The 288,358-nt window shown below is 40.1% G+C and overlaps 2 protein-coding genes and 1 pseudogene across 9 annotated transcripts; 2 read left to right on the top strand and 1 right to left on the bottom strand.

The window, feature by feature from the left end:
• The first annotated feature begins 11,706 nt into the window (after positions 1-11,706).
• Positions 11,707-56,472, top strand: DCUN1D1 (defective in cullin neddylation 1 domain containing 1). Of its 3 annotated transcripts, none has more exons than XM_039478884.2 (7): positions 11,707-11,809; positions 27,155-27,371; positions 28,548-28,716; positions 31,511-31,641; positions 46,712-46,794; positions 47,008-47,104; positions 48,979-56,472. In XM_039478884.2, the coding sequence occupies exons 1-7, from the start codon at positions 11,807-11,809 to the stop codon at positions 49,056-49,058; spliced, it is 780 nt and encodes a 259-aa protein (XP_039334818.1). In that variant the 5' UTR covers positions 11,707-11,806; the 3' UTR covers positions 49,059-56,472. The 3 variants fall into 3 exon arrangements, with proteins under 3 accessions (XP_039334818.1, XP_010335909.1, XP_010335910.1); XM_010337607.3 differs by lacking the exon at positions 11,707-11,809 and adding an exon at positions 24,387-24,779; XM_010337608.3 differs by lacking the exon at positions 11,707-11,809 and adding an exon at positions 24,797-26,931.
• On the top strand, positions 37,688-46,705 carry LOC104651224 (uncharacterized protein C9orf85 homolog pseudogene; annotated as a pseudogene).
• A 20,828-nt stretch (positions 56,473-77,300) lies between the features above and the next one.
• On the bottom strand, positions 77,301-202,282 carry ATP11B (ATPase phospholipid transporting 11B (putative)). Of its 6 annotated transcripts, none has more exons than XM_039478872.2 (31): positions 202,002-202,281; positions 175,658-175,774; positions 169,889-169,978; positions 168,297-168,377; positions 161,042-161,149; positions 160,715-160,843; positions 160,037-160,140; positions 155,461-155,508; positions 151,727-151,791; positions 148,338-148,419; positions 140,810-140,960; positions 139,455-139,652; positions 132,775-133,017; positions 132,055-132,230; positions 130,875-130,943; positions 129,186-129,259; positions 129,007-129,110; positions 126,083-126,264; positions 124,413-124,616; positions 118,437-118,590; positions 116,780-116,882; positions 112,889-113,034; positions 111,785-111,844; positions 110,078-110,205; positions 108,128-108,266; positions 102,448-102,513; positions 101,797-101,900; positions 100,433-100,598; positions 96,922-97,007; positions 85,390-85,523; positions 81,359-81,447 (listed from the first exon to the last, which is right to left on the bottom strand). In XM_039478872.2, the coding sequence occupies exons 1-30, from the start codon at positions 202,026-202,028 to the stop codon at positions 85,418-85,420; spliced, it is 3,510 nt and encodes a 1,169-aa protein (XP_039334806.1). In that variant the 5' UTR covers positions 202,029-202,281; the 3' UTR covers positions 81,359-81,447; positions 85,390-85,417. The 6 variants fall into 6 exon arrangements, with proteins under 6 accessions (XP_039334805.1, XP_010335908.1, XP_039334806.1 ...); XM_074404596.1 differs by lacking the exon at positions 81,359-81,447 and adding an exon at positions 93,645-93,770 and having other exon boundaries at positions 85,435-85,523; positions 202,002-202,282; XM_039478871.2 differs by lacking the exon at positions 96,922-97,007 and having other exon boundaries at positions 77,301-81,447; positions 202,002-202,280.
• Positions 202,283-288,358: the final 86,076 nt, after the last annotated feature.

Raw genomic sequence — 288,358 nt, 5'->3', positions numbered from 1 at the left:
CAATAAATGGTATTGGGATAACTGGTTAGCCATAAGCAGAAGATTGAAACTGGACCACTTCCTCACACCATGTACAAAAATTAACTCAAGATGGATTAAAAACTTGAAACCCAAAATCATAAAAATCTTAAAGATAACGTAGGTGACACCGTTCTGGACATAGGAATGGGCAAAGATTTAATGACAAAGTTGCCAAAAGCAATTGTGACAAAAGCAAAAATTGACAAATAAGATCTAATAAAACTAAAGAGCTTCTGCACAGCCAAGGATACTCTCAACAGAATGAACAGACAACAGAAGGGGAGAAAATTCTTGCAAATTATGCATCTGACAAAGGTCTAATATCCAGCATCTATAAGATACATAAGTTTGAGGGCCGGGCACGGTGGCTCAAGCCTGTAATCCCAGCACTTTGGGAGGCCAAGGCGGGTGGATCACAAGGTCAAGAGATTGAGACCATCCTGGTCAACATGGTGAAACCCCGTCTCTACTAAAAATACAAAACATTAGCTGGGCGTGGTGGCACGTGCCTGTAATCCCAGCTACTCAGGAGGTTGAGGCAGGAGAATTGCTTGAACCCAGGAGGCGGAGGTTGTGGTGAGCCGAGATCGCACCATTGCACTCCAGCCTGGGTAACGAGTAAAACTCCATCTCAAAAAAAAAAAAAAGATACATAAGTTTACAAGAAAAAAATTAAAAAGTGGACAAAGGACATGAACAGACACTTTTTAAAAGAAGACACACATGCAGCCAATAATCATATGAAAAAAAGCTCAGCATCGCTGATCATTAGAGAAATGCAAATCAAAACCACAATGAGATACTGTCTCACACCAGTCAGAATAGCTATAATTTGAAAGTCAAAAAATAACAGATGCTGGTGAGTATATAGAGAAAAAGAAATGCTTATACACTGTTGGTGAAAGTTTAAATTAGTTTCAGCCATTGTGGAAAAACAGTGTGATGATTCCTCAAAGACCTAAAACGAAATACCTTTTGATCCAGTAATCCCATCATTGAGCATACACCCAAAGCAGAATTAATCATTCTGTCATAAAGACACATGCACACATATGTTTATTGCAGCACTATTCACAATTGCACGGTGGCTCACCCCTGTAATCCCAGCACTTTTGGAGGCCAAGGCGGGCAGATCATGATGTCAGGAGTTCGAGACCATCCTGGCCAACATAGTGAAACTCTGTCTCTACTATGGGTTTGTCATAGATGGCTCTTATTATTTTGAGGTGTTTTTTTTCAACACCTAATTTGTTAAAAGTTTTAACATGAATGAGTGTTGTTTTATTGAAAGCCTTTTATCCACCTATTGAGATAATCATGTTGAAAAATGCAAAAATTAGCTGGTCATGGGGTCGCGCAGCTGTAATCCTAGCTACTCGGGAGGCTGAGTTAGGATAGACAATCACTTGAACCCAGGAGGTGGAGGTTGCGGTGAGCCGAGCTCGCACCACTGCACTCCAGCCTGGTGACAGACAGAGTGAGACTCTGTCTCAAAAAAACATTAAAATTGGATTTCTTGCCGGGCACGGTGGCTCACGCCTGTAATCCCAGCACTTTGGGAGGCTGAGGCAGGCGGATCACCTGAGGTCAGAAGTTGGAGACCAGCCTGAATAATATGGTGAAACACTGTCTTTACAAAATAAAAAATAAAATAAAAAATAAAATTGGATTTCTTGTTTAACTACTGAGTTGTTAAAAATCTTTAGCATATTCTGGATATAGGTCCTTTATCAGGTATATAATTTGTAGTCTGTGGCTTGTTTTTTCATTCTTCTAATGATGTCTTTTAAAGTATGAAATTTCCAATTTTGATAAAAGTCCCATTTATCAATTTTTTTTCTTTCATGTATTGTGCTTTTGGGGTCATGTCTAGGAACTTTTGGACTCACTCAATATCATAAATATTTCCTTCTGTGTTTTTCCTAAAGTTTCATAGTTTTACCTCTTATATTTTGGTTTCTGATTCATTTTTTAGTTAAATTTTTTGGTATGTGATCGGTTTTGATCTGTGTTCTCGCCCAAATCTCATGTCAACTTGTAATCCCCGATGTTGGAGGTTGGGGGCCGGTGGGTGGTGATTGAGTCATGTGGGCGGGTTTTCCCCTTGGTGCTGATGATAGTAAGTTCTCATGAGGTCTGGTTGTTTAAGTGTGTGGCACCTCCCCACAGCGCTTGGTTCTGCTGCTGTCATGTAGGACACCTGCTCCCACTTTGCCTTCCACCATGAGGAAACGTTTCCTGAGGCCTCTTCAGAAGCAGAAGCCATCATGCTTCCGTACAGCCTGCAGAACCGTGAGCCAATTAAATCTCTCTTCTTTATAAAGAGGAAAGGTTTAGTGTCTTTACAGCAGTGTGAGAATGGACTAATACCGTATGACACAAAGTCTAGATTTAATCTTTTAAATAAGATTATCTAGTTATTCCAGCACCGTGTGTTGAAGAGACTGTCCTTCCCCTCATTGAATTGCCTTGATACCTTTACTGAAAATCGATTGATCACACATATAAAGGTTTATTTCTGGATTCTCAATTCTTTCTAATTAATCTATGTCTATCTTTATGCCAGGACTGTAGGGTCTTACTGTAGCTTTACAGTAAGGTTTGAAATCAGCAAATGTAAGTCCTTGAATTTTGTTATCCTTTTCCAAAACTGTTTTGCTATTCCATGTAAATTTTAGGACAGAACTTCTCTTTTTATGCCAGATAGGACAATTGAGGCTCAAAGAAGACAGCTATGAGTTGCCCAGTCATATGGTGACAGCCAAACCGGAAGACAGTTTCTTAGCCCGTGACTCTTTCATGGAACCCACAGGCCTTTTCCAAAAGCTTCAAAGCTGATGTAACTCCTCAGTTTTTAAGTTATATAAAAAGAAAACAAACTGTAAAAACAAAATATCAAGGGGCCTGAACTTCGAATAATGTAGAGATCACATGGGGGTGGGGGCGGAGTTGGGGAAACTATGAAGTTGTCAATACTGTCCATTACTTCTTTTGAAAAATCATCCATTTGAAGGATTGGGATCAACTCGCAGATCCTTCTCAGGCATGAAATCAGCCAACCCAACAAAACACCTGGCTCAATGGTGGTGGACTAGGAACCTGGGCTCTGTGCCATAGACGTCACCCAAGGCATGTAGCTCCGTCACACTTGCATGGGCTGAGCGAGGGATTCTCTTACACATTTCACAGCTATGCTGTTACTCTGTAGGGCTGTATCCTATTGATCAAGAATGAAAATAATCCCTTCCTCCCTGCTCACCCTCCCGCTGGCAGTTCTTTCCAGCTAGACCTGATCTGCACTGTGCTGTCACCAACACCTCCCCAGAGCTCACCCTGGCAGGCTTGACAAGGACCTTCCCACCTCCTTCCTCTCTCCTCAGCTCCCATACCCCCACATCTCCCTTCTGGGGCCAGGCTTTCCACAAAATTGTTTTGCTTCAGTGTGCTGATCTGTGGCCACAGCGTTTTCCTCTCTTTTATACCTTTGGTCAATTAAGAGCTACTGTGTTACATTTGATCCCTAAAGACCTTTGCCCAGTCATCTCCATGCCCAAATATCCTGAAGGAGTCTCTCTGACCTCCCACAATAGATTAACGTTTGTGTGTGTGTGTGTGTGTGTGTGTGTGTGTGTGACCTTTAGATTCCTTCATTAATTTCTTTTGGTACATATATTCTCAAAATGCTCATTTCACAATCTTAGCATTTTGTTATTTTTATTTTTCTCTTTCACAGTGCTCTAGGCTAACCTGACCCTGATATTAACCTTTTTTGGTTTTTTTTTTTTTGGAGACGGAGTTTCGCTCTTGTTACCCAGGCTGGAGTGCAATGGCGCGATCTCGGCTCACCGCAACCTCCACCTCCTGGGTTCAGGCAATTCTCCTGCCTCAGCCTCCTGAGTACCTGGGATTACAGGCACACGCCACCATGCCCAGCTAATTTTTTTTTAGTATTTTTAGTAGAGACGGGGTTTCCCATGTTGACCAGGATGGTCTCGATCTCTTGACCTGTGATCCACCCGCCTCGGCCTCCCAAAGTGCTGGGATTACAGGCTTGAGCCACCGCACCCGGCAACCTTTTTTGGTTTTATAATATTTGCACAAAAACCTTCCCTTTCTCCAAACTGTTCTCTTTTCATCCATACCAAATAATTTCTTTTAAAAGTGTAACATCAGCCGGACGCGGTGGCTCAAGCCTGTAATCCCAGCACTTTAAGAGGCTGAGGCGGGTGGATCACGAGGTCAGGAGGTCGAGACCATCCTGGTCAACACGGTGAAACCCCGTCTCTACTAAAAATACAAAATATTAGCTGTGCATGGTGGCGCATGCCTGTAATCCCAGCTACTCAGGAGGCTGAGGCAGAAGAATTGCCTGAACCCAGGAGGTGGAGGTTGCGGTGAGCCGAGATCGCGCCATTGCACTCCAGCCTGGGCAGCCTGGGTAACAAGAGCGAAGCTCTGTCTCAAAAAAAAAAAAAAAGTGTAACATCGTGAAGGATATGGAGAAAATGGCATTTTCCTATCTCCTGTATAGCCCAGGAAAAAGAACACCTCAGAACTCTAAGTGCTTGTGAAATGTGTTTCTGTGTTTCCTACGTCTTATTTTGGTGCAGCTCTTTTTTTTGAGATGGAGTTTCGCTCTCCTCACCCAGGCTGGAGTGCAATGGCGCAATCTCGGCTCACCGCAACCTCTGCCTCCTGGGTTCAGGCAATTCTCCTGCCTCAGCCTCCTGAGTAGCTGGGATTACAGGCATGTGCCACCATGCCCAGCTAATTTTTTGTATTTTTAGTAGAGACGGAGTTTCACCATGTTAACCGGGATGGTCTCGATCTCTTGACCTCGTGATCCACCCGCCTCGGCCTCCCAAAGTGCTGGGATTACAGGCGTGAGCCACCGCGCCCAGCCCTTACGTCTTATTTTGTTTTTTTTTTGTTTGTTTGTTTGTTTGTTTGTTTTTGAGACGGAGTTTCGCTCTTGTTACCCAGGCTGGAGTGCAATGATGCGATCTCGGCTCACCGCAACCTCCACCTCCTGGATTCAGGCAATTCTCCTGCCTCAGCCTCCGGAGTAGCTGGGATTACAGGCACGCGCCATCATGCCCAGCTAATTTTTTGTATTTTTAGCAGAGACGGGGTTTCCCCATGTTGACCAGGATGGTCTCGATCTCTTGACCTCGTGATCCACCCGCCTCGGCCTCCCAAAGTGCCGGGATTACAGGCTTGAGCCACCGCGCCGGGCCCTTACGTCTTATTTTGATTGAAAAATCCCTGTGCGGAAATCACATTGAACAGGATAACATGTTCAGGGTCAAGCAAATTACAGGTGCTTGAAAGATGTTATACATGTGTATGAGTGGTTTTCCTAGTTTGCTATAGACACTGAAAACATTTATCCAAGAGATATTTATTTTTTAAGAATAATTATTATTGCCCTTTACCACATGCTTTTTTCCAATTGAGCTATGTTAACTTTCCAAATACTAAATAGTTCTGTGCTTACTGTTGGTTATATGTAAATATTTCAGGTTTGTTTTGGTTTTCATGTGTTTCCTGAAGGTAAGAGTACTTACTACTCTCAGTTGTTGAGCATCTATTCCAGCACAGCCACTGCTGAGGCACATGCTGGTCAGTACAGTAGCCACTACCACTAACTATTCAACTGAACACTTGAAATATGACTATAGGCCAAATTAAGATATACGTTAGGTGTAAAATAAACATCACATTTCAAAGACATACTTGGAAAAAAGAATGTAACATATGTCATTGATATTTTACATTGAGTACATGTTGAAATGCTGATAATTTGATTATCTTGGGTTAAATAAGTTGTTAGAAACAGGCCAGGCATGGTGGCTCACCCCCGTAATCCCAGCACTTTGAGAGGCTAAGGCAGGTGGATCACTTGAGGTCAGGAGTTTGAGGCCAGCCTGACCAACATGGTGAAACCCTGTCTCTACTGAGAATACAAAAATTAGCTAGGCGGTGGTGGGTGCCTGTAATCGCAGCTACTCAGGATGTTGAGGCAGGAGAATCTCTTGAACCCTGGAGGCAGAGGTTGCAGTGAGCCAAGACCAAGCCACTGCACTGCAGCCTGGGCAACAGAGCAAGATCTGTGTCTCGAAAAAAAAAAAAAAAAAGATGCTGGAAATAAAACAGGTGAAGTCTGTTGTTTCTTTTTTACATCTATTTTACATTTGCTGGTTTATTTATTTTTGGGGGCCAGAGTTTTACTCTTTTGCCCAGGCTGGAGTGCAGTGGCACGATCTTGGCACACTGCAACCTCCGCCCTCTGGATTCAAGTGATTCTCCTGCCTCAGCCTCCTGAGTAGCTGGGATTACAGGTACCCACCACCACGCCCAGCTCATTTTTGTATTTTTAGTAGAGACAGGGTTTCACCATGTTGGCCAGGCTAGTCTGGCACTCCTGACCTCAGATGATCTGCCTGCCTCAGCCTCCCAAAGTGCTGGGATTACAAGCATGAGCCACTGCACCCAGCCCATTTGCTAGTTTATTTAAAGGATATAATAAAGGATACAGAAGACAATTCAGATAAGAGATGCACAGGGCAAGGCCCTGTGGAAGAGGCACAGCTCCCATGCCCTCCCTGGGGTGGCGCTCTGCAGGCACCCCCACGTGTTCAGCAGTTAGGATGCTCCTTACTTTGTAAAATGTCACCACAGGGACAGGTAAACGTTCTCATTTGCCCTGCATTTGTGGCTTGCATCATATTGTCAGACAGTGCCGGTCTCAGCACTTCATGTATTTAGAGTGAATGAATGAGAGAAAAAATGTAATTGTCTATACTTTTCTGATCTTTGAGGGCAGCTCACAATAGCCTACCAGGAAGGAATCGAACAAACTTACGGTTTCGTGGAAACTTATTGTAATTCAACTCAATCTCAGTTTGTAATAGAGAATGCGGAGGCTCAGAGACATGTTCAGGCCTAATATACTATCCACAAACTAGACAGGAAGCGGGGGTGATTGCATCCCCAGGTCCCTCCGTCATCATCAGGGGACAATGTCTCAGTGAGGATTACCAAAAGTGTCCAGGGACAAACATCCAGGACTTGAGAGGACCATCTACCTTGTCACCTGTGGAACGGTTTCATGCATTATGGTTTCAATGAATTCATTCTCTGCCACTGACCAGAGCTGTCAAAGACAAACACCCCAGGCTGAGCCTTGGTCTCATCTAGGAGTGGTCACGCTGGGGTGGGCAGGGAGGTGCAGGATAGACACTCGGGGACAGTGGGACATTGTGACATCATCAGTGATGGTCTTGGACAGTTTCTCATTGCTGGGTCTCCAGTCCTAGCTGTTACTACAAGTCCATTCCTCTACCATGAGTGTGGAGCAGCTAAAATCAACAGATCCACATGTACCTTGAGACGACAGACTGGCTCTGGTGAATATTCCCATTTTCCTGTTTAGAAGGTGACCCACGGGAATTTTGCTTTTGTTGGCTCTTCTGTATGAAAGGAATAATGGTGCCCAATTTCCTAGGGACCATTCTGAAGTGCACCCCTTGTCCTGATTAAGAATCCCTCTTAGAATGGTTCTTACTGTGGAGGAAAGAGGCCCCAGCAGTCATTCCTTTGGCCTCACTGGTAACAGCCAGTGGTGGGGTGGGGGGCGGTGAGCCAAAAGGCTCTTCTGCTTCCAGCCTCCACTCTGGTAAGTTCTGTGTGAGTTCTGGAACTGTGGCTCTCATGTTAGACTCCCTGCGGCTACACTGGAGCCCACTCTGACTGAGGCCTGCCTAATCCTGTCTGCTTTACCCTTTAAAAAATGGTCATTATTCTGAATTCATAAGTGATAACTCCATGTTTTACTGAAAACAAAATAGGTTCCCTCAGTCAGTTGCATTTACTCTTACATATTTATAAATCAGCAAGCTTGAATCCATAGGACATTAGTGTAAATGCTGGGCAAAATTGAGAGCACCCAAGTGAAGTGTGGGAGGGTGGTGGCTGTGGATCTCAGACTAGTGGCTTTGAACTGTGTCTGTGTGTAGTCACCCTGCAGGCTTAATTTTAGCTAGATGAACTACCAGAAATGTTAGCAATCTGTCTTTTCAGATTACTTCTGCTCTTTCTGCTAAAGATGATTCTAAAAGTATGAAATCCTTACTTTTACATGTTTCTTTGAGCAGAACAACTATTTTATCAGTGAATATTATCTGTCTTAATATGAATTTTTAAGCTTTTGTGGCAACAGTTATTTCCAAATAGTTGGATGTTTTATCTGGATATATTACATATTTATGAATACTATGTTAATTTTTTCATCTTATAGGTACACAGTGAGAGGGAGTGTGTATGTGTGTGTTGCAGGCAGGAGGGGAGACAGGAGGAGAGCTAGAGAGAGACAAGATAGTCAATTTCAGCTAGATGTTTCCATCTTATTTCTTATTATTGTACTGAGATTATTACTATGGAAAATAATCGTTAGAACTCCTGTATTTGAAAAAACTCAAAGCCTTAACTTAAATATTTGAAACAAGACAAAAAAGTGTTATGAGCATTTTAGTTAATGTTATTTTGTTAATCAAATAATTTATGCTTTATTTTCAGGATTCTTTTCCATTTAAAAAATAATCAGGACAATTTAAACAAATATGTTTGTCTCACCCAATCATGATGATTGAGTGGTAATTCTCCATTTCACATTTGGTACTGTAGCCAGGAAGTACAGTAATAGATACAGTTGCTACTACATGTACCATCTGACCATATGGTATAACATACATCTGCCAAGGAGGACAAGCGTTCCTTTACAATAACAAACAGTATAGCCACTGTCTTAAGACTGACATCAGTTAGGTATCTCTTTCCTCTTTTCATTTGTTTATCCGCTCCATGTAGCACATATATGTCAGGCACTCACTTTGACACTGAAACTCAAAGATGTGTGCAACCAGGTCTCTGACCTTAAGCAGTGCAGTCTGGCAGGGGAGATGGTCATGTAGGCAAATGCTTATCGTATGATGGCATAAGCATAAGAGAAGTATATAGAAGATGTCAGAGAAATGCAGGGAGAGAGACTTGCCTAACTGCTTGAATCCAGGGACCAGGTTGGGGAAAATCATAGAGAAGATGGTTTTTGAGTTGAGTGGTCAGATCTTGGTGGGAAATATGTGTTACTCAAAGGAATAGACTGTAGCCCGACTATCTGGTTTCAAATCCCAGCTCTCCTACTTGCTGCTAAAGAATCTTAGGCATATTATTTAATCTCTCTGTGCTTCAGTTTTGCCCTTTGTAGGATGGGTGTAATAACTGGGCATGCTCAGAGGGTAGATGTGAGGATTATACCAGTTAGTATGGGTCGAAGTGAGGATTACATAAATTCGTACGTGTTACGGGCTTTCCATGTAACAGACACATGGAAAGCCCTCAGTCAGTATTAGCTAGGAGGTGAGGGATAGGAGAATCAGAGAAATCAAGGGAACATGCAGGAGTATGGCAGTCTTGGTTTGTGAAAACAGAAATATGAAGTGCATCTGCGTGGAGGGTGGTGGAAAATGGCAACAGGAGTGGACAGATTAGAGAACTTTAATGCCATGCCAAAGAGGCTCATGCTTATGCAGCCCTTGGAGAATTTCAAGGACAAATTCAAATTTGCATTATTGAAGGACACTATGGAGCAGTGGAGGAGTAGAGGCTGGAAGATTTGGTCAGAAGTTACTGATAAGATGAGGAGAGATGATAAAGAATTGGCTAAGAAATAGAAGGTAAGGTGTAGATTTAAAAGTCATTTAGGAGGGAAGATTGATGAGATGTGGATTCAGGGGATGAAGCAGGAAGAGTGGTGGATGATTTCTAGTCGGGAAGATTTGATGGTAAGCCAAGTGGGCTTGTGGATAAGGTTTTAGATTTGTTGAGCTTGATGGACCTGTGGGATGAGCAGAATGAGTGTTCAGGCCTGCCACCTGGGGACTGGAAGTCAAGATTTGGATTTCCTCGGGATACAGGCAGTAGTTGACATCGTGGGAATGCGAGTGACAACGCGACACAGAAGGAGGTTCAGGAATGGTTCTGGAAAGCCCCAGAGAGTATAGGCAGCAAAGGAGAGTGGCCACAGTGCAGAGGAGATGCAGGAGAAGGTGGCGCCATGGAAATGAACAGGAAATTCAAGGAGGAATTGTTCAAATGCAGGCAAGAGGTCAATTAGAATAACTAAGGCCTGTTCCTTGGTAGAGCTTAGGAAAACCCACAAACGATTATTTCAATGAAGTAGAACAGAGTGGAGCAAGAGATCCAGTGAATCCTCTTCATGAACACCCTAGGTGTTCATACTTTAGGTCAAAATATAGGTGAATTCCTGGAGACCATCCATGGATGTAGTCCAGTTTCAGGCTTGCTGCATGGGGCAGATCTGGCTTGTCCTTGCAGGACTATTTCCCAGAGCCCAGCGAGGAGCCTAGCACATTCACATGTACCCATTAAATACTGGAGGAAAGAATGGATGAATGGTTTGTGGCGGCCAGAAACCTGCCTTGGTACAGCGCTGGGGGAGTACATGGCTAGCTCCAGGAATTTAGGAAGCTTATAGGAGTTACCAAGGAAGCTGTGTGTGCTTTTTTTTTTTTTTTTTTTTTTTTTTTTTGCGACGGAGTCTTGCTCTGTCACCTAGGCTAGAGTGTTATGGCGCAATCTCGACTCATTGCAACCTCCACCTCCCTGGTTCAAGCGATTCTCCTGCCTCAGCCTCCCAAGTAGCTGGGATGACAGGCTCCCACCACCACGCCTGGCTAATTTTTTTTTCCTTTTTTTGTATTTTTAGTAGAGACAGGGTTTCACTATGATGGCCAGGCTGGTCTGGAACTCCCGACTTCGTGATCCGCGTTAGTTATTGGGTTGATCTGGTCGTTTAATTAGCCTGTGCTGGGGATGATGGCGACAGCCACTCAGGTGGCTCTTGTTCTGAAACGTGGGTAAGCTCTTGGTCCAGTTTCAGATGTGATTTTCGGAGTGGGTTTGCTTTCTTAGCCGTTTTGTTTCTTTCCTGAGTGCAGGTGTCTTATCTCTCCAATTGGATACCACATTTCGGAGGGGCTGGGACCACTCACTCCACGGGGGTCTTTGGTCCTTGCAGCAGGAATCTGTCCCCCTGATCCTCAGCTGAGAATCCTAGAGCTCCTGAGCCTCAGCTGCCTCCGCGCCCAGGGCAGGTCACACCTGGACTGTCCGCCCCGCCCGGCTCGACCCTCGGCGAGGAAACGCTGTGTGGCTGCGTCCCGAAAGTGACCCCGGGGAGGCCGGACTGCGGGGACGAGGACACCGAGAGCCGGCGGCGGGCACAGGTGCGGGGAGAGCCGGGCCACGCGGGGCGAGGGAACACCGTGAGGCTGACAGCGGCTCCCACCGCCCTCGCCGCTCCTCGGCTCGTCCCCGCTCGCAGCCCGCGCAGCGCCGGCCGCGGCCGTCCGGAAGGAACCGCGGGGGAAGCGGAGGCGGGGTGTCCCCGGCGCCCCCGGCAGGGGCCGCCCGGCGCGGCGGGACGACGGCGGCGCGCGGGCTTCCGCGTCCCCGCCCCCCGCCGCGCCCCCCGCCCCTGCCCGGGGACCCCCGCGCCCGGGGCAGCCCCGCGCCCGCGCCCGCGCCCCCCGCCGCCGCGCCCTCCGCCTCCCGGGCCCGGGGCTGCCTCCTCGGGCCGCGCCGGGCCGCCCTGCACTGCGCATGAGCGGGAGCCCGGCGAGCCCGTGAGAGGAGCCGCCGCCGCCGCCGCCGTCCATTCGCTGCGGAGCCGGAGGAGGAGGGGAGAGGCCTGGAGGACACCAACATGGTGAGGCACCGCGGCCGCCGCCGCCGCCGCCCGGGGCCGCCTGCCGCCGCCGCGCAGCCCCGCCGGCCGCCCCCGGCCCGCGCCGCCCCGAGCCCTGGCCCGCGGCCTCCGTGCGGCCCCCGCGCGGGGTTCCCCTGCCGGCCTCTCCCGTCCCCGCTCGCCCCTTCCCGCCCGGGCGCCGTCGCTACGCGAGAGCCGAGGAGGCGGAGCGGCGCCGGGCCTAGTCGGGAGCCCCGGGGAGTTTGGGGCGCGGGGAGCGGCCCCGGGGCCCCCGCGCGCGGGTCGGGGGCGGCGTTGGGGCGGGGGAGGGGAGGGGGCAACGGCCCGTGAGCCGGCTCCATTGTGTCTGGCCCGGGCCGGGGTCTGGGGTTCCGGGCGAGCCGCCTCCCCCCGCCCCGAAGCCGGGGCTTCGCTCTCCGCCCGGCCCGGGAGGAGGAGAGACTTTGCCGGCGCCTCTGCCGCCCCCGTTCCCGGCGCCGCCGCCCCGCGAGTCTCCCGGGCAGTCGTGCTCGGGGCGGGGTGCCAGCCCGGTCCCTTTCTCCATCACCTCTCCGGGCGTCCCGGGCTTTGAAAAGGAGAAGGAGAGTTTCCCCGACCGGTTGGAGGAGGTTCTGTTCACCCCTCTCCTGAAACGTGGGAGACCGCCGAGCGGGGGGAGGGGGTGCGGAAGTGCAACCTGTTCTCGTTTCAGAAAATTAGGGAACACAGACTAGCCGGCGACCTTTCCAGCACCTAGTTTATTTGCTTGGGGGTGGGAGGGGTAATTGCTTTATTATAGTAGTTAAGGGCCATTTGTGATTTAAAAAAAAAAAAACAGTTTGTCAAGTTACTCTCTTTTTTGTTTGGGGGGAAAAAAAGAGTCCTCCAGGTTTGCAGACCCTTGTGGTCGAGTTGTTTACTTTGGTAATTAAGTGCCTGACTCGGTTGGACGCTCTTCGGGTTTCAGAAGCGCCGTTTGCCCTTGTACAGCCTGAGCGTGAGTGGAATTCCATGCAGGTTACTGTATGAACAGTAAAAATGATATTGTCCTTTTGCTCGTGGGGAACATAAAGGCCTCTTTCAGGAGGGTGTGTGTGCGTGCCTGTGTTAAGGGAATGTTCTAGTGTCTTTGTTTTTAGTTGGTCTTATTTTTGCTGAATGACACTTCTAGTCCCAGCCTTCAGCTTGGCAATATTTTGGTGTCATGTATGGATATGTGGTTTACTCTGCCACATACTCAACATTGATGTTCTGTGGCAAGTTGCGTAGGAATTGACGGTTTGAATTTGTAAGAAAACTTTCCTGTAAAGTGCAGGTCAATATATGGATTAGTGTTACAGTGTTCAAAGATCCACCAGGCAGTCCAAACAGTTTCTAGTTTCTTAAGTATTTAGATGGTCATAGGCATTACTCCTGAAGTTTCCAGACTCTAAGCATTTGGATGAGTATAGTCAGCTCGAAGTAATGACATTAATTTCCTGGGAAACACTCAGCCAGATCATTGAAATATGTGCTCTTCAGGATGGGCTCCAGGTTCACATCATCCCCTGGAATCCCGGGTCCCGGAAATGCTCTTCACCTGTTCGGGTAGTCAGGATTCAGGCGGTTCCTAGGAGAGTTTAGCTTGTAAGCTTCTATCCTTTTGGTTAATATTAAAATTAGCTAGTTTTGAAACTTAGCCATAAGTCATGTAATTCTACCAGTGGTGACAAGATACTAATTTAAAACACATCCTGTGACTGAATTCCGTTTATGTCATGAGAGTTGTCGTCATATTCTCTGGTTAGTTTAGAAACCCACAATGGGGACTGAGCATGGTGGCTCACACACTTGAAATCCCAGCACTTTGGGTCACCGAAGCAGGAGGGTTGCTTGAGAGCCCAGGAGTTTGAGACCAGCCTGGGCAATATAGTGAGACCCCAACTCGAGAAAAAAAAAAAAAAAAAGTTAGCCAGGCATACTAGTGCTAGGCTAACTAGTATGGTTGCAGCGACTCCAGGAGCTGAGGTGGGAGATCACTTGAGCCGGGAGGTTGCGGCTGCTATGAACCCTGCCACTGCTCCACTCCACCCTTGTCTCTCAAAAAAGGAAGAGGCTCACCATGGGTCCTAATAGAAGTTAGGCAGTAAGAATTGTATAGTTAAGAAGTTGTTTTTTTTATAAACTTACATATAATTGTTTCTTTATACAGTTTTGGGACTGTGAATTTTTTGGTGTCTGTAGCTGCAGTCCATTTTCACAGCACGTGTTATTGTCAGTTCTAGAGCAAACTTAAATGATGGGATATTTGAAATATTTTGTATAAGTGAAAAACTTGTTCTGTTAACCTACTCCCTCCACCCCCAGACTAAAAATGACTCCAGAACTAGATAATATTCTGTTACGTTGGAATGTGTGTGTGTATGTGTGTGTTTGAAACGGAGCTTTTGCTCTGTCGCCCAGGCTGGAGTGTAATGGCGTGATCTCGGCTCACTGCAACCTCCGCCTCCTGGGTTCAAGCGATTCTCCAGCCTCAGCCTTCTGAGTAGCTGGGACTACAGGCACCCGCCAACATGTCCGGTTAATTTTTGTATTTTTAGTAGAGACAAGATTTCACCATGTTGATTTGACTAGGCTGGCTTGAACTCCTGACCTCAGGTGATCCACCTGCCTCGGCCTCCCAAACTGCTAGGATTGCAGATGTGAGCCACTGTGCCTGGTCTGGAAGATATTTTTTTTAAGTGTTCAAAACGTTTGGGTTGTTTTATTTATAAGATGACAGGATTGGATTTGATGATTTCTGAAGTTTCATCCAGCATAGATATTTTATGATCCTAACGATTTTCTAGACTCATAATATCATAGAATTTTTAGACCTGAAATAGACTCAGAGATCATCTAATTTACTCCTCCCCAACTTTACATAAGAATAAATTGGAGATCAAGGAGGTTTTGAGTTCAAGTCTGCAGGCTTGTTGGTTGCAGAACTGAAACTGTTTTCTCCTGGTCTACCATGAAACCCCAATATTTGTGGTACATATAAATCTGTTAACTCATATGAAATCCAGAAAATTGCATTTGAAATTAAATCATATCAGCCACTTAAGCAGAGGAAACCTCTTGTTATTAATGAATATGTTAAGTAACAAAATTCATAATAAGGGGTGATTAATGATGTTAATGCCTATGTTTTTAGTGGCTTTAAAAATATATGAACTTTAAAATTTAAGATTAGGTTGTCAACAAATACTAGAATTTGTAAATTCAAATGGATGTAGGTCCGTTCAAGGTTGTCTTTTCATAACTTGTTGCACATTCTTTGCATGTCTACAATTAAAGGAGCATATCAGTTCTTTTCAGTGACTGTTATACATCTCCTATGTGCCAGACACAGTATTGGGCACTGAAGGATTGTATGTATCTCAGAAGAGACAAAAATCCTCACTCTGGTGAGGGTTACCTTTTAGTAGGGAGACATAAATAATAAAGATAGTATGTAATTTTCTCCTTTATTATGTTAGAAGGTGTTAAGTGCTATGGGAGAAAGCAGTGCTAGGGAGAGGGATTGGGGGTGCTAGGGCATGGGTGGAAGGAGGGTTACTAAGTGCCCCCACCCATCATTTTGAACCCACTGAGAGGTGAGGTAATAAGCAGTGCAGAAATACGGTAGAGAGAAATCCTGAGGAACAGTGAGACCAGTGTGGCTGGAGCGGTATGTGTGTGTACACGTGCATGTACAGGGAGTCTTTGGAGCACATGAGGTCTTCGTGGCAAGGAGTGGGATAGGCATGGGTGGGCATTGTAAGGATGTTGGATTTTCTCCCCCGAGAAATGGAAAGCCGTTGAAGGATTTTGAGTGGTATGAGATGCCTTGTTTCTTTTGTTCCATAGTGTCCTATGACAGTATTACAGATAATTTATTTTTAAAAGCAATTTTTTAAAAAAGACCCTTATTACAGTTTTCTTTACCGTGCAGTTTCTGTGTACAGAGTTTTGAATTCTGTTTAAAATGACCGTCTAATATTCAGTAAAAGCTAATGAATCGTTAACTATACCTAGCCACGTTAGGGCTGATAAAAACAGAACAAAACCTGTTTGCTAGATTGTTGTGTTTGTATGTAGTTCAGTGATACATGCAGAAAACTGGGCCTTTGGGGACAGAGAAAGGAAATTAACATTTTATTGAGAAGATACGCTCTGCTAGTTAGACAATTTACAGCTGTCATTTAATCTCCACTCCCACTTCTGAAATAGGCATGATTACTACCCTTTTTTTTGTTTTTGTTTTTAGCGTATTTGGGAATGAAGGCTTAGCACTTCTAAATTATTTGATGCTGGTATGTGGCAGAGCAGGGGTTAGAACCCTGGTCTCTGGTTCCACACTTTGTCTCCCCCGACCCTCACCTACTCCCATTTTTCTTTTCTTTTCTTTTTTTTTTTTTAAGCCAGCAAGCATTCCTTCAGTGTAGATGTGGAATCTTTGTTTAGTTTTACTTACTCTGGTTTCTTCCTTGTCATGTGGAATAATAGTGATTTAGTTATTTCCATATCAAATCAAATGATCTGTTGTAAACATTAAGTAATTGAAAAATTAAAACTTTTAGTGCCTATAGTAAGAAAGTTGGATGTACGATCTGTGTTAATTTTTTTTTTTTTAAAGTTTTAGAAGAATAGATCATTTGGGTCAAGTGGCTGCTTTGATTATGCTCTTACAGATTGGGTCAAAGCATAAGGAAAATCTGGGAGAAAACTCCTTTTAAATTTCAGTATTATGTTGTTCAAGTTATGGTAGTGTTTGCCATGACATTTGATGAAGAGAAATAGTTCCAAATAGGATTCAGTTGCTTTGTGGACAGAAACAAGCTCTTGACTAATTTATGTAGCCACTTTAGGTGTGTACCCACCCCCACAAGAAAAAGCAAAACAAAAGGAAAAAAAGTCACTAAAATAGTCCTTTATCACTTTGTTGAATTTGTTTTATATAATTAGTTCCTAGTCACTGAGAGGGATTAGGCTGCTTGTCTGCATTATAAAGTTTTAAGAGAGTTAGGGTTTTGTTGTTGTTGTTGTTAAAGTCTATTATTCATTTGAATCACTCAACACAGAGATAAGTTGAAGTACACAGCCCATTCCCTTATTAGAGTAGGGTATGTTCATTTTAATAAACATTTAGAGTGCTTATTCAGAGGATTCTAATATTTCCTGATTTAAGATTTGAGAAAGTATCAAATATTAGAATTAGAAGATTTTATTTCTCTATGAAACAAATATAGTATGTTATAACTTAACTTTGGAATTTTTAAAATCTCATTTAATTTTTAATTTTGTGGGGTTTTTTTTTTGCCTCAGTAATCTTTTGTTAATTTGAGATTACGTTAGAAAACAATGTTAATGGAGAGAGGAAAGCAAATTTAAATTAGCTACTTTGATTTCTTGTTAGAAGTTCAAACAATAAGTTTGAGAGAATCGATTGAGATGTGACTAATACAGATATTTTAAGGTGGTTATTATTTATCAAAGATAATCAGAAATTAGTGAAAATAACTTTTTTCTTTTTTTAGATAGAGTCTCTGTTTCACCGAGGCTGGAGTGCAGTGGCACAATATCGGCTCACTGCAACCTCTGCCTCCTGGGTTTGGATAATTCTCCTGCCCCAGCCTCCCAAGTAGCTGGGATTACAGACGTGCCACCACGCCTGGCTAATTTTTGTATTTTTAGTAGAGAGGGGGGTTTCACCATGTTGGTCAGGTTGGTCTCGAACTCCCAACCTCAGGTGATCTGCCCCCGCACCCACCTCCCAAAGTGCTGGGATTACAGGTGTGAGCCACTGCGCCTGTCCTAAAATAACTATTTTTAATAGTCAAGGTGGGATGTGGTGGCTCATGCCTATAATCACTACACTTGGGAGGCTGAGGCAGGCGAATCACTTGAGGTCTGGAGTTCCAGATGAGCCTGGCCATCATAGAGAAACCCCATCTCTACTAAAAATACAAAAATTAGCCAGGCATGGTGGTGGGTGCCTGTAATCCCAGCTACTCTGGAGGCTGAGGCAGGAGACTTGCTTGAGCCTGCGAGGCAGAGGTTGCAGTGAGCCGAGATTGGGCCACTGCACTCCAGCCTGGGCAACAGAGTGAGACTCTGTCTCGGAAAAAAAAAAAAAAAAAAAAAAGTCAAAACCATCTGTAAACCAACATGAAGACATATATTCCAATTTACAGTGGTAGGCATGTTTTGACTGGTAATTCTGAGGGGTGGCAAGAAAATCTTTAAAGTTTTCATTAGTTGCCTATTTTTTAAAAACCTATGAAGTGTGCAAAAGTTTACAAAATCCATTTGAATCTTACAGATACGCTTCTGAGTTTCCGCAATACATCATTGTGCTCAGTAATGACGCAGTATGTATGTCATTCCCGTCGGACTTGATAGGACAGTACTGCCCTCTTGTCTGTGGTTTTACTTTCCTTGATTTCAGTTACCTGCAATCAACTGGCAATCTGAAAATACTAATGACAAATTCCAGAAATAATTCACGGGTTTTAACTTGTGTGCTGCCCTCAGTAGCATGATGCAGTCTTACTGTCGCAGGCATCGTCCCTGTGTCCGTCTTATTCACGCTGCATTCACTGTCCCCTGCTGGTCGCTTAGTAGCCATCTGAGTTATCAGGTCAACAAACATAGTGTGTATATATGGTTCTATACTCTCTGCGTTTTCAGGCATCCACTGAAGATCTTGGAATGCTCCTCCCGCCCCTGTGTGGGTAAGAGGGGACTAATGTAATACAGAGCCTCTTTTTTATGAAACGGAGTTTTGCTCTTGTTGCCCAGGCTGGAGTGCAGTGGCGCGATAATGGCGTGATCTCTGCTCACCACAACCTCCACCTCCTGGGTTCAAGCGATTCTCCCGCCTCAGCCTCCTGAGTAGCTGGGATTACAGGCATATGGCACTATACCCGGTTAATTTTGTAGTTTTAGTAGAAACAGGGTTTCTCTATGTTGGTCAGGCTGGTCTTGAACTCCCAACCTCAGGTGATTCACCCACTTCGGCCTCCCAAAGTGTTGGGATTACAGGTGTGAGCCACTGTGCCCAGCCTCTTTTTTTTTTTTTTTTTTTTTTTGAGGCTGGGTGTTGCACTGTTGTTCAGGCTGGAGTTGGTGATGTGATCATGGCCCACTGCAACCTCAAACTTCTGGGCTCAAGTGACCCTCCTACCTCAATCTCCCGAGTAGCTGGAACTACAGGTATGCACCACCAGGTCTTGCTTTGTTGCCCAGGTTGGTCTTTAACTCTGGGCTCAAGCAATCCTTGCACCTCCACCTCCCAAAGTGCCGGGATTATAGGTGTGAGCCATCTTGCTCAACCTCAGCACCTCTTAAAGAGGGGTTAATTTCAAGAGTTACTCAAAGTGCAGGAAATTTAAGAACGAATGAATAAGTAATTGTCATCCATAAGTAATTATTTTAAATTGCAGATTTATATAAGAGTACTGTCAGGGTTTTGTTTTGCTTACTATTTAAAATGGTACACATAGGGCCGGGTGCGGTGGCTCACGCCTGTAATCCCAGCACTTTGGGAGGCCATCCCAGCACTTTGGGAGGCCGAGGCGGGTGGATCATGAGGTCAAGAGATCAAGACCATCCTGGTCAACATGGTGAAACCCCGTCTCTACTAAAAATACAAAAATGAGCTGGGCATGGTGGTGCACGCCTGTAGTCCCAGCTTCTTGGGAGGCTGAGGCAGGAGATTGCTTGAACCAGGAGGCGGAGGTTGCGGGGAGCCAAGATCGCACCATTGCACTCCAGCCTGGGTAACAAGAGCGAAATTGCGTCTCAAAAAATAAATAAAAATAAAAATAAAATAAAATGGTACACATTTCCATGTTTTCTGGCCCTAACCTGTACAAGTATTTGTACTTTGTCTGGGTTTCAAGGCTTCTCTTTGGAAAAGGAAACCCTGACTTAGAGTGCCCTGTGATTTGTTTTTTCTACCTCTGTACATTTAAAGCTATAGATTATAGCCATCTGTTTTTAAAATAGTCTGTGACAGGACTATAAACACATTTTTATTCCTGTTGTATTGCTTGTCTTGAAAATGACTTATCCCCTTTCTCCCCCTTACCCCCAACCAAAAAAAAAAAAACACCCCAAATAGAAGTTCCATCCTCAAATTATCTTTTTAGTTAGGTTGTGAGGGAAGGCTTAATGGGGAATTTTTAGTTGGGATGCAAATTGTTCACATTTGACTACTTAACTTTTCCATGAAAATAGGTGAAGAAATGTTGCTCACCGTTTTCCTCCCTTCAGCAGTCAGTGGTTGCACTTTTTAACCCTTTTTGTTTTTCTTTCACTTGAGGACAGTATATAACAAATGGCAAGACTGCATGCCGCGAGACCAGGCACCAGGATTTATTCCTGGCTCTGCTTCTTGTTGAATAAGTAGATACGTGATGCTCAAGGTTTGATTCCTCATGGGTAAAATAGAATCGTCTTGCAGGATTGTTGATAAGTACCTAGCACAGTGCTTGGCACACAGTAGGAGCTCAAATGTTAGCTGCTAGTTTTAGTCTAGTTTATTGTTTACCATTAAAATTTTTTTCTAGAGTTATTTATTTATTTTTAGACAAGGTCACATGTCTTGTCCAGGCTGGAGTGCAGTGGCGCTGTCATAACTCACTGCAGCCTCTATGTCCTGGGCTCAAGTGATCCTCCCACTGCAGCCTCCCAAGTAGCTGGGACTACAGGAGTGCACCACCATGCCCGGCCCCTTTTTTGTTTTTGTTAATTTTAATACAGACGAGGTCATGCTATGATGCCCAGGCTGGTCTTGAACTCCTGAGCTCAAGCAGTCCTCTTGCCTCAGCCTCCCAAAGTGCTGGGATTCCAAGTGTGAGCCACCACACCTGTCTGTCTTCATTTATATACTTCTGAGGAGTCCTTACCACATGCTAGTTGTGGTTCTGAGAGTTTAACCTGAATTGATTAATGTAACCCCAGCACTCTGTTTATAGATGAAGAAGTTGAAGCACAGAAAGACTAATTTCCCCAAAGTCATACAGCAGTTAAGTGGTACAGGTGGAGTTAAACTCCTGACAGTCTGGTTTGAAAGTCTGTATTCTTCAGTAACTAATCATAGTATATTGCCTCTCTGTGCAGGTAGAAGGAAAAGGAGAGAGATACTCCTGCTTACGTTCCTTTTCTGACTTTGCTGCAGTAGGACTGTTTCTAGGTGAAAGTCTGCTCGAGGAGTTGTGGGTAGGCTCATTAGCTGAATTGGTTTTTCCTGCATTTTTGACTTCGGACCTGCGGTCTCTGTTGGAAGGCTTTTTGTAAGTTAGTGGTTTTGGATATTGGTAACGTTTTTGCTTTATCTGCTGAATACCATGTATTATATGTGGAAAGTACAATCTTCTGAAGTTAAAACTAGCTCTTCTAAATTTCAGATGAAGTTAAACTGTCAATATGATAATTGCATAACAACATACGGAGCTTTTAGTGAGAATTATGGGTGGTCATAAAAGTGTTTCAGTTTTGAAAGCATTGACTTTTGTGAGCTAGATTCATCAAATCCTGAGATAACTAGAATTGATGTAGAAAATTAATTCCTTTAAAAATATAAAGGCCCAAGTGTCTGTTGCTGGAGTTCAGGCTGAAATACAAACTTAAGGATGAGAAGGTAAAAATTCAAATTAATAGAAATAAAATGGATCTTAATTTTTTGCTTTTAAAGATATCACTTATGGCCAGGCGCAGTGGCTTACGCCTGTAATCCCAGCACTTTGGGAGGCCAAGGTGGGCGGATCACGAGGTCAAGAGATTGAGACCATCCTGAAACTCCATCTCTACGAAAAATACAGAAATTAACTGGGCGTGGTGGCGCCCGCCTGTAGTCCCAGCTACTTGGGAGGCTGAGGCAGGAGAATTGCTTGAACCTAGGAGGCAGAGGTTGCAGTGAGCTGAGATCACGGCACTGTAGCCTGGCACCTGGCAACAGAGTGAGACTGTCTCAAAAAAAAAAAAATCACTTACTAAAATTATATCTATTTTGAAATTGTTAGGACTTAGTTCACTAGAAAGTCATTTTCCATGTTTATTGTTTTTCCTTGGGGAAGTAACTTTTTTTTTTTTTAAGACGGAGTTTCACTCTTGTTACCCAGGCTGGAGTACAATGGCGCGATCTCGCTCACCGCAACCTCTGCCTCCTGGGTTCAGGCGATTCTCCGGCCTCAGCGTCCTGAGAAGCTGGGATTACAGGCACGCGCCACCGTGCCCAGCTAATGTTTTGTATTTTTTGTAGAGACGGGGTTTCACCATGTTGACCAGGGTGGTCTCGATCTCTTGACCTCGTGATCCACCCACCTCGGCCTCCCAAAGTGCTGGTATTACAGGCTTGAGCCACCGCGCCCGGCCAGTAGGAAGACTTCTAAAACTCATTACTTTTTCTTCAGATAAACTATTATTTTAAATGTGATTCTTTTTTTTTTTTTTTTTTTTTGAGACGGAGTTTCACTCTTGTTACCCAGGCTGGAGTGCAATGGCGCGATCTCGGGTCACTGCAACCTCAGCCTCCTGGGTTCAGGCAATTCTCCTGCCTCAGCCTCCTGAGTAGCTGGGATTACAGGCACGCGCCACCATGCCCAGCTAATTTTTTTGTATTTTTGGTAGAGACGGGGTTTCACCATGTTGACCAGGATGGTGTCGATCTCTTGACCTCGTGATCCACCCACCTCAGCCTCCCAAAGTGCTGGGATTACAGGCTTGAGCCGCCGTGCCCGGCCTAAATGTGATTCTTAAATTTCTTTTTTTTTTTTTTTGAGGTAAGATTTCACTCTGTCACCCAAGCTGTAGTGCGGTGGTGCTGTCATTGCTCGCTGCAGCCTTGAACTCTTGGGCTCAGGTGATCGTCATCCTCCCACCTCAGCCTCCCAAGTACTAGGGCTATAGGCACGCACTACAGCATCCAGCTAATTAAATTTTTTTTTTTTTTTTTTTTTTTTTTTTTTTGTAGAGACAGGGTCTCATTGTGTTGCCCAGGCCAGGCTGGGTCTTGAACTCCTGACCCCAAACTGTCCTACTGCCTTGGCCTCCCAAAGTGCTGGATTACAGGTGTGAGTTCCTGCATCTGGCTGACTCTCTAATTCTTGAATTTCCTGAGTAAAAAAAATGCAAATATGCTAGATTTAATAATAAAACAATATGTATTGATAACTTGGCATGTTATATTTTGGAAAGATGAGCAAATAAGTTCATTTTACTGTTCAGATTATGACAGTATTTCTAACTTTGGTAATCTTTGATATAACTGTAATTAGCTTTTTGTTACAAGAGAGTGTTTCTCCTCTCCCCCACCCCTATTTTTTTTTGCTGGAATTAAAAAGCAAAATATATTGTGTTTTTGTTTTTTTTTTTGCATTTTGACATCTTTACTACTGTTGCATTTCTTTGAAAACTTGGTGTTATCTTCGTAGTTTTAACATTTGAATACTGAAGATTGTATTGCCTGATCTTATTTAATGATCACGTTAGTTTATTCCCTTTAAATCAGTATTTAAGTCAATGGCATCTATTACATTTGAGTGCTGAATCATTGTAGCTGTCACATGTCTTTGCTCTTGGGAAGTTCCCCACTGGGTTTGTAGTAGAAACAGAAAAAATCCATCTGCTTTTTCTTTCACCTCAGTTTTCTATCCACCATTTCATCCCCTATAAAATAATTCTTCTCTGGTTAGTCACCTTTTTCTCTTTAAGTTGATAGAGATGTAAACTTTTGGTGCCATACTGTCAGAATCGGAACACTGCCTGGTACATCTGTGTGTCCTAGGAAAAGGGGATGGGAGTGTTAGAGCTCTCCTAAATTGGTCAAGTATACTCCAACTTTATTCTAGGATAGCTTTCAAGACTACGGAATTGAATTCCCTTAGTAGGGAATCAAGTGTTAAAGTGTATTCTAGGGACAGAGAGCTGACAGAGAAGTAGTCAGGGTGCATTATAAGAAGTGGAGGAGGCTGGTGGCTCACGCCTGTAATCCCAGCACTTTGGGAGGCCGAGGCGGGTGGATCCCGAGGTCAAGAGATAGAGGCCATCCTGGCGACAGAGTGAGACTCTGTCTCAAAAAAAAAAAAAAAAAAAAAAATGGAGGATGTTTATCAGACTTTACAGGAATGAGATTGTCAGTATCCACTTAGCTTAGCTGGAGTCCATATTGTCAGTTCTTGGCTTCATATAACTCAGTGGCCTTATGGTGTTGGAAATGGGTAGGTGCACCCTGTTTCTTCAGATATATTGATATTGCCCTAGATGGTGGAAATTTATACCAAAGCAGTTAAATTAGTTTACATTTGGCTGGGCACAGTGGCTCACGTCTGTAACCTCAGCACTTTGGGAGGCCTTTTTAAACTTACTACTTTTTAATGATCCAACCCCAGGTGGGTGGATCACCTGAGGTCAGGAGTTCTAGACCAGCCTGACCAACATGGTGAAACCCTGTCTCTACTAAAAATATAAAAATTAACTGGGCATGGTGGCACATGCCTGTAATCCCAGCTACTTGGGAGGCTGAGGTAGGAGGATCACTTGAGCCTGGGAGGCGGAGGTTTCAGTGAGCCGAGATTGTGCCATTGCACTCCAGCCTGGGTGACAGAGTGAGACTGTCTCAAAAACAAAAAGGTTTACATTTACATGTGTTATTTATTACCTAAACTGTTTTCAAATAAGATATGCCATGGAATTCATGTGTATAATTTTGTTTTTAATTTTTGTGGGTAAGACAGTTTTTTATCTTTGTTTGCCCAGTCTTCTATTATCTTGCTTTTTGATAGAAAGTCATTAATAGAATGAACAGCTCTTTTTGGCTTGTAGAGGTGACTTAAGCTGTTTTTTTTCCTTCCACGCTTCAACAAAGGCAGTTGACCCTGCAGGGAACTGAGCACTGGATTTAAAGCTATATGATGAAACCCCAGATAAACCTGATTGTTTCACCACCTCCAGCTTTTAGGAGAATGGGGAAAAAGTTATGCCAGTAAGTTACATCAGGTTTAATTAAAAAGTAATTTCCAGGCTGGGCGCAGTGGCTCACTCCTGTAGTCCCAGGATTTTGGGAGGCTGAGGCATTCAAGACCAGACTGGGTAACATAGCAAGACCCCGTCTTTAAAATAAATAAACCCCTGTAATTTCCAGGATGTGGTCTGTGGTTGGTGTACTTCCAGGTCAATCTCCAGCACTCTTTGTGCCTTTGTACAGTGGTCACTGGCGACCCCAGTGACCCTTTGGCACCTCTTGTTCCTCAGAGGAGTACGAAATGTGTTAGTACACTCTGTCGCTCAAGGAAGAAAGGTATACTAAGTTTTAAAATAATTTTCGTAACAAAAGTTGGAATCAAAGCAGTTTCTTGTTAACTTTCATTTAAGCAAAATTAAATTAGAACAGTTACCTTCCTTGGCATTTGATTTCATTGTGAATTCATTGTCGTTGAACAGTCAATCTCGAGGAGACAGTTTTCAAAAGGGAAGAATCCTGGACACCTGGACACTTGAGGGTTGTGTTGGGATATGACTATGTCCAGATGTTGTAGAGTTATTGGTGAAGTAGCAGAAGAGTCCTGAATGTATATAAATTCAGAGTTTCTCAATTTTAGTGGAGTACGGAGGTTGAGATTTTAATTTGTGATCCTTTTTTGTTGTTGTTGTTGAGATGGAGTCTCGAGTCTCACTCTGTCGCCCAGGCTGGAGTGCAGTGGTGCAGTCTCGGCTCACTGCAACCTCCACCTCCTGGGTTCAAGCGATTCTCCTGCCTCAGCCTCCTGAGTAGCTGGGATTACAGGTGCGTGCCACTACGCCTAGCTAATTTTTGTATTTTTTTGTAGAGATGGGGTTTCACCATGTTGGCCAGGCTGGTCTTGAACTCCTGACCTTGTGATCTGCCCTTCTCGACCTCCCAAAGTGCTGGGATTACAGGAGTGAGCCACTGTACCCGGCCTTAATTTGTAATCTTAACTAACATATTTATGAAGAGAGGGGTGTGGCTGGCAGACTCTAGAGCATAGACATTTTTCATATTGCAATAGGGTTAGTTTTCATACTTTTGATTTGCATAGTCTTGTTTTTACTGTGATTGGTGGAAATATGTTATAAATCTCAAAAACTTTGTAAATATGTACAGCAAGCAGTGTGATTTATGGAAAGATTACTCAGATTCATGAGATCTCTTTGTGTTTGTCTCATTTCTACTAATAACAACCTGAATGATTTTTTTGAACAAATGCCAGAAGGTTAAGGTTCTCCGATCTGTCTAATCTGGAAGTTGATGTTTATGATCTGTTTGGGCTAGATGAGAGAATCTGGGGTTCGCAACTGTGTTGCTTAAACCACAGAATATTGTATCTATTCATGAGTAGCCTACTCAAGTTTCCCCTCTTCATTCATGGTAGTAGCCCAGGAAAAACCAAGTATTTTGCTAGGAGATGGCATTGGAGCTTGGGAAGAGGAAGAGTCACAGTGGTGAGCCCGCAGATGCTAGGAGGCCAGCTTGGGAGGGAAGGGAGAACATGTCCCTGATCCTGACAGGATCCCGCCTTTTTTTGCTGTGGGTTTAGGTCAGATGAGAAATGAATCCTTGACGGTGTACAGCAAGTGAGAAGAGGCGATTATCTCTTCATCTCTTCCCCTGTCTGAGAAGAGGTAGCAGGGCTGTGTGGAGAGAGCAAGGGCCTCTGCTGGGCTCTGGCTAAGGCAATGAGGTGATCCCTTTAGGGGAAAAAAATAAAACTGATTTCAGTAGGAAGGATGCATCTTCTGATTTGAATGAAAATAGGAAATTTTGTTAATAATTTTCTTGGTTTCTGAATACAGCTAGGGGAAATGTCGAATACTCATATTTGATTGCTTTCTCCAATTTGGTAAAAAGAGCAAGAAAACAAGGTGGGTGGTGTTGGGGAGGACCCCTCCTCCCACCCTATCCCCTTTTATAGTGGGTATTAGGGCTGCGGTAAACACCTGTTAAACTCCTGGTTCCCTGGGCATTTGCTGACTGGTCAGATCATTTCACCTTTTCCCTGTGTCTCCTCGGGCATCCATCTCAGAACGTAGTGCTTCGTGGAGTTCAGAGAGGCAGTGCTTCCTTCTTCAGCCTTTCTGGACGCTCTCAGGACCCACTGTAGGAGGAACGCTGGCTGGTTAGCTTCCTTCACTTTTCCAAAACTACCAAATCTTGTGTTTCAGATTTTTTTAAAAGTTAGTCTTTCTGATTAATAATAGATCAAAAATAAATCTTAAACTAAAATGTTTTAATGTTTTATAAGGAAAAAATATTACTAAGAACGTTTAGTTAGCCATATGGAAATATTTAGTCTTAAGTGATTTTACATAAAGTTTCAGTTGATTCTCTGGTTTTAATAGAACAAGTTGAAATCATCGCAGAAGGATAAAGTTCGTCAGTTTATGATCTTCACACAATCTAGTGAAAAAACAGCAGTAAGTTGTCTATCTCAAAATGACTGGAAGTTAGATGTCGCAACAGATAATTTTTTCCAAAATCCTGAACTTTATATACGAGAGAGTGTAAAAGGATCGTTGGACAGGAAGAAGTTAGAACAACTGTACAATAGATACAAAGGTGAGTGCTTGCTTATGACTTGAAATAAATTTTGGACCAGATTTTTCCAAATTATCAGCTCATGAGATATCAAATACTATATATGTAACATAAATTGGGTGTATGTATCCAATAGAGGTCTGTAGATCTTAGAGTTGTTTCAAGAGGTCTGAGGAGAAATTATTTTCTTTTCACTGAGATTTCTTCTTGGCCTTTTTTTCCTCCCCCATTGTCCAAGTTGAGAATGGGGGTGGGCAACTGTTTTTTCTCCCCTCATGTGTATGAAACTCAGCTGAACCAGCCTTTAAGAAAACCTGCATACTAAATCTTTAAAGAATTACAAAGTAATGCATACCTTTTAAAAAGTTCAACTGCTTAATAGGTGAATAAGAAAAGGTTAATAGTTTCTCTGTCTTTTCCTTATTAATTCTCCTAAGTAACTAGTAATAGCCTGGTATGGATTCTTTCATGTCTTTTATGTTTATGCAGAAATATATTTACAGAGTTTCTTTCAAAGGTTTTCTGAAAATGGGATATTTTATGCATAACTTGTGCTCCAAAGTCAAATAATGTGCATATCTTTGTTGCTGGAGATATTGTCAGATTACTTTTAGAAAGATGCTAGCAAATCAGATTTGATAGGAGTGCACAAGAGCTTCTTCCCGTTTGTTTCATTTATTTAAATTTTTTGCCTGTCTGATAAGTAAATACTGATTTTTTTTAAACAACAGTTATTTACATTGTTGAGATTAGGGTTGAATTGCATAGTTTAGTTTATAATTTTTCTGATACTCTTAAGTGGTTGTTGTGGTAAAATGAACTTTGTTCTGAGAAAAAAAAGAATTTCTGTTCCGAACACCCACTTAAGCAAAACATGGCTATATTAGAATCCCATGTGTCTAGATGCGAATGTCTGATTTTCTGACTGTGTATAAGTGTGGGACATATTTCACATGAATAAATGAGACTTTAAAAATCATGTATCCATCTGCAAGTATCTTTTGTCCACTTTAAGAATGCTTTTAAGAGAGGAAAGCGGCTTTAAATAATGGGCAGGGCTATGTTGGAGTAATACTGTTTCATGTCTTCCGTATTTTGTGGTCATTTGAAAAATGGAATGTAAAGCATTACCTTTTTCCGTTTTGGTAATGTAGCATAATATAACACTACTTTAATATCGAGTTATTGTTTTTAAAGATCCTCAAGATGAGAATAAAATTGGAATAGATGGTATACAGCAATTCTGTGATGACCTGGCACTCGATCCAGCCAGCATTAGTGTGTTGATTATTGCATGGAAGTTCAGAGCCGCCACGCAGTGTGAGTTCTCCAAACAGGAGTTCATGGATGGCATGACAGAATTAGGGTGAGTATGTAATTACAATAGGAAAGTAATATGTGACTGTGGAACTGAATTATGATTTTTTATAAAAATGTTTCATAAAATGTAAATTTAAAGATTTACTGGCCAACAAACATTGGTATACATCGAAGTGGATTAACTTGCCTGTTTCCATGTTACATGGTTTTCTGGGCTTGTCAGGTTATTTGTGTAGTTAGTACAGCCTATTCCTTTTGGATATATTCTCCTCATTTACTTCTAAGGCAGGTTCATTAGTATTAAAATTGTGCATAATATTTAACATGGAAAAGTGAAATGACCAAGTTTTAAAGTTATTTCCAGCCTGGCGCGGTGGCTCATGCCTGTAATCCCAGCACTTTGGGAGGCTGAGGTGGGTGGATCACGAGGTGAAGAGATCGAGACCATCCTGATCAACATGGTGAAACCCTGTCTCTACTAAAAATAAAATTACCCGGGCGTGGTGGTGCATGCCTGTAGTCCCATCTACTCGGGGGGCTGAGGCAGGGGAATTGCTTGAAACCGGAAAACGGAAGTTGCAGTGAGCCAGGATTGTGCCACGGCACTCCAGCCTGGCGACAGAGCGAGACTCTGTCTCAAAAATAAATAAAAAAGGGCCGGGCGCGGTGGCTCAAGCCTGTAATCCCAGCACTTTGGGAGGCCGAGGCGGGTGGATCACGAGGTCGAGAGATCGAGACCATCCTGGTCAACAAGGTGAAACCCCGTCTCTACTGAAAATACAAAAAGTTAGCTGGGCATGGTGGTGCGTGCCTGTAATCCCAGCTACTTAGGAGGCTGAGGCAGGAGAATTGCCTGAGCCCAGGAGGCGGAGGTTGCAGTGAGCCGAGATCGCGCCATTGCGCTCCAGCCTGGGTAACAAGAGCGAAACTCCGTCTCAAAAATAAATAAATAAATAAAAAATAAATAAATAAATAAATAAATAACTAATAAAGTTATTTCCTAATGTGACACTGTGAACCCTGCATTTATAAAATCCTAGAATTTAAAAACTGGAAGATACTTTAGAAGTTACCCCTTGTTTCACTTATACTTTGACAGCCAATTAGCTGAATGTCTTTGGAGAAATTGAAAAGTCATGGGTAGAGGTTTTACTGTGACCTCTAGTTGTTCATATTTAATGAGGTTGCAGACAGAAGTAATCAGTCTGTTGGTAGGTAGCGGCCCTTTCTGTTTTTAGTTGGCCACTATTGAGTAATAATAGCTAACATTTATTGAACACTATTTTATTTCAGTTAACTGTGCCAAGTGCTTCACCTGCTTCTTCACAGCAACTTTTTGAGAGTAGTCTTTCTATCCCCCTTTTAGAGATGAAGAAGCTGAGGTACAGAGAAAATATAGAATTAATTAGGTAGTATTAGAGTCATCATTTGAACCTGAGAGACATTGCAATCAGTCAGAGTCCAGCCAAGATGCAAAAACCACACCAATAATTTTAACAGGGAAAACTTAAGAATTGCTTTACTCTGTCAGAGGGATAAAAGGAAACTCCACAACGTAACAGTTATCAGTTGCAGCAAGCTGCTACCACCTCTGGGAGGTGAGGGAAGTGAACAGACAAGAAATTGAGAAGCTAAGGAGATCCCTACAAGGCTGAGATTCAGACCTGGGGGCTGGGGGAGAGGGTTGGCCACCTGTGATGCTGGTGAAAAAACTGCCTAGAGGCTGCTTGCTGTGTGCCGTGAGATTGCTACCACTGGTGGATACTGCTGGGATCTTCCCACACACTAAAACCCTGGCCCTCTGCAGACAACAGACTGGGATGAGAAAAGTTCCTTCTTCCTCTTCCAGCCTAACACTGAGCCAGCTGGCAAGAAAAATGAAGTCTCACAGTTTGTAGTCCAATATCACAAAGTAGGGCAAAGAAGGGCAGGTTTAAAGCTGAGAGGCAGTGAATTAACTGGCCTGGACACTGTGCCCTTCAGCCAAAGCCAGGCCCATCCTGAACTTACTGGGATTTTCTGTGCTAGGACAGGTTTCACCAGAACTTAACAGAAGCAATGGTTTTAAAAATTTGAAACTTAATTCACATAATGTGTAATGAACTTTCAAATCAAAATTTTAATTTACAAACTAATGGTCTGGAAGGTGTTACAAAGAATATAGAAGGAAAATAAAAACAGAAAATGATGAGAAGGAAAAAATTTGGTATAAGAAATAGAGTATTTCTACCATAAGGCTGTATGAGGAAAGTAAGGCTTGGTACTTAGAGCTTTCCAAACTCTTTGAAAGTTGAATGTTTCACACATACAGAAAAAGCTTACTATTAATCTGAGATAATTCACTTGGAGGTGGTAGGAGGTTCACCTATTTACTACTCTACTTTGTATATAATAAGAAGCAGGTTTTCAAAAGGAATGTTTCCTCATAAGCAAGAGACCATGCTGTAGTTAATTTAGATAGTAGACATGATTAATACCATGTTAGTAGTGTCTAACACAGTTTAAAATGATTGTTCTGCTGATTACTATGCATTCTTATTTGTTCTGTGAAGCTGACTTCTGCTAGTGAAAGTGTTGATAGTCTAGTGGATTATGTAGTTAAAACGGATCCTCGTTCTTTTCAGTCGTTGTTTAGAACATTTAATCCCTCCAGATCTATTCTTCCTGCAGCTAACGCCCATGCTTGTTTATATTTATGTCATATGGAAAGATTGAATTCCAACTATTTGATTTTTAAGAAAGAAATTCTAGGAAATAAATGTAAGCCTTCATGGGAATAAATAAGTTACTAATTTATACCGAAAAAGTTAATCTTTTATAAACTTAATTTTATGATGTAGATGTGACAGCATAGAAAAGCTAAAGGCCCAGATACCCAAGATGGAACAAGAACTGAAGGAACCAGCACGATTTAAGGATTTTTACCAGTTTACTTTTAATTTTGCAAAGAATCCAGGACAAAAAGGATTAGGTAAGAATTTTTTAAAATTATATTTGATGTTTCAGATATGTTCAAATACATTGACAGTGTCATTTTTGTAATAGAAAGTTATGTGTTTTGAGCATAAAGTCATGAAAATACCAATTATTGAAAAAATAAGAAAAAGGGAACTTTTAAGCAGAAAATACCATGCACATTGAATAATAAGTGTACCTTTGGTACCGTATGTGAACCACTGATTTTTGTTTTATAAAAACTATAGTCAGTATAGAAGATAGTTGTTAAAATTCCACCGACATTTATTCATTCATTCATTCATTCATTCATTCATTCCATGATCCCAAAAATATTTTAGGATCTTAGCATTTGTAGAAATAGCATTATAAGATTTCTAAGTCATAGAATGCCAGATAAATTTATTCTTTTTTGTTATGATTTGAAAACCATAAGGATGAAGAAGGAAATGCTTATCATTCATAATCTTATTATCCAGAAATAACCACTGTAACAGTTTAGATCAATCCATTTATATTTGTACATTTGCTTTTGGGGATAGTTAAGGGATATGAGAGTAAAAGATTTGGTGTAATTTAGATACAGTGTAATTTGCAAATTACCTGAAAAGATTAGACAGTGCTAGTAGATAATTACAGAATAATAAAACCATGTAGGGGTTTTAGAGAAAAGGAGAAATGAATAAAAGTGGGAGTGGTTGGGAAGTTCTTCCTGGACAGTGTGGGATATGAACTAAAGTATTTGGTATTTGGCTGGACAGGGGAAGATAAAAGATATTCCAGTGAGAAGATAGTTATGAATGAAGGTCTAAAACTTAAGCAATAAGCTTGGCTTTGTGCAAGATAGAAGTTGTTGGTTTGATTTTAATGGGAATGCTTGTTTGGAGATTATAAATTGGTGAGCCACAAGAAGGCTTAATAACCACAGACCTCTTTTGAAATCAGAAAGGGTTTTGTTTTGTTTTTGGAGACCGAAAGGTTTAACGTGGAATTTGTGGGAAATGAGGACCCAGTGAAGATTTTGATGAGGGCAATGACTTCCATTTAATGTGAGCTTTTAGTGTGCCTGGCACCGTGCTAACCACTGTGCTGTACATATACTGCTTGTCTTGTCTGTATGTAAGTCCATTTCATGTTGCTATAACAGAATACCTGAGACTGGGTAACGTATAAAGAGATTAGTTTAGGTCATGGTTCTGCAGGCTAGGAAGTTGAAGGGCATGGCCCTGGCTTCTGCACAATGCTTCTGCTGCATCATAACATGGCAGAGAATGACAAAGGGGAGGTCTGTGAAGAGAGAGACCAAACAGGAGGAGAAGCCACACTCCACAGTAACACACTCCAGGGACTCACCTGCTCCCTCTGGCAGGAAGTCACAGTTGCAGAAGGAGACCAGCACCAAGCCATTTTTGAGGAGTCCATCCCCACGATTGGAACCCGGCCCACCAGGCCCCACCTTACGGCACCACCACAGGGGATGACATTTCAGTATGAGTGTTGGTGGGAACAAACCAGCCATATCCAGACCATAGCACTACCTCATGGGAGTTTTCCCGATTTTTTGAGTTATTCATTCTTTCATTCAGTAATTTACCACCTGCTGTGTGCTGTGCCAAACATACAGTCATACAGCGCTAGCTGAACTCGAAGATGGGGAAACAGGCCCAGGAAGGTTACGTAACTTGCCCAGTAAAAGGCAATGAGGGTTTTTTGGGGTTTCTTGAAGCTAGAGTAGTTGAAAACGCTCACCAGGGCCCTTTTCCACTAATTCCTCTTTATTTTTTAAATTAGAGGGGGGGAAGTGTTGAGAAACAGGTTATGTGAATAGGGATTAGACCAAGGAAGTGATGGAAAGCTGGAGAGGAAGGGATAAATGCATAACGTTTCTAACGCAGTGTGGCCCCATGAGTTACTAAACATGACTGAATTGATTAGAGTCATAAAATGTTTGTAAAGCAAAATTCTCAATAATAAAGCCTCCGGCCGGGCGCGGTGGCTCAAGCCTGTAATCCCAAGCCTGTAATCCCAGCACTTTGGGAGGCCAAGGTGGGTGGATCACGAGGTCAAGAGATCGAGACCATCCTGGTCAACATGGTGAAACCCCGTCTCTACTAAAAATACAAAAAATTAGCTGGGCATGGTGGCCCGTGCCTGTAATCCCAGCTACTCAGGAGGCTGAGGCAGGAGAATTGCCTGAACCCAGGAGGCGGAGGTTGCGGTGAGCCGAGATCGTGCCATTGCACTCCAGCCTGGGTAACGAGTGAAACTCCATCTCAAAAAATAATAATAATAATAAAAAATAATAATAAAGCCTCCTTGCCAGCTCGATTGTTCACTATCGATTGGATTATATTCTTAAAGGAAAAATCCTTGTTTTGCAAGCAAAATAAGCCGGGATACCTACAATTAGTTTCTCTGTCTGGGGCCACCAGTTAGCTGGGATGTTTTTTCTTTTTTTCTCTTTCCTTTCCCCAAATAATCTGTTAAAGTCTTTGAATTTTCATGTATGTATTAAAATAATTATTTTGTCATATTTTGATATGTTTAAATATAATGTGAATGTCAAATGTTGATTGAAAGGGACTTAACCTGTTTCTTAGTTAAATCTCCACCTTTTATTGGAGCATAAAATAAATGCTGTTTTGGGTAAATATGTAGTTATGATACTGAATCTTAGTTTTTATTATATGTGGTAAAAATTGAGCAAAATTAAATTTTTATAGCTATGGGATATATTAATATGGTAAATTGGAATTTTAGATTACAGGAAAAATTGAGAAACCTGAAAGCATTATATTTAAAAATTATGTTTACTGTTATCTAGTAAGTATTGATCTTAAGAAAAAATGTCATATTTAATGGATGTAGAGTTTTTGTTTTGCGGGAAGAGCATTCTGAAGATTGATTGTACAACCGTGTGGATATACTTCACACTGCTGAGCTGCACACTTCAAAAAGGTCAAGATGATAAACTTTGTTATGTGTATTTAACTACAATGAAAATATTATTTAAGACCCCCTGCCACAACCATACAGTGTATAATACAAAGAATAAACTGTAATGTGGAATATGGACTTTAGTTAATAATAATGTGTTCATATTGTTTCATCAATTATAAAAACTCTACCACACTAAAGCAAGATGTTAAAAATAGTAGGAACTGACTGGGGAAGAGAGAGGGAATATGGAAATCTCTACTTTCTGCTCAACTTTTTCATAAACCTAAAACTAAAAAAGTCTATTAATTAAAAAAAGAAAAAGTTTAGTAAGAGACAAATCACACTTTTTGTTTTGTTTTGCTTTGGTGTTAGGTATCAGGAAATGTAATGACTTGCTTATTTGTAGAGTTTAATTAAAAAGAAAACAGTTTTTTTTTTTTTGAGACGGAGTTTCGCCCTTGTTACCCAGGCTGGAGTGCAATGGCGCGATCTCGGCTCACCGCAACCTCCGCCTCCTGGGCTCAGGCAATTCTCCTGCCTCAGCCTCCTGAGTAGCTGGGATTACAGGCACACGCCACCATGCCCAGCTAATTTTTTGCACTTTTTAGTAGAGACAGGGTTTCACCATGTTGACCAGGATGGTCTCGATCTCTTGACCTCATGATCCACCCGCCTCGGCCTCCCAAAGTGCTGGGATTACAGGCTTGAGCCACCGTGCCCGGCAAAAAAGAAAACAGTTTTTTTAATAGCTTTTCTAAGAGTTCACAGGGCTCTTAAATTACAAGACTTGGCAGAGAGGAATTAGAAGATCATAGGAGAAGAGGTAAGACGCCCAAAACAAACTGGCAGAGACGACAGCGACAGCACTGTGGTTTGTTTATAAACAGCTGTGCTAATTAAAATGAGAACTGGTGTTGTCCATGTTTTTTGTTTCTCTGTTTTGTTTTGTTTTGTTTTGTTTTGTTTTTTGATGCAGGTCTTGCTCTGTTGCTCAGGCTGGAATGCAGTGGTGCGATGATGGCTCACTACAGGCTTGACCTCCTGGGCTCAAGTGATCCTCCTGCCTTAGCCTCCCGAGTAGCTGAAACTATGTAGACAAGCCCCACCATGCCAGGCTAATTATTTTAATTTCTTGTGGAGATGGGGACTTGCTGTATTGCCCAGGCTGGTATTTTTTCACTTTCTATAACCTTATTTCTTAGAGGGTGCTTCCTCTATTGCCATCTGCATTAGTAATCTGACTTAATTAAAAAAAAAATTGGGCCGGGCGCGGTGGCTCAAGCCTGTAATCCCAGCACTTTGGGAGGCCGAGGTGGGTGGATCACGAGGTCGAGAGATCGAGACCATCCTGGTCAACATGGTGAAACCCCGTCTCTACTAAAAGTGCAAAAAATTAGCTGCGCATGGTGGCACGTGCCTATAATCCCAGCTACTCAGGAGGCTGAGGCAGGAGAATTGCCTGAGCCCAGGAGGCGGAGGTTGCGGTGAGCCGAGGTCGCGCCATTGCACTCCAGCCTGGGTAACAAGGGCGAAACTCCGTCTCAAAAAAAAAAAAAAAAATTGTTTTAGATACAGGATCTGGCTCTCTTGCTTAGGCTGGAGTGTAGTGATGTGATCATTGCTCACTGCAGCCTCAGACTCCTAGACTCAAGTGATCTTCCTGCCTTTGCCTCTGGAGTAGCCAGGATTAGAGGCGTGTGCCACCATGCCTGGCTAATTTTTAATTTTTTTGTAGAGATAAGGACTCACTGTGTCATCCAGGCCGGACTCAAACTCCTGGCCTCAAGTGATCACCCTGCCTTGGCCTCCCAAAGTCTTGGGATTACAGGCGTGAGCCACCGCACCCAGCCTGTCATTTCTGATAATTGCCTGAATCTTAAATTTCAAAGGGGTTTTGCAAGTCCTCTATAAAATTTAACCTACCCAAAGTAGTATCCTGACCTGATGCTCATTCAGCTTCTCCCTTTGAGCATGCGGGGACTGGATGTACATTGTTGTGGGAAGTTGCCCGTTCCTATCACGGAGCAGCCTTACTTGTTACGCCACAATTCCTCCTTGCTGCGCCAGCCCTTTGTCTTTAGGACTCCACCATTGCTCTTCCATGTCTTCCAGTGCAACACAGACAAAGGCTAAAATGGAAGGTCCACCAGCAGTTAGTTACCCCTTGTTTTTCTCCAGGCCAGCATTCCGGTTATTTTAACTATTCTTTTTACAGGAGACATTTGTTATTCCTGCCACTCTCCCCCTAAACACATTTCCAATTTCTTTAAAAATAGAGCCCATAAAGTTGAACATTATATTTCAAAAGGAGGCTATTTGATGTAGAGTACCGTGGATCTATTATTTTCGTGAGACTGTTCATTCTGTTAATTTGATCAAAGATTATTTATGTTCTTTAGCAGCCATACCATTTCAGGGCCATACTGAACTTTTTTTTTTTTTTTTTTTTGAGATGCAGTTTTGCTCTTGTTGCTGAGGCTGGAATGCAATAGCACGATGTCGGCTCACCACAACCTCCACCTCCCAGGTTCAAGTGATTCCCCTGCCTCAGCCTCCCGAGTGGCTGGGACTATAGGCATGCACCACCATGCCTGGTTAATTTTGTATTTTTAGTAGAGATGGAGTGTCTCCATGTTGGTCAGCCTGGTCTTGAACTCCTGACCTCAGGTGATCTGCCCATCTTGGCCTCCCAAAGTGCTGGATTACAGGCATGAGCCAATATTGAACATTCATTAGACTAAAGGTCTATGGGTCATTTTCTTGTGGGCTGTGGTTCAGCTGGAATCTTACACCTCTACAATTGATTTGAACATCGTTTGTTAAACATTTAGTCTAATATTTAGGAATAATTTTATAGTGTTTGGAGTATGATCATGTATAAAATCTCATTTGGTTCTCATAACAACCCCTTTGGGCTAAGTAAAACCATATTATCTTCTCCATCATAGCCAGAGAGACTGATTGGTTAATAAAGTCACCTAACTGGAGGGTTGTTGGACTGGAACTGAGGCTACGTCTCAGGCCTTATGCCTTCACATTCTGTGTGGTGGTGTTATGTTGTGCTACCTGTAGCTGTCTCTAAGTAAAAGTAAGACATTGTGGCTTTTGCCTGCTCCTGGTGAGTGGTGATTGTGGTTTTGGCGAAGAGCTCCCAGAACGGCAACGTGCCTCATTCCAGGCCTCAGAAGCACCAGAATACATTTAGCTTCAAAAATGACAAGTTCACCTGGTGCTCACAACCTGTAATCCCAGCACTTTGGAGGCCGAGGCAGATGGATCACTTGAGGTCAGGAGTTCGAGACCAGCCTGACCAACATGGTGAAACCCTATCTCTACTAAAAATACAAAAATTAGCTGGGTGTGATGGCAGGCACCTGTAATCCCAGATACTCGGGGGTGGGGGATTGGGGGGGTGCTGAGGCAAGATAATGGCTTGAACCTGGGAGTCAGAGGTTGCAGTGAGCTGAGATCATGCTGCGGCACTCCAGCCTGGGCCATAGAGCAAGACTGTCTCAAAAAAACAACACACACACCCAAAGTTCATGATGGATTATGTCAGCACTGTAAAGAAGTTCTTGAGTGGCATGTAAAATATAACAAATATAAACTACTGTCAAAACCTTAAAAATGTGTTGAATGTTTACAAAAGACATTGGAGGATTCATATCACATAACGTGTAGACCATGTGCCTAGGAACTGGAGGTTTGTGCAAAATGTGGAAAGAAGACGACATTGCTATTCCGTTCAGTAAAGAACCAGGCAGAACAGAAAATATTGAAAATAATCTAAGTTCCAGCCGTAGAAGAAGCTGCAGAAGAAATGAAGAACATGATGATGATTGAAATATTGATTTAGAAGACACAGGAGGAGCCCATCAGATGAATTAATATCACAGTATTAAAAATCAGTTTAAATTAGCCGGGTGTGGTGGCACACGCCTGTAATCCCAGCTACTCAGGAGTCTGAGACCGGAGAATTGCTTGAACCCAGCAGGCAGAGGTTGCAGTGAGTTACGATCACACTCCAGCCTGGGCAACAAGTGAGACTCTGTCTCAAAAAAAAAAAAAAAGACAAGAATGTCAAATTCTGACCAACTTCTGACAATATCACAAAAGATGCTATGAAATCCTAATGAGGAAATCAGAAAAAGCTATGGAAAAATAGACACATTTTAGACATGAACAATAGAAATTATGTATGATGTATTACCAGATACCAAACTAAAGCAGATTCAGAATTGATGGTTATATAAGGAAAGAACTAAGTCATGTAAAAATAAGGTGGCAGTATTACATTGCTGGCCTCAAAAATTGGTCCTCAGTAAGTGCCTTTTGGTAAATGATCTCAAGTAAATGGCTCATAGCAAAAGCCTCATAGCTTGTTTGCTTGTTATAAAGCAAAAGCAGCATTTTCAAATAATGTCTAACAAGTGTATATTTTTATTTGTATCTTTATATACCTCATCACATTGTTTTTACCCTTTTTCTTGTGAAATGTGCATACAGAAAAAAATGCAAATAATTTATATAGAGAATGTAATGAATACAAAGGAAAGTTCGTGCGTTGAGACAGCCAGGTGAAGAGCCTGCCAGCATCAGAAGGCGCCGGTGAGGCTCGCGCTCAGCAGAAGTTCATCTTTCTTCCCAGAGTTGGAAATGATTCTGAACTTTGATAAGCACATTCTTATTTTTTTACTAACGGTGTTTGTGTTTCTTTTTTTTTTTTTTGAGACGGAGTTTCGCTCTTGTTACCCAGGCTGGAGTGCAATGGCGCGATCTCGGCTCACCACAACCTCCGCCTCCTGGGTTCAAGCAATTCTCCTGCCTCAGCCTCCTGAGTAGCTGGGATTACAGGCACGGGCCACCATGCCCAGCTAATGTTTTGTATTTTTAGTAGAGACGGGGTTTCACCATGTTGACCAGGATGGTCTCGATCTCTTGACCTCGTGATCCACCCACCTCGACCTCCCAAAGTGCTGGGATTACAGGCGTGAGCCACCGCGCCCGGCTTATGGTGTTTGTGTTTCTAAACAATATAAATTAGATTTGTCTGTGTTTTTAACTCTTTTTATTTTGAAAAATATCAAACCTACAAAAAGTTTGCAAATAGTTCTCTGAACTTGTGCATTTTCTTCCCTTGCATTCCCAGTTGTGAGCGTTTACCATGTTTTCTTTGTATCTCAATAGACAGGTGGACAAACACACTTTATTTGCTGAATAGTTTGAAAGTGTGTGAGCACTGGTTTTGAACCTTGTATGAACAGACTTCTATATAACGTTATTTTGGATCTTTTTCATTGTTATAAAATGTGTTGAGATTGAGTTAAAAAAAAGACATTGTGTATGGGATTATTATTTTTTTAACTGTCCTCTACGAGAAGGAATTTGGTGCGAGTGAATAGGAGTTTTAATCACCATTCCATCCTCCCTAGTGAGCTGGCAACATTTTGTTTCTCTTACGGACTAGGATTAGATCTGGCTCAGTTCATGTCCTGTTCATCCTGCATTCACCTGATGATGTGTTGTAAAATCCCATGTTATTCTTGTCGATTCTTTTTGAAAGAATAACATGAGGAGTATCTCTGTTTGCATTTCACATTTTACTGTAAGGACTTAAAGATTTATTTTCCCAGGATCTCAATTTTTTGCCATACTGTTTGTTACCGGGACCTGCTAATCTCTCTTTCTCTGTATTTTCCTTCCACTTAACTGGTTTGAAACCTTATCACTGACTTGATTGTCTTTTCCAATACTGCTTCAGAATCTAAAATAACAATTTTATATGATTTAAAATAATGATAATAGTAAAGACTGATATGTTGTTTGCCAGGTAGTATTATAAATGCTTTGTATATATTAACTCATGTAGTCCTTAGAAGAACCGTGTAAGGATAAGTACTATTGTTATCTTCATTTCAAACAGAATCAAACAGAAATCAGCCCAGTTGCCCAAGGTCACTGAATGGGTGGTAGAGTAGGGGTTTAAGAGACTAAAACTCATACTCTAAACGACTACGTTAAACCACCTCTCTCTAGCTAAGCTGTTCTCTTCGTCGCTTAGAAATTTATTTCTAAAGGGCATCTCTTCCTGCGTGTGACAATTGACATTTTATCCTTGTTCAATCTTAATGTATTTCAACTCATTTATAAATTATTAATCTTTCTGAGTTAAACTTTTTTTATTCAAAAACACTTGACTACTTACTCTGAGAGCATGCGTCAAGAGCATCTTTGGTCTGTCTGGGGTAGTTTGCAATCCCTTCAAAAAGGTTACAGTTTTTGAGCCTTGGAGAATGAACACAACGTTTTCAAGACCGGGGGAACAAAGAAGTCATTTTAGGTTGAGGGCGTAGCATGCTCACTTGCCGGGAGGTGAAGGAACATTCCACCTTTGAGGAGCTGCAAGTGACTTCATTTGACTAGAAGTGCAAATTTTATCAAAAAGTAATTGGAAATGATGGAAGAATTTTCACATGGAAAGTGACATCAGATTCATGCTTGAAAGGCCCATCTCAAAGCGCTGTGGTCTTTTGACAGGAGTGAAAGGTGGGCCAGAAGAGAGATTGGTTATGGAGCTGTCCCAGTGATTTAGTTAGAAATGAAGAATACCTAACATAGGCCTTGCCAGTGGGGATGGAGAAGAGACAGGTTTTAAAAGTCCTTAGGGGCTGGGCGTGGTGGCTCAGGCCTATAATCCCAGCACTTTGGGAGGCCAAGGTGGGCGGATCACGATGTCAGGAGTTCAATACCAGCCTCGCCAATATGGTGAAACCCTGTCTCTACTAAAAATACAAAAAATTAGCCAGGCATGGTGACACACACCTGTAATCCCAGCTACTCAGGAGGCTGAGGCAGGAGAATCGCCTGAACCTGGGAGGCAGAGGTTTCAGTGAGCAGCGATCACGCCACTGCACTCCAGCCTGGGTGACAGAGTGAGACTCCATCTCCAAAAGACTCAGCACGACCACCACCAGCAAAAAATGTGCTTTGGTTGATTGCGTCTGCTGAGGAAGGAAGGAGTCTTTCTCAGGGATTATCAACACTTTCAGGACACATTTGGGAATTGGTGGGTTTTTGTCATAATGACCTAAGGTTTCTACTGGCCATGGAAAGGGGGAGTAGCAGTTTGGAGGCAGAGGTGGTGCTAATGAGAAGTTGTGTTTCATTGAGAAATACTGTAGAGGGTGGTGACACTGAGAAAAGGAAGAGCAGGTCTATAGAGGTAAGATAGGGTTCAGTTTGAACCCTGCGGCGTTTAAGTTGTTTGTGAATACCAAGTTGAAGATGTCTTCAGGCAGTTAGATAAATGGTCTAGAAGACAGATCGCTTTCAGATTTAGGGGCTGTTGGGGTGGTTGAATGTGTAACATGAACAATGGCATAGGTTTGAAAATCTGAAGGACATTAGAAAAGTGTGACACACATTATTAGAACACGCTAACATTTAAAGGATGAATGGAGGAAGAGGAGCACCAGGAAAAGACGATGAGAAGCATCGATGGAACAGAGGGAAATCAGCAGAGTGCTTAACATCGAAACTGAAGGAAGTGACAGTTCTCCCTGGAGGTGTGCTCAGTTCTCTCAGATACTGCAGAGGAGACATCAGAGTATTCATTTAGTAACCAGAGGGTCTGATGACCCTTCAGAGTTTAACTTCATTGGGGTGGATGACAGGTAGACATTGGTTAACAGGATTAGAATGTATGGGAAATGAGGAAACAGGACAATGAATGTAGACTATAAGGAATTCCCTTCTTTTTGAACGTGTGTATGTGTGTGTGGTTTTCTCTGGGAGACAGTCTTGCTCTGTCACCCAGGCTGGAGTGCAGTTGCACAATCATGACTCACTGCAGCTTCAACCTCCTTGGCACTCGATCTTCCTGCCTCAACCACTCGAGTAGCTGGAACTACAGGCATGTCCCACCATGCTCAGCTAAGTCTTTTGCTTTTTAGTAGAGACCAGGTCTCACTGTGTTGTTGAGGATTACAGCCTGAACTTTCAAACACAATGTGCGTACATGCTTGCTTTTGTCAATTTCTTATTTGGTGTATCAGCTGACAAATGGGCATTTATAGGTGTCATGTGGTTTGTATTTATTTGAATATTTCATTGTCATCCTTATTTTATACAAATTAGTTGAAAAGGAAAAACATACCCTAACAATATGTTTAATTCTCATGAATTTAATGCATTTAAAGTGAAGTGAATTAAGCACACTAGTAACAGCAAATACTTAGTCTCAACTGAACATTTATGGCACTTAGACAGTTGTATGTTGAGTTGGTAAAGAACAAAATTAAACAACGTGGAAGGAATATTGGGTATGGGGCTTTACAGATTGCATAGATTAAAAGGGAAGTGCCATTAGAAATTGGTGTTACGGCCTGTAAACCCAGCACTTTGGGAGGCCAAGGCGAGTGGATCACGAGGTCAAGAGATCGAAACCATCCTTGGCACATGGTGAAACCCTGTCTCTTCTAAAAATACAAAAATTAGCTGGGTGTGGTGACACGTGCCTGTAGTTCCAGCTACTCCGGAGGCTGAAGCAGGAGAATTGCTTGAACCCGGGCAATGAGCTGAGATCGTACTACTGCACCACAGCTGGCAACAGAGCAAGACTCTGTCTCAAAAAAAAAAAAAAAAAAGAAATTGGTGTTATGTATTTTTTTTTTTTTTTTTTTTTGAGAAGGAATTTTGCTCTTGTTGCTCAGGCTGGAGTGCAGTGGCACGATCTTTGCTCACTGCAACCTCTGCCTCCCGGATTCAAGTGACTTTCCTGTCTCAGCCTCCCAAGTAGCTGGGATTACAGGCACCCACCCACCATGCCTGGCTAATTTTTTTGTATTTTTAGTAGCGATGGGGTCTCATCACATTGGCAAGGCTGGCCTCGAACTGCTGACCTCAGGTGATCCACCCACCTTGGTATTCCAGAGTGCTGGGATTATAGGTGTGAGCCACCGTGCCCAGCTGGTGTTACAAGTTTTTTAGTTCTCTTAAAACATGGGCATCTAAATTTGATTTTCAGACAAATTATGTATAAAAGTGGAGGATTCTCAGTGCTATTTCAAGATTATCTGTGAAGGGAAGGAGAAAGAGGGTATAGCCAGTGAAGGTGGTTAAGAGATTCAAGAAAGATTTTTAAAAGCTAAGTGATAACTTGAGCATGTTTCTTTCTGGAGTTGGAAATGCCAGAGAACAAGGTCAAGTTGGAGATGTAGAGAGAGGGGAAAGTGAACCAATAGACAAGATTCCTTAAAGAGGCAGGATGGTACTGGATTTAGAATAGAGGCATAAGGGGCTTATCCTTGGTTAGAAGGAAGAGTTTCTTCATTTCTGTTGAGTTTGAAGGAAGATGATGATGAAGGATAATTACATTTGTATGTGAAACCATAGGAATTTTGTCCACTTAGCATTTTCTGAATGCCTACTGCGTATTTCAGTCTGCTGGCTGAGGAGGATGTAGTCTCCATCACTGAAGAAGGTTAAGGTTCAGTCTTGCGGATTTCCAGCTACTGTGTGTGTGTCCATGGATGCCGGGGGTGGGGGTGGTTAGGTATTGTTTTTTTTTTTTTCATGTTTTTGTGTTGTTTGTAAGAGATCTCACTCTCACCCAGGCTGGAGTGCAGTGGCATGATCATAGCTTACTGTAGCCTTGATCTCCTGGGCTCAAAAGTTCCTCCTGCTTTAGCTTCCTGGAGTAGCTGGGAACACAAGCATGCACCACCATGAGCAGCTAATTTTTAAATTTTTTGTAGAGATGGGGGTCTTGCTATGTTGCCCAGTCTGGTCTTGAACTCCTGACCTCAAGCAGTCTTCTCACCTCAGTTTCCCAAAGTGCTGGGATTACAGGCATGAGCCACTACATGCAGCCTATAATTGATTTCTTACCAATCATCCATTTTTGACAGTGAATTAGTGTCAGATTTATCAAACCCCCCCACTTTTTTTTTTGAGATGGAGTCTTGTTCTGTCCCCCAGGCTGGAGTGCCGTGGCATGATCTCTGCTCACTGCAACCTCCACCTCCTGGGTTCAAGAAATTCTCCTGCATCAGCCTCCCAAGTATTTGGAATTACTGGTGCTCACTACCACACCCCGCTAATTTTGTTTTGTATTTTTAGTAGAGACAGAGTTTCACCATGTTTGCCAGGCTGGTTTCAAACTCCTGACCTCAAGTGATCCACCTGCCTTGGCTTCCCAATGTGCTGGGATTACAGATGTGAATCACCACGCCTGGCCTACTCTTTGTTGCTGCTTTTTTTTTTTTTTTTTTTTTTGAGACGGAGTTATGCTTTTGTTGCTCAGGCTGGAGTGCAGTGGCGCGATCTCTACTCACTGCAACCTCGGCTTTCCAGTTTCAAGCGATTCTCCTACCTCAGCCTCCCAAGTAGCTGGGATTACAGGTGCACACCACCATGCCCAGCTAATTTTTTTTATTTTTAGTAGAGATGGGGTTTCACTGTGTTGGCCAGGCTGGTCTCGAACTCCTGACCTCATGATCCGCCCACCTTGGCCTTCCAAAGTGCTGGGATTACAGGTGTGAGCCACCACACCCAGCTCTTTATTGCTTCTAAAAATTGGAGCAGCACTTGCTCCAATTTTTGTCTTTCCTAGTCTCTCATGATTTCTCAGATTATGAAGAATGGTTTTGAGATGTCATCTATTAATAAAAAGACTTTTAAGTTACTTAGGATGTAAGTTTTCTTGTGCTGGAGAAGTAAATTCACCCATAAAAACTAGATACTTTCTTAATTACTTTAGTTCCTTGAAAGAGATCGTAGTTCTCTGTCACGTGATGAGTGTAGTTCTCTGTCATGTAGCATTATTGCCTTCTCTACCCTTCTCTCCTCCATGCCCAATTAAAAAGTCATTTATGAGCCGGGCACGGTGGCTCACGCCTGTAATCCCAGCACTTTGGGAGGCCAAGGCAGGTGGATCACCTGGGGTGAGGAGTTTGAGACCAGCCTGGCCAACATGGTGAAACCCCGTCTCTATTAAAAATAGAAAAATTAGCCCGGCTACTCAGGAGGCTGAAGCAGGAGAATTGCTTGAACCTGGGAGGTGATGGTTGCAGTAAGCCAAGATCACTGGACTCCAGCCTGGGCAACAGAGCGAGATTCTGTCTCAAAAAAAGGCCAGGCGCGGTGGCTCACGCCTATAATCCCAGCACTTTGGGAGGCCGAGGCGGGTGGATCACGAGGTCAAGAAATCAAGACCATCCTGGTCAACATGGTGAAACCCCGTATTTTTAGTAAATACAAAAAATCAGCTGGGCATGGTGACGCGTGCCTGTAATCCCAGCTACTCAGGAGGCTGAGGCAGGAGAATTGCCTGAACCCAGGAGGCAGAGGTTGCGGTGAGCCAAGATTGCGCCATTGCACTCCAGCCTGGGTGACAAGAGTGAAACTCCATCTCAAAAAAAAAAAAGTCATTTATATTGTCTTTGACAAAGTTTAAAAAATTCTTCGTTTCTTAGGAATTTTGAGTTTTAGATGCATATTCTTAGTGGTTTCTTTGTGGTCAGGATCAGTCAGTAAACAGTTCAGAGCGTAAGATGACTTAGGATTGAGTAGCAGCCCGTCACTTTCCGACCTGTGGACGAAAAAGGTGGATGTCGGGGATTCTCAGCTGGGGCCAGGTTTGCCCCTCAGGGGATCTTCGGCAGTCTGTGGAGACATTTTTTAGTGTCACCAGTGGGGGTTGAGTGAAACTGCTACTGGCATGTAGTGGGTAGAGGTCAGAGACATTGCTACATTTCCCACAGCACACAGGGCAGCCCTTACAACAAAGAGTCATCTGGCCTAAAATGTCGGAAGTGCCCAGGCTGAGAAACCCTGTTACAGTAACCAGTATTTGAACACTTGTGAGCCAGTATGCTTAACTGCATTACCTAATTTAAAACACGGAATTCCCCTGTGAGGTAAGTGGTATCATTTTTGCCCTAAAGGCCCTGGTCATTTTTGAAGAAGGAGGATACAAACTTTCGAATCATTTGTATAGGAAATTTTTAATACATAGGTATTCTGGATGCAAGCTTTGTATTTTGGGGCTTTTTTTTGTTTTTGTGTGTATTTTTGTTTTTATTTTTATTTTTGGAGAGACAGATACTCATAGCATTTAAGTATATAATTTATTTTTAATATTTCAGATCTAGAAATGGCCATTGCCTACTGGAACTTAGTGCTTAATGGAAGATTTAAATTCTTAGACTTATGGAATAAATTTTTGTTGGTAAGTTCACATGTTCTGCAGTTTGCTGTTTTCTCTAAGATTCTGCCGTTTCAAGATAAATTAACATAATGTATTGGATATGGAATGAGAGAAGCTTGATTCCCAGCATTTTGTTACACAGTTATTTTGCATTCTTGTATTTAGAATTGTCCAAACTTTTTTCCAGCTCTTTTTAGTGATACAAATGTATTTTGTTTTTATTTTTTTAAATAGGAACATCATAAACGATCAATACCAAAAGACACCTGGAACCTTCTTTTAGACTTCAGTACAATGATTGCAGATGACATGTCTAATTACGATGAAGAAGGTAATGAAAATTTTTGCCACACCAACTTTTTTTTTAACCTGCTGTTTTATATCTTTTTATCACACACCCTGAACTTCTTATGTATTTTTGTTTTCCTCAGAGTTGGATTTCCCTCTTCTGAGCATTTTTCTTTTTTTTGAGACAGTCTCACTCTGTTGCCCAGGCCTGAGTGCACTGGTTTGAGCATGGCTCGTTGCAAGCCCTCAGTCTCCTGGACTCAGTGATCCTCCTGCCTCAGCTTCCCAAGTAGCTAGGACTACAGGCATGTACCACAATGCCTAATTTCCTAATGTTTTGTAGAAGTAGAGGTCTGTACACCTGGCTTCAAGCAGTCCTCCTGCCTTGGCCTCCCAGAGTGTTGGGATTGTAGGCATGAGCCACCGTGCCCAGCTCCATGCTTTTTTTGAATGCTCTTCTGAGTGTATGAAATACCTTCACACATTTACCAATCTATATTCTTCCGCTTCCTTCAATTCCAGCTCAGTATTCATGTCTTTCAGAAAGGCATGAGTAATTTTTATCCATGTTTTAGGTTTTCATTTTACTTTAGCAACCTTTTTACTTCTTGATGTGTTTTCATACTTATTTGTATTTTTTTAATTATCTGTTAGTCTTCTGTATAAGCTTGATTGTAAACTCAAGTTCAGTGACTTTTTTTTTTTTTTTTTTAATGTTAGAGTCTTGCTCTGTTGCCTACGCTGGACTGCAGTGGTGCGATCTTGGCTCACTGCAACCCCCTCCTCCTGGGTTCAAGCGATTCTCCTGCCTCAGCCTCCTGAGTAGCTGGGATTTCAGGTGCCCACCACCATGCCCAGCTAATTTTTTGTATTTTTAATACAGACAGGGTTTCATCATGTTGGCCAGGCTGGTCTTGAACTCCTGACCCAAAGCGCTGGGATTATAGCTGTGAGTCACGGCGCCTGGTCTTTTTTTTGAAACAGCTGCCTAGTATAGTACTACTAGCATTCGGTAAATACTCACTGGTTGGATACTTTTCTGCTGTTTCTTCATATATGTATAAAGGTGGCCCTACCATCCACTACTAGGATGTGGACTTTTATTTTTCTACATGTGGCAGTGATTTACGTTGATTTCTTCATACATGTTTCCCTCGCCCCAGTTGAGAACCAGCGAGATACCTGATGGAACTATTTTTTTGAAAACCCCTCTGTGATCTTGGTGTCTTTACAAGTGGACATCATTAAGGCGGGAATCATTAAGGGTACTCAGGGATGATGTTAATTCTTCATTTTCATTGTCATTTAGAATCTTCCTTAAAAAGTGAACTGTTTAATCCTGCATATGTCTAATAATGGTGCCTTCTGTTAGGTTTTACACACAAATGAAGAGCTTTCTGACTTGGAGATGTGAATGTGTAGAGGCATACGTACATTCAGTTTACACTTTTTAGTTATGTATTAGCATGAAATAGGATGGAATTCTACACTTCCTGTTAATTTCCTTTGTGAGATTGCCACGGAATGCTGGAAAATGTGTTTTTCCTCTCGCCTGCAGCACTGGCAGCATGCTGTCATATGCCTGTCCATTGGCTGCCGGTTTTGACTAAATTACTTGCATTGCCTGATGCAGTGGCCTTCAGAAAATCATATTATTGATTAGTTGCCAGACAAGTTATTTTTTATCACTCAAGGAACAACCAAATGTGGGAGTAATGAATCACAAGGAATATAAGGAATATTTGGGGTAAAAACTCCAAAAAGTTTGAGTTTTGAAAGACTTAATCATTGGTAATAGATAAGAATGATATACTTTAATGCTTATATGAGGAAGTCTTAAAGGATTCTACTAAAATGTTAGCCTTATTTCTCTTTTATTTTCCCTGCTCTTTCTTTCACATTTTTTCTTTTTTCCAGGAGCATGGCCTGTTCTTATTGATGACTTTGTGGAATTTGCACGCCCTCAAATTGCTGGGACAAAAAGTACAACAGTGTAGCACTAAAGGAACCTTCTAGAATGTACATAGTGTGTACAATAAATACAACAGAAAATTGCACAGTCAATTTCTGCTGGCTGGACTGAACTGAAGATCAATCCTCACAATTCAGATGGAGGGTTGAGACAAAACTTTAAGGATACATCTTGGACCATACCGTATTTCATTCTTCTAATGGTGGCTTGGGCTTGTCTTCTAGTCTGGCCGCTCTAAACATTTATAATTCCAACCTTGTGGATTTCATCTTCTATCTGTGGACCATCCTAGTTTATTCTCCCATAAGTCTTAGAAGCTTTATGGTGATTATTTTGAGGTTTTCATTCTCGCATAAAGCACAATGCTGTCTTCATCAGAAAACAGTTGGCATAAGAATTAAACATATGAACATCACAAAACAATTTATAAAAACTTCTTAAATATACGCTTTGGGCTAGTTGCAAAGACTATGCTAATAGCACTTCCAATGAGAGTGATATATTTAAGTGTACTGGATCTGGAATGGTGTTTTGGTTTGGGGGGAATTTTTTTTTTCCTGGCAAATCACATGTGTTGTTGATGTGACTAGAGTATCTGATGAAAAACAATGTCAGAATAACCAACATGAAAATTTTTAGGATAACTTGGTGCCTACCTGAAAAATGTATTGTGTTTCAGACTCTTGATTTCAAAAGGTTCCACAGAAGTAGTCTGTGCTTACCTTACCCACGTTTATATTTCGTTGCCCTACAGGGAGCTTTTATTTAGCAAATGTCTGCATAATGTTAGATTCTACTTCTGTCTACGTTATGCACTACATAATTGGACTTCATTATGCTTTTGAAATGCTTATCTGCCTGTCACATAAGTTAAACTATTTAATTTGTTTTGAATGTTTTGGATTGCTACACAATACAATATTCTAAATTTAGGCATGAGGGTTTATTTTTTGTTTTGGTTCTACTTTTTTTTTTTTTGTCATCGCACTATGGAACACAAATGAAATTCTCTTTAATTTATAAGATTGTAGAAGTAACATTTTGAAAATGGTTGGATGAGCCATGAAGTTCAATCTTTATGATACAGGTACTGCTCTTTCAGACAAATAGTCCATTTTCGATGACTTCTTATTTTGTTGAAATTGCTTTAACTGCTAATCACTGTGGTTGCCAAATATTTACTTTAGGAGCAAAGATTTTCAAACAAGCATACATGATGCAAAATACCGATCTGGCTTCTAGTCTCTACTGTTTTTGTTTCACTCAGATTAGCTCAGTTTTCTCATCAAAGCAAATGCTGTCTTGTATGTATTTTTTTCATTTCAAGACCCATGAGCTGCTTTTATGCTGAAAATGGTCATTTCTCTGTTCACTTACTGACACGTGAAGAAGGGTTTTTTTTTCTTGAACATTTCCGTAACGCAGGCTAGAAATATAATACTTCAAATGGTAGGTGATTATGGTCTTTTGATAGGAATAGATTGTGCTTGGTATATCCAGGTACTCTCTCTAAGGTCTAGGGTTGATATTAACCAAGGAATGTACTTCAGAATAACAGTACATTTTATGCAAACATGGAAATTATTTTAGGAAACAATGACATATTAAAACTGCTTTTTATCTACATGATTTTGAAGTAGACTAGAAAGCTTTCCCTATGGACATACTAATATTCCAATCATAACTTTAATTCATGAATGCAGTTTTACCAAAAGAAACATTTGAAAATTTCTATTCAGGCTACTGGAATTGGTTATTAAGACAAAAAGGAAGAAGAGTAATCCTGCTGCTTTCAGTGTTTCCCGATTTCATTTTTGTAAATATAAAGAGGAACTTCAATTATGAGAAATGTTTAAAAGATATATATATATATATATATCTCTCTCTATATATATATATATATATATCTATATATGTACTGTTTCCTGTCTTGAAGATTTTGAGTTATGGTTATTGTTTTCAGATTGATTAATTCTCATATGCTGTGTTTTGAAATGAGATCCCATTAGCTTTTTTTCCCCAATATAAAGTGTTTTCTTTAAAAGTCTGATATTGGTTCGTGGCCTAGTGCCTTGGATTTTACATATTTTTCTTTTTAAATGCAAAACCTTTTCAACAAAATAGTGTTTGTCATCAGGTTGGTACTAAACATTTATAATTACTGTGTAATTATAAACAAAAATACATAAAGCTTTGAATATAATTATGTAGCATAAAGTTAAGGTTGTTCACTATGATGGCATCTTAGAATTAAACAACTTTTATTAGGGCTGAAAAGAGAAGACTGATTTAATGTGGTATGATTATTCTGAAGATAAATGTCTGGTTACAGGGAATATTTTGTACTAAAAGATGATTACACATATGGCTGTGTGTGTTTGAGTCTGTGTCTGCGAGAGAGCCAGAGAGAGAGAGAGATTGACAGAAAGGGAGAGACACACCCCCCACCCTTGAATTGCTTTAATTCCTGTGTTTCAGTCCTCATTTCGGTCAGCTCCCCATGCTGATTCTTTGTTTTCAACTGAACCATAGGTACAGTTTCCTTTTTGCCAAATGTCAAAACAGGTACACATTTTAAAATGTAATGCTTTTTAAATAGTAAAATGTATAAAATTAGAAGTGCCCACATATTAAAAATACTTGAGATGAAGATTATCTTTAGTGAATATCATCTGCATATCTCTGTAAGTTCAATTGTGTTTCTCACAGTCCCTGTCATATTACCAACAGAGGCAATAAAAGCTTCAGTGAAATTGCCATGACTAAATCTTTTCACATATTTCAGTGTATTTTTTTATAGATTTAAAATATACCTGCAAACTTTTCCAGGAGGAATAACTATTCATGGAAAAAGCATTGTAATGGCATGTTTTAAGGAGAAAAGACATGCCAGGTCTTGTTTACTACATTTAAAATGTTTACAACTCTGTCGGGCTGCTTTATGAACAATACCGTACTTGCATAATATGGCATTGTAAGTACATATCCTTCCTTAGACTTTTAAAAAGTTTTAATGAGAGAAAGTAAATTTACTCAACAAAATAACATGAGAAACTTCTACATAGTATCTTTACTGGGGAAGTCTTATTTAAGCAAGGTACACTATTTTTTCCTCAGAAAGACTTAAGTGTTCACTTATTTTTTATTTGATGATAAGATAGTAGTAGCTAACTTAATGTACACTTTGCTTAGGTTTTGAAACATGTTACTATTAAGACTGCATATTGTAAAACTTCTGTAATGTTCACATATCAATGACAGGAGAAAGTTAAACTTAATTGAAGGAGCTTTGGAATAAAAAGAAAGTGATGCTGGGGAAATTTACCATGGTTCACAAAGTATGCCTTTGTAAAACTGAATCAACTTTTAGCAGGAATTAAGTTATGCAGTTCTAAATGTTAAATTGTGTATATTTAATAGAAAATACTTATCTGGCACCTCAGCAGTTTTCTTTAAATGTTACCTTACACTTTTAACAGTATGATTTATATTGAATACTTAGATGTTTTCATAAGATTTTATCAAATTTGATAATGTAATGATAAAATGTTTTTAAAATGTGAACTATTTAACATATAAATGAGGACACAAAACCTGAATTGTGATTTCTACATAATGTGATAATTAGGGTTCAAATTATGAGTCATGATTTAATTCATTATAAATGAGTGTATTTCTGAACTCTTTACTGCCTCCATTTTTACAGTCATAGCAATAATTTCTATTTTTATTTCATAGAACTGTGGTGAAGTTATTGATCATGACACCTTTATCTTTGACTTCTGAGGGAAAGCAGTGTATATTTTGTAGTTAAGATAAATTATAAAATTCCTAATAGTACAGATGCCCTTTTCCAGGTTTATCTTTGCTATTTGTTACCATTTTTCTTAAATATTTGCTTTATTTGTACCTGATTTCTGGAGGCAAATAGTGCTATTTTTTCAAACTCATAATACAGTTACATGAATGATTTTACCAGAGCATTCTTGCTATCTTACCTTCTTTCCTACCTGTTGAGTAGGTAGCATTTCTTGCTCACCAACTCATTTATTTGACAACTTTTCGCTAGGTTCAGTGTTTTCTATTAATGTGTTTTTTAATTTTCCTTTGTGTTTTTTAATTTTCCTTTGGTTGATTTTAAAAAATCTGTCACAGGAAAGTTATGATAAAAGATCTGCAGCCTTTGTAGTAAGTGGAATTCCTGGTAAGTAATGTCTTTATGGAGTTGTAAAGGGAAATTATTTAAAGGGAATCATGTTGTCCATTTCTTAAATTGAGATTTTAAGCATTTTAAAGTGTATCCCAGGTTTCTATTTACTTACGAGTGCTGCATGATTGTTTTAAGTTTTGCAGTTGCGCTGTGCAGAAATCATGTATGTAGCTTGTAGTCATTTAGAGCCTCGGTCTTCAAGCTGTAACTTGGGCTGCTGTCTTTCATGAGGTGGGGCTGTCACAGGCAGGCCCTTTCCACTTCCCTTCTAGCTTTCTACTTGTATCTGTTGAAGGCTGTTAGTGTTTCAGACTAGATTTGGTTTTGGGGAATATAGTTAAAAAAACCTTTTTTTAAATGATTGGCTTTAGAGGGACTTTTACCTCTTTGGCAAATCTGTCAGTGGAGTGGAAAGCAATGGAGTTAACTGAAATTAATGTCAGCTTAAGCATTGAAGGCAGCACTGCTTTGAAAAGAAGAATTTTGAACCCACAGGGTAAAAACAAAGCCTGATTTGAAACAGTGAAGTGTTTGAAACTTACGGGCAGCGTGGCAGTGGCTTAATGAGCAAATGAAAAATATTCATTTTATGTTTAAAAAGTGTGTATTTAAATGCATGTTCATTTGAATATTAGAATTTTACTTCAGGTTATGAAATATTCTGAGAAAACTTTGTATCTAATGGAAAACATGGGCTATACCAAACGAGATTTTTACAAAAGAAATGCTCCAGGGCATAAGGTTGCAGAAAGACAAATTAATGAAATGGCTGATGTAAATAGTTGACAGTGATTTTGTCACAGAATTACATGACTTATAGCTGAAAGAGCAATATTTAGTAAGATTTAGAGATGGGTGTACTTGGAATCCTTTGAAAGTTGCATGTTTCATTTTCAAGCAAATGCTGATACTCTTAAATCTTAGTAGTCTATTAGACTTCATTGTGTTGACTATGTCAAATGAATGGGCTATGAGCCAGAGCTTTTAAAATAGTCATTTCTAAAACTTTGTTATAATACCACTTAAAAAATTGCTTTGTGTAATTTACACACCGTAAAATTCACCCATTGTGAATGTACAATGAATTGGTTTTAGTGCATTTAGAGTTGTGCAGTCCAGTTTTAGAAACTTTCCATCAGCCTCTAAAATCACTCATGCTGCTCTGCGGTGAATCCCGCTCCTACCTCCAGCCCCAGGCAGCCATACTGATCTGCTCTCTGTACAGATTCAGCCTTTGTAGAAATTTCACAGTAGAGTCATGCATTTGGTCTTGTATACCTGGCATCTTTCACTTAGGATGTTGTTGAGGTTCGTTCATGTTGCAGCGTACACCTGCTGTGCGTAGTCCTTTAGCTGCTGGTTTCGTGTTCACTGTTTGGATATACCACATTTTGCTTCTCCATTCACCAGTTGATAGACGTTTGACTGGCCTACAATTAGTTTTTTTAAATTATGAATAATCTCTGAACGTTCATAAGTATGTCTGTGTGGACGTTTTCATCTCAGATTCCTAGCTGTGGAATTGTCAGATGGTGTGGTAAATTTATATTTAATGTTTAGAAAACTGCTAACCTTTTTCCAAAGTGGCTGTACTTTTAGAAATATTCCTGCCGCCTGGGTGTGGTGGCTTATGCCTGTAACCCCAGCACTTTGGGAGGCCAAGCTGGGTGGATCACAAGGTCAAGAGATTGAGACCATCCTGGCCAACATGGTGAAGCCCTGTCTCTACTAAAAATAGAATAATTAGCCAGGCATGGTGGCCTATGCCTGTAGTCCCAGCTACTTGGGAGGCTGAGGCAAGAGAATTACTTGAACCCAGGAGGTGGAGGTTGTAGTGAGCTGTGTTTGTGCCGTTGCACTGTAGCCTGGGCAACAGAGTGAGACTCTGTCTCCAAAAACAGGAAAAAAAAAAAAAAAAAAAAAAAAAAAAAAAAAGATTCCTGCCACTGCCACAGTACATGCGGGCTGCAGTGTCTCCACATCCTTGCCAATTCTTGTCTTTTTTATTACAGCCGTTCTGGTGGGTATACATTTTATGTGTGAAAGTTATACCCAGGCATCCTGACTCAGGTGTCTATTGGATGTGCAATTTGAGTGAGTGTCAAGTGGCCTGAGGGATGGTTGTAAAATTAGTTACTGTCGACACATACTCTTGGAGGTGGTATTTTCTGTAGCCAGTGAGGGTAATAATTACACTTCCATTGGAGGTTCCAGTCCCTCAGTGATGTTTGGTGAGAATAGATGTGTCAGCAGAGAGTGGTGCTGATGGCTGGTGCTTTGGCTCTGTTGTTTGAGCCATGGTTGATATGGCTGCTCAAATAACCTGTGACTGGTGGTGGTAATTCAGCTTTGTACAGACGACTGTGCACAGACAGTTACGTCCTCACGTGGAGTTTCCCAGAGATTTTACTTACAGGATAACTGACAATGACTCTGAATTTATAAAAGTGTAGTTGCTGCAGCTGCCTGTGCTCTTCTACATAGGAGACACTGGAGCGAGAGCTTCTGAAAACTTTAATGGAACATGTCAGACATATGTCAAAGGAGACTAGCATAATGAACACCTTTTCACGTGATTGGTTCATGGCCAATCTTGATTTATCTGTATGCCGTTCATCTTTGAACCCTTATTTATTTCAGAGCAAATCCCAGATGGCAAATCATTTCATTTGTAAATATTTGAGTATGTATTTCTAAAAGATAAGGACTGTTAAATAAAACCACAAGTCTGTTATTACACTTAACTGTTAGCAATGTGTTAGTGTTAATAAGTATCCAGCATTATTCAAGTCGTGTCTTTTTTTAAGTCAGGATTTAGTAAGATCTGCTCATATCTCAAATCTTCTAACCAATGGATCCACACACTCATCATCTTTGGCTTCAGATTCATTTATCTGAAAAAGCAACGATTGCTTTAACACTACATTTCTATGTGATTTCAAATTTAAGGTGAAATTTTGATGTACTTATATTCTCACTGGACTGTATTTTTAAAGTTAATGTATTATACAGTATATCAACAGATTTTCCTTTACCTTAAAAATACAATGTGATTTGTATCCAGAAGTCTTACAACTTAATGAAAAAACAAGCCAATTTATAATTGAGCAAAGGATATGAATGGACATTTCTCCAAAGAAGATATACAAATGGCCACTAAGGATGTGAAAAGATGCCCAGTGTCATTGGTCATTAGGGAAATGCAAATAAAAACCACAATGAGACATCACTTCGTGCCTGCTAGGATTGCTTTAATTAGAAAGATAAGTGTTGCTGAGGACGTGGAGCCACTGGAAAATATTAAGTTGCTGATAGGACTGCAAACGGGTGCGACTGCTTTGGGAAACAGGTTGGCCATTCCCCATTTAATAGTGAAACGTAGGAGTTAGGATATGACCGGCAAATCTCCTAGGTAGATATACTCAAGAGGATTGGAAACAAATGTTCATACAAAAATCTGTGTGTATTTACAGCATTATTCATAATTGCTAAAAGTTGTAAACAACCCAAATGTCCATTAACTCATGACTGGATAAATGCGGTCATACAGCCATGCAGTGGAGTACTTGGCAGTGAAAAGGCCACAAGGGGGGACAGGTACAGGCTGCAACGTGCATGAATCTTGAAAACATGCTCAAAGAAGCCAGTCACAAAAGGGCGCATGTTCGACTCCGTTTATGTGACATGTCCAGAATAAGTAAATGTATAGAGAAAAAGGTGGGTGGTTGTCAGGGGCTAGGGTTGGAGGTAGAGAACATGAAGTGAGAACTAGCAGATACAAGTTTCTTTTGGAATGACGAAAATGTTCTGTGATTAGATAATGGTGATGACTGCATTACTTTGTGAATACACTAAAAAATTTTAGGCTTTTAGACCGTCTTAAATGAATTATATATCCATAGTGATTTTAAAAAGTAAGTGTAGGCATGCATATCTAAAGACAGTACAATGGAACTTCATAATACTGATGTTCTTTGGAAGCATCAGGAAAAGACATAATTTTCCATTTTATCTGATTCTGGAGAGAGAACTGATTACACATAGGATTGTTGCATTTCTATTTCATGCACATGTAGCTATAAATTTTCCCTCTTCAAAATGTCCCCCTTTAAAAACAGGAAGCACTGCACCTTCTAATTTTTGACGAATGGAACTTGGCAAATAACTGAAATAGAAAATCCAGCTGAGAACACTGAAGATACTTGTGTCATATCTGGAAGGAGTTGGGGGGGGGGGGATATGTTTTCAGTGGTTTTTGAAAGCAGCTTAAAGCCAAGCAGACTAACTTTGCAATGTTTTCGTACTAGCAGGAGTGTGTGAAGGGGTCACTCTGCATAGCACTCACGTCTGCGGGATGTGCTGCCCAGCCCACGCTCAGCTGGATACAGGCACTTTTGGGGCCTCCTTGTACCTCTACTAACCAGCAAGGGAGAGGAGGTTGGTCGTTTCTGTGTACTACTCTGATAGGGAAAATAGTGAGGTGAAGTGTTAATACCCTACCTAGTTTACAGGAGAATTTGGAAAGTCTGAATTGAGATGGAATCGAATTGTTTCCTTTGATTTTTCACTTTGAACACTACCTAGCCTACTTTCTGCCCTTAACTTTTAATAGTACTATGACTTTATCAAAGGGAGGATGTGTTCTTTAGACCAACCGTGTCATAGCTGGAATAAATCTGTAGAACTCTCTTCCCCTAGATTTAGGTAGCTGGATCAGGTTTCCTAGCTGGAGCCAGTTCTTCTTAACTAACTGGCTTGAGCTGATGAGCTGTGGCTTTTTCTAGAGGGAAGTAATCCTTGTTATTTATATCTGTGAAAACTCAATAAATTTGAAATGCTGTTAAATGATCTAATTGGCTTTTGCTTGCAATTTATGAAGTGGGCAGCATCTTATCTAAAAATCTACCCTGGGCATGGAAGAACAGTCAGGTTTTGTTTTGTTTGTTTTTGAAACAGAGTTTCACTCTTGTTATCCAGGCTAGAGTGCAATGGCGAGATCTCAGCTTACTACAACCTCCGCCTCCCGGGTTCAAGTGATTCTCCCGAGTAGCTGGGATTACAGGCATGTACCACCACACCTGGCTAATTTTGTATTTTTAGTAGAAATGGGATTTTTCCATGTTGGTCCGGCCTGTCTTGAACTCCTTACCTCAGGTGATATGCTCGCCTCGGCCTGCCAAAGTACTGGGATGACAGGTGTGAGCCATTGTGTCTGGCCAATAGTCCGTTTTTACAAGATATCTTGAGTGGGAACCAGAAAACAGCATCATACAAAATGCAGCTGGTTAACATCAGGTTACTTGAGGTTATTTTCCTTGCAAGGGTAAAATAGAGGGGTTTTTCTCGCCATGCAGGCTAAAACTGGCCTGTTTGGAGATGTGATTATTATCTGTCTCTCCTTATTGATCAGAAGCTCAGATGAACAACTGAGTTTTGGTTTGGTGGCTGGGAAATTCATCATGAGTGACGCCATCTCAGTTTTGTCTTCTGGGTATAGTGCAGGAGCTCCATCCAAATCCGTGCCTCCTGTAAGTTTCATTTAACGTTTACAGAATTTGAAGGGTGTTCCATTCTATAAGTGAAAGTTAACATTTACATTTCAGAAAAGATTCTACATTTATCTCTAGAGGGAGAGTGATTGAGGAAGTGGTTACTTGAAAATGTTTCCTAAGCCGGGCGCGGTGGCTCAAGCCTGTAATCCCAGCACTTTGGGAGGCCGAGGCGGGTGGATCACGAGGTCGAGAGATCGAGACCATCCTGGTCAACATGGTGAAACCCCGTCTCTACTAAAAATACAAAAAATTAGCTGGGCATGGTGGCGTGTGCCTGTAATCCCAGCTACTCAGGAGGCTGAGGCAGGAGAATTGCCTGAACCCGGGAGGCGGAGGTTGCGGTGAGCCGAGATCGCGCCATTGCACTCCAGCCTGGGTAACAAGAGCGAAACTCCGTCTCAAAAAAAAAAAAAAAAAAAAAAAAAAAAAAAAAAAAGAAAATGTTTCCTAAAAGCTAATTGATGCATCATTGCCAGCTTCTTTCAGAGGGCCTGTTTGATCCGTGCATTTATTTCAGGGTGAGAGATCCCGGTATATTTATGTAACTGCTTTGGAAAGTGTCTTCCTCTTGAATCAGGCCGCGGAAGAGTCTGTACGTTGGTCTGAAGACACCAGTGCCAGGATGTGCCTTTGAAGGCAAGTTCCCAAAGTTACATGGGAAGGCATTCAAGTTCTAAATCCAGATAGTCAGTTTAGCTTTTAAAACTCTGATATGCAGGAGCTTCTCTGATCTCTTCAGAGATCGCAGCCTGTTTCCCACTGCCAGTGGCGTGTTGAAGTAGTACCTGGTTCAGCATGATACCTCCATTTTGATGAGCACTTTGATTCTGTTCAGTTTGAAGAAGACATCCATAAAATGACAATCCACCATAAAGATGGATCCCTTTGGAAACTGTTAGCCTGTGATGAGAACAGGCTGGCTTCTATGCCTGTTAGCTATGGGTAGCAGAATCCCATCTTTCTGTTACCTGCCAACCTTCCTCCTGACTAGGAGGCAGGATGTATCTGGGCTTTATGGATAACTTTATTAAAAGTATTTTGAGAGGCCGGGCACGGTGGCTCACGCCTGTAATCCCAGCACTTTGGGAGGCCGAGGCAGGTGGATCACGAGGTCAAGAGATCGAGACCATCTTGGTCAACATGGTGAAACCTTGTCTCTACTAAAAATAATAAAAAAAAAAAATTAGCTGGGCATGGTGGCGCGTGCCTGTAATCCCAGCTACTCAGGAGGCTGAGGCAGGAGAATTGCCTGAACCCAGGAGGCGGAGGTTGTGGTGAGCCGAGATCGCGCCATTGCACTCCAGCCTGGGTAACGAGCGAAACTCCGCCTCAAAAAAAAAAAAATATATTTTGAGAGAGAAGAGTACCTTATCTGTTTGCTTCAGTTGCTGTCAGTAAAAAACACCCATCTTTATATTGAGAGATCCTTGAGGGTTTTAATGCATGTGCTCTCTTAGAATGTGTCTTTTTACTGGGTTATAAAAGATTTTAAAAATATATTCTGATCAAATCTTAGATATATATTTTGTATTTACTTTTTCCTGGTTGGTAGCTTGTCTTTTCATTTTCTTAATGGTGTTTATTTTGAGACAGGGTCTTGCTCTGTCTCTCAGGCAGGAGTGCAGTGGTGCTATCACGGCTCACTGCAGCCTCTACCTCCTCGGCTCAGGTGATTTTCCCATCTCAGCCTCCTCAGTAGGTGGGACTACAGGTATGTGCCACCACACCTGGGTCATTTGTAAGGTGTTTGTAGAGAGAGGGTCTCATTATGTTGGCCTTACTGGTCTTGAACTGATAGTCTGAAGACATCCTCTTGCCTTGGTCCCCCAAAGGGCTGGGACTACAGGTGTGAGCCACCGAGCCCAGCCTTATTTTCTCTGAGTTGTATATATGTAGGTCTTCAGTTTAGGTTTCTGATTCAATTTGAGTTAATTTATACATGTGGTATGTGAAGTAAGGGTCTAAGTTCTTCTTTCTTAATTTTTTTTTTTTACAAAAAGATACCCAAATTTTCCAATACCATCCATTAAAAGGACTAACCTTTCCCCACTTAATTATCTTGGTACCTTTGTCAAAATCAATTGCCCATGTGTGTGTGGGTTTATTTCTGGGTTCTCTTACATTGGCTTATGGATCAAACAGCAGACTGCCTTGGCTACTGAAGCTTTATGTTTTGACATCAGTGCTTTAAGTTCTTCAACTTGGTGGTTTTATGAAATTTTTAATCACTTTAGGTCCATGGTATTCGCGTATATATATATTTAAGACAAACTCTCACCCAGGCTGGAGTGCAGTAGCGTGAGCTCAGCTCACTGCAACCTCCACCTCCTGGGTTCAAGTGATTCTCCCACCTCAGCCTCCTGAGTAGTTTGGACTACAGGTGTCCACTACCACACCTGGCCAATTTTTGTGTTTTTAGTAGAGATGGGGTTTTTTAATGTTGGCCAGGCTGGTCTTGAACTCTTGGTCTCAAGTGATCTGCCTGCCTTGGCGTCCCAAAGTGCTGGGATTACAGGTGTGAGCCACGATGCCCAGCCTCTGCATATGAATTTTAATATCAGTTTTTCCTTAAAACAAAAACTTAAAAGTCCTGCTGGGAATTTGGTGAAGATTGTAACCACTGTTGAGTGGTTCTCAACCAGGGGCAAATTTGCCCTGAAGGGACATTTGGCAATTTTTTTTTACAACTAGAGTAGGGTGGTGCTGCTGGCATCTAGTGGGGCTGAGAATGTTGCTAAACATCTTGGAATGCGCAGGATGGCTCCGTATAACAAAGACTTGTCCCAAGTAACAGTAATACCAGGGTTTAGAAACTTGACATTAAATCAGTAGATTGATTTGAGGGGAGTTGCCATTTTAAGAATATTGAGTCCTCCAATCCAGAAACACAGGATGTCATTTACTTAGATGTGTGATTTTCCTTAGCAGTTTTATGATTTTGTTTACAGGTATTGTACTTTAATTTTCTTTTTTAAGTATTATTTTTTATGACGTTGCAAGTTTGTTTTTTCAGTTTTATGTTTCATTTTGTTGCTAGTATACGTAACTAAAATAGATTTTCGGATATTGATCTTGGATCCTGTGACTGTGGTAAACACCTTTTTTGGTTCTAATAGTTGTTTGATTTCTTAAGATTTACTATGTACAAGATTATATCATCTATGAATAGATAGTTTAATTCTTCAGTGTGCCTTTAATTATTTTTTATTGTCTTATTGCATGGGCTAATACAATGTTGAATAGAAATGGTGACGATGTCATTTTTGCCTTTTTTCCAGTGTTGGGGGGAAAACGTTAAATGTTTTCATTGTTAAGTATGATATTAGCTATACATTCTCTTTTAAGCCTTTGTTGAGAATTTTTATCATGAATGGATGTTGAATTTTTGTCACATGCTATTTTTTAATCACATACTACTTGTGTATTGAGATAATCATGTGGCTTTTGTTATATCACTTTGATTTTTGGATGTTAAACCAACCCTGCATTCCTGGGGCAAACAGCACTTGGTCATGGTATGTGATACTTTTTATATGCTGCTGAATTGCATTTGCTAATATTTTTAATTGAGGTGTAATTCACATAACATAAAATTCACCCTTTTATAGTGTACAGTTCAATGGTTTTTAGTATTTTCACAAAATTGTATAATGGTCAGTACTATCTAATTCCAGAACATTTTTGTCACCCCAAAAAGAAACTCTGTACCCATTAGCTGTCCCTCCTCATTATCCCTCTAGTCCCTGACAACCACTAAAATACTTTGTCTCTATATATTTGCCTATCCTGGATATTTCACATAAATGGAATCATTCAATATGTGGCCTCTTGTGACTGGCTTCTTTCACTTAGCATAATGTTTTCAAGATTTATGGGTATTGCAGGATATATCAGTATTTATTCCTTTTTATGACTGAATAATGTTACTGTATGTATATATATTTTGTTTATTCAGTTGATGGACACGGGTTTTCCTTTTTTTTTTTTTTTTTGAGATGGAGTTTTGCTCTTGTTGCTCAGGCTGGAGTGCAGTGGCACCATCTATGCTCACTGCAACCTCCCATTTCCCGGGTTCAAGTGATTCTCTTGCCTCAGCCTCCAGAGAAGCTGGGATTAAGGCTGCAGGTGTGCACCACCACACCCAGCTAATTTTTTTTTTTTTTTAATTTTTAGTAGAGACAGGGTTTCACCATTTTGACCAGGCTGGTCTTGACCTCCTGGGCTCAAGTGATCCTGCCTCATCTCTTATGTTTTCTTATATGAATTTTATAGTTTTGGATCTTATTTTTAGGTCTTTGGTGCATTTTGAGTTAATTTTTGTGTATGGTATAAAGGAACTAACCTTATCTTTTCTTGTGGATTTTCAGTTTTCCCGACACAGATTTGTTGAAAAACCTATCCTTTCCCTTTTCAACGGTTTTGGCACCCTTGTCAAAGACCATTTGAACAGATGCATGAGAGCTTATTTCTGGGCTTTTTCTAGTCCATTGGTCTGTATGTTTATCTTCATGTCAGTACCACACTGCTTTGATTAATATGACTTCTTGTAGTATGCTTTGAAATCAGAAACTGTGATTCTTCCACATTATTTATTTATTTATTTAGATGGAGTCTACTCTTGCCTAGGCGGGAGTACAGTGGTGTGATCTCGGCTCACTGCAACCTCTGCCTCCTGGGTTTGAGCTATTTTCCTGCCTCAGCCTCCTGAGTAGCTGGGATTACAGGTGTGTGCCACGATGCCTGGCTTTTGTGTGTGTATGTGTGTATTTTTAGTAGAGATGGGGATTCACCATGTTGCCCAGGCTGGTCTTGAACTCCTGACCTCAGGTGATCCACCAACCTTGGCCTCCCAAAGTGCTGGGATTACAGGTGTAAGCCACCGCACCCAGCCCATTATTATTCTTTTTAAAAATTGTTTTGGCTATTCAAGATCCTTTGATATTTCTTAGGAATTTTAGGATGGATATTTCTATTCTTAAATGCTATTGGCGTTTTCGTGGAGATTGCATTGAATCTATAGATTGTTTTGGGTGGTACTGACATCTTAACAATACAAACTCTTCCAGTCTATGAACACAGAATGTCTTCTTAACTCCTTTTAGCAATTTCTTTTCCTTGGTTAGGCTTATTCCTAGGGTATTTCTTGTTTATTGATGCTACTGTAAAACTGCCTTTTCTTTTTGTATTGTTCATTGTTAGTGTATACAAATGCATTTGATGTGTGGGTTTTATATCCTGTAACTCTGTTGAACTTAATAGTTCAGTTTGTGTGTGCACAGACTGCTTAGGGTTTTCTAACATAAGATCATGTCATCTGCGAACAGATAATTTTATTTCTTCCTTTCCAATTTCAATGCCTTTATCTTGTTTTCTTGCCTAATCCTCTGATTAGGACTTCAGTACTGTGTTGAATAGAACAGGTGAAAACTGGTATCCTTGTCTTGTTTCTGATCTTAGAGGAAAAGCTTTTTGTCTTTGACCATTGAGTATGATGTCAGTGATGGGTTTGTCATAGAGGACCTTTATCATGTTGATGTGCTTTCCCTCTAAGCTTGTTGAGTGCTTTAATCATGAAAGGGTGAATTGTGTCAAATGTTTTTTCTCCATCAGTTGAGGCGATCATATGGTTTTTGTCTTTCATTCTGTTAATGTGGTATATTTTAATGATTGAGTTTTCTGTGTTGAACCATTCTTTCATTCCAGGAATAACTTTCACTTGGTCATGATGTATAATTTGCTACTACTTTGTTGAGAATTTTTGCCCCAATATTCATCAGGGATATTGGCCTGTAGTTTTGTCTTTTAGCCTCTTTGGCTTTGGTATTAAAGTAATGCTGTCTTCACCGAATGAGTTTGGAAGTGTTCCTTTTTCTTCAGTAGTTATTTTTTTTCAAAGAGTTTGAAGATGATTGGTGTTAATTCTTAAATGTTTGGTAGAATTCTCCAGTGAAGTCATCTTGTTCCTGGGCTTTTCTTTGTTGGGAGGTTTTATGCCCAATTTTTTTTTTTTTTTTTTTTTTTTTTTTTTTTTTTTTTTAAGACAGGATCTCACTCCCATCACTCAGGCAAGTGTGCTGACATGATATGGCTCATCGCAGCCTTGACCTCCTAGGATCAAGTGGTCCTCTTGCCTCGTTTTTTTGTACAGACAGGGTCTCACTATGTTGCCCAGGCTGAGCTCAAACTCCTGGGCTCAAGTGATCCTCTCACCTCAGCCTCCCAAACTGCTGGGATTATAGTGTGAGCCACTGTGCCTGGCCTAATTTGGTTATCTTTTATTGTTGACCTTTAAGAGTTCTTTATATTTTCTAGATATCAGACATTTATCAGGTATGTGACCTACAAATATTTTCTACTATTCTGTGGATTGTCTTTTTACTTTCTTGATAGTTTCTTATGGCACAAAAGTTTAATTTTTATTAAGTTCAATTTTATTTTTTTTGTTGTTGTTGCTTGCACTTCAGGTATTACACTACTGCCTCATCCAGTGTCAGGAGATTTTTACTGATGAGTCTAAGAGTTTTCATAATTTCAGATTTATCTTTTGGTATCTGCTTTGTTTAGGTTAATTTCTGTATAATGCCTGAGGTAGGAGTCCAGATTAATTCTGCACTCTTTGTTGACAAGATGGTTCTCTCCCCACTGAATGTCTTGGCACCCTTGCTAAAAATCTGTTGCCTATAAATTTATTTTCGGAGCCTCAATTCTATTAATTACATACGTCCTTCCTTATGCCAGAACCACACAGTCTCGATTATTATAACTTTGTAGTAAAATTTTAGAATCAAGAAGTGTGAGGCTGGGTGTGGTGGCTCAAGCCTGTAATCCCAGCACTTTGGGAGGCCGAGGCCGGTGGATCACGAGGTCGAGATCGAGACCATCCTGGTCAACAGGGTGAAACCCCGTCTCTACTAAAAATACAAAAAATTTGGTGGGCATGGTGGCGCGTGCCTGTAATCCCAGCTACTCAGGAGGCTGAGGCAGGAGAATTGCCTGAACCCAGGGGGCGGAGGTTGCGGTGAGCCGAGATCGCGCCATTGCACTCCAGCCTGGGTAACAAGAGCGAAACTCCGTCTCAAAAAAAAAAAAAAAAAAGTGTGTCTTCCAACTTTGTTCTTTTTTCAGGATTGTTTTAGTTTCCGAGTCTCTTGCACTTCCATATAAATAATAATATCAGCATGTCAATTTTTGCAAAAAAGCCATCTGTTTTGGATAGGGTTTGTGTTGAATTTGTAGATCGGTTTGGAACCACTCATACATTTTGCCTATTTCATGTTCTTGTTTCCTGGTGCCACTGCCTTCGTTTGAATTCCCATCGTGTGTTGCCTTGATGTTTGCAGTGGCTTCTTATATGTTCTCTATGGCTTTTGTCTGCTTCTCTTCCAACTACTTGTTGTCACTGCTGTCATGATGATTTATCTAAAAGTCTTAAGATCCTGTGGTAACTCCCCATGGCTTTCGAACTGATCCACTATTAAAGAAATGTCTCTGAAGTCCTTAATGTGCCAGGCATTGTTCTGGAAATACAGCAGTGAACAAAACAGATCATCATAATTGCCCTCATGGAGCTTACCTTCTAGTATGGGGGAATGTAATAAAATCCGTAAAGTATGTAGTATGATATATAGTGAGAAGTGCTGTAGGGGGAAAATGAAGCTTGGAAGGAGTAAGGAGAATATGTAATTTTTAACAGGGTGGTCAGGTAGGGCCTCACTGAGACATTTGAATAAATACCTAAAAAAATGAGCTAGTAAGCCATGCATGTCTGGAAAGTTTTGTAGCAGAGAAAATAGAAACAGTAAGGGCTCTGAGTTGGCAATAAGCCTGGTGTGTCTGAGGAATATCTCGGCGGCTAGCAGGCTGGGGAGGAGCAGGTAATATATGAGGTCAGAGATAACAAATTGTGTATGGCCTTGTAGACTATTATTAGTGCTTTGGCTTTTACTCACTGTGAGGTAAGAAGTCATTGGAGGGTTTTAAATAAAGGAGTAACAAGCCTTGACTAAAGCTTTAACAAAATTTTTTTAGCTGATGTGTTGAGAAAAATCCCGTGTTGGGGGATAGAGTGTGGAGCTAAGATGAAAGTCAGGGATAAGTTGTGGGAGGCAGCCTCTAATGCCCCCAGTGGTCCCTGCCTCCTGGGATTCACTCTTATGCAATCTTCCCCTTGAGTATGGTCGGACTTAGTGTCTTGTTTCCAATGAGTAGAACATGGCAAAAGTGATGAGATACCACTTCTGAGATTAGGTTATAATCTTGCATGTCCTTTCTTGCTCACTCAGTTGGAAGCCAGCTGCCATGTTGTAAGCTGCCTTTCTGAGAGGTCTGTGAGGGAAGGAACTGAGAGTAGTCTCTGGCCAACAGCCAGTAAGAAACTGAAGGTCCTCAGTACGACACCCATAAAAAACGAAAGCATACAATCACATGAATGAGCTCAGCTGCAGATTAATCTCAGTTGAGCCTTCAGGTGAGACTGCAGCTCTGACGGACTGCTTGGCTGCAGCCTACCCAGGTAATCTGCACCCATATCCTGGATTCACAGAAACTGGGATTAAGTCTATTGTTTTAAGAAAGGAAAATTTGGGGTAACTTTCTATGTAGCAATACATAACCCTTATGTCAGTTAAAGAGTGAATGCAATTATGAGATGATGGTGACTTAGACCAGGGCATTAACAGTGGAGTTGACAAAAACTAAATATTCATGTATTAGAATTCGGGATACATTTTAAAGGTAGCTCTATTATCTGAGGAAGTAGACATAAATGGAGAGAGGGGTGGTGGTGGTCACAGTGTAGTAAACAGCACAACCAAGTGGGATTTATTTCAGGGATGCAAAGTTGGTTTAACATGTGAAAATCAACCGGGGTAGACTGGATGTGGTGGCTCAGGCCTGTAATCCCAGCACTCTAGGAGGCTGAGATAGGAGGCTTGCTGAAGGCCAGGAGTTGAGATCAGCCTAGGCAGCATAGTGATACTCTGTCTCTACAAAAAATTTAAAGATGAGCTGTGTGTGTGGTATGTGCCTGTAATCCTAGCTGTGTGGGAGGCTGAAGTGGGAGGACTGCTTGAGCCTATGAGTTAAGAGGCTGCAGTGGGCCATAATTGTGCCACTACACTCCAGCCTTTGGCAACAGAGGGTGACTCTGTCACTTAAAACAACCAAAATCAGGCAAGGTAATTCACTGTATTATCAAACTAAAAAATTAAGACATGATCTCAATAAATGGAGAAAAAGCATTTTTCAAAATTCAGTATATATTCATGGTTTTCACCATGCCTATATAACACTGTACAAAAAGTTCTAGCCAGTGTGCAGGGCAATAACAAGTAATTAAAGGCATAAAGATTTCCCAGATGACATGACTGTGTATGTGAAAACCCAAAGAATTCTATACAAAAGGGGAAAAAAACTTACTGGAACAAATAAGTGAATGTAGTAAGCCCGTAGGTTACAAAGTTAAACCTGATTGATTGGTCCAGGATCATATCCTTATTTTCTGTTTTATTTGTGTTCTACTAAGGGTAACTGGAAAATCTGACAATGATTCCCCTTACCACAGCATTAAAAAAATGAGGACTTTAACAAAGTATTTGCCAGATATCTACACTAAAGACTACCAAACATTGCTGAGAGAAATTAAAGAAGACCTAAGTAAATGGATACACCATGTTCACGGATTGCAGGACTCAATATTGTTAAGACGCCCATTCTTTGCAAATTGATCTACAGATTCAGAACAATACAAGTGAAAGCCACATCAGGTTTTTTAAGAAATTTATCAGCTGACTTCAAAATTTATAAGGAAACACAAAGAAACTATGATATCCCAAACAATCTTGACAACAGAGTTGGAGGACCTATACTACCTGACTTCAGAGCTAACTAGAAAGGCATAGTAATCAAGGCAGTGAGCTATTAGTGCAAGAATAAATGAACAGGACAAAACAAGAGTCCAGAAATAAACCCATTCTTATACAGTCAATTCATTTTAAACAGAGGCACCACACCAATTCAATGGAGGAGAGTATTTTCAAGAAATGGAGTTAAACAGATAATCTTATGTGTGTGTGTGTGTGTCGGGGGGTGTGGAGGGAAGGAAGATCCTCATTCCTTGCTGCCTTCCATCATACTATTAAGTGAATTTATCTTTGACCTAAACATAAAAGTTAAGACTAATGCTTTCAGAAAAAAAACACTGGAAAATTTCTTCATGACCTTGGAGTTGACAAGGAGTTTTTAGAAATCATCAAAAGTACCTATCAAAGGAAAAATTTGGACTTCATCAAAATAAAACACTTCTCCACAGAGTGACAACTGCGAAAATAAAAAGGCAAGCCACCAACTAGGGGGAAAATGCTAGCAATACATACATAAGTCAGAGGACTTATATCCTTAAGGATTTCTACCATTCAGTAACAAGAAAGGTAGCCTAATGCGAAAATGACTGGAACGGATGTTTAAAAAAAAAAATCATAAATATCAATGAGCATATGAAAAGGGTTAAACATCATTGGAAGAGGATCCAAGATGGCAAAATAGGAACAGCTCTGGATTGCAGTTCCCAGCGAAAATGCAGAGGTTGAGTGATCACCGCATTTCCCAATAAATTTTTACTGCCCACAGACCAGGAGATTCCCGGGTGGAAAAGGACAAGTCTCCAGCGCAGCTGATTGAGCAGACACAGTGGATCGCCATACAAAAACTCGCACAAATCCAGGTGCCGTTTCAACTGGCGACTGGAACGCCTGAGAGAGTCGCCTGTTTAACTGAAAAAAAGGGGACTGAAACAGGGGGCCAGGTGATCTGGCTTGGCTGGTTCCACCTCCACAAAGACCAGCAATCTGAAATGCTTTGGATTGAGAGTTTCACAGCAAGCACCGCTGGACCTGGGACGGTCCAGCTCTGTGGGAGAAGGGCATCCACCATTACTGAGGCAGTCCACCACTACTGAGGCAGTCTTTTTTTTTTTTTTTTTTTTTTTTGAGACAGAGTTTTGCTCTTGTTACCTAGGCTGGAGTGCAATGGCGCGATCTTGGCTCACCGCAACCTCCGCCTCCTGGGTTCAGGCAATTCTCCTGCCTCAGCCTCCTGAGTAGCTGGGATTACAGGCACGTGCCACCATGCCCAGCTAACTTTTTGTATTTTTAGTAGAGACGGGGTTTCACCATGTTGACCAGGATGGTCTCGATCTCTCGATCTCGTGATCCACCCGCCTCGGCCTCCCAAAGTGCTGGGATTACAGGCTTGAGCCACCGCGCCTGGCCCTGAGGCAGTTCTAACAAAACCCTATAAACAAAACTGCAAGGAAGTTCACACAGCAGCTGGGCAGAGCACATGGCAGCTCAGCAACTCCTCTGCTGGCAGACTGTGATGAGGTTACCTCTTCGCTGGGCAGGGCATCTCTGAAAAAAGGCAGAATGACAGGAACTTATAAAGCCCCACCTTCCCAGGACAGAGCATCTGGGAAAAAAAAGGCGGTTATGAATTCTGCTGCAGCAGACTTAAATGTACATGCCCAGCAGCTCTGAACAGAACAGAGCACCTGAACTCCTATAAGGGACAGACTGTCTCATCAAGCAGCTGCCTGACCCCTGTTATAACCAAAGAGACATCTCATAAAGGAGAGCTCAGGCTGACATATGGCAGGTATCCTTCTGGGACAAAGATAACAGAAGAAACTAGCGGCAACCCTTACTGTTCTGCAGCCTCTGCAGGTGATCACCAGGCAAGCAGGGTCTGGAGTGAACCTCCGGCAGTCCTACAGCAGCGGGGGCCTGTGTGTTAGAAGGAAAACTAAGAAAGAAATAACTTCATCAGCAACAAAAAGGATGTCCACTCACAGACCCCATATGAAAGTCACCAACCACAAAGACCACAGGTAGATAAATCCACAAAGATGGGAAGAAAGCAGTGCAAAAAGGATGAAAATACCCAAAACCAGAACATCTTTCCTCCTACAAGGGATCACAACTCCTCACCAGCAAGGGAACAAGACTGGATGGAGAATGAGTCTGAAGAATTGACAAAGTTTTCAGAAGGTGGGTAACAGCAAACTTCTCTCAGCTAGAAGATCATGTTCTAAGAACCTTGATCAAAGGTTTGACTCAGAAACTAAGAACCTTGAAAAAAGGTTTGATGAAATGCTAAGGAAAATAAACAACTTAGGAATATAAATGAATTGATGGAGCTGAAAAACAACATGAGAACTTCATGAAGCATACACAAGTTTCAATAGCCAAACTGAGCAAGCAGAAGAAAGGATATCAGAGGTTGAAGATCAACTCAGTGAAATAAAACGAGAATGCAAGATTAGAGAAAAAGTAAAAAATGAACAAAGGCTCCAAGAAATATGGGATTATGTGAAAAGACCTAATGCAGGTTTGACAGGTGTACCTGAATGTGACAGAGAGAATGAATCCAAGGTGGAAAGCACTCTTCAGGAATATTATCCAGGGAAACTTCCCCAACCTAGCAAGGCAGGCCAACATTCAAGTCCAGGAAATACAGAGACCACCACGAACATATTCCTCAAGAAGAGCAATCCCAAGGCACATAATTGTCAGATTCACCAGAATTGAAATGAAGGAAAAAATGCTAAGGGCAGCCAGAGAGAAAGGTCAGGTTATCCACAAAGGGAAGCCCATCAGGTTCACAGCAGATCTCTCAGCAGAAACCCTACAAGCCAGAAGAGAGTGGGGGCAATATTCAACATCCTTAAGGAACAGAACTTTCAACCTAGAATTTCATATCCAGCCAAACTAAGTTTCATAAGCAAAGGAGAAATAAAATCCTTTATGGACAAGCAATTGATCAGAGATTTCATCACCACCCGGCCTGCTTTACAAGAGCTCCTGAAAGAAGCACTAAACATAGAAAGGAACAACCAGTACCAGCCACTCCAAAAATGTACCAAATGGTAAAGAGCACTGACACAATGAAGAAACTGTGTCAACTAATGGGCAAAACAACCAGCTAGCATCAAAATGGCAGCATCAAATTCACAGATAACAACATTAACCTTAAGTGTAAATGGGCTAAATGAGTCAATCGAAAGACACAGACTGGCAAATTGGATAAAAAGTAAAAACCCATCAGTGTGCTGTATCCAGGAAACCCATCTCACATGCAAGGATACACATAGGCTCAAAATAAAGGGATGGAGGAAGATCTACCAAGCAAATGGAGAGCAAAAAAAAGCAGGAGTTGCAATCCTAGGCTCTGATAAAATAGACTTTAAACCAACAAAGATCAAAAGAGACAAAGAAGGGCATTACATAATGGTAAAAGGATCAATGTAACAAGAGCTAACAATCCTAAATATATATGCACCCAATACAGGAGCACCCAGATACATAAGGCAAGTTCTTAATGACCTACAAAGAGACTGAGACTCCCATAAAATAACAGTGGGAGACTTTAACACTCCACTGTCAATATGAGACAGATCAACGAGACAGAAAATTAACAAGGATATTCAGGACTTGAACTCAGACCTGGACCAAGCAAACCTAATAGACATTTACAGAACTCTCCAGCCCAAATCCACAAAATATACATTCTTCTCAGCACCACATCACACCTACTCTAAAATTGGCCACATAATTGGAAGTAAATCATTCCTCAGTAAATGCAGAATGGAAATCATAACAAACAGTCTCTCAGACCACAGTGCAATCAAATTAGAACTCAGAATTCAGAAACGAACTCAGAACCGCACAACTTCATGGAAACTGAACAACTGGCTCTTGAATGTTGACTAAACAATCAAATTAAGGCAGAAATAAAGATGTTCTTAGAAACCAACATGAACGAAGACACACGTGCCAGAATTTCTGGGACACATTTAAAGCAGTGTCTGGAGGAAAATTTATAACAAATGCCCACATGAGAAGCAAGGAAAGATCTAAAATTGACACCCTATCGGCAAAATTGAAAGAGCTAGAGGAGCAAGACAAAAAAAAAAAAAAAAAAAAAAACCAAAAAACTCAAAAGCTAGCAGAAGACAAAGACACACAAAAAATCCTTCAAAAAATCAATAAATCCAGGAGCTGATTTTCTGAAAAGATCAATAAAATAGACCACTAGCCAGAATAACCAAACAACACAGATGCAATAAAAAACGATAAAGGGGATGTCACCACCAATTCCACAGAAATACAAACCGCCATCAGAGATTACTACAAACAACATATCTATGCATATAAACCAGGAAACATGGAAGAAATGGATAAATTCCTGGACACTTACACCCTCCCAAGCCTAAACCAGAAGAAGCCAAAACCCTGAATAGACCAATAACAAGGGCTAAAGTTGAGGCAACAATTAATAGCCTACCAAAAAAAGCCCAGGTCCAGATGGGTTCACAGATGAATTCTACCAGATATAAAACAGGAGCTGGAACCACTCCTTCTGAATCTATTCCAAACAATCCAAAAAGAAGGAATCCTTCCCAAATCATTTTATGAGACCAACATAATCCTGATACCAAAACCCAGCAGAGACTCAACAAGAAAAGAAAACTTCGGGCCAATATCCATGATGAACATAGATGCAAAAATCTTCAACAAAATACTGGCAAACAGATCGCAAAAGCACATCAAAAAGCTTATCCATCACACTCAAGTAGGCTTCATCCCGGGGATGCAAGCCTGGTTCAACATACACAAGTCCATAAACGTAATTGACTACATAAACAGAACCAAAGACAAAAACCACGATTATCTCAATAGATGCTGAGAAGGCCTTCGAAAAAATTCAACAGCCCTTTATGCTAAAAACTCTCAACATTCAAAATAATAAAAGCTATTTATGACAAACCCACAGCCAATATCATACTGAATGGGCAAAAACTGGAAGCATTCCCTTTGAAATCTGGCACTAGACAAGGATGCCCTCTCTCACCACTCCTATTCAATATAGTATTGTAAGTTCTACCCAGAGCAATCAGGCAAGAAAAAGAAATAAAGGGTATTCAATTAGGAAAGGAGGAAGTCAAACTCTCTCTTATTTGCAGATGATATGATTGTATATTTACAAGACCCCATAGTCTCAGCCCAAAAGCTCCTGAAACTGACAAGCAACTTCAGCAAAGGCTCAGGATACAAAATCAATGTGCAAAAATCACAAGCATTCCTATACATCAATAACAGACTTAAAGAGAGCCAAATCAAGAACGAACTGCCATTCACAATTGCTACAAAGAGAATAAAATACCTGGGAATACAACAAACAAGGAACGTAAAGGACCTCTTCAAGGAGAACTAGGAACCACTGCTCAACGAAATAAGAGAGGACACAAACAGATGGAGAAACATTCCATGTTCATGGTTAGGAAGAATCAACATCGTGAAAATGGCCATACTGCCCAAAATAATTTACAGATTCAGTGCTATCCCAATCAAGCTACCAATGACCTTCTTCACAGAACTGGAAAAAACCACCTTGAACTTCATATGGAACCAAAAGAGTGCCTGCATAGCCAAGTCAATTCTAAGCAAAAAGAACAAAGCTGGAGGCATCACACTACCGGACTTCAAACTATACTACAAGGCTATAGTAATCAAAACAGCATGGTACTGGTACCAAAACAGAGACACAGACCAATGGAACAGAACAGAGTTCTTGGAGGCAATGCCACACATCTACAACCATACGATCTTTGACAAACCTCATAAAAACAAGCAATGGGGAAAGGATTCCCTGTTTAATAAATGGTGGTGGGAAAACTGGCTAGCCATGTGCGGAAAGCAGAAACTGGACCCCTTCCTGACACCTTACACTAAAATTAACTGCAGATGGATTAAAGAAATAAACATAAGACCTAACACCATAAAAACCTTAGAAGAAAACCGAGGCAAAACCATTCAGGACACAGGCACAGGCAAGAACTTCATGACTAAAACACCAAAAGCATTGGCCAAAATAGACAAATGGGACCTTATCAAACTCCACAGCTTCTGCACAGCAAAAGAAACAATCAGAGTGAACTGGCAACCAAAAGAATGGGAAAAAATCTTTGCAATCTACCCATCTGACAAAGGGCTTATGCCCAAAATCTACTAAGAACTAAAACAGACTTACAAGAAAAAAACCCATTCAAAAGTGGGCAAAGGATATAACAGACACTTTTCGAAATAAGACATATATGAGGCCAAGAAACAAAAAAATGCTCATCACCATTGGTCATCAGAGAAATGCAACACATTGAGATACCATCTCATGCCAGTTAGAATGACGCTAGTTAGAATGGCAATCATTAAAAAATCTGGAGACAACAGATGCTGGAGAGGATGTGGAGAAATAGGAACACTTTTACACTGTTGGTGGGAGTGTAAATCAGTTCAGCCACTGTGGAAGACAGTGCAGCGATTCCTCAAGAACCTAGAAATAGAAATTCCATTTAACTCAGCAATCCCATTACTGGGTATATAACCAAAGGATTATAAATCATTCTATTATAAGGACATATGCACACACATGTTCACTGAGCACTGTTTACAATAGCAAAGACTCAGAACCAACCCAAATGCCCATCGATGACAGACTGGACAGGGAAAATGTGGCGCATATACACCATGGAATACTATGCAGCCATAAAAAACGATGAGTTCGTGTCCCTTGCACAGACATAGATGAACCTGGAAACCATCATTCTTGGCAAAATGACAGGAACAGAGAATCAAGCATTCTCTCACTCAGGCAGGTGTTGAACATTGAGAGCAAATGGACACAGGGAGGGGGCATCACACACTGGGGTCTGTTGGGGCAGGGACAAGGGGAGAGACTGGGGGGTGCAGATAGTTGGGGAGGGATAACATGGGGAGAAATGCCAGACATAGGTGATGGGGTTGGAGGCAGCAAACCACATTGCCATGTAGGTACCCATGAAACAATCCTGCATGTTCTTTCCATGTACCCCAGAACCTAAAATGCAATAGAACATATATATTTAAAACAAACAAAAAGGTTAAACATCATCATGCAAGTTAAAACCATAGTGGGATACTCTATTAGAATGGCTAAAATTAAAAAGATACCACCAAATGTTGGCAAGGATATGAAACTGGAACTCTCATGAGTGTAAAACAGTACATATTGCCACTGTGGAAAACTTTTTGATAGTTTGTTATAAACATACACCTACCCTAGAACCCTGAAATTCTACTTCTAGTTATTTCACAAAAGAAGTGAAAACATAAGTCCACAAAGAATGTTCATAACAAATATGCCCATAAAGAGGAGAAAGGACAAACTGTGGTATGTTCATGCAATGAAACACTACTCGGTAGCAAAAAGCAACAAAACCATGGATCCTGGCACCACATGAAATCTCATGGAAATGCTGAGAACAAAGCCAGACACAAAAGCGAACACACTGTATATTTCATTTACAATAAAATTCAAGAGTAGGCAAAACTAATCTACGACAATAGAAATCAGAAAATGGTTGCTGGGACAGGACCAAGAAGGGAATAAATTCACTGCAAACAGGCACATGGGAACTTTGATGGAGGAATTCTTAACCTGGTTTGGGGTAAGGATTACACAGGTGTACAGATTTATCAAAAGTGAACTGTAATTCCAAAATCTATACATTTTACTGTGTACAAGTTATATTTGAATGCAAACCATTTTGCCTTAAATTAGTATTTAAAAATTTGATTTATCAGGGGGCTCCCTGGCTCTGTTCATAGAGAAGTTTGGTGACTTTTATCTCCATTTACAATAGCTTTGTTCTTTAAGTCAGTTAGCTCTTCATTAGAAAACTTGACTTTTGAATTCACTAAATTTTCTAGTGAAATGTTTCTAATTTTTTTGTTCTAAATTTTTTACTCATTATTCATCATGTTCTACTTGTACGTTAGAAGTTAAAGACAGTAATTGCCCTAAAGATAGTCCAAACACTCCTTTTTAAATATAAAAACAGATGCCTAAACTGATTTGTCTAGGATATTCTTATTTCATCTCAAAAATACATTACATAAAACCTGCACTGTCATCCTTTGGAGTTACTAACTGGGCAAACACAACAGCTTAATTTTTTAAGCAGATGTAGATTAGACAATTAAGTCTATTCTGACTGGCATCTGAGGAAGCAGTGAATGGGTGTCAGGAAACTGGACTATTTTATACGTTAAGTACACATTCTATCAGTTATGCTTTTTCAAAAGCACATATTTTCTCTGACCCACAGCATTTCCAAATTCACAAGTGCTCCTGGTTGGCTTTTCATAAATGATGCATTTCTAGCTGAGGTGTGCTGGTCTTTACAGCTGGTACACTCCTATCAGACCCTTTCCTAGGAGTAGTTGTACTGATGACAATCTATAAAACCTGGGTTAAAACTACATTTTAAAAAACTGCACTCAGTGAAAGGCATAAATGATATCCCTGTACTACAGTGAAGGGTAAATATAGTAAAATTTAACTTGAAACAAGTTTGGCAGTGCTGGTTGTGATGAAGAGAGAGGCTTAAAATGCTTAAATAAAGGAACACTTTCAATTATACAGGAAAATTTTTATTTGATAAATATAACTTTATAAACTTTTAAAAATTAGAGCTGTACAATAAGTATACTGTATTTACTGACAATGCAGATAATTTTTAGAGGATTAGACAGCCACAGTGTCTCAGGTCCAAATTTAAGTATTGCTACAGTATTTCTAGATACTCATTCCTCATGAAAATCTAACAATCACGACTATTACAAACATGTCATTAGTTATGGTTTGTTTTTTATAGGAACATCATTCAAGTTATTTCACATAAAACAGCACTTTAATGTTTTACTTTTGTGAAAATAGATAACTCATTTCAAAATAGAAGTAAAATGTAAGTGGGGATAAAAATTAATAAAACATTTTTACCATAACTCTTTGGTGTGTTATTTTCATTAATACCTGCTTATATCATACCCCAAATTGATCTTGATAGGAAAAACAGCAACATGGAAGGTTTTCCCTTTTCCTACAGCCTCCAGATTTTCAGAATAGTGTATTTTAAAAACTTTTGGCTCCTGTCAATTTTCTAGTGGCCTTGACTCCTGCCTATCAGGAGTCTCAAGCTATCAGGTAAATTCAGTCTCACCACCTTTTGCAGTAGAAATGACTTCAGTCTTGGGACTAATAATAAGGTTGAATGCAGGCATTTCCTAAGGTTGATTTGCCTCTGTTAAGTCTCCTCTTCAGGATAGTGCCTGGGTGTGGGTCAGGTCTGGAAGCCTTTGTGTATCATGAGCTTTAGACCCACGGAAGGCAGAAAATTCAGACCATAAATTCTCCTCTTTTCTCAACTTGACAGCAGATCTTTGTAGCTGTAGTTCTCCCTGGCCCACACTTTGCTTTGCCCAGGGTGAGCCTATGCCTGCAAAAGCTGAGGCAGTGTGCTGAGTCACTTAGAGCAGCTGAGGGGCAATTTTGGAAACTGACTTGTGCTTGCCACTATCTTCAGGCTTACAGCCCTCAGATGAGGCAAAGGCAAGCAAGTGAGGCAAACAGATATGAGACCACTGATTAGCAATAACGTAATTAGCATTTTGCTCTGGTTTTGGCAGATAAGGGTAAGTTAACTATCAACATCATATCCAAAGAATTTTAAAGAAATATGCAAAGGGGATACTATGTAGTAATAGTTTTACAAGATGAATACAGCAGTAGAAAACTGAGAGCTTGTAGACTGCATTGTTACTTTCTTAAGTAGAAAACTCTCCTAAAATTACAAGGTAATTTTGCTTTAAAAACGAAGTGGATTTGGAGCAACAGTTCAGAATAAGCACACTAGTGGATGCCATTTATTTATTTATTTATTTAAAAATAAAGTTCTCCTTAACTTCAAATGGCGAGTAGAGAAAATTACCTCATCACACTTTAAGCACCATTTTAGGTGAACTGACCTCCTGTCTTGCTGCAGTTGGTCATAGGCTACTTTATGACTTTGGAGTCTTTGTCTAGTGTCACTACTCAGTTTATTTGATGGCAAATAAACATTGTAATGTAGATGTGATGCAGGCCTATTGAATGTCACCTTGTTATATGTACATTTTATGAGATTTTATGAGCAAATTTCCATATTATCCTCCACTAACGTACTCTACTGAGTATATCTGCAGTATTTTCTGGAACGTGAACTGCTGAATGTACACATTGCATGTTGTATTATTCTTTTAAAGTATTTCCAGAATAACAGATCTTCCTAAATCCAACTATGGAATATCTAAGTTAAAGGACTATTTTTGAAAATTAATATTTAGCTTAATAATGTAATATTCTTGCATCACTGGACCAAATGTTACATTAGCAAGAAAAGAGTTTACTAGCAAACAAAGAAAGTCTTAATTTTGGTCTCTACCATACTTTCCCTGCCAGCCCAATTCTAAAAGTCTTGTATTCATGAAATGGGAAGGAAGCTTAGGCTGCACAATAAATCTCCATAAAGGAATGATATTTTTAAGGGAAAACTTAGTAAAACCTTATTTAACCATTTTCTTAGTAGGTATACAACCATTATTTGCTTAGAGCTAGGTAACAGTTCTTTTTTTTTCTGGGACAAAGTCTTGCTTTGTCATCCAGGATAAAGTGCAATGGTCAGATCTCAGCTCACTGCAATGTCCACCACCCAGATTCAAGCAATTCTCCTTTCTCAGACAACCGAGTGGCTAGCATTATAGGCTCCTGCCACCATGCCCAGCTAATTTTTGTAGAGATGGGATTTCATCATATTGGTCAGGCTGGTCTCAAACTTTTTTTTTTTTGAGACGGAGTTTCACTCTTGTTACCCAGGCTGGAGTGCAATGGCACGATCTCGGCTCACCGCAACCTCTGCCTCCTGGGTTCAAGCAATTCTCCTGCCTCAGCCTCCTGAGTAGCTAGGATTACAGGCACGCGCCACCATGCCCAGCTAATTTTTTGTATTTTTAGTAGAGACGGGGTTTCACCATGTTGACCAGGATGGTCTTGATCTCTTGACCTCGTGATCCACCTGCCTCGGCCTCCCAAAGTGCTGGGATTACAGGCTTGAGACACTGCGCCCGGCCGGTCTCAAACTTTTGACCTCAGGTGATCCGCGCACCTCAGCCTCCCAAAGTGCTAGGATTACAGGCATGAGCCACCCCACCCAGCCTTGGGTAATAGTTCTTAAGCTAATAATCACTTCTAAGTCTTAAGACAACATTACTTTTCACTAAAACAAAAACAAATCACAACACCGAACCTACCTGATCAATTCAGGATAGAAGTTAGGTTCTGAAGTGCAATGAGTTAATTACAGTAACATGGTAACATGTACCCGATTAATCATCCTCAGCATTTTAATTTATTGCTACCATTACCTGATACCAGCATTTTAGACTTTAACAATTTACGTTCCACAGCCACACCTGAAAACATGCCTTGCACTGGGACACTGGCAGAGTTTACTTTATTGTGGGAGTTTCCCACTTAGATAACATTGTAACCTGAAAATCACAAGATTATTAACTGAAACCCTTTATTCTAAAATCTAGCTTACAGAAAGGGAAAAGCAATTCTAAATTGGCCACAGAACGAGGCTCTTCTTTTTTTATAGATTTAATTACTCATACTATTCTGATTTGTATAATTAAACATATTTGCAATATTTAAATACTGTCCAAACTTTTTATTGATATAAACTTTACAACAATGTCATGAAATACTACACACAGAGCCTTCAGGTAAAGAGAAAAAAGAGCAAATTTAAATATGGTAACCAGATTAAAGCATGCAAAAGATCCAATGATAAATACATTAAATTCATAATATGCTAATGGTATCTAATTTACCCACTATAGGGTCTTCATATTCTGTCACAAAAATGTTAGTTAACATCAATTTGAAGTTTGGTGAACGGACCTGATTCCTGACTTGTACATATGATAACACCCTTGCATTTATATGGCTAACTTTACAGGCTGTGGGTTACAGTACAGTTAGAGGAATTGGTATTGGTAGAAATTTACTGCCCATACTGCTGTAAGTAACGGCTGGAAATGATTCTCCTAATTTGCTCTGTGAACTTAGAACACACTAATGAATTAACAACACAGGTCACTGAGGGACCAAAATTCCTCCGTATTCACATTAACTTTTCCCAGGAAAAGCTTCAAATATAACTCTAATAAAAAAATAGAGTTCTCAAGGCAAACTTTCAGAATAATTTACAGAAGCAGATTTAAATAGAAGAGTCAATAAGCAAGCTAATACTAAAAAATACACTTTACTAAGATTTATCTTTTTTTTTCTGCATTTATAATAAAATATAATGGCCTCAGCAACAGACTGAAATGCCATCAGGAGTCCCATAAGCACAAGGGACAAACCAGACAGATGAAAAATGTCTCTTCTCAAATTTTAACATGTTCAAGTTCAAACTGAGGGTGCTGGGAGGGGCTTGTATTAAACTTTTCTGTTTGTTTGCCATTATAACTCTGGGTATAAACTCCTATAAAGATTTCGGAAATTAACTTCAGAGCCAGTGTGGCCATTAACGGGATGATCATACTGAATTTTGGGAAAGGAGGTGAAATGGCTCCCACAAAGTACTACTGCCCCTTTAACAAGTAGATGAGTCCATTGTGGAGAGAGTCAAGATGCTTCTGTCGTTGGTATAGAAAGGATCCGATGCACTCCATGATCTAAAGTAACAATAAGAGAAAAGTTTGGCTCACCAGGACCTATGTTTTAATTGAGAAAAAAATTTAAAACTGAGGACCCAAGTGCAATCACTGATTCATTTAAATGCTAAAGAGAGGTTCTTCATATTAGTATTGAATGCCCAAACTTTATAGTCTATAAAACCTTGGGAAAAATAATGTTTTAGTCATCATATAAAAATATTAGCCAAAATTCAAACATTCATTAGCATTAAAACAGTTTCTATATGTAGTAAAGCATGAGAAGCTTTTAAAATCTTTTACTGAGAAGTTCAGTTTACAAAAACAAACCCAAATCTCACTTACCAAAAGCTCTGGAATGAAATAGTAGTATGTTCCTATTATTGATCATTTCTTTTCAGCTATAAACCTTATTCTAAAGACTTTAGCATAATTAGCTTGAATGTAGTGAATGATGTATCCAAAGTTATCAAAGACATCTGTAGGTCACTAGTGTTTTAACTAAGAACAAATGATTCTCTACTGGTTTGGAAAAGTTAACTCTGCCTGAATGATAAGGCCCTAAAGCAATTCATTACACAGTATTTTATGTGCAGCTGTAAACTTAAATTAGCTTGAGTTAATTTAAGCGAAAATAACTCAAGACCAAAAGTGGCCTGCCATCCTTAAAACAGACCAACCTAGTTCAAGGACAAATTAGGATTACCAAGTGAAAGGTTGCTTTCTTCTGAGACTAAACACATTTAACAACAAATACATTTTATGTAACTTTTTCCAGGGCTCCCACCTTCCCTAAACAGAGATGTTACAGGAAGAGACGAGCATTAAAAATGGCCCCAATTCACCCTTGTCAAATATTTTCTCTTTCTCAGAGACGCTAAGTTTGTATGTAGCTCAACTTTAATTTGACCAGTTTCTAGAAAAGCTTGAACAGGATCTATCTGAGGTCAGGGAAGGGCTTGTTCACTATTGCCTCTCTAGCATCTAGGACTGTGTCTGACACATATTAGGCACCTTGTATTTGTAGAATAAACGAAATGAGAAGATGAAAATTTCTTAAAGGGTAAATATTTACAGGGGAAAAGTATGCTTTTAACTGTAACAATTATCAATACCCCAATTATCTGGAGTCAGATGTCCAGTTTCAAACTGCCAATACTTTATATGAGTTTTTCTTCTGTCCACATTGCTTTCACAGAAGAATCTTCTTGGGTAAAGTCTCCTTCGTTTTTAATTTATATAATTTTTGACAGAACACATTAAACATTTCAACTACAGATTAATTACTAACAACTTTCTATTTAGAAGATAGTTTTGATTAGGATAAAGTAACTTGTTAGTAATATACAAACAGAAAATCTTGTATTGCTGAAAAACAGTTCGTTAGGGTACAACATGGCATATCCTTTATATAGCACCATGATGCTCCCTTTGAAACTGAGCTTGCAATATTGGATACTTTGTTGACAACATCAATTAGCAAAATGGAAGTTGAATTTCTGTGCCTGAATGGTGAAAATTTAACCACCAAGAAATCTGTCATACAAAAAACACTGGTGGTATTTCTCAAATGATGCCCATTACTCTTGAGTTTAGTATGTCAATGGGACAAACAGCCAAGGGCTTCCACATTTGGTAATGGCAGTCTCAGCCTTGCCTTACCTTCTGAATTAGACATGAAATAGAAATATAGACTAGATTCTGCTCTAGAGTCAAAATGGAAATGCCCAACACATTTCACAAATACAAATATATGTAAAAAACAAAAACAGAACTCTACGTATCAAAATGACTTTGAAAGTTTAAATATCATCTTAATTCATCTATGGCAATTTTCACATAGCCCTTGAAAAGCACCAGGTAGCTTGGTGTTTTTAAATGACTTTATCCCCTAGAAAAGAATAAATAGATCTGAAAAGACTTTCTAGATTATTCACGTGAGGAAAAAGGTAAGAAAGTAATAGTAAGATATAAAATAGTGAATATTAGTAATATATATAATAGTAAATAATAGTAATAATATAACCTGTGATGTAATATATATAATAGTAAATAATAGTAATATATACAATAGTAAATAATATTAATAATATAACCTGTGATGCTGGACAAAACTGCAAGGGCATTTATAGTCTGTCAAATATGATACTAATAAGTTAAAAATTTTATTAGGAGAATAAAAAAATTCAGACACAAAGAATATAGCCCAATTTTAAGTGAAAAGAAGTAGAGATGATAACAGCTACCTTCAAGAGAACATGTCAGTCAATTCAACACCTACTGGGGCAGGTTCACAAGGGGCAATGCTGCCTCAAATGGCTACGTCAAGAACAGCGTGGGCATATTACCCACATAACTGGTATCAAGAAAATGGATATATGTATACGGCAGAAAAAATTGGGGGCTCATTTAAAATTCCAGTGTTAAGAAAATCATTAACGAAAATGTGTATTGTCATTAAAGAGAAATTTCCACTGAAGCAGAAGCTGAAAAAGTTCTGTAGAGGTTCTTTTGTATCTTAGTCTAACTCCTATCCTGACTTTGTGCAATCAAGCTGTATTACTAGGTAAATTATTAGTATAAATCAAGCTCTTTCGGAACTTCCTTTGGGAAACTTGCTGGCCTAGGTACATGACAGAGATACATTTTATAATATAATTATATAAATCATAACAAAGTCCCAGAGTTTAAGTGCTCACCCTTCTACATGGAATGAAATTACTGCAAAATGGTATCACAGCATTATGGAAATATTTTAGATCACGTTATAATCAGGTCAGAATAAATGGGGATTCAAACCACAGACATTATGTTAACATAAGAATGCTATTTCTAAGTTCAACTATATCATAAATACATGGTCAAGCTAAAGGTAAAGTGGGAAAGCTCACCAGTAAAAGTTACCTGAATTTTATAATAGATGAATGATATCATACTCGTCGCGTTTTTAAAACACAAAGCTAACCAAACAATAAAAATCAGTTTTTCAGTAGATAAGAGTAGTGCCTTCTTCACTCTTTATAACTTGTTCCTGGGGTAATTTCCAAGCCCTGGTGCTTACAGAAATGGCTAATATTCACACAGCACGTTTGGGACAGGGGAACCAACGTCTCTCCCTGCCCATGTGTACCCTCCATGCACACCGTGTACTGCTGCCCTGATGCTGACAGTATGGTATCATTCACCTAAAGAACACCAAGTGCAGAAAAAGCTATTTCTACCCCCTTACATCCTCTAAATAGTGATGTAACTCTTGGGGAAATGTATGAATAAATCAATTCATTGCACATATAAATAAATTTTAAATGGCATTTACCAAAAGATGGTATTTTTTTGTTATGGTGCATGACAGCAGGCACCTGTTCTAACTCATACATTTTTAATTAGACACTAAGTACCAAGCAAAAGAAATTAAAAATAATGACTCATTTCAAAACTTCATTACAGACACAAGAAGAGGCAGGGGAGCAGAAATACAATCTTCCGTGTTTACAAATACCTCAAAACCTCAAGTAAGTGACTGGAAAATATACATAAAGAGTAAGAAAAGGAAAGCCTTTGACTTCACTGTTATGTTGAGATTATTTTGTAAGGACAAAAAGCAAAAAGAATAAAAAATAAAAAGCAGGAAATAGTATACGTATAATTTAAAAAAGTTATACAAACCATGAGAGTACCATATACACATCCTACTGAGCACAGTTTAGAAAGATTATGAAACAATTTTTTATTCATTAGATGAAGTCTCTTCAAAGGTGCTTTCTCTTCCTTTGTGAGTGAAAAAGCCCTAACCCCAAAGCCACAAAGTGAAATCTACCATTAAAGAGAGCTAATAAATAGCAGACTTCCTGCTTTAGTTGGTAAAAGCAGCTGCTGACTTATTAGGTATCTAGAGCTGCAGGTTCATCCTGTTCCAGATAGGATACTCATTTGCAGCAAAGGCTACTTAGAGAGATTTCACACCTGCTGATGTGGGTCGGACTACATCTTCCTATGACTCGTTCCAGCATTCTTCCAATAGATGCGCATGCTGCTTCTCCTTCCGGGAAGCAGCACATGGAGTCCAAGCACTTGATACCTGCATTTGTTTCAGTAAGCTGAGGGAGGTGAAGCAGAAAGCATTAGTTGTTTAAAAATCTGGACTTCTGAAAAGAATTACAAAATTACACCAAGCACTTTCAAATCAAAGCTAACATATATACACGTTTTTCTATAATATAGGAAATATAAGGGGGGCTTTAATTTACTGGAGTATAACCATCCAAAATTATTTTAAAGCCTTGTATCTGAAATTAGAGGTTTGGTAAAATAATTATATAAATTAAGAAGTTGGGTATTATTTAAATCTATTTTTAATATTTTATTTTAGTCATTTATTATGGTCAAAATGATTTACATAAATCACTCAGTAATGAAATGAATTCTAATTCTTCATGTAGTTTTTGTTTAGGTGAAGTGCTCCTGCAATTTCAATGGAAAATGTCTAGCAATTGAGATAAGTGGAATATGAACAATCTCAAAGACTGGGAAATACCAACTAGGCAGAACCTAGCCCCAATCTTCAATAACAACAAGCAAACACTTTATGTATGCTTTACTAGTGCCAGGTTCTAAGCACTCTATAGATACCCACTCCACACTTATCTTTAAAAAAAGCATCATCTATCATAAATTGCTAAAAACTTTTAAATGGCAATCATCCCATCATCAGCTCATCCTGCTTTTTAACAGCCGATGGCACACAGATTAACATTTATTAAACAAGTGAACAAGTAGTAGTATCAAGATTTGAACTGAATTACTTTCTGAGAGTATGCTAGATTTAGGTTGATTCAGGCATAAACAGCCCAGCAAGACAATTTTATTCCATACTACTAACAACGTTAACTGAGCTAAAATGAGGGGAAATGGTGTGACCATGCAGCTGGATGAATCCCAACCCTGGTTTTACTTGTCAAGGATGCTCCTACATTTTTCAAGGTCTGCAGTTTTCAAAAAAAAAAACTTAATTCACTTTCTTTTACATATGTAACATCCTGCATAGCACATCTTTTGAGGATAGAGGAGGATGAGGAGAAATGGAGGGTTGCACTTCCAGGAAGGTTGGGAATCACCATGTGCTGGGCGCAGGCAACAGAGGACGTTTGTGGAGACGCTCACAACAAACGAGAGAGACAGACGAGGTGGAACAGACACAACCCGGCATTCTGAACGTAAGCAACGGCTGATGTCCTGCAAGATCCCTGCTCAGAAGATTCTGCCCAACACCACGAAGTGTGAAACAACATGGTTTTTATCTGGCAACTGCCTAAGCACTTGAGAAACAGCCAAACTTGACTTGTTCTTTCATTACAATACCCTTAGTTTAGGACTGTTTTGGGCACTGTTTCTTAAACTGTTTTGTGAGACATTTACAGACATTTCATGAAGAAAAAAAAGGTTCTGTGTTCAATTAAATTTGGGAAACACCAATTTAACAAAGTTCTAAACAGACTTTTAAAGTAGCGGACTGTCAACTCAAGACAAACGGTCATCTGCATGGGGGAAGCCTGAGATATCACAATTCTTCCACTCATTTTCTTAGTGGGAGAAACCTACGCCCCCAACCCCCAACCAGGAAACATTAAGCAGCACCAGGAGGATCATTCACATTCAGAGGAATAGTTTAGGAAATGCGGGTTTAGGCAACAGGATTTCATCAGTTTTCCAGTTTCCTCTTTGGGTCCCCAGGCTTCAGTTTCCCTAATCTCAAATCTACCCCTTGTAGCAAGCTGGACTCCAGGACTCTGACATGCTCAGAGGATGAAGCCCCACACCCATGAAGCCTTGAAGGCTTTCCAGCCTGACCCCAGGCTGCCTTTCCTGCTGTACTTCCCGGTGATCTGGTACAGGCTCCACCCCAGCCAACTAGGCAGTGTTCCCTGCCCGTGGGCACGTGTCAGGGCCTGCCATCAATCAGGGTCAGAATGCTGACCCCTACACCAGGGTTCAGCTTAAATCCCACCATCTCCATGAAACTTCCCTCACCTCTGCAATTATGAGTCATCTCTTTCTCCGATTTTTTTTTTTTTTTTTTTTTGAGACGGAGTTTCGCTCTCGTTACCCAGGCTGGAGTGCAATGGCATGATCTCGGCTCACCGCAACCTCCGCCTCCTGGGCTCAGGCAATTCTCCTGCCTCAGCCTCCTGAGTAGCTGGGATTACAGGCACGCGCCACCATGCCCAGCTAGTTTTTTGTATTTTTAGTAGAGACGGGGTTTCACCATGTTGACCAGGATGGTCTCGATCTCTTGACCTCGTGATCCACCCGCCTCGGCCTCCCAAAGTGCTGGGATTACAGGCTTGAGCCACCGCGCCCGGCCCCCTCTTTCTCCGATTCTATTTCACTTATTTGTATCACTTAATTGGCACAAGCACTTAAACTTCTATTTACTGAGCCAAGGTCCTGTGCCAGTTTCCACAGTAACCTGTGCTCAATCAGCTGAGCGAAAGGTAGGGAAGAAGGTAGGAGAGGACAAGTCAAGACGACATACCAACACGGCAGTTATGTTCATGGAGTGCTCACCACGTATGCCCCAGCGACTAGGTAAGATTCTTCTCGAAGACTGTCTCACTGAAAACTTACAACAGCCCTTAGGAATAGGCACTATGATCACCCCCAGTTTACTGATGAGGAAACAGTTAAGAATTGTTCAAGGTCACCCATGTCAGCTGGGGCTTGAATCCTGCAGAGCCTGAACCCCTTTACCATGCCACTATCCTGCCTTCTAAGAGGCAGACTACTCAGAAAACAGAAGGGAAAGCTCAAACCCAGCTGCCTTTAGTGGACTGGTGGGAGGGCACGAAGATCTGATGGAAAAGGTGGCATTTAAAGTACATCTTAAAGGACTGGGGGGCATTTCAATAGCAGGAGATGGGGAGAAAGGATATTCCAGGCTGACTGAGGAGAAAAAGTGACTATGTGTGGGCAGCAGTGTGGTGTGTATTCAGTACAAACTTAGCCTAAGTGTAAGGGAGTGGTACTGTCCCCTTGCAAAAAGACCAGTGGTGACTCAAAGTGTGATCCATGGATCAATGCTGATCCATAAACACTATTACCAGCCAATAAAGCAGCATTTCTAATCTGTGAGAATAAGAGCTTAGAAATTTTTACAGCAGTTGGACAAAATAAGTTTATAACTGTTAAATTCAATAATTTTAAAACTGGAGTTTATATTAATCTTTTAATTTCATTTTCCTATGGTTCATTTTTATTGTATTTGTAAAGGCACTGGCTCAAGATGAACTGGAAATTAAGAAAACAAGAAAACACCAAACTCGTCCTTCCCACCAGAAACTCAAAAGAGCAGGGATCTTGTCTGACATTTTTTAGTTTAACAACATGTGTCAACTGGGAGGGATTCATCGAGGATGACACCCAGGAGGGAACCAGCATTTGAATATCCACGTATGTGCAAGACACTGCACTGGTCTGGATCTGGCCTTATGTAATTATCTGTGTTCATTATCTTTCACTTTATCTTAGAGACAGGGTCTTGCTCTGTCACCCAAGCTGGAGTGCAGAGGCATGGTCAATCATGGCTCACTGCAGCCTCAACCTCCTGGGCTCAAGCCATCCTTCAATCTCAGCCTCCTGGGTAGCTACTACAGGTGTGCATCACCATGTCAGGTTAATTTTTAATTTTAGTAGAGACAGGCTCTTACTATACTTCCCAGGCTGATCTCAACCTCCTGGCCTCCAGTGGTCCTCCCACTCAGCCTCTCAAAGTGCTGGGCTTACAGGTGTGAGCTACTGAACCTTGTTGTCCTTCACTTTAAAACTGAAGGACAGTTATTAAAATAAGGACACCCCAACAGAGAAGATAAACATCTTGAAATGTCAAAAATTTTAAGAAATGACTTCTTCAGATCACCTTTTGAACTAAATATACTTTTGTGTCTATATAATTTGTATATACGTTTCCTTTTTCCTCTAAAGGAAAAAAAAAGAGCTTTTTTTTTTTTTTTTTTTTTTTTTTTTTTTTTTTTTTTTTTTTAACCGAGTCTCACTCTGTTGCCCAGGCTGGAGTGCAGTGGTGAGATCTCAGTTCACTGCAACCTCCTCCTCCTGGGTTCAAGCAATTTTGATGCCTCAGCCTCCTGAGCAGCTGGCACTACCGGCATGCACCAACACACTAGGCTAATTTTTTGTATTTTAGTACAGACAGGGTTTACCATGTTGCCCAGGCTGGTCCTGATTTCCTGAGCTCAGGCAATCTGCCCACATCAGCCTCCCAAAGTGCTAGGATTACAAGCATGAGCCACCACACTCAGCCTCACCTGAACATTGGCTGTTTCTGTAAAGCTATCTATAGAAAATGCCGTATTGTTCTCTAGCAAACCTCGAAGCTCTACTACTTTCCCACATATACATCTTTGATCTCAATATTCAGGAACTGGGAGCTTGGCAAGAATACCTGTGTAGCCATAGCTGCCAATGTAATTAGGGGAAGGGGAATGGAATGGAGCATTTAGAGCTCTTTTCATTCAAAGTAAGGAGAGGAAATCATTACCTTTTTTGGTAGACCACTTATAAACGACAGAAAAGAAAAAACAGCATAGTAATGGGAGTGAGACCCTACTGGGTGATACCAAGAGGTCACCTTTAATTTATCAGAAGTTTTGATTGGTAAGCCTCACTTTCTACCACACTTGCTCCCAGGAATGACCACATAACATAGTGCTAAAAAGGCTGTCACGCAAAACTACTATGTCTATTCAACATGACTACGCACAGCTAATACAATTGCTCATCTTCACAGAAATTGCCTTTTGAAATAAATTCTGGCTCACTGCTTTTATTTCCATTATTTTCCTATCGATGACAGTAAACACTTATTTATCTTATTGCTTATACAAAATTATTTTCCTGAAACCTTACAACCTTCCTTAAATCTTATAAATTTTAGAAAGATGTCTTACATTTCTAACACTTTTTTAGTCATGCCTATGACATTCTAGCAAATAAAAAATAAAGGTTTTTGTTTTTGTAAGTTTAGATAACTGTCCAACAATTAACCATGCTAAGTCTTTTGCCCTTAAAGGCGTTTTATTTATTTTTTGAGACATTGTCTCACTCTGTTGCTCAAACTGGAGTGCAGAGGCGTGATCTCAGCTCACTGCAACCTCTGCCTCACGGGTTCAAGCAATTCTCCTGCCTCAGCCTCGTAAGGTGCTGGGACTACCGGCATGTGCCACCATGCCCAGCTAATTTTTGTGTTTTTAGTAGAGACAGAGTTTCACCACATTAGCCAGGATGGTCTTGATTTCCTGACCTTGTGATCTGCCCACCTCAGCCTCCCAAAGTGCTGGGATTACAGGCCACTGTACCTGGCCACAGGTGTTTTATAATAATCAAAGTAAGTACCTTGTATAGTCTTAAGGGAATTATTTGGAAAGCGGCTTCAAACTCTGATTATAAAAATAAAAATGAAAAAACAAGAGGTTTGTGTTTAAGGAAATGTTTTTCTTTTTAATGTAAAATCAAGTCATCAAATATTACTGATTTCCCAATCTGATTAAGAATCATAAAATCTCTAAAATAAGTAATGGGCTTCATCTCATTATTCAGAATTGCAACGGAGATAGCCGTGTAGTGATGAAATCTGGGTAACTGGTGTATCTTATTCAAGGCCTGTTTCTCTAAAACATTCTTTACGCTTATATTCACTCTTCTAAACTTCCTTTCCTCTCTCCTTCCCCCTAAGAAAAATAAACAACTTAGAAATATTATAAAATACTTCCATATTGTCTTTTACGGATTTCTTGAGAGAAGGAGATTTCTGTATGTATTACTTAAATTTAACTATGAGAATAAGAATATGGGCCAGGAGCGGTAGCTCACATCTGTAATGCTAGAACTTTGGGAGTCCAAGGAGGGTGAATCACTTGAGGCCAGGAGTTCGAGACCAGCCTGGCCAACAAAGCGAAACCCCGTCTCTACTACATATACAAAAATTAGCTCCATGTGTAGTCCCAGCTAGTCAGTAGGCTGAGGCAGGAGAATTGCTTGAACCAGGAGGTACAGGTTGCAGTGAGCCGAGATGGTGCCTCTGTACTCCAGCCTGAGCAACAGAGTGAGACTCTATGTCAAAAAAAAAAAAAAAAAAAAAAAGAAGAAAATAAGAACATGATCAGAATCATACTGATTAGGTAAATTTATTTTGATAATTTGGCTTATTCCTAGTTTGAAAGAGGACTAAGGGCCTTTTGTTTTAATGATATACTTATTCTACTGGTTATACAAATAATAACATAGGACTAGGAATTTGCAGTTTAGGTGGGGAAGAAACTAATACCTGTGAAAAATGATAAAATCTCCAAATTTAATGCAGAGGATTAATGAATGTCATAGGGTGTAAGAATTTACTTATCATGCCTTTGCAGAAGTCACTGTAAGAAGGCCCCCATTATTTAATGGGAACAGTCTAAGAACCCATTTAATGGACATACTAAAGCAAAGCAGTACTAGATTCACATCTTATGAAATAGCCACTAGAACTCGAATATGTGGGCAGCTTTGATCACAGAGGACACATTTTATAGTTTTGGTCAGTCTAAGAACCCATTTAATGGACATACTAAAGCAAAGCAGTACTAGATTCACATCTTATGAAATAGCCACTAGAACTCGAATGTGTGGGCAGCTTTGATCACAGAGGACACATTTTATAGTTTTGGTATTGTCAGGTCCCAGGTAGATTATCTGCTTTGTAGACTACCCAGGGCATAACAAATCCTAGGCAACTCTGCTCTTCACCCAGCAAGCTCTTCACATGAGCTTTCTTTGGAGCTCAATCAGAGCATATTAAAAAGAACTAAACACCTTTCTACAGCAAGGCACAAGAGAAATACACTGTAAAAATAATCGTATGAAGCATACCAAAACAAATAAAAATTCAGAATTCTTCTGAATATCATTTCAACTGATGATAATAATAACAGGGTTAATTTTTCATTTAGGGCAATCCACTAAAGTAATCCGATTTAAAAACCGTATCTTATAGAATAGTTCAGATTCTTTAAATTATTCTACCTATTCCAGGGTCTGACTTACAGTGTTGTTAAAACATTTACAATCTTCAAGTGACTTAGTTTCATCACTGCTTATCCCATATAAGACAACAGCACTTTTTTGACTAGTAATCACAATAAATAAAATGGCAATTAGTCTAAATAATATAACTATTATTGGCAGGAAATTTTATCCTCCATAATTACTACCAATCAAAATATTCTGCATATCCTAATTAGTTCTAGAAATGGTTGTTAGGGTTTATTCCTTAAGAGAAGAGAAAATCAAGCTCTCATCAATTTTTATTCTTTTTTATTAGAGAGGTACAACTATGAAAATTTATGAACCAGGTGTGGTGGCTCACGCCTATATCCCAGCACTTTGGAAGGCTGAGGCAGGTGGATTGCTTGAGCCCAGGAGTTTGAGACCAGTGTGGGCAACATGGCAAGAACCAATCTCCACAAAAAATACAAAAAACTAGCTGGTCATGGTGGGACGCACCTGTAGTCCCAGTTACCGGGGGAGAGGGGTCTGGGGTGGGAGGACCACCAGAGCCGAGGAGATCAAGGATGCAGTGAGCCATGATCGTGCCACTGCATGCCAATCTGGGCAATGGAATGAGACCCTGTCTCAAAGGAAAAAAGGAAAAAAAATTATGGAAAGTTTGTTGAATATCAGTCAGCAGCAAATTTCTCAGTACTAAGTCTAAGTACCCTACTCTTTGATCATTCAACTTAAGAGGTGAGCTTAGATAAGTAACTCAGTATATAACTACATTAAGATGGGTAAATGATACACAACTACAACTTCAAGGGGAAAATTATTTCAGAGATAAGAGAAATAGCATGACATTTTCAAAAGGAGAAGTGAAAAGGAGTATTTTCTTGAATGTTAAGACAATAGGTTGCGAGAGTATCTTTAGAGGTTACATTGTGAGGTGAAGTCTGATTTATCTTTGGAACTCTAAAGAGAGACTGACAGAATTTTCAGGGACAGACATACGAAAAATGCAAAGACCACAAAAAAGGAAAACAAAACCAAAACAACATATGAGGAGCAGTGAAGACATTAGTAAAGACATGGAAATGTCAGGTCAGGTGTCCCACAGCATGCCCCCAGCATGAGAACATAGCGCTGAGTCCCGGGAAGGTCCGGCGCAGTACTACCTAGTGCTTGCAACACCCGTCCTGCTGGCTGCAAGCCTCAGCTAGCAGGTGCCTACTGTCCTCCCCTCTGTGCTGGCTTTCAGCAAATTCATATGCTGAGCTGACTGAACCCTGATCTTCTTCCATCTGGAAGGACAAAAAAGCAACAAGTCTCATATTACAGAATGATACTCTTCACCATATACAGATTTAAAATCAGAGCAACAAGCTGGCGTCCACAATCTGAGGCACAAAAGAATGTTCAAAGAACAGCACAGTTACTGTCACAAAAGAGGGCTAACAGAAACTTCTTAAGGTAAACAACACAAGCAAACAAAATAAAGCCACGATTCTCCAGTGCACAAAGCTCTAACTAAACATATATTACAGCTAAGTTAAAACCAAGTTTCTTTCAATACAATTCAGTTTCTTCTATTAAATTCATTTGCCACCAAGATTCAGGGTTCTTATTGCAAAGGTATGTCCAATTTTTCACCTTTCCTGCTTCCCTTCTCAGAAGACTTCTCTACTCTAACTGGGCTTCATGACCTCAGAAATGTTGAACATGTGTGCAAAGGGCTTACCTGATCTATCTGTTAACAAAAGAAATTTAATCCTCAAACAGACTTTTAATGAGGGTTGATAATTTACAAAAATTTCAGTTCTTTTTCTGTATTTGCATTAGAGACTTTCGGAGGCAATTTAATATGTGTCCAAAGACATCTTTATTTTACATCTTATTAAATTACAAGAAAATGTCCTTAATGAAGAAAAATCAATTTTGCCTCATCACTACATATTTTCCCAAGACTGACCAATAATTATTTCTATGAAAGATGCTGTGATGAATTTGACGTAAACAAAAAATAAGCAGAATTCCTCGGTTTCAAGAGTATAGTAAATTTATGTGAAGATATCTTAATAGCTTTGCCTATAATACAAGGGAAGAGGGGAAGGGAAAATACTCAAAATGAGCTTTGTTTTATTCAAAAGAAAATTGTTAATAGTTTTGTATTATTATTATTATTTTTTTTTTTTAAGAAAAAGTCCTGCTCTTTTATCCAGGATAGAGTGCAGTGGCATGAACTTGGCTCACTGCAATCTCCATCTCCTGGCTTCAAGTGATTCTCTTATCTCAGCCTCTCAAGTAGCTGGGATTACAGGTGCCTGCCACCATGCCTAGCTAATTTTTGTATTTTCACTAGAGATCGGGTTTCACCATGTTGGCCAGGATGGCTTCGAATTCTTCACCTTAAGTGATCCACCTACCTTGGCCTTCCAAAGTGCTGGGATCACAGGCGTGAGCCACTGCGCCTGGCCTTAATTGTTCCTAAGAAATACTAACTTGTCAAGATTTGAAAACTTTTAAGATATCCGATATCCATACAGTTTACCTCTCTGTCACAGGAGTATTTACGCTATTATGGATCATACCCATGGAATACTGTTCATACAGTTAAAAAAATTAATGTATTCAAAATTCAGAGGCCGCATCAGCAGAAAGAGGTATAGGAGCACTTGTATTCCACACAGCTGTGAACAAATGCCCACCTGGTGGCTACTCACTGCTCAATTTGAGTAACTATTTTCTCTGCCTGGCTTTTGGTTGAGCACATTATTTCTTCTTTGCGTTTTCGTTAATGCTGATGGTAAAGAAACAGACCACAGTATATAAAATGATCATCTGATAGGTGAAGAACCTGGAGGCCCAGAAGTGAAGTGACTTGGTTAGGGCCCACTGGGAGAAGCAACAGCCGCAGCACCAGCATTCAGATCTGCCCCTCTCTCAACAGTGTGTGTCCGCTTGTTCCACCATCTGACTGGACAGTGGCTTGCAGGAGGATCAACTCACCAACATCCTGCTCTCACTGTGGTCTTTTGCACATGAATGTTCAGCTTACTGTTTTATTAGAGTATTGCAGAAGCTGTGATCTTTATGATCTCCTTTCTCCATCAAGTCTAGCTTTGCTCAAAAAATGTGGTTTAAGCCAACATGAATGTGAAAATAAGACTTCCTAAAAATAGAATTATTCAAAATACAAAAGTTATCTTTATATGACAAAAGAGTAGGCTAGAGTGTGCTTTTAAATAATGAGCTCTCCTTTTGCTTTACAGTTAAATAATTAGATGTTCAAAAATGTGATAGAAAGCTACTGCTTTTAAAGTCACCTGCAGATAAAATTGTGCTATATATATTTGGCTCAGCCAAAAGTGAAGGTAAATCTTTGTTTTAATTTATTCTTGTTTTAAATACAAAATTTAGTTGACTACCACTTAAACACACATTTGTACTCTCATGTATAATTATTACACCACTATAATTTGATATACAATTTTTTCTAAAGTTGAAGCTAATAAAAAACTTGAAAGGTTCAGTAAATCTTTACACAGCTCAATGTTATGAACTCATAGAGTTTTATAAAAGGTTAAGTGGTGCTTTGTAAAAGCCATTCATTTGATCAATGAACATAAAGATTAGACACCTTGAGAATAAATAAGAATTTAAAATTCAAATCAGAAATATTAGAAACCGTGAGAAAAAAGAATTTTTAAAAAGTACATGATTAAGAATCTGTAAGAAATCAACAGGGCAAGAAATGGAAAAGTGTCAATTTCTAAAAAGAAAAATAAGTTATATTACTTTTCCCCTTTAAACCACACTTAATACACAGTTTTAGTATCTTAATATAAAAAGTTCTAAAATTTAAGCTTTCATCCCTTTCTATCAAAAGACATCTCTATACTATGATTTTTTGTACAAACTGACAAATGAATCTGTCTGTGGAGATAAAGACACACATACATATTGTTCAATTTATAGATGCACTAAATAGTAGCCAGGATATGAGATGCTTTAGCAGCCATTACAGTATACAAACACAAATATGCACATCTACTTACAATACAGATTAAGGCAAGATAAAAAATGGGCAACTCTTACTTCAAAATACATAGCTTTAATTACTCAACATGCAGGAGCATTCATAAATATGAATAACATGACAAGCAGAAGCATTAGAATTGTACTAGAAAAGGTAGTTAAGATGTAAAAAATATATAACAAGGTATAAATCTCTGTTCCGTTATGCTGAATTTTTATCTGAATTTTCTTCTCAAAGGAGAAATAGATTTTTTTTTTTTAGGTTTTAACATAATAAAGGTCAAATTAGCCAGAGACAGAGCTATGCTAACAAAAATGCCCCACTCTTTATTCATGCCTCTGCCCATCTTTTCGTATTGTTTAATTGACCTTTAAGCATGCAGAAGAGTTAATGAGGTTCTACTCCTCCTACTCTACCTAAGTCTGCTCAGCTGATTCCTTGCCCTGGACAATGGCTGCAGTGCGATGAACTCGTCACTTAAAGCAACTGTGTTGGAGTACATCTATAAGTGGACAGAAAAGGGATGGACACACAACAAGTCAGTGAGCTGTATTCATCATCTAAGAGACAGACACAGGACAAGCTCTGTAAATACATCTGCTCCTACATGAGGAAAAAACGGCATTATGTGATACACGTACATGACTAACATTTGTAGGGCCATTGGCTATGCCATCAAAGAAATTTATTCTTCACTCTTAACACCACATTGTTATGCTGGAGAAAAACAAGGCTTAGAATAAATGCTGACAACTCTCCCTTTGATACAATTTTTCTTGTTACTTTTGGTAAACAATGAAGTAGCTGACAACTTTCTAGCCATTTCTCCATCATTTGAAATCAGAAATGATACAAAGCTAAAATTAATAATTACTGCCCACAGCAAAGGAATAATCTTGCATATAGGATTTCAATGACCATATACTGTTTCAGAAAAAAAAAAAAAAAAAAAAAAAAAAGGAAAAACGCACCAACCCCAGCAGGCTAGAAAATCCCTGAGTAGAAGTAGAGATTTCCTTCTTGGATTAGATTGGATTAGACCACCTAAAACATCCAGTTAAGTCATTCAGAAGTAAATTTAAGTGAGTCAAGAAGGAAGATTATACTAGCTTTTACATATAGATAAAATGACTGGTTCACTGTACATTCAATTTTTAATCAAATTGACTAAATCGATTTTTAGCTTATAGTGAAAGAACCAAAAAACACATAAGCACTTTTAAGTTATCTAGGGGCCTAAATATTTCCTATGTACTCCTTTAAAAAGACGCTATAGGAAAGGTAACAACAACTACTATTATCACCTTTTATATTATTAAGAAATCTCTATGAAATCATGTAAGTTTGCAAACGCTCTGCCTAAAGTAAAATTTCTAAGGATAATATATTTAGCCTGATTACTGGTAAGTATCTCCAATCTGAAAATCAAAAATCTGAAACTTTGAGTGCTGCTCACATGATGCTCAAAGAAAATGCTCATTGAAGCATGTCAGATTTTGAATTAAGGATGCTGAATCAGTAAGTATAATGCAAATATTCCAAAATCTTAATCTGAAAACAAGCATTCTAGATAAAGGATACTTAACCTGTATTTCCTTTTATAAAACATTAAGTCTTTTTTTTTTTTTTTTTTGAGACTTACAAATTGCCCAGGCTGGAGTGCAGGGGTGCAATATTGGCTCACTGCAACCTCTGCCTCCCAGATTCAAGCGATTCTCATGCCTTAGCCTCCTGAGTAGCTGGGATTACAGGTGTCAGCCACCATACTCAGCTAATTTTTCTATTTAAAAAATTTTTTAGAGCTGGGCGCAGTGGCTCAAGCCTGTAATCCCAGCACTTTGGGAGGCCGAGGCGGGTGGATCACGAGGTCAAGAGATCGAGACCATCCTGGTCAACATGGTGAAACCCCGTCTCTACTAAAAATACAAAAAAAAAATTAGCTGGGCATCGTGGCGCATGCCTGTAATCCCAGCTACTCGGGAGGCTGAGGCAGGAGAATTGCCTGAACCCAGGAGGCGGAGGTTGCGGTGAGCCGAGATCGTGCCATTGCACTCCAGCCTGGGTAACAAGAGCGAAACTCCGTCTCAGAAAAAAAAAAAAAAAAAAAAAAAAAAAAAAAAAAAAAAATTTTTAGTAGAGACACGGTTTCAGCATGTTGGCCAGACTGGTCGCAAATCCCTGAGCTCAAGCGATCCGCCCGCCTCAGCCTCCCAAAGTGCTGGGTTTACAGGCGTGAGCCACTGCACCTGGCCTCAAGAATTAAGTTTTTAAAACAATGCCATTCACTATTTCGTTAAAATTTAACTGTATTTAGGCCAAAAAGGGGAGAAAAATTATTATCCGTAAAGATGTAGAAAATAAGCGTAATGGACAAAGTATTAAAAATAGTACTCTTTTATTATACTTTTTTCCAGAAGATCAGGAATGGTAAAATAGGCAAACTTTCTGATTTATATTGAAGTAAAATATTGCAGAGTGGAAAAGTCTGTCCACACTGATATAAATACATATCCATGAACAGAGTAATTAGATCATGCAAATTTTTTAAGCCCCATTTGGAGATCAGTATCACAGAGCAACATTCACATCCTCATTTTACTTATAATGATACCTGTTTTAGTGAGGACCAACTATACTCAGGCTCAGTGTGAGGTACTTTATACTCATTTTCTCTAACAACCATGTAAAGTGGTAATTATTTTTCTGATGTTATAGAGGAGGAAACTGAGGCTTTATGAAGCGACTTGATCAAGGACATACATAATGAACTGTTGAAACAATACCTGAATTCAAGTTTGTCAGGCGTCACAGGCTATGCTGTCTCAATGGTGTGAACGTGTATATTGGATAGGATTTAGCTGTCAAAGCAAATAAATGCTAAAGAAACGCTGTGGACATGACCAACTGAAATTAAAACTAATGCACTGGGGTCAGGAAGCCTAACTCACATCACTAAATGTTTAGGAAGTAGTTTTTCTATGTGTAGGATGAATATACAACTAAATTTCCAAAATTGAAACAAATTCACTTGGCATGTTACAGCATGTTTAAAAAATCTCAACCTGAGAAGTACTAAATAATTAATAAACTCAGTGTTTATCAGGGCATAAGAGTTCACTAGAATATATTTTTGAGAGTATTTATCCAATACTATGCTATAGTTAAAAGGACAAAGTGAGAGATTTCTAGCTCATGTACTAGTCAAATATATAAAAAAGGCACATTCAACTAAACAGATACTATTCTTGAGCATCTACTATGTATTTGAAAATTATTTCACTTAATCTTCACTACAAAGTTAACAAAAGATATTTCTATCCTAAGTTTACCAATGAGGAAACTAAGATTCAAAGTCACAGAGATACCAAGTGGCAGAGCTGTTATTTGGACTGAAATCTATCACGCCCCAAAGATTCTTAAGCACTATGTAATGTACTGCTAATATTTGCTGTCGTTTATTAATCAATTTTTAGTGATATAATGTATTTTTAAAAGTTCTATTCCGTAAAAATTATTTAAAGAACTTATTTCATACTTTTTTGTTGAAAATACTGTAATCCGAAAAAAATTACTCAAATTCTTATGTTTCTAATGACATGGCTACAGGTCTTCATTATATATCTGATAGAATGCTGTGGTATTACTTTAAAAATATTTACTATTATTATCTGGATATAACTTGATAGTTTCATACCTAAAAACAAAGTTTTATTAACAATACAATTAAAAAAAAAATTTATCAGTAGTCACAAAATTAATAGAAATAGAAATAACTTCAAAAATATCACACTGAACAATGTTTATGTCACAAAATACTTGAAACAAGAATGGCTAATTTCCTATCCTCAACATAAGTAAATTATAATGACAGCTATTCATCATTAAAGATCCCTAATTAAGAAGATACTGAATGTAAAAAGCGGTTACCTGGGCCTTTTCAGTACTTGTAGGATAGAGGTGTCGGTCAAATACCTTCTTTATAATATCAAGAAACAGACACGTAACAACCATGAGGATTATGGCAAACCAAGCAGAACCACTTGATAGGAGCTGAATAAACACAAAGTACATATTCTGGGAGCCCAAAAATGGCCTGTAAAGAAAGACAATATGCTTAATAAAAGTGGAAACTGAAAGACTTAAATCAGGACATCATGTAAAGACGCTGTATTTGAAAGTAACAATTAAGTACTCCAAGAAAATGTGGAAAATTGAAATCAGTATGATTTAATTAACTGAACAACAAAATAAAATAGGCTTTAGTTGTTAAAAATAAATCAACTATAGTTTTTCTTACGAAAATAGCAAGCAGTTGACCAGATAACCCTATCTTAGTGGTAGCGGATCAGAAGAATAATGTAGTAATACAGACTTAAGGGACCACGCAAAGTAAGAACAAGTGGGCAACAAAATATTTTAGAAGACTGATTATCTAAATCTTAGGATGAAAGCTTTATTTGGAGGCTCTTCTTCAAAAACATATTTTAAAATTAATGTACTCATGAATACTAGTTTTACACAGTAATAGGTGTTACAAAGGCATTCTTTTTGGGTTTTTGTATATACTACCTCAAAAGAATATGGAGAAATATAAAAATATTCTTAAGAGCACCCTTTTATGATCCTAAATAGAAGTTAACGTTTAGCTAATCCAAATTTTTTTGGCCTACTTTCAGAAGTTTTTGTCTGATAAATGGATCAAAGGCATAGCAGGCAAATGTAATATAAATTCTCCAAAAGAGAGACTTCAGTTGTCCATCACTTTACCAAAGAATCTCAGGAGAAAAATTAATTTTTAATCTATCAGAGTAGCTAATTGAGTATCTGATTCTACCAAGAAGATGATGCATACTACTTACTTTAGTGAGAAAAGTTAATGATTAATATTGAATGGTTCTATGTGACTTATTTTATTGTACACATTAATACATAAATACACAATATAACTAATGTAAAGAAAATTGTGATATAACACAATTGGGGTTTAAATCTTGGCTTTGCTACTTTTTTGTCTTTGTGACCATGAGGTTTAGTTTCTACATAGAAAAAAAAAAAGGGATAATTATTGTGATGAATCAATAGAATATCTTATATTAAAAATCTAGCAAAATTGTAGATATTTTTAAAAAGTTGGTTTTTTCCCTGTCTGTATCAGTAAGATCAACTGAAAGAATAAACTTACCAGGAGTCTCCAATCTGTTATAAGCAAAATATGTTCATAATGTAACCTGTCACAATAAATGTTTATTATCATTGAAGCAATACAATTCAAATACAATATATTCACTCACCAGAGAATCCCTCCATAAAACAAGGAAAATATGAAATAAAATATAATAGATCCCCAGGTAACGAGATGGTTGATCCAAGTCCAAAAATGAGTTTCCAGAGCCATCTAAAAAAAAGTTTTTATATCCTTAGAAATATAAACGAATAAAGCTTTCCCGTAACCTTTCAGACAAAACTCAAGAATAAACACAATTACAAATATCTAAAAGTTCCTCAGAAGATAGATATAATACCTCCAAATCCCTCACAGATAAATATGAATGAAAAAAAGTCCTAGTGCAAAATGAAATAATTTCAAGTTTATAATGTTTTTCTTCTGTGACGAAGCAGCATTCAAATTTCATGTGATTACTCTATTTTCAACTCCATGGCCTAAAACAAATTGTCATCTTGCATTATACACAGAGAAGCAAAATTTTAGAGATTTTTAAAACTGTGATCATAAAAATCAGCAGAGGCTTCCCAAAATAGTAAACTTAAAAAATAATTTTTTGATAACAATTTAAGTGAATTATTACAATAGTAATCAGTGAAATTACTCATTATTGAAAATGGAAAAAGGAAAAGTATCTGTGGATAAAGAAATGAAGAAAATTAACTAATTATGTAAACACTTGCAAGACGTGTCCTCGTTTCTCATTTCAGTGCCATACCTTTACTGTGACTGTGATAACCATGACTGTGAAGACTAAAGTGCCAAATGTCCAGTTTCCAAACATCTAAACAGAAAGAACACACTATTACATCACGTGCTAACATAATGTTAAATGAAACGTCAGGTAAAAAGTCACTTAATTCTCTACTAAAAACATGAATTATTTAAGCCAGGTACATTCAAAACTGGTGACTACACTCATAAAGTTAAGAGTATGAGAAAAAACAGCATAAAGCATTATTTACATATATTATTACACACAACGATCTTACGAATATCATTATCAGACTGGAAACCCAAAGATGGGTTTAGAATGGTGTAGTACAGACTATTTTTTAATTAGAATAACATAGCCATTAGGGACTGCTTTATTGCTATCACAATACAAAACAGGTAACAAAAATCCTGTTCAATCACAAGTACTTTCAGAAACTTTTCCAGCCAGAAGTTTCAGCAGCGCACATGCCACAGTATTTTTGGATACAGTATAGTAGGGCAGGAAAAAAGAAATTTATACCTAAAACCTGTATCTAAAAGGAAGGATAATGGACATGGAATTACTCCTCAAAGGATTCCATATAAAAATCCAGTTACTACCAGTCAGAAATTATTACCCTGGGCTTTATAGCCAAAACTTATCGAGGTATTAAACATGCAGAATCCCAAGAGTTTCAGAATTTTACCTCTACAAATAAGAATATAACCAGAGTTTCTGTTAGTTTAGTTTACAAAGTAATCATTGTTAGTCCAAACCACCATTTTGTAAGCTCCCTGCTATTTTGCAGACCTTGGTCAAAGTGCAACATTTCACAGGGGTTCAGGCCATGAGAAACATCCTGCCGAACCACCTGACCACAAGGCAGACAAAGGCCCAACTAAAGAAACATCCCTATTGTATCTTGCTGGATAAAGGTCCAAGGAACGCCACCAAGATACCTCGCCAGAACAAGGTCCAGAACCACCTCATCATGGGAACATCTCATCAATATCCTGCTGGGCAGCAAACCACACTGCCCAGACCCCTCCCGGCCATACCTATGAATGCCCCCAGCCTGCAGCAGTGGTGGGCTCCTGGCCATACCTATGAATGCCCCCAGCCTGCAGCAGTGGTGGGCTCCCGGCCATACCTATGAATGCCCCCAGACTGCAGCAGTGGTGGGCTCCCGGCCATATCTATGAATGCCCCCAGCCTACAGCAGTGGTGGGCTCTGGCATCGAGCTGGCTCTCCACTTGTGTAGGTTTCATGCTGGACAAAAAGCCTGTATTTGCTGTTGAGACGACCAATTTCTGTGTGTGTGTCTGTAACGCTCACCTTCCCTTCAAAACCTAACATAATCTTAACACTGGTTCAAAAAATTATTAGGCTGTTTCTTTGTATTACAGATTTCTAACAATTAGCATTTACTTAAGAAACCACTTAACCTCTCTTTTTCTCACTTTCTTCATTTGTAAAATGAGGAGAAACCTCCGTTTTCTATTAAGAACTGGCATATACAAAAAGAACAGGGTACCTGGTATATAATAAACAATCAGTAAATAACAGTTATGACTATCAACATGAAACATCAATTAACAGTCTTTTATTAGAGGGCATTTGGGGAATGTATTTGTCAAGAGGAGAATGAAAATCGTAATGAAACTGTGTTTATTTTAGCATTTCTAGAGATGTCTGCCTTTATTATCTCTAGAAATGACCCAGAAATACCAAAGATCGGTGAGTCTCAACTTAGCTCTCGGAGGAATGCCATTCTTCTCTTTCAGTGATATTGGGGAGGAGGGGAGAGAGACAGACAGACACACAGACACACACACAGAGACACATTTTGAGTCAGCGTCTTGCTCTGTCACCCAGGTTGGAGTGCAGTGGCATGATCTCAGCTCACCATAACCTCTGCCTCCTGGGCTCAAGCAATCCTTCCATCTCAGCCTTCCAAGTAGCTGGGACTAGAGGTGCACACTACCATACCTAGCTAATTTTTTGGTATTTTTTATAGAGATGGGCTTTCACCATGTTGCGCAGGCTGATCTCGAACTCTTGGGCTCAAGTGATCCACCTGCCTTGGCCTCCCAAAGTGCTAGGACTATAGGCATGAGACACTGTGCCCAGCTGGGAGGGACACTTTGGTGCAAGCAGGGGACCTGGGCCTGGAAGTGGTAGGGGCATATGTCTACCCTTCAGTAGCTGGTTTTACTGGGCCTAGATTGGCAGGTGGGTGGGGGGTCATGTTACATAGTATTTTCTTTAGAGGAGGATTTAGAGCTTCCTCTTGCAAAAATACAATTAGTTGTTCAGTACGTCAGTATAACTCTCTCTTTACTATACACTGATTATAAGCTATGACCAACTGTTGGATGTTACCATAAGAAGCAAGATATCATTTTCTGTTCTCTAAGGTATAGCTATACCTAACTTTCTTTTTTTTTTTTTTTTTTTTTTGAGACGGAGTTTCGCTTGTTACCCAGGCTGGAGTGCAATGGCGCGATCTCGGCTCACCGCAACCTCCGCCTCCCGGGTTCAGGCAATTCTCCTGCCTCAGCCTCCTGGGTAGCTGGGATTACAGGCATGCGCCACCATGCCCAGCTAATTTTTTTGGATTTTTTAGTAGAGACGGAGTTTCACCATGTTGACCAGGATGGTCTCGATCTCTTGACCTTGTGATCCACCCGCCTCGGCCTCCCCAAGTGCTGGGATTACAGGCTTGAGCCACCGCGCCCGGCCTAACTTTCTAAATTAAGTTTCATTAAATATCCCAGAATACTGTTAGTGCTTAAATTTTTGTCTCATGAATAGATGAGTATACAGGGATATTTTATAATGAACTAAACCAAGATTTTTTTTTTTGGAACCATATAACCTTTTATTAAAAAATTGGTATCTACCTATGGAAATTAAGTTATATGTGTTCTTGAGTGACCTGACTGGTAACTACAGTAGTTAAATCACTCAAATTGAAATAAAGGATATAGCATTCTCTGTGGAATACAGATACAATATAGTACGTATTTCTTGTCTTAACAGAGCTCTCACCATCTGGTTAGGTTTCAACAGTTGATGATATGTATAGTATGAAAAAAATTAAGGATAGGAAAGAAGGGAGAAATCATTAAAAATTCAAGAGAAAATAGTAGTAAACACTACACAAAGGTTTATTTTTCTTTCTCTCAAAATTACGACCTGAAATTTCATCTCCTCAGTCTACCTTGTAATAATGCTCATTATTTACCTCCAGCTAATCTGGTTTAAATGCTTAATGGTCTAGAAAGCTTAATGAAGGGGTGAAGAATTAGTTTTTCTTGCCTAATCCTTTCTTTTCCATTTAATTTTTAATGAGGTGGTATAGTGTATAATGTTTTTTAGAATGGTGCTGAGGGTCTGACAATTCCAAAATCTCTAATGGAGAAGTCAAATTGGATTTTTTTTTTTTTTTGAGAGATGGGATATCTTGCTATATACTACCCAAGCTGGTCTTGAATTTGAATTTTTGGCTCAAGTCATCCTTCCACCTCAGCCTCCCAAAGTGCTGGGATTACAGGCATGAGCTACTGTGCCCAGCCCAAATTGGAATTTACATACTCTGATAGCTTTCTACTTTTTCTACCAATCCTATATTTTTTGAATTTTAATTATTTTAATTTTTCGAACTGGGTACACTACCATAAAGAAAAGAAACATGAATAATAGATGCTTTCCTTTGAATTCCTGTACACTTTAGTAAAACAAAACAAAAGAAACTTTTTTTTTTTTTTTTTTTTGAGACGGAGTTTCGCTCTTGTTACCCAGGCTGGAGTGCAATGGCGCGATCTCGGCTCACCGCAACCTCCGCCTCCTGGGCTCAGGCAATTCTCCTGCCTCAGCCTCCTAAGTAGCTGGGATTTGGGATTACAGGCACGCACCACCACGCCCAGCTAGTTTTTTGTATTTTTAGTAGAGACGGGGTTTCACCATGTTGACCAGGATGGTCTCGATCTCTCGACCTCGTGATCCACCCCCCTCGGCCTCCCAAAGTGCTGGGATTACAGGCTTGAGCCACCGCGCCCGGCAAAAGAAACTTCTTATTGTGCAGGATCTCATTTTAAAGAGCAGTTAGCTACTTTGTAACTGAGAAGAAATGGAATAGATATTAGTGTTTGGGTCCCTAAGCTAAAAAACAAACCAAAAGAAGATACAAATTCCTTTTTCTGAACTCTCCTCCCCTTCCATCTGAATTCTGTCTGGTTCAATCCCCACTGTTTCAGGTGAGAGTGAGCGTACTCACTCCTATGTCTATGGACACTAGCACTTGCAGAAGGGCGCCAGGCTCACAGCTGCTTCTCCCAAGAACTGAGAACCAAGACTAAGCATGGAGGTTTTAAAGTTACAACAATCTGCATTTGAATTCTATTACTTTCATTTGCTTACTGTGTGAACTTAGGCAAGTTTCTTAACCTCTCTAAGGTTAATGTTCTAATATGCAAAAATTAATATTTTTCTCAGAGTTATGATTTAATAAGCTAATACATGTAATGTACCAGGCACAGAGAAAAAACTCAGTAAAAGGTAGTTATTATTTGGGAAGTGCTGTAGCCTTTATGCTGCAAGATTCACATTTTTATCCATATCAGACTAAATATGTGCTCAAAAGTGAAGTGGCAAACTTACTGCCTATTCTATAAAATAAAGGGATTTTGCGTGGTTAAGGCCTCTACATTTGAAACCCATTTCCTTTATGACATTGGTGTATTTTGTTATTAGTTTACTTGCTCATTCTCTGCATCCTTCATAAGATTCTAAGCTCCATGACCAGGTTACTCGCGCTCACATTTCCAGAGCCTAGTACAGTACTTGGGAATGGTTGTCTTCAATAAAGATCTGTTGAGTAGATAAAACTTTACATTCTTCCAATTGTAAATTTTCTGTGTATATTTTGCAATTCTTAAGTGGTGGGAAAGGAAAAGGGAAACTAAAAGTGATGACCATTTCCAGTCCCCCAGAGGCCCCACAACTGCTGTCACGTCTTTTCCTCCTGACCCATTTAGCTAAGCATTGAGAGAGAGGTCTAGCTCCGCCAAGCGTCTCCCAACATAAGCACCCAGTCAGAACACAGTGTAACAGTGTCATGTTAAAAACACACTATTTCCTAATTTCACACTTCAGAAAAGTGGCCAAATTAAATACTAAGTTATGACATCTACTTAGAATTGTGTGTGTGCAGTGAAGAGTATGTAGCATTTCCTAAGTAAACAACAATGCAATTAAAAGCAAACAAATAAACACTAAGTCCTCATTTCTCATCTGAAAAATGGGGGTAATAATACCTCTCTAAGAAGATTATTGGGAGGACTAATGGAGAGGGGGCATATAAAGTACTTAGTACAAAGTAAGTACCAAATAAATGGCAGCTATCAATAAAACACAATTCCACAGTGAATAGTATGCAGGGGCAATAACATATTCTCTGTGTGAGCTAATTTCTGAATAGAAAAATTGTCTAGTAACTTGAGTTTCATTTGGAGATTATACTGCATTGCCTAGTTTCATTTGTATGAAACTTTTTTAACAAAAAAATTTTAAATCTTTTTATATTTGCATTTTAATTTTTGAAATTATACAAATTAAATTTTACTTTTTTATGACAAAAATTACTTTAAAAACCCATAATATATTAACATGCATTCTTTAAAAAATTATATACTTTACCTGGCCATTTCCAAGCAGAGAGGCATCTTTCCCTATTAGTAAATAGGATCCAAAAAAGAAAATAAAGGCATGACTGAAACCCAGGATGGTCCAATAAAGAAATGTTTTAATACTTAAGAGGCAGTTTTTACTGATGTCTCTGTTAAAAAGAAGAGAAAAAAAAACACATTAGGAATCATTTATTATTTGCCTACTAAACAATTATTATAATTTGATAATTTAAAATTGCTTGAAAATATTAGCACAAAGAATAAATCCAAATTTACAAACCACTGCTTATAATATAATACATCTATTTAATAGCTTATAGTTCACATAATATATTCAAATACATTTTTCTCATTTGATAAAGAAATAGGAGAGGCTGGGCATGGTGGCTGGTGCCTGCAGTCCCAACACTTTGGGAGGCCGAGGCAGGAGGGTCACCTGAGACTAGGAGTTTGAGACCAGCCTGGGCAACACAGCAAAACCTTGTCTCTACTAAAAAAAATAAAAAATTTAAAATAAAAAAAAAAATTAGCCAGGCATGGTGGTATGTGCCTGCAATCCCAGTTACTCCAGAGGTTAAGATGGGAGAATTGCTTGACCCTGGGAGATTGAGGCTGCAGTGAACTATGATCTTGCTACTGCACTCCAGTCTGAGTGACAGAGCAAGACCCTGTCTCAGACATGAGAAAAAGAAATACGATATAGGCATTAACACTTCACTTTCATTTTGACAAGTTGATTTATCTGTTATATCCTTCTGTTAACATTTGGTCACTCTGCCATCATGGTCTCTTTTTAGTGAGGATATCTGAGTTAGGTTCAGAACTGATCCTCCTAACTTCCCTTCTAACGATAACTATTATGGGAAGAACAATCTATGCCAATCTGAGATCAAGCCCTGTCCTAGATAACCTGAGAAATCAAAGTAAATTAATCCAAATGTAGATAATTAGATGCCTCTATAAGTGGTACTTCAATAACTGCCTGTGTAAGCAATTATGGTGAAAACCACACTGGCCCTGAGGAACAGGTCCCAGTGACATCACTGGGATTACTTGGTTCTGGGAAAGCAGAGGATCTGGGGTGGGAATTAATGTCCTCACCTCTGCATTTCACACTAATTATTACTCATAAATTTTGCTAATAGAAGAAAAACTAACTTTTAGGAATTCTGGAGACTACCACTTACGAATAACCTCTTTTGTGCACATGAAATAGGTATTACTGGTTGTGACAATAAGTGCGAGTTACACAACTGTCCAGTGCATTCCCAGAATGAAAGTGCTCATTCCTAAAAAAAACTGGAAACATTATTCAAATTTTCTCTTTGAAAGAAACCTTTTTTCTTTGATATTCAACAACTTTAAATCGTATGACAACTAAAGAACTTTCCTTAGTAAAGCATTAATCAAGACATAAATAAATCTATTTTTTACTTTAAAAAGAACTGTGAATCTATAGACAAATGCACATGTATGTTTATTGCAGCACTGTTCACAACAGCAAAGATTTGGAACCAACCCAAATGCCCACCAATGACAGACTGGATAAAGAAAATGTGGCACATATACACCACGTAATACTATGCAGCCATAAAAAAGGATGAGTTCACGTCCTTTGCAGGGACATGAATGAAGCTGGAAACCATCATTCTCAGCAATTTAACAGGAACAGAAAACCAAACACCACATGTTCTCACTCACTTGTAAGTGGAAGTTGAACAATGAGAACACATGGTCACTAGGAGGGGAACATCATACACCAGAGCCTGTTGTGGGATGGGGAAGCTAGGGGAGGTAGAGCATTAGGAGAAATACCTAAAGTAGATGACGGGGTGATGGATGCAGCAAACCACCATTGCACACATATACCTTTGTAACAACCTGAATGTTCTGCACATGCACCCCAGAACTTAGTATGAAAGAAAAAAATTAAGGCCACTTAATACCAGAAAATACTTACCGATAGAGGGTGGGCTTATTTTGCAATACATGAGGGTCTATATGCTGTTCCAAAAGACTATATATCAGAATAGGTAGGGAAGTAAAACAAATATTGTATAAAGTCAGGTACACGCTGTCATACAATGTCTAGAAAGAAAAATTGGTAGGAATGTTGAGATTCTAAATTATGCATTACCATTATGCATACATCACAACTGTGCATATTAAAAACATAAAATTATAGTTTTAAAAATTTACACTAAAATCCACTGTAGTAATTTCAATTAAATAATTCCAATTTGTTTTTAATATAGACATAAATATATAATGTTCCTAGGTTGGTATTCTTTCTGAGAACTGGAATATTTTGCTATGTCAGGTGCTTATGGAGTTATAGTGAGTTAGATTAACATTTCGAATTCTCCCCAATTTGGTCAGAGTAAAGTAATTTTACCTCCTTCTTCTCCAGGTACTGCAGGCATCTTACCACTCCTTCCATACGTGACACGTAAAGTTCACCTTTCATGGTTTTGTCTCCCTGTCTACATCCTACACTTCCTTTAAGGCACTGAACAAGATTATCTTACATGAAACTCTGCATGATGGCTCAAGTCCTTGATGCTATCTTGCTCTTCTAAACAGTCACAGATCCCACTGCTGGTACTAATCACTCAGCACTTTGCCTATGCTTCACATATTGTTTTTATTTTTATGAATACTACCTCCCAAATTACAACTATAAACTCCCCAGAAAACCTAATCAAAATACGTCAGTTTCCCTTGTTGTACTGTCTTAGCATATTCTTTAGTTCATTCAGGTAAATAAACTTTTAATGGTAATCAGTGCCTAAGCAAGTATGTGGAATTTAGAGTTACAGATTGTAAACAGGATAAAATAGCAATTCAGAATAGTAAAACACTCATGAAAAACCTAAGATAATTAAGCTCTTGATTTTTCAATAAATTAGAACTAGCGCTGATCAATTTGAGATGTATGATATGTGATATGTGAAAAGGGTGCCTGCCACAGTAGTCAGAAGCAGTAGGTCAAAGTCATGGTTTAGTCATTAACTTAGCAAGGCAAGTTGCTTAATTTCTGTGGATTTAATTTTCCTTTTCTAGAAATTAAAACAGAGTACATCAGGACTGGTAAATATGTGACATGCATGCAAACAAAGACCCACCTTGTGCCCACTACAACTACTGCTAACAAATGACATTTTCCCTGTGAGTCTGCAGCTTTAGGGTCCTTTTCAATGTAGCACTCTAGGTGCCTTATCAATTATTCAAAGGCAGCTTCTGAGATTAAACCTGTATGTCATCCCTGGACTACATCACTATTGCTCCTTCCAATCTAAGACATTTCGAGTCAAAAATAAAAAGGAGGTGAACCTCCAACTTATCTGGCCTGGTTTGATTTGGATTTTAAAGAAATATCACAAATAAGTTATCAGAATTCTCTCATAAACTGTTAAGAGTTATCATCTATTTTTTAAAAGCATCCAGAATTATATTTTGGTATTAACACTCACCTTAAACAGAAAACCAGAAAAAATAAATATTCTGAATGTTATGCTGGTTAAATATACTAAATAGAAAAGTTTTGTCTGGTTCCCTGCAAGAGTAAGAAAAATGAAACAGTCCCTTCAAGTGTCTATGAAAATCTGAACATACATATCTTACTCTAAAAGGACAAAATACAAAACACAAGTTTCTATTTACTTACTTGTTGAGAAAACAAACAGTAGAACTGATATAAAAACTGGGGTGTGATAAAGCACACATTCTGAAAAACAAGATTAAATGGGAAATAATTAAAATATTTAGGTCTAAAAGACAAAATAAAAAATAAGAAAATGGCTATTAAAGTGTCCACAAACAATCTCAATTGGTATGGTAAGTAAAGGATAAGGACTTGCCCATATAAGACAGAAAAGCAGGATTCCCATTTTATGAAAAAATGTCTAAAAACATTCTAAGCAACAGTGCAGATATCAGAATGAAAAAACCTGACTCCTCTTATTGCCAAGCAATACTGTAATTTTGAATTTACAACCTTCAAACTATTACTAAATACTTTTCATATACAGTACAGTAAGATTTACTCAAACTTTAGGGCTATGGTATCTTTACAACACAACAATGTTTGAAACACACAATAAAGAAGTTTTGAACCATCAAAATTTCTTTCCATCTCAATATACTCATATTATAAGTAAAAGCTAGAAAAATAAGACAGAAAAGAGTTGCCATCATCATCTTACAGCAATATGCAACCTTGTGTTCTTTCACTGGATTGCAGCTATCAATTATGGAAATATACGCAACACAGTACACTCTGGTGTTATTAAATATACTGGTAACGGGCTGTTAATGAGGATTCTGCAGATTCCCACTTTGTCCAAAAGGATCCAACAACAGAACAGTATTTCAATGTAATTTGTTTCTTTGTAATCCTATGTATTTTATTTTATGCATATAAAAGCTCTATACTGAGCTTACACATCTCATTCAATTACTAAAGGGTCATTCATGGCATAAAAAGGCTAAGAACCTCTACCTGAAACCATTATGTTGGTGTTAAAACTTATTGCGGTTCAGGACAAAATAACTTTAAGGACATCAAATGTACTGTGTTCTAATTTACATGGAACCCTTGGGCCCCAGGCAACCACTGATTTGGTTTCTGTCAGTACAGAACCCATTTATGACAAAATACTATTATGTTTACTTATTGAAACAATTTTAAAGAAAAAACATATATGGTTATGACATTCCTTAAATTGACACTTCATATATCAATAATTGACACTAAATACATAAAACTCACCTTATAAAAAAAATACTGTACAAGGGTAGCTATTCTAATATAATAAAAATGACCATGAACAAAGAGCAATTTGGAGAGGAATTTAAATCTGGCTATTGCATAGTCACTGTTTCTTGCAGCCTGTCTTCCCTCTTTACCCATGATTCCTGTAATAAAAGAGACAAAAGACATGTTTCACTGGTAACTGGTAAGTGTAATTTTCATGATAAATCTACAAATATCTTAATTATTTATAATAGTTGAACACACACTTAGGAACATTAACTCCTAATATACAGGAGATAGCTGATGTCCACAAGGTTGTTCTACTTAAATATATAATTACTAGAAAGCTACAATATTTATCAGACACATAACACCAATTTGTAAAGAATTAGAATATAAACAGACAGGCCGGGTGCGGTGGCTCACAGCACTTTGGGAGGCTAAGGAGGGCAGATCATGAGGTCAGGAGATCATGACCATACTGGCTAACATGGTGAAACCCCATCTCTACTAAAAATACAAAAAATTAGCCGGGCATGGTGGTGAGTGCCTCTAATCTGAGCTACTTGGGAGGCTGAGGGAGGACAATTGCTTGAACCCAGGAGGCGGAGGTTGCAGCGATTCAAGCTCACGCCACTGTACTCCAGCCTGGGTGACAGTGCAAGACTCAATCTCCAAATATATATAAAATAATACTGAAAGTTAAGGATTTAGCAGGAGCATCAATTATTACACTAATAAGTACAAGTACTGGGTAACACTTCCAATGGACGGAATGCTATAAAATACTTCACTATTTTCAATGAATATAAAAAATATTCAAATTGAGTCATTTGAATTTAACAAAATGAGCGTAACACTTCCATGAATAAGTCAAAATGTGCTTTTTAAGACAAAAATATGAATTTAACTTTTAAAAAATGTACAGTATCATTTGAAATCAGTGCATCATTTCATCTGACAATTATGAGTACTTTTTTAAAGGTTACAATAATCCTTAAGGTTTCAAAAGAGAAAAAGAGTCATCACCCAGTTTGTATTTTTCAATCCAGAAGCAACTTTTAAAAATGATTTCAAAATTAAAATTTGTCATAAAAGGATGAAAGTGTTTCAAAATGTAAAATGAAAAAAAACTATATTCATAATCCCTAGAGAAAACCGGTTGTTTGTCTGCATTCTTTCAGAAATTTTCTGCTTATTTCATGTCTGTGTGTGGATGTTATTTCATATATACAAAAACATGTATAAAATGTGGCTCAGGCTGGGCGTGGTGGCTCACGCATCTCATCTCAGCACTTTGGGAGGCCAATGCGGTGGATGACTTGAGGTCAGGAGTTTGACCTGAGGTCAGGAGTTTGGAACCAGCCTGGCCAAAATGGCGAAATCCTATCTCTATTAAAAATACAGGCTGGGCACGGTGGCTCAAGCCTGTAATCCCAGCACTTTGGGAGGCCGAGGCAGGTGGATCACAAGGTTGAGAGATCGAGACCAACCTGGTCAACATGGTGAAACCCCGTCTCTACTAAAAATACAAAAAATTAGCTGGGCATGGTGGCGCGTGCCTATAATCCCAGCTACTCAGGAGGCTGAGGCAGGAGAATTGCCTGAACCCAGGAGGCGGAGGTTGCGGTGAGCCGAGATCGCGCCATTGCACTCTAGCCTGGGTAAAAAGAGCGAAACTCCGTCTCAAAAAAAAAAAAAAAAAGAATACAAAATACAGGTGTGGTGATAAGCACCTCTTAGCTCAGGAGGCTAAGGCAGAAGAATCTCAAAAAAAAAAAAAAAAATTTACAATTTGCTTTTGTTGCTTACCAGATTACGTACATTGCTTATAATGTATACCTGTAACGTTTATTTTTATTAACATGCTCAATTTTTTCCTAGAAGAAATTCCTGCATGCATAATTGTAATGTCAATAGGCATACATTTAAAATTTTGTTTTGAATAAGGATGCAGGGTATACCAATTTACGCTCCCACTAACGTTGTATAAGATCATTTGTTAATCTATACCTTTACCAACTCCAGGCTTATCAATGTTTGTAATACATTATAGTACATACCAATCTGATAGGCAATTTTAATTTCCATTCCTTGGATTGTTGGAGGGCCTGACTTTTTTCTTTTTTTTTGAGACAGAGTCTTGCTCTGTCCCCAGGCGCCAGGCTGGAGTGCAGTAGTGTGATATCGGCTCACTGCAACCTCCATCTCCTGGGTTCAAGAAATTCTCCTGCCTCAGCCTCCCCAGCAGCTGGGACTACAGGCGCGCGCCACCACGCTCAGCTAATTTTTGTATGTTTAGTACAGACAGCATTTCACCATTTTGGCCTGGACAATCTCGATCTCTTGACCTCATGTTCTGCCTGCCTTGGCCTCCCAAAGTGCTGTGATTATAGGTGTGAGCCACCGCGCCCAGCCTGAACTTTTTTTTTCCATACATTTAGTATTCTTTTTCGATTTCTCCTTTTGGGACAACCAATTGCTCACATTCTTCCACATATTTCTACTACAATGTTTTTCTTATTCTCATTAATATGTTAATACTTCATAACCAGGATTATTAAAACTTTGTCATCTATTTTACAAATATTCTTTACCAGTTCGTCTTTAAAATTTGTTTTGGGAGTTTTTACCTCTGCACAATCTTTTCCCTATAGTTTCCCTTGCTTTGGTGTTGTCCTCGAAAGATTCTTCCACACCTCAAATAACAGAACTACTCATTAAAGTTTCTTCTATTATTTTTTGGGTCTTTATTAGTTATTTAAATCCTAATTCATCCTGAATTTGTTTTGTTGTAAGTAATAGAAAGAGACCCAACTTCTCTTTTTTTCCAAATAACAAGTTTTATCCATTTTTTTAAAAATAAATAATTTGTTTTCCTGCTTATTTGAAGTATTTCCTTTGTTATATTCTAAACTTCCAGAAGCTTGAATGCATTCTAGTCACTGGTCTATTATCATTACAGAATCAAACTGTTATAAATATTGTACGTTTTTATGGCCTCAAATGTATTGTATAGGAAGTTATCATCAAGATGCTATGAAGATTTACATGAACTAAAAGGAGAATTAAGTTTTCAAAATGAAGAGTTAATTATCTGAAAGAGGAAGGAATTATTTGAGAGACACATGGGAAAGACCAGACCTGATAAGTACTCATCTAGCACACTATAGAGACTACTCCAGAACAGAGATGAGCTTAACTCTCACATTTTATCCTTCCATTAAAAAACCCCAAGCCTATACTTTTCATTTTGCTCTGTATTTATATAGTAAGATTACATAGCTAAAAAGAAAAGGATTAATAAATTACATATGATAAAATGATATTAGCAGTCTGAATCAAAAGTTCTAGGCAAAAATAGAAAAGAGTAATGATAAAGGTTATTAAAATAAGAAAACTACTTGAGATTTTATATTTTTATTATTGTTTGGTGCAATTTCCTGCCTTTATAATTATCTTTAAAATGCACTGTAGAATCTTTAGATTTACAAATAAACTGAGTAACAGCAACATTCTAAAACAAGAACCAAAAGGGCAACTATGTAAACCATAAATTTAGAATTTAAAAAAGGTAAAATAATGTGAAAATACTTTAAAAGGTACAAATGGTATGTAAAAATAAAGTTAATTTTACTATGAAAAAGAACTGGCAAAGACAAAATTCGCTAATGTGGTATTTATTCCATTTAAAATGTGAAACTAAAATCTGGAATGAAAATATACATAATAGTGGGCTTAATTATAGTAAGTTTCTGATGGGGTACACTGTTATATTATCATGTTGCATTTAGTTTTCACAAATTTGATACTGCACTTTAATCTACAAAAAGAAAATTCAAAACAACCAAATAATACCACCAACTTTAAAAGTTCAGGAAAAACTTTTCAGGAAAAATTAATCACCTATGCCAACATGGGCTTCTTGTATCATGCTTACATCATTAGCACCATCACCAACAGCCAATGTTATAGGTTTCTCAGGTGATATTTTTATTAGTCTTATTACCTGAAAGACATAATGAATTAGTTATTTATGACACAATTTCAATTTTCTGGCATTTCTATAAAGTCACTTATCTAAAATGCCTCTAGTAAGAACACTAATGAAAGAAATATTTAATTTCACATTAGATAATAATATGCACTGAGGTTCTTTTTTTTTTTGAGGGTATCTCAAGATTTTAGGAATGTCTTTCAGAAATGATATTAATTATCTTTGGATTTTATGATGAGAAACAAGAATCTCTTAAATACAGCTTAAAGATTAGAAGGATTAATAACTGGGTAAAAAAAATGACTCCACTTAATTCAAGTTAGACAAAATTTTTTCTTTCTCAAGAAATTATTTTTTCATTTGACATGAAAGAAAAATAATTTTTTCCTTTTGTAATAAAATTTAAACATGTTTTAAAAATCAATATTCAATTTAATGAACTAAAAAAAAACTGTTTCTTTGGAATTATTGAATGTACTTTGATAAAGAACCTTGGTATTTGCTCTGTTTGATCTCCAATTTTAGTCTCCACAGACTGAGGTACATGAATTATCAGAACACAGGCACTGTAACAAAATTCCACAAAGCCCCAAAAATTGGATGACCTATATGGGAAATAATATTTAGATGTGCATTGCAAAGGATATTTGTGAAAAATAGTCTAAGACTTCAAATACCAAATTTAGACTTATAAAAAGTGTTTGTCCGGGCACATGGTGACTCACGCCTGTAGTCCCAGCACTTTAAGAGGCCAAGGCAGGCAGATCATGAGGTGTGGAGTTCAAGACCAGCCTGGCCAACATGGTAAAACCCCAACTCTACTAAAAATACAAAAATTAGCTGGGCATGGTGGCGAGTGCCTATAGTGCCAGCTACTCGGGAGGTTGAGTTGGAAGAATTGCTTGAACCTGAGAGGCTGAGGTTACAGGGAGCCGAGATTGGGCCACTGCACTCCAGCCTGTGTGACAGAGTGAGACTCCTTCTAAAAAAAAAAAAAATGTTTATATAGGCTTTCACTTGAATCACATAGGTAGCTGAAATTTAAATATTTCCTATGTATAAGCTTTACAAGTTAATTGGCTTTTCAACTTTTTGCACCAAAGCTTTATTTATCACTTTATAGCCAAAAGTAACAAAAAATTATTACTTCATAAGAATGTTGTATAACTATGTATCACTGTAACAACAAATTATCACTTCATGAGAATGCAAGAATAAATGGAGATCAACAGAAGCATCTGAAGGTGCAAATGACTGATGTCTCTCCTAGGCTCCTTCACTCGCTAAGTAACAAACTTGTGAAACATTAGTTATCACAGTTTAATTTCTGCAAGATCACAAACTGCTACTCATCACAGACTTTCTGGGTCACTGAATAGTTGAAACTCACTGAGAATTCCAAAAGTCTAATGTACATGGTTAAAATGTATAATATGAGATGTGACTGACTCCTAGTAAAATTTATATACTGTATAGTACCAAATAAAACTATGTAAGGCATTAACTTTAAAGAATACGTTTATATCTAAATATCTGTATGGGACTTTTTATAACATATATACATACTTTTGCTTTCTGCAGTGGAGCCATACGACAGCATAATACAGCTGAACAATTTCTGCAAACTTCCATAAATAGTTTTTCATGCTCCCTGAGTGCAAGAGATAGGCTGGTCCCATCCACTACCAGCCCATGCTGAATCACATGATCCTCTGTAATTCTAAAAGAGAAAATAATTATATTCTCTGTAAGATAGTTTGAAGCCGTATTATTTACACTCATATAGAACAACACATTCTTACTGAAAGACAGATCATTTACCCACAGCCCTTACTGTTATAAGACTGATGTGTCAGGAAACAAACTCTGCTGTATTACCTTAAGTTTAAAATTAAGCAGAACTGAGTCACTGATATGATGAGTAAAACAGATAATATTCAATTATTTTTTTTTTTGGAAACAGTGTCTTGGTTTGTTACCCAGGGTGGAGTATAGGGGCTCACTGTAGCCCTGATCTCCTGGGCTCAAGTGATTCTCTCTTAAATTTAGCCAATCATGGTGGCTAAACTTCAGCTTCCCAAGTATCTGGGACTACAGGAATGAGCCACCATGATTGGCTAATTGTTGTTATTTTTAGTAGAGACAGGGTTTCACCATGTTGCCCACCCAGCATGGTCTCAAACTTCTGACCTCAAGCGATCTGCCTGTCTCAGCCTCTCAGAGTGCTGGGATTACAGGTGTGAGGTGCTATTCCTGGCCTAATATTCAATTTTACGATGAAATGATATACACAGTAATTATATTTTGTAAAATATGAATTATAATACATAATCTGAGGATATTCTCCCAAATGGTATGAAAAGTCTTACAAAAACCGAAGCATTAAACATTTAGCAAATCCTAATTAAAAAAACTATGAAATCAAGAATGTTCAGGAAAACCCATGATCAAGATTTACCATATGTATAACAAGCAAGTAAAAGAATGAAGGAACAATACTGTCATTCGATAGGAAATCTATGATGGATTGTAATGGTAGATATTACTATGGGAAAACATGGATAACACCTCACAAGTGGGCATATGCTACATAGGAGCTACTCCAAGTACAGTCTCATTGCTAGAAGGTGGGCAAACCATTTGTTGCCAGGAAGAGATAAGAAGACTACGCCAGAATATAAATCAACAAAATCACTAAGCACACTATTTCATTAAACTGATTCGCCCCTCTTCCCATTTCTCCTTTGGTAATAACACTTTCTTGATGAATGAAGTATACCTAGATTTATATTTTGACATAAGCTCCTTTATGTTGTTGAAAGCCAGTACTCAGTGCAGCACTGTGCTATATACACCTTATATGAAAATGTTTATATAGGTACACCACAAGTACCACAGGCTCACAGAACAGCAGACTCTGCTGAGAACTATCCCTCCATTTAAAAATAAGAAGTGAGCACTCTGGGAGGCCAAGGCGGGTGGATCACGAGGTCAAGAGATCGAGACCATCCTGGTCAACATGGTGAAACCCCGTCTCTACTAAAAATGCAAAAATTAGCTGGGCGTAGTGGCGTTCGCCTGTAGTCCCAGCTACTCAGGAGGCTGAGGCAGGAGAATTGCTTGACCCCAGGAGGCGGAGGTTGCGGTGAGCCGAGATTGCGCCATTGCACTCCAGCCTGGGTAACAAGAGTAAAACTCTGTCTCAAAAAAAAAAAAAAAAAAAAAACAAAAACAAGTGAGAAGACTATTAAATGAGCACAAGCTACAAAAGTTAAACATAAATTGATAGATTTTAGTCTTATAATAAAAATTTTTGTAAGTTAAGGTGATGTCTTTCATAGTATGCCTAATCACTGTTGGGTTGTGCTATAGTAATAAGTGGTAAGCAATTCACTTTACAGCACAGAATTTCATAAAATGTAATTTTCTTATGACTAATTCTCCAATATCTGAAATCAACACCTATATTGACTATAGCACAATATTTTATGACTTTTTATAATCAGATTTTTCTTTCCTATTGGCCAAACTTTATTTGGCAATTTGTACTGTCTCCACTGTCTTCAGCCTGTCCAAAGCACTACCTGAGCAACACGCCTCAGAAATGCTAGCAGTCAAGAGTGAGACAGAGCAAATCAGTTTTCCTCGGAAACATTCCCAAGGCACATGAAATTAGGTTTTCCTCTGGACAGACTTCATGAATCATAGTATGATCTTTTTTTTTTTTTTTTTTTTTGAGGCGGAGTTTTCGCTCTTGTTACCCAGGCTGGAGTGCAATGGCGCGGTCTCGGCTCACTGCAACCTCCGCCTCCTGGGTTCAGGCAATTCTCCTGCCTCAGCCTCCTGAGTAGCTGGGATTACAGGCACGTGCCACCATGCCCAGCTAATTTTTTTTGTATTTTTAGTAGAGACGGGGTTTCACCATGTTGACCAGGATGGTCTCGATCTCTCGACCTCGTGATCCACCCGCCTCAGCCTCCCAAAGTGCTGGGATTACAGGCTTGAGCCACCGCGCCCGGCTCATAGTATGATCTTACAATCCATGGAATAATATTTAAGAAATATGGAAAAGGAGGCACATCTTTGGCACACAGGTGGCATTTGTCATCTCTGTAGCCCCATGCATCACTATTCTTCATACCCTGTCCCATCTATACCACTCCCTGGCCATAGTTTATAATATTTTCCTTGAATATGTCCCCCTCTCCTCAGCTCTGAATTTGCAATCCCTGCTCCCTTTGCTGACAGAGTGAGACAGCATTTCACTCTGTCACCTAGGCTGGAGTGCAGTGGTGTGATCACAGCTCACTGCAGCCTTAACCTCCCTGGTTCAATCCATCCTCCCACCTCAGCCTCCCAAGTAGCTGGGACTACAGGCGTGTGTTACCACACCTAATTTTTGTATTGTTTGTGGAGACAGGGTTTCACTATGTTGTCCAGGCTGGTCTTAAACTCCTAGACTCAAGTGATCTGCCTGCCTTGGCCTCTCAAAGTGATTACAGGCCACTGTGCCTATAAATCAGGATTATGAGCCACTGGGCCCAGCATCCCCTTTGCTTCTGAGTGTCACTCTGTCCAGTGAACATTTCACCTCACAGAAGGCACCACAGTCACTGGTTGTTCCAAAGCTCTCCCTGATAGCCCTGGGCTAGGTGAAGCTTCTCTCTTCTGTCCTCCCAGAGCTTCTGTTCTTGCCTCAGTTACAGTTGTTGGGACAGGACTATGACAGTGTATTTACTTCTCTGTTTTCCCTACACACTGTAAGTATTCAGGGTGTAAACAACACACCTTATGTCTCTGTTCCAAATGTCTAGACAGATGACAATATATCTCTGTGAAGGAATACATATATATATATATATATATATATATATATATATATATATATATCTCCATCCTAGAGCTTTCAAAGGCATGAAACTCTTTGTTCAACACAAGATTTTTATAACAAATATTTCCTGAAACTCTGTGAATCAAAGGTCCTATTGACTTATATGGTTATCTCATAAAATGTATTCCATCAAAAAGGTATCTCTAAAATATAGCATAAATTTCACATAGCAAGTGCTATGGTTTGAATGTCATACACCTTCCACAATTCGTTCTGAAAGTTAATTGCCACTGTGGCGGTATTATGAAGAGGGGCCTTTGGAAAGCAATGAAATCACAGTGGCTTTGCCTTCATGCATGGACTCATGCCCTGATCAAAGAAGCTTCGGAAGTCTGCCCTCTCTCTGCCTTTTGTCCCTTTCACCGTGAGGACACGGCAATCCTCTCTTCAAAAGGCAGCAACAACAAGGCATCATTTTGGCAGAGAGCAGCCCTCACCATACAACTTGCTGGTGCCTTGATCTTCAACTTCCCAGCCTTCAGAATTGTGAGAAATAAATTTCTGTTCTTCATAAATTACCTAGTCTCAGGTATTTTGCTACAGCAGTACAAACAGATGAAGACGGCAGGTCTAAAATTCACTTTTATAGTCTTTCTTTTATAATATAGCTTTTATACAAAAAAGAAAATGAATACTAATGATTAGCATATATATTAAAACCACCTATATAAAGAAGACTTAAAGAAAACAGCCTAAATTACAAATACTAATCTTCTGATGACTTTATTATATTAACCACTGTATATGCTTTACAATTTTCAGTATTTTTCAAGTAGACACTGATTATTTTTATGATCAGAAATATTTTTTAAAATTTTTATTTTTTAGGCGAGAGCATAGTTCACTGTAGCCTTGGACTTCTGGGCTTAAGTGATACTCTTGCCCCAGCTTCTGGAGTTAACTGGGACTACAGGTACACGCCACCACACCTGGCTAACGTTTAAATTTTCTCTGGGGACAGGGCCTCGCTATGTTGACCAGGTTGGTCTCAAACTCCTGCGCTCGAGATTCACCTCAGCCTCCCACAGTGTTGGGATTATAGACATGAGCCACTATGCCCAGCCAGAAAAAACTATTTAAAAAGGCATATACAAAGTAAGTGATTCTGAGCAAATAATTTCTGTGTTTTAGGGAGTTTGTGATACTACAGTATTTAAATGTTTAAGCAGCCACAATGTTGTTGACACTGTCCCAAAACTGTAGTGTAATTACCTAAATCAATTGCCTTTTTGCACCCAAAGACCCAGTGTGACCCTATTTAAGAGATATTTTTAAAAGATCCTGTACTGTCTTTTAAAAATATCTATGAAATAGGTTTTGAAAAGATGAACTCTAGGCTTTAGTATCACATCAATTGCCTGCATAAAAAATATAAATAAAACATTGAATGTATATTAACAACTATGATACTGTCTCTTTTTGTTTATTTTTCTGGATTAGTATCACAAGACAGCAATCAACAGAAAACTGCAGGAGACCTAACATGCTAACATGCAAGCAGCCCTGATGCTCAAATGAAGTCCTTAGTTTACTGGGAGAAATCAGACTGTGTTAAAGGGGCATCATTTGCCTTCATATGGGGCAAAAATTTGATATGCCTATAAAAGATGAATTTACAAGAAAGACAGAATTTAGAGTATAAATTCTTATTGAAAAATCTTGAACAGTAAAATATGGTTTGGTCATTCAAACTAGATCGGGGTTGGCAAATATTTCCTGTTACGGGCCAGAGAGTAAATATTTCAATTTTAGGTTGTGTGAGTCAGGAGGCAAAATTGAGGATATAGGTAGTTATATAATGAGAGAGGAAAAAAAAAATCAACAAAATTTCACTAAGTTAAAAATGTAGTAATCATTGAGAATAATTTTTTAAATAACAGAGGTTTACTGATGAGAAAAATAAAAATATTTCTTTTGGCCAAGGGATTTTTGTTTAATTGAGGTTCAAAGTTAACGCCGCAACTGTTCATCTGTTAATGAACATCTGTAATGAGATTTTTACATTTCAATACAGTAGATCTGTGTGTAATGAGATTTATAATTCATCTTTGAAAATGTCTTTTCAAACAGGTAGCACAGCTAACATATCAATGCATAATAAACAATGCTTTGCCATCTAATTCAAAAATAAAACAATCCCCTATCCACAGTGCTTTAAAAGTGTAATGTTAAAAGTCCACTTTTCTTGTTTTGATATGAAGGCCATATACTGACACTAAAAAACAGTAAAATGTCACGATATGGTGCTATGCATGGCCACTCCATATACTAAATCACATTATACGTATCTCACTGTGCTTTGCAGTATATCAAACAGCAGTGTGACGTTGAAGAGAGAATACTTGTAAAGTGTCTGCTGCAAGTACTCAATTCTGGTGCTGCAGCCTAAGAGCACTCATTGATAATATGTTCACATATGAATATGACTGTGTTCCGATCAAACTTTATATGAAATTTGAATTTCATACACTTTTCACGTCATGAAATATTATTATTCTTTGGACTTCTTTTCATCCATCAAAATATGTAAAAACTACTTTTAGCTGATAGGCTGTAAAAAACAGGCAGTGATAGTGGGCTCTATCATCGGGCCTGGGGAACCACAGTTTGCTAACCCCAGAAAGGTATGATTTAGGTATCTATATTCTTACCTTCTGCCAAGCTGCCTTAATTGTTCAGCACATTCACTGTCTGATTTCTGGTTTATAAGTTCAAGGATGTTCATGGTTCTATGAAAATGGCCACATGATAAACTCACACTAACAGCTGTTTCATGTTTATCTCCAGTAAGTACCCATACTTTGATACCAGCCATTCTCAATGCTTCAATAGTTTCTCGAACTTTATCTTGTAGTCTGAAAAGAAACAAGTTAGTAGAAGAGAATACTTTTATGACTACATTTTAAGTTAAACTACATAGTATATTTAAGGTTAATTCTAAACTCCTTGACGTATCTCATCATAGTAAGATATGTATAATGTTATTGCACAATATAGCAATATAACTGGAATTTTCTCTCATTAGAACTCCTATTTTATTAAGAAGTCTTACATTTAAAATCAGAAGATTTTTCTCTTTTGGTTTTGATTTAAAAAATCTCTCAAACCACTCATAGTTCAAAAATCAGACTGTAGAAAACTAAGTTCTAGATAACTTTAGGTGAGTCTCAGAAATCTCTAAGGACAACCAAAAAGTAAATGAAAACCTAGATTTAAAAAATTTGCAAACACCCTTAGGTCTAGGTGGTGGAGGCAAACATGACAACAGACTTAATCTGTAGAATTTCATCTCACAGAATTCAGCAAAATTTAAGAAACTGTGAAACAGACATTGGGATAGGTGCTGGGAACAAGGACAAAGATTAAATGGATTTCACACGTTAACAGAGAAGTCTTTAAACAAATAATTATAATATAGTGCCACAAAGACAACAACAGAACTACCTACAATGAGACTTCACAACGAAGGTAATTTTTAATCCCCTTAGGTGTCAGAAAAGGTCTTAACGGAGTGGGGCTAATATCTGAGCTGTACTTTATGAATAGGTAGTCACAGATGGACGGTGAAGGGACGAATCACCCAGGCAGAAGGACAACAAAGGCACAAAATAGAATAGTTTTAACTACAGGTGGCGTGCAGAGGCAGTCTGGTATTGATGAAACACAAAGTGGAAGGGGACAGTGGTAGCGGGGAAGGCTGGAGAATTAAGCAGGTGCTTAAAGTCTTGGCATGACATGCTGAGAAGTATTCTAAAGATTCAAGCCGCCGGGCGCGGTGACTCAAGCCTGTAATCCCAGCACTTTGGGAGGCCGAGGCAGGCGGATCACAAGGTCAAGAGATCAAGACCATCCTGGTCAACATGGTGAAACCCTGTCTCTACTAAAAATACAAAAAAAATTAGCTGGGCATGGTGGCACGTGCCTGTAATCCCAGCTACTCAGGAGGCTGAGGCAGGAGAATTGCCTGAACCCAGGATGCAGAGGTTGCGGTGAGCCGAGATCGCGCCATTGCACTCCAGCCTGGGTAACAAGAGCGAAACTCCGTCTCCAAAAAAAAAAAAAAAAAAAAAAAAAAAAAAAAGATTCAAGCCTATAAGAAAAACTATAGAGCTGGTTTCATTCATCTAGTTCAGAAATCTGGCTCGAACAAAAATTGCATATCTTGACTTAGAAAAATTAAGACTTTAGTTCTCTATTTTGATCCTAAATATATTAATTCATCGTATGATGTTAGTACAGAGAATTTGTGTCATATATTAGAACACCTGGTTAGAAAAATTCTTATGAAAGAAAAGTAACATTGTTTACTTGTCTGAGTTACCTGTCTTCTACTGCTGTGGCTCCAAGTAGTATCAGGTCTTTCTCTATGAACTGGAAAACATCTGCTAATTTATCTTCCCGCTGCTGCAAGGCAGTCCTGGCTTCAAATATGCGTTTATCTATTTCTTCATACTCTTTTGATGTAAATTTTCTGTATGCTATACACAGAGTTCTTAGCCCTTTCTAAAATAAACAAATAAAAATTAAAGGCAAAAACTGAACACAAACAGCTAACAGAAAATCAGGAAGTCACCACCCAAATATACTGAGGACCTATTACCAAAAGTCAATCACATATCATTTAAAAAGTATTTTCACCTAGTGACAGGAAATAAAGTGTCACAAAGCCCTAACGTGAGTAACGGGACACATACACCTCTGTCAACTTCTGATGTTTTCCTAAGTTGCTCAGAATAATTAAGGTCACTGAATTGTAGAATATTAGAGCCTAGATTGGATCATAAACACTATCTTATTAGTGGTTTTTAAACTGTGTTGCATGAAAAGCCAAAAGTTCTAGAATGATGCCTTCAAAACTGTCAAGAGAGAGACAGCTGCAGGTTCTACCTTCCTATTTTAACTTACAATTCCATTTCACCTATTTCAGAAGATTTTCTTAAGCAAAGTAGATCATAATTTCCTGAAGATTCACTGTGTGACAAAATTTGCCTTTCTTTTTTTTTTTTTTTTCTTTGAGACGGAGTTTCACTCTTGTTACCCAGGCTGGAGTGCAATGGCGCAACCTCCGCCTCCTGGGTTCAGGCAATTCTCCTGCCTCAGTTTCCTGAGTAGCTAGGATTACAGGCACGCACCACCATGCCCAGCTAATTTTTGTATTTTTAGTAGAGACGGGGTTTCACCATGCTGACCAGGATGGTCTCAATCTCTCAACCTCGTGATGCACCTGCCTCAGCCTCCCAAAGTGCTGGGATTACAAGCTTGAGCCACCACGCCCGGCCTCAAAATTTGCCTTTCAAATAAATAAGTCAATAAAATGGCCATTACAAAAAAAATACTTATTAGATTTATCTAACAAATTATTTTAAGTAATATATCTTCACCAGTGAATTGGAATCAGAACTGATTATCTGATTCTACTAGGCTCAAAATTTTCTTATAGTATTTATCTCTGAAAGCTGGTATCTAAATCTAATGACTTACGAAAGTCCCTTTTCTTGCTATGCGCATTTTCCTCAGGAAAACCAATAACAAATACTTTTTTATTTTTAGAGACAGGATCTTGCTCTGTTGCTTAGGCTGGAGTGCAGTGGTGTGATCTTGGCTTACTGTAGCCTTGAACTCCTGGGCTCAAGTGATCCTGCTGCCTCAGCCTCCTGAGTGGCTAAGACTATAGATATGTGCCAGCACACCTGGCTATTTTTTGGTAGAGACAGGGGTCTCGCTACATTGCCCAGGCTGGTCTCAAACTTCTGGCCTCAAGTGATACTACCTCAGCATCCCAAAGTGCTGGGATTACAGGCATGAGCCACTGTGCTGAGCCCGATAATAAATGCTCTAATAACAACTTGGAAAGGGTAGACTTAAAAATACTGTATGACACTATTTAGCAGATTTCCAAATACTACCATTCCCTGACTTAAAAATGACCCATACCTATAAATGTGCTTCTTTTAATAAAGGACCATCTGTTATTAATATGTAAATTAATTCATTCTATAACAAATACTTTCTGAGCACCAACTATGTGCCAGCATTATTTTAACTGTTAAAATGGGGATAAGGCAGAAAAATGTCTTTGTTCTCACAGATGTTACAATGTGGTTAAGTAAACTGGAACACAAACAATAAGGAAACAAATTATGGGAGAAAAACCATAAACTGTTAAAGGCAGATGAGCAGAGGTATGGGGCATACATTTATAGACAGGCAAAAATGAGAGTTCATGAAGTTCTAAGACTGAGAGAGACCTGTGTAATAATTTTGCTATTTACATGAATGACAGCTCTTTGACTTAGTAAGATTCCCCTTTATTTTTTTACTTTGTAAATAAGAGAGATATAATTCACATACCATAAAAGTCACCTCTTCAAATAGTACAGATCAGTGGGTTTTTTTTTATTTTTTGCATATTTACAGAATTGTGCAATTATCACCACTATCTAAATCCACAACATCTCACTGATCCCACAAGGACTCTTCTTTCTCTCCTTCTTCCAGCCTCTGGCAACCATTAATCTGCTTTCTCTATGAAACTGACTACTCTGGATATTTCCTATGAATGCAAGTATGTCCTTTTTTGACTGGCTGCTTTCACTCAGTATAATCTTTTCAAGATTCATCCATATTGTTGCATATATCAGTACTTCATTTTAACAGCCAAATGATATTCCATTATATGGATATACCACATTTTGCCTATCCACTCATTAGTTAAGACATTTAAGTTATTAGAAATAATGCTGCTTATGAACGCTCATGTATAAGGTTTTTTTTGTGGACATGCTTTTAGCTGTCTTAGGTATACACACCCAGGAGGAGAACTGCTGTGTCATATAATAACTCTATGTTTACCTTTTGAGGAACTTAGCTAAATTATTTTTCAGTGTGGTTGTACCATTTATACTCCTACCAGTAATATGTGTATAAGGGTTCCAGTTTCTCCACATCATTAGGATTCCCCTGTATTTGCTAAATAAATAGTCTTTTAAAATAGTGTAGTTTGAGTGGACCTTGCAACCTGACTGTATTCAGAGCTGTATTCTGTATACAAGCCTTGGCTGCGGAATAGGTTTGAAGAGAAGATACATTTTGAAGTAAAGCCAGCTTTTACAAAAGGAATGTGGAGCCAATACATGGTGTGACACAACTGCAGAATTTCCACAATTTCTGATAAATTATAAAAAATAAAGTCCAAAATCTTTCATATCTTTCCCAGTGTTTTACATCATAGAAATTTGCACTTACCAAAGCAAATTCATCTACATGAATTCTGGTTTTTTCTATTTCTCCACCTATACATTTAGGGAGAATTGATGACTCGGCTCCCTTAGCAAATAATAACTTCTCACCTGGAGACAAAAAAATGTGTTATCAAACTCCTAATATGACATAAGTAACAATTCATGAAAGTTTAGATTGGTTACCTGAAGGTGCCTGAACAATTACACTCATTCTCCTACGATCTGAATCAAATTCCAGAACATGAAGTAGTTTGTACCTAAAAAAAATAAGAAAGACAAAAACTTACTTTTTTTGAATAATATTAAGTGACTATATGGAAATAATCCATAAATAAGATAAAATAAGATAAAAATGGCTAATTTAGAACAAGAAATCAATCTCATTTTCATGATAAGTTACACGTCATTAATAATAGGAAAGAAAGAGAAGACACTGACACTGAGTACTTACCAAATGCCACGTATTTCACATACCTTATGTCATTTAATAGCCACGAGAAGCCAAAGAAGTAGGTCTTACCTCATTTTTATAGATGAGGACAATTAAACTCAGAAAGATTCAAGTAATCTGCCTAAAGTCAGAGGAGTGTGTGAGTGGCAGAGCAAGGGCTGGAATCCAGATCAGCCCAGCCCCATGTTTTTCTGACTAAAAAAGGTGAGTGATTCTCAACCCTCTTTCCTATCCTAACACACCAGACGAACACAACACACATTAATATCAAAGGCTCATTATAGCAGTGACTGTGAACCTGGGTGTGTGTGTGTGTGCAGGGGTGCATTCCCTAGTGCCTCTCTAGGAAGGTACAGAAGAATTTGTGTGGCTAGGTGAAGTGTGGCTTAAGGTCTTCCAGATGAATCTTACATGGTGATTTACGTATGAAATCTTTACATATCTCAAAGAAAAAGTGAGTTGAATAATGGTTTTATAAGTTAACGAAATAAGCGAGTCAGGCTCTCACATTAAAGTAGCCAAGGAATGGGGCCTATTTAGTATGGAAAAGCATAGTTTGGAAAAGTACAGCTGGAATTGACACATGATCAGAACTGCTAAAACCATGAAAGGAGTAAGGGTATTAAACATGAACTAATTTATCAAAGAATGAAAAAACTAGATACAGACTGCTGTTCCTTTGTTTGCGAAAGATAAAAATCACAGGAAATAGAAGGAAAGATTTTTTTATTCAATGAGTAGAAACCTATGAAACTCATTATCCAGGAGAATCTCAGAATAAATACACAAGTAAATTTGAGAATGATTAAGCTAAAATACAGATGAAATATTAAAGCAGACTACTGTTGTAACTATGATGAGATACAATATAATGTTAATATCATTCTAAAGCAGAGTTCAGTAACTTTTTCTGTAAAGGACGAGAGTAAATATTTCAGGCTTTGCAGGCCATATATAGTCTCTGTTGCATATTCCACTTCTTTTTAAAACAACCCTTTAAAAATGTATTGTGGGCCGGGCACAGTGGTTCACACCTATAATCCCAGCACTTTGGGAGGCCAAGGTGGGTAGATCTCTTGAGGCTAGGAGTTCCAGACCAGCCTGGTCAACATTTCCACTAAAAATACAAGTATTAGCCAGGCACAGTGGTGCATGCATGGAATCCCAGCTACTTGGGAGGCTGAGGCACAAGCATTGCTTGAACCTGGGAGGTGGGGGCTGCAGTGAGCCAAGATCGTGCCACTGCACTTCAGACTGGGTGACAGAGCAAAATTCTGCCTTAAAAAAAAAAAAGTGATTTGTGGGCTGTACAAAAACAGAAAAGTAGGCCAGACTTGCCCTGTGAGCTATAGTTTACTGATCCCTATTCTATATTACATACACTTAACCCAGAGAACATTCCAATATATGAAAAAAATTACCGTTCCAGTTTTCCAAGTGTTTTAACTTCCATAGTTTCTTCAGAATTGCCAATAAATACAATACCAATCCTAGACGTTAAAAGGATAAAAAACTGAGACTTAAAAACAACACTGTATATTCACAATGTCACTATAGCTTAATTTGAAATAAAAGTTTAAAATGCATTTTAAAATATTTTTTCTTAATAATACATCACTACTTTGGTGCCAGATGTGCTGGCTGATGCCTGTAATTCCAGCACTGCAGGAGGCCAACGCAGGTTGATCACATGAGGTTAGGAGTTCAATACCAGCCTGGCTAACATGGCAAAACCCCATTTCTACTAAAAATACAAAAATTAGCCAGGTGTGGTGGCCTGTGCCTGGGGTCCCAGCTACTCAGAAGGTTGAGGCAGGAGAATCATCTGAACTCTGGGGGCACAGGGTACAGTGAGCTGAGCTCACACCACTGCACTCTTGGTGACAGAGTGAGACTCCATCTCAAAAAAAAACAAAAAACAAACAAAACACACACACACACACACAAACAACCTTTAAGAACTAGAAAGATCAGAGTTGGTGTAGTACAACATATACACAAGCATTTTTCATAAATTCTATTACACAGATTTTTATAGTACTCAGACTTTCTTTTTTTTTTTTTTTTTTTTTTTTTTTTTTTTTTTTTTTTGAGACGGAGTTTTTGCTCTTGTTACCCAGGCTGGAGTGCAATGGCGCGATCTCGGCTCACCGCAACCTCCGCCTCCTGGGTTCAGGCAATTCTCCTGCCTCAGCCTCCTGAGTAGCTGGGATTACAGGCACGCGCCACCATGCCCAGCTAATGTTTTGTATTTTTAGTAGAGACGGGGTTTCACCATGTTGACCAGGATGGTCTCGATCTCTCGACCTCGTGATCCACCCGCCTCGGCCTCCCAAAGTGCTGGGATTACAGGCTTGAGCCACCGCGCCCGGCCAGTACTCAGACTTTCAAAGAGATCTTAAAAAAAGATTCAACACAAGCTTGATACTAAAATGACTTCAAATTCTCATTTAAAATTTAATTATACTTCTATTTTTTGTGTATTTATATGAATTCTGACAATAAAATGAATTTGTCTGAAAATTTTAAATGATGACTCTAATATTATTACACTTATTTAAAAGGTGTTTTTCTGAAGATGTGGAAATTAGACTAAATTACCTTGCAGCAGCTTCTACTAGAGCCTTTTCATCTGGTGAAGATGCATAGTACTCCAACTGTGAGGGTGCCAGGTTGGACTGCCAGGCACCATCACCAATGCATTCAGTCTGAACATTGCTGATCTGTACAGTATGACAGAGACTGACTGCTTTAAAGAAGAGATCATGTTCTTTAATCTGTAAAAATATAATATTCATGATAAAAATACCATTTCTAAATACCATTTTTGGAAACCAGAATCAGAATTCTCTAAGATCTAGAACAAGAGTGCCACAACCTTGATTGCCTGAATAGTTGGCTGTTTCTGCCTTCACAAAGTAAAATGTCACATTTGCTTAGGACTCTTTATCACATGAGCAACTTTTTAGGGGGTACAACCAAACTGCAAGTAGAGGGGAACACTTTTTTTATAGAAAAAGTGAGGTCTCAGAAAGTATTAAGTAAGTTTAAGCTCTATTTTTCAAAGACAGTCTTCTTCACTTCAAGGCAATTAGGAGCTTTTCTTAATTATGTTCCATTTAAATACCCAAAGAACTGAGGCAGACACATTAAGTAAGTTAAACTGGGCTGTAACCACATATTCTTAGGATATTTTATAGTGTTGAATCAAAAATATGAATTTCAAATCCACTAACAAAAACTTTTTTCCTGTAACTCATCAACTACTGAAGAGAATTATTTCATTTGAAACCCTTATTTATTAATGTAAACATTACTTACTAGTTCAGTTTCATTTTCAGGACTGGTTCTGAAACAGGAACTGGATGTAAGATGAGGTAAGTTGTTAAGATGGGATAAACTGCTAAGATAAGATAAGTTTCCTTCTGAAGAGTCTGGTGTTGGTCCTTCAGGTACAAGTCTACCATTGATTTCTTGGTATTTCATGCCATTAATTGAACACTCCCGAAACTGCATCTCATTTTCTGTTAGTGTACCAGTTTTATCTGTGAACAGGTACTCTACCTAAACAGATAGAAAACAAAAGAAAATAAACCCTTGTCTTCTTGGTTCTATGGTAAACAAGAAAAAAATCCCTGTCCTCGATCTCGCTCTCCTGAAGTTGAGTTTATCTATTTTTTTTGAGACAGAGTTTTGCTCCTGTTACCCAGGCTGGAGTGCAATGGTGCGATCTCGACTCACCGCAACCTCCGCCTCCTGGGTTCAGGCAATTCTCCTGCCTCAGCCTCCTAAGTAGCTGGGATTACAGGCACGTGCCACCATGCCCAGCTAATTTTTTTTTATTTTTAGTAGAGACGGAGTTTCACCATGTTGACCAGGATGGTCTCGATCTCTTGACCTCATGATCCACCCGCCTCCACCTCCCAAAGTGCTGGGATTACAGGCTTGAGCTACTGCGCCCGGCCGGGTTTATCTATTAATAATGACATATGGATGCTAAGATTCTTATAATCCAAGCACAATTAAATAAATAAAGATGCCAAGAAAAGAAAACAGGGTAACACAAAATAGTTTAAAGCTACATAGATAGATTTTGAAGTTTGTGGCATCTTTAGGTACTTTTTTATCTGTAGAACTGACTGAGAATTTGGTATTAATGCATATTTTCTGTTTCATGGCTGAGGTATTTTAAGTAGTAAACTCAAGAATTATCTCTGAAGCAGGGTGGAAAGGATGCTTAACAACGTAGAATGTGAAAGGGTATCCTAAGTGAGGAGAAACAGTGCAGAGCTGGGAACAGGAATACACAAGCTAGCGATAGCAACACAAGATATTAGCAGGGCCAACTGTCTAAAACAGAAGTTGAAACTGAGGACAGACAACAAATTTAGAGAAAAGAATGAATGTTTACAAGAAAAACACAGTATTTTTAAAAGTAGGTAAGACAAATTATTTTATTACTTTTGGAGATTAATTCCAGAAAAAATTCTTTAAAAGAAGGTAGGTCAATGAATAGAAGGATGCAATAGTCAAGTCTTGATCCAGCCAGGATCATCATGAAAATTTGGTTACTGCAATAATGACTTGAGAAAGAAGTCCTTTAAAAAGGGATGTAGAAATCACAAGAACAGAAACAAGCTACAGACCAACATCCCTTATAAAGAGATGCACATCAATGCCAGAAACACATAAAAAGAATTATATACTAGAAATATGTGGGATTTATCCCAAGAATTGCAAGATTGACTCAACATTTTAAAAAAATCAATGTGGCCGGGTGTGGTGGCTCACGCCTATAATCCCAGCACTTTGGGAGGCCAAGACAAGTGGATCTTGAGGTCAAGAGATCGAGACCATCCTGGTCAACATGGTGAAACCCCATCTCTACTAAAAATGCAAAAATTAGCTGGGCATGGTGGTGCACGCCTGTAGTCTCAGCTACTCAGGAGGCTGAGGCAGGAGAATTGCTTGAACCCAGGAGACGGAGGTTGTGGTGAGCTGAGATCGCGTCATTGCACTCCAGCCTAGGTAACAAGAGCGAAACTCCGTCTCAAAGAAAAAAAAAAAAAATCAATGTAATTCATCATATTAATAAAATGGTACTTGACCTTCATTTTATTAATAAAATAACCACCAAAATTGGTGCAGAAAAAGCATTTGATAAAAATCTAATACCTTCATGATAAAAGCATTCAACAAACTAGGACTAAAAAGGAAGTTCCTCAGCCTGATAAAGGGTATCTATTAAAAACTCACAGCTAACATCATACATCATGGAGAGAGAGACTGGAAGCCGTCTTCCTAAGATCAGGAATAAGACTGCTCTTTTTACTTTTACTCAACATTGTACTTAAGGTTCTAGCCATGATGATTAGGTAAAAAACGGGAAATAAAAGTTAACATGACTGGAAAATAAGAGATAAAACCATCTCCCTTTCCACATGATATGACCTTAGATACAGAAAACGCTAAGAAATTCACTGGAAAAAAAAAAAAAAAAGAATGAGTTCAGCAAAATTCCAGGAAAAAAGATCAATATAGAAAAAGAAAAGTAGGGTTAAATTTGGGAAAAAAAATTGTTTCGGCCAAGAAATAAAGATAAGTGAGAAATTGTACTTCAAGGCTCATATTCTGGGGAATAGTAAAGAAAAATATAAAACCTGAGACATAGAAATTCTGCTATGTGTAAAATAATAATAAATGCCAGTAATTGTACAGCACTCACTATATTTGAAGTACTGGTAAGCATTTGAATTAATTAAATCCTCTCAACAACTCATGAAGTAGGCATAATGTACATTTTAGAGAAGAAACTAAGGAAGAGTAAGGCTAAGTAACTTTCTTAAAGTCAAAAAGCAAATAAATGGTGAAACTGGAAATAAGAGATAGAATATTTCATCTTTGCTATTTGATATTAAATTTTGTCCAGTATCTATAGCAATGTTGAGTTGGAATTTAAAGGTAAATAAATATAAAGACCACATGCAAATAAATTAAAAAAACCCCACACATGTAGATCAGGAAGAATGAGGGATGACTTATAAAGAAAATATTATAAAGATACATCAGCAAGCAAATAGAAATAATACTCCAGAGGTGACTAGAATACAGACTGACTTATCAGTAATGGAGGATGCTTTAGAAAAAAGATTAGATGGTAGGGATGAATGAAATAAAATAACTTTGATTTAAAAGTATATATATAAAATCAAGAAGTTTAATCTTTTAATTTTGGAGATAAACAGGTCATCACTGTAAACCCTCCTAAGAGTTGTTTCTTGGATAATATGAAAAGAAAAAAGCATAGAAAAATATGAAATAAAGATTTCATTGGTACAAAGACAAAATAGGAATAGAAGCAATAAACATATAATACTTGCAGTTTCAAAAGCAGAAAGAGGGGCTGAGAAAATTAGTAATTAAAGAAATGATCACCAGAAGTTTCTTGGAGACAAAGCAGACATGGGACTGCATCCACAGTGTGAGGCTCCAGAAAAACAATTCTATCATGAAGGAAAAAGGAGGGCAAGGGAGAAGCAGACATAGGTATGCATCCACAGTGTGAGGCTCCAGACAAACAAGAATTCTATCATGAAGGAAAAAGGAGGGGAAGAGAGATGAGAAAGAAAAGGTCAAAGATTGGAAAAATTTTGTTCAGAAAAGTAAAAATGGGCCTTTCAGTCTTAAATATATATAATTAAAGAAATGTGATATGAATTATTACTTAACATAAATATTAAGGCCTCCTAAATGCTACTAAAAATAAATGGATCAACTTGTGGTTAAACATGACAGGTTAAGCACATTTGATTATCTCTGCTTCTCTTATAACTTCACCATGAGAATTAAAAAAAAAAAAAAAAAGAACAAAAATAACGGTAAGTCAACATGAGATGCAAGATTGACACAAATTTGGAAGATGGAAAGGAAATGAATGAGTGATACTGATTTACCAGAACTTAGAATCGGAAACCCAAGTGATGAAGAAACCCATTCTTACAAACTCTCAGGAAGTAACATACCACCCCTGAATGTGGGAGTACAGGATGAGGCTGAACATACAGGGTATCAGGAGTAGTTTAAATTCTGAAATCTCTTTAAAAGTTGCAAACTTCAGAATGCCCCTCATTTATTGGAGGAACAGCTAGTAGGCGTATTCCTTTAGTAGGCTGAACGGGAATCTGGACTCCACAGACAGCTGAACACAGAAGTAGGGCATTGCACTAAAAACAGATTTCCACTGGCCAGCTCCAGCAGTTAAAAGGAGCAGAAATATTACCTGCTAGACTTGTCAGCCCATTACCTTAAGGTGTGGCCCACTGTATCAACAGCTTCTGATAAGCATATCCCTGCCTCACTTTTTTTTTTTTTTGAGACAGGGTTTCGCTCCTGTCGCCCAGGCTGGAATGTAATGGCACAATTTTGGCTCACTGTAACCTCCATCTCCTGCACTTTAGCTCTTCTCCTACCTTAGCCTCCCAAGTAGTTGGGATTACAGGTGCAAATCACTGTACCTGGCTGATTTTTGTATTCCAATTAAATTATGTATTTTTTTTGTATTTTTTTGTAGAGACGGGGTTTTTCCATGCTGTCCAGGGTGGTCTTGAACTCCTGGGCTCAAATGATCCACCCACCTGGGCCTCCCAAAGTGCTGGGATTATAGGCACGAGCCACTGAGCTCAGCCTTTTGTTGTTGTTGTTGTTGTTATTGCTGTTTTTGAGACAGAGTCTTACTCTGTTGCCCAGGCTGGAGTGCAGTGGTGCAATCATGGCTCACTGCAGCCTCGAATTCCTGGGCTCAAGCGATCCTCTCACCTCAGCCACCTGGGTAGAGCACTTTTAAACTTGATGACAGACAAAGATTAGCATTCATTTTAGGATCACTCTTTACATAAAAGGTAGAATCTGAAACAAATTATAATCAGTTCTGCTGTAACACTGTTTTGAAAACACGAATTTATCCCAATGCAACTGATACATAAAGGGACAATTTGAGCATAATGCAAACTTTGCTCAAATTTTGCCCAAACCTCAGTTACTATCTCAGTTCACCATGTGTTATGAGTCACACTCGTCCACATCTGGTATTACAACCTTTCCTCTGATTTCAGATAACCTTCTTTCTAACACTTAACAGTAACACATACAACCCTTCTGATGCCTATCTTCCACAGGCAAACTTCAGATCTCTTCCAGGTTAGTGCCATATTCACTGCAATATTCGTGTATTTATTAACAATTTGGCAAGTGCTATTTTTATTAGGTTTCTATTTTTTTAAAAATTTATTACTGATGAAGTTTTTGTGTTGTGCCCCTAATCTCATTCTCTCATAAACCCTGTGGCTTTTACTAAGCAATTTTGCATTATGCAGTGAATTTTAGGAATGCATGTATCACATTACAGCAGAATTGATTGTTCTGGAAAAGGAACTACAAGCAAAGGAGCAGAAGATGACTTTAATTGATGGTCATTAATATCCTCAGAAAGATAAAAAAAGAGATTATGTTCAAGAAATGGAATAAAAGGCAATTTTTAAAAACTATTCAGAGAATACCAAAATATTAGAAATTAAAAATATTATAGCAGAAATAAAAGAAATCAAAAGATACTGAAAAAAGATAAAGCAGAGAAATTCTACCAGAAAGTAGAATATAAAAACAAATCAATAAAAACTGAAAATTGAAGTAAAAGAATTAAAGGGTCAATATAAGTGTTATCACATGCAAATAGTATGTTTCAAAACAAGAAAAACATAGAAAGACATGTTACAAAAGAAATAATACAAGATCATTTCCTAGAATTGAAGGATATGTGTTTCCAGGCTGAAAAGACTCACAGAATTCATTGCCAATGAAAGAAAAAATAAAAAAGGAAAAACCAACACCAAAGTACATCCCATCATGAATTTCAGAACGACTGCATAAGGAGATCCTAAAGCTTCCAGAGATAAAACGACAGATCATACATAAAGAATTGGGAATCAGAATGGTACTGGATTTCTAAACAGCAAAACTGGAGGTTGGAAAACAATAAAATGCCTTTAAGTTTCTGAATATTCCAATCTGTAATGTAATACCAGCTAAATTATTAATCAAGTATGAAAAGAGAATAAAGATGTTTTCAGACATGCCAAGTTTCAAAATATTTTCCTCTCGTATGTCCTTTCTCAGGAAGTTATTAGAAGATGTGCAGCATCAAAAGAAAGTAAGCTACAGGTGGGAAGACACGAGATGCGAGAAAGAGGGGATCCAAAACGGAGAGAGGCAAAAGAATTTCCGGGTGATCGTAAGGGGAAGTCCAGAGTGACAGCTGAGAAGCGAGCCCGGAAAGAATAAAAGATTAAGTCCAATTGGAGCAGAAAGGCAAGGCAAAAGCCTCCAAAGACGTAGCTACCAAAAAAAAAAAAAAAAAGAAGAAGGCGGGGAGGAAGAAAGGAACTCCTAGATTACCTGTTATGTTTGAATCTGTAGACACGCTACATATAATCAGAGACTTGTTTGGGGTATATGAAAATCAAGAAAATGAAAAAATAGAGCAATTAACTCTTGAGAAAACAAAATGTGTAAGAAGGGCAATGTAATTATAGTATTACAGGGCACACCTATAAAAGTGGGAATTAGTGAACAGTATGAAAACAATTATAGTAATGTTAATAAAAATTTTATTAAATCCCAAATTGTGATATGATAATATTAGGGGGCTTTGGAGCAGCAAAGCAGGTATGTGTCTGGGTATGTGCGTGGGAAGAGTAGTATGAGTTGTCGTAATTTATATTCCACAGTAGATAATGTCTAAAACTTAAGAGTATCAAATAGAAATATAGCGGTAAATAATAAAAGAAGCAACTTAGGATTTAAAAATTAGAAACAGCTAGGAGTGGAGCAAAGGAGGGTTGTTTTTGATACAACTATTGTAATATCTTGTTACGTTAATCTTTGTACATGTATTGCTTTGATAAAAATAACAAATTAGAAAAACAGAATATTAGGATTATTTTCACCTGTCCAAGCTCTTCATTCAGATCAGAAGTGTTGACTTGAGCTTTCTGATCTGATTCTTCATGATACAGATCAAGATCCCAGCCAATAAAAAATGATCCAAGAAATTTCTGCATTTCGACTGTCACATATAATGAAATTGGAATGATGAAATTGTACAGAACCAAAAAAGCAAGGAAGTCCGAAATAAATCTCAGAATCTAGAAAAGAGGAAATAATTGTTAGTTAAGAAAATAAACACTAGAATTTCTTCAGTATTACTGAAGAAAATCACCAGAAAGTTTCATGCCTACATGACCATCGACTATATTGATCTAGAATAGACTCATGAATTGAAATTCATTTACTGAATTTCATTTATTGAAATTTTATTCATTTATTAAATTGTCTTTAACATTTATTGAATTGTCTTTTTAACATTACATTTCCTGTTTATTTTATTGCTCATTAGAATCTTGATGAAGTAAATGAAGAAAAGGTTAAATTCAAATAAGTTAATTTGTTACTTTCAAAAGCTAACCAAAAGCCTGGTATGACTGAAACTACCTTTGTCAAAATTATCATCTCTGCAGTGTACTTATCTCATTCTTCTACTACCCTTCAAAATCAAATAACTACTAAAAGTTGAGTGTAACTTTTAAAAAGTTAAAAAGTAAGTGTGAGGCTAAAAGTGCTACAAGTTATAACTCTTAAGTAGAGATTATATAGGAATAGTCTACTTTAATGGCTTCAGCAGCTCCATATTTCAACATGCATTTGTGAAAGAAAAAGTACCTAACTGTGAATGACATTACAAATATGACCCTGTGATTATTTGCTTTGTAGTTCCTTGAGATCCTCTGTCTTCCAATACATAGATTTTAAACTAAAGTGAAATTTGGAGAACAATTATTTACCAAAATTTTAGGTTAAATTCTCTTGGTAGTTGATGTTTAATCAATTAAAACATGGTAAAATTTGCATATTACTTCATCTTAAGACTGGTAATAAGCATCCTTGAATTATTCAGACAAAATTAAAAATACAACCATTTACTCTGATTCATTTATAAGATACAGTAAACAAAAGAGAAAACTGAGTTTGTAGTATTAATGTGAAATGCAAATACAGATGGATTTAAAATCTTGTGACCTCTTTGAACTATTCAACTCATGCCACAGGGCATACAATTTCTTACGCCATAAACTGCAAAAAGCATACCAGTACCAACATGCTGGCTTTTCTGCATTTCCAATGCCATTTCTGTCACCCTTCAATACTAATGGTTTTAGGATTACAGTGGCCACTCCTAACAGAAGTCACTACTAAAGCCAAATAATGTTTCCTTTATGACACAGTCAATGACACCATAAAATACCTTACTGCTATTTCTTTGATGTTCTGTTTTTTGGTTATACCAAGGTTCATCCCATTTTTCTTCGGCTTGCCATGTATACTTCAAGATAGTACTGATGACAGCTTCAGATATAAGAATTACTAGATAAATTATCAAAAATGTATTCATTGACCTAAAGGAAGAAAAAGAGAAAATAAAATATACAAGTTATGTATTCCTATATTCATCTGCTTGGAAATTAATACTTGTTATTAGAGAAGATATTAAAACATAGAAGGTATTACTGTTGCTATTTTATAACACAGTTTTTGTTTTCATGAAATAACCATTCAATAGAATTTATTTATCAGCAATAAAAGAATTGACGCACAGGTTACAAGTCTGACTGTACTATAGCCAGGTAACCATTCAAAATGCTTATAGTAAATGACGGCTTTAGTTATTTTTCGCCATAAGTAATTATTCTAAGTTTTTTGTATTTTTACATTTTCAGCATCCATCTTCTTATAATTGTAATAGCTAAAAACATTTGCATAGCATTAAAATTTCTGCCACATCTACTACCCTTTCTAATCTAGATGAAAACCCTGTAAAGGAGAAATTATTACATACTTTTTTTTTTTGAGGCGGAGTTTCACTCGTTACCCAGGCTGGAGTGTAATGGCGCGATCTCAGCTCACCGCAACCTCCACCTCCTGGGTTCAAGCAATTCTCCCGCCTCAGCCTCCCAAGTATCTGGGATTACAGGCACGTGCCACTATGCCCAGCTATTTTTTTTGTATTTTCAGTAGAGACAGGTTTTCACCATGTTGACCAGGATGGTCTCGATCTCTTGACTTCATGATCCACCCGCCTTGGCACTGACAAACATCAAAGCCCAAAAATAATTCTGTAAATTTCCCAAAAATCACACAAGTCAGGAATTGATTTCAGAATCCTTCTTCTCTTTTCTAGGTAAGCTTAATGCCACATATCTTTAAGTTAAAAAACATATTATTAATACAATTTAAGGAACTCATGGCAAATTCAAATGTATGCAAAACAAGCAACGTTATAATGAACTCTCATGCATTCAACAAATATCGAGGGAAAATGCTAATCACAGGCTTTGTAAAAACTCTTAAAAGACTGAAAAATGCCTGAATTCTCATTTTTCTCCCTAGGCCTTCCATAATTTAACCTAAACTTAACTATGAAATAAGTTGATACTCCACCATGTTTGAATGTAAACTCTATATATCCTGTAGTGACAGTAGGTAGGGAGTAAGGAACGTAAGAAAAGAGTTGGCTTTTGCTGATTATCATGTGTTAGGTATAGTATTCAGCACTTCACCTAGAGTACTGCTCACATTTTTATAGATGAGAACACTGGGATCAAGAGAAGGAAACAACTGGTCCAAAGCAACAGAGCTAGTAAGGAAGGGATATGAAGCTCAAATCGACATCTGTCTGACTCTATATCTGACCTCTTTTCACTAAATTAGTCATGTCTCCTTGCAGCAACAAAATGCCTGGTTCATTTCCATCTTTCTTTGCTCATGTCTACCCTCATCAGACACATTCTCTCTTTTCCCTATATTAACGTATTTTGCAAAATTTAACTCAAAATCCATCTCCCTCCTAATGTCTGTCCTAACTACAATGGTTTATATTCAACTTTCCCTTATTTAAATTTAAAACTAGTACCACAGCCCCTATTTACCTAATTTTTACTGTGTATTAGTTTTAACTTCCAACTTGATTGAAATCTCCAAAGAGAGGGAATTACCTCTCAGAAAACCTACTAAAGCAACAGATACACAAAAAAACTCAATGAAGATGTCTAGGACATTGGGCTGTTTCCAGTTTTTTGCTGTAACAAGGCAGCTATGGGCATTTCTGCTTGAGTTTTTGTGTCAGCATAAAATTCATTTCTCTGAGTTAACCACTGCTGGGTCATATGGTAAACATGTTTAGTTTGCCAAACTATCTTCCAGAGTGGGTATGCTATTTTTAATTCTCACCAACAACACAGAAAAGATTTCTCTCTGCCTCCAAGCCTTTTGGTATCACCATTTTGATTTTAGCTATTCTAATAAGAGTGGCGATATCTCAATGCGTTTCTAATTTGCTTTTCTCTAATAATGATGCTGAATAACTTTTCATGTGCTTTTCATCTGCAACTTTTCTCTGGCGAAGTATGTATTTGGTGAAATATGAACTATGTCTTTTGCTCATTTTCTAATTGGATCACTGAATTACTGTTGAGTTTGAGAATTCTTTCATGTTTACTTTTATTTGTTTTTATTTTTGTTTTGAGATAAAGTCTTGCCTTGTTGCCAGGCTAGACTGCAGTGGTGCAATCTCGGCCCACTACAACCTCCGCCTCCCGGGTTCAAGTGGTTCTCCTGCCTCAGCCTTCCAAGTAGCTGGTACTACAGGTGTGATCCACCACGCCCAGCTAAGTTTTATATTTTTACTAGTGATGGGGTTTCACCAAGTTGGTCAGGCTGGTCTGGATCTCTTGACCTCGTGATCCCCCCCCCGCCTCAGCCTCTAAAAGTGCTGGGATTACAGGCGTGAGCCACTGCACCTGGCCTCATGAGAGTTCTCTGTATTTCTAAAGATAAAGCCTCTGAAAGATCTGTGGTTTGCAAGTATTTTCCCCAGTGTTGCTTGTTTTTTTCATCCTTTTAAGAGGGTCTTTCACAGCACCAAGTTTTTAACTTTGATTAAGTATAATTTATTAACTTTTTTCATTTAGGAATTATGCTTTTAGTGTCATGTCTTCTAGTTCTTTGTCTAATGCTAGGTCTGAAGATTCTGCTTTCTTATAAAAGTTTTGTAGCTTAATGTTTTACATTACATCTATGCTCCAACAATTAATTTTTATATGCAGTGGAGGTCTGGGTATATACTTTTCCATGTGCTTACTGGCCATTTAAGTGTCTACCTTCCAGCTTTTGCCTATTTTTTTTATTCGTGTCTCTTTTTATTGTTGATTTGTAGGCAGGGTGTATGTGTGTGTGTGTGCATACAAAACATGTATCCGGTACACACACACACACACACACACACACACACACAGAGAGAGAGAGAGAGAGAGAGAGAGAGAGAGAGAGAGAGAGAATTATATATTCTGAATACAAGTCTTTGGCCAGATACATGTTTTGCAAATACTGTCTCCCAGTTTGTAATGTGTATGTTCATTTCTTTAAATGTAACCTGATGAGCAGAAGTTTTTACTTTTGAAAAAGTCTAACTTATCAATTTTTAAATTATTTGTTGTATCCTAAGAAATCTTTACCTACTCTAGGTCATAAAGATATCTAGGTTTTCTCGTAAAAGTTTTAGCATTTTAGCTTTTATGTTTAGGTCTATGACTCATTTTCAAAAACTTTCTGGAGTACAGTATAAGGTAGAAGCTAAGTTTTATGTTTCTCTCATTTGAATATCCAACTGCTGCATCATTTGTAGAAAATACTAATTTTTTCATTGAATTGACTTGTTGCTTTGTTGAAAATCAACAAACCATACCTGAATGGTTATTTTTTCTCTTATACCACTTCTCTTTTGCTTAATCAGTCAATCTCAGTAGGAAGTTATCAACTTTATAGCTAGAAATTTGCCTCTGAGCTGGGTTTTGCCTTGAGCCTGCAAATGTAGATGTGTTAGGTTTCAATTACCATTCTACTTGAAGACACTTCAAATTTCCTTTGTGATTTCTCCTTTGAATTGTTAGTCAGTTAAAAGAGTTGTCTTTAAATTTCAAAATATTTGCAGATTTTGTTACTGATTTTTAATTCAATTCTCTGTCAAAGAACATACTCTGATTTCAGCCTTTTGGGATTTGTTTTATGGCTCATCATATGATCTGTCTAAACTTTCCATGTATAATTATGGAATTATCCTAGTTTTCAGTTTTCATATGCTTACTATATACATAGTGTTTCTTTTAATGTCAACCTATTTATATCTTTGTATATAAACTGCATCGCTTCTAGACAGCATAGAGTTGGGTCTGGCTCTTTTATCCACTGTGACAATCTCTGACTTCATTAGACTGATGAATTTACATTTCAGATAATTTTTGGTCAAATTTAGGATTACCATTTTGCTATTTGTTTTCTATTTGTCGCATCTGGTTTTTTGTTTCTGTTTCTTCCTTTCTTGCTATCTACTGTGTTTATCAAACATTTTAATATTCAGCTGCTCTGACTTACTACTAGAAACATAAATCTTTGCCTATTGCTTTTAATGATAGGTCTAGAGATCAGAATATGCATCTTTGCCTTACTACAGTTTACTTATAGATGCTATGACATTACTTCATGTAAAATGTAGGAACTTTGTAACAGTTCATTTACAGGAAGGTTTTTAAGAAAAGTTTATAATTAATCATTTGAGTTCATCTAGCACCTTAAGATGTTAAAGAAGAACAATCAGACCCAAAATGAGAAGAGAGGAAATTAATTGAAGGTGTAAGCTGAAGCCAACAGAATAGAAGAGAGAGAAACAATACACAAAATTAAAGCCAAAAGCTGGTTCCTTGAAAAATATTAATAAAATGTCTTTTTAAATTTTTTGACGTGGAGTCTTGCCCTGTTACCCAGGCTGGAATGCAGTGGTGTGATCTTGGCTCACTGCAACCTCTGCCTTCCGGGTTCAAATGATTCTCCTGCCTCAGGCTCCCAGGTAGCTGGGACTACAGGTGCATGCTACCGTGCAGGCTAATTTTTGCATATGTAGTAGAGATGGGGTTTCGCCATGTTGGCTTGAACTACTGACTTCAAGTGATCTGCCCACCTCGGCCTCCCAAAGTGATGGAATTACAGGCATGTGCCACTAATAAAGTGTTTCTTTTGTGCTTGCTTATATCACTTAACATAAAGATCTTCAGTTACATCCATGTTGCTGCTATTAACATGAATTCATTCTTATAATGGCCAAATAGTATTCTACTGTATGTGTATGTATACATCTTTTTATCCATTCGTCTGCTGATGGACTGTCAGACTGAATCCACAGCTTTGTTATTATGAATAGTGCTGCAATAAACATTTAAGTGCAGATATCCCTTTGATACACTGGTTTCTTTTTTCTTTTTTTTTTTTTTTTTGAGACGGAGTTTCGCTCTTGTTACCCAGGCTGGAGTGCAATGGCGCGATCTCGGCTCACCGCAACCTCTGCCTCCTGGGTTCAGGCAATTCTCCTGCCTCAGCCTCCTGAGCAGCTGGGATTATAGGCAGGCACCACCATGCCCAGCTAATTTTTTGTATTTTTAGTAGAGACGGGGTTTCACCATGTTGACCAGGTTGGTCTCGATCTCTCGACCTCGTGATCCACCCGCCTCGGCCTCCCAAAGTGCTGGGATTACAGGCTTGAGCCAACGCGCCCGGCCGTGATACACTAGTTTCTTTTCCTTTGGATAAAACCCAGTGGTGGGATTGTTGGATCATATGGTAATCATGTTGTTAGTTTTTTGAGACACCTCCAGACTGTTTTCCATAGTGGCTATCCCAACTTACATGCCCACCAACCATGTGTAAGAGTTTCCTCTTCTCCATATCCTTGGCAGCATCTGTTATTTTTTGTCTTTTTAATAAGTCATTCAGACTGCGGCAAGATGACATCTCCTTGTGGTTCTAATACACATTTCTTTTTGTTGATTTTTGAGACAGAATCTTGCTCTGTTGCCAGGCTGGGTGCAGTGGTGTGATCTCAGTTCACTACAACCTCTGCCTCCCAGGTTCATGTGATTCTCCTGCCTCCGCCTCCTGAGTAGCTGGGATTACAGGCATGCGGCACCACACCTAGCTGATTTTTATATTTTTAGTACAGATGGAGTTTCACCATGTTGGCCAGGCTGGTCTCAAACTCCTGACCTCAAGTGATCCTCCTGCCTTGGTCTCCCAAAGTGCTGGGATTACAGGCATGAGCCACAGTGCTCAGCCTTGAGTTGATTTTCTATATGGTGAAAGACAGGGATTCATTTTCATTCTTCTGCATGTGGCTATCCAACTTTCCCAGCACCATTTACTGAAGAGGATGTCCTTTCCCAATGTCCTCTGTTGTTTCTGATGAGAACCAGTTATCACTCATATTGTTATTTGCTTTTATGTGATGCATTTTTCTTTGGCTCCTTGAAATACTATTTTTTCCTTTGGATCCGAGCAGTTTGACCACGATGTACTTTGGTGTGGTTTTCTTTGCATTCTTCCTGCTTAGAGTTTACTGATCTTGGTAGCGCGGGCTGCAGTTTTTTCCTCAAATTTTAGAAATTTTCAGTTATTTTTTCAAATATTTTTATTTGCCCTTTTTTCTCTTTTATTTTTTTGGGAAAAATTATACTTATGCCAGACAACTTCATACTATCCCACATGGCTCAGAAGCTCTGTTCATTTTTCCTCAATCTTTTTCCCTCTCTGTTCTTTGACTGAGTCATTTATGTTGTGTTTTCAAGTTCATTGGTCTGAATTCTTCAGTCTGGTGTTGAGCCCACCTAATTATGTTTCCATTTTAGTAATTATGTTTTTCAAGTCAAGAGTTTCCATTTCTTTGCTGAATTTTCCCATATGTTCATTCAAATTTTCCTTTAGGCCTTTTTGAACATATTTATAATAAATATAAATATATGCTTTAAAGTTCTTGTCTGCTAAATGCAAGATCTGGATCGTTTTGGAGACAGTTTCTATTAAGTGCTTTTTCTCTTATGGATGAATTACATTTTCTTCACATTCTGCTTTTTTTAAATTGCGGACTGGACTTTATAAATAATACATTGTAGACGTCTGTATTCTTTTATGTTCCTCAGAAGAGTGCCAATTTTTATTGCAGTAGTCAGTTAAATTCACCTGGCTCAAACACCAAACTGTGTCTCCACTGCAATGGGCAGCAGTAAAATTCTCTGTTGTTGCCCTTGCACATACATAGTTCAGCCAAGGACTTCGGCAGAATTTATGTGCAGTTTTTAGAGTTAATTCCCTTCTGTCACTTATATCTCATTGCTTACAGAAGGGAATTAACACTAATTCCCTTTATTATTTTCCCCTAACTTTCCAGCTGCTCTTCCAGCTTTAAACCTTGTCCTCTGATACTTCTATCCAGTAAAGTTTAGACTTTTTGATGTTCCAAGCGGCACATAAACTGGGGAGTGCCCTGAGGCAAAGAGTGGTACTTTTGAATTTTTCCCCCTTGCTGCTATGATCTTTGAGCATTAGACTCCTTGCCCGTTTCTATTTGATTCTGATTTGTCTTCAGTGTTCTCAAATAGTTGTTTATTAAAAATTTTTTTTTCAGTTTTAGAACTGTTATCTGCAGAAGCATTAGTCTGATTAAGTGATTGCCCCATTTATCCAACAGTATTTATATAAAAAGTCATACTGTAGAGAATCTACTACATGCCCAATACTGTGCAAAATGTTACTTATATGTAAAAATATAAGAAACTATCAATGTTCCCAAGGTTATCACCCTGTTTACTTAAGATATATATTTATATATTTTATACAAAATGAATAAAAAAGCATAATTATAATTACATATAAATAATTGAAAATCATTTTCTTACTTCTCTACTGCAGATCGTTTCTGTGATTTGCTCTTATAATTTAATGCCATCTTAGTTTCCATCCCAGTGTATACAGCAACACCTATAAAGCAAAATTGTCTCTTAAAATAATCCTCTAGCATGTTTCACAAGAAATAAATACATTACTAGCATGAAAGCTTTTAGTGTACTATCTGACTATTGTTACAATTTCACTTTTAAGTATTTTCAGAGTTTTAAAAGGCTTTCTAAGTCTAATTTTGGGAAATCCCAGTCACTCAACTGGCTAAATGGGGAAAGGCATGGGTCCTGTTCCTGAGTTGCAGCAGATAATCTGAATGAAAAATGCATTACTGAATCAGAATTGATAAAGGAAAAGAATCTGGAAAGACAAAGGTGTCAGGGAAGGCCATTACAAATGCAGCAGTGTTAACAGAGACAGATATGGAAACACACTTTCTGTTAGGCTGGGACAATGGATTGTGGCCACAGTGTGAAAAGCCCTGAATGCTGGAGTCAGGGGTCTAGACACTATTCCATAACCACTGGAGAGATAATATGGAAGTCTGTCAAGAGTAAATCAAGTAAGCATACGGAAAGTGCTATTTTAAAAGTGTTTGCTTATTGAACGACTTTGAGATGAGCAAGGATGACAGTAGTAATGGGACTAAAACTGGACAATGAATGAAATGAGGTAAGAACAGCTTATAAAAAAAAAGAAACGTGGGCTGGGCGCGGTGGCTCAGCCTGTAATCCCAGCACTTTGGGAGGCCGAGGCGGGTGGATCACGAGGTGGAGAGATCGAGACCATCCTGGTCAACATAGTGAAACCCCGTCTCTACTAAAAATACAAAAAACTAGCTGGGCGTGGTGGCGCGTGCCTGTAATCCCAGCTACTTAGGAGGCTGAGGCAGGAGAATTGCCTGACCCCAGGAGGCGGAGGTTGCGGTGAGCCGAGATCGTGCCATTGCACTCCAGCCTGGGTAACGAGAGTGAAACTCCGTCTCAAAAAAAAAAAAAAAAAAAAAAAAAAAAGAAACGTTGCAGCTAGACTGTGGTTTGAATTCTAGTTCTGCAAATTATTAGTTCTACATCCTTGGGTAAGTAATTTTTCTGAGTCTCAATTTTCTCATCTTTAAAGGGGAAAAAACACCTCATAGAGTGGTGAGGTCTGTATGAAAAATTAATGAAATGCCTAAAAACTGACAGATGATCAATAAATGTTCATTCCCATCCCTATATAGCACAAAAATTTGAAAAGTGGTGTAGAACTTGTCATGCCCTCTTCCTAAATATTTGTCCTGGAAGTTTTTTATCTTGACTTATTCCTTAAAGGCAGGGTATTATAACTCAAACGAGATTATAGAAATGTGGTAAAATAGCCAGAATGATCCAATAGGGAGAGGTGGTACTGAGGCAAGGCAGACCCATCTAAAGGCATTAAAATACACATTTTCTTTTAGCAGTGTACAAAATGTGGACCCCATTCATCATGGTATAAAGTAAACAGGAGTGATGAAGTTACTAGAAAGATGTGTTGGCCAGGCGCGGTGGCTCACACTGCAATCCCACCACATTGGGAGGCCGAGGCAGGTGGATCACTTGAGGTCAGGAGTTCAAGACCAGCCTGGCCAACATCATGAAACTGTGTCTACTAAAAATATAAAAATTAGCTGGGCATGGTGGCACACGCCTGTAATCCTAGTTACGTGGGAGGCCGAGGCAAGAGAATTGCTTGAACCTGGGAGGCGGAGGTTGCAGTGAATGGAGATCACACCACTGTGCTCCAGCCTGGGTAACTGAGTGAGACCTTGACTCAAAAAAAAAAAAAAAAAGTGTTAAAAGTACAGTGTTATAGTAGAGGATCTAAAAGCCCTAAAGGTTTACTCTGGTTTCTGGTATTAGAACATTTTATGAATTTCTTTTTTTTTAATTGTGGTAAAACATACGTATTTACCATTTTGAAGTGTACAATTCCGTGGCAGTTAGTACATCTATAATTTTGTGCAACTATCCATGTTATCTAACTAGATAATATTTTCATCACCCGCAAAGAAAACCGTGTATCCATTAAGCAAACACTCACCATTCTCCTTTACTCCCCAGCCCCTGGAAACCACTAATCTGTTTTCTGTCTCTATGAATCTGCCTATTCTGGGTATTTCATAAGATGGAATCATACGACATGTGGCCTTTTGTGTCTGGCTTCTTCCACTCAACACAATACTTTCAAGGTTCATCCATATTATAGTATGCATTAATACTTCATTCCTTTTTGGAATAATATTCCATTCTATGAATATACCATATTTTGTTTATTTATTCACTAACTGATGAACACTGGGCTGTTTCCAATCTTTGGCTAGCATGAATAGTGCTGCTATGAACATTCTTGTACAAGTTTTTGTTTGAACACTCATCTTCAGTTACTTTGGGTATATATACGTGTATATATATATACACACACACATATATATACACACACACACACACATATACACATACACAAATATATACACACACACACACATATATACACACATGTATATATATGTAGAGTGGGATCACTGAGTCATATATTTCTATGTTTAACTTTTTGAAGAACTGCCAAAACTAATTTTCAAGGCAGCTGCAACGTTTTACATTCTGATCAGCAATGTACAAGGGTTCTAATTTCTCCACTTCCTCACCAACACTTGCTATTTCTTTTTCCCAATATATGGGCGTTTTTAACACTGATAGACGAGATAGTACAGGTGAAAGAAAAAGAGCAAATGTGAAAGAAGATCTCAAAAGCTACAGACAGCCAGTGGGTAACACAGCAGGGCAGGATACTAAGGGCCATCCCTGAAATGGGAGGAGCTAGATAACAGCTAAAGGTTACCATTAACTTCACAATTTGCCTCTAGTGGACTGAGAGTGTACTAAATTAATTTAGATCTCCAAGGCAAGAACAATACTTATTCATCCTGATGTAGTCAGAGTTATGTTCCAATAGCACCTGGTATATATTCAGGTATCAGTAAAAATTTGTTGAATAGATGAATGAGAATCCACAGTTATTAATCCAATCTAATAATCATAATGGAATTATAGAAGTAGTTTACTGTACCATGATGCCAGATTATACTGGGTATCACCCACCATTACTAGAAGTGTTATATGAATTATCTGCACTCAGTTTCACAACTATCCATAAAGATAAGAGCAAGGTTCTAGCCTAGTATTAAAAAACAGGGAGCATCAACACAAAAATACAAGACTACATTAATACAAACTTTATAAGAAAATCATCAGAAATGACAATTATTAATAAATTAACCAAAAGACCACAAAGTTGTATTTTAAAAGTACTTCATATAAAGCATTAACACAAATCAATCATTTAAAATGTTTAAATATGCACAAACCAAAAATTTCTTTTGTGTTTTTTAATCTGGCTCCACGTAGCAGGAGACTCTCTGGCCCCAGAGGTCTAGGAAAAAAAAAGAAAATAACCATAAAACACTGAATATATTAAAATTTCCATTTGATTCTAAAATGGCGTCTTCAGCAGAAGGTACTTAAGCTATAGTTACAACACTGCTTTCATATTAAACCAAAATCCCAGCTACTATAAAGATGCCTAGAGGCCAGGCGTGGTGGCTCAGCCTATAACCCTAGTACTCTGGGAGGCCAAGGTGGGCAGATTGCCTGAGCTCAGGAGTTTAAGACTAGCCTGGGCAACACAGTGAAACCCCACCTCTACTAAAATACAAAGGAAATTAGCCAGGTATGGCACCGTGCGCCTGTAGTCCCCGCTACTTGGGAGGCTGAGGCAGGAGAATTCCTTAAATCTGGGAGGTGGGGGCTGCGGTGAGCTCAGATTGTGCCACCCACTGCACTCCAGCCTGGGAGACAGAGGCTCCTGTCTCTGCAAATAAAATTAAAAAAAAAAAAAAAAAAAAAAAGCTGCCTAGGCCAATCATGTTAGTTACTGTAACAACAAACACCTGCTTTAGTATTTCAGCTGCTCTAAGATTAGTGGCTCAGAAAAGTAATTATGCATGTAAATACAATCACAAAGCCACTAGTTTCAAAATTTTTAACATAAAATTCAGCAAAATCAAAGACTAAGCAGTGATTTAAAAATGTGTGGCAGAAGATAAAAATTTAAAGCATAATTAATACACAGCTTGGAAAGGGAAAATAAAGAAAACACAATGTAAACATAAACTGTAGTATGATTTTCATATAAGGGTATGAGTTCACAATTAAAATGATAATGAATTATAAAATACAGCGTAAAAGGTATGTTAGTACTTTCTCTAGGAAAGATTGCACAGTACGACTTGACTACTTGCATTGCATACTTCTTGAAGCACAGGTCTTCTTGCTGTTTGAATTTCTCTCCATAAAGGAGATATAAAATGACAAGGAATAACTAGAAAGGAAATTGATCTTCTTAGTGACAGCAAAACAAGCATCTTCTATGGATAAGTTAAAAAGCCATTATTTTGTTGCTATTCCTTATACTTTTCTGAAATATCCATACAGTTATCCAAACCAAACATAATCTGAACCATTTATGAAGAGACCCGCAAACCCAAACACTGTAAACAAATGCAATGAAGCAAGGAGAACCAATACAGTACATATTTGGAGTGCGCCCCATGGATATTCCAAAATCAATGTGAAAATTATTTTAGGAGCTATAAAATAGCGATTTTTCACTCAGTGTTGCTTCTAACAATAAACAAACATTTTTAGCTCAAATTGGCATATAAAATTGTGAGGTAATGACAATTTCTGATTAAAAGATAATTCATCAGTTCGCTCAGGTTGTTTCAGTAGAAAACATGGATCATTTTTTTAACCATTCGAGGGGCTGCAGTAATATAACTGCTATTTTCCTTCAAATATTAATGCAATTCAGAATATATATCCTATTTCTCACTATTTCCCTATAAAAATCAAAATAAACCTAGTCATAGCTATTCAGCAGGGATCCTATGCATACAGAGATCTTGCTACAGGGTCTACTAAATATACTCCTATGTTAATGCGTATTGAAAATGCGAATGTGAATGTATCGTATTTTTGCTAGCTTGTCTTGAGGATTACATTAAAAAATGTTGAGTTCTGTTAGTAACTTATTTCATGTAGCCAGTATAAACTGAACATGTCCTGAGAAAAGAGGTAGAATGTCAAATACGATTAGAAACTCAAGAGCACTCAAGAGCTGATTCCAAGATTGACGATAAATTAGGCTTATGCTCATGAGTAACAATGTAATCATATCCTATCAGCATTATGTTTGAACTGACACAAAGTATTTCATTTAGGAGCCAGAAATTAACCCAAACATTGAGGGAAAACAATCTGAAACCAACCAACCAAGCAAAAAAAAAATAGTAAGAAGTAAGTTAAGCGGTTCTGGACTGACCACTAAACACTCCAGTCTGCACGGAATGATTCTGAAGTAAAGAAGAACACAAGCCGGGCGCGGTGGCTCAAGCCTGTAATCCCAGCACTTTGGGAGGCTGAGGCGGGTGGATCACGAGGTCAAGAGATCGAGACCATCCTGGTCAACATGGTGAAACCCCATCTCTACTAAGAATACAAAAAATTAGCTGGGTGTGGTGGCGCGTGCCTATAATCCCAGCTACTCAGGAGGCTGAGGCAGGAGAATTGCCTGAACCTGGGAGGCGGAGGTTGCGGTGAGCCGAGATCGCGCCATTGCACTCCAGCCTGGGTAACAAGAGCGAAACTCCGTCTCAAAAAAAAAAAAAAAAAAAAAAAAACCACAGCATTTATACTTACTAAACATTATGTAAAACATTTTCATATTCTAGATTTACTAAGCATTGTGGGTTTAAATGCATAAGGAGCTGAATAAATGCAGCTATGTTTCCTTTTAATGTTACTACCTAGTATTATTAGAAAAAGAAATACAAAAAACACAAATAATCTTACTAAATTATTTTGATATAATTTTATGGGATATGTTTCATCCTCACTTGCTGCTGCTGTTACAAATTACTAGCAGATGAAATCCTAAGTGCTTTTAAATTAACCCTTTCTGAAGAAGTTTGAGTATAATGGAGAAAAGGAGAAATAATAGCTGAGGGTAAGTGAATGAATAAATGGGCTGTAAATTGAGGGAAATCCAACATTACATTAACACCTTCAAAGAAGCTCAGAGCAAGAGATGACATTGTTTCTCAGCTCAATAATAAATACCAGATGCCTAAAAGAGTGAAGCTATTTGCAGAGACCACTGCTGTTTTGGAATCTGAGAAGAGTGATAAGAAGCCTGCAAACCTGAGTGACCTTACTCTGGGACACACTCAGGCACTGTGATGGACTGGACTAATTATTGACTGAATGGGATTCTGGTAATGTGGCAGTGTCTTCTGAACTGTATATTCTTTTGATGTAAGGGATCTGTGTTTGAAAACTAGGGGATGGCCTGTGGTATTATGAGATATACATTAGTTTCCATCCACGGTCCCTGGCTTATAACTCCCATAGGCCTTGTTACACTCTTTTGTTATAATGTTGGGTATGTCAGGCCTCAGGGGCAGGCCTCTGACCTTCTCCTGCTCTCCTTTCACCCCAAGGTAGGACTCTCCTCTTCCTCCACCTTTGTAATTGTGGGTCACCTTTCTAAATTGTGGGTCATAAGGCCTTCCGCAAAGAGAGTTCTTCCTGCCCTATACTCGGTGTAAAGAAAGCTGATGTCGTGATGCTTTCGTAAAAAACAAGAGAAGTGAGATGGGAGGGCTTCTGGAGGTTTCTGGAGAGTGGCACGCCCAGGGAGAGCACAGAAGCTCCACAACCCTTCCCCAGGATCTGGCCCTGCACACCTCTTCATCTGTATGCTTTGCTTCTATTTAGTGGTTTATTATCAAGGACATAATAAACCAATCAGAAGAGTAAGTAAGCAGTTCTGGATTAACCAACTAAACACTCTAGCTTTCACTGAATGATTCTGAAGTGATATAATAAACCGCTAAATGTAAACAAAACAAACGAAAAACAACAAAATTAATCCTTTCCCATAATGAGCCGCTTATTTACATAATCTCCCTTTGGAACTTTCAGCCCCTCCCCCAGACAGTTCCCACTTAAAGGTAATTAGATAACACCAATTAATTCTTACCTTACAATTTCTTCCATTTGTTGGGTTATGATCATTCGTCCCATGAATCTATCAAAGAATTCACCATATTACAAAAATATACAGTATCACTTAGGACATCAATGGGTGGAACATTTTAGAGTTTTTGCACTATTCTTATATATGAAACAAAAATCAATCGTGTACATATGAATGGCTCAATATTCTTGCTATAAATTATTTAAAAAATACTTATCAGTCCTTAAGCTTTAAAACATTTAGAGTTCTTGCTACCTCTACTCCAGTTATGAATAAGGTAATGAATAAAAAATGTTTTCAAAATGGCAAGAATCTGCAGCACTTTGGATTTTGAATTTTTGGATTAGGGATAGTCAACCTGTAATACAATAGAAGGAAAATTTTAAGTGCACAAAGTTAGGTATGCAAAGATGTTTACTCTATCAATTGTCAACAAATAACACAGTAACTCCTGCAAGATGACTAGATACTGTTTTAGGTGCTGGGGATCCATCAGTGAACAAAATACACAAAGATGTCTGCCCTTGAGTTTACATTCTAGTGAGATGGATGGTAAGCAATGAACATTAAAAAAAAGTCACATAGTACACTAGAAAGTATTATATATTATGAAAACAAAAAAGCAGAACAGATCAGGGTACAATACTAAGGAGTTAAGGTAGGCCTCACTGAGGAGGTGATTTAAGCAAAGACTTGAAGGTGTTAAAGAGTTAGACAAAGGCTAGGTCTAGCGAAAAGGTGGGAGCAGATATGGTATGTTCAGTGGATCTGGGACGATGAGCTAGAGGGGGAAGGGCAGGAAACAGGGCAGAGAAGAAAGGTGGGAGTAGGGGATGGGAACAGATCTTATAAATGGTTATAGAGATATGGGCTCCGACTCTGAGTGACACAGTGAGCCAGGACAGAGTTTGGGCAGAAGAGTGACATGATCTGACTTACATTTAAAAAGGAACACTATGACTGCTTTTGTGAAACAGGCATAAGACAGCAGTTATCCAGGTAGAAGATGGTACCGGCTCAGACAAAACTAGAGAAAGATGGTGAGATTTTGGATGTATTTTGAGGGTAAGCCTTCAGAATGTTCTGATAAGTTGGGGTGAGATGTGAGTAAGCAGGTGCAGAAAGGCAAAGGGAGAGAAGATGTGAGGAGTCATGGCCGATTGCAAGATTTCTGGCCAACTGAGCAATAGAAAGATGGGCTGTATCAACTGAGATGAGAAAGACTGCTGGCTGAAAAGGTTCTTAAAGGAAGATTAGCAGTTTAAGTTTTCAGCTTGATTAATTTGAGATTTCTACGGTGGAACTATGGAACAGGCAGCTGGAGTTAGGGAAGGAAGTCTGGGATAGAGAAATAAACGTGATAGTCAGCTGCATGTAGACAGTCTTTAAAGCCAGCAGGTTGGGTGAGATCACCAAGGGAGTGAAGGTAGATAGTGAAAGGTACAGGTAAAGAAGGGAACAGTACAAGTCCTGGGCACTCTTAACAGGAAGAAGGCTGGGAGAAGAGAAAAATTAGCAAAGGAGACTGAGACAGACAGAATAGTGAGTTAGGAGGTAAACCAAGAGAGGGGAGCATTCTGGAAGACAAGTTAGCAAACTGTATCAAAGAGGAGAAAGCAATGAACTATCCAACCACTAGATTTTGAACTGGTGAATTTATTTGTAATAAGGTACCATAAAATATTTGTAACAGTAAAACAATGAAAAGAGCCAAGTATGGAAATGTTGGGGAATTGTTAGGTTCTCATATACCCACTTGAACTATTCATAGCCATTTAAAATGATCATTAATTCAGCTTCCTGCAGTATTTTAAAACAGGTCAAGAATACTGTTCAAAACAATGAAAAATACTTTTTAAAATCACAAAGCCAATCTACATTCTTTAAATAAATATTAGGCTGGATGTGGTGGCTCACACCTGTAATCCCAGCACTTTGGGAGGCTGAGGTGGGTGGATCATTTGAGATCAGGAGTTTGAGAACAGCCTGGCCAACATAGTGAAACCCTGTCTCTACTAAAAATGTAAAAAAATTAACTGGGCGTGATGGCTCACACCTGTAATCCCAGCTATTTGGGAGGCTGAGGCAGGAGAATCGCTTGAGTTGGGGAGGCAGGGGTTGCAGTGAGCTGAGATCATGCTATTGCACTTCAGCCTGGGCAACAGAGTGAGACTCTGTTTCAAAAATAAATAAATAAATAAAATACAGAAATATTTAAAAATATGGAAAAGAAAAAAATGATTACAAATCGGTGAAAATCCTACCACAAGAATATTACTAAATTCTGATCTACAATTCCTCCAGGTTTTTCTTTCTGCAGTTATCAATTATTCTAACTTGTTACCTGACTACCTACCTATTTAGTACACACACACACGCGTATATTTATTTATTTTTAAACTTTTAGGTCCAGGGGTATATAAGTAGGTTATATAGGTAAGCTGGTCACGGGGGTTTGTTGTACAGATTATTTTGTCACCCAGATGCTAAGACTAGTACCCAATAGTTATTTTTTTCTGCTCCTTTTCCTCCCCCCACCCTCCACCCTCAAGTAGACTCCAGTGTGTGTCGTTCCTTTGTGTCCATGCGTTCTCAGCAGTTAGCTCCCACTTATAAGTGAGGACATGTGGTATTTGGTTTTCTGTTCCCACATCAGTTTGCTAAGGATAATGGCTTCCAGCTCTATCCGTGTGCCTACAAAACACGTGATCTTGTACTTTTTCATGGCTGCATAGTATTCTATGGTGTATATGTACCATGTTTTCTTTATCCAGTCTGCCACTGACAAGTCACTTAGGTTGATTCCATGTCTTTCCTATTGCACACACATTTATTTTTACATAAGGAGGATCATAAGAGAGCCCCAACTTTGTATCTTATTTCATTTAACATTATATTTTAGTATGTACCTATATCATTCAATTCTTTAAAAAGATTTTAAATATCTACATATATACCTATCTAAGCATATTCCCACTTGGACACTTAAAATATTTGCAGTATTTCACATGTAATATATGTGAATAAAAATATAGCACATATGTGTTATAAGCACATAAATGACAGATATAATTTTATACAAATATTGTCTTTAATTCCCATGAGTTCCTCAAGGAGGGAAACTATTCTTATTCATCTTATCACCTAACACAATGAGCACATAGACGCTGAACAATAATTTGTTAAATGAATAAAAATGGTGTTCAAAATTTTAAGTAGTGATATAATTATGAGTTCATTACAAAAGACTGTTGCAATAATTATGTTTTACTTATATTTAAAATGAAACATATACTTCTGATAAGAAAAATTTGTTTATTTTAAAGTTTTTCAAACTTTCTCCCCATATTCCAAGAAAATGTAAAAACCATATACTAAAACATTAGTTATACTTCATCTCATATTAATCTTATGCTTGCTTATTTGTCCATTTTCTGGTTTTTAATAATTTTTTTAAAATTTGATATTGCCTCAGACCAAGATATAACAGCAATATAGAAATCTTAAAATACTTAATTCTTCACAGTTAAAAATGATGTCTTACAGTCTATCAAGTGATTTTAAAGCACATGATTCCAAAGTTTTTAGTTAACTGGCAAATTCTACACTGCATCTTGACTTTGATGGAAGTGTACAATTTTTCTAACATCACATAGAGAAAACCTCCATTATAAAGACGGATCCAAAAAACAGGTATGTAAGAGGTTTGGAAAAGCCAATGGCTAAAGACTGAAACATTTCAACCAACAGGAGGAGACAATATGACAAGAAAGTGAGGGTGATTTTTACAAAGTGGTGTAATTTATAGTTTACTCAACATTTATTGAGTAAAAATAAACAGTCTGTCATTTGATTTTTTAATAATAAAAAGCTGTTTCCATTCCACAGCCCACATATAATTGGCAGGATTATGGAAGATGATCACTGAAGGTATACAACCCCGTATTTAGTAAACCATAATGTTAAAACAAGTTCCTTTCTCTCCTTTCAAAAACAAGATCTTTAAAATCTAACAAACTAGAAAAATACATATTTTATTTTGTGTTCACTGTGGTAGACAAGATGAATAAGTGTCCGTCTTTGAGAAATAAATAGCTGTTAAATATTTATATAAAATTATTTTTTACTGTATTACGTACTATATGTAAGTAAAATATTTAAAACTTTATAAGATTCAAATTTAAAAGTAGTATCCTCTAAATAATACAGCAGTAAAAACAAAGACATAGTCCCTGGCATCACGGAGCTTACCAAAAAAAATCATTATTTTCTTCTAAGAAAATAATCTTATGTCTACTATAACTACTGTTATAGCTACAAAGTGAGCATGTTAGTTCTTAAATAGAAGGTAATGTGAAGAAACTTGTGAACAAAAACACTGCCTTTGAATTACCTTTTGCTTAGAATTCTAGCAATTTCTGCTCCTAGTTTGTGTCACTATATTAATCGCACCCCCCACCAACCGACCCCACAAATATTATGTCCAATTAGCTAAAGATTTCATTTTATGTTTCTGGTTATTTAAAAATGAGGTCTGTAAATAGGACTTAAAATGAGTATACTGAATATCACACCATACCTGTATAAGTCTGCTTCTGGTTGCTGGCATTCTATTACAGCTACTAGAGTGTCCAAATTGGCAACTGTTTGTAATAATGCTGTTTCTGGAACTGCCACATGTGTCTGAAAAAAAATGAATTAAATTGTACAGTTTTAAGATCCAAATGGGACCTTTGATATCAGTTATTTCAAATCTCTTTTATCAGTGAAGTCATGGCATGTTATACTTGAGATCACTCAGCTTGACAAGAGGAGAGAAAGAAAAATGTAAAATAAATAAGGAGCAAAGGACGCTACTATGATTACCTGTCTACAGAGGCCATTTGCATATAATAAAATTAAGTCTGTGTGCTAATACCCAAAGTTTAAATTGTGAATTTTCACCTTTGATTATACTCTGAAAACAGAAAATAAAAATCTGTTCATCATCTTTTAAAAGTAACACAAATAGTAAAAGATTATACTTTTTTCTAAAAACACTTTGTTTTTAACTTGGATTAAACCCACGTGAGGCTACTCTTGAAATAAAGATATAACATCAATTCTTTTTTAAAACCTTTTAATTTTTGGAATAGTCAGTAATTTTAAAATCTTCTCCTTAATCAGGTCAAACTTCATTACTTTAACCAAAGGAAAGTATCATTACAGTCCAAAGACATTTTGTTCCAACAGCAACACTCAAACATAGTGAACAAACCTTCAGGTTAGTTTCTCCATCCAAACTAGCAGTTGTAACATGGCAGGAACCATCAAGTCGATCTGAGGACAGAAGCACCAAGTCTGCAGGAAAAATTTCATCTTTGGCTATTCGAACAATATCACCCACCTATAAAGAATTTTGGGGAAGAATGAATTTACAGATTTTAAAAGGCAAGGACTTAATTTTGTTGGGCTCTAAATAAGTAGCCTATCATGGTATTTTAGCGTAGGAAAGTAGGCTTTTAACTAAAACATAGTATCGAGATTAGAATTATGTCCTGTGATATGAAGATAAAATTATTTCCATTATTTACCAGATGCATACCCGAATGTTTTTGGATCTAGTTTTTACAAGGCCACCACTTCGAACAACATAAACAGGAGCTCCATTTACTTCATTATCTGAGTTATGCCGTAACCAATCTTCATATCCCTGTAAATATCCAAAGAGTAAAAAATATTTTTTTAGTATAATTTGAAGATGTTTCTTAAATAAGAAAAAAACTCAAAAACTTCCCTAAAACACTGTATTCCAGAATCATATTAGGCCACTTTGATACATATGCTCACAGGCATTTGACATCTGTCCCTACTGGAGACACTTGCTTCTTTTTTGTTACAAACATTTTCCTGGCTTTCACAGGACCTCTAGTTATTTCTTCTCAATTTCCTTATGGAGGGTCCTTCTAATTCACCTTTATGTATGCTTTTCTCACATTTCTCTTTCTCGCTAGGAGATTCCTTCTATCCCTGTGTCTTCAAATAGCATAAATATGCTGGTAATTCTGAAATGTGTATCTCCAGCCATATATCTCTTTTGGACTCCAAACTTGAATATCTAATTGCTTTCTTAATATCTCAATTTTGATGGCTCATAAACTTCTTAAACATGTTCAGAACCAAATCGATGATGTCCTGAAAGTGTGCCACATTTCCACCGTTTCCCATCTTGACAGATGATATCACCTTCTACCAAGCTGTTCTTGCCAGAAACTTTGGGAGTCATTCTTGACTTCTACTCTTTTCCAACACCTATTCAGTCACTACATTTTATTGTTTCTATGTACAAATTATATTTTCATCATAAAGTATAAATTCACAGAGCATTACAGACAATAAGCAGGAAAAAATGAGCAGATTCTGAAACTGAGATTGTGTTCTTTTACTTCCTTAATAGACTGACAGAATTATAATCAGTACAGCTGACCCTTGAATAACACAGGTTTGAACTGCACAGGTCCACTCATACATGGATTGTTTTCACTTAAAGTTATACTGAGTGTGCCTAAATCTCCTTCCTCCCTATCGACCTCCTCTACCTCTTGTGCCCCTGAGATAGCAAGACCAACCTCTCCTCTTCCTCCTCAGTCTACTCAACGTGAAGACAAGGATGAAGACCCTTAAGACAATCTATTTCCTTATGATCCTCTTAATAACATGTTCTTTACTCTAGCTGACTTTAAGAATACAGTATCTAATACATGTAACATACAAAATATATGTTAAATGACTGTTTTATGATATTAGTAGCCTTCTGATGAACAGTGGACTATCAATAGTTAAGTTTTGGGAGAGTCAAAAGTTGTACATGAATTTTCAATTGCACAAGGGGATCAGTTCCCTTAACCCCTGCATTGTTCAAGGGCCAAATGTACTCAACAAAAATATGTTAGCCTGTATGAATCATCATTAGGAAGGGAAACAAGCATTTCAAAAAGAATCTTTTGATTAAATATTAAGAAATGGTGGCCGGACGCGGTGGCTCAAGCCTGTAATCCCAGCACTTTGGGAGGCTGAGGCAGGTGGATCATGAGATCAAGAGATCGAGACCATCCTGGTCAACATGGTGAAACCCCGTCTCTACTAAAAATACAAAAAATTAGCTGGGCATGGTGGCACGTGCCTGTAATCCCAGCTACTCAGGAGGCTGAGGCAGGAGAATTGCCTGAACCCAGGAGGCGGAGGTTGCGGTGAGCCGAGATCGCTCCATTGCACTCCAGCCTGGGTAACAAGAGCGAAACTCCGTCTCAAAAAAAAGAAAAGGCAATCTTTTTTAAGTGGAAAAGACTTTCTGTGACATTTTAAGAAAATTCAAGAACTCAAGAGATACAACACTAGTACAGTTAATGGAACGATATCTAAGGAAGAGTAATAAATGAGTAAGAGGATAAGGTACTTCTTGAATAGGTTTTGTTCTATGCTACCAGTTGTGAAAAAATATGCCTGCCTGTGTGAACACTTTGCATAGATATCTGGACTAACTTACAAATAACTGCTCCCTGGGTAGAAGAACTAGGAGACTAGGGGTTAGGAGTATAAGACTTACTATATGCTATTTTGTGCTGTTTCCCTTAAAAAAATGTGCATCTATTATTTTTTAAATATTAAGAAACTATAAAATAAAAAGCAAAATATGAGAGACTATTTTGAAACTATGCTGTTTTCAAGTGGAAACCTTTTGGGAAAGCACGCTTAAAACACCTAAATTATGTTGGCCTCATTTAAGTTGCAGTATGTCACTTTAGAGAAATTTAATTGAGTCAAAATATTTTTTTCTGAAACTGTCAAAAGCACTTTCCTTTACAGTCAGATGACATGAATAGCAGAGCAATGATAATTCAAACATTATCTTTTTTTATGCAAGCTCACAAATTCTAATTCATCCTACATATTACTGCCAGATCAATCTTCCCAAAGCATTGTCTTGATTCACTATACTGCTCACTACTCCTTCGGTGATTCTCAATGCTTACAGCAAAGCATCTTCTGGCTGCCTTGATTTAGAACCAACCTATACTTCTATTATCTTGTAGTACTTTCTTAAATAAGGTCAAGCAAGTTAGACTTATAATTCCCCAAAACAGGCCTTGCCTTGTTTTGCATTTGGGCTTTTTTTGCCCAAGTTGTTCATCTCTACCTCATCTTCATCGTTTCACCCATACTCCAAGAATCATCATAGTGGTATTTCCTCCATGAGAATTCATATTTTCATCTATTTATTAGCAATCTGTATATCTCTTCTTGGAGATGATCCATGCCTTTTGCACTTATTTATGGTGAAGAGATAGGTATGTCCTCTTGGTAAAACATCTTTTAAAATTAGGATCAGCTGGGTGTGGTGACTCAAGCCTGTAATTACAGCACTTTGGAAGGCGTGAGGATAGTTTGAGCCCAGGAGCTGGAGACCAGACTGGGCAACGTGGTGAAACCCTGTCTCTACAAAAAAAATATAAAACTTAGCTGAGTAGGGTGGCACACATCTGTAGTCCCAGCTATTTGGGAGACAGAGGTGGAAAGATCACCTGAGCCTGGGAGGTCAAGGTTGCAATAAGCTGTGATCACACTACTGCTCTTCAGCTTGGACAACAGAATGAGATTTTGTTTCAAAAAATAATAATAATAAAAAAATCAAGGACATAGGCCCTTTGTCATACATAACACAAATTTTTCAGATTCTTTTTTGCCTTTAATATTACTCAGACTTCCTTTTTAAACACTCAGATTTGATTTTCCTATATTTCTTTCCTTGCTTCTATCAGATTAACTCCCAAATTGAAAATGAGATAAAATTTCATCTGTATTTACTTCTATTGCTTTTGTAGTTATGTATATTCAGTTTAGTAATCCAAATGAGTTTTATTTTGCTATATGGTATGAAGTCTGAATCCAACTATTTTTTCTAAATATTCACAATTATTGTTCAATCGGTATTTTCCCCACTGATATGAAATTATGACCCTTACCATGAATAAATTCTTAAATTTATGTAAAAATAGGCCAGGTGTGGTGGCTCACTCCTGTAATCCCAGCACTTTGGGAGGCTGATGCAGGCAGATCACAAGGTCAGGAGTTCAAGACCAGCCTGACCAACATGGTGAAACCCTGTCTCTACTAAAAATACAAAAAAACTAGCCGGGCATGGTGGCATGCACCTGTAATCTCAGCCACTCAGGAGACTGTGGCAGGAGAACTGCTTGAACCCAGGAGGCGAAGACTGCAGTGAGCCAAGATCATGCTTCTGCACTAAACCCTGGGCGACAGAGTGAGACTCCATCTCAAAATAATAAATAAATAAATAACATTTATGTAAAAATAGTATTTTTTCCACAAATAAATAAATACTATTTATTTTCCACAAAACCATCTCTGGTCATCCAGATGAAGACGAAGTGTTTCATTCCTCCTCTGAATAGCTACAGCTCACTGGATTTTACTACTACTCTGTTGAATAATTATTTTTATATTTGGTCTTATCTTCCTATTTCACAGGTTTTAGAATCATGGAGGGCAGACTATCTTATTTCTTAGAGCACTATATCTTGCATTACACAAATGGAGAGAAGACTTAATATATTAGCTGAGTTTGGGAGGCCAAGGTGGGTGGATCACGAGTTCGAGAGATCGAGACCATCCTGGTCAACATGGTGAAACCCCGTCTCTACTAAAAATACAAAAAATTAGCTGGGCATGGTGGCACGTGCCTGTAATCCCAGCTACTCAGGAGGCTGAGGCAGGAGAATTGCCTGAACCCAGGAGGCGGAGGTTGCGGTGAGCCGAGATCGCGCCATTGCACTCCAGCCTGGGTAACAAGAGTGAAACTCTGTCTCCAAAATATATATATATATATATATATATATATATATGCTGAGGGAAGCTGCAAAACAAGGACATAACTGACAACCTCATTCATATGAAAGTGTAAGGAGTTGACAATGGGGCTTTTTCCTATTTTGATAAAAATACGAAGGAAAAAGGCAGACTAAAAGGGGAGAAGACAAGAAAAAAAGGTTGGAACATGGAAACTTTGTCTTTTACAATTTTTCCGAAATTTGTTCTACTGATCTATAGTAATAAACAGATACATAAACCTGAACAACATATGGAGGTATTCTGTGCGTTTATTAAATCAGAAAAAGTTAGGAATAGTTGTTGCAAAAGAGAAAATTCTGAGTCCAAAAATTTTGTTTTGAGTTAAGGAGAAAATCTTTGTGGATCAAATTTTCTCTTCAAAAATTATATGGCCTTTCCTGTTTCCCCCATTGCCTTAGTTATGAAGCTCTCATATAAATTTAGTATTCATATTTAATAACCATATTAACACAGGTTCTAGGCATAACCTTTTGCTTTCTGCCTTTAAATTTTATTCACTTTTACTTAAACCAATTTTGGAAGGAGACTGTCAATTATGGTGATTATATTAAACTCTTATTTTGCAGATAAAAATTCGCCAACATCTTTTTCGACTCAGTTGATGATACTGTATTCCAATTAAATGCAGTCCATATTTGGCCAAATATACATTGGGAAATAAGGGCAACAGGTATTGCAACATTTTGTATTGCTTTAAAAATATCCAATAAGTTCATTTATTCATCTGTTAAACAACTACTGAAGGCCCAGTATGTGCATGGTCTTTTTCTGGCGACTGGAAATAAGCAGGTATACACAATAAATTATCTGGCATCACAGAGCTAGACATTCAAATGAAAGTGACAGAAAAACCAAAATACAAACATTTATCAATAGAACAACAAGAAAAATTATATAAAGGAAAAAAAGGCCAGAGTAAGAAATAAGAGTGGCATGGTGGCCAGGAAAAGCCAAAGTTTAAATACAGAGTAAAACGAATTGAGAATGCAATTATCTGGTGGAAGAACTTTCCAAGAAGAAAGTACAAGTCATAAACTCTTGAGAAAGAAGCTTGCTTACTGTGTTTGAGGACAAGTGGAGGAGCACGGCTGCAGCACAGTGAGAAAAAAAAAAAAGGTAGGAAATGAAGCAGGAGGAGGAACCAGGAACCAGACTCTGTATATCTTGTCTTTGTAGATCACTGAAATGACACGGTTTGGTCAAAGTGTGATGGAAAGCTTCTGAACAGTTTTAAGTGGGAGCATAGTGTGATCTGATTTTAAGAGATCGATCTGGGTGCTGTGTGAAAACCATGGGAGAGCAAGAGTAGAAGTGAGAGAGCTCTTCAGAAAAGAATGCAATTGTCCAGACAAAAGAAGATGGGGGCTTGGACTAATTAGGTAGATCCTGAAGGCAGGGATAAACAGAACCGTCAAAGGATGATGCTGTCAAGGTTTGTGGTGGTTGGATGGCAGTGCCATTTGATAAACTGCAGAATAATAAGAACTAGTAGTACAGGTTTAGAGGGGGAAAAAATCAAGAGTTATGTTTAAGATTCTTGTGAGATGGCAAAGTAGAAATGTTGTACAAATGGTTGTACATGTGTGTTTGGAGTTCAAAGAATAGTTTCAGGATACACATAAATGTGGGAACCATCATCACAGAGATGGTAACTTCAATCTGCTGGATGGAATGAAATTACCTAAGGTGAAAGTATATAGATAGAGAAAAGAGGTCCAAAGAACAAACATGTTACTTTACTCAAATAAATGGTATCTATTTGTAATTTATTTCATCAAAGTAAATATGCATCAAGTAAATAATTATATGGAGTAATTTAAATGCTTATCAACCAGTACGTACACATTCTAATCTCCAACAGAAGAGTGAAGAAAGTAAAATTAAACTTAGTGAGAGCTGTGACCTAATATTCTGACATGTAGATGCATAATTTAATTGTTAATCTATAGGCTCTATCTTATGTAAGCAATAAAGAATATACTTCATCCCAGAATTGTAAAATGCGTGTCAACTTTATTTCCATGTCAATGTATGCCTTATCTCTACATCTTAGAAAAATTTATCATGTTTACCCGAGAAAATTCAATTAACTCTCCTGCAAGTGGAAGGAATCATCTCTGTATTAAGTGAAACCCTGCTAAGACCTTTTGAGAAGTAGTAGGTATATCAACAGGACATTTCTATAAATTCCTTCATTTCTTATTCTACATGTTTATCTAACAACTCTATTCTCTATAACTAGATTTTAATGTCGATTCATGCTCTGACTGAAGCTATTTCTACTGGGGGAAAATACATAAAACACAACCTCACAAGAGAAAGTTATAAACCGTAGAAAGGGACTGTACTTTGTTTTTCTTTTTTTTTTTTTGAGACAGGGTCTCACTCTGTCAACCAGGTGGGAGGTGTGGTGGCATAAACATGCTCACAGCAGCCTCCACCTCCTGGGCTCAAGCGTTCCTCCCACTTCAGCCCACCAAGTAGCTGGGACCACAGGTATATGCTACCATACCCTAATTTTCGAACTATATAATTTTTACTCACAAATGTTCACACCAGAAGTATATACCCTGGTCTCTATAAAACGTATCTCTTGTGGACTGTATTACCTTTAAATATCATCAAACTCTACAAAGACAGTTATAATTAAGAAATCTATTTCATATATAAATTGGTTTATACATATACAATACTTGTTTTGGGATGCTTTCTAGCTATGTCAAGGGAATAACATATTTTAACGATCATTCCATGAGTCACCAGGTACCTGAAATATAACGGAGTGGCTAATTCGGTTTAATTGTACCACATATCAAATTTGCTGCTTTTTATGGAAATTATTTTTACAACAATAATGTTACTTTGGAGTAGAAATATTTAGCAACTCCTAAATGACTTAGAGGAAAATAAAAAAAGAAAGTATTTCATACCTGCTTTATGGCAGTTACTGTTATCACAAAGAATAATGGAAGTCCACTGGTAATTGGACTTGTAGGTGTATCAATCATAAGCTAGATTTATAAAAAAGAACAGAGAATATTACATTTTTATATTGTGCACATCATACTATTATCATCTAAAATTTCACATTACACAGTGAGTATACTTTAGTTCACAATTTCACAAATTCACTTTGTTGGCTATTGTATAGAGTTGGTAGACTATTTAAATCTACTGCCTATTCACATATATGGCTAGAGTGGACTCAGTAACTCTGCTTAAAGACAGAGTTCTTAAGTTCTTCAGTATTTGCCAAGGAGTGGAACTACAGCTACTCAGATCTCATTTCACATTTCTTGGCCCATCTTGATAAATGCTGCAAAGTCTGTCAGCAATTTTTACCCTTGGATTCAGAATGATCAACACTAGGGGAAAAAAAACTAGGAATGGAAGTAATTTTGCTACATCCAACAGAGCCAGAGGGAGACAGCTAGGAAAATGATGTTCCTTTACTCCAGACAGGCCAATAAATTTGTTTTATTCCACAGACAAGCTGAATTCATCTTAGCTAGTGATTTCAAAAATCTATGGATGTTATATGGATGTGGTTAGTATACATTTCTTGCTTTTCCAAGAAAATCAAACTGATGCTCTATGGGCAGAAAATCAGAAATTCCTTCTCTGTTCATGAAGGAAAGCGTTTTTTTTTTTTGTTGTTTTTTAAAAAGCAAATGTTTCCTAAAGCGTTAAAATGATTATTTAACAAGTTTTAACGTTTCATTTCAAATCCCAGGTTCTACTGAGGGAAGAGTTCGGAGTTTATACATTCAATGCTACACTGAAATTGCAAAGCTTTATCAGAAAAGAGTAACTTCTTTAAAGGAAAAAGGCAATCACTATTTAAAAATATTAATTTATACTCAAGTTTCACAGGCTGTTCTCTTGATTATATATATATTATACACACACAACACATACACACACACACACAGATTATATATAGACACACATATATGTAATTCTTTTAAGCACAAGGTGAAAATTAAGAAACTGTCTAACAGCCTAACATAAAAAACACAAATTTAAGTAAAGAAAATGGTCTCCTGGAAAGAAAAAACTATACCCACAGGGATACTTAAAAATTAAAATTCTTTTAAATAACCTAAAGTTAAATTTAAATTAAAAAATTAAAAGCCAAAGAAGTTTATTTTGTACAAAGATGATTCCACAGGCAGACATGTGCCAAAAACATGCACTATATATTAAAAACCAAAATATTTATGTTCTGAGGCAGAATATCTGAAAGATGTTAGGTTATATTCTTAGCTAAGATTACGGTTAATCTAAGTACTATGACACATTATTGATGAAACAATATACAGTTGATCTTAAAGTTAACAGGCTATTTCTTTTAGAAAACTAGGTATGACAGATCATTGTATTCACTGAATATGATGCAGAAGCATTATAGAAAAAAAATGGTCACATGGTCAAATGATTAAGAACACAACGTAATTTCTCTTGTTCTAAGACGTATTTTTAGAAACTATGTTTACAAACAATATTGAGTAATAAAGCTTACCTGAACCAAAAATATAATAAGAAAATAAAAGTTTGCCACTCTTCTGAACTGTTCAAATAAATTTTTTGGAACAAAATTCCACACAGTATACTAAAAAGAAAGAGAGATCAATTAATATTTAAAAATAATATAAAGTATATAGACGTAATATTAATAAGTAAAGTAAAATCAGAATTACTAACCCCTTACACAAAATTGTGTTAAGTCTATATGGTACAGAAATGATCTGGCTTTTAGAGTTCAGGACTTTTTATTCTACTTCCCTTTTTTCTTCCTTTTACTATTTATTAGCAATTCTAGCATAATTTGAAAAATGTAATAAGCTGAAACCCAACAATTTTGCTATTAAATTCTTGTTATTTTTAGAAGTTGGAGAAAGCTGATCTACCACATTTTAACAACTTATTTTGAATTCTGGTACACAAAACTAAACCTAATGCTAAAGATAAATATGAGTTGATAGAAATGCTAATTTTAGATACAATTTATATTTTATTTAGTTTAGCAACAGAAACAGAGGAAGTGGTTTGTTTAGTATGAAATATAAAAAAAACCTAGAATGTTAAAGAAATAAAAATGCTTTAGATAAGTGATCACTGCAATAACCACCAACAAAATTTCATGGAGGATATGAAAATCTGTCACAGTATCAATCTTGAAAGGTAAGACAGTAGACTACAATGGTTAAAAGCATAGATACTTGGGGGTTAAACTGTGGTGGCCCAAATCTTAATTTGTAATACTCACTAAATGAGCCTGGACTTAATCTCTCTGTGCCCCACTTTGCTCCTCCATAATATGAGGATAATATTAATCACATCTTACAGGGTTTCCTATAAATATTAAATGAGCTAACATCGGATGAAGCACTTGGGATACACCCTGGCTCATACAAATTGCTATGAAAGTGCTTATGATTATTACTCGGCCCAAAAACCTGTAATGCTACATTACAAGGGCAGAATAATATGTTGCAAATTTTATTTGTATTACAACTGACAACATAACATCAACTATGAAACAGGGAAAGGGTTTATGGAACCTTTACTTTCCATTCTCCCAGAAGAATATAAGATCCCTGAGGCCAGGGATATCATTTTATTCACTGCTCTATCTCCAGCACGTATACTACTACCTGGCACACAGGTGGAGATCAAGTATTTTGCAGAATACATTAATGAATAAATAAATATGGTTGACAATGGGTTTTTTTTTTTTTCTCAGATAATATCCTGATCTCAGGCAATGAAGCCTCAATGGTTACTGACCAATTCAAGATTTCCAAAGAGGTACTTTACTTTACCTATTTTCTCTGGTGTCAAGCCAGATGGCATGGCTCTAGTTTTTGGATTTTCACTGTCAAAAGTTCACTTCTTAATCAGCTGTTTGAGACCTCCAACACTGTTTCCCATGTGAACCACCTTATAAATAGGGTCAGGTTCCCAGAAGAGCCCACAAAAGCCTATCTGACCCAGGGATACGGAAAGACTGTCTAATACCTAACAAACTTTCTTTCTTTGGTGAAATTATATTTTCAGTTTGAATCTGGAATATGTGAAACATATTCTCCTTGAGTAGTGGCAGCACCAGTGGCTCTGGAATCTGAGGATGGGAAGTATGTTTAGGGCTCTAGAGACAAGACAGGTAGATACTTCCTGGAGCCAAAGGAAGTCAATGTTCAATGTATACACATGAGATGGTAATTCTCGGTCAAGTCCGGTGGTTTTAACTGGAATTAAAAATCAGTTGTCAGAACATCTCCTTGCAACTTCTTCAGTCACCAAATCAAATGCGTAATACTTTATAAGGAAAGTTGGAAATCTCCTAAGTTCATAGCAATCTATTTGAAACGTAACAGTGACAATGTATTTCGTATTCCAGAATCCTGAGGAGAATAGCTATATAAATTGGCAGTAAGGTAACTGGTTTTGGGGTTTTTCTTTGGCTACTCAATAATAAAAGGAACAACTCAGAACAGATAAAAATTTCTTATGAAAACTAGCACACAAATGGTAGAAACTGTTTCTAGTTTTTCTGAAATACAAACATATTAATAGATTGAAAGAGTCTACATTCTAAGCTTTTCCTATTATACAGAGAGGGTGAACTCTAGTAGCGTAATACCAAAGATTACAAAAATATTGCTAAGAAAGAGAATAATTTATTATGCTTTAAAGTTCTCTTGAGTCTCACTCTGTCTGCCCAGGCTGGAATGCAGTGGTGCAATCTTGGCTGACTGCAACCTCCACCTCCTGAGTTCAAGCAATTCTCAGGTCTCAGCCTCCCAAGTCGCTGGGACTACAGGTATTGGCCACCACACCTGGCTAATTTTTTTGTATTTTTAGTAGAGATGGCGTTTCACCTTGTTGGCCAGGCTTTTCTCAAACTCCTGGCCTCAAGGTGATCCATCCACCTTGGCCTCCAACAGTACTGGGATTATAGGTCTGTGCTACTGTGCACAGCCAAAGAAAGTTTAAATTTGAGATAATGTAGTTACTATGGCCAATTAAAGATATACCATGCAACTACAATATGCAAGATACTTCCACAATAAGAGAAACAGAAATAAGATGTTTAAGTAGAGGAGATTAAGAACAAAATATCAATAGTGGTATTCAAAGATAAAGCATATAAAAAAAATTTAATGAAGACGAGCATATTTGGCATGTGCTTTAAAAGAAGAATATTCAACAGGTTGAAAATCCAAGGCAAACAAAGGAGAAATTTTCAGGAAGCTAGGACAGCATAAGCAAAGAGACAGGACAGCTTTGTGAGACAGAAAACCATGCAGTCCTCATGCCTATAATCCCAGCACTCTGGGGGGCCAAGGCGGGTGGATCACAAGGTCAAGAGATTGAGACCATACTGGTCAACACGGTGAAACCCCGTCTCTACTAAAAGTACAAAAAAATTAGCTGGGCATGGTGGCGCACACCTGTAGTCCCAGCTACTCGGGAGGCTGAGGCAGGAGAATCGCTTGAACCCAGGAAGCGGAGGTTGCGGTGAGCTGAGATCGTGCCATTGCACTCCAGCCTGGGTTAACAAGAGTGAAACTCTGTCTCAATAAAAAAGAAAAAAAAAACAACAAAAAAAGAAAACCATGCAGTCTGGAAGGAGACCAAGAGAATAACAGGGAAGTGAAAAGGTCATAAAATGAGAATAATGAGAGGCAGGCTTCATCTATGCTCAGGAAAAAAGTGACAGTATCTGTATAGATATTTACATTCTTGAAATTATGGTCAAAGACATGAATTCTACCTTTCTACAAAAACATAAAATCTAATTTAAAAAACTGTGGTTAACAACATGGAATCAAAGCAACAGCATAGTGCTGGAAAGTTCAACATGAGTTTGCGGAATAGGATCTGTTTTGGAAGGAGTGTAAGAAAGCAATGGTGGCATAATAAGACAAGTAATAGGTAGTAATGAGATAGTCCTCATTTACGGTAAAAATTTAAAAAGGCGGTATTTCTTTAAACATTCATATTTTAAAAAATATGGTCAAGAACATTAAACAGAATACCTCTGTGTACAAAGACAGTCATATAAAGACAGTTATTTAATCCCAAAAGCTTTCCAGGAAGACACTCAGTTTCCACTACTGGCAGAGAAGTGGCTCTGTGAACTGTCAGCAGATAAGAATTATAAAGATTACATTTTAAAAACTATGTCAATTCCTGGAAAACGTCCAAAATATAGAAACAGGAAGAGAGTTTAATTTCAAAAATTGCAAATGGAAAAAGTATAAATTGTGAATTTTTGGCTTCTTAGCTTGGAGACGTATCCAACTATCACACACAGCAATGGCAGCGAAACAGCTGGGGAGACTGCAGCCTCATCAGCAAAATGTGACAGAGATTGCAGTTCAGGGCTGGAAAAGCAGCTGCAAATGTTAGGGGAAATACTGACTGTGAGAGAACCACACAAAGAAAATGGCTTATATTCAAAACATAAACTATCCAAACCCAGGCTGATGGTGAAACTATGCACCAGAAAGGAATGAACTATAGATACTAATACTTGCAACAACAAAAATGAACCTCAAAAGCATTATGTTAGGAAAAAAGAAGTCACAAAAGACTGTGCTGTATGATATGAAATTCTAGAAAAGAAAAAACCATAGTTACAGAAAGCAGATCAGTGGCTGTAGTACTGGGGGTGAGGAGGAAGGGGACTGGCTGCAAAAGGGCATGAAACAATTTTTTGGAGCAGTGGATATAGTCTACATCTTGATTATGGCGGTGGTCAGATTTGTCAAAACTCATCAAACTCTACACTTAAAACTGATAAATTTTATTGTATGTAAATTATACCCTGGTTAAAAAAAAATTAAAGTTTTCAAGTGCTTTTATTTCTTGCATAATTTATTCAGAACTGTGTCACTAATCTAAAGTTCATCCATTATCCTAGATTCTGACATTTCCTCCTCCTACTTTCTCCTTTAGAACAATCATCCAAAATGAGAGATGTCACTAAGGGTATGTCACACACGTAAAGAACATAAAGGCAGAAATATGGGGCAGGGCAAACAACTGCTGACCTAAGACAACATCCCTGGGAAAGACGAGGTCAGGATTAGAGAAAAGATGTTAGCTGCTTTGGACGGGAGGGAAGGGGGAATGCAAAGATGCTTCTTAAGGTGCCTTTTCAAGCAACAGTTACAAGGAAAGCTTTATCCTCAGTCTCTTCGACTCATATCCTTTATAACTGTACCAACCAATAAGGTAGCCACTAGTCACACTACATTTAAATAAAAATTAAATTAAACTTCAGTTCCTGAGTTGCACTAACTGTATTTCAAGGCCTTGATAACTTTGTATGGCTACTGGCCATCATATTGGACAATTCCATCATGAGAGAAAAGTCTACTGAAAAGCACTGTTCTACAATCTTCAGCTTCAGAATAACCTAAGACATCTTAAAAATGCCACAGGAAAAAATGAAATAAGAAAGCATATATGAGTGAAGCTGTACTTTGGCACCATAAAATATGTACAAATTACTGATAAGATTGGAGGAGGCAGGCTTTACAGCAACGCAGAACTGAGTTTAAATTCCAATCTAGCAATTTACTAGTGAGCAACCTTGGGAAAATTATTCAATTTCCTAGCACTTCAACTGAGGAAACTGATTTAAAAGCAGCATAACATCACTTTGTAAAATAGATTTCATAAAAGCTATCTCATAGGGTTGTCGTAAGTATTAAATAATATGAGAAGTACTTAATATAGTTTCTGGTACATAGTGTAAATATTAGTTCCTTAGTTTACTAGCAACTAAAGACAATTTTTGGCATGTTAGCTACTGGTATCAGCAATTAGCAACTCCTTTTATTTCACAGTTAACGATTCTGGTTAAGATAAATCAACTGCCATTTTCTTCGATTTGTAAGAATAAATAATACATACACATATAATCACTTTTAAAAATAAAATGATCCATATCCACTGTTTTAATAATAATTTTTTTTTTTTTTTTGAGACTTGATCTCACTCTGCCGCCCAGGTTGGAGTGCAGTGGTGCGATCATGGTTCACTGCAGCCTTGACCTCCCAGGCTGAAGCCAGCCTCCAGAGTAGCTGGCAGTACAGGCACACTACCACACCTGGCTGTTTGATTTTTTTGTTCAGACAAGGTCTCATTATTTTGCCCAGACTGGTCTCGAACTCCTGAGCTTAAGCAATCCTCTTGCCTTGGCCTCCCAAAGTGCTGGGATTATATGGGTATGAGCCACTGCACCCAGCCTAATAATAAAAGTTTTAATTCTTACCTTTGATGAAATGATCCGGTTATCTATAAATTTCTGAGGTGTATAAAGGCCATTCTGAGGAAACCTGTTGGCTACGTATATGGTTCTTGTGTCACTCTGATGTGGTGGGTCAAAACCCTAAGACCAACCAAGCAAGAGAAAAAGAAATACTAGTCAACCAGGTTAGTTATGACACTTTATTGTTAGCTTTATTTAGCTGGTCAGATTACATATATTACTATTGTCCTTAAAATGCATATAGATCCAATCTATTTAATTAGAAGAGCTATGCCACCTATTTTTTTTTTCTTTCACAGGTAAACAGGTACATTATCTCTAGATAGAAACTTAACTAAGTAATACTTTAGTAATGAAAAACAGTTCATTTTCTGTCAGAAAATACTACAACCTAGAGAAGTATTTGAGGACAAGGTTTCTTTTCCTCCTGCATTCCTTCCCTTCATTTCTGTGGGTTCCTTGCTTTCTCTTAGGATGGATTTCTACTCAGTGATACGAAAGGCCTGTGTAGCTACAACCTGGTAAGCACCTGCCGTATCTTTTTCCATCCCCAGACTGACTTGGTTGCATAGAGCTTTGTTCCCAGATGACTGACAGTACATTAGGTAGGGTCTTGCCCAGATTCATTCCACACAATCATTTATTTATGCCATTACAGTATCAACTGACTTATTGAAACAAAGACATGAATATGCTGTAATTCCTGGCCTTGAGGAACTCATATCCTGACCTCAAATTTAGAAAACCATCTGCCAAGGCTTATTAGTAATCATCTCCAGTAGAAAAGATTTCGTGGGCCGGGCGCGGTGGCTCAAGCCTGTAATCCCAGCACTTTGGGAGGCTGAGGCGGGTGGATCACGAGGTCAAGAGATCGAGACCATCCTGGTCAACGTGGTGAAACCCCGTCTCTACTAAAAATACAAAAAACTAGCTGGGCATGGTGGCACGTGCCTGTAATCCCAGCTACTTAGGAGGCTGAGGCAGGAGAATTGCCTGAGCCCCGGAGGTGGAGGTTGCGGTGAGCCGAGATCGCGCCATTGCACTCCAGCCTGGGTAACAAGAGCGAAACTCCGTCTCAAAAAAAAAAAAAGAAAAGAAAAGATTTCGTGGAAGACAAGACTACTGATACTTTACTCTTAGAGGACTGTACTAACTTCCACAGCTGCAAGTGAATCTTCAAGACACCTTTAATATTTGGCATGTTGTCTAGGGTTTTGAAAAATTAGAAAAGAAAAAGACTCTTTTGGTAGATTTTGGAAACCCACTGAGGCTGAAAGCAATATCCAAATGAAAGACTTACTTTCTTTGGTACTAACAGGAAATGATTAAAAATTCCTTAGATTTTTTTTTCTTTCTTTTTTAAGTAGTGGTCATGGGCTATTTACTAGTACTACTAAGGAGTTATTAAAAGGTCAATAAAACTTGATATTCGTAAGCTACGATGATCCATTTTTAGACATTAGTAAAGGCTCTAATTTAGCAACCTATTAAGTAAGCCGGCTGCCATTCAATGCTTAGCATTCCTGTAACATTTCAATTAAGCACCGACATACACAGATAGCGGGAGATCCCATGTAACCTAGAGGGATATTTTGCTTAGTCTATCGGAATATTAAGTGTTATATATGGTATTCAACTGTTATTATTCTTGGTTTTAAACTTTTATTCTGTGATCTTAACAACAGTACAGGACGGTACAAATGCATTTGTATGCATCATAAAAATCGTATTTATTTGTTCAGACTATTTTAAAGTCCTATGATTTTCTACCCTGCTTTCACAACACTTTGCAATAGTGATGACCACATTTTGTAGATGTGAAAATGGCATTATGTGTCTGACTTCAAAATCTGTCTCATTAAGGAAACTATATGGTGGCATAAATATTTACTTTCCTAATAAGGTATCTTTAAATTTTTTCACAATTTGGTAAATTAATGAACAAATAGTTTGAAGCCTACTCCTTTAGTCTATGGCAGGCGTCCCCAAACTTTTTACACAGGGGGCCAGTTAACTGTCCCTCAGACTGTTGGAGGGCCGCCACATACTGTGCTCCTCTCACTGACCACCAATGAAAGAGGTGCCCCTTCCTGAAGTGCGGCGGGGGGCCGGATAAATGGCCTCAGGGGGCTGCATGTGACCTGCTGGCCGTAGTTTGGGGACGCCTAGTCTATGGCTTTATTTCTCAAAACAGGTTCACAGGAAATTTACCTATAAACAGGTATTTGGAGCTTTATACTGCATGAGGCATAATATTTATTCAGCATCTGCTTTGTAAACTTATGTTAACATCTCCCCCCATACACTAGCTCCTGCCTCTTAATATGCCTTCTGCCATCTTTCTCTCCAGCATCACTCTGTTTTCAGCTCAACTCAACAGATTCAGATGGACATCTGTTTAACAGCCTATTAAAATAGATAAAATATTACTAATAGGTTATTACTTCTCTTTAACACTAATTTAAACACTAATTTAGCTTTTGGGATAAAGTATTTTAAAAAAAGGAAAGTAAATTTCATGGCCTGAAACAATATATAAATATTTAAAATGTCAAGACAACTGAGACTCAGAACCACTGAAAGAGAATTTTAATTTTTTGCTAAATCCTCACCAACACTGGAATTTATGTACATCTAAAAAAAAAACAAAAAACAAGGAACCCAAAATAACAAAGATAACTACAACATCTCAGTTATGACTAGAATTTGTATTAACATATAAAGGAACATACTTTACATGAAGCAAATGCTCAGAATTTTCCATTTATCTCAACTGGATGATTAGAACCAGTCACCACATACTAAAATTTTGGAACTCCTGAGGGTTCTATAGTTATTTTAGAAGGATATTTTAAAATGTTCCCCCCAAAATCAATTATAAACTGAATTTTTTAAAATCCTATACAGTAGTTCTATATTCCAAGATATCAAAATTTAAAATATGACAAATCTGAAAGAAAATGATGACAAACTTTTCCATGTTCCCAATGATGATATAGTATCTACTTTTGCATTATGAGGTTTTTCATTAATTCACATAATCACATCCAATCATATTATCATCCAACCATATTATAGTCAATGGCATGCCTTTGTGGGGATGTACAGGTCTTATTTTCTTTCATATGCAAAATAGCAAAATTTAATATGTCTGTAGTATAAGTATGGCCTAATGTCCCTTAAGAAAATGAAACCTATAACTTCAGATCATTAATATTTAGTATCGACTTTGCTACAACAAATTAAACTATCCACAACCTAAATAAAAGAACAAAACTATTCAAATATGAAGAAATTGACTTAGAGCAGGATCCATAAATGGGCTTCAGTTCTGTGACTCCCTGAAATTGTGTGCAAATTTGCATATATGTGCATTTTTCTGATAAGTGTATGCATAGGTTTCATGAGCTTTGCATGATGAAAAGAAGTTTAAAAGTACTTAACTTAAAATCTTGCTTTGTAATTAGTTCTCTAGCTTCAAATTCTACATTTAAAACTACCTCAGGAGAATTTTATGTTTCAGTAGCACCTTTATGTTCTTTAACCAATTATTAACAAAATTATTTGTGTAACTATATTGTTAGTATGAAGTTCAAGCATAGTTTCACACGATTTCTGGCAAGCAATATGAGCAATTCTATGACACTGGAGAGGAAACAGAATCTGAACTCCCTAATCACTAGGTCAAGGCTACATGCCAAGGTTCAGAAACCTCTGGCACATAATACATTTTCTCTTGTCATCCTAGACTACTCATTCACACCCTCAACGCCTTGATGCTTGCCTGCTCCCTTCTCCTCTCATTTTACTTTGTCCTCGACAAAGAAAATCAGATAGATTAATGCTATTCCACCCACTCTGGTTTTATGTTAATATCTACTAAAAAGTAGAGTTTAGGTATTGCAGGCATACAAATTTAAACTCCTGAAAAGCTATTATATTCTTAAAAATTATGAAATTCGCCAGGCGCGGTGGCTCACGTCTGTAACCCCAGCACTTTGGGAGGCCGAGGCGGGTGGATAACGAGGTCAAGAGATCGAGACCATCCTGGTCAACATGGTGAAACCTTGTCTCTACTAAAAATACAAAAAATCAGCTGGGCATGGTGGCGCGTGCCTGTAATCCCAGCTACAGGCTGAGGAGGCTGAGGCAGGAGAATTGCCTGAACCAGGAGGCGGAGGTGGCAGTGAGCCGAGATCGCGCCATTGCACTCCAGCCTGGGTAACAGAAGGGCGAAACTCCATCTCAAAAAAAAAAAAACAATTATGAAATTCAAAATCCCTTTTTTCTTTTCTTACTGGAATTGTGACCATATGTTAAAGCCACAGGTACTAAAAAAAGGTGGGGGGGGAGGGTTAGTATTTAAAGGAGGAAAAGTCTCATGATGGCAGTTAGGAGAACTGTTAATACACAGGAAAGGATTGTTTGAACGAGACTCCTCTTGTAACCAAACTGAGTAAGGCCTGGAAAAATCAAACCAGCAAACAGCGATATCAATTTCTGGAGGCGGTCTCTAGCATAAAACAACACTTACGAATGAATCTCAACATTTTCAATTCCAGGCCAAATATATCAGCCTCTTTATTATCTTAAAATCCCAAAGATTTTATAAGCATAGCTAAGAGGAGACTAAAACTATAGTTATGAATAATTAGTCATACTACTTTAATTAAGAAACATTATCCTTAGAGTTCACAGTGCTGTCTAGCATTCCTACATATGATTTATTTGCTAACAGAAAGAAAAAGCATCAAAACAAACAAAAGACCTCAAAACAAGAAAAACAAAAAGCAGCTTCAGAGTCAAAACTGTAATACCATTCAGTTATTAAAATAAATGAACAGAATTTTATTTAGATCACATACATGACAGAAAGTGATTTTTGTTGGCTATATGTTTCAAAGTATATAGGCACATGAAACTGCCTAGGGAAAAAAATACCAAGGCTTCTGGGAAGGAATTATTTAATGTCTTTTATTAAAATCTACAAAGTTAATTGTGAATTACTGTTTCCTAGACACGAACTTTCAATAAAATGTACCTATTCAGTAAAATATACCTTTATATAGGTATCACAGGGTAAGATAATGTGACACTGTTAAAAGGCCAGAGTAAGGCGATAAAGTTAAAACACCTACAATGTAAACAGTTAACAATAATTTATCTTAGCTTTTTGCTTTGCACTACATAACTTTCACTTCAGAACTGAAGTTTGTTTGCCATCTATCAGACCAGTCTGGTCTTCCGAGAACTCTGGCTTTGTGCAGGGGTGGGTTGGTACTGGATTTTCAAGCTGTGGGATATAAAATCTAGAGTAATCTTAGAGAAAGACCTCAAAAATTCTCAAATAATTTGCCAAAGCTTTATTACAGGTAGCTCATCTCTTATAGGTTATAATATTACTTCCCAAACTTGACTTCCTATTTCAACCCAGGTTCCAGCAAAAGCCTACTCATTCTTCATCTTTCAGCTTAAGAGTTCCCTTCTCAGTGGAGCTTTAGCTGATGTCCCTCATTCCCCAGAGACAAAGGAAGACATGTGTTAGGTACTACTCCCACCAAACCTTTTATACAGTCCCAGTATAGATCTACTTACGCTGAATTGTATTTGTTTGTCTCTGTATCTATCTCTCCCTCCAGACTGCAAGATTCTTTTGGCTAGGCGTGGTGGCTCACGCCAGTAATCCCAGCACTTTGGGAGGCCAAGGTGGGCAGATGACCTGCGGTCAGGAGTCTGAGACCAGCCTGGCCAAAATGGTAAAACCTGTGTCTACTAAAAATACAAAAAAAATTAGCTGGGGGGTGGCACACGCCTGTAATTCCAGCTACTTGGGAGGCTGATGCAGGAGAATCAAACCTTGGAGGTAGAGGTTGCAAGTGAGTTGAGATCACGCCACTGCACTCCAGCCTGGGTGATAACAGCAAAACTCAGTTTCAAAAATAAATAAATAAAAATAAAATATCACTGAAAATAAATGTCAGCCAGGCATGGTGGCTCACACATGTAATCCTACCACTTCAGGAGGCCAAGGCAGGCAGATCACTTGAGCCAGGAGTTTGAGAACAGCCTGGGCAACAAGGGGAAACTCTGTCTCTATAAAAAATAGAAAAATTAGCCAGGTGTGGTAGCACGTGTCTATAGTCCCAGCTACTTGGGAGGCTGACGCAGGAGTTGCTTGAGCCCCGGAGGTCAAGGTTGCAGAGAGCCATAATCACGCCACTGCACTTCAGCCTGGGCAACAGCATAAGACTCTGCCTCAAAAAAATAAAAATAAAAATAATTTTTAAAAAATGTCTGCCGAACTGATTTTAACTTTTATGATATTTAACTTGGAAATGAAAAAAAAATTAAAAGTGATTCTGTAGAGTGAAACGTACCATTACTAGCATAAGAGGGGCTAGAAGGAAACTTTTTATTCTGGTGTTCCTAGATTTGTCTTATTCTTATCAAAGCTATTTATTACAGTTTTACAGTTGTTGTAAGCTGTAAACTTTGACATTCCTGAATGTCAAAGAAATCAACTTCCATTAGAAAAATACAAATCAAAACCACAAGGAGATAACACTTCACATCCATTAAGAAAGTTATTACAAAAACAAAATAAAACAAAACAAAAAAACCCCACAAAACAGAAAATAAGTATTGGCAAAAATGTGGAGAAACTCGGACCCTTGTACATTGCTGGAGGGAATGTAAAATGGTGAAGCTACTACGGAAAACAGTATGGCAGTTTCTCAAAAAATTAAACACAGAATTATTACAAGATCCAACAATTCTACTTCTAGGTATACACTTCAAAGAAGTGAAAGAAGGGGCTTAAAGAGTATTTCTCCATCCATGTCCATAGCAGCATTATTCACAACAGTGAAAAGGTGGAAGTAACTCAGGTGTTCGTCTGATTAATCAACAAAGTATGGTTTATACATACAATGAAAGATTAAACAGCATTAAAAGGAAGAAAATGCTGGCACATGATGCAGTAAGTATCAACCTTAAAGACGTTATGCTAAGTGAAATATGCCGTCACAAAATAACAAATATCATATGATTCCTCTTATATAATGAGTGAGAGTAGTCAAACTGATAAGACAGAAGCAGAAAGGTGGTTGCCAGGAGTTGAGTAAGGAAGGGAATAGCAAGTTAATGAGTACAGAGTTTCGGGTTGGGAAGATAAAAAAAAAAAAAAAAAAAAATCAAGAGACAGATGGTGGTAATGATTATACAACAATGTGAATATACTGAATGCCACAGAATTGTACACTTAAAAATTATTAAAATGGTAAATTTTATATTATGTATATTTCACACAATTTTAAAAAATCAATGTCATCCATTTGGGACTTCACCGTAGATTTTCTGGATCAGGCAAATCCTATTTGGCCATAATTAAACCATAATAGTAAATATCCCTTTATATGCTGCACTGGTAGTTTCCATGTATGGAAACGCAGAGTTATTTATGATAAAAAAATAAATGTGCGAGGTTGTTTTAGTTTAGATCAAATTTACAGATCACAGGTTTTAGTAAGGGAGGATTTAAGGTTTCCATAACCAGGAACAATAAATTTGAGTTTACTTTGCCTATCCAGTTAACCACTGTCTCAATAAGGAGACAAACTAGTCAATTTTACAGCTGCTGTTTCCAGATTGAAGATAAACGGGTAAAAATACATTTCTACTCAGGTTTCTAAAACACTCTGAGCTTCCTCCTTCTTCCCCAACAATCATAAACAAAAATGGCAATGAAAATGGCTTTCTAAATCCTCCTTGGTATATAGACAATAGCTGTCTACAACTCTGCAAATATGCTGGAGATGTGGTCAGTGAATAAACATACCTTTTTCACAATATCTTCAAAGTTTACTATTTAAAAAAATACAAGCAACAAACATACACCACAAAATTCTAAACACCATTAAAAAGTGTACTGAAGTAAAATTAAAAAAGAAGTGCTGGGGGAATCCTATTTGGTTATTTAAACAAGAATTAACACTAAAAAAGTTAAAAAGAAAAGAAAAGAAAATGAAAAAAAGATGGATGGAAAATATGCAATTGTGCTATTAATTTTATATGCTGGAAACCGTTTTCAGTAATGCCTGAACCAGGAAACTGTTACTAAATAAGTAACAGCAGCAGCAACTATAAAAATCAACTACCTTGTACCAGTCTCACTTACCATAATCTAGTTATCCTACTTTTCATCTTGCCATAATCATAAACATTTTTAATGTTTCTCAAAATATATAATGCTCTTACATACAATGCAAGTATATGCTGTTCCTGTTATCATATACGTATAATGCAATATAAAGAATTTAAATTGGATAAACCAACCAAAATGATATTACTGAAATGATGGTCCTGAATAACGATATACTTAGTGTTCTATAGGCTTCTGTATCCATCTATCGTTTTCTGATTGGTTGCTAAAGTGTGTTTCCCTATTCTCATATAAAAAACTGTATGTACTAGTTCTGCTATAGCTAAGAGGTGTATGCCTCAAAGTCAAAACTCCTTTTTGGATAATAAGCCAAAGAAAGGAACGTGGACTTCGAGGGAACTTTTCAGGAATAAGGTTGGTATTCATTTTCACAATGACTTGGGGGTGCTAGTGGCATTTAGTTACTGGGTGGGTGAGGCAGAAGTATTAGATGTTCTGCAAAGGACTGCAGAGTCTTGCCAATGAAGAACTGTCCTATGAGCATCACAACTTCCAGATGCCATGTTTGCTAAAATCTCTTTGAAATAATCCAAGCCTTCTATTTAAATATAAACAAAAACTTTTTGTATGGATTTATGAATTTTCCAGGGATGTAGTTATCATATAAATGCATCCCTGGAAAATTCCATGTAAACTGAAGAAAGATTATATTTTTTGTCAGAATTTTTATGTAGTTCTGAAATCTTCTGAAGGTATGAAATCTTCAATACCACATAAACTGAAGAAAGATTATACTTTTTGTCAGAACTTTTATGAAGTGGTGTTTACTGTTTTAGACAATCCCATCACCAGTTGAAAATGTTATGAGTCACTATAACATATATTTTTAGCAGTATATTTTAGAGCCAGGGCATTCACAATGACTTCAGCATCTGATTATTCATTATGTCTACTGTAATCATGATTATTTACATACCGAAACAGATTTTATTTAATATAAATATATTCATTTATTTTTCCTTCATATGACAATTAGGGTGGTAATGTGCATTTTTAAAAAAATTACTTGTATAAGTCATTTAAATTTCATTTCAGGATTAAAAAAAGGAAGGAGTATTTATAAAATATTTGACAGGAACAGGGAGATGTGTCTGACAGTGTTGAGAATCAACTACATACTTGGATATTAAAACATAAGTTATCCTACAAGTATTCACTATCTCTCAAGTTAGAGGGTGCTGCTTATCTCCTATGAGCAGTACAGCCAGTATTCAAACCAGGAAACTTCTGTACAACAAATATTTCCAACTTCAGATTTAAATAGGATAAAGTATAGGTTAAAAACATTCTCAACAATCACAGCACAAAAAACATCCTGAGTTCAAAGAATAAAGATGCTAGATGAATCCTATTTGTTTTGTACATAAGAATTGACACAAAGGTAGAAAAAAGTAGGGAGGGAGGAAGATACGCAATTGTCTATATGTCAGAAATGTGTTATCAAGAACCTGAGAAATATGCTTCAAAAGAAAGTAAAGCATGTCTACACAGGATAAAAAGAAGAACAAAAAAAGACTCACTAAATCCTAAACTATTGCTATGAAAATTAAACTTTAACCAGAAAATGATTATTTAGCATCACTGGATCACACTAACATAATTCTGAAAATAGAACATTTTCAGACAAATTTTCAGTTTGTCTTATTTATGTATGTATGTATTTGAGGTGGAGTCTTGATCCAAGTCACTCAGGCTGGAGTGCAGTGGTGCTATCTCAGCTCACTGCAACCTCTACTTCCTGGGTTAAAGCGATTCTCCTCTCTCAGCCTCCTGAGTAGCTGGGATTACAGTGACCTACCACGATCCCCAGCTATTTTTTGTATTTTTAATAGAGACGGGTTTTACCATGTTGGCCAGGCTGGTCTTGAACTGATCTCAAGTGATCAGCCCACCTTGGCCTCCCATAGTGCATGAGCCATCCTGCCTGGCTGAAAATGTATTTTTAAAAAACAAAAAAATGTTTAGCTTATGTTTGGATATTTCAAAAAGCAGCTCATTTATCCTGTATAGTAACTATGAAAATTCTACTGCCGATCTGCAATTCTTGCCTTTTAATATCTTCCTGTATTCAATTTTTAAAAATGTACTTTAGCAACCAAAGAGTACTTACTGAATACTTACTATGTGCTTTGTAGTATGCTAAGGACTAATGATGATGAAAGAAATACATGACTTAGACCCCACCAACTTGAAATTGATGAAATCTTAGTGATTTAGGACTTAAGCTATTTCATCTCACATACTTAAGATCAAATTATAATTGTTTTCTAGTTTAAGTGTGAGACAACCAGCATGGCTAGCTGATAATTTGGTAAGCAACTGGATATACTTGTTTAGAGGTTAGAAAAGAGGGCTGGACTTGAGACTGGAACCCAGCAAGCAAAATGGTGACAGTTCAAGCAAAGGGTATGTATGGAATTGCCTATTAGTGTACTAAGCGGGCAGGGCACAGAGGCTCATGCCTGTAATCTCAGCACTTTGGGAAGTCAAGGCAGGCAGATCACTTGAGGCCAGAAGTTCAAGAACAGCCTGGCCAACATGGCAAAACCCAGTCTTTACTAAAAATACAAAAATTAGCCAGGCATGGTGGTGCACCTATAGTCCTAGCTACTTGGGAGGCTGAGGCAAGAGAATCACTTGAGCCCAGGAGGCGGAGGTTGCAGTAAGCCAAGATGGCACCACTGCACTCCAGCCTGGGCAACAGAGTGAAACTACATTAAAATAAAATAAAAATATAAAATAAAAAATATATAAATAAAATGTAATTAGGAAACTCTTAGAGAGTCTTTAATTATTAATGGCTATCACACTGACTTCTAACAACCAAAGACACTGGTTCTCAAGAGTTTTAGATTTTTACTTTTTTAATCTCCTACAGGAGGGAACAGTTTTAGATTTCACAGATCAGTAAAACTTTTTTAAATTGAGAAACTGGCAGAGGGTTGCCAACAGTTTATTTTTCCAAGCAAAAATATTAAGAAAAAAGAAAGCAAACGAAACAATCTAAGACTTTAAAAAGTCTGAGAAACCGAACCAGAAAAAGGACATTAGGGAAAAACTAATAAAATTCAAATGAAGTATAAAGTTAAATAACACATCAATATTGGTGTAACAAACACAGCATAGTAATGTAAGATGTTAACAGTAAGAGAAATTGGGTGGGAGAGGAGGGCACAGTAATCCTCTCTACTATATTTGCAACCTTTTTTTAAAACCAATTCTAAAATAAAGTTTGTATTTACAATGTTAAAAAAATTACTCAAAAACAAGGACATCTATAAATTTATGCAAACACAGAGATTACACTGACCTCATTTTTTCCATTTTGCTATAGACCACAGAAAGCTTTATCTCAATCTACATGAAATATCATCATTAGGGAACCCATGGCCTGGGAGGCTACCAACTAAAAACACTGTTAAAAGCATTCTTTAGAAATTTTGACTTTCCCTTTCTCATGATAAATTCCCAAGACATTTCAGTTTTTCCTTCTTTTTAAAAAAAATACTACAAATGTATGCTTTAAAAAATGCTGATCAACATCGGCAGGTAAGCACTGCATCAATTCCCTTTAAGTCTGCATAAAGATTTGGATCCACAAAGTATGAGGGTCTCCTGCATGTCTAAGTTAGAAGCCAAGTCCTCTGTAACACTGAAAGTTCAAGAGGAAAACACAAGATTACAGAACTACTTCACAGTCTCTCCATATTAAACAATCAGGTTCACTCTCCCTGTTTCTGAACTTACCGTACATTAAAGAGCATAGTGGAGAGCTAAGATAAGAGTATCTATATTCCCCTTGCAACTGGGGAGATGAAAAAGTGAAGAAACAATTTTCTAGGTAACATATGATTAAGATTTCAACGTACTATATTCTGCTCAAGCTTTACCTGCCAATTACACCCACTGCAAAAGACCCTTCAAAGCAAAATCTTAGAATATCAATATGTAACACACACATTTATCAAGAAAAATGAGTTTGCTACTCTGCTTGGCACTGTACCAAAAAGTTAAAATGTTTGACCATTCTGAAATATCAAGCCACTTAGTATTTCATCTTAAAATTCAATTTATAAATACTATAAGCAAGGTAATATGCTTGGAACTATAGAAATACCAAAATGAGAAAACAACTCCCCTCCCCTGAATAAAACTTCATTTTAAAAAAAAGACCTTTTAATAAGCACAAAAAATAAAATACGTAGAATGAGTACAATTTTGACTAAAATAGCATTAAATCATAGATGACTCACTTATTTTCCCACAGAATATTATAAAATATAATCTGAACAGATTTAAAAGTATGGCACAATTTCATTACGGATATGATAAAAGTGATTATTAAAAATGGGTAACCACCTTATCTCTTTGCTGCATTTACAATTTCTATTTCAATATCACAAATTTCTCAAATGTCAAAGTAATCTGGGATCCCAAGAGATTTAAAACTTTCGAAAACTCTTAAAAAAAAAAAATTGCCATGCTGTTTAAAATCAATTTAAACATTGCTGTTTACACTATGTAACATTTTTAAGAAGAGACATACATCAGATATAAACCAGGTCTAACTAATAAAACACATTTCACCTTGAGAATGGCCATGGCTGGACTACAGTAACTCTTGATCACTTTTTTATCTTTTTCCTCTACACACCTGTCACCACCATCTCCAGAATACCACTGCTAGACATTCCTTACCCTAATGCATTCTCTAGTCTTATCTCACTTTAAGGCAGATTTTAGAAATAACAGTGGAAGTGACTGCTATTTCTATTTCACACTACTAAACTCCCTGGAAAAACTCTGTAGGTTCGAGTCCTGGCTGTGACATTAACTGGCTACTGGCCTTGGGAAAGTCTCCCTTTACTTCACAAAAGCAAAGACAGTCTTTTTTTTTTTTTTTTTTTTTTTAATTAATACTTAGCTAAGCTTAACATAAGATAATCATTTCTGTAATCAGGGGCTGAGCTTCTGGGACTCTCGGTGTGGAAATGAGCAGTTTGAAGTTCAACTCCTATAGGGTAAGAATAGCAGGATAAGAATCAGCAGTACCATCTCTGCACGAGGGTTCTACAGTCAGGTTCAATTAATAGCATTGTGCTTGGGTCCAGGCTTGCTCCCACCTTTGAAAGAAAGCTGGAAAAAGCTGTGTATCCTTACACTAAGTATGTTTAAGATCTCCAAAGGGATAATGGAATAATATTTTTCAGTGAAAATTTGTGAAACAAATCAGGAAGATATGCAGAAAGAGCACACAGAAATGAACAAAGTTCAATAATAAATGCTGAAGATGAGAAATTATCATTTAAGTAAAAATTCAGAAGACAGTATAAACTCTACAGTGAAAACAAGAGAAATGGTGGACTAGAAGCTAGAAATAAAAAATTTTCACTGAAAACAGCACAGATAGAAAATGAGATGAGAATAAGAAAATGGCCACAGAGGACAAATTAAGAGGCTTCAACTTATGCCAAGCAAGAGTTCTAGAATGAGAAAATTAAAGGCTGAGAAAAAATATTATAAAGAAAAAGTGGCTAATAATTTTTCTGAACTCTACAGCCTTCACATTGAAAGCACACGCAAATGCAGAGCTGGAAAAATATGAAAAAACATGATGGATACATCATAGGATTATAAAATGTCAAGCACAAAGAGATAATCTTAAAAGCAATGTGAAGCCGGGCGCGGTGGCTCAAGCCTGTAATCCCAGCACTTTGGGAGGCCGAGGCGGGTGGATCACGAGGTCAAGAGATCTAGACCAACCTGGTCAACATGGTGAAACCCCTTCTCTACTAAAAATACAAAAAATTAGCTGGGCATGGTGGCGCGTGCCTGTAGTCCCAGCTATTCGGGAGGCTGAGGCAGGAGAATTGCCTGAACCCAGGAGGCAGAGGTTGCGGTGAGCCAAGATCGCGCCATTGCACTCCAGCCTGGGTAACAAGAGCGAAACTCCGTCTCAAAAAAAAAAAAAAAAAAAAAGCAATGTGAAAAATATTCCCAACAAAGTAATGACAATTAGATTAAAAGCATATTTCACACCAGCAATAAATGTCAGATAGTAATGGAATAAGTAGTATCTCCAATATGTAGAGCTAAAGTAACTATTAATCCAGAATTCTGTATCTAGCTAAATTTGCATTCAAGTGACTATGAAATAAAAACATTACCACTCATGAACCCTTGCTTAAAAACATCTAAAGAAGCTATGTCAGCAAGAATAAAATTAAATCTGGAGGAAAGAGGTGGTATGCAAGAAATGATAATGAATAAAAAAAAAATCACTAAATCCTTGTACTAAACCAAAATTACATTAATTAAAAATTAATGTTAAAAATTAAAAAATGTTGAGTTTAAAAAGAGAAATACAACCCACATTATGGGAGAAATATTTGCAAATCACACATTTGATAAAGGTCTTATATCTAGACTATATAAAGAAGTCTTACAACTCAAGAATTAAAAAAAAAAAAAAAACACAAGAAATAACCCAATTAAAAACAAGCAAAAATACCTGAATAGGCATTTCTCCAAAAATGGTCAAGGCCAACAGGTACATGAAAAAACATTAGACATTAGTCATTAGGGAAGCGCAAATCAAAATCACAATAAGATACTATTCATAACCACTAGGATGACTATAATAAAAAAGACAGACAAAAATAAGTGTTGGGAAGGATATGAAGACATTGGAACCCTCACACATTGCCAGTGGGAATGTAGAATGGTCTAGATAGTTTGGAAAACAGCTTGGCAATTCCTCACAAAGTTAAAAACAGAGTTACTATGTGACCCAATAAAAGTCTACTCTTTAGGTATAAGCACAACTGAAAATACGTATCTACTTAACAACTTACACATGAATGGCCAAAGCTGTGTTATTTCTAATACCCAAAACGTAGAAACAACTCAAATATCCATCGATTGATGAATGAATTAAAAAAAAGTGGCATATCCATAAAACTGAGTATTATTTGGCAATAAAAAGAAATGAAGTAGTGATACATACTACAGCAAAGAAGAACCTTGAAAACATTATGCCAGGTGAAAGAACACTGTTACAAAATACATATTGTATGATGATATTTATATAAAATGTTCAGACTAGGCAAATCTAAAGACAGAAAGTGGTTTAGACTGGGGGCTTGAGGTTTGGGAAAATGGGGAATCAGAGTTAAGTTTCTTTAGGGAAGAAAAAGATGTCTTAAAAGGAGAGGGCAGTGATGGTTACATAAACCTATGAATACACTAAAATGGAATCACATACTTTAAATGGGTAAATTGTATGGTATGTGAGATATATCTCAATAGAGCTGGTAAAAGAGAAAAAGTAGAACTAAACTACTATGCAACTGTAATGTGGAAAATGAGAAAGAGAATACTGGAGTCAAAAAAATCTAAATTCATATATTATTTGTAGATGTAGAGATACTCAGTGACTATAAGCATAACTAGAAAAATAAATAAAAATGAATTACAATCCACAGCTTATAATCAAAGGGAATAATATGAATAGAAGAAACTTAACTTCAATGCAAAACTAATCAAAATCTAGAAAGATTTTCCACAGAATCTGACAAGCATTGTAAGTGGCATATAGAAGAATAAAGGTTAATATAATTCTAAAAGAAAAAGGTGGGGGTTCTGCCTGCCAAATACCAAGACCTATTAAAAAAACTATAATTAAAACCCTGCATTATTTATGCACCAACAAACGAACGAAACAGAATAGAGTACCTAGAATGAGACCAAGGTATATGAAAAGGAATGCTGGTATATGATAGGGTATGTTAAAGACAACGCCGGCGTATGACAGAGCATGTGAAAGACAACACTCGTTATGTGTTGTAAATGGGTCATTTGTGACAGGGAAGGCAAACAACACAGACTTGTGGAGAAAGGATGCCTCATTCAATAAACAGCACTGATACAAGAAACTTTCAATATGAGAGAAAACAAATTCCCTACCTTATTCCGTATACAAAAACCAATTCCAGGTATCTTAAAGACCTAAGTTTTGAAAAACTAAATTTTAAAACAATTTGAAGAAAATGCTAGGAAAACAGATTTATGATCCTAGTAAAAGAACTGCCAAATATGTAATAAAAAGCAGAAATCATATGTCTAATAAATTTACCTACAAATTTAAAATTTCCATATAAAAAAGACATCATAAAGTTAAATACAAGGGACAGACTAGAAGATACTGACAACATATACAACAAAGAATTAGCAACTAGACTATAGCAAGGATAAGGAAAAGCCAAATTACCCAGTGGAAAATAGGCAATCTATTCATACGAATAAAATTGAGGATAGCTGCATCTCACTAGCAGTCAAGAAAATGCAAATTAGAACAAAATGAGACACTGTTTCACATCCTTCAGACTGGTACATTTTTTCAAGTCTGACAGTACAAAGTGTTGAGTAAGATGTAGGGAAAGGAGAACTCTCATGTTTTAGAAAATAATTTGGCAATATTTAGTAACAGTCATAATGTACATACCCCATGACCCAGCAATTCCACTTCTAGGTATTTCACTTCAAAGTAAACAAACAAACAATAATAGTCATTGGAACACTTTCTGCAATAGGAAAAAATTGGTAACAATCCAAATCTACATTAGAAAAGAAGAACCCACCTCCCCCAGACTGGTTGGGCAGGGACTGCTTCATTTTGGTAGTTCCAAAGCCTAACAACAAAAATGCTATCACAGAAAATTAATCCACTCACAAAAAATGAGTGAATTAATGAATACATGAGAAAGACATGGTGTTACCTAAAAGGGAATGCAGAGCTGAGAAATGGCTTTTGTTAAATGGACAACAAAACCAAAGCAGACAAAATCTCTGCCTTCCTGAGATAAACAAGACAAGTAAGTTTTGAAGTAGGTTAAATAGTGTTAAGTGCTGAGAAATCAAGCAGGGAAAGGCAACAGGGAAGTATTGCGGAGGGTCAGAATTTTATACTGAATGGCCGGAAAAGGCTTCACTCATGAATAAGAGAATATTTGAATAAAGACTTGAAGAGAGAGAAGGAGCCAGCAGATGTCTGTATGAAGAACATTCCAGGAAGAGGTGTAACAGCCAGGACAAAAATCCTAAAATTGAAATACATTTGGGATTTCTGAATTGCAGTAAGGCTAGTGTGGATAAAGAAGAGTGAGTAAGGAGTGATGAAGGATGAGAAATGAATTGGAAGAAGTGTAGGGGCTGGGATACAGATCAAGCAGACTTTGGCTTTCACTCTCAACAAAAAAGTAAGCACTTGGAAAACCTTAAACAGAGGGATTACATGATCTAACCTGTTTGGTAAAATCACTCTGGTTGCTACATTGAAAACAAGACTGCAAGGACAGAAGGGGAGAAACAATGAGATGAACTAGAAGCTTTTGCAATAGTCTAGGTAAGAGGTAGCAGCTTAGTCCAGGGTGGTGGCAGAGAAAGGAGAGAGAGATGGTTCAGGATACATCATTTTTAGCAACAAGAAAAAGGGAGATATGATTTGTTCCCCAAACACTTAAATGAACTCATAAGTAAAACACTTCTTAAAATGGTTTTTTAACTGACAAATAAAAATTTTATATATTTATGGTGCACAACATGATATTTTGAAGCAAAGCATTTTTCGATTCATGTGTCTTTCTTTGATTTATTCTCCCCACAAATGTATCTATAGAAAAAAAAGCAGCTGACATTGAAAGTCCTACACCTACTGCTTAGAATTTAACAGATTCTTAACAATGTATTAGCAATATTATGCATATATCTTTTGTTATTAATATGACTAAATTAAAATCAATAGTTTTACATTAACATATTAATAATCACTGGTGTAACTGACATAAAATGAAATGTCTACACTTGTAAAAAGAATTTGAGACTTGAAGGAAAGGAAGAAGAAATACTTACAGGTATAATTATTTAATGTCTGGGATTTGCTTCAAAATAACTAAAGAGAGTGAGGACAGTGGGTGGGGGAAATAGATAAAACAAGATTGGTCATGTGCCAATAATTGCAAAAGTTGGGTAAAGGATAAATCATACCCTTTGCCCAACTTTAAATTATACCATAAAGGGGCTCATTATATCACTTTCTCTACTTTTGTATGTGATTGAAATTTGCCATAACACTTAAAGAATAAAAATAACTGTACCAGCTCTACCGACTTCACACAGTAGTAAGACATATATACAACATCTGCTTCTGTTCCTAAGTTTTCCAAAATACAAGGGAATGAATGAATGGTTGACACCTACACTTATCATCCTATTCTTCCTTCTTTGCTGAGGGGCACTCCACTTCCAATTAAAATGTGGAGACAGACAGAGCTTAACTAATTAATATCCTTAATTTGATATTTCATCCAAATCTTTGATAATCAAATAGTTTTTAAAGAGAAACAAGTATGATTACCTGCAAGCTGTAACTTAATGTTAAGGAGGATAGACTACATGCTAACAATTTCAAATGAAGGCCAGGCACAGCAGCTCACACCTGTAATCCCAGCACTTTGGGAGGCCAAGGTAGACAGATCACGTCAGGAGTTCAAGACCACCGGTCAATACGGTGAAACCCCGTCTCTACTAAAAGTACAAAAATTAGCTGGGAATGGTGATCATGCCTGCAATCACAGCTATGTGGGAGGCTGAGGCAGGAGAATCACTTGAACCAGTGAGTGGAGGTTGCAATGAGCCGAGATCACGCCACTGCACTGAGGTTGCAGTGAGTCGAGATTGTGCCATTGCACTCCAGCCTGGTAACAGAGCCAAGACTCTGTCTCAAATTAAAAAAAAAAAAAAAAAAAAAAAATCAGTTGGGTGTGGTGGTGCATGCCTGTAATCCCAACTACTTGGGAGGCTGACAGGCAGGAGAATTGCTTGAACCTAGGAGGTGGAGGTTGTAGTGAGCCAAGATCACACCACTGCCCTCCAGCCTGGGCAACAAAGCAAGACTTTCTCAAAAATATATAAATTAAATAAAAATTCAAAAGAATTTGCCAATACCATGTATAGATAAGAAAAGAAGAAAATAAAAAACTGTACAGACAATTTTAAGTGAACCAGTCGGAAAAAAAATTTAGTGTTTTAGTTTTCTCCTAAGCACACCCAAGAGTCAAACAGTTCCCTCAGAGCCATTTCCAAGAGTTGAGAAGTAACAGAAACTCAATGCATGTCATTCACAACACTGGAGAATGTTTACTGAATGCATTATAACCACATATACAAAAGAAATACAAACACTGGCTGGGCACAGTGGCTCACACCTCAGCCTCCCGAATCCCAGCTACTCCAGAGACTGAGGCAGGAGGATTGCTTGAGGCCAAGAGTTTGAAGCCAGCCTGGGCAACATAGTGAGATCCCCATCTCTACAAAAAAAAATTTTTTTTAATTAGCTGGGTGTGGTGGCCAATGCCTGTAGTCCTAGCTACTCAGGAGGATCATTTGAGCCCAGGAGTTTGAGGTTGCAGTGAGCTGTGCTCACACCACTACACTCCAGTTTGGGAGACAAAGTGAAACCTTATCTCAAAAACAACAACAACAACAAAAAATACACACACACACACACACACACACACACACACACACACGAAGTATTGACTTAAAAATAAGTCTCCTAGTAGTTCCCATATAAATATCCAATCAAGAATTTTGTTTTAGAGACAGGGTCTCACTCTGTTACCCAGGCTGTAATGCACTGGCACAATCATAGCTCACTGTAGCCTTTCCTGTGTTCAAGCGATACTACTGCCCTCTCCCAAGCAGCTGGAACTAAAGGCAAGCACCACTATGCCCAGCCAATTTTTAAATTATTTGTAGACACAGGGTCTCACTATGTTGCCTATTCTGGCCTTAAACTCCTAGTCCCAAGCAAGCCTCCTGTGTGTCTCCCGAAGTGCTGAGATTACAGGCTAGAGCCACCACACCTGGCCTAGAATGTCTTTCTTGTGCTTTGTAACAGAGACACTCCAGGAAAAAAAAGCAAAATAAAGAATACCTGAGAATAAAATATTTTAACTATGTTTATGAACTAAAATAGTGGGTTTCATTTTGATATTTAAAGAAAATACCATTCACTTTTGAGAATAAAAAAATAAAAATTAAACAATAAAAAATACACATTTTTGGTAAAAACTAAGCTAATCATTAATATTATCTTGCTTAGAATGATCAGTACTCAGACAACTACAGAAACAAAATGAAGAATAAGCAGCCTGGCTAAATCTAGAACCCCACAGCAGTCAACGCTGACTTGAAAAATTATTTCCAATGGACCAAATATAAAGTTAGTCTATCAGGCAGCTTCTAGTCTCTTAGATATAACGTAGACCAACACTCTAAAAACTGAAAACTAACAGAAAAAAAGCCTAGGTAAAATCAAAAAGTCCTTAGAATGAAAAACTTTCTTGAATCTGCCTATGCCAGGCATTATATATGGTTACCATAATCTAAAACAACGCTGTCAAACAGAAAAATGACCTAAGCCACACGTTGATTTTCTTAGTTTCAACATTTTTCAAAAAAGGTAAAAATAAAAAAGTAACAGTTAATATTTAACCCAATATATATGTACAATTATATAACCCAACATGTAATCAATTAAAAAATAAGAGATATTTTACATCCTTTTTCCAAACTAAGCCTTCAAGATCCATTGTGTATTTCATACACACACATCTCAATTCATAGTAGACACTCATTTCAGGTGCACATTTTGACAGCCATATGTGGATACCATACTGAATAGCATAGGTCTAGAAAATATTTAATGACAATAACGGTAATCATCAGGCTCTTTAGAGGATCTGGAGCCGGCGTCCCCAAACTTCTTATACAGGGGGCCAGTTCACTGTCCCTCAGACCGTTGGAGGGCCGCCACATACTGTGCTCCTCTCACTGACCACCAATGAAAGAGGTGCCCCTTCCTGAAGTGCAGCTGGGGGCCGGATAAACGGCCTATGGGGGCCGCATGCGGCCCGCAGGCCGTAGTTTGGGGACACTTGATCTGGGAGCAAGTTGACCTACTTCAGTGTTGCTGGGAACACCTGAGATTCCTCTAACGCTTTACCCTCTTCCTAACCAAATGCAAAACCGGTATCGAAGAATATATGTCTGAAATAGAGATAAAGCAGCACATATTCCCAGATCTAGGTTCTTAAACATTAATTGAGGTTAAAACTTATCCACACACAAAAAAATAATACCACCATAGGCCAGTGCTTCCTTTATCTATTCATTCATTCATTCATTCCTTGGAAAAGAGGCAAAGAATGCAGGTATTTTCAAACTGATGCTGAATTAGATCTGATATTCATTCATTTACTCAACCAACATCCGGCAGGTGAATACCTACAATGGGCCAACTGCTGTCTTGAGTGTAATGAATACAAATACGAGTAAGACGTGGTTTGTTTGTTTTTTAAGATGGGGTTTCACCATGTTCGGCAGGCTGGTCTTGAACTCCAGACCTCAGGGGATCCGCCCACCTTGGCCTCCAAAGTGCTTGGATTACAGGCGTGAGTCACCGCACCCGGCCAAAGACATGGTTCTTATCCTGAGATATTTATAGGCAGGCTAGTCTAGTAAGTGAGATTTCTAGACTTCCATAATGTGTTCTGTAAAAACATGAGCTCACTATTCTTTTCAGACACGGTCTCACTGTCACCCAGGTTAGAGTGCAGTGGTACAGAAATGGCTCACTGTAGCTTCAAACTCCCTGGCCCAAGTAATCTTCCACCTTAACTTTCCAAGTAGCTGAGACTCTAAGTCAGTACCACAACATCCAGCTAATTTTTTTTCCTTTCCTAGAGACGGGATCTCACTATGCTAACTAGGATACAGGAATTCACTTTTAATGTTATATAGCAGGACTAACGGAAACAGAGCATGAGTCACAGATGCAAGTCACACAGGTAACTTTAAAATTTCTACTACCTACCTAAAAAAAAAAAAAAAAAAGAAATGCATAAAATTCTAAAATTTTACTTATATATCCAAAATATTATATTTCAACATGTAGCTAATAAAAAAATGAGGGTTTTTTTTTTTTTTTTTGAGATGGAGTTTCGCTCTTGTTCCCAGGCTGGAGTGCAATGGCGCGATCTCAGCTCACCGCAACCCCCGCCTCCTGGGTTCAGGCAATTCTCCTGCCTCTACCTCCTGAGTAGCTGGGATTACAGGCACGTGCCACCATGCCCAGCTAATTTTTTGTATTTTTAGTAGAGACGGGGTTTCACCATGTTGACCAGGATGGTCTTGATCTCTTGACCTCGTGATCCACCCACCTCAGCCTCCCAAAGTGCTGGGATTACAGGCGTGAGCCACCAGGTCTGGCTTTTTTTTTTTTTTTTTTTTTTTTTGAGACAGAATCTTGCTCTGTTGCCCAGGCTGGAGTCCAGTGATCTTGGCTCACTGCAACCATCGCCTCCCAGGTTCAAGCAATTCTCCTGCTTCAGCCTCCTGAGTAGCTGGGATTACAGGCACCTGCCACCACGCCGGGCTAATTTTTGTATTTTTATTAGAGACAGGGTTTCACCATGGTGGCCAGGCTGGTCTCAAACTCCAGGTGATCCACCTGCCTTGGCCTCCCACAGTGCCCGGCCAGTTTTCACATTTTTTAATACTATTTTTGAAATCCAATGTGTTATTTTATACATAAGAATATCTCTACTTAAAGTAGCCACATTTCAAACATAACGGCCAGCAGTTTTACGGATTTGTTTTTTAGAAAATTAAGAACAATCTGGCAGTTTCAGGTACAGGAAAAAGTAACGTAGCAGCGAGAGGCTTGAACATGTTCACAGGTTGAAGGAAAGGGGAAAGAGAAAGAGAACAAACATACTAACGGTAACGATGGAGTATGGGCAGCGGGATGGAAGAAAAGGATTAAAAGCTTAAGACTTGTTATCCTGGAAAAGAGGGCTGCATCTTCCTTGTGACTTCGGGGAAAGAAGAGAAGAATTAAGTACCAGTATAAGCAAGTTTGGTGAGTGTGAGAAAGAATAGAAACTTGAGGGAGTTCAGATTAAGACCCTTCCCCTTTTCCTCAGTTAATCAGAAGACAATCTTAGCAGCCTCCTACCACCATCGCCAATACAATCTAAAGGGATTACATTTATGAAACAATTTAAGAAACAGTTATCCTAGTATGACTTTTTTTTAATAATTATTTTCTAGCTTTTTTCTGGGCTAGTCAATCTTGATTTGTCACTTTTGTCTCTAAACACAGAAACACTACAGGTTCATCCTTTCCTTATCTATTATTTGTTCAGCGACAGGTACCCAATGTCTACTCATGTTGAGTCAGTGTGGCCCTGACCAACATTTGTATCCCCAGTATTCAGCATATTTTAATACCAGCACAAAGTGCTTTAAAAATGTAGTACTACACTGTCCTGTAAAGAAATATTACATTCAACTAAAATATGTACCGACACAGACTTTCATTTAAAAGTCTAAATTGGTGTTGGCCAATAGAATTTTCTGTGATAATGAAAATATGAACTAATCTGATAGCCAATGGCAGCCAACAGACACATGAAATCGAATTTTAATAGCCACATATGGTTAAAATTTTAATTTTAATGACCACATGTGACTAATAGCTACTGAACAGGTCTAAATATTAGAATACAGTAAGTAGCTAATGGCATTTCCACAATAATAATCAAGGTGTTGTCATCTCTAATGAGTTAATACATAAAATATACTACTGAAAATGTGTACACTTTGAATACTAACTGTTCCACAAAGACACCATAGAGAATTTTTTAGTGTAAAATAACTTTAGCATTGTGTGCTAAAAATCAAAGAACAAAAAGGAAATGGATATTCCAATATTTTCGTTTTCAGTCTACTTTCCCCATAGAAAAGATCAAGCTTCTGTCAATCTTCTGATTTTTTCCATCTTCTCAAGTAGTGAAAATGCTTTGTTGTGATAAGGAGTCACACTTTTTTTTAATTAAAAAGAAATTACTAGAGCATAGGCGTTGTTTCTGTAATAAAACAACTTTGTGAGATATTAGTTGAAAATCAAGATTCATATAATAAATTAAGTAAGCTTATAACTCCAACCTGTCCTTAGGATTTGCTTGTCCATTTCCCCAAATTTATCCTATTTATCTGAATTTTAAAACAAACCCATTGCTAAAAGTCATGTTGAATTCAATCCACTGAGTCAAAAGAAATATAATCTAAACTATATTCTTCCTGAGTTGAGTAATTCCTAGTATAGTAAAATATACTTTCATTACTCTGTATGAACTGTCCTTGATGTTTAATTTACATGACCAGAGACACAAAAGTCCTACACTGGCCCAGGTATTATTAGGTACTGAGAGGATCTGATAACTTAAAACCAGTGAGGTGAGCAGCTAAATGTCAGAGACAGCATTTTTTAAGCACAGCAACTTGTTCAACTCGTCAACCATCCTGTAAGGCGGCTGCCTTGTAAAATAACCACAAACAACTTCCGGCCCTTCCTTTTAGCTGTGTTCATTTGAAGCCATTTTAAAAAAATTACCAGATTTTCTGTCTTGAAGATGAGCGTGGTTATACAACCAGGATTTTACTCTGGCTAAAAAATACCTTAACAGTGAGAAAGGATGTCTCAATCTATTTTAAAAAGCTTTAAGAGAACCACTTTAAAATGATCTTCCTACCACACAAGAACACCATGAGGTAAATCAGCCTTGGACACATGAAGATTTGGCAAATCAAAAGCATAAGGCAAATCTGTAACAATTAACTTCCTGAGTAAAATTACCGTGCTATGGCTTACTGCAACAAAGCCGAAGTATTACAAGATGGTATTCTAATGACATCATTAGCTTGGTTTCCTAATAAAGCATGTATCTGGGATATCTGAATTTACAAGGCTAAAAATAGTCCACATTTGTAGGAGGGACTGGTAGGCAGTTTTTTTTCTCTCTCTCTCTCCACACACACACACACACACACACACACACACACACACACACATTTTGATAATGATGCCCACTGCAAAACGAAGTAACAGAAGACTGGCTCTGAAATCCCATTCTGCTTAGTCTTAACGTTAAAATGCTTTCCTAGAGCAGAAGGGGAAAAGAGGTATCAATGTTCATCCCAGTTTCTTCTTCACTAAATGTTACCACTGCATTGTAGAAGCATTAAGTTAATGCGACTGAGAAATTAAATAGCAGCCGGCCTCACCACACAGATAAGGTTAGGCTTCTCCAGCCAGGAGCAATTTCAGTCCTGATTGTCACAGCTGCCTCAGTGTTGTAATTTCCGCGCCCCAGCTGCAAGGAGGCTGGGAAGAGTTTTCTCTCCGAATTAATCCTGGGAAAGGTGGCACTTTTTACAGGCCTTAAATCACTCTTTTCTAAGATGTTTTGTTGCTGGTGTCCAGATGTTCCAGTCATACCGGAAAGTTAACTATTCTTTCCAAACCTGTCTCGTTCAAAGTACCTCGAGGAGAAGGGGAAAAAAGGTTCCCACTGGAAAAGTTTCACTGGGGTGGGGACAGGACGAGGTCGGAAGGAAACCCCGGCAAGCAGCGCTCATAATTATCCTAACTCTCGTTTCCGAAGCCAGACCCGGACAGTCCTGCTTTCCCGTTTCCAGGCCCGGGGGAGACACGTCTGTCGCCCAAGGGGTTACAGTCTTTTAGCGGAGGCGGCCGCCTCCCCAGGAATCCACCCAGCTCGGAATCGTGACCCGCTTCCCCAAGTCCGTGACGAGCGGGGGCAGAAGGCAGGTTCTTCTCTCCCCGTCACCCGAACCCGTCCCGAATCGCACCAGGTAAGACGCGCCTCCCCTCCCCCGCAGCCCTCCCGCCGCTCGGCGCCCGCGCCCCGTTTCCCCAGGGGGCGCCGCCACCCCGCTCGGGACTCCCGCCTCGGGTCACAGCCGCCCCGGAGCGGCCGTGGGAGGAAGTCACGGAGAAGCTCCGGGAGGAAGCGGCCGCCTCCCGCCAACCTCTGCGGCCGCGACTCGGAAGCGAGACGAGCGCGGGGCTGCGCGGGGCTTCTCCGGCCCTGGGCCCCCCGCCCGTCCCCGCCGCGGCCTACCCGGCCTCCCCGCTCGGCGGCGCCGGCCTGTCCCCGCCCGGACACACGAAGCGCGTGGAAGGAAGGGGGCACCTACCAGCTGCTGCCGGACCCAGCGCCACATTCCCCCGTCGTCGCCGTCCCGGTCCCGCGGGGCGCGGGGGCCGCGGGGCCGCAGCTGTAAGCCGACCGGACTCGGGCGGGAGCGGGCGCGTCCCTCGGGCCGAAGTTCCGCTTGCGGCCGCCGCCGCCTCACTCCCCGCGCCGCGTCCCCATCCCGCGGCGCCGGCCCCGAGTCCTACAGGCGCGGCCCCGGCGCCGCCCCCGCCCGGCGCAGCTGAGCCTCCCGCCGCGCCGCAGCCACCTTCATTATTGTCACACGTAGCGCCGCGCACCCCGCCCCCGCCCCGCTCGGCCCCCGGACCCACCCGGGCCCGCCCCCGGCGCCCCGGCCCGCCCCCGGACGTGACGACAGCGCGTGCGCCTACGCAGGGGGCCGGCGCGCCTCGCCGCCGTTCGGAGTCGGGGGTCGGCGTAGTCGGTCCGGGGAGAAGCGAACGCGGAGCGATGCCGGGTTCCCGAACGCTGCTTCTGCCCGCCGCCGCCCTCTCCGGGTTCTGGGGTGCGATGAGGTCGCGTGTGTGGGCCTGGCCGTCTCCGAGCCTCCGTCGCCGCCTCCCGTGGCGGGTCCGTCTCGGGCTCCCTGGCGTCTCCGGACACGCACGCGCACCATCTGGAGCGTCTGTGACTCAAAGTTTCTCTCCAGAGGTCCCAGTTTGGGTTCCGTCAAGTTGTCAGGCCTCGTCTTTAGCGGACGGCGGAGACGAGACGGCGCCAGGGAAATCTTGGCGACTCCCCTTAAGTGATTCGAGAGCGATGCAACTGCCCCGAGCCCGGGACAGCGTGGACCCCTGTTTCCAGGAGAACGGATGGGGTGTTCAGTCCTGCCGTGTGCTGAATCGGACAGGTTCAGGGGAGGGTGATCTGTGTAAAAAGGCAGCCCATTGCTGTTAACTGCCAAAATTCTGCAATCCAAAACACCCGCAGAAGTCACTTGACCCAGGCTAAGTGTGGGGATGACAGGCTCAGAAGGAATATACAAGCAACTGGAACAAGGCTTTGACTTTAAAGGTTTGGCGTTGTTTAAAAGCAGCCCCGTATACACACTACGTTATGTTTCTGTATTGAGTGCTGTATTTTTGCTGAATTAAAGCACACTTCACCAATAGACGTTTGTGGTTTTAAAAAAAAAAATTAAGCAAGAGCAATTCCGAATGAAATTTGCTTGACTAGGCAAGTCGCTGCATATAACCCTGAATCTTCTAGTTTCAGTAGACATTTCTTATTATATAATGCTTATCCAGCACCACAAATAGAACCTTTCTTTGGGGATATTTGTGATCTATAAAACCAACATGGAATTTTATATTATAAATCATCCAACTTCAAAAAATACTAGATCTTCGAAAAGTCATCTTTTATTCTAAACCCTACTTTATGACCCTAAAAGGAAGTTTGAGGTACATTTAGTAATAGAACCTCACTACCATTCATGCAGCACCCAGGTCCTGTATCAGGTTCTTTATTTGTATGCTGTAACTTAACTCCAGTCCATCCCTTGAAGTAAATATGATTATTCCTATTTTATATAGATGCAGAAATGGAGGTTCACACTAAGTAATTTGGCAAAGCTGGAATTCAGCTTCTGGATTGTCAAGCAATGATGCTAATGCTCTTAAGCTACGTCAAGAAACAAAAATATGGTCATGCCTACTTTTATTCATCTGCAAATGATCTGATCACAAATTCGGCCTGGAAATTTTTACTTATATGCCACTAAAATTCTTCGAGATAACATAAGACATAGCAATCTGGAGAACTGTGTATCATTATTTAATTGTGCCCAAATTTCAAAAGGAAGAAGTTGGGGGAAGGGGTTGATTTCTAGTGCTTTGATGGAATATAGTAAGAAGTAATCTCAAGTTAAATATGTAACAATCAAATTGAAGCTCAAACTGTCAGGAACAGAATGAGCAGCACAAGTAGTATTTTAAGCATTAAACAAGAGCAGTCCTATACACCTCACGTTAATACAAAGAGCATAAGCTAGGAGACCGCGTTTTTGTTTTTTGTTTTTGAGACAGGGTCTCACTCTGTCACCCAGGCTGGAGTGCAGTGGTACAATCTCAGCTCACTGCAACCTCCCTCCACCTCCAGAGTTTTAGCGATTCTCCTGCCTCAGCCTCCTGAGTAGCTGGGATTACAAGCATGCGCCAGCCACTATGCCCAAATAATTCTTCTGGTTTTAGTAAAGATGAGTTTTCACCATGTTGGTCAGGCTGGTCTCGAACACCTGACCTAGTGGTCTGCCCACCTTGGCCTCCTAAAGTGCTGGGATTACAGGCATGAGCCACCCTGCCCAACCAAGGAGAAGTTTTTATACTGTAGGGGTCAAGGGAAAGCTTTCCCGTTGGCCCTCCAAAGATTTGCCGAAAAATCAACTTGCAAAAGGCAGATTAATTAGAGAAAAGGCACATAAATTTAATGTGCACACAGTGTGCACATGAGGAGAATCATAGAGTGAGTGCCAACTCCCTCATGTGGTTCACAAATTTGTATACCATCCTGGCAAAATAGGGTATGGGAGTGGGGAGAAGAGGAATTCTGTTGAGGAAGTTATTAGGGAAGATGAATGGATCAGGGAACAGAAATTAACTTGTGTGTTATTTTGTCAAAGGATCTATTTAGGTGTGGTTACATTCTTGGTCTTACAGGAAGGGGAAGGAAAAACAATCGGTGGGTTCAGGTCTTGTGCAGGTGAAGGAACTTCAGCTTCATCATGTGCTTTGGGGGAGACGGTGGGCAGAGAGGGAAGGCCAGAGAGGTGTTTACACTTCCTCAGTAAAGCATGTCAAAACACTATCTTCGGGATATTGATTTTGTTATACCCAAGCGAGTTTAAACAGAGACGCCGCGCACTGAGTTTGTTGAGAGTCCACCTTTATGCCGGCGTCCGAGAGTCAGCTAGAGCTCAAACGCCTCGGCCAAGAACAAAGGGCGATCCACATTTTTATACCAGTTTAGGGTCAGGGGGCGGTAAGCAGATTATTACAGAAGCAGAAGGAACAGGTTAGGGGAGAAGGGGGCCCTAACAAAAAGTTCTACTTAAAATTGTTTTTTTGCTCAGGATGTGGGGTAGCAGTGTGGGGTAGCAGTTACACGGTTACAGATACAGGATATATAGGGCCAGTGGGCCCTGTTTCTCAGAAAATTGGTTACAAAGATGCCAGGTGTCTCAGACCACAAGCTTTCAGAACAGAATGCCATACATAACTCAGGGTGGGCAAACATAGCTCAGGGTGGGCAAAATGGAGTTGGCAGGATTGCTTAAAATGTATTCATTATAGCCAAGCTCAAGCTGGGGTATTTCAATTTCTGAGCCCCAACAATACTATAATTATAATCCCTTGGTGGTGGTGAAATCAGTTTAGTGTATCATGATCTGTATTTTAAAAAATAGAATAGAAAGCATCACAATAAGCACAGAGTAAGTACTAACGTGTGTTTTGTAGAATTTTCATACATGTACATCAGGTCACAATATAAAAGCAATTTCTTCCTATTGGTTGTGGTTAGAAGGTCTGAAAAACATTGAGATGGATAAACACAGGACTTAAGGACTTAAGAAGGCAGGCACCCGCTATAAAGCAAAGAGAGGGGGAAGATGTGCTTGGAGTCGGTGGTAATTCGTTCATTCCACAACTATTTCTTACATGTATTGAGCATCAAATGTATGCATAACAACTGCCTAAAACTAGGAGGAGACACAGGCAACTTTTAAAGTGAGCCTCTTTTCTCTGGGTAGTTTAAAATCTAGTTGGAAAAAGAAGTTGCAAGGGGAATCAGTTAAATAACAACCAAGTCAGTATGGGATTAAGTCCTAAAGAACTATACAACAGTAGACACTGATTTCAGAAAATTGATGTGAGCGTTAGCGATTGGGGAAGGTTTCAGAAGCAAGGAGCTGAATTTAAGCTGAACTTGATGTGGGCGTATGAAGCTAGGAGGGAAAGTCTTCCCAATAGGAAGAACTGCAGGAGCAAATAGAGAGTCAGGAAAGCTCAAGATGTTTGAGGTACAACCAACTTGGAGTAGTAAGAGGTGGGATTGGATAAGGAAGGAGAGGCATAGCATGGGGAGGGTTTCTGTCTAGTCATAAGAGTTTACGGGAAATGGGTGTACTCTGGAATTTTCTGATCAGATTAATGGCAGGGTGAAATCAGAGTATTAGTCTGTAGACGTTATATGTGATAGGTTGGAGAGAGAAGGAAGGTCAGTTAGAAAGTTATTGCTAGAGTGAAACATTAAGTTGGAAAGTGCTGGGCTGGCAGAGAACCAGAAGTAGCCAACAGTTATAGGAAGCCGTGCTGTGCTGCAAGAAAACTGGAAATGTAACCTGTTCCAAGAATATGCTTACCAGCATGTCGTAACAACCACTGAATAAATGGTAAATGTGGTTCTTACAGTTGAGTAAACGTGTTACTGTAATTCTGTGCTAGTTATACTGTGAGACATGTTCATTCCCAAGAGAAAAGCATCTCCTAGTTAGGTACAATATTCTCAGCTATAACACAGACAAAAACAAAGAGAGCTATTTTTCTTGATGAGAACATCTTGGACCATCAATAGGAAGCACAGACTACAGCCTTGTTAAGGTCGACATTTGTGGCTCATTCATTTTGGTGCCCACAGCATCTAAGGAGTACTCAATAAATGGAAAATGAGCTAATGAAGCCAGTGACTGATAAGGAGAAAGAAATCAAAGTGATATAGAGCCAAACATACTGAATAACTTTAGTGGATCCCAAGCTATGCAGTAAGAGCAGTAGTCACCATCCTTCAGACCCAGGTACTTCCTTTTGTGCCTCTCTGAACTCTTCAAGGGTCAGTCTGCTTGGAGGACACAGCCTTGCCAATCTGTTGCCACTATTATTATTATTATTATTATTATTATTATTATTATTATTGAGACAGAGTCTTGCTCTGTCACCCAGGCTGGAGTGCAGTGGCACAGTCTCAGCTCACTGCAACCTCTGCCTCCCAGGTTCAAGTGATTCTCCTGCCTCAGCCTCCTAAGTAGCTGGGATTACAGGTGGGTGCCACCATGTTGGGCTAATTTTTGTGTTTTTAGTATAGACAGGGTTTCACCGTGGCCAGGATGGTCTCGATCTCCTGACCTTGTGATCCGCCCACCTTGGCCGTCCAAAGTGCTGGGATTACAGGCGTGAGCCACAGCGCCTGGAGCCCTAATTGTTTCTGTAGTGATGGTGCTATCAGATGGGTCCTAGAATCTGCTCTTATTTTTTAAAAAAGGATAACTTTTTACTTCTTCACAATCATAAATCTAGTACTAGATTACAAATTATTCTACTGAAAAAGCAGTTTCCTTCTGATTATCATTTCAGGATTTGCAGACCAGACTTTAGGCATGAAAGAACAGACTTTAAGCAAACTTTTCTAGTACTGAACAGGATTATATAGTTTATCACCTTGTGAAGAATTTCATTAGAAACATCTCATTACAATTTGCATCTTTTCTTGAAAATTTCTCAGATAGTGGGCAAAGTTATATGAATTCAGTTTTATTTTTTGGCTACTTATGCTTACATAGAACTGATACTCAAAGCCAGTGTCAGTATTAGAATTCACAAAAATGATCCCTTTTTTGAAAGATGAGAAAGTACACAAAACATAAATACCTTCTGTACTTTCCCTCTTCCTTATTTTTAAGTTGCCTTTTAATAACTTGATACTATCTTTGGATGAGCTGGATATAGGATTCTTGTAAAAGCGATTTTAAAATATCTTGTAAAAGATACAATGGGGAAAAAGGAATGAACTTTGTTGTGTATGTTTTTGGCTTAAGGAGAGAAGGAAGTTAGTAGACAGGTGGCTTCTGATTGAATTACTGACAGAAATACTGGTGGCCTCAGATCAGCTGCAGCAAAACTAAAATTGCTAAAACTGTTATTGTTAAGACAGTCTCCAGCACTTAACTAACTTTTCGGTTACCTGTGCTGCACCATAGGTCAAATTGTGTAGCCATCTAGGAGGCATTAGTTTTATAATAGTTTCTTATAGATGTCCCAGGTTTCATTTTTTGAGGTTAGATTTTTCCCCCCCAAGATGGAGTCTTGCTCTGTCACCCAGGCTGGAGTGCAGTGGAAGCCCCTCAGCCCACTGCAAACTCCACCTCCCAGGTTAAAGTGATTCTTCTGCCTCAGCCTCTTGAGTAGCTGGGATTAGAGGAACCCACCACTACGCCTGGCTAATTGTTGTATTTTTAGTAGAGATGGGGTTTCACCATGTTGGTCAGGCTGGTCTTGAGCTCCTGACCTCATGATCTGCCTGTCTTGGTTTTCCAAAGTGCTAGGATTACAGACATGAGCCACTGTGCCTGGCCGAGATTAGATATTTTATGAGTGGGTTTTTTTTTTTTTTTTTTTTTTGAGACAGAGTTTCGCTCTTATTACCCAGGCTGGAGTGCAATGGCGTGATCTCGGCTCACCGCAACCTCCGCCTCCTGGGTTCAGGCAATTCTCCTGCCTCAGCCTCCTGAGTAGATGGGATTACAGGCACGTGCCACCATGCCCAGCTGATTTTTTGTATTTTTAGTAGAGACCAGGTTTCACCATGTTGACCAGGATGATCTCGATCTCTTGACCTCGTGATCCACCCACCTCGGCCTCCCAAAGTGCTGAGATTACAGGCGTGAGCCACTGCACCGAGTGAGTGTTTTGTTTTTTTCTGATTAAAATGACTACATTAGGTAGGTGTTTGCTAACAGCTGCTTCATAGATTTTCTATGCTAATGCATCCACAAATTGTGTTCAATGGCAAAAATCTGTGGCGTTACATTGCCCTTATATTTCTATTAGAATAGATTCAAAATTGTTTTCTGAGGAAAATCTTGGCTTACCTGACAAATATTTACTCTGTTTCCTTAATTTTGATAACACAGCATTAACCCTATTCCTGGCTCCGATGACTTCTAATGCAAATGAATATGCTCTAAATTGTTGACATGACTCTGCTTTTCGGATATTTTCAGAAATGCTGAGTCGGGAGAAGTAACAGGATTTCCTGAAATCTGCCCTGTGTTTGGGTGATCTAATTTTTATGTTTAGATTAAAAGAAAAAAAAAACACAAAAGAACACTGTCTCTTTTTTGGATAGGCTTCTTTTCATTCCTCCTGTGATTATTTTTACTGACTGCTGTTTGGTATCACACAAATACCCTAAGTCTAGGGACTGTAAGAGATGCAGGCTCAGGAACACTGGGACTGACTGTTTTTACTGCAGATGCGTCTGAGAACGTGCTAAATTATCACACTGTGTTCTCTTAACAAGAGCCTGCAGAAATTTAGTACCTCAAATAACTGCTTTTTTTTTTTTTTTGAGACAGGTTTCACTCTGTCGCCCATGCTAGAGTGCAGTGGTACAATCTTGGCTCACTGCAACCTCCGCCTCCTGGGTTCAAGCAATTCTCCCACCTCAGCCTCCCAAGTAGTCAGGATTACAGGCATGTACCACCACATCCAGCGAATTTTTGTATTTTTTGTAGAGATGGGGTTTCACCATGTTGCCCAGGCTGGTCTCGAACTCTTGAGCTAAAGCAATCCACCCGCCTCAGCCTCCCAAAGTACTAGGATTATAGGCGTGAGACAATGCACCTGGCCAACTGCTTTTCTTGAGCAATTACTTTTATAATCTTGTGGGCATTCCGAATTATATAATCAAATGTGCTTCCTTTCATTGTGTTGGTTGTTTAAAAATTCAGAGGCTTACTTTTAGCAAGTGCCCAGGCCCTATGGTGTACATTTTGTGAATTGCTTTTATCCCAGGTTCTTATTTTGTCTATTCTTAGTTTTTTGTTTTTTTTCTGATTGGTTACTCCACTTCCTTTATATCTTATTATACTGTATATATTGTTTAAGCTACTTTTGATGTTTTTTGGGTAGAAGAAATAGAAAATATAAGACATAATTATTCATGATAACGCCACAAAGTTTAATTTTAAAAGTAGGTAATGAGCTTAAAATAATTGAACCTGAAGATTATTCAATTTCCTTACTTCCACCATAATTACATGTATATTTTCACTATTTTACGATGACTATCCATGTAATTTGTATGAGGAGATTGACAGGAAAAACAAAATGATGAGTAAAGGCTGAAGCCAGGTGAGGCAGGGTGTGAAAAGAGGGTAAAAAATGTAAGCAGGGGCCAGGCGTGGTGGCTCACGCCTATAATCCCAGCACTTTGAGACGCCGAGGCGGGTGGATCACGAGGTCAAGAGATCGAGACCATCCTGGTCAACATGATGAAACTCCATCTCTACTAAAAATACAAAAATTAGCTGGGCATGGTGGCGCACGCCTGTAGTCCCAGCTACTCGGGAGGCTGAGGCAGGAGAATTTCTGAACCCAGGAGGCGGAGGTTGCGGTGGGCCGTGATCGTGCCATTGCACTCCAGCCTGGGTAACAAGAGCGAAACTCTGTCTGAAAAAAAAAAAAAAAAAAAAAATGTAAGCAGGAAGGAAATTTGCAGAATCCAAGAGAAATAAATAACTGTTCTTTAAGGTTGCAAGAAGTAGCATGGATTGGAAGTGGAGAATTGAGAAATACTAATTCAAAGAGACTGCTGTATGGAAAGCAGGAAGAAAGAGGCTAGTTGTTCAAGAGATTAGAATTCCCACAGTATCCACTATCTCTCCAAGTACTTAGCACACTGGTCGTCATGTAACTGTTTGCTGTAACCTCTTTAATGTCTGTCTTCCCCATGAGACTGTTCTGGAAGATAAGGACTCAGTTTGTGAAATTCATCAAGAGCTCAAGTGTATGTTTGTGTGACCAGCTGTTCCACAAAGAATAAACAACTTTTATGGCTAGGTGTGGTGGCTCAGCACTTTGGGAGGCTGAGGCAGGCAGATCACTTGAGGTCAGTTCAAGACCAGCTGAGCCAACATAGTGAAAACCCATCTCTACTAAAAATACAAAAATTAGCTGGGCATGGTGGGTGTTGCCCGTAATCCCAGCTACTCTGAAGGCTGAGACAGGAGAATCACTTGGACCTGGGAGGTGGAGGTTGTAATAAGCAAGATTGTACTACTGTACTCCAGCCTGGGTGACAGAGGGAGACCCCATCTCAAACACACACACACACACAAAAACAAAAAAACAGCTTTTAAGTGATCAGTGAAGAAATCAGGGAATTTTTAGACATCAATGATAAATTGGTCTTTTATGAGTAAAAAAGGGAAAAAAGAAGATAACTTGCTAGCTGAAAAGACCAAATGAAGTAAGAGGTGTTTCCTGTACAATACTAATTCAACCAAAGACTTCACAGACTCTTTAATGTTGCTATTCTGGTGAGGAAAATTGGTATCCTGTAGGTAATTCCTAGTGAAATTCAACATAATGTGTCATTACAGTCAATTGCTGACAGTTTTATATGGCCCATTCATAAAATCATACTAAGTTCTTTCCTATTCTGGACCTCTCTCTTCACCACCTCTCTTCATCTTTTCTGCCACCATTCAGTTATTCAACAAATACTTGCTGAGCATTTAGCAAAATTAGCCATTGTCCTAGGTGCCTGAGTGCATAGTCCCATAGGTATTGCCTTCAAGGAGTTCATAGTTTAAGACCTGGGGTACTGCTTCAGAATTAGGTTATTAACAGCAGCACAATTTTATGTCTGCCATCTTGATAATAAGCACAATTTTTAACAGCAGCACAATTTTATGTCTGCCATCTTGATAATATTAATAAAAATATTGTAGGTCAGAATATTCAAAAAGGTACTGATTATACTTGTGTTGGAAATCACAGATACATGGAATCAAAAAGGTTGTAAAAAATAAAGTTCAGAAATTGTCGGTTTTGTCAGCTCCCACTTAAGACTTTCTTGTTCACTGACCAGATCATTCAGCGGAGACGCGGTAACTTTTTTGGATGGAGCAATACTTCTTGCTAATCAGCATATACACACCCAGTGTCCTTGCATGAAGAAACATCCTGTCTGCAAAAGATTGCTTCTCATCTACACAAAGCAGGAGTGGTGTTGTCAGTGTGTATGCGATCGAGAATTTATGTATCTGTATGCTGTGCAGAGAGGGAAAGATGGGGGAGGGTAGTGGGTTGTTACTTAGCTTGCTTGATTTTTATCCACAGTTATTAAGAGATAAAATATTGTAGCTGAACTCCTAGAAGTGGTCGTTAGCTTTACAGAGAGGAAAGTCTCTGTCCTATTACCATGGCTTGCACTTCCAGCCCCAAAAGGCAAAAAGGGGAGCAAGTAGCTCAATGAAATCGATAGCATGACGGGAAAGCCAATTCAGTCATGTGATGGTGGATCAGTATCATCAGGGTAAAGGAGAGGAGATTGCTGTTAGACGCATCCATCACACTGACTTTCCCCCATCACTGTGGAAAAAGGAGGGAAAAAAAACCCTCAATAGGAAAGGTAAACAATTTTTTACACTTAAAAACATGTACATGTCCTCCTCTGTATTATTTTATAGATGTTGTTTTTATTTATCCACATGTACAGAAAGATGTAACTATCATTTAACCTTGAGTAATAATGTGTGTGAATTCTAATCAATACGTTTTAGTTCCACTAAGTATTAATAATTAACAGTCACTTCATTGAGTGTGAGAGTTCCGCAAGGTTGCCTTAGAATTCTGAATGAAATTTTGTTTTTGCTTTGTTGGATTTTGATATGTCAGACGAGAATTCAACCTTTCTCCTGTGTGAATGAATTCGGCAGTCAGTTGACAGAGATGCCAATTTTTAGGTTGCAGCTGCCATTTTTATTTTTAGCTCCATCTGTTGTGTTTTATCAAGTTGCTGTTAAAACTCGGATAAAATACTTAGTTTGCAGCATTGATATTGTCCCACTAGCCTTCCTAAAATAAGTGCTCCAGTTCTAATCCCCAGACATGTTCTTATGCTCCCCAGCCTTTGGGTGGGCTTGCTAGTCTACTATCAGAAAGAGCCTATTTTTATTTGAGGCCAGTTCATGGATACATCAGAGGCATAACAGTTTTCAACGGGGCTTTCTCTAGAACATATGGATGGAATTAGTCTCCAGTTGACATTCACAAGTCTGGTCTTCCTGGATCTCCTTCCTCCTCTTGGCCCTCAGCCCTTTCCCAGAATTCCAGTGTCTAGTATCTCCCTGACCCTTGGGTTAGAGCCCAGGGAAATGTACCAGTGAATTCAACCTGGGAAAATGACAGGAAGCACGTGCATTCTTCAAAGTGGGGCATTTACTGTTATTGATCATCTATTTTAACATAACTTTGATGCAGTAGTATTAATTTGTGTATTAATAATTTATGTAATACTAATTTTTGAGGCCATCCTCTATATCAGAGGGTAAGCATGTACAGTACAGCCTGCTCTTTAACTCCTTTTTCCTCATCTGACTCAATTTTCTGTTGATTAAATGTTAGACTGTGAATGAAAGTATACTTGTTAGATTTGGCTACTTATTGAAAGCTGTAGTTTTGGCTAGGCCTAGTGTGGCTCATGCCTGTAATCCCAGCACATCGGAAGGCCGAGGTGGGAGGATGGTTTGAGACCAGGAGTTTGAGACCAGCCTGGGCAACCTAGTGAAACCTCATCTCTACAAAAAATAAAAAATAGGCCAGGCACAGTGGCTCACGCCTGTAATCCCAGCACTTTGGAAGGCTGAGGTGGGAGAATCACAAAGTCAAGAGATCAAGACCAGCCTGGCCAACATGGTGAAACCCTGTCTCTACTAAAAATACAAAAATTAGCTGGGCACGGTGCAACGGGCCTGTAGTCCCAGCTACTTGGGAGGCTGAGGCAGGAGAATCGCTTGAACCCGGGAGGCGGAGGTTGCAGGGAGCCAAGATCATGTCACTACACTCCAGCCTGGCGACAGAGCAAGAGGCCATCTCAAAAAAAAATTATTAATTAAAAAAATGAAAAGAAAGCTGCAGTTTGTGACTCAATAATCACACTATTAAACACTGTACATTCTTGTAACTAACACAGAAGCTTGGTTCATAACAAGTTTAGTTATTAATAAATGAGACCTCAATATGGTGTTCAAAGAAAATACTTGTGGAATGAAAGACATCTCTTGTGAATATACAGTGAGGGGAGTCTCAAAGTCTGTTACTTCTTTATGTTTCTCCACAAAATATTATCTCTGTGGATGACAGTAGATCTTGAATAGCTTGCTCTTACCTATCTTTATTATCTTTATCCCCAGTTGGTTTCAGGTTCCCTCCTCTGCAAGCAATTGTCTTTATTTCATCATTCAGGTAGATTGAGCCTTTTGAAAGCTGATGGATCAACAGAAGCCAGAAAATTATATATGCACAACTAATTAATAATGGTGTGCAATCTGATTACTGTAAGCACAATTTTTAAAAATCTGTTCAAACAGTTTATGTGAATAGCAACTTTTGTTCTCTCAGGCTTACTTGAGTGGAAAAAATCCTCTTGAAGTTGTAAAAGAAGTTGTGGTACAATACTGATTACTCGGTAATGCAAATTAGCTTTGGGTTTACTATTCAAATGTGGAAAATATCTTTGGATAAAAAAGTGAGACCCTTACTTCTGGCTCTGTGCTTCTTTCAGTGGTAGATTCCCTCAGACACCTCCTTCATAATGAAGGTGAGGATTATGGATTTAAAAATCATCTGTTGACCTTTAATATCATGCCTGAAATAAAGCTCCTAAGAAAAAAAAAATGTTAATTTCAGTTGTAGGTAAGTTCAATAGAGTTTCACTCCATTTCAACCAAGTTTTCCAAACCACTTGACCACTAAATGTTCACTGGAGACTTTAAGGTCATGGTAAAATGAGATAGCAATTTGGTAATAATTGATTTGAGGGCCAAGAAACAATAGAGGCTCAAAACCCGCAAACCCCAAATCTATTTATCCTGTTTTGAATGTTTACTTTAAAAAATAAGCAGATGATTTAAAAATAGTCACTTCATCTTTTATTGTATACCTATAGTCTGAGAAAGGATTAAATTGAATAGTATAACAAAGCTTTCTGAAGACTTAAGATATGAGCTGATATATTTTAGTAAGGAAAAGTTATTCCTGCTTCTTAATTTGGTCAAAGATATTATCTATCTATTTTTAAAAATTAGCTGGGCGTGGTGGCGCTAACTTGTAGTCCCAGCTACTCAGGAGATGGAGTGGGAGGATTATTTGAGCCTGGGAAGTTGAGGTTTCAGTGAGCCTAGACTGCACCACTGCACTCTAGTCTGGGTGTCAGCAAGACGCTGTCTCAACAAAAAAGTTATTTATCTCTAATGATAGTCCCAGAGATGTGAAAATATTAAATTTTAAATCAACAGTAACAATCTAGATTCAAGTTGCTTCAAGAATGCTAGAATTGACTTTATTTTATTGTTAATTCCTTTATATTGTGCCCTTTCTGGATTTGTAGCTAATAATTTGTCAGATTCAATTATGTTTTTTAATTTAATTTTCTTTTTCATTATACAACCAACTAGGTGTATTCCCAGATTATTGTTTTGTAGGAATTAATCTTTGTTTTCATTAAATCTCTTCACTTAGCTGGGCGCGGTGGCTCACGTCTCTTATCCCAGCACTTTGGGAGACCAAGGCAGGTGGATCACCTGAGGTCAGGAGTTCAAGACCAGCCTGGCCAACATGGTGAGACCCTGTCTCTACCAAAATTACAAAAATTAGCTGGGTGTGGTGGTGGGGGCTTGTAATCCCAGCTACTCAGGAGGCTGAGGCAGGAGAATCGCTCGAACCCAGATGGTGGATGTTGCAGTGAGTTGAGATGGCACCACTGCACTCCAGCCTGGGTGACAAGAGTGAAACTCCATCTAAAAAGAAAACAAGAAACTATTCACTTTAAAAAAAATATATGATTTTTCATGATTTGATTTAATCTCACAACATGAGTTTAGTAATTATTTAGTAGCTAGAAAAGCTGTGCTATACACTCACATTTTCTTGGCCCTGATAGGCCTTTTAATCCACTGTATACAATTTAATCCACTTCCGGGCATTAAACAACAACAATAGAATCAATAATAGTCCGTACTATTTTTTGAGGACTCAATAGGAGCCAAGCCCTCAACTAAATACATAACGCATTATCTTATTTAATCCTCTATAATCCCAAGGAGGGCATTATTTTACTCCTATTATGACACTATTACTATTATATAGCTACCATTTGCTGAGCTTAGTAGAATCTAAGTGCTGTACATATTTCATCCTCACAACTATATTTTATTTACAGTTACATCAGCCATATGGTTAAAATGCTTGTTAAAGTACTGAAACACTTCCACAGTGGCCAGTGAAGAGCTGCTGCCCTGAGCTCCCCACGTATCCTCCACACCACACCCTGTTTCTCCAGTTGCCCAACTCCTCTGCTGGGGACCCCTCACCCTTGTCCTCCTCAAATTCAGAAACCAAAGGGTTAACGCTGGGAACAGCAGGTGCTGCCAACATCAAGGGCAATACCAGAGTCCATTCTGATTGGTTGGTGTCCAAGATGTACCCGTTGTTAACTATTTTGGCTATTACCAGGAATGTAGGTATTACAGTTTGCATTTTGCAGGTGAGGAAACTCACATAAATACACAGAAGTTAAGCAAGTTGCCTAAGATCGCCCACCTAGGAACTGTCAGAACCGGAATACAAACCCGGGTCTCTCTAAGTTTAAAATATTTTTTCCTAGCCGGGCGCGGTGGCTCAAGCCTGTAATCCCAGCACTTTGGGAGGCTGAGGCGGGTGGATCACGAGGTCAAAAGATCAAGACCATCCTGGTCAACATGGTGAAACCCCGTCTCTACTAAAAATACAAAAAAAAATTAGCTGGGCATGGTGGCGCGTGCCTGTAATCCCAGCTACTCAGGAGGTTGAGGCAGGAGAATTGCCTGAACCCAGGAGGCGGAGGTTGCGGTGAGCCGAGATCGCGCCATTGCACTCCAGCCTGGGTAACAAGAGCGAAACTACGTCTCAAAAAAAAAAAAAAAAAAGGCCGGGCGCGGTGGCTCAAGCTTGTAATCCCAGCACTTTGGGAGGCCGAGGCGGGTGGATCACGAGGTCGAGAGATCGAGACCATCCTGGTCAACATGGTGAAACCCCGTCTCTACTAAAAATACAAAAAAAAAATTAGCTGGGCATGGTGGCGCGTGCCTGTAATCCCAGCTACTCAGGAGGCTGAGGCAGGAGAATTGCCTGAACCCGGGAGGCGGAGGTTGCGGTGAGCCGAGATTGCGCCATTGCACTCCAGCCTGGGTAACAAGAGCGAAACTCCGTCTCAAAAAAAAAAAAAAAAAAATTTTTTTTTCCTAACTAGTAAAAATGGAGAAAACCACCTGACCATTGACGGGGACATCCCAGGCGCAGTGTGAATAGCTTTGGAACTCTACTCTGCGTCTGACTCCTGTACGATGGATTTAATTCTTAAAGCTGTGAAAATACTGTTCTCTTAACTGGTTCCCAGACATAATAATGAGCATGCAAGTACTGGATTGGTGATGGGTATTGCTTTGCATCATTTTGCTCTCATCCTGTATTCACTAATTTAGCCCATGTTGTATTACTTTGCAATAATCTCTCTAGAGGTAAAAATTACCTTATTCATTTTACGACTGTGTCACCAAATAAACAGCCTTGGCATTCAGGCTAACTGTTAAACACACTAAGAATGATAAGTTAAAAAGTAACATTTTAATATACTCTTTCTTTTTATTTTTGAGACGGAGTTTCGCTCTTATTACCCAGGCTGGAGTGCAATGGCGCGATCTCGGCTCACAGCAACCTCCGCCTCCTGGGTTCAGGCAATTCTCCTGCCTCAGCCTCCTGAGTAGCTGGGATCACAGGCACGCGCCACCATGCCCAGCTAATGTTTTGTATTTTTAGTAGAGACGGGGTTTCACCATGTTGACCAGGATGGTCTCGATCTCTTGACCTCGTGATCCACCCACCTCGGCCTCCCAAAGTGCTGGGATTACAGGCGTGAGCCACCGCGCCCGACCCTTTAATATACTCTTAAACTATTCTTACTTTTATGTAATTTAATGCCTAAAATCCAAAGACCAAAGGCTGAAAATCTTTGTTATTATATTTTGCTTCTCTACTTCTATGTCTCATCTGCTGTGTCTCCCCTCCATTCCCAGTCAAAAGCTAACCTCCAATTTAATGTACATCCTGTCCAAGTCAGGTACACAATCCTGTCCTTAATATTTAAGGAAATTCTAATGCTATTATTATAGTCTGTGTATCTTTTTTTTTCTTAAGATGGAGTCTCGCACTGTTGCCCGGGCTACAGTGCAGTGGCACGATCTCAGCTCACTGCAGTCTCTGCCTCCTGGGTTCAAGCAATTCTCCTGTCTCAGCCTCCCGAGTAGCTGGGACTAAGGCGTGTGCTGCCCCACCCAGCTAATTTTTTATATTTTTAGTAGGGATGGGGTTTCACCATGTTGATCAGGATGGTCTTGATCTCCTGACCTTGTGATCTGCCCACCTCGGCCTCCCAAAGTGCTGGAATTACAGGCGTGAGCCCACTCCACCCGGCCGGTACTGTGTATCTTTTAAAATCAATAACTTAGACCAACACATGAACCAACAATTCTGCTGACTACAAAGCACACTTTTATTTAACAAAATGCAGCAAATTCCCAGAACTGAGTATTCCATGTCCCTTAGCCAAAGCAGGAAAAGTTGACGAGGAGAAAAAGCAGAAATACTCTGGTCATGGTGAAAGGGTGGTATTTGGAGATAGAAGAGGCAGTAAAATCTCTCGAAAATACGTCTGGCATCAAGTCACAGAGCCAGGAAGTTTCTTTTCATTTTTGTTTTTTGTTTGTGACAGGGTCCCACACTGCTGCCCAGGCCAGAGTAGCACAAGCATAGCTGACTGCAGCCTCGACCTCCTGGACTCAACGGGTCCTTCCGCCTCAGCCTCCTATGGAGCTGGGACTACAGGCATGTGCTGCCATGCCTGACTAATTTTTAAATTTTTCTTTTTTTTTTTTTTTTTTTCTTTTGAGACGGAGTTTCGCTCTTGTTACCCAGGCTGGAGTGCACTGGCGTGATCTCGGCTCACCGCAACCTCCGCCTCCTGGGTTCAGGCAATTCTCCTGCCTCAGCCTCCTGAGTAGCTGGAATTACAGGCACGCACCACCATGCCCAGCTAATTTTTTGTATTTTTAGTAGAGACGGGGTTTCACCGTGTTGACCACGTTGGTCTCGATCTCTTGACCTCGTGATCCACCCGCCTCGGCCTCCCAAAGTGCTGGGATTACAGGCTTGAGCCCCCGCGCCCAGCCTTTAAATTTTTTTGTAGCAACAGGTCTCACTGGGGTGAAAACACCTGGCCTCAAGCGATCCTTCTGCTCCGGCCTTCTGGTGTTAAGATTACAGGCAGGATCCACTGTGCCAGGCCAAAGAAGTTCCTTATGGAGGCCTCAGCGTTATAGCCAAAGGCAGCCTGGCTCTTTGGGACGGTATGTAACTACTGGTTGCTCTGATACTGTAAAATATATATTTAATCTTGTTCCCTATTTCCTGGGCATACAGCTCCTAAAATCCTTGGAATCTCAGGAGTGTAAGAGTGTCTTCTGTATGCTAATAAGATTTTATGCCAGGCGTGGTGGCTATATATATATATATATATATATATATATATTTTTTTTTTTTTTTGAGATGAGTCTCACTCCATCATCCAGGCTGGAGTACAGTGGTGTGATCTCTTCTAACTGCAGCCTCCTCCTCCCGGGTTCAAGTGATTCTCCTGCCTCAGCCTACCAAGTAGCTGGGATTACAGGGGCCCGCCATCCTGCCAGCTAAGTTTTGATTTTTAGTAGAGACAGGGTTTCACCATGTTGAGCAAGCTGGTCTCGAACTCCTGACCTCAGGTGATCCGCCTGCCTCGGCCTCCCAAAGTGCTGGGATTACAAGTGTAAGCCACTGCACCTGGCCTGTAGTATCCTTTATAATAAATCAGTATGTGTAAATGTGTAGTATATGTAAATATCTATTTTCCTGAGTTCTGTGAGCCACTCTAGTGAATTAATTATGCCTGAGGAGGGGCCCAAGGGAACCCTGATTTATAGCAGGTCCATCAGAAACACCACCTGCGCTTAAGGCTAGCATCTGAATTGGAGTCTCATGGAACGGAGCCCTCTACCTGAGGGTCTGATGCTATCTCCAGGTAAACAGTGTCAGAACTGAATTGAAAATTGGAAAAACTGTACACATTTGGGGTCACAGAAGTGTTCTGTGTTGTGAGAGTGTAGCAGGAGAAATTTTTTTTTTTTTTTTTTTTTTAATATTCTTCCACTTGCATTCAAGTTTGCAGTAGGATTTTGGCTCTATCTGAGGCTCCAGGGGGCCCAGCAGAGGAGTCAATCCCCAGCCGCGCCAAGCAACCTCACCCCAAAGCAGCCAAAGGGATGAAATACCCACCTGCTGTCTCTCCTGGGCCCTGAGCAACACCTGGGGCCCTGCGGTTGTGGCTGCACAGCTCTTCAGTGGTGTTTAATCCTGGGACTTTTGCTAGTGTTTGGGAAGGAATGCAGTGTGCTTCACCGTCACTTTTGCACAAGTTCAAGGCTGCAGGAAGGATCTGAGCTCAGAAGGTTGTAGGAACGCAGCTAAAACTGGAGATTTTCCTCACCATTCTACCCGAAGAGATCAGGATTGATGGGGAGAAGCCAAGGTGGAAGCTATTTGATTGCTGAGGACTGGAGCAAGCACGCTGTGGGAATTGCTTGAGGACCTAATGGAAGACAGAAGGGACTTGGAAGGGGTGGGCTGAGTCTCTGGCACTACCCTGGAGAGGCCTGAGCCAGTGATGATTATGGTATGCTCATTTCCTTGCATCATTTTTTTTCCTGGGAACCTCAGGAGTGTCTGAAAAAAATAAAGTCTGGCCAGGCGCAGTGGCTCACACCGCTAATTCCAGCACTTTGGGAGGCCAAGGTGGGCAGATCACCTGAGGTCAGGAGTTCAAGACCAGCCTGACCAACATGGAGAAACCCCATCTGTACTAAAAATACACAATTATCTGGGCAAATGATGTCCGCCTTCATTTGGTGGTGCATGCCTGTATTCCCATCTACTCGGGAGGCTGAGGCAGGAGAATTGTTAGAATCTGGGAGGCAAAGGTTGCAGTGAGCTGAGATTCCACCATTGCACTCCAGCCTGAGCAATAGGAGTGAAACTCCATCTAAAGAAAAGAAAAAAAAAGAAGTCCTTTTTTAAAAATAGATGCATATCGAAATATATATAGAAGAAATGATACTTCTTAGATTTGCTTAAAATAATCTGGAGTTTCTTTGAATAGAACTCACATCAATTTTGTTACATGACTGAAGCCTGCGAATGCTGTTAGTGCTCTCCAGATCTTTCTGTTTGTAAACTTATTTATTCCTTTGAGGGTCCTCGTCTTTCTTCACCAGAGCCTATTTAGACCTTATTTCTGCTTCATGGACTTTGTCTAGCGTCCTCCACCCTTCAGCAGCACGTGAACTATTTCCTACATTTGTTTCTTTTTAAAGCACACACACACACAAGGACAAATTTTGCTATTAAAATATACACCTGATATTCTTATAAAAGTGGAGTCATCGAATCTGAAAGCAGTGAAACTTATCAAATGCACATAATGCATTAAGCATAGAGTGTGATTGAGAGAGGCTAAAACAAAAAAATCTGCCTTGAAGAATAGATCATTTAGTTAGAGGACAAAGTCATACAGAAACAACTATAACAACAATTAACATTTATTGACTTCTTACTATGTGTGTGCTCAGTACTTAGCTAAGTGCTTATGTGCAGTTAGTCCTTGCAATGCCATGATAGGTACTATGTACTATTTTTTATTCCTAAAATACAAAAGAAGAAACTGAAGTGCACAAACTGTAGTTAACTCGCTATGTCGCACAGATAGTAGACTGGTATAGTAGAACGTAGACCCCAGGTCTCTCTGACGCCAAAGCTCACGTTAGGCACAATTGCACAAAACCAGCAATATCCTCTTCAATTGCGATTTACTCTGAACATTGATTCTGCAGAGCGATACACAGCAAACCTTGCCTATGTGACACACGAATGCTGTGATAGTTAATTTTATGTGTCAACTAGTCAAACATCCAAAAATACCCTCAAAGACCACCCAGAATAATGAGATTACTATTTCAATTTAGAGTAAAATAGTTGCCCTCCATAATGTGGGTGGGTCTTGTCCAATCAGTTGAAGGCCAGAGAGGCACCTAAAGACCAGCTAAAGACCCTAGTAAGAGGGAATGCTCCAGAAGATCAACTGAGACTTCGTTTGCATCACTGAGTCTTCTGCTGCCTCTCTGGCTGCTGGCTCACAGTCTCCATAATCATGTGAGCCAATTCTTTATACCAAATCCCTTTCTGGAGAGATAGAAGGATACTCCTACTGGTTTCGTTTTTTTGGAGAACTCTGACTAATACAATTGTATTTCAAGAAACCCAAATAGAAAGAAGGTAATATAAATTGCTAATAAATTTTGCAACACTGACATACAGTAATTTTCAGTGCCTGAAGTAATGTCCTTCCAAAAGTCATGAGCAGATGGTCCCACCTGCTATGTTTGATTCTGTCTTGGACAAAAGGCTAAATGAAATAGGCTTAAGTTTTATCATCACCATTTTTTCCCAACATCATTCCATTGTTAGAAATGCAGACCTTCTGCTCTTTCATGAAACACAATTATTTATTAATTCAATACACACTGGCAAACCCTATACTAGGCACAGCAAATAGTCTCTGACTCCAAGTAGCTTGGTTGGGAGCCAGACAAGCTAACCCTGTCACACTAGAATGCCGCACCTGCTGTAGCAGAGGCATGCCTCGAGTGCAGTGGGCACAAAGAATCGGCGTCTAAATCTGCAGAAGAGGCAGGAAGACACCCAGAAATACTGGTTTTAATATAAAAATGTATTTTGGTAGGGAATCACAGACAGATTTTTTTTCTTTCAAACCTTCACCTAAGGCAAGCTCCACATTGTATCAACACACAAAAAAATTCCTATTCCCCTTCCTTTTTCTTTTTTTTTCTTCTTTTTTTTTTTTTTTTTTTTTTTTTTTTGAGACAGAGTCTTGCTCTGTCGCTCAGGCTGGAGTGCATTGGCAGGATCTCAGCTCATGGCAACTTCCCCCTCCCAGGTTCAAGCAATTCTCCTGCTCAGCCTCCCAAGCAGCTGAGACTACAGACACATGCCACCACGCTCGGCTGATTTTTGTATTTTTAGTGGAGACGGGGTTTCACCATATTGGCCAGGCTGGTCTTGAACTCCTGTCCTTGTGATCCGCCCACCTCGGCCTCTCAAAGTGCTGGGATTACAGGCGTGAACCACCTCCCCCAGCTCTATTCTACTTTTTTATTCTTGCTGCTTGGCCTTCTCTGCCTAGGTATAAAACTGATATGGATTCTACTTTAATATCCATGAGGAACCCATGGTTTCCTAGGCAATTTCATTTTTTCTCTTTCTGGCCTTTACAGAGTCTCTGAAGGGTGGGTTTTTGAGCAAAATTTTGCTGAATAAAAATATGTGTGTCCAAAATGGTGTCACAACCCCTTTTCTCTTGTCTTAGATCAATAATGTCCGCTTCTGACTCCAGTAGCTGATCTCTGATAGTGATTCATTTCTCCACTGAGTTTTCACACTCTAATGCAATTAAGGATTTTGAAATTGCTCAAAATAGCTAACTATAAGCTCTTCTATTTTCTCCCTTCTCTGAATTAGTTTCACTTGGGAGCCAAGACTGAGAAGTCATATTTAAGAGCTTGATCTTTCTGGAAGAGAAAAGTGGCTATACAGAAGGAAGGAGGGAAGGAGGGAAGGAGGAAAGGAGGAAAGGAGGGAGGGAAGGAGGGAGGGAGGGCGGGAGTGAAGGAGGGAGGGAAAAAAGCCACTGTGATCTTGGCCGGGCGCGGTGGCTCATGCCTATAATCCCAGCACTTCGGGAGGCTGAGACGGGTGGATCACAAAGTCAAGCTGAGATCATGCCACTGCACTCCAGCCTGGGTAACAAGAGCGAAACTCCGTCTCAAAAAAAAAAAAAAAAAAAAAAAAACATTGTGAGACATCTCTAAAAAAGATTTTTTTAAAGAGAGAGAAAGAGACTAGAAAATAATGATCAGATTTTAGGCATAATTGTATGATTTAAAACTGATCTAATTATACATGTATAACTTTGTAACTTACATATAAAAAGTTTAAATCAAGAGAGGCTGGCCAGGCATGGTGGCTCACACCTTGTAATCCCAGCACTTTGGGAGGGTGAGGTGGGCGGATCACAAGGTCAGGAGTTCAAGACCAGCCTGGCCAATATGGTGAAACCCCATCTCTACTAAAAATATAAAAAATTAGCTGGGTGTGGTGGCATGTGCCTGTAGTCCCAGCTATTCGGGAGGCTGAGGCAGGAGAATCGCTTGAACCTGGGAGGTGGAGGTTGCAGTGAGCCAAGATCGTGCCACTGCACTCCAGCCTGGTGACAGAACAACACTCTGTCTCAAAAAGAAAAAAAAAGAAGAGGCTAGGGTAGGTATATTTCATTTTTATAAAAGGTTCTACCCCTCACTCTTCCTTCTTCTCTCTGGATGACAACACTAAGAACAGAGGAGAGATTTTGAGCTGAGACAGATTTGTGACTTACTGGCTAGTGATACTCTAACCAGAGCATTCCTGTGGCATCCTGGGGTTTGGAGAGCAGGACGGCTTGACAAGACCTTGCTGAGGTTGAAGGGTGATGGCATACAACAAGGGTCAGTTTGTTTTATGCAGGTGTCAGTGGCCAAATGGGATCCAGTTTGAAGGGACAGAGCAGGCAGCAGCAGTTCTGGATGCCGTGTAAACCAGAGAGGTGTGTTCATAATGGGGCGAGACGCACCATAGACCCGCTCTGGAAACTGGACCAGCAGTAGCCAGGAGACAATGAGGTCCCCAGCCAGCTTGCTGGGGTTCAGAGCTGGGATCCAATCCCACAGAGACTCAGAAGGGGGTACAACCAGGCACCAAGAGCCAGCTATGGACCTGGTCATTTTTAGCAAAATTTCTATCTAAAATTTTAGCTAGAAATAGTGGCTCCTTGGTGCTCGTGCGAGCATCCAGGCTTTGCTGTTCATCGTGGGAGCTCAGGAGAGCAGATAAGCATCATTTCCGTGGGAGAAGCATGTAGGAATTAAGCTGAGGCTGGAAAGGGGTAAAGGTTTCTGCCAACTGTAATGGATTTCACAGCTGGGGTCATTCTAGTTGGGATGGCCTGAGAACTGAGAACCAGTGACTCAGAAAGGAGGCCAGTGATGCAAGTTGATGGTACACAGGAGAGACTGCTGTTAGTGCTTTCCAAAGTCCCATGTAACTTTTCTTTTCTTTTCTTTTCTCTTTTTTTTTAAGACGGAGTCTTGCTCTGTCGCCAGGCTGGAGTGCAATGGCCCGATCTTGGCTCACTGCAACCTCCACTTCCTGGGTTAAAGTGATTCTCCTGCCTCAGCCTCCAGAGTAGCTGGGACTACAGGAGCCCACCATCATGCCTGGTTATTTTTTTGTATTTTTAGTAGAGACGGGGTTTCACCATGTTGGCCAGGATGGTCTCGATCTCTTGACCTCTTGATCCGTCTGCCTCGGCCTCCCGAAGTGCTGGGATTACAGGTGTGAGCCACCGTGCTGGGCGTTTGTTGTTGTTGTTGTTGTTGTTGTTTGTTTGTTTTGGATGGAGTTCTGCTCTATTGATAAGATAGTAGAAAATAAACTGGGTGAGGTGGTGTGCTCTTGTAGTCCCAGCTACTTGGGAGGCTGAGGCAGGAGGATATCTTGAGGCCAGGGGTTCAAGGCTGCAGTCCACAGTGATCACACCTGTGAATAACCACTGCCCTCCAGCCTGGGCAACATAGTGAGACTCCATCTCTAAAAAAGATTCTAGATATTCCATCTCTAAAAAAAATTAATTCTCCTGTCTCAACCTCCAGAGTAGCTGGGACTACAGGCACCCGCCACCATGCCTGGCTAATTTTTGTATTTTTAGTAGAGATGGGGTTTCATCATGTGTGCCAGGTTGGTCTTTAACTCCTGACCTCAAGTGATCCGCCTGCCTTGGTCTTTCAAATTGTTGGGATTACAGGCATGAGCCACTGCACCTGGCCCACGTAACATTTCTACCTGTATTTCATTGTCCAGAATTTAGGCACATGGTCACAACTAGCTTCAAGAAAATATATTCTTTTATTCCAAATGACAGTTTGCCCAGATAAAAATTGGGCTTCTGTTAAGGAGGAAGAGAATTGATATAGATAGGCAATCAATACTTTCAATTACAATCCCTATAAGCTTTGCAAGAGTATCGCCTTTGTCTTTTAAATCCTAACTGCCACTTACTAGTAATATAATCAGGAACAAGTTAATTATCTGAACCTCAGACCTCATATCTGTAAAATGGGCATATCACTACCTAGCCCACAAGTTTGTGAAGATTAAATAAAATTGATGTATGTAGCCTGGGTGCAGTGGCTCATACCTGTAATCCCAGCATTTTGGGAGGCCAAGGCAGGTGGATGACGAGATCAGGAGTTCGAAACCAGCCTGACCAACATGGTGAAAACCTGTCTCAACCAAAAATACAAAAATTAGGGAGGCATGGTAGCATGCCCCTGTAATCCCACCTACTCAGGAGGTTGAGGCAGGAGAATCGCTTGAACCTGGGAGATGAAGGTAGCAGTGAGCTGAGATTGCGCCATTGAACTCCAGCCAGGGGGACAGAGTGAGACTGTCTCAAAAGAAGAGGAAGAAGAAGAAGAAGAAGAGGAGGAGGAGGAGGAGGAGAAGGAGGAGGAGGAGGAGGAGCAGGAGGAGGAGAAGGAGGAGGAGGAGAAGGAGGAGGAGGAGAAGGAGGAGGAGGAGGAGGAGGAGAAGGAGGAGGAGGAGGAGGAGGAGGAGTAGGAGAAGGAGGAGGAGGAAGAGAAGGAGGAGGAGGAGAAGGAGGAGGAGGAGAAGAGGAGGAGGAGGAGGAGAAGGAGGAGGAGGAGGTGGAGGAGGAGGAGAAGGAGGAGGAGGAGGAGAAGGAGGAGGAGGAGGAGAAGGAGGAGGAGGAGAAGGAGGAGGAGGAGATGGAGGAGGAGGAGAAGGAGGAGGAGGAGGAGGAGAAGGAGGAGGAGGAGGAGAAGGAGGTGGAGGAGGAGGAGGAGGAGAAGGAGGAGGAGGAGGAGGAGGAGAAGGAGGAGGAGGAGGAGGAGAAGGAGGAGGACGAGAAGGAGGAGGAGGAGAAGGAGGAGGAGGAGGAGGAGAAGGAGGAGAAGGAGGAGGAAGACGAGAAGGAGGAGGAGGAGGAGGAGAAGGAGGAGGAGGATGAGAAGGAGGAGGAGGAGAAGGAGGAGAAGGAGGAGGAGTAGTAGGAGGAGGAGAAGGAGGAGGAGGACGAGAAGGAGTAAGAAGGAGTAGGAGGAGGAGAAGGAGGAGGAGGAGGAGAGAGAGAGGAGAAGGAGGAGGAGGAGGAGAAGGAGGTGGAGGAGGAGGAGAAGGAGGTGGAGGAGGAGGAGGAAGGGGGAGGGGAGGAGGAAGGGGGAGGAGGAGAAGGTGGGAGGAGGAGGAGGAAGGAGGAGGAGGAGGAGAAGAGGAGGAGAAGGAGGAGGAGGAGGAGAAGGAGGTGGAGGAGGAGGAGGAGGGGAGGAGGAGAAGGAGGAGGAGGAGGAGAAGGAGGAGGACGAGAAGGAGGAGGAGGAGAAGGAGGAGAGGAGGAGGAGGAGAGGAGGAGGAAGGAGGAGGAAGACGGAAGGAGGAGGAGGAGGAGGAGAAGGAGAAGGAGATGAGAGGAGGAGGAGGAGAAGGAGGAGAAGGAGGAGGAGTAGTAGGAGGAGGAGAAGGAGGAGGAGGACGAGAAGAGTAGAAGGAGTAGGAGGAGGAGAAGGAGGAGGAGGAGGAGAAGAGGAGGAGAAGGAGGAGGAGGAGGAGAAGGAGGTGGAGGAGGAGGAGAAGGAGGTGGAGGAGGAGGAGAAGGAGGAGGAGGAGAAGGGGAGGAGGAGGAGAAGAAGAGGAGGAGGAGGAGGAGAAGGAGGAGGAGGAGGAGAAGAGGAGGGAGAAGGAGGAGGAGGAGGAGAAGGAGGTGGAGGAGGAGGAGGAGAAGGAGGAGGAGGAGGAGAAGGAGGTGGAGGAGGAGGAGAAGGAGGTGGAGGAGGAGGAGAAGGAGGAGGAGGAGAAGGAGGAGGAGGAGAAGAAGAGGAGGAGGGAGGAGAAGGAGGAGGAAGGAGGAGAAGAGAGGAGAAGGAGGAGGAGGAGGAGGAGAAGGAGGTGGAGGAGGAGGAGGAGAAGGAGGAGGAGGAGGAGAAGGAGGTGGAGGAGGGGAGAGGAGGTGGAGGAGAAGGAGGAGGAGGAGAAGAAGAGGAGGAGGAGGAGGAGAAGGAGGAGGAGGAGGAGAAGGAGGAGGAGGGGAGAAGAGGAGGAGAAGGAGGAGGAGGGAGGAGGAGGAGAAGGAGGTGGAGGAGGAGGAGGAGGAGGAGGAGAAGGAGGAGGAGGGAAGAAGAGGAGGAGGAGGAGGAGAAGAGAGGAGGAGGAGGAGAAGAGAGGAGGAGGAGGGAGAGAGGAGGAGGAGAGAAGGAGGAGGAGGAGGAGAAGGAGGAGGAGGAGGAGGAGAAGGAGGAGGAGGATTGGAGGGAGAGAAGGAGGAGGAGGAGAAGAAGGAGGAGGAGGAGAAGGAGGAGGAGGAGAGGGAAGGAGAGGAGGAAGGAAGGAGGAGGGAGAGAGGAGAAGGAGGAGCAGGTGGAGGAGGAAGAAGAAGAATTAATGTATATACACTAATACAGGTTGCTTTCCTTTTGTCTCAGTTGGTCCTACTTTTCTCTTGACACATTCCTTTTACCATTTTCCTGTGTATTTGATTCTTTGATCATGATACTATGAGGGATTCTCATCTCTCGGTGTTATCAGGCAAGGAGAGGAACTGTTCATCTCCAATGAATCCCAAGTTCTGTATCGTCAAGGAATGAAGTGGTAGGGTAGTAAAGGAAACAGATTACATGATTTCTTTCCTATTTAACAATGATAGGTTTCCTCACAGCTTTTGAAGAAATTTATTAATTTCAGCCCAAATTGGTATATTTCTAAAGAGGAGCCCATAAAAACAGTTGCACATGTCATCCTGAAAACAAAAATTAAGGTTGTAATTTATTAAAAATAATTATGTTTTTGCTGGGCATGGTGGTGCGTGCCTGTAGTCCCAGCTATGCCGGAAGCTGAGGTGGGAGGATCGCTTGAGTCCTGGAGTTCTGGGCTATAGTGCACTATGCGCATGGGGTGTCCGCACTAAGTTTGGCATCAATATGGTAATCTCCCGGGAGCAGGGGACCACCAGGTTGCCTAAGGAGGGGTGAACCAGCCCAGGTCAGAAACAGGGCAGGTCAAAACTCCCATGCTGATCAGTAGTGGGATCGCACTTGTGAATAGCCACTGCACTCCAGCCTGGGCAACATAGCGAGAGCCCCGTCTCTAAAAAATAAAAATTTAAAAAAAATTACGGGTTTTTTTTTTGGTGTGTGTCTGCCCTAAATGAAGTTCACAGTTTGTGGAACCTAAGCACTGCAATTGCCTTATGGCAGCGTTTTTCTCTTGCCATCTGATGTTCACCTGTTAGACCTCATTATAACCTCCGACTCGTAACTGTGGCTCCAGCTCTTGTTGGCTAGTGCAAAGTTGAACTTAGATTAGATGCGAACTCTTTGCCAAGTTCAGTGGTTGAGAAAGTCCCTTTAGAATTGCAGGACTGGCTTGTTCTCTTTTTGACCTCTTTGCATTTTCTTCCTTATCTTGGTAACCACAGAAACAGCTTGGAGAGGTGACGTTGCACCAGATCCATTTTTCACTGCATGGAAGACCATCAGTGCTTTGTCAGTGACAATTTGACCCAAAAGGTGAAGGGTTGAACTGAGAACGGCAACTAGCCTGGCTTTTAAAGGCTACTGGGAGCAAGGGGGTTATCATCCCTGCCCTGTTTCTGTGCTGACATGTCCCCAGGCCCTTCAGTTCTCCTTCCACAGGCCCTGGTCCCTCCCCCAGGCAGTCACTCTCTCCCGCTTAGACTCCTTTGTCCATATCTTCCTCCGTTGATCTGCCTACCTCTGCGTCCTCTCTCAAGGTGCGCAGTGAGTGTGAACTTTGGATTACAGCAATCTCTCTTTTTTTTTTTTTTTTTAGATGGAGTCTCACTTTGTTGCCAGGCTGGAGTGCCGTGCCGTGATCTCGGCTCACTGCAACCTCTGCCTCCTGGGTTCATGATTCTCCTGTCTCAGCCTCCTGAGTAGCTGGGATTACAGGCGGGCACCACTACACCTGGCTAATTTTTGTATTTTTAGTAGAGATGGGGTTTCACCATGCTGGCCAGGCTGGTCTCGATTTCTTAACCTTGTGATCCCAAAGTGCTGGGATTACAGGTGTGAGCCACTGCACCCTGCCTGGATTATAGCAATCTTATGAGCAAGGGCACGGAATTCTCAATTTCCTGCCATGTATGGAGGAAATAAAACCTACTTCTTAGAGTTATTTTAAGGATAAAATGAGGGGAAAAGATGTGTTTATGTATGTATTTCTAGGCATACAATAGGCATTCTATAAATGTTGGTTTATTTTTCTCCTCAATCTTTCTCTCCTCTGGCATTTCCATGTTCTTTTTTTATCTCAGAAGCTGTACTGCTTAGAGTAGTGCCTGAAGCAGCAACATTAGAAATGTCAGGCCGGGCGCGGTGGCTCATGCCTGTAATCCCAGCACTTTGGGAGGCCGAGGCAGGTGGATCACGAGGTCAAGAGATCAAGATCATCCTGGTCAACATGGTGAAATCCTGTCTCTACTAAAAACACAAAAATTAGCTAGGCATGGTGGCACACGCCTGTAGTCCCAGCTACTCAGGAGGCTGAGGCAGGAGAATTGCCTGAACCCAGGAGGCGGAGAATGCGGTGAGCCGAGATCGTGCCATTGCACTCCAGCCTGGGTAACAAGAGTGAAACTCCGTTTCAAAAAACAACACAAAACAAACACACACACACACACACACACACACACACACACACACACTTCTGACTATTATAGGCATTACATGTCTGTGCTCAGTTGTTTTTTTTTTTTTTTTAAATAAAGATGGGGTTTCACCATGATGGGTAGGCTGGTCTTGAACTCCTGACCTCAGGTGATCCACCCACCTTGGCCTCCTAAAGTGCTAGGATTACAGGTTTAAGCTACTGCGCCCGGCCTTGTGCTCACTGTTTTATGAAGATTAAGCTAGTAGCAGATGGGTTACAGAAAGCAGGGTGGTGGCATTGGAAATGGTAAAGAAATAAAAGAGAGGTACAGAGAAAGAATGAACAGGGCGTGGTAATTAGAACAGGAGGAGGGAGCCAAAATGACTGGTTTTTGAGATTGACTGAATGATAATGACATTGATGACATTTGTCAATACTAAAATTATTAAAATTTTAAAAATTAAAAGGACACATAGTTGGCTGTACACCTTAGCTTTGTGATTTTCAGTGAAAATGGGCCAACTTAGCCAGGTGTGGTGGCATGGCCTGTAATCCCAGCTACTCAGGAGGCTGAGGCAGGAGGATCGCTTGAACCTGGGAGGCAGAGGTTGCAGTCAGTGGACTGAGACTGCAACACTGCACTCCAGCCTGGTGACAGAGCAAGACTCCACCTCAAAAAAAAAAAAAAAAAAAAAAAAAAAAAAAAGGCCGGGCGCGGTGGCTCACGCCTGTAATCCCAGCACTTTGGGAGGCCGAGGCAGGTGGATCACGAGGTCAAGAGATCGAGACCATCCTGGTCAACATGGTGAAACCCCGTCTCTACTAAAAATACAAAAAATTAGCTGGGCGTGGTGGCGCATGCCTGTAATCCCAGCTACTCAGGAGGCTGAGGCAGGAGAATCACCTGAACCCAGGAGGCGGAGGTTGCAGTGAGCCGAGATCGCGCCATTGCACTCCAGCCTGGGTGACAAGAGCGAAACTCCGTCTCAAAAAAAAAAAAAAAAGAAAAAAAAGAAAAAAAAGAAAGAAAATGGGGCAACTGTCTGTGTGGTCGTGACAAGAAGTAGGTAATGCAATCTCATCATGACCTTATACAATAATGTCAGAAAGAGTTCCGTGCTTCCCCTAAGCCCCCAGGGGCAAATACATCTATTTAGGTGCTTTGAGTTTGAAGTGATAGGGGATCAAGGGGAAAATTTAGGCAGTTGTAGAAATGTAGAATTACATTTCAGGAGAAAACTCAGGATCCGAGATGTAATAAATGAATGTGCTGCCAAGACGGAACAGCGTGGTGCCGCGAGAGGCGCGGGGAGTCTGTAACAGGAGAACCAGCGATGAGCTGAGGGACAGGGACATCGGCGAAAGCAGGGCTGGGAATGAGTCAGGCTTTCGTTCCCAGCCATACAGCGGGTCTCCACCTGCTGCCGTTCGGGAAGCCAAGTCTGTGAAAGAGCGACATGCTGCTCAGGGAGGCACAGCTGCTTACAAGCGCCCCGCAAAGCTGGAATTGAGCAGTTGGAAGACTTGAGTGTGGATGAGGTTTCTGGGGGAGGGGTGTGGAGAGGAAAGGGATGGCGAGTGAAGAAAATAGATGGAAAGACTGATTAGAAAACTCTTTTGCAATTCAAGAGAATCTCTCTCTCTCTCTCTCTCTCTTTTTTTTTTTTTTTTTTTGAGACAGAGTCTCACTGTGTCACCAGGCTGGAGTGCAGTGGCACAATCTCAGTTGACTGCAGCCTCCATCTCCTAGGTTCACGTGATTCTCCTGTCTCAGCCTCCGGAGTAGCTGGGTCTGCAGGTGTGCAGCACCACGCCCAGCTACTTTTTGTATTTTTAGTAGAGATGGGGTTCACCATGTTGGCCAGATTGGTCTCGATCTCTTGACCTCATAACCTGCCTGCCTTGGCCTCCCAATGTGCTGGGATTACAGGCATGAGCCACCGCGCCCGGCCAAAAGAGAATCTTTCAAAACGGGGATCATCAGCTTCAGAGAACCGCAGGTAGACAAGACAAACATCACTGGAGAATGCAGATTCACTGGAATTCGAGGTTGAAGGTGATTAAAGTGAATAGTTGGTACAAAAGTGGAAAGAGTGGGTGGAGAACAGAAGTTTGGCAGAGAAAAGTAGGAGAGGAGCGGGGTAGTGTGCTAATGGAACAGCGTCACCAAGGTTTTCTGTTTATTTCTAGGGCAGAGGCGGCTTTTTTTAGAGGGTAGACAGAAGAAGCAGTGAGCCAGAAGACACTAAGGGAAGTTATTAGAAAGAGAGAGAGAGAGGTTTACTGGAATCAGGAAGAAGGTAAGACTGACAGTAGTAGAGAGAACAGATAGGAAAGGTAGCGGTTCCTTCCCTGCCTGAGACTGGTGAAGAGGATGAAAGGAAGGGTATAAAGAGAGATGCTTGGAAGCCGGAGAGAGAGGAGATGAGGCATCTCTAAGCGTTTCCAGCGCAGATAAGACAGTAACAGGAGATGTCTGCTGCATTCAACAGTCTCCGGATCAAGTTGCAGTGGGACTGTCCAAATGGCTTTACTCCCCCTGAGACCTCACCGAAGATTATGTTACTGCAAACTGATGTCTGAGCTAGGAAGAAACTTAAAAGGACACACAGTCTCTCCTGTATACCTTAGCTTTGTACCTTTCAATGAAAATGGGGCAACTGTTGGTGGTGTCATGATAAGAAGTAGGTACTGCGATCTCATCAGGACATAATACATACGCTACAAGTTGTTGTCACTTACATAGAGTACAATACAGATTTAATTGAAGGTGACATAAATTTCGTAACTGTGTGCTGTGAAGGAAGTGCACCTTTCCCTGGGAGAAGCCCAGAGAAGCCGGTGATCAAGTTTGGCAGCTGTGGTATACTCTGGTGAGTAATAAATTCATCGCAACAGCAAGAAGAAAAACTTGCTATGATTTAATCAGAGGCAGAGCCAGGAAGTAGTCCACCCTTGGTTCTTACTATCAGGTCAAACGACGAAGGTGGAGGAACTGGTGAGACCTGCTGGAAAGGGGTGAGTCATTGTGCCTTGTTGGATGAAGCTTGCTCTCTATCGCTGTTCTTCTGACAAAATGGAACTGTTCTTTAAGGCAATACCTTTCTCCCCAGAAACGCACCCTGTGCTCATGGCGTGCTGTGGGGCCCACACACCAGTTCCTCCCTTTTTGATCCAGTCATTTGGCATGTAAACCTCCTTAACATGGTTCCTTCCTGGTGCCTTCTGTGCTCTTGGGCACACCCCTCTTTGGGTCTATATAAGGAAATAAAAAGCACAGATGGTGGGCCTGGGGCGGGCAGGTGAGTGAGGCAGGGCGGAACGCTCTTATTCAAACGTTCTTCCTTAAAGACAGTTACTTCAAAGAAGTGTGAGCCTAAGGGAACTAGCCAGAAAGTCCAAGCTGATACTTGCAGGAGCAAAAGAGTGTGGGAAAACCATTACTTCTTGCAAAACAGATTGCTGAAACCACCTCAGCGTCATGAACTAGTGATGACATAATTGAGTTAGATCACACGACTGTGATACATGAGCTTACCCAGAGTCAAAGGGCCGTAATCAGTGTGCAGCTGTGGGTCTCTGCTGGGACGCGCAGCACACCCAGTGGGTGTTTGCAGAGATGTGGGGTGTCTAGCATCTAGAACAGTGCCTTTCATACATCAGGGGTTTGCCAAGTATTTGTCAATGGACAAATAAATAAGTGAATGCATTTTTTTTCGTAACAGTTCTGTGAGATAGGCAGAGAAAATATACTCAATCCTATTTTACAGAGATTCTGAACTTACCAAAGTCACATAAATGGTAAAGCCAGAGGAGAAACTAAGTCTTTCAAGTCCCCCACACTGCATTCTGTTGAGTAGTTCATAAGCAGTTAATCTTCGCCATCTTAGAGCATGGAAGAGGGAAGAAGCAGCGCTCTTGGGAAGGTTACAAGTCATACTCACTACACATTCTCATTCACAAAACTGTAGCCACGGACAGAAGAGGGGAGGTTTACTGCTGCCACGGTTGACCTCTCCCGTCTCCACCTTGAACCCGTGTGTAGCGTAGCTGGAGGAGGCAGTTGCTTCAAAGAAGGATGACGGTCCCTGATTGGCTTTGGATCCAGACAACCTGGGGCCTGCTCCTAATTCTGTCACTTACCTGCCATTGCTATGTGTGTTTTTTTTTGTTTGTTTGTTTTGAGATGGAGTCTCACTCTGTTGCCCAGGCTGGACTACAGTGGTGTGATCTCAGCTCACTGGCTCACTGCAACCTCCACCTCCCGGGTTCAAGTGATTCTCCTGCCTCAGCCTCCCGAGTAGCTGGGATTATAGGCGTGTGCCACCACGCCTGGCTAATTTTTGTATTTTCAGTAGAGACGGGGTTTCACCATGTTGGCCAGAAGGGTCTCGAGCTCCTGACCTCGTAATTTGCCCACCTTGGACTACCAAAGTGCTGGGATTACAGGTGTGAGCCACCGTGCCCAGCCTACTATGTGTGTCTTTAGAAGAATTAATTGCCTTTTCTGAGACTCAATTTCCTTTCTTACAAAATGGGGAAAATGCCACTGACATTTTAAAGTTCTTTAGGGGGTTAGATTAGAGACGGCGTCTAATGTTTGGTGTAGAATAAGGGCTGGGTTAAGAGTGTGGCGTCAGAACGTTATGGGGACAGGGCTGAGTGGGCCTAAGAGAAGGTAAATTTTCCAGCACAGCTTCCCTTCACCTACAGATGGGAAGGCACAGTGAATTCTCCGCATTTAGAACTGTTAGGCCCTCAGTACTCATCTGGGCTAGCTGCTTCATTTATACTTTGCGGACACTCAAGACTAGAGGTGGGGACTTGCCTGGGTTCCCTTGGTGAGTGGGGCAGGAGGTGGAGATGAATAGAACGTCAGTAGACTGACTCCTGTCTGTGACCCTCTCTGCTCTCCGTTGCCATCGCAAGGCATGGGAATCTTGGACTTTCGCTTCCTCTTTCCCTTGGCTGGTGTATACAGCAGAAGCCGGAAGGGTCCCCTTGGGGCAGATCGGATTATACAGGTGGGGACGGGGCAGATGTCCCCACCTACGGGCTGCTGGTGTCTTCCCCAAAGCCTCCTTCCTAGCTGTGTAACTTAGGCCAGTCACTTCTTCTCACTGAGTCTTACTTCCACTGTATATAAAATAGGGATAATAGGCCGGGCGCGGTGGCTCAAGCCTGTAATCCCAGCACTTTGGGAGGCCGAGGCGGGTGGATCACAAGGTCGAGAGATCGAGACCATCCTGGTCAACATGGTGAAACCCCGTCTCTACTAAAAATACAAAAAACTAGCTGGGCATGGTGGCGCGTGCCTGTAATCCCAGCTACTCGGGAGGCTGAGGCAGGAGAATTGCCTGAACCCAGGAGGCGGAGGTTGCAGTGAGCCGAGATCGCGCCATTGCACTCCAGCCTGGGTGACAAGAGCGAAACTCCGTCTCAAAAAAAAAAAAAAAAAAAAAAAAATAGGGATAATAATAGTATCTACCTCTTGAGGTTATCATGAAAATTAACTAAAATAACCCACATAAGTTCCCTGCAGCATAGCAAACATTCAATAATAGACTTATTTCTCAACTGTGGCTTTTTTTTTTTTTTTTTTTTGAGACAGAGTCTCGCTCTGTCACCCAGGCTGAAGTGCAGTGGCGCAATCTCTTGGCTCACTGCAACCTCCATCTCCTGGGTTCAAGCAGCTCCCCTGCCTCAGCCTCCTGAGTAGCTGCGATTACAGGCGCCTGCCACCAAGTCTGACTAGTTTTTGTATTTTTAGAAGTGACAGGGTTTCGCCATGCTGGCCAGGCTGGTCTCAAACTCCTGACTTTAGGTGATTCGCCTGCCTTGGCCTCCCAAAGTGCTGGGATTACAGTCATGAGCCACTGCACCTGGCCTTATTTCTAAACTTTTATTTATTTATTTATTTTTTTGGTTTGAAAGCTAAGTCTTGAAGCATTCTAAATTGTTTATTAAAAGCAATTTAAAAATGTTTTTAGGGGAAGATATAATTTTGTTTATGTAATACAGTATAACATATTCTATTAACCTTTGAAAAATATAAAATATGTAGCTCTAAAGAAATATGTTGATTAACACTAAATATTGGTACCTAAGACAGAAATAAAACATCACAGATGGACTGGTTAATTAAGCCTTCTGCCATACATGGGGTGCTGCCAAAGCAACTAAAGGAACTGGTTTTATTAAATACTGATATTAAAAAGTGAGTTATGATACAAAACACATTACAGTAAATTTCTGCATAGTCTATAAAGAGTTAATATTATCAATTAAAATGGCCATAAAGCAGGCAGCAACATAAATTTGAACGCCTTTCTTTTTTTCTTTTTGAGACAGACTCTTGCTCTGTCACCATGCCAGAGTGCAGTGGTGTGATCTCAGCTCAGTGCAACCTCCCATTCCCTGGTTCAAGCAATTTGACTTCGGCCTCCCGAGTAGCTGGGATTACAGGCATGCGTCACCATGCCCAGCTAATTTTTGTATTTTTAGTAGAGACAGCGTTTCACCATGTTGGTCAGGCTGGTCTTGAACTCCTGACCTTGTGATCTTCCCACCTCAGCCTCCCAAAGTGCTGGGATTACAGGCGTGAGCCACCGCGCCCGGCCTGAATGCTTTTCTATAATGGTTATGACAGCACATGTAGCCAATCAAATAGCTCAGTAAAAGCTGTCATTAAGTACAGGAGCAAATTACTGCATTTGAAGGACTGCCAGTATCATAGTCATGCAGGCAGTTATATCAAATATTTTGCAGAATGTTAGGATACAGAAAGCAACAAGGAAAACAGACTGAATTCCAACAGAAACCAGCATTATAATTCACACCATATTCCCATTAATAACGAACAGAAACATGAAAAAAGTCATCATACAGGTTTCACTCTTTATTCTCAGAACTTGGAAGACTTTTCCTTTAACACCAGCCAAACGTCAAGCCGATACCCTGTGTACTGTTGAATCTTCATCACTGGGTGTCACTGCCCTAGAAGTAGAGCTGACATTCCTTAAAAACAAGAAATCCACCACTGTCTTTCCCTTTACAATAGAGTGCTTGCTATCAACTATCAACTCACTGCTATTCTTTATTTTTGAGACAGAGTCTCACTCTGTCACCCAGGCTGGAATGCAATGGTGTCATCTCGGCTCACTGCAACCTCTGCCCTGCTCAGGTCCAAGGGATTCTCCTGCCTCAGCCTCCCAAGTAGCTGGGATTACCAGCGTCTGCCATCACACCCAGCTTTTTGTATTCTTTTTTTTTTTTTGAGGCGGAGTTTTGCTCTTGTTACCCAGGCTGGAGTGCAATGGCGCGATCTCGGCTCACCGCAACCTCCGCCTCCTGGGTTCAGGCAATTCTCCTGCCTCAGCCTCCTGAGTAGCTGAGATTACAGGCACGTGCCACCATGCCCAGCTAATTTTTTGTATTTTTAGTAGAGACGGGGTTTCACCATGTTGACCAGGATGGTCTCGATTTCTTGACCTCGTGATCCACCCGCCTCGACCTCCCAAAGTGCTGGGATTACAGGCGTGAGCCACCGCGCCTGGCCGCTTTTTGTACTTTTAGTAGAGATGGGTTTCACCATGTTTGCCAGGCTGGTCTCCAACTCCTGACCTCAGGTGATCCACACGCCTTGGCCTCCCAAAGTGCTGGGATTACAGGCGTGAGCCACCGCACCTAGCCCTCACTGTTATTCGTGTGGTTTTCTCCAAGTCTTAGTAATTTTCTTGGTTGTTGCAAGACCTGAGTATTACTTGGCAACCCTATTGTGATCCTTTCTCTCAAAGTCTTAACATACTAAACTGATTTTAATGTTAGAGAAATGCTTGTATTGCCCTTGAACCATGAGCTATGCAAAAGAGAGAGAAAACTATTATAAAGATAAATAGAAATTATGATAGGACTAATATAAACTCTACACGAATCAGCAACCTCTGCTTCCCAGGTTCAAGCGATTCTCCTGCCTCAGCCTCCTGAGTAGCTGGGATTACAGGCACCTGCCACCATGCCTGGTTAATTTTGTATTTTCATTAGAGATCGTTTTTCTCCGTGTTGGCCAGACTGGTCTCAAACTCTGGGCCCCACGTGATCTGCCCGCTTCTGCCTCCCAAAGTGCTGGAGTTACCGGTATGAGCCAGCGCGCCCGGCCTGAGAGCTGATAAAAGGTGTTTTATGTTGCAGCATCCTGCCTTTAGGAGGGTATTGTAAGTACTGCTGCCCATCATTCGCCTCCTGGTGCTGAACTTTTTTATTGGTAGTGATTAATTTGACATGGGATAATTTTAGGGTACCTCCTTCAGTGGGAAAAATAAAAAGTATACATTAACTCAGGCCAGGTGTGGTGACTCATGCCTGTAATCCCAGCACTTTGGGAGGCCGAGGAGGGTGGATCACGAGATCAAGAGATCGAGACCATCCTGGTCAAGATGGTGAAACTCCGTCTCTACTAAAAATACAAAAATTAGTAGGCATGGTGGCACGTGCCTGTAATCCCAGCTACTCAGGAGGCTGAGGCAGGAGAATTGCCTGAATCCAGGAGGTGGAGGTTGTGGTAAGCCAAGATCGCGCCATTGCACTCCAGCCTGGGTAGCAAGAGTGAAACTCCGTCTCAAACAAACAAACAAACAAACAACAACAACAACAACAAAAAACAAAATAACTGTGTGGTCAATATGGTATAAACACATAGTACGATCTCTTTGGCCGGGCACGGTGGCTCAAGCCTGTAATCCCAGCACTCTGGGAGGCCGAGGCGGGTGGATCACGAGGTCAAGATATCGAGACCATCCTGGTCAACATGGTGAAACCCCGTCTCTACTAAAAATACAAAAAAATTAGCTGGGCATGGTGGCACGTGCCTGTAATCCCAGCTACTCAGGAGGCTGAGGCAGGAGAATTGCCTGAACCTAGGAGGCAGAGGTTGCAGTGAGCCGAGATGGCGCCATTGCACTCCAGCCTGGGTAACAAGAGCGAAACTCCGTCTCAAAAAATAAATAAATAAATAAATAAATAATAATTCCTGCTTTACAGAGGGGGATAGTAGAGACACAAAGATAAAGTTATTTGCAAAGTTAACTACACACCTAGTCAGTGGCAGAGCTAGGGTTGGAGCCCAGGCAGTCTGCCTTTGGAGATTCTAAGGTTATAGAATCCCACTCTGGTATGACTTCCAGCTGTTAAAGCCCCTCATACGAAACCCCTCACTGCCACCCCATCCTAAAATCTAGATGGAGGCTCAGGCTGAGAACAACTAGTTCACGTTTTCTCTCACTCCATCCTCATGTCTTAGACACTCAGCGATCTTGTAGTTGCCAAAGACTAGGACTTCTTCAGTGTTTTTCTTACCACCTGATCTAGGGGCAGTTGGACCTTGTGGCTAACTCACTGGAGAAATTGCAGTTGAAGTAGAAGGTGTACTCTTAACCTTCACATTTATCTTGCCCTCGTGATACCCATAGCCCTAGGCACGGCGTGTTCTTTGGCACCGCAAACAGGGAGTCCCAAAGTCACAAGATTATTTTATTTATTTTATTAGCATAAGCTTGCTCATTGGCCCATTTTCCATGCAACATATTATGTAAAATTCAATGTACTATGGACAGGACTGCTTAAATTAATTTGAACTAAATGTATAAAAATGCTAATGGTTAAACACTTTTTTTTGGTTTGTTTTTCTTTTTGAAAACATTAAAAAAAATTTAATTGTGGTAAAAATCATAAAATTGACCATCAAAACCATTTTAAAAAGTGTTGTTCAGGGCTGCGCGCAGTGGCTCACGCTTGCAATCCCAGCACTTTGGGAGACCAAGGCGGGCGGATCACCTGAGGTTGGGAGTTTGAGACCAGCCTGACAAACATGGAGAAACCCTGTCTCTACTAAAAGTACAAAATTAGCTGGGCATGGTGGTGCATGCCTGTGATTCCAGCTACTCAGAAGGCTGAGAAGCAGGAGAATTAAAAAAAAAAAAAAAGTATACATTAACTCATACGATGGTTTAAATCATTTATGTATATATACACACTTCAAGCCCCAAGGAGATACTTTTTTTTAATGGTAGCCTATTAACCTGAGCATTACAATAACTAATTTCAGTGCTTTTAAAAACCTGGTCCATGGCCGGGCATGGTGGCTCAAGCCTGTAATCCCAGCACTTTGGGAGGCCAAGGCAGGTGGATCACGAGGTCAAGAGATCGAGACCATCCTAGTCAACAAGGTGAAACCCCATCTCTACTAAAAATACAAAAAATTAGCTGGGCATGGTGGCGAGTGCCTGTAATCCCAGCTACTCAGGAGGTTGAGGCAGGAGAATTGCTTGAACCCAGGAGGCGGAGGTTGTGGTGAGCCGAGATCGCGCCATTGCACTCCAGCCTGGGTAACAAGAGCTAAATTCCATCTCAAAAACAAAAAACAAAAAACAAAAAAACTCCAGGTGAAACCACGGAGTCACGGTCGGATGGTCTCCTCTCCCTTTCCCTCAGGTGGAGGGGTGCAGTGAAAACACAGGGGCCTTAGGAGTCAGACACACTTCAGTATGACTCCAAACTCTGCCTTTTAATAACTTCACGATTTTGAGAATATAGCAACCTATAACTTAGCAGAGCCCTGGCTCCTTCACTTGGATGATGTGTTTTGGTGAGAACAAAATGAATTAACACGAGTAAAGCCCCTGGCATAGTGCTTGGTGTATGGCAGGCACCAAACCAATGTGGTTCTCTGTGCTTCTGTCATTTCTCACCTGCAGACCCCCTCACACATGCCGAGAGCATCGCTGAGTCTGTAAGACATGACCAGGTGAAATACTTGAGAATCACATGGCTTGGGAACCACATGGCTATAAGCCTTGTCAAATTAAAAGCAAAAACACTGCAATTAATCGTGAAAGGGAACCATGCCAGATGGTGCTGTCTAAATGGAAGCTCTTTATTTACAGAGGGACTCATATTCAGTCTCTACCCAAGGGAGAGGACAGTGCAGCGTGTAGTCCCAATCTTCAGTGCAGGCCTTGGCTGGCCTCTGGAGGGGTTACTCCAGAGGAAAGAACCCTCCAGTAGAGCCCCAGCTGGGCAGGCAAGGTAGGAGTGACAGAGCAAAAGTAGCAATGACTCTGCGGGGCCGCTGTCCCCGGCTTCCTGAAGACCGTGTTCTGACTATGTGGCTTGCGAGACTTCCTTTCTGATTTGCTGTGGCCAGAAGTATTTTTCTTTTTTCTTTTTTTTTTTTTTTTTGAGACGGAGTTTCGCTCTTGTTACCCAGGCTGGAGTGCAATGGCACGGTCTTGGCTCACCGCAACCTCCGCCTCCTGGGCTCAGGCAATTCTCCTGCCTCAGCCTCCTAAGTAGCTGGGATTACAGGCATGTGCCACCACGCCCAGCTAGTTTTTGTATTTTTAGTAGAGACGGGGTTTCACCATGTTGACCAGGATGGTCTCGATCTCTCGACCTCGTGATCCACCCGCCTCGGCCTCCCAAAGTGCTGGGATTACAGGCTTGAGCCACCGTGCCCGGCCTCTATGCAACTGATTTCAACCCAGGGTGAAGTAGGATGAGGGAGAGCCAGGTTGGCAGGAGCATTCTGTGTTAATTGTACTTAATGAGGTTTTAAAAAAGTCATTGGATTTTCACTTCTCCCACTACCCATACTTGGTAGATTTCCCCTTCCCAACCAGGGGAGGTGGCTGATGCCTATAATCCCATAACTTTAGGAGGCTGAGGTGGGCGGATCACCTGAGCTTGGGAGTTTGAGACCAGCCTGACCAACATAGAGAACCCTCATCTCTACTAAAAATATAAAAAATTAGCTGGGTGTGGTAGCAGGTGCCTGTAATCCCAGCTACTCAGGAGGCTGAGGCAGGAGAATCACTTGAACTCGGGAGGCAGAGGTTGTGGTGAGCCAAGATCGCGTCATTGCACTGCAGCCTGGGTGAAAAGAGCAAAACTCCATCTCAAAAAAAAAAAAAAAAAAAAAAAAAATTCCCCTTTTCCCCTGTCTCCCCTAAAGTGTACTTTACTTTGCTGCCTTTGCTCTGTCCCCCGTGCCTAGCTTACCCCGCTGGGGCTCTATTTGCAAATGCCAGAGTATGGAGGCAGTTGGTGGAGCTCCAGCAGACAAAGGCACTGGGGGGCTGGGGAGAGTCTTCCCTCTGGTTAGCCACCCAGATTAGAACCTGGATATCTTTGAGGCTGTTAATACAGCCTGTATCAAGTTGCAGCCTGTATAATGGCCCCCAAAATAGCTAGGTCCTAATCTCTGGAACCTTGCAATACTATTTTTCACGATCTCTCAGTGTGTTAGGGTTGCTGTAAAGGAATAGCTGTGACTAAATAATTTATAAAGAAAAGACGCTTATTTGGCTCATGACTCTGCAGGCTATACAAGAGGCATGATGCCGGCATCTGCTTCTGGTGAGAGTTCTGGGAAGTTTCCACTCATGGCAGAAGGGGACGGGGACCAGCGTGCGCAGAGGTCACAGGTGTGCACAGCGTGTGTGCAGCTGGTGACAGCAACAGCAAGAGAGAAGTGGGGACGTGCAGGGCTGTCTGTATGAGCCAGCTTTGGCTGGGCGCCGTGGCTCACACCTGTAATCTCAGCCCTTTGGGAGGTCAAGGTGGGCAGATCACGAGGTCAGGAGATCAAGACCATCCTGGCCCACACCGAGAAACCCTGTCTCTGCTACCACCTTGGCCTCTCAAAACACTGGGATTACAGGTAGGAGCCGCCGTACCTGGCCCCCAGATCTCGCTCTGTTGTTTTAGTCTTCCAAACATTTCTATTCTGTAGCTGCAGATTGGATTATCTTTACGCCCTTCATGAAATTGCAACCTCCCCAAATCCCTATTTGGTTAGAAATTTTTGTCAATATTTTCCACTTGACTAAATTCACCTATGAGGCATTTTATAAACAGTACAAACAAAACAATAATATAATATATATCTAGATTATATTATTATTAATCTAGGGTATATCTAGATTGTAATATATTTATATGCATCTTTATGGTTTTATGGGTGTTTTTATGCATACCATTTAATTTTCTTACCCCAATAACCTGCGAAATAGGCAGTGAAGAGATTCTCCAAACGGACTGACAGAGGAATAGCTGGAGGCTGGGAGGGGTTTCATGACTCCCCTAAAACCCGTATCTCCTGGAGCCATAATCAGGCCCAAGTTGTTATAGGAGGCAGAAATAAATTATTTAGGTAGACAGAGTAAACCAAGTCCCCAGCAGAAAACTTTCCTTTTAACAAAAAGCAGCTCAAAGATAGCTCCCTTTCTAACCTCAGGCAGTTCAAAGAAATCAGTTCTCTTCTAACAGCAAGCAGCCTGAAAGAGCAGACAGTAAAACACAGAGAAGATAGATCAGACCCAGAAGCGGGGAGACGGCTCCTGGGCGGTCACCAAACTTCATTTACACAACAGCAGGTCTTGATAAGCACAGTTTTTCTTGAGGCACACTAAGATAGGGGAGCTCAAAGCAGGCCTGGGGGATATGCCTGAAGGTGCAGGAAGATGCACGGGAACCGACCCAGAAACTCTCCCTCCCAGACAGACAGGCAAGACAAAGAGACACAGACTAACAGTCAGGCTGTGCCGTCTGGGGGTGGGGTGAGAGCTGGTGAAAAAGTCTGCTCTATACAGACAGCACACCTGGTCCCGCCGGAACGGTCTCACCGTCCCCTCCTCGCTGTCCCCTCTTCACGAGCCCATTTATAGAAGCCCTGACACTTTTACCACAACTTGGCAATGTGCTCTGGACTCCTCTGTTCTTTCCTTTTGCCTATGAAACTCCTGCTCCAAATTCAGTCTGTGTGTGTGTGTGTGTGTGTGTGTGTGTCTGTGACCTTGAGCTCCTTGATCGTGAGACCAAGAACCTTGGTATTTACCCCAGGCAATGAGGCTGCCTCAAAGTCACCCAGCTCCTCATGGGGTGCTCTTTTCACTTCCAAATTGTCTGACATTTGTTCCTCGAAATAATCAATCAATTTTTTTCACAACATTGCTACCTGCTTCCACCATCTCAGGCCAAACCCTCGAAACCTCCAGCTCAATTTACCCACAGTCTCCCTTCCCCTCCTTCGCCTCCGACTTCCCTGTCCACACGCTGATCTGCTGTGCTTCTGTCTTCATTTCACTTTCCTGAGGGTGTCTCCTGGTTGCTTTCTGCTCAAACTTTTCAACTGATTTTCTTTTCTTTTCTTTTCTTTTCTTTTTAAAGACGGGGTTTCACCATGTTGGTCAGGCTGGTCTTGAACTCCCGACCTCAGGTGGTCCACCCGCCTTGGCCTCCAAAGTGCTTGGATTATAGGCGTGAGTCACCGCGCCCAGCCTCTCAACTGATTTTCAAGGCTCTCCAAAATCTCTACTAATAGCTAACATTTATTGGGTGCTTTCTGTATATCAAGTGGCCCACTATTGGCTTATCAATCTTACGAGATAGCTACTACTTAATTACCATTATAATTCCTGCTTTACAGAGGGGGATAGTAGAGACACAAAGATAAAGTTATTTGCAAAGTTAACCACACACCTAGTCAGTGGCAGAGCTAGGGTTGGAGCCCAGGCAGTCTGCCTTTGGAGATTCTAAGGTTATAGAATCCCACTCTGGTATGACTTCCAGCTGTTAAAGCCCCTCATACGAAACCCCTCACTGCCACCCCATCCTAAAATCTAGATGGAGGCTCAGGCTGAGAACAACTAGTTCACGTTTTCTCTCACTCCATCCTCATGTCTTAGACACTCAGCGATCTTGTAGTTGCCAAAGACTAGGACTTCTTCAGTGTTTTTCTTACCACCTGATCTAGGGGCAGTTGGACCTTGTGGCTAACTCACTGGAGAAACTGCAGTTGAAGTAGAAGGTGTACTCTTAACCTTCACATTTATCTTGCCCTCATGAAACCCATAGCCCTAGGCACGGCGTGTTCTTTGGCACCGCAGCCAGGGAGTCCCAAAGTCACAAGATTATTTTATTTATTTTATTAGCATAAGCTTGCTCATTGGCCCATTTTCCATGCAACATATTATGTAAAATTCAATGTACTATGGACAGGACTGCTTAAATTAATTTGAACTAAATGTATAAAAATGCTAATGGTTAAACACTTTTTTTTGGTTTGTTTTTCTTTTTGAAAACATTAAAAAAATTTAATTGTGGTAAAAATCATAAAATTGACCATCAAAACCATTTTAAAAAGTGTTGTTCAGGGCTGCGCGCAGTGGCTCACGCTTGCAATCCCAGCACTTTGGGAGACCAAGGCGGGCGGATCACCTGAGGTTGGGAGTTTGAGACCAGCCTGACAAACATGGAGAAACCCTGTCTCTACTAAAAGTACAAAATTAGCTGGGCATGGTGGTGCATGCCTGTGATTCCAGCTACTCAGAAGGCTGAGAGGCAGGAGAATCACTTGAACCCCGGAGGCGGAAGTTGCAGTGAGCTGAGATCGTGCCACTGCACTCCAGCCTGGCCAACAAGAGTGAACTGTTTAAAAAAAAAAAAAAAAGCATTTTCGGTATATTCACATTGCCACAGATCTCCAGTGATTAAGCACTTTTAAAACAATACATTTCTAGGGGAATGTTACTATTGTTTTTGTTCAGAAAAAATAAAATGTCTGAAATACTGTGGATATAGACAACTGGAAGATATTGGCAGATAACTTGGGAGGCTTAAATTGCGAAATAGAAAATGTGGGCTGGGTGCAGTGGCTCATCCCTATAATCCCAGCACTTTGGAAGGCTGAGGCGGATGGATCATGAGGTCAGGAGTTCAAGAGCAGCCAGGCCAGCCTAGTGAAACCTCATCTCTACTAAAAATACAAAAAAATTAGCTGGGTGTGGTGGTGCATGCCTGTAGACCCAGCTACTCCAGAGGCTGAGGTAGGAGAATCGCTTGAACCCAGCAGGGGGAGATTGCAGTGAGCTGAGATTGTGCCACTGCACTCACTCCAGCCTGGGTGACAGTGAGACTCCATCTCTTAAAAAAAAAAAAAAAAAAAAAAATGTGGGAAGCTAGAAATAGGCAATCTGGGAGGTGGAAGTTTTGGCGAGATTACGGTTATCTCCAAGTTATGGGTATCTCTGAGTTGTAGCATTGATGACTTTTCGTTAGTGTTTTCAATTTGATGGCTTTCCTAGACTGTGCTTGGGTTACTTTCTGCTTACCAGGAAGCACAGCTTCCTGGCAGGTGGCCAACAGTAACGGCAGCAACAGTTCAACAGGAGGCTACTTTTAGGCACATTTTTGTGAGAGAACTTTTCTGTTCTTACCCAAGATGAAACAGTTTCAGAAGTTTGGGCATAAAATGTTCTAGGAAGCTGCTGGCAGTGGAGGCTTCTCGGGTTATTCAGTTCGTTCAGAAGATCTGGTGGTATTCCCAGCTTTTCTGATTAGCTGGAACACCTTGTCCGATGCACTGAACCACAAATTAAAACGTCCTTTAGTGCCACCTGATGCTAGGCGGGAGGAACTGCACCTATTAAACCGATTTATCACGGGCCCAGTGGCTGTACAGACTCTCTAGGAATTAGAGAGGTAAGTAACCTACTCCCCTCTCTCCCTCCCTCTCTCTCTCCCTTCCTCTCTCCTTTTTTTCTTTATTTACTCCGCCTCTCCCCTCCCCTCCTTCCCTTCCTTTCTTCCCTCCCTCCCTCTCTCTCTTAATAATTTATTTATTTATTTATTTATTTATTTATTTATTTATTTTTTTGAGACGGAGTTTCGCTCTTGTTACCCAGGCTGGAGTGCAATGGCGCGATCTCGGCTCACCGCAACCTCCGCCTCCTGGGTTCAGGCAATTCTCCTGCCTCAGCCTCCTAAGTAGCTGGGATTACAGGCACGCGCCACCACGCCCAGCTAGTTTTTTGTATTTTTTTTTAGTAGAGACGGGGTTTCACCATGTTGACCAAGATGGTCTCGATTTCTCGACCTCATGATCCACCCGCCTCGGCCTCCCAAAGTGCTGGGATTACAGGCTTGAGCCACCGCGCCCGGCCCAATAATTTCAACTTTTATTTTTGATTCAGGGGGGACAAGCACAGGATTGTTACCTGGGTGTATGCGTGAGGCTGAGGTTTGGGTATGGATGATCTCATCACCAGGCAGTGAGCACAGTACACAGAGTGAGGTGGTTTTCCAGCCTACACCACCCATCCCTGTTGTAATACCCAGTGTCTGTGGTTGCCATCTTTATCTTCACGTGTACTCGATATTTAGCCACCACTTATTAGTGAGAAGATGTGGTACTTTGGTTTTTGTTCCTGTGTTAATTCACTCAGGATAGTGGCCTTTAGCTGCATCCACGTTACTGTGAAGAGCAGAATTTGTTCATTTCTGTGGCCACGTAGTATGCCACGGAGCATTTGTACCACATTCTCTTTATCTAGTCCACCATTAGTGGGCTCCCAGACTGATTCTTTCTATTGTGAAGAGCAATGAACATACAAGTTCATGTGTCTTTTTTATGGAACATTTTCTTTTCCTTCAGATGTGTACCCAGTAATGGCATTGCTGGGTGGAATGGTAGTTCTGTTTTAAGTTTTTTGAGAAACCTCCAAATTGCTTTCCGCAGTGGCTGAACTAATTTACATTCTCACCAACGGTGCATGAGTGTTCCCCTTTTTCTGCAGCCTTTCCCGCATCTGTTATTTTTTCCCTTTTTAATAATGACCCTGGCCGGGCGCGGTGGCTCACGCCTGTAATCCCAGCACTTTGGGAGGCCGAGGCGGGTGGATCACGAGGTTGAGAGATCAAGACCATCCTGGTCAACATAGTGAAACCCCGTCTCTACTAAAAATACAAAAAACGAGCTGGGCGTGGTGGCGCGTGCCTGTGGGCGTGGTGGCGCGTGCCTGTAATCCCAGCTACTTGGGAGGCTGAGGCAGGAGAATTGCCTGAGCCCAGGAGGCGGAGGTTGCGGTGAGCCGAGATCGCGCCATTGCACTCCAGCCTGGGTAACAAGAGCGAAACTCCGTCTCAAAAAAAAAAAAAAAAAAAAAAAAAAGACCCTTCTGGCTGGTGTGAGATGGTATCTTGCCGTGGTTTTGATTTGCTTCTCTGATGATTAGTGATGTGGAGCATTTTTTTCCCCATACATTTGGCTGCTTGTATATCTTTTGAGAATTATCTGTTCATGTCCTTTGCCCATTTTTAATGGCGTTGTTTTTTGCTTGTTGATTTAAGTTCCTTATAGGTTGTGGATGTCAGACCTTTGTCAGAGACATAGTTTGTGAAGATTTGCTCGCATTCTGTAGGTTGTCTGTTTTCTCTGTTGAAAGCTTCTTTTGCTCTGCAGAAGTTCTTTAGTTTAATTAGGTTCCAATTTTTGTTTTTGTTGCAATTGCTTTTGGAGATTTAGCCATAAATCAATGCCAATGTCAATAAGGGTAGTTCCTAGGTTTCCTTCTAGGATTTTTATAGTTTGAGGTCTTACATTTAAGTCTTTAATCCATCTTGAGTTAATTTTTGTAATGATGAAAGGTAGGGGCCCAGTTTCACTATTCTGCATGTGGCTGGCTAGCTATCCTAGCACCGTTTACTGAATAGGGAGCTCTTTCCCCATTGCTTATTTTTGTTGACCATTTGAAGTTCAGCTAGCTGTAGGAGTGTGGCTTTATTTCTGGGTTCTCTATTTGGTTCCATTGGTCTATATGTCTATTTTTATACCAATACCATGTTGCTTTGGAGGAACACATTTTTCTAACTATAGAAATTAGTTTCTTTCATTTTTAAGAATGTATTATTATGTGATGTGACACTTGTATTGCTTGATACTGGGATTCATAATTCAGTTAAATATTTGCTTGGACAAATATCTGTGTGAAATTTATAAACATTTGTATCATACTATCTTTCTGTTTGTATTACAGGGTGTTCTGAAACTCGTTTGGGATGATACACATAAAAGGACTTTGTATGTGACATGATTGCCAGGGGAGGGCCAAGGAGGAAGTCATGGCTACATCAGAGGAGGAAAAGTGCTTCCCAATAACGGCACGATCAGTCATGATCAGCAATGACAGTCACACTCATGTGTGCATACTATGCACCAGGCCCTATCTAAGCACTTCAAAAGCATTAGCTCATGGGTCCCCAGCCTTCTTGACACCAGGGACCAGTTTCGTGGAAGACAATTTTTCACTTGGGGAGATGGTTTTGAGACCAAATGGTGTCACTTCAGATCATCAAGTTAGTTAGAGTCTCGTAAGGAGTGTGCAACCCAGATCCCTCGCATGCGCAGTTCACAGTGGGGTTCGCGCTCCTGAGAATGGAATGCCGCTGCTGAGCTGACAGGAGGCAGAGCTCGGGCAGTAATGCTCGCTCACCGCCCACCGGGCTTGGGGACCCCTGCATTAGCTCACTTAATCCTCTTCACAACTCTATCAGGTAGGTACAATCACTGTCTCTATTTTACTTATTTATTTATTTGAGATGGCGTCTTGCTCTTGTCGCCCAGGCTGGAGTGCAGTGGCGCAGTCTTGGCTCACTGCAGCCTCTGCCTCCTGGGTTCAAGCGATTCTCCTGCCTCAGCCTCCCAAGTAGCTGGGACTACAGGCATGCACCACCACGCCAGGCTAATTTTGTATTTTTAGTAGAGATGGGGTTTCTCCATGTTGATCAGGCTGGTCTCAAACTGCTGACCTCAGGTGATCTGCCGGCCTCGGCCTCCCAAAGTGCTGGGATTACAGGCATGAGCCACCGTGCCCGGCCCACTGTCTCTATTTTAAAGACCAGGACATGGAGGTAGAGAGAGATTTAATAACTTGTTCGAGGTCGCACTATTAAGTAAGTAGCCAAGCCAAGACTTGAACTTCGAACGTATGCATTTTGGCTGCAGAGTCCATAGTTATTAGACAGTGCTGCGTCCAGTACTGAGAGAGTAGAAGTAATAGTTTTCGTGTACTGAGCAGTCACGATGAGGTGGAAGTGCCTCACAGGCTTCACGTTATTCCATCCTCATTTGACCTCATGCGGGAGGGACTGATAATCTCACTTTAGAGATCAGGAACCTAGATTTAGGAAAGTTAAGTAACTTGTCCAAAGTTACACAGCTGTTAGCTAGCTGAGTCTAGCTCTGTCTGATTTCAGAACCCCAGTGCTTTTTTTTTTCTTTTTTTATTATTTACTTGAAGTTCTGGGGTACATGTGCAGATCTTGCAGGATTGTTACATAGGTATACACATGCCATGGTGGTTTGCTGCCTCCATCCCCCTGTCACCTACATTAGGTATTTCTCCCAATGCTATCCCTCCCCTAACCCCCAACCCCCTGCTATCCCTCCCCATCCCCCACCCCCCAACAGGCCCCAGTGTGTGATGTTCCCGGTATCCATGTGTTCTCATTGTCTGAGCCCCAGCTCTTCACCACGCAGAGCCCCAGCTCCTCACCGCACAAATAGTTTCTTGGAGCTTATCTAATCACATGGGAAGAGAAGAAAAAAAAGTTACTCCAGGTAAAATGTTGTTTTGAAAAGGTGAATTACGCCTTCACAATCACTTTTCAAAGTGAGTCCTGGTTATGTTTTAGTGGGATTCATTCTGTAATGCAATACACATTTCTTGCTCTTCCAGGAAAACAACAACATTTTCTTTCTTTTTTTTTTTTTTTTTTTGGGACGGAGTTTCGCTCTTGTTACCCAGGCTGGAGTGCAGTGGCGCGATCTCGGCTCACCGCAACCTCCGCCTCCTGGGTTCAGGCAATTCTCCTGCCTCAGCCTCCTGAGTAGCTGGGATTACAGGCACACGCCACCATGCCCAGCTAATTTTTTGTGTTTTTAGTAGAGACGGGGTTTCACCATGTTGACCAGGATGGTCTCAATCTCTTGACCTCGTGATCCACCTGCCTCGGCCTCCCAAAGTGCTGGGATTACAGGCGTGAGCCACCGCGCCTGGCTAACAACATTTTCTTGATTGTGATCTGGGCCTTTTTTTTTTTTTTTTTTTTTTTTTTTTTTTGAGACAGGCCCTTGCTCTGTTGCCCAGGCTGGAGTGCAGTGGTGCAGTCATGACTCACTGCAGCCTCTACCTCCCATACTCAAGCATGGATCTTGATCTTTAAGGCAAATTACTGTATACTTCAGCTGTGATACAATGTTTCAGTGCCTTAACTGAAAATTTTCGTGCTGGGCAAGATGGCTCATGCCTGTAATCCCAACACTTTGGGAGGCTGAGGTGGGCAGATCATGAGGTCAGGCGATCAAGACCATTCTGATCAACATGGGGAAACACAGTCTCCATTAAAAATACAAAAAATTAGCTGGGCATAGTTGCTCATTCCTCTAGTCCCAGCTACTCAGGAGGCTGAGTCAGGAGAACCGCTTGAACCCAGGAGGCGGAGATTGCAGCAAGCAGAGGTCGCACCACTGCACTCCAGTCTGGGCGACAAGAGTGACACTCTGTCTCAAAAAAAAAGAAAAGAAAAGAACAAAGAAAATTGTAGTGCTGTTTGCTCAGAGACAAAATTGCTCTATTTTTCGAGATGCTGCATCTGTATTTTCAAGTTTTCACTCTGGCCTCTAGAGAGCAGACTGTTATTTCTGGTTGTTTCCTATGGGGCGTCTCTCACCTCTCCCATCCATGTGTTAATGTATGTGATATTTAACATCTCTTCACATACAACTGAGAAATGGGAAACCATTTTCTTTTTTTTTTTTTTTGAGACGGAGTCTCACTGTGTTACCCAGGCTGGAGTGCAATGGCGGGATCTCGGCTCACCGCAACCTCCGCCCCCTGGGTTCAGGCAATTCTCCTGCCTCAGCCTCCTGAGTAGCTGGGACTACAGGTGTGCGCCACCATGCCTAGCTAATTTTTTTTATTTTTAGTAGAGACGGGGTTTTACCATGTTGACCAGGATGGTCTCGATCTCTTGACCTTGTGATCTGCCCGCCTCGGCCTCCCAAAGTGCTGGGATTACAGGCTTGAGCCACCACGCCCGGCGAAACCATTTTCTTAAAAATAAATTTATTAAATGAAAAAATAGAGGCAGGGTCTTTCCATGTTGCCCAGGCTGGTCTCAAACTCCTCAGCTCAAACAATCCTCTTGCCTCTCCCTCTCAAAGTGCTAGAATTACAAGGACACCATTTATTTCTTCCCTCCCTCCCTTCCTTCCTTTTCTTTTTTTGAGATGGAGTCTTGTTCTGTCACCCAGGCTGGAGTGCAATGGCATGATCTTGGCTCACTGCAACCTCCGCCTCCCGGGTTCAAGTGATTCTACTGCCTCAGCCTCCGGAGTAGCTGGGATTACAGATGCCCGCCACCACGCCCAGCTAATTTTGTATTTTTAGTAGAGATGGGGTTTCACCATGTTAGTCAGGGTGGTCTCCAACTCCTGACCTCAGGTGATCCACCTGCCTTGGCCTCCCAAAATGCTGGGATTACAGGTGTGAGCCACCGCGCCCAGCCACCATTTTCTTTAGAGTTTTTAACATGAGCATTGGCCTTTCTATTTATGCCATAATTGCTTTACTCCCACTTCATTTTTCAAGGGTGGTCAAACAGTGCTCTGTGAAGTTTTGCACCAGTCTATGAATGTGTTTGGTTTCTGCAGTAGTAAGGTTGACTATGCGTTCAGATACTACTCAGGGGTTACTCATCTGCTATCTGTAACTTTTATCCCTGGTGCCAGGGCCTGATCATTTTCTATCTCAAGAACGTGTCAGGTGACACGGGTGATCTCAATTGAAGAGGATAACAATGTGCCCACTGGGATGAAGGAGGGTGGAATCGACACAGGTGATCTAGGTGGAAATCAGGGCCTTGATTGTTTCAGGAGAGTGGCTGGTTCCTAGAACCACCTGGGGCCGGGCAGCAGCACGTCGCTCACGTCTTCCGCGTGGCGGTGTCAAAGGAAGAGCCGGAGTCTTGGGAGGCCAGACTTGGGATAGTAGGGCTTGAGTCCTAGATGCTCAGGGCTGCTAATTTCCCAGCCTGGAATATGGATAGGAGTCCTCACTCTCTTCCACCAAACCTAATGAAATGTCTCATGTCTCTCTTCAGGCACCACCCAGGTATGTTAGGATTTTTTTTCCTTTTGTGGTTATGTGGCTGTAGCTAATTCAGGAGGGAAAACACACTTATCGGAGTGTGTTAGATTATAATCAGGAAAAATATCTGTAGGCTATTTTCCACAAAGCTACCGGAGCCACTTAATACAAACACCAGTCTTTCAAATCTTTCCACACTAAGAACTAACCTAGAATAAAGCCCTAGCAGTCCCTGCGCAGCCTGGCGCCGGCCACCCTCCTTTCTCTCAGTCGCTCCAGGCACTCTGACTCTCCTGCTGTAGTTCTCTGCATCAGGGACTCTCCTGCCTCAGGGGCCTTGGAATCTGTTTCACCTTCCTAAGAAGCTCTTTGCCAGGACGTTTTATAGTTCACCCCTCAATCTATTTAGACAAGTGTCCTTGCGTAACATCTCTGTCTTCAGCTAGAGTGTCATCTCCTTGAGGGCTGGGCTTTACTGCTGAATCTCTAGAACAGAGTCAGGCACACAGTAGGCTCCCAGTAAATACTGGTTAGATAAGTAACCAAGTTATGGGTAGCTCCAGGAACTTCAGGGGCAGGAACGGAGAGGGTAATTTTTCTCAGGCATTGCAACTAAAGAGCTGAAATGTATTAAATTTTTTTCTAAAACGTATGAAAGAGTAAACGACACAGTGAACAATTATCGGACTGAGGTGTAGCAGAGGGTGGGAGGGTTAGTCAGGATGTGTATATACCTCTGGATCACTTTTGCTGTTGATTCGGAAAAGGCAACTGTTGGCCAGGCACGGTGGCTCATGCTTGTAATCCCAGCACTTTGGGAGGCCAAGTGGGTGGATCACCTAAGGTCAGGAGTTCGAGACCAGCCTGGCCAACATGGTGAAACCCTGTCTCTGCTAAAAAAAATACAAAAGTTAGCCGGGTGTGATGGTGGGCACCTGTAATCCCAGCTACTCGGGAGGCTGAGGCAGGAGAGGCACTTAGACCCAGAGGGGAATTTGCAGTGAGCCAAGATCGTGCCATTGCACTCCAGCCTGGGTAACAGAAGGGGCTCTTCCTGCCCCCGCACCCCACCAAAAAAAAAAAAGCAGCTGTGAGGCAGACCTGAGGTCTCTCTGAGCTAGGGGTGTTAGATCTGAATCCAGGGCAGGCAAACTGCACATGTCCTGATAAATAACACCCGCTCCTCCCTTTTAGACTGGGAACATAGCAATATAAAAAAGCACAGGCAGTAAAGCAGATCATGTATGGTTCACACCTTTCTGATCCTATGCGTGGCCCGGAAAATTCCAAGCAAGGTGATCCTGACTGCCAGTGCCTGTAGGTGCCTGAATGAAGCAAATAAAAATAATATCTGGGACATTAGAATGCTGCTGTTGCCATTCAAGTATTTCTACAAATAATTTTTCAATTAATTAGGCTTCAGAAATTAAGGATCTATTTTTTAAGTTCTAGGGTAATCACAAAGAAAAAAATCTAAAAAGAGTATATGTCTTACAAACTAACAGAGAAAATAGCACAATAAAAACAAAACAAATTACACCCCCAAATAATCACTACACAAAAAGGCAAGAGAAGACAGTAAGGAAAAGGAACGTAGAGGTGATAGATAAACACCTGTGATAAACACCAGGACAACAGTGATCACGTTAATTATAAATAGATTAAATCCCAGTGAAAGAATTGTATGTATGACTATATATACACATATATATAACATTTCAAGCAATCTTTTATATTTATTTACAAATACAGATACATCTAAATCTATATCCGTAAAGGATAAAGATGATATGATACAGAAAGACAGAAAGTGAAACACTTACCCCTCTTCCCTCTCCAGTTTGTTTTAAAACTGGAGCAACTACAGTAAAATCACACAAAATAGAATTTAGGGAAACAGCAGTACTAGAATTAAAGGGCTCTTGCTTCACCATGATAAAAAGTCAAGCTCCTCAGGAAGACATGGCGATTCTAAATGTACTTGCTTTTATTGGCAATAGTCACGTGTAGAGAGCAAAACCAGGCAGAATTGCAAGAAGGAGTAAGTTCACCATAAGGAAGATTTCAATACATGTTTTCACTCATTAATAAAACAATCAGGAGGTATATAAATGACATGAGCAATATGCTTAACATAGTTGACCAAATAAACACAGACTATTTTTTCTTTCCCTCATTTCTTTTTTTTCTTTCTTTTTTTTTTTTTATTGCATTTTAGGTTTTGGGGTATATGTGATGAGCAAGATTGTTGCATAGGTACACACATGGCAGTGTGCTTTGCTGCCTTCCGTCCCCTCACCTGTATCTGTCATTTCTCCCCATGCTATCTCTTCCCACCTCCCCACCCCCGCCCCTCCCCCATTTCCCCCCAACGGACCCCAGTGTGTAGTGCTCCCCTCCCTGTGTCCATGTGTTCTCATTGTTCAACACCCGCCTATGAGCGAGAATATACGGTGTTTGATTTTCTGCTTTTGTGTCAGTTTGCTGAGAATGATGGTTTCCAGGTTCATCCATGTCCCTACAAAGGACGTGAACTCATCGTTTTTGATGGCTGCATAATATTCCATGGTGTATATGTACCACATTTTCCCTATCCAGTCTATCATCGTTGGGCATTTGGGTTGGTTCCAGGTCTTTGCTATTGTAAACAGTGCCGCAATGAACATTCGTGTGCACATGTCCTTGTAGTAGAATGATTTATAATCCTTTGGATATATACCCAGTAATGGGATTGCTGGGTCAAATGGGATTTCTATTTTTAGGTCCTTGAGGAATCACCACACTGTCTTCCACAATGGTTGAATTAATTTACATTCCCACCAACAGTGTAAAAGATAAACACAGACTATTGCACCAACTACTGTGCATTGCATATTCTTTTCAAAAAGTCATGCAGCATATATACAATTATTGACAATACACAGAAGCTGTAAAGAAGGTTTTTTATTTTTATTTCTTGAGATGGAGTTTCCCTCTTTCTGGAGTGCAATGGCACGATCTCAGCTCACCGCAACCTCTGTCTCCCAGGTTCAGGCGATTCTCCTGCCTCAGCCTCCCATGTAGCTGGGATTACAGGCACGTGCCACCACACCCAGCTAATTTTTTTTTGTATTTTTAGTAGACAGGGTTTCTCCATGTTGGTCAGGCTGATCTTGAACTCCCAGTGTCAGGTGATCTGCCTGCTTTGGCCTTCCAAAGTGCTGGGATTACAGATGTGAGCCACCGCGCCTGACCAATAAGGTTTTTAATAAATACAAGAGCACTAAAATTATATAGAACATGTTCTCTAGTACAATGTATTACAGCAATCAGTAATAAAAAAGATTAATAAAACATTTTTATTTGCTTAGAGTTTACTCAGTATGCTTCTAAGTAACTCATGAGTCTAAGAAGAAATAAGAGATATTAGAAAATACTTTTATCTGTATAATGGTGAAAGTGCTATCTTTAAAAATTTTAAAGATGGAGTTGGAACAGTTTAACAGAAAATGTATTGCTTTAAATGTATATATTAAGAAAGGAAGAAGGTTGAGATTTATTTAGTTGTACATCAATCTCAAAAAGAAAACAGCCGAAGTGTGAATCCACAGACACTAGAAGGGAGGACAGCATACAGATGAGAACATGAATTGATAAACAGAAAGCAGATGTTTAATAGAAAGCACTGACAAAATCCAAGATACTTATTTTAAAAGACTAAAAAATTGATTAACTTCTGATGAGATTTGTCAAGAAAAAAGAGAGAAAGAACAAATAAACAGTATCAGAAACAACTGCCAATCCTGCAGGCATTAAAAAGATGATAAAAGGATAATATGAAAAGGCTTATGCCAAAAAAATTGAAAATTTAGATGAAATGTCCAGAAAAATAGCAAATTTATAAAAACGGACACAAACTTACTGAGTTATCAAAATTGATACAAAAAATAGAAAATTGAAATATTTTTATAACGATTAAAGCAATGAATTCCCAGTTAAAGTTCTTCTGGCAAAGACAGTTGTAGGACTGATAGGCTTAACCGGACAGTTATACTAAACAAAGAAAAAAAATGCCAATTTTCTTTCTTCTTTCTTTCCTTCTGTCTCTCTCTCTCTCTCTCTCTCTCTCTCTCTCTCTCTCTCTCTCCCTCCCCACACACACTCTATCTTCCTCCCTCCCTCTCTTCCTCCCTCCCTCTCTTCTTCCCTCCTTCCCTTCCCTCCTTCCTTCCAGCCTAACGAAGGCTCCAACCTAGGCTTCCCCTGCTTCTGCCACTGCCTCCTGACCACGCCTGCTGCTCTCCACGTGGCCCTGTGTGGCGTGGCATGTCCCCATTTCTTGGAAAATGCATTCTTCTTCAGTGGCATTAACCTCTCTGTACTGTCACTCAGTCACCTCCATAAACCAAAATTCCATGGGTACAAATGAGACCATCAGAAAAAATACAGGGAAGCCACTACCACTATTTCTGTTCAGAATTTTAGCTCAGCCCTAGAGCAGTATGAAAAGATGGCGGGGTGGGGGAAGGAAGTACGAGGACTGGAGAGAAACAAAACTCATTATTTAAAGACGATATGATCGTGACTCAGACAATCCAAAGAATCTGTGAATACATGATTAGAATTTATAACCACATTCGGTAGTGGATGCAAAATCAGTATAAAGATTAATTGCAAGTCTGTAATCAGCAATCAATATTTAGAAAATGAAATAAAAATAGCATTTGAAATAGCACAAGACGTCATGTACCTAATATAAATCTTTAAAAATGTGCAGAACCCTTGTGAAAACGGTAAAACTTAATAAGAGAAAATAAAGGCCACTTAAATAATTGAATATGTATATGGAGTTGATGTCCCAACATTTAAAGAATATTGATTCTCTACAAATTAATCTTCAGATTCGATGTAATCCCAGTCAAAAATGGCAACAATGCTTTTCTCCGTGGGTGTAAAACTTGACGAGCTAATCCCAAAATTTATATGGAACTGCACAGGGCCAAGGACAGCTGGGATACTCTTGAGGAAAAAGACTAATGTGGGAACACTTTCTCTACTTGACACCAAAACTTAAAGGCATTAGTAATTATGAAGCATCCTTTCAGTTCAATAATAGATAGAGAAATGAACAGAATAGAAAGCTTAAGACCCATCCACACACACACACACACACACACACACACACACACAAATTAATTATATTGATTACAAGGAAGGCTGTGGAGCAGTAGGAAAAAGACTATCTTTTCAATAAAAGAACAAAAGATGCAGCCGGGCATGGTGGCTCACACCTGTAATCCCAGCACTTTGGGAGGCCGAGGTGGGTGGATCACGAGGTCAAGAGATCGAGACCATCCTGGTCAACATGGTGAAACCCCGTCTCTACTAAAAATAGAAAAAATTAGCTGGGCATGGTGGCGCACACCTGTAGTCCCAGCTGCTCAGGAGGCTGAGGCAGGAGAATTGCTTGAACCCAGGAGGCGGAGGTTGCGGTGAGCCGAGATCGCACCATTGCACTCCAGCCTGGATAACAAGAGCGAAACTCCGTCTCAAAAAAAAAAAAGAAAAAAAAAGGATGCTAGGACAAATGAGCCATAAATGCCAAAAAAGATATTGGACCCATATTCTACGCTATGACCCATAATCTACACTATATTTTAGGTGAAAAGTAGACCTTCTCGATGTCAAATGCAGAACAAGAAAGATTTTGTAGATGATTTAAAAGAATATCTCAGGACAGGAGGCAGGACTAGATAGCAGCTCTGACTGGGACAAACGGAGCAGTGGGCAGAGACTCACATCATTAATTTTAGCTCCAGAACAACTGCAGGAATAAACCAGGAAACCTGAGAGAACCCACAGACCCTCTGAAGGAAGTGGACTGCTTCTGCGGGACCCAGTAGACACCTGAGTGCCCAAACTGTGGAGGTGGGAAAAGGAGATTGTCTGTCCCCGAACACACTCCCTAACTAGGGAAGCTGAAGGTCTAGTTTAGGGAGAAGGTTCTGACCTTAACTGGAGCTGAGCCAATTTAGAGAGCTGAGTGAAATGCAGGAGTAGAGGAAGCAGCAGGAAAGGCCCTGGGAGCTCCTGGGTCCCCAAACAGGCCACTCCTGCCTGGCCTCACAGAGATTTTTGGGAGGGCGGCTAGAGGTGCAGAGAAAAGGCTGTAGGGAGAAGGAAATCTCCGGCTGAACTTTGTAACAATTTGAACTGACCAAAAAGCCTCCTGGCCAGAATTCAGGGGAGGGCCTGACTCCAGTGTGCGGCCTCCACAGGTGGGGGAAAAAGGAAATCTGTACTTGCTTTCACGGCTGGGGGGCAGGAAGCCTGGGACAAGTTCTCAGCCCTGCTTGCCCACTGCCTGGAAACAGACTTGGTGCTGTTGATGAGGGCACGGTGGGAGTGAGACTCGCCCTTCAGATTGCAGGAGCGCTGGGTGAGGCCCCCACTTCCCTGACAATGTGCATGATACTGTAGAGATAGCCACAGTCCTCCTCGGATCGTATCTCCACTGACCTGGGACACAACACTGCTGAAAGAAATCATGGACAACCCAAACAAATGGAAACACATCCTATGCTCACGGATGGGTAAAATCAATATTGTAAACATGACCATACTGCCAGAAGCAATCTACGAATTCCACGGAATACCCATCAAAATACCACTATCATTCTTCATATAATTAGAAAAAACAACGCTAAAATTCATATGGAACCAAAAAAGAGCCCATATGGCCGAAGCAAGACAAGAACAAATCTGGAGACATCACATTACCTGATTTCAAACTATACTCTAAATCCATGGTCACCCAAACAGCATGGTACTGGTATAAAAATAGGCATATAGACCAGTGGAACAGAATAGAGAAGCCATAGATAAACCCAGACACCTACAGCCAACTGATTTTCAACAAAGCAAACAAAAACAAAGTGGGAAAAGGACACCCTTTTCAACACATGGTGCCGGGATAACTGGCAAGCCACATGCACGAGAATGAAATTGAATCCTCCTCTTTCACCTTATGCAAAAACCAACTCAAGATGGATTAGATGGATTAAAGACTTAAAACTAAGACCTGAAACTATGAAAATTCTAGACGATAACATTGGAAAAATCCTTCTAGACATTAGCTTAGGCAAGGATTTCTTTTTTTTTTTTTTTTAAGATGGAGTTTCGCTCTTGTTACCCAGGCTGGAGTGCAATGGCGCGATCTCGGCTCACTGCAACCTCCGCCTCCCGGGTTCAGGCAATTCTCCTGCCTCAGCCTCCTGAGTAGCTGGGATTACAGGCATGTGCCACCATGCCCAGCTAAGTTTTTGTATTTTTAGTAGAGACGGGGTTTCACTATATTGACCAGGATGGTCTCAATCTCTTGACCTTGTGATCCACCCGCCTCGGCCTCCCAAAGTTTTGGTATTATAGGCTTGAGCCACCGCGCCCGGCAGGCAAGGATTTCTTGACCAAGAACCCAAAAGCAAAAGCAAATGCAATAAAAAAGATAAATAGCTGGGACTTAATTAAACTACAGCGCTTCTGCACAGCAAAAGGAACAGTCAGCAGAGTAAACAGACAACCCACAGAGTGGGAGAAAAATCTTCACAATGTGTACATTGGACAAAGGACTAATATTCAGGATCTAACAACGAACTTAAATCAGCAAGAAATAATTCTCTCAAAAAGTGGGCTAAAGACGAGAATAGACAGTTCTCAAAAGAAGACATACAAATGGCCAACAAACATGAAAACATGCTCAACATTACTAATGATCAGGGTAATGCTAATTAAAACCACAATGTGATACCACCCTTACTCCTGCAAGAATGGCCACAATAAATAAATAAATAAATAAATATATATATAACAGTATATGTTGGCATGGATGTGGTGGTCAGGGAACACGTCTACACTGCTGGTGGGAATGCACATTAGTACAGCCACTATGGAAACAGTGTGGAGATTCCTTAAATAGCTAAAAGTAGATCTACCATTTGACCTAGCAATCCCACTACTGGGTAACTACCCAGAGGTAAAGAAGTCATTATACACAAAAGCACAATTCACAGTAGCAAAATTGTGGAATCAACCCAAATGCCCATCAATCAACAAGTGGTAAAGAAACTGTGGTGTGTATGTATGTATGTGTATATATATATATATATATATATATATATATATATATATATATATGATGGAATACTACTTGGCCATAAAAAGGAATGAATTAACAGCGTTTGCAGCAACCTGGATGAGACTGGAGACCATTATTCTGAGTAAAGTAACTCAGGAGTGGAAAAGCAAACACTGTATGTTCTCACTGATGTGTGGGAGCTGACCTATGAGGATGCAAAGGCGTAAGAATGACACAACATAATTTGGGGACTTGGGGGAAAGGGCGGGAGGGGAGCGAGGATAAAAGGCTAGAAATGGGGTGCAGTGTACACTGCCCAGGTGATGGGTGCAACAACATCTCACAAATCACCATTAGAGAACTTACTCACGTAAGCAAACACCACCTGTTTCCCAATAGCCTGTGGAAATAATTAAAATAAAAGAATATCTTTATGCTCATGGGCCAGGGAAAGGTATTTTTCAACAGCGCTTGGGGAAAAAAAGATTGTTAAATTTTGCTATATGTGTAAGAAGACATATGAAGGCACATTAAGGGAATGAAAAGGAAGTCACAGACAGGGAGAAAACACTCACAGCACATCTAACTGACAAAGGGTTCATAGCCCAAATATAAAAAGAGCTACAGTTCAATAAGGAAAAAAAATACAATCCAACAGAAAAATGCAAAGACTGGAACAGATGGTGCACGAGAAGGAATATCCAAACAGCCAATACATATAGGCAAAGGCAGTTACTCATTAGTAATCAAGACCATGCAAATTAAAACTCAGTGAGGGCCAAGTACGGTGGCTCACATCTGTAATCCCAGCACTTTGGGAGGCCAAGGCAGGAGGACTGCTTGAGCCCAGGAGTTGGGACCAACCTGGGCAATATAGTGAGATCCCATCTCTACAAAAAATAAAAAAATTAGCTGGGTGTGTTGGTGCACCTGTAGTCCCAGCTATGTGCAAGGCTAGGGTGGGAGGATTGCTTGAGTCTTCTGGTTAAGGCTGCAGTGAGCCATGATCACGCCACTGTACTCCGGTCTGGCGTGATCAGAGCAAGACTCTCCCTCAAAAAACAATCAGAATGAAACAAAACAGCAGCAACAACAAAACCCCAGAAACTCACTGAGGTAAAGCTGTACTCATCAGATATGTCACTCACTAAATTGTATATTTATCTTTATGTTTACAATTCACCTATACACGTTATACCAATATTGTATTTCTCTTCACATAATTTGTAGTAAAAAGATCCATTAAATATCAATGTGTAAAAATTCCCAAGTAATTTCCAAATGAATAAAATTACATTTGAGGGAAAGATCTTTGATTTGTTGCAAAATAATCATTCAGAAACAGAACAGTGGTTCACTCCTCTTAACCTTTATCAATTGTTAAAGAGAACATTGCTAGGAGGGCTTCATACTTCTGAATAGGCATCACTTGTTAGGTCTAATTTTCCAAGATTTGGAGTAAATCATGCAATAATTAAAAATTTATTCTGGCTGCATGTGGTGGCTCATGCCTGTAATCCCAGCACTTTGGGAGGCTGAGGTGGGCGGATCATGTGAGGCCAGGAGATTCAGACCAGTCTGGCCAAACATGGCAAAACTGCATCTCTACTAAAAATACGAAAATTACCTGGGCATGGTGGTACATACCTGTAATCCCAGCTACTTGGGAGGCTGAGGCAAAATAGCTTGAACCTGGGAGGTGGAGGTTACAGTGAGCTGAGATTGTGCCACTGCACTCCAGCCTGGGTGACAGAGCGAACTCTGTCTCAAAAAAAAAAAAAGTTTTATTTTTACAGATAGATTGGGCATTATTACTATTGGTTCAGGGATTCTGATCAATAGTTACCGTATCCTGAGGATTATGGTCTGGTCTCCCCATGCAGAACAATTTCTCCACCTGGGGTGGTGAAGTTGGAGCACAGTATGAGGTCTTTTTAGCCACAAGAGGGCAAAAGTCATGGACATGAAATTTCTGAAGTGGGTACAAGCTGGATCCCGTGCGGCCTATAACTGAAGATTGAGTGAAAACTTATGCCAGAGCCAACAATAACATGCATGGTAAATGACCATTTAGAGTAGTGTTTTTGTTACAGGTTTTGTAGAAGACATCTCATCAATGTTGCTAAAATACCGAGTATTTTTTCCCTCTTGATTTTTCTTTATTTCCTCAAGGCCTGTAATTTTCTATGGGCTTCAGAACAAACTCTAAGAAACAATCTGGTGTTCGTGGGGATGGGTGGGGGTGTGACGATGTGAATGTGGAAGGGAAGAAAATAGTGCTTACCTTGATATGGCTGTTGCTACAGCGCAACTCAGAAGTGATGACAGATATAATGACAATAATAGCAACTTTAAAAGTGATTTGGCAGCGATTTTATTTGTTGTGCTATGAAATGGCTGGCCCGTGGCTGTATATGTCGATTCAGGAGTGAACTTTCAAAGCATGCTCGGGAGGCATGCATGGTAATCCCATTATCTGATAACAGGATTTGTGCACACACCTCCCACACGCACCACCAGTAACCCACCCTTTTAGTATCGCTGTGAAATGCAATTTGCTTGCAGATGAAAAGTTTACAGAACATGGGCCTGTGCCATGAAGCTCAACAAAGCCAGCGCACTGTGTGGCGGGGTTTCTGGACCCGACCCCTGTCGTTCCTGCTGTCTCCCTCCTTATTGATTTCTGTCCCTTGGCCAAGCGGGCTTTGTGATCGTCTGCATCGACCCAGAAACTTGCAAAATGAGCTAATCAAATAGGTGCAGCAGAAATCAACCCTGTATGTCTAGGAGGCTTTGGAGACATGCCACACGCAGGATGTGGGAGATGATTGGGTCAAGTAAGTGTTGGCAGAATGTACAGGGTGAAGAGGCCAAATGATGTGAATTGTGGTTAATTTTTTTTTGCAGAAACATTCACATAAAAAAATTCACATAAATAGGTAAAGTCAAAACTCCGAGGTAAATGCTTCATGAAATAAGACATAGGCAGTGCTTTAAAAATGGGATCCTGATATTCATATTTTAAGGCTTTGGTTCACACATGTTCTATCTTCCTTTTTTCATAGAGCTTACAATAACTGGCTCATATCTTCACATAAGCATCATATAAAGAGCAGCAGATGTTAGTGACAGAAGCTGCTGTGCAAAATATGAAGAAGAATATACTCATTACTTCTATTGCTTACAAGTGAGGAAATATAGATTCACACTTTTCTTTTCTAGAAAAAGGGTTATGTGGTAAATTCATACATTGATATGTGAATTTCTTGATTCTTCCCAACAGGCCAAACAAAAAATTATTTTAATTGAATGTATTTATGTCAATCATTGCTTTTAATAAAATATAATTGTATGTGGTTTAAAAAATGTACAATCATCCAATGTACAGTAGATTAAGCAATGAGCATAGAGCAAATGCATTTAGTTAGGGGGAATTCTAAATTCTAAAGATAGCATGAACCGGGCGCGGTGGCTCATGCCTGTAATCCTCACTTCGGGAGGCCAAGGCGGGTGGATCATGAAGTTAGGAGTTTGAGACCAGCATGACCAACATGGTGAAACCCGTCTTTACTAAAAATACAAAAATTAGCCAGGCATGGCGGTGTGCACCTGTAATCCCAGCTACTCAGGAGGCTGAGGCAGGTGAATCATGGAGGTTGCAGTGAGCCGAGATTGCGCCACTGAACTCCAGCCTGGGCAACACAGCGAGACTCCATCTCAAAAAAAAAAAAAAAAAAAAAAAAAGATAGGATGAAATGTGAGCATAGGAACTCTGTGGATGCCTGGTGGGAAAATAGGGTATTCTCTGTATTTTTCTTTCCATACAAATATTGAATAAACTTGTTTATTTCTTTAAAAAAATGCCTGTTAGGATACTGATTGGAAATGCATTGCATCTGTAGATCTATTTGGCAATGATTGATGCCTGAACAATATAGAGTATCCTGATCTGTCAACTCTGTACACTTATGTAGTTATTTAATTTTTCTTAGTAATGTTTTATGTTTTTCAGTGTGTAGCTTCTACACTGTTTTTTAGGTTTATCTCTAAGTATGTTATTTTTTTTGATGCTACTGTAAGTAGTTCTGCTTTAAAATTTCAATTTCTAAATCTTCTCTGCTATTATATAGAATGCAATTGATATTTTAAAATATTGATCTTATATCCTGAAACCTTACAAAACTCATGGTTTCTAGACTTTTAAAAAAGTAGATTCTTTAGGATGTTCTACATAGAAAATTATGGTTTCTGTAAAGAGAGACAGGCTTATTTCTTTACTTGTAATTTGTATGTCTTTTTTTTTTCTTGCTTTATTCAATCTGCACTGCGATATTGAACAGCAGTAGTGAGAGTGGACATCCTTGTGTTGTTCCTGATCTTAGGGGGAACTCATTCAGTTTTTAATCATTAAATATGATATTTTTATAGATGTCCTTTATCAGCTCCCACCTTAATAATAATAAAAAAAGAAGAGGTCAGGTGCAGTGGCTCATTCCTGTAATCCTAGCACTTTGGTCAGCCAAGAGAGGAGGATTGCTTGAGCTCAGGAGTTTGAGAACAGAGTGAGTCCCCATCTCTCTCTCTAAAAAAATAAAAATAAAGTAATAGAAAAAGAAGAAAAAATTAAGCCCAAAGTACGAGAATAAGGAAAAACAATAAAGATAAGAAGTCAGTGAAATAGGAGACATAAAAACAATAGAGAAAATCATTGAAATAAGAAGTTGGTTATTTGATGAGATTAGTAAAACTGATAAACCTCTAGCCAGACTGATGGAGGAAAAAAAAGAGTGAAGACACAAATAGCCAATGTCAAGTATAAAAAAGGGACATCACTACCAAGCCTGCAGACTTGAAAGGATAATAAATATCACTTGCAACTGTAAGCTTGTAAATTTGACAACTTAAATGAAATAGGCAAATTTCTTGACAGCTTAAAAGTTCAAAGCTTATGAAAAAAGACGCAAATAACTCAAATAGTTCTATACCTATTAAAAAAATTGAATATTGGCCAGGCGTAGTGGCTCAAGCCTGTAATCCCAGCACTTTGGGAGGCTGAGATGGGTGGACCACTTGAGGTCAGGGGTTCAAGACCAGCCTGGCCAACAAGGTGAAACCCCGTCTCTACTAAAAATGCAAAAGTTAGCCAGGCATGATGGCAGGTGCCTGTAATCTCTGCTACTTGGGAGGCTGAGGCAGGAGAATTGCTTGAACCTGGGAGGCAGAGGTTTCAGTGAGCTGAGATGGTGCCATTGTACTCCAGCCTGGGTGACAGAGCAAGACTCACTCTCAAAAAAACAAAAAAACAAAAAAACAACTTCCCACAAAGAAAACTTCTATTTGTTCTTGTGTCACTTTTGGTAAGTTATATTTTCTTTTCTTTTCTTTTTTGTTTTTTTTTGAGATGGAGTTTCGCTCTTGTTACCCAGGCTGGAGTGCAATGGCATGATCTCGGCTCACCGCAATCTCCGCCTCCGGGTTCAGGCAATTCTCCTGCCTCAGCCTCCTGAGTAGCTGGGATTACAGGCACGAGCCACCATGCCCAGCTAATTTTTTTTTGTATTTTTAGTAGAGACGGGCTTTCACTATGTTGACCAGGATGGTCTCGATCTCTCGACCTCGTGATCCACCCGCCTCGGCCTCCCGAAGCGCTGGGATTACAGGCTTGAGCCACCGCGCGCAGCGGTTAGTTATATTTTCTTTTCTTTTTTTTTTTTTGAGACAGAGTTTCGCTCTTGTTACCCAGGCTGGAGTGCAATGGCGCGATCTCGGCTCACCGCAACCTCTGCCACCTGGGTTCAGGCAATTCTCCTGTCTCAGCCTCCTGAGTAGCGGGGATTACAGGCACGTGCCACCATGCCCAGCTAATTTTTTGTATTTTTTAGCAGAGACGGGGTTTCACCATGTTGACCAGGCTGGTCTTGAACTCCTGACCTCGTGATCCACCCGCCTCAGCCTCCCAAAGTGCTGGGATTACAGACTTGAGCCACCGCACCCGGCGGTAAGTTATATTTTCTAAGGAATTTGTCCATGTCACTTAAATTGTCAAACTTATTGGCATAAGTTATTGTATCTTTTAAAGTAATTAAAAATATCAATAGTATTTACAGTATTATCTCCTCTTTCATTCTTAGACTTTATAATTTGTGTGTCTTATTTCTATATCGTACATCTGTTTTCTACTAGATCAGTTTGTTTTTATGTTTATTATTTTCTTTCAATTTTCTTTCGGAATATTTTGCTGTTCTTTTTCTAGCTCTTTGAGAATAAAAGCTTAGATAATGAATGCTTAATCTACTTACTAATGTAAGTATTTAAAGCTATGGCTTTCTCTTGCAAATCTGGTTTTGTGTGTAGCCTACATGTTTTGAAATGCTGTGTTTTATTTATTGTTCAATTGAAAACATATTCTAATTTTCATTGTGATTAGTTCTTTGATCTTTAAATTGTTTAGAACTGTACTGTTTAAGTTATAAGCATATTGACATTTCCTACTAATAATTTTTGTTACTTATTTCTAGTTTTGCCCTTCTGTAATCAGAGAACATATTCTAATTTAATATTTTAAAATTTGCTAAGATGTGATTTATGGTAGAGCAACCAGTCAATTTTTGTATCATTCCACACGTACAATTTGTATTCTGCATTGGTGGGGGAGGTTTTCTATTTACATTTACTAAGTTCAAGTTATTAATCATATATTTAAGATAATTTATATTCTTACCCCTTTTTTACCTGCCTGTCCTAGTAATACTGAGATAGGTGTTTTAAAAAGCTCATTGATAGTGGATGTGCTTATTTCTCCTCTTAATGCTGTTCATTTTTGCTTTATACATATTGAAGCAATGTTACTAGGTAGTTACAGATTGCAAATTGCCCTATCTTCTTGGTGAACTGATCTTCTCCTTATTGTGAAATGTTCATTTTATTTTCAATAATATTATTATTTTAAACTCTATCTGATCTAGCACATACCATACAGACCAACCTTATATGTAAATATACAGAAATATTGAAAGTAAAATGATGGAAAAAGATATATCTGGTTTCTTTTTCCCACTTATCATTTTTGATAGTAGATTAATATTCACATGATGTATCTTTTCCCATTCTTTCATTTTTAATCTTTCTGTATTTTTCTTTTTTTTTGAGTTGGGGTCTCGCTGTATTACCCAGGTTAGAGTGTAGTGGTGCGATCATGGCTCACTGCAGCCTCAAACTCCTGGGTTTAAGCAATCCTACCTATGCCTCCTGAGTACCTACAACTGCAGGTGTGTGCCATTATGTCTAGTTAATTTTTAAATTTTTTGTGGAGACAAGGTCTCAGTATGTAGCCCAGGCTGGTCTCATGCCATGCTCATGCTTGGCCTCCCAAAGCACTGAAACTACAGGCATTAGCCACCTCTGTACCTTTTATTAAAGTTTTCTTTGATAAGCAACATACAGTTTTTGAGAATTTAGCCTGACAATCTCTGTTTTTTAATTGAAAGAATTTAATCTCTTTGCACTTAATGTAATTACTGACAAAGTACTCACGTCTACCATCTCACTCTATGCTTTCCATTTTTTTCATCTAGTCAATGTTTTTTTTTATTATCTCGCCTTAAAAATGAGATTTTATTTTAGAATAGTTTTAGGTTTCCAGAAAAATTGAACAGATAGTACAGCGCTTCTATGTGCCCCCAGCTTCTCTGATTATTAACATCTTGTATTAGTCATTTATTTAGTTAGTCATAATGTATCCATATATGACTAACTGAAGTCCACAGTTTAGACAAATGCCCTTAGTTTTCATCTGATCTCATTTTTCTGTTCCAGGATTTCATCCAAGATACTGCATTACATTCAATCTTCATATCTCCTTATTCCTCGTGATTTTCCTTGCTTTTGATAACCTTTACAAGTTTTGAGGCATACTGGTCTAGTATACTGCAGGATGCCCTCTATTGAAACTTGTAAAATTACAATATAATTAGAACAAATTTCACAAACCTATCGGTTATGTGAAAGCTGTCAGAATCAAATGGAGTCACTTGTATTAAAATTCCTGACAAAGACAGCCAAGGAGGGTCTTGAAGGGAAGGTCCTCTTGCACAAATGCCTGGTAACAAGAACGATCACAGAAGACTCTACAGACACCACAACTTGCACAAAGGTCATTGCGACCATATGCAAAGAAGTACCCCTGCCCAGCAGGGGACATCTGCCCAGCAACCTCCTGCCCAAGCTCAGGCTAGTGCCACTCTTCTTATTGATCCTCGTAGCCAAGGTTAATTGTGTCAAAACAATTGCATAATCCTCATTTTTCCTCTAAAAGCCTTTTGCTTCCTTTACTTCCCTGAATATTCCTATAGTTTACTATGGCATGCTTATTGCCATGGCAATGCTTATTCCAAAATAAACCTCGTTTTCTTTTAGAGAGTCTCTCTCTGTTATTTAGGTTAACAGATGTTTTTCTCACAATTAGACTGTGGTTATGGGTTTATCATAGAAGAAAAGTGCCATTTTCATCACACAGAATATCAAGATTATCAATGTGATTTATGACTGTTGATATTGACCTTGATCACTTGGTTGGGTCACTGTTTCTTGAGTGTCCCTATCATGAAAATATGCACTTAAATTCCCCCACTTCTAACTGTGCTCCTTGGAAGGAGGTTCCTTATACATAGCCCTTAAGGAGTGGCAAGTTATGCTCCCCCTCCATTAGGGTGAAGTATCAATATAATAATTTTTTCATTAGTGAAAAGGAGCTTTATTTCTTCATGCAAAGGAGCATTTCAAGTCTAGCTAGTCAATCGCACCTGAGTGAGTCCTGCTTGCACAGGAACTAGGGGTAGAAGAGGTGCTTGAAGCCATATGCAGGGCTAAGCAGTTAGCAGTCTCCTGGTCACAGGTGCACAAGACTTTTTGGCATTTGATCTCTGCTGGTCCAGTCAATGGCATCTGGGGCTGGCCATGGCCTCCCAGGTCACAATAGCTACCATATTTCATACAGGCAAAGGGGAGATTTGGGAGCCAAATACAAATCACAGTTTCTCCCAGTTCCAGCATCTCTCCCAGTTCCAGCATCTCATGTCAGTGCACGTGTGACTTGCTGGAAGCCTCATGGGACCCAAGGCCAGGTCCCAGCAGCAGCAGCAGTGACAGCAGTGGCAGTAACACGGCTGGCAGGCACAGAGGTAGCGCCCACCCCATGGGGGCAGGTGTGGGACAGTGCAGCCGGGCCGTGCAGTCAGCAAGCCTGGCCGACCTAGTCACCGTGTCAATATAATTTATTTGGAAGTCTTTTTTTGTACTGAATATTTGTTTCTTTTCCTGCATTTATTAACTTATTTAATTGTATATTTATATCAAATCTGAGCTCATGGATATGCATTTTCTACTCTAGGCTATAATCCAAAACTACTTATTTCATTGCTTAAATTCTTTTTTATTTTTATTTTTTGAGGCAGAGTCTTGCTCTGTCACCAGGCTGGAGTGCAATGGTGCGATCTCGGCTCACGGCAACCTCCGCCTCCCGAGTTCAAGCAATTCTCCTGCCTCAGCCTCCTGAGTAGCTGGGACTACAGGCACCTGCCACCATGCCTAGCTAGTTTTTGTATTTTTAGTAGAGACGGGGTTTCACCGTGTTGGCCAGGATGGTCTCGATCTCCTGACCTTATGATCTGCCCGCCTTGGCTTTCTAAAGTGCTGGGATTACAGGTGTGAGCCACTGAGTCCTGCCTGCATAAATTCTTCTAGCTTTGGCCATTGAGAGTTTTTTGGTCCTGAGCCCCTTTTAGATACTCTCATTAATTTCTCTCTCTCTCTCTGCGTGTGTGTGTGTGTGTGTGTGAGAGAGAGAGAGAGAGAGAGAGAGAGAGAGAGAAGGAGAAGAAGAAGAAGAAGAAGAAGAAGAAGAAAGAAGAAGAGGAAGAAGAAGAGGAAGAAGAAGAAGAAGAAAGAAGAAGAAAGAAGAAGAAGAAGAGGAAGAAGAAGAGGAAGAAGAAGAGGAAGAAGAGGAAGAAGAGGGAGAAGAAGAAGAAGAAGAAAGAGGGAGGAGGAGGGAGAAAGGGAGAGAGAATACACTTGGAGGAGGAGGAGGAGGAGGAGGAGGAGGGGGAGGAGGAGAAGGAGGAGCAGGAGGAGGAGGAGGAGGGGGAGGGGGAGGGGGAGGAGGAGGAGGAGGAGGAGGAGGGGGAGGGGGAGGGGGAGGAGGAGGAGGAGGAGGAGGAGGGAGAAAGGGAGAGAGAATACACTTTATTATCTTCTGGCACTCTAAGACACTCCAGGCTCATCTTGTCTATTCCCTGCCCCAGTCCTAGTCATTTCTCCCAGGAGCCCTGGTTCCTTTATTTTGGAGAATGATATTAGGAACCAAGATCTGGGTGCTAGGTGTGTTCATTGCTATTGGGATGTAGTTTTTTTTTTTTTTTTTTTTGCAGACTTCTCACCTGACAGAGCAATTAAATATATGTATGTATACTACTTGGTGTGTGTGTATATGTGTATATATCATATACACACACACATTTATAAATATTTCTCTATGTAACCATCTGTTTCCATATTGTTAATTATTACAGAAGTTCTTACTGATGTCTCAAGTTTGAATCCATTACCTGCATCATTCTACTCCTCTCCTTTACCTTATCTATAAATTCCTACTTCAACAGTGAGAAAACTGCCTCCTATCATCTGCTATCCATTTACTGAATTGCTCAGTTCCTGTATGCACATATAGCAGTATCAGGCAGTACTAGAATTAATTCATACCTCTATGGGGAAAAACTTCATCAGCTAGAGTACTTATGCAGTTCCTTTTACCTTGAGCCTTACAGACGCCATCAACTGCAGAGCAAAGTGTGTTTGGAAGAGTTTTTAATTTTAACAAAGTCCAACTTGCTAATTTTTTCACGGATTGTGCTGTATCTAGAACATGTGTTGTATCTGAAAACACACCACTAAACCCAAAGTCGCCTCTATTTTCTCTTATGATATCTTCTAGAAATTTTACAGTTTTGTCTTTTAATGTTTAGGTTTATGATCTGCTTTGAGTCAAATTTTGTGAAAGGGGTAAGGTCTGTGTCTAGGTTTTTTTTTTTTTTGCCTGTCCCCAATTGTTCCAGCACCATTTGTTGAAGTCTGTCCTTTCTCCATTGAATGGCCTTTGCTCATTTGTCGAAGTTCTTGCCTTTTATTCAAGTATTTTTAATTATTGTAGTCCCCTCTTCCTTAGTTAAGTAGTTACATATTATTTTATTACTTTTTAGTGGTTGCCATAGAGATAACAATATGTTACCCGATTTATTAAACATCTATGTAAATTGTTACATTTGTTATTTCCAAGGCCCACGGTTCTCAGACTTGAACATGCATCAGAATTGCCTTACAGGTTTGTTAAAACACAGATTACTGGGTCCTATCATCAGGGTTTCTGATTCAGCAGGCATGGGGTGAGGCATGAAAATCTGCATTTCCAACAATTTCCTAAGTGATACTGGTGATACAAATGCAAACCTGAAGACTACACTTTGAGAACAGCTATGCTTAACACAAACACTGAAAATGCTTTGATTCTCCTGTTCTCTTGACTTCTGTGCCATTACTGTTATATCTATATCCCCATAAAGAAATATTCTTATTGTTTTATATTGTTAATATTCATTTATGTTTACTTCCATATTATTTTTCTCTGTTGGTTTTCATTTCTTCATGCACCTTTGAGCTTCCATCTGGGACCACTGACCATTTGCTTCTGCCTGAAGAACACCTGTTTGCATTTCTTGGAATGCAGTTCTGTTAGTGACAAATTCACCCACACTTTGTAGGTCTGAAGCTGTCTTTACTTTGCTTTTATCCTTGAAGGATATTCTTGGTGGATATGAAACGCTGCATTACTGTTATTTTCTTTTAGCACACTGTCTTCCGATGCTCATGGTTTCTGTTGGGAAGATGGTTGCTTATTTTACGGCTCCTTCTCTAAAGATAGTATCTCTTTTGACTGCTTTAAAAATTTGCTTCTTGTTTTTGGTTTTCAGCTGCTTGACTCTGATGTGTTAGGTTCTACTTTTCTTTGTAGTTATTCTGCTTAGAACGTTTTGAATGTGTGTCTTGAAGTCATCCATCAAATTTGTGTTACTGTTTTTTTCCTTTTTGATGGTACTGTTGCCAGAGAATATGGTATTTATGATACTTATCCTTTGAGATGTGTTCAGAATTGCTGTATAGCTGTGTTTAATTGGCTGATTTGTGAAAACATTGCTTCTGTGTTGAAAAGAATGTGTATTCTCTAGTTGTTAGGGGCACAATTCTAAATATGCTAATTATATTAATAGCAATCCCTTTTTAAGTATATTGTTTAAATATTGTTTATCTGTATTAATCTGATCTCTTCTAAGCTGTCAATAATTACTAGAGGTGTGTTAAAATATCCAATAATGATTTAGAGGCAATTTTCTTATATATATCTGGGTTTAAAATGGCTATAATCATATAATTGAAAACTATAATCAATATATAGTACCCTTCTGTATTTCCAAGAATGCTCTCTGTCTTACATTCTTTTTGAGACAGGATCTCACTGTGTCACCCAGGCTGGAGTGGATTGGCACTATCTCGGCTCGCTGCAATCTCTGCCTCCCAGGATCAAGTGATCCTCCCACCTCAGCCTCCCGAGTAGCTGGTACTACAGGCGCACACCACCATGCTCAGCTATTTTGTATTCTTTTAGTAGAGACAGGGTTTCACCCTGTTGACCAGGCTGGTCTCAAACTCCTGACCTTGTGATCTGCCTGCCTTGGCCTCCCAAAGTGCTAGGAACACCTAGCCTAAATTTTTTTCTTAACCAAATGTCTCCCCTTTACTACTTAAGCATAATACACTATTTTCTTTTAGTAATATTGAAATTTTATCATACATGTTAAATTTAAATGAGATTAAAGTGAATCAATAAGTTAAATGATCTGAAAAATAGACTCATAACACTTTTCAATCAGCTACCTACTTCTGATTCCAATGCCATTGAAAGCAATAACTTTAGTTCTCTATCTTAATTTTTAAACACTGTAAATTATATCTTTTCTTCTTCGTCTTCTGCTTCTTCCTCCTCCTCCTCTTCTTTGTCCTTTTTAAATCTCTTTTTCAGACATAAGATGTCATCTTAGAATTATCTACATCTGTATCAGTTTTTTTCTTTCTGCATTTTAGACTCTTGCAATAATTTTCTTCTTATTGAAGCATATCTTTTAGAAGTCTCCGTGAAGATCTGTTGATGCCAAACTCCAGTTTTTTGTTCATCTAAAATGCCTTTTTTTCTTATTATTTATGAAAAGATGGTTTTGCTGAATACATAATTTTAAGTTGACAGTTAATTTCTCTAAATACTTTAAAGTTATACTCCTTTGCATTCTATTGCTGCTATTTTGAGGCTAATCATCATTCCTTTTCTTTCAGGTCACTTTTTTTTTTTTTGGAGATGGAGTTTTGCTCTTGCTGCTCAGGCTCTGGAGTGCAATGGTTCGGTCTTGACTCACTGCAACCTCAGGGTTCAAGCGGTTCTCCTGCCACAGCCTCTTGAGTGAATCAATAAGTTTGATTCGCCTGTTCATAGATAGCAATTTTAGATTCTATGTCCAACAATATGGTCTACAGGCCCATGTCACCTTGCCCAGCTAATTTTTGTATTTTTAGTAGAGACAGGTTTTACCATGTTGGTCAGGCTGATCGTGAACTTCTGATCTCAGGTGATCCACCTGCCTTGGCCTCCCAAAGCGTTGGGATTACAGGCATGAGCCACTGCGCCTGGCCTCAGATTACTTTTAATATCTTCTTTTTGGTTTTTGTGGTCTGCAATTTCACTAAAATGAATCTTTATGGATTTCTCTTCACTAATCTTGCTTATTGTAGATTGGTTTTCTTTACTTGTGAACATATGTATTTCATCAATTCTTTTTCTTTTTTTTTTGAGATGGAGTTTCACTCTGTCTCCTAGGCTAGAGTGTAGTGGCCTGATCTCGGCTCACTGCAACCTCCACCTCACAGGTTCAAGAGATTCTGAGATTACAGGTGTTTATCACCACGCCCAGCTAACTTATCTTTTTTAAGTAGAGATGGGTTTTCATCAAGTTGGCCAGGCTGGTCTCGAACTTGTGGCTTCAAGTGATCTGCCCACCTTGGCCTCCCAAAGTGCTGAGGTTATAGGTATGAGCTACCATGCCTAGCCTGCATTTAATCAATTCTGAAAAATTCATTTTCTCCTCAAACATAGCAGCTCTCACTTTTCTCTATTTTCCTCTCAAGAACTCTGACTAGATAAATATTAAAGCCTTTTATTCTATGTTCCATATCTTTTAATCTAAATACCTCCTTTTTGTTTTCTCTATACTGGATCTTGGATATTTATTTCGGACATATCATCCAGGTCACTAATTCTTTCTTCATCCACAGTTAATCTGCAACTTAAACTATTTGTTAAACTTTATTTTTCAGCTATTATGTTTATTTTCAAAAGTCCTTTTTGTTTTTATTTTTCAAATCTGCATATTTTTGACAGTCTCTTCACAATCATTTTATGAACACATCTTTCATTATTTAAACAGTTCATAGATAGCAATTTTAGATTCTATATCCAACAATTCCAAAATATAAATTGCTCAGGGGCTTAAATCCATTTGTAGTTACTAATGACTTGTAATAAGGGTGACTTTTTTCAATGTGTATTTGCTGATTTTGGTTTTAAGCTCATATACGTTTGCTTTTAATCTGTGAGAGTCCTGTGGGAATAGGTAGAGGGTAATTTTCTCCAGAAAACACTTTGCTTTTGCTAGGAAAGAGGGGAAACACTGACCTGGAATACTTCAGTGTCCTTCGAGAATCTTAGCTTAAAGCAGTACTTTCAGGTACACTTCCTGTATTTGCTTCTAGCCCAAAAGTAAGTTCAGCTGCCACAGCTCTGATACTGGCTTTTGTCTTTAGGACAGCCCGATTTCCCCCATTTATTATTGCTCACCATCTTGCCTCTTGAAAACTTATTTTTTGGAAGGATACTGAGGATTTCCCTTTGTCCTTACTAATTCAGAAATGAAATAAAGGATGGTTTATTCAGGATCCACTTGTTTTCGAGGGGCGGGATCCTTCAAAATGTGTAGTCTCTTCTACTGCCAGAAGCGGAAATCTGGGGCCCTTTTTCAAGTGTTTCTTTAATAAGGTTTAAAATATTTACAACTGGTTCCTCAGATGAATTTAAACAAGGTAATTAAGTAACAAAACCGATCATACCATGATCAAACAGTGTTCCTCATAGCTCCAGTTTTATGATCTCCCCATTCACTTTATCTTGCATGAGAAATGTAAACTTGCCATGGAAGGCTAGATTTAGAATGTTCAAATGAGCAATTATCTTTTAACACCAACACAAGTCATGCATACAATTTGGCAGATTGAAGATTACATACAGAAGAGACTTGAAGTTCCTTGCAAAACAAATAGAGGACTGAGAACATTACTGAAAGCCAATGAGCTCCATTTCTTTAAAAAGTTAAAAAAAAAAAAAGGTAAAGAAATCAGTGGCTTGACATTAATGAGACTGACAGTCTTTAAAGTTTTAGAAATTTTTTCTCTTAAACCTTTATACATATCCAGAGTATCCAAAGCTTTTCTGTGAATATAGCAGCATGTAAAATTTGCTTTCAATGTACACGGTTGACTCTATGGAAGGTTCATGGCTATTTCTGAATCCTAAAAGTAAAGTTAAAAAACCAAGTATAAAAGCTGGACTACCAATGATACATAAACTATAGGCTCATCCTAAGTAATGACCTTGGTGAGATCCTGCACTTGATATTCATATACTGGCTATATCCCCTACATTATGGAATGTATCCTTTGCCATGTGTGGGTATCAATTTAGAAAACAACATAGGAAGCCAAGTAGAAGCTGTGGGTATCAGAGCAAAATAAGCTTGCTATCTGAATTTGGACCACAGAGTCTTGAGGAAGGGTCCTACTCTGTCACCCAGGCTGGAGTGCAGTGACCTGATCTCAGCTTACTGCAACCTCAACCTCTTGGGCTCAAGTGACCTCTCACCCCAGTGTCCTAAGTCGCTGGGACTACAGGTGCACGCCACCATGCCTGGCTAATCTTTTGTAGAGACGGGTTTTTGCCATGTTGCCCGGGCTGGTCTCAAACTCCTGGGTCCAAGAGATCCACCCACGTTGGCCTCCCCAAGTGCTGGGATTACAGGCATGAGCCACTGCATCAGGCCTGCAGTTCTTTTCTGAGTAATAAACAAGTTTTGGTGTCCAGAAGCTTGATCCTCACTTAGGTTTTGAAGTGCCTTTTCAGTCTTTGTATAATGACATTTATGTTCACTTCTCCCAGGGTCTCAGTTTCTTCCCGAGACACTAGAGTCAAGACCATGTGTTCTCTCAGGTTTCTCCCAGCACTAAGCCTGAAGTCCTATGTGAATCCTGGGGTGTGTGCTGGGATTTCCCACAGCCTCTTTTTATTGGTATACTAAACATGGACACTATAGCGAAAGGGAGGACAAGTTTCTCCATCATGGACCTAAACAGACTCGAAATAAATCTTTGCTTCTTAAACACTGTCTTATCTGTAGGTTATTTTTTCTTTGATAAAAACATTTTTTTTTTCAAATGACTTACCCATTTCCATGTGTTGTTCCTTCTTAGAGAACACTGAGTTACCTCCTTTGAGCAGTTATGATAATGTTGGTCGCTTCATCAATCTACCTTTAGGATGAGGGCAATATCTGGGACAATAAAGAAGAAAAATGGAGAGAAATTAATACTATGGTTGCACGGTGGCTCATGCCTGTAATCCTAGCACTTTGGGAGGCTGAGGTGGGCGGATCACAAGGTCAGGAGTTCAAGACCAGCTTGGCCAACATAGTGAAACCCTGTCTCTTCTAAAAATATAAAAATTAGCTGGGTGTGGTGGTGTGTGGCTGGAGTCCCAGCTACTCAGGAGGCTGAGGCAGGAGAATCGCTTGAACCTGGGAGGTGGAGATCACAGTGAGCCGAGATCATGCCATCACACTCCAGCCTGGGCGACAGAGTGAGATTCTGTCTCAAAAAAAAAAAAAAAAAAAATACTATGGTGACACTATCGGGGCCTCTTATCAACCCTTGCTTGGAGCTTGAGCTGAATTTTCAGTTATATGAGCCAATATACCCATATATCATATAAGACAGATTTAGGTTTTAGTTGCAGTTAAAAGCATCCTAATGAAAATATCTCTTTTTAAACGTATAACTTGTACATATGACTCAGATAAAGATTTATCACCTCTGAGGGAAACTAAGTTTAGGTTTCACTCTATGTTGGAGTGCAGTGGCGCAATCTTGGCTCACTGCAGCCTTGAACTCCTGGGTTCAAGTGATCCTCCTGCCTCAACCTCCCAAGTAGCTAGGACTACAAGCACCCACCACCACGATCAGTTAATTTTTTAAATTTTTTTGAGAGTTCGGCATCTGGCTATGTTGCCCAGGTTGGTCTCAAACTCCTGACCTCAAGTGATCGTCCTGCCTCAGGCTCCCAAAGTGCTGAAATTATAGGTGTGAGTCACCTTGCCTGGCATGAATAGGCTGTTTTGACTTTCGAGATTAAAACTGAAGCAAATGAAACAAACTCACGACAATAAGCCAATGGTTGGCACTGTTATGGATCAATAATAACAGGTTTCAACTCTTTGGAGGGAGAGTAACTCACTCACTTTCCGCACCTAACTTTCTGTATCACATCATTCTTTTCTTCCCGAGCCCAAACTCTTGCCTCAGTAGCTTTCTGTACTGTAGCAGCCACTGTCAATTGCTGGGAGCTGGCACATAAAATAACTTCTATCTGTGCTCCTTATCACGCCATTCTGTCTAGTCCTAAATGTCAGAATAGGTACTAACACAACTTTGGGCTTTGCAAGAAAATGTTGTCATCTTTTATCATCAGTTGGAAAGCCTTGGGGGCAGAGGAGACAAGACGATTCACTCATTATTTAAGTTTCCCTGGAAAAAAAGGAGTGAGATTCAATCCACAAGTGTTCGTGGAACAGTAACTTCGGACTTCATGGTGGGCAGAGGTAAGGAACCACAGTTTCTAAGACGGCAGCAAGTCAACTTAAGAAAGAAAAATTGCAGTGCCCACCTTCTTCCACAGAGGGGCACTCCAAGCCCATCGCTAAAAACACGCACTGCTGTTTTCAGTGAGCGGTCGTGGGAAAAGAGCTTCCAATCCTGTCTCCATACCTAGGGGATTATTAAGAGCGGAGAACTTAAAATACATTTGCAGGGCTCGAGGTGAATGGCGCAAAACCATTTTAATAGCAATCCCAGTGGTGCCAGCGAGCCATTCTAAATTAACTCACGTTTAAAAATATTACAGAAATATATATATATATATATATATATACATATTTTTTTTTGAGACGAAGTTTCGCTCTTGTTACCCAGGCTGGAGTGCAATGGCGCGATCTCGGCTCACCGCAACCTCCGCCTCCTGGGTTCAGGCAATTCTCCTGCCTCCGCCTCCTGAGTAGCTGGGATTACAGGCACGCGCCACCATGCCCAGCTGATTTTTTGTATTTTTAGTAGAGACGGGGTTTCACCATGTTGACCAGGATGGTCTCGATTTCTTGACCTCATGATCCACCCGCCTCGGCCTCCCAAAGTGCTGGGATTACAGGCTTGAGCCACCGCGCCCGGCCTTAAATGTGTTAAAATTGAGAACAGATTTTCACTCTGGGCCTGTGGGTCTCGTTACACAAGAGATGGACAACTTTGGAGGCAAGGCAGTTCTTATGCAAAGCTAAAATACGGCCCATCAGAAAACCGCAGTCGCCCGCTTCCAACACTGCGGTCCTCACCCGCGGGGGCCGTGCAGAGTTAGGACGACACCGCGAGCACACAGAACTGCAGACACATGAGTTTTGTCTCAAGACGTTTCCAGCGTCTTTATTCCCGTGTCTGGGCCAAAAGTCCTTCCCCGTGTCCAGAGGCCCCGTGGCATTTCCGAAGCAGCCGTGGGTGGCGGTGGGGCCGTCCTGGCGCCGGCGCCGGCGTCCCGGGTGGTCCTCCCCGTCTGCTGTTCCATTCCGAAACGCGGCCGCCAAGGGGGCGGCCCTGACCTTTCCCAGGTGGCGAGAGCGAGGGCTGGAAGGCCCGGGCCGGGGTCCCCGCGCGGAGCCCGCAGGTTCCCAGGAGCGCGGGCTGCTCTCCGCCCTCGCCGGGCCGCGGGAAGGCGCCATGGCTTTCGGGCCAACCGCGAGCGGAGTGCGAAGGAAGCGCGAAAACCCGGGCAGGGCCGCGCGCTCCGAGGGTCCCGGGGCGACGCGCGCAGGGGGCGCCTCCGGGCCGCGGGCAGAAGGAGCCCGGGCTCCGCGCGGGGGGCGGCCGCCTTGGCATCCTCAGGTTCATTCTGGGCCACTGCGCGCGGGAACAGGAAACGCTCCGTCTTTCATGGCCGCCGGGGGCTTCAGACGGGCTCGCGCGCCGCGGCGGGCGCCGAGGAGCCGCTGGTTCCGCCGCGTTTGAAGTTCAGCATTTATTATTAAAGAGAAGCTGCGGCGGCGAGCGCGGGGTCCTCGGAGAGGGGCACACGCGTGCAGGGAATCAGAACGCCCCGCCATCACGGACGGCCGAGCGGCCCAAGTGCGCCCCCGGCGGGACCAGCAGGACGCGGCGCGGCTCGAGTACGCCCCCAGCAGGACGCGACGCGCGGCCCGAGTGCGCCCCCGGCAGGACCAGCAGGACGCAGCGCGGCTCGAGTACGCCCCCAGCAGGACGCGACGCGCGGCCCGAGTGCGCCCCCGGCAGGACCGGCAGGACCAGCAGGACGCTGCGCGGCTCGAGTACGCCCCCAGCAAGACGCGACGCGCGGCCCGAGTGCGCCCCCGGCAGGACCGGCAGGACGGGACGCGCGGCCCCGAGTGCGCCCCCGGCAGGACCAGCAGGACGCGGGGCGCGGGCGCTCCGGGGCACCCCCTGCAGGCTGTGTGCGTGTCAGAGGCCGGGGAGGCCACGCTGGACTCTGCACCTTTCTTCAAAAATAACAAGCAGCGAGGTAACGTGGGTTACCGCTCAATTAAGGGGACCGTGTTGCTTCCAACAGGAGGACTTTCTGAACCCCAGGATGCTTTATCCCCATATATCATGACATTTAGAGGTACTAAGGGTTGGAACGTCAACATATTAATTTTGGTGGGGGTGCAGTTCAGCCCATAGCAGTTATCTAAAGGAGAGAGAAATTATGCCTTAGATTTATTTTTTAAAACATAAATATTACCAGAAATAAAAACATGGTATAGAAGTTAAAAACTAAGGCAATGCTACAGCATTTAAGTCACAAACGCAAACAGGGTTTCGTATTACAGGTACTTTTTGTTAGGTTAGGCTTGAGGCCTAGTGGTGGGAAAGGAGCTTTCTAGAAGTAGACTGTTTTGCTTACATCAGGACCTCTGGGTTTCCTGTGGCTCTGCTTCATTTCTGTTTTTACTCTAGACCCAGGGCAGTCTCTGTCTGGGACACGGCTGCTTTTCAGCCTCAGTGAACTCCAAGCCTATAGCTTCAACTCGGAATGATACATGGAAGTCATTTGGAATTGTTTCACAGTGAAGGGACTCAGTTCAGCAAGGGTTTAGCCATTGCTTTTGGAGCTATGTGTTTGCCTTTTGAAGGTGCTGAAGGAGCCCAGGATTATCAGTAAGAAAAAAGAGGAGAGTTCTGAGCTCAATCAGGTTCTGGTTGGTTCAGCACTGTCCTGCAAGGCCCACTGAGTTCCTGGAGTTTTCTTGGATAGCTCCAGTCAACACTGACATGGTCTTTCTGCCTACTTTTCATTCATGGATTCATTCCATAAATACTTATTGAAGCCAAGCGTGTGTAGTGGACAGGACAGCCTTGCTTTGTGCTTTCGTGGTGTTGACTTTCTAGTAGGAGGAGGCAGACACTAAATAACAACCCGTGTAAACCTGACCGTTACAGGTGGTGAAAAGGGCCGTGAAGAAAAATGTCCGGTGTGCTGCTAGAGTGTGTCCAGCTGGGCTGAGAGGCCGACTGATCCTGGGTAGGGAAGGCCTTGCTCAGTGGGTTACACAGGTGCTGGGGTCTTCCTGAAAAAGGCAACCAGCGGGGTCAGGAGAGAGACTGCAGTGGCGAGGCCCTAAGCTGGGTGAGAGCTTGGCTGACGGAGGCCTGGACAGAGGCCAGTGTGTCTAGATGCTAGTGAGAGTGGAGATGTGGTGAGAGGGGGTCTTGGAAGTCGGCAGGGCCCAGGGCGGCTGAGCCCGTGTGGCACCTTGGCAAGGACCATGTCCCCTGGCTCCCACACCCAGTAAAATGGAGTTTTAAACTCCACAGTGACACAGTAGCAAGTTCTGGTTTATGTTTTTCATTTTGTTTTGTTTTGAGATGGAGTTTTGCTCTATCATCCAGGCTGGAGTACAGTGGCTTGATCTTGGCTCACCGCAACCTCCGCCTCCTGGGTTCAAGTGATTCTCCTGCCTTAGCCTCCCGAGGAGCTGGGACTACAGGCACGCACCACCATGCCCAGCTTATTTTTGTATTTTTAGTAGAGATGGGGTTTCACTATATTGACCAGACTGGTCTTTAACTCCTGACCTCGTGATCTGCCCCCCTCAGCTTCCCAAATGGCTGGGATTACCCACCGCGCAGGGCCTGGTTTATGTTTTCAAGCAACTACTCAGACTGCTGTGTGGCAGGTGGACAGAGTGTTCTGAGGAGCGGGGTAGAGAGACCAGCTCAGATTGTGGCATTTGGTCATTTTCAAACCAGTGTTCTGAGGGGGGGCCCCCGGTAGCAGATCACAAGCACCTTTAGGACAAACATGCTGTTTTCCCTTCTTCCTCTTCTTTATCTTCCTTCTTTCTTTTTTGTTTTATTATTCTTGGAGGCTTTAACGGTATTAGCAATATAATGGGCTCATCAAAACTTGTATTGAGTTGGGCAATCCTCTGCCAATTAATGCCATAACTTTTTGGGTGTAGAATTGGCCCTGGGTTTCTGCCACTTGCCTTGAATGTATGGAATCAAATTCTTTTAGTGATTTTAGCTTCCTGGAAAAAGGTAACTGCATAATGAAGAAGTGTTTTCTTAACATACATTTACTACAATGACTATTTTCTCCTTCTTGGAACTGGTAATTGCTGCTTGCTTATTTATTTATTAATTATAGAGACAAGATTTCGCCATGTTGGCCAGGCTGGTCTCAAACTCCTGACCCCAGGTGATCCGCCTGCCTTGGCCTCCCAAAGTGCTGGGATTACAGGAGTGAGACACCACAGCTGGCCAGCATGTTTAACACAGTAATTAAAAGGTTGGAGGCCTTTTGTAGTTATATGGAAACATATAGTCATTTTATCTTAGATATTTTTCTCCATTCCTCACTAGGAATGATCAGCCTAGGCCTTAAGCTGTTTGCCCAACTTTTTTTTTTTTCTAAGTTTCTACTTGGTGAGGTCAGAGATCTTAATTTTTAAAAAGTCTTTCTTTTGTTGACACACTATAAATGTGCTACATTTTTGCATATTACATTTATGTGGTTATAATTATGGAGTCTCTTAATTCATTAACTATAGAGGTGCTTGAGAAGGTCTGGAGATGTTTACAGTCATCGCTTGTATGTTCTGCACAGCCGACCGTAGTGAGGGAGGAAGCGGAGGCAGCAGGGAAGTCAGAGGCTTGTGGCAGCTACTAACAGAATTGAAGTGCAGTGGTCACATGAAAATTCTGTTAGGAACTGGTGACCCCTGATCTGGTTGGTTGTGAGGTTGTGTCTGTTTTGGATCATAAAAGAAAAGAGGGCCGGGTGTGGTGGCTCACGCCTGTAATCCCAGCACTTTGGGAGGCCGAGGTGGGCAAATCGCAAGATCAGGAGTTCGAGACCATCCTGGCCAACACGGCGAAACCCTGTCTCTACTAAAAATACAAAAATTAGCCAGGCATGGTGGTGGGCGCCTGTAATCCTAGCTATTTGGGAGGCTGAAGTAGGAGAATCGCTTAAAACTGGAAGGCAGAGGTTGTAGTGAGCCGAGATCATGCCACCGTACTCCAGAGCCTGGGTGAGAGAGTGAAGCTCTGTCTCAAAACAAACCAACCAACCAAACCAAAACAAAAACAAAGAAAAGAGAACTTTTCATACCTCTCCTACCCCTAGAGCAGCTCAGAGTACAGACCAAAATTGGTACTCTTTACTCTGTGACCTTGGACAAATTCTTAAGCTCATTAAGCTTCAGTTTCCAAAGCTGCAAAATGAGGGGAATCATAGTAATACCTCATAGTGCTTCTTTGAGGATTAAATGAGATGGGACAGGTGGAGTATTCCACACGTTGTAAGTACTCAGTAAATAGTAACTATTGTTATTTTTGTTTTGTTTTGTTTTGTTTTTTTTGAGATGGAGTTTCGCTCTTGTTACCCAGGCTGGAGTGCAATGGCGCGATCTCGGCTCACCGCAACCTCCGCCTCCTGGGTTCAAGCAATTCTCCTGCCTCGGCCTCCTGAGTAGCTGGGATTACAGGCACACGCCACCATACCCAGCTAATTTTTTGTATTTTTAGTAGAGACGGGGTTTCACCGTGTTGACCAGGATGGTCTCGATCTCTCGACCTCATGATCCACCAGCCTCGGCCTCCCAAAGTGCTGGGATTACAGGCTTGAGCCACCGCGCCCAGCCTATTGTTATTAATAATGTTTTCTTATTATAGTAATGATACCTCTTCATTATAGCTAATTAAGAAAATACAGACAGACAAAAGGAAATAAAATTATGCATAATCCCGTCATCCAGAGATAGATAAAGGCACTCCCAGTTGTTTCCTCTGCAAACATTGTTATCTCACAAAATTTGATTTTATTCTCTAATATCTATTATTAACACTGCCGTTGTTCTATGACGTCCTATAACATCATGACTAGCTGAATAGGATTTGCTGTATAGAGGTTCCGTATTGTAGTTTATCCTGCCATACCACTTCTGTTTGACATTTAGGCTTGTTTCCAATTTTTCATTTCTGCAGAGAGTACTGCAATAAATATCCCTACATACACTTTTTGGCACATATCTATGATCATTTCCTTGCACTCAATTACAGAAGTGAAATTGCAGTTGAATAATATCTATGTTTTTAGGATTTTAGATTCCTATCATCAAACTAGCCATCAGAAAGTTGTTAAAATATACGTTTTCATCAGCAGAATATGGGAGTATCCGTGGCCCTGCCCCCTCACCAACATCAGGCGTTAGGTTTGGAAATAAATTTCTTTAATTCATGCAATTAAAAAATTTTTTTTGAGACAGAGTCTTGCTCCGCTGCTCAGGCTGGAGTGCAGTGGTGCCATCGCACCTCACTGCAACCTCTGCTTCCTGGGTTCGAGTGATTCTCTTGCCTCAGTCCCTGTAGCTGGGACTGCAGATGCGCCCCACCACGCCCTGCTAATTTTTGTATTTTTAGTAGAGATGTGGTTTTACCCTGTTGGCCAGGCTGGTCTCAAACTCCTGGCTTCAGGTGATCTGCCTACCTGGGGCTCCCAAAGTGCTGGGATTAAAGGCATGAGCCACTGCGCCCGGCCTTCATGCAGTATTTTTTGAGTGACTGCTACAGACCAGGCACTATTCTGGGCATGTGTATTTAGTAGTGAACAAAAAAGACAAAAATCTCCCTGCTCTCATGGAGCTAACAGAGTATGCTAGACAATGTTATGGAGGAAAAGAAAACAGGACAAGAAGGTAGAGCGTCTGGTTTGTGAGGTGGAAGGATGTGCAATTTCATCTAGGGCATCAGGGGAGCCTCACGGAAGGCGAATGTGTATGAAGACCTGGCACAGGAGAGTGGGTCCTCAGGATTCTCAAGGCTCTCTAGGGGATCAGCTTTCCAGGCAGAGGGATGAGCAAAGGCAACGATGCTGAAGCAGAGGCGTGCTTGGTACATTCGTGCCAGGAGCCCAGTACAGCTGGGGTGAGATGCGTGAGGAGGGAACCGAAGGCAAGGAGGTTAGAGACGGGCTCAGCTCATATAGGGATATATCTGTCTATAGATCCCTGTAAGTTAAGTATATATGTCATATAGTTATTATCGTAAGGACTCTGACTTTTGCTCTGTATGAGATGGGGAGTCATTGGAGGGACAGAGCAGAGGAGAGGGATCTTATGTTTAAAAGGCTTATTCTGGCCCGGGCATGGTGGCTCACGCCTGTAATCCCAGAACCCTGGGAGGCCAAGGTGGGTAGATCATGAGATCAAGAGGTCGAGACCATCCTGGCCAACAGGGTGAAACCCCATCTCTACTAAAAATACAAAAATTAGCTGGGCGTGGTGGTGGGCGCCTGTAGTCCCAGCACTTGGGAGGCTGAGGCAGGAGAATTGCTTGAATCCGGGAGGCGGAGGTTGCGGTGAGCTGAGATTGCGCCACTGCATGACAGCCTGGCGACAGAGCAGGACTCCATCTCAAAAAAAAAAAAAAAATGAATAATTAAATAAAACGCTTATTCCGGCTGCTGTGCTGAGAATAGATGGAAGGGAGATAAGAGTGGAAGTAGTAGGGGCTGCCTAGAAGGCTACTGCAGTGATTTAGAAGACAGGAGATGGTGGCTTAGACCAGGTGGTGGCAGTCCAGTCGATGAAACGTCATGTCGTTCAAAAGTAGATGCAATAAAATGACAGGATTTTCTCAGGAGAACAACAGAGGAGGCAAGGGTTTTTGAACTGAGTAGCTGGAAGTATGGCACACCATTGGCTGAGGTGAGGAAGGCTGCATGAAGAGCAGACTTGAGGGAAGGCTGGGAGCTCAGTTGGAACATGTACCTTTGAGCTGCTTTTTCCATATCCATGTGGAAGTGTTTCATGGGGAGGGGAATCCAGGGACCTGAAATTCAACAGGGAAGTTCAAGGAGTAGTGGTTGGGAGGTGGCAGAGTGAGGTCTCGGAGGAATTTGCTTTTGTATACTGTGAGCGAGTATGGTGTATTTGTTTGCCAATGGGAATTATCCATTAGAGAAGAAAAAACTGGTGATGCCAGAGAGGGGAAAATCACTGGAGTAAAGTCACCAGGTAGGTCACAAGGAACGGGACCTAGAAGGCAAGTGGAAGGCTGGTCTTTAGACAGGAACGCAGAAAATTCACCCAGAGTAGCAGCAAGGAGGCAGCATGACGGAGGTGACACAGCGTGTGTCTAGATGGGGTGGCAAAACTTTGTGAACGTTCCTCTTAATTTGCTTCTAGTTTCTCAGCAAATGAAGAAAGATTGTCTATTGATGATGAGGAGCACA

This window comes from Saimiri boliviensis, chromosome 8 (assembly GCF_048565385.1).
Source record: "Saimiri boliviensis isolate mSaiBol1 chromosome 8, mSaiBol1.pri, whole genome shotgun sequence".
Lineage (NCBI taxonomy): Eukaryota > Metazoa > Chordata > Mammalia > Primates > Cebidae > Saimiri > Saimiri boliviensis.
Note: the sequence above shows the minus strand (reverse complement) of the source record. Positions and strands in the feature narration are given on the sequence as shown.

What these genes read in the sequence shown, in the direction of transcription:
- DCUN1D1 (XM_010337607.3), top strand. An exon ending in ACTGTACAATAGATACAAAG is followed by an intron (nt 27,372 to 28,547) that starts GTGAGTGCTTGC and finishes TTGTTTTTAAAG; the next exon opens with ATCCTCAAGATGAGAATAAA. An exon ending in TCCAGGACAAAAAGGATTAG is followed by an intron (nt 31,642 to 46,711) that starts GTAAGAATTTTT and finishes TTAATATTTCAG; the next exon opens with ATCTAGAAATGGCCATTGCC.
- ATP11B (XM_039478871.2), bottom strand. Translation starts at nt 202,028, where the DNA reads ATGTGGCGCTGGGTCCGGCAGCAGCTG. An exon ending in CAGTAACTGCCATAAAGCAG is followed by an intron (nt 161,150 to 168,296) that starts GTATGAAATACT and finishes GGATATTTACAG; the next exon opens with GGATATGAAGATTGGTTACG. An exon ending in ACTGTTTGTTTTCTCAACAA is followed by an intron (nt 110,206 to 111,784) that starts GTAAGTAAATAG and finishes TTTTCTTTCTAG; the next exon opens with ACATTGTATGACAGCGTGTA.